General features: G+C 46.4%; 3 protein-coding genes across 3 annotated transcripts; 2 read left to right on the forward strand and 1 right to left on the reverse strand.

The window, feature by feature from the left end:
• Positions 1–1432: 1432 nt before the first annotated feature.
• Caprin1 (cell cycle associated protein 1) lies at positions 1433–35805 on the forward strand. The gene is made up of 19 exons (XM_057780439.1): positions 1433–1595; positions 2107–2316; positions 14067–14129; positions 14241–14327; positions 17033–17271; positions 17360–17442; positions 18670–18807; positions 21127–21179; positions 21260–21346; positions 22321–22476; positions 22561–22669; positions 25355–25416; positions 26413–26523; positions 26630–26779; positions 27367–27517; positions 31006–31200; positions 31933–32033; positions 32358–32421; positions 33940–35805. Exons 2-19 carry the CDS (start codon positions 2107–2109, stop codon positions 34002–34004), a joined length of 2124 nt encoding a protein of 707 aa, XP_057636422.1. The 5' UTR covers positions 1433–1595; the 3' UTR covers positions 34005–35805.
• A 3743-nt stretch (positions 35806–39548) lies between these two features.
• Nat10 (N-acetyltransferase 10) lies at positions 39549–81158 on the forward strand. The gene is made up of 29 exons (XM_057781787.1): positions 39549–39748; positions 43270–43386; positions 43750–43841; positions 47919–48090; positions 49276–49398; positions 51155–51216; positions 54121–54235; positions 54331–54438; positions 57468–57601; positions 58080–58173; positions 58293–58391; positions 62012–62148; positions 66877–67001; positions 67881–68031; positions 68583–68679; positions 69427–69543; positions 70352–70453; positions 70546–70620; positions 71155–71271; positions 71954–72087; positions 72285–72333; positions 74400–74496; positions 74583–74693; positions 75548–75720; positions 76153–76272; positions 76685–76783; positions 77297–77370; positions 78384–78467; positions 80492–81158. Exons 2-29 carry the CDS (start codon positions 43279–43281, stop codon positions 80598–80600), a joined length of 3078 nt encoding a protein of 1025 aa, XP_057637770.1. The 5' UTR covers positions 39549–39748; positions 43270–43278; the 3' UTR covers positions 80601–81158.
• Positions 81159–84530: 3372 nt separating this feature from the next.
• Positions 84531–241477, reverse strand: Abtb2 (ankyrin repeat and BTB domain containing 2). The gene is made up of 17 exons (XM_057781914.1): positions 240217–241477; positions 124122–124268; positions 119419–119632; positions 101639–101791; positions 100086–100251; positions 97202–97291; positions 96514–96615; positions 94810–94906; positions 94266–94401; positions 92963–93189; positions 91980–92158; positions 91474–91579; positions 91179–91281; positions 89762–89852; positions 86121–86189; positions 85577–85690; positions 84531–84789 (listed from the first exon to the last, which is right to left on the reverse strand). The coding sequence occupies exons 1-17, from the start codon at positions 241097–241099 to the stop codon at positions 84592–84594; spliced, it is 3075 nt and encodes a 1024-aa protein (XP_057637897.1). The 5' UTR covers positions 241100–241477; the 3' UTR covers positions 84531–84591.
• Between the last annotated feature and the right edge of the window lie 46881 nt (positions 241478–288358).

Consider the following 288358-nt stretch of genomic DNA (forward strand, 5'->3'; position numbering starts at 1 on the left):
TCGGGCCCCTTCTATGTCTATTTCCCACTCCTTGCTCTAGTCTTGTGGAAGCCATTTGGATTTTTTTCCTTGACTGGATCTCATTATGCAGCTCTTGCTTGGGCTGGAACTCACTGTGTAGACGAGGCTAGTCTTCAACTCACAGAGGCCTACCTGTCTCTACCACCCCACTGCTGGTATTAAAGGCAGGTGTGCCCATGTGAGGTTCCTGTTAGGTCCTGGTAAATGATGCTCCCTTTAGTTTTATAAAAGTCTCTTCTTTCAGTCCTTGCTCATGAGTACCCAGGACGGCTCTGACTGGCCACCTTTGCCTTCCTTCATTTTCCTGTTACTTGTGCACGCCATTCCCTGCAAACTCCGTATCCAGTCTGTAGTTTTGTTCACCATTCCTATTACAGAAGAGCCCTAGTACATCAGATGTCCAATAAATATTCAGATGTACAGATGACAGACTTTACAGCTAAGTGGACTATCTCAAGGCCACAGGCTGCTTTTGTTTCTCCAGGAAACCGGCCTGCCAGCATTATTCATTTTAATCACCAGGGAAGAGTAACTTTGGTAGAATCCTCTTCTAAATCTTTTCATGGAATTTATAAATTGGTCATTTGCTGTTGTCACACAACACTACACTGAATTTTCCATAGATCATATTCATAGGAGATTTTTCTAGAGCACTCATTTTCTACTCATCGTCCATCCTCGCTTTGCCCACCTCCCAACCCCCGGAAAAATTCTCTTATAGAAAACTTCCAACCCCATCTAGCATAGTCTTTGAAGTTTTGGGTAAAATCTAAAAAAAAAAGTGTGAAAGCTGAGAAACTCAGGCCTTAGGCCTACTTGTTATCTATCTCAGGGAAGGTGAAGATGGCTTTAAACATGATCTAGGACATTTTAGAACATCAAAAAGTCTCTAAGGATGCTCATTTTCCAGGGATTCTGCAGAAAATGCCTAGGTTACTGGATGACTGTTACGTGGCTATTTGTCTTCTTTCAGACCTTTTTAGGGTGTTTGCTTGCTGTTCATATAGATGGAATCCTTGAAGCTGGGATTGCACCACCCACACCACGCACCCCTTACTTTCATGAACCTTTTTGCCTCCCCCAACCCCCATCACCCCCAAATAAGGGCTCTGCAAGGGGCAATCCCCGGCTCCGGAGCCTGCTGCCTGACACCTATTGTCCCCGTTTGGGTGTCAAGTGATTTTGCCTGAAGGACCCGAGCTTAGATTCCACTCAAAACCTTAAATCACGGCAGCAGTGGCCTCTGTGGAGGTACTGTCCAGATCTGCAGAGCGGCAGGACCCCGGCGAAGAGACTCCGGCCAGGAGGGGACGCGGTCCGGCGATCTTTCCTGACAGGCGTTCACGTCGGGCAGCCCTACCGGCTTGAAGGCCCCCGCCCCCCCCCCCATCCGAGCGCTGCCTGGCTAAGTCCCTCCCGCGCCGGCTCTTGTCCCACTAGGAGCAGCTCAGTGCAGCGGGGACAGGGCGAAGCGGTCTGCGCCCACGGAGCGCACGCCTCTGCTCGCAACGCAGCGCCACCCTTGCCCCCGTCGGCTGCCCACTCCAGACGTCCAGCGGCTCCGCGCGCGCACGGTGAGCGCCATCCCGGACCAAGGCGCCGAAGGGGAAGAGGGGCCGCTGCGCCCGAGTGTCCTTTTTACCTTCGGGGCGGCCCGAGCGGCGGCGGGGGCCCGCTCCTGCCCTCCCCACCCCCACCCCGCTCACTCCAGTGCCCTCCTCCACCCCTGGCCCTGACCTCTGTCCCTCTCGCTCTCGCCAGGCAACGGGTGCCGCCCGACCCGATGGGGACCGTTGCCCTGGCGGTTGGCGGCGACCGTGCCAGGCCCCGCCCCCGGCGCGAGCTCGGTGCCCCGGGGCGAGCGGGCAGGGGGAGGGGCAGGCGTCCGGGCGCCCCGCTGGCGGGTCGCGCGCGTGCCCGCGGGCCCCTTCCTGCCGGCGGCGCGCGCCTCCCCCTCCCCCACCACGCGCGCAGCCTCCCTCCCGCCCGCTGCGCGTTTTGTCCCGCGTCTCGCCCCGTCCGTCTCCTGACTCGCTGCTCTTGTCCTTCCCTCCCGCTTTTTTCTCCTCTCTTCTCGGTCTAAAGATGCCCTCGGCCACCAGCCACAGCGGAAGCGGCAGCAAGTCGTCGGGACCGCCGCCGCCGTCCGGGCCCTCCGGGAGTGAGGCGGCGGCCGGTGCAGCTGCGCCGGCTTCTCAGCATCCGGCAACCGGCACCGGCGCGGTCCAGACCGAAGCCATGAAGCAGATTCTCGGGGTAATCGACAAGAAACTTCGGAACCTGGAGAAAAAAAAGGTGCGAGGAGATAACGGAGAGGGAGGTCTTGTGGCCCCGGCACGCCTGTCTCCGCGGTGGACGGAGTTTAGTGCCCAGAAAACGGGCGCCTCGGGGAGGTGCCTGTCACCTGACCCGAACGCGGCGCTGCCTCTAGGCCTCGGTTACTCACATCACGCCGCGTCGGGCCTTACCTCCCGGTAACGGGCTGCCTAGGTGGTGGGGCCCCTTGCCGGGCCATCCGGCGGAGGCCACGGGGAAGAAACCGAGTGCCTGGTCAGCCGATCGCCTCGTGGACTTGAGAGGCCCATGCCCTGTAGCGGTGGCGTTTGCCCCTTAACACAACTCGAGGCCGGTGGAATGGCTCTGTCCCCCCTTCCCAGGGAGAGATGTGTGTCAGCCCTGAACTAGGGTCGCAGGTCCATCAGGCCCGTTTCGAGCCGGGCTTCACTTGGGTACCCCCACCCTCTTCTGATGGGTTCCCTACATTTCCCCCTTTGTTTCGATTGTCTGGGTGCTCCGAACCTTAAGCTCAGCCTGGTCACGAGGGTTTTTTTTTTGTTTTTTTTTTTTCTATTTTTGCAGCGACTTTTAATTTTAACTTGTTTTGTTGCTGCTGCAGCATACTAAAGGGGCCGGGGGCCCATCTTCGATTGCAAGCCTTCGAGGGTGGATCTAGATTAGACTGGAGTAGACTGCCTCTGGGTCTCTGGGCACATGGAGTATCTAACATGGCGGCGGCTGCGGGAGAGGGAAATGCTGTACAGGAGCTGCATTGTGAGCACAAAGCGAAAGCAGAGGGGGAGGGCAGAGACCTAGCAGCCGCCCCGCCTAGCCTCCCCCCCCCCAAAAAAAACCGAGCCACACCCACTCAGTATTTGGCTTTAATATTTAGATATTCTGGGCCACACGGTGAGATTACTTAAGTCAGCGTTTTGTTTTATGCTTTTAGTGCAGGACTGTATACCAACACAGTTGATTTGAAGGGTCTCGGTAGAAGTGAATGTCTATCTTAAGAAAAGTAGTGGAAAAGGACAAGCAGATGGGTAGTTGGGTAGTACAGTAAAAACGGAGGTAATTACCCCTGGGACTGTTAGGCCTACTTGGCCTTTTACCGTAGGTAAAATGTAACTTTGATACCTTGTGTCTGCCCATCTTCAGGACATTTTCAATTTTGAAAAATTCCAGTGAAGATTTTTATTTAGTCATTCACAGGGTAGGATTGAAAGAGGAATATTGGCTTAAATCTGAGCTGTAGGAAGTTGGAAAAAAACATGACATTTTATGTCTTAGCTTGATAACTTATCTGCTGACTTTCCCTTTTTAGTACATTCCCCATTGCTACTTTTCTGTCTCAGTGTTGAAGATTGTTACTTTTTAAAAAATTTAATTTCCCAGACTTTATTTGAAATTGAGAATTATACATTAGAGATCTCAAACTCTTCTGAAAATTATTTTGTTATTATATATTGTGGTTTTTTTTTAGTAATTGGAAAATGTGTTAAAATAGTGAAAGCATCATAAGCTACATTCAAATATGGAATTGTATGCCAGCATTTTTTGATAATTTCTATGTGAGTTTTTGCCGCCCTGTGTGAAACTGAGTCTAGTCATCTTAAAGTTTCTTTTTTTTTTTTGGTTTTTCGAGACAGGGTTTCTCTGTGGCTTTGGAGCCTGTCCTGGAACTAGCTCTGTAGACCAGGCTGGTCTCGAACTCAGATCCGCCTGCCTCTGCCTCCCAAGTGCTGGGATTAAAGGCGTGCGCCACCATCGCCCGGCATCTTAAAGTTTCTTAATGCAGCAAGCAAAAATGCTGGTGCAGTTTGGGGGAGTTTTGGCCTTCTAGTGTAGAAACCAACATGAACTTCAGTGTTGTAATATTCTTAAGTATAGCTGTTAGTGGCTGTAAAATCTTTAAATATGTTCATTAAAAAACAATGCTGAGGGGCTGGAGAGATGGCTCAGAGGTTAAGGGTGTTGACTGCTCTTCCAGAGGTCCAGAGTTCAATTCTCAGCACCACATGGTGGCTCACAACCATCTGTAATGAGATCTCCTGGTTGGTGGTGGCACCAGCCTTTAATTCCAGAAGAGGCTGAGGTAGGTAGGAACTCTTTGAGTTCAAGGCCATCCTGATCAACACAGTTAGTTCTAGGACAGCTAGGGCTGGTACACAGAGAAACCCTGTCTTGAAAAACAAACAAACAAAACCACAAAACAATGGTGAGTAGCAGTCATTGTATTTACTAGGTGTTTAAGGGGATTTGATAAACAAGACACAGAAATCTTGATTAAAGGGCCTGTGAAGGCTTGGACCATGACTGGCCAGCTATGTTTAGGTGTAAATATTTGAATTCTTTCCACCAGAGAAATGCTGCTATCACCTGAACCGTGGTGGTGCATGCCTGTAATCCCAGCACTCAGGAAACAGAGGCAGGCAGACCCATTCTGGTCTACAGAGTGAATTACAAGACAGCCAGGGGCTGTCTCAAAACGCTGCCTCAAAAAAGTAATGTAATTATTGTTAAAGATATTATAGACTCAGATAACCTAATGATTTAACAATTACATAAAAATATTTTGTATCAGTTTTTTTTTTTTTGTTCTCAGTGTTTTGTTAGCTAAATATCACTGAAAAGATTATAATCCACAGACTGAGCTACTCATTAGACTATTGATGTGTTTTTAATGGCCACAGATGCTTAAGGCATTGGAGTCATTGGATTTTGTACTAACATAAACACATCTGGTTTTTACTTTTCTTTTTATTACTGGATGATTTGTCCTGTGAGAACTTTGCAATGACTGTGGGTTTTTTGTTGTTTTCTTTTGTTTTGTTTGTTTGTTGTTTGGAGATGGATCTTCTCTGTGTAGCCCTAACTATCTTGAAACTTGCCCCTTAGGCTGGCCTCAAACTCACAGAGATTGACCTGTTTCTGCTTCCCAAGTGCCTGGCAGGATTGAGCATTTGTAATTTGTAATGGACCTAAAGTAGGGTTTACTCTATGAATCTGTTATAATATGTCTTTAGAAACTAATGCAATAGCCATATTTTTTTTAATTTAGCAATTTATATTTGTTATCTGTTCATACTACAACCTGCTAGACCAAGAAGGTATCTTAACAAAAGTTACCAGTAGATAATGTAGTATCAGTTTAAACCTGAGACCTGAAACAATTTTATTTCATTTAAGAAAACGTAAATTTTTTGTTCATTTCATTAATTTCTGCCATCAGAGGAAAGTTATTCTCTGTCCAGTGAGAATGCTTACCATTGGTGAAATATTATGTAATTCAGCCTAATAAATGTCTTAGTCATTTTTAAAGTTTGGGCTAATAATAAGTATATCAATGTTGAACAATAAAAGTACATTTATAATATAGAATACAAAGTACATATATAATATCAAATACAAACGTAAAATCCTTAGAAATTTGATTTAAACAAAGTACAAATACTGAGTTGAGGGACTTATTGCCTAGTTTCCTCTTAGTACAGAACTGGGTCTTAGACTATATAAGATGTTTGGAAACAAAGTTTGAATTTTAAGAGACACTCATCTGATAGTTTAAGATGTAATCAGTTTGGCCAGGCAGTGGTGGCACACACCTTTAATCCCAGCAGAGGCAGAGGCAGAGGCAGACTGATCTCTGAGTTCAAGGCCAGCTTGGTCTACAAGAGCTATCTCTAGGACAGGCTCGAAAGCTACAGAGAAACCCTGTCTTTTAAAAAAAAAAAAAAGATGTAATGAGTTTGGATGTGAGGGATGTTTTTAATAGATGGCATTTAAAACAACTGGCAGTTCTGCTAGGTGAAAGGTTAGCATTCTTTTGCTTTAAAAAATGATTTGTAACCAAAATTGATAAGGAAAAGTATATTTTTACACCATTCTCTAAAGCAGTACGTTTCAATCTGAGAGTCACAACCCCTGGGAGGCTGTTGGCTAGCCCTTCTGAGGGGTCACATAAGATCCTTGGGAAACAGATATTTACATTACAGCTCCTAACAGTAGCAAAATTACAGTTATGAAGTAGCAGTGAAAATAGTATGGTTGGGGGTCTCCACTCATGAGGAACTGTACTAAAGGGTTTGCAGCTTTAGGAAGGTTGAGAACCACTGCTTTATGCATGTTATATCTTTATAGCTAATATTGTTCATTAAAAATAGTGAAACTAAGCTGGGCGGTGGTGGTGCATGCATGCCTTTAATCCCAGTACTTGGGAGGCAGAGTTCAAGTTTGAGGCCAACCTGGTCTACAAAGCGACCAAAGGACAGGTTCCAAAGCTGCAGAGAAGGGTTGAGAAAACAAAATAAGAAAAACTTTTCTAGATCTGCAGTGTCTCTTAGAATCTTTGATGCATCTGCTGTGCAGGGTGTATGCTGTTTTGACAGATACTCATTCTTTAAACTTTTATAGATAAGAATTTTTTTCCTGGGAGAATGTAATTTTCAGATTTCTGGTGAATTAGCTTCTGCATTGATTTGCAAGATCTATTCATCTGCAATGCAGAGACTAAAGTTACTTGATTTTGTGTTCTTAGAAAAAAAGTTATGATGCTTAATTTGGGAGCAAGCTTGTTTTTTGAGATAGGGTCTTTAAGTAACTCTGGTTGTCCTGGAATTTGCTGTTTAGATCAGGCTGTCCTGGAGCTTAGAGAACCACTTGCCCCTGCTTCCTGAGTACTGGGATTAAACCACCACACAAGGTTTTGAATTCATCTTACCAAGGGGGAAAGTTATGATGTATAATTGGTTCTTAGCTCTTTCATGTGTCATCTACCTCCCCTCCACCATGGTTGTTGGGTGAGAACAGAATCATGAGTGTTGTAAAAATGATAGACTAAATGATAGATTACTTGGCCGAAGTATTTTCCTTCAGGATACTTACGTGAATAAGAATACATTTTGTGTTATATATAGATTGAGAATATAAATTGTGGAAGCTGAGGCCAGCCTGGTCTACATATTGACTTCCAGGACAGCCAGAAGTATATGAGAGACCCTGTCTTGAAAAGGTGAAATAAAAACATATGTAATTTGTTAAATTTTAAGTAAACAATTGTTAAATTTATTTTGAGGACTAGATGAAAGATTAGCACTGTCTCATCTTTTCAGATTAGTGAAATATTTAGTTGGTTAAAGCATTTTGTCATGACTGATTGACTCTAATTTTATTACCATGTTGTTCCAGAACCTTAAACTTCTTTTAGAGCTTAAAGCCACCTTAGAATTGAAGCCAATTCATTTTATGGAAAAACAAATAGAATGATTCAAGTTTGAATGTGATTTACTATCATTAAATTCATTGAGATAGTTAGAATTCATAATGATGTTCAACCTAATTGTTCATGGTAATTATCCTGGAGAACTAAATAAGCCCTTTTGCTTCAAATTCTTTAAAACGTTTTAAAGTTTATTTTGTGTATACGAATGCTTTTCTAAATGTATTTGAATGTACCATGTTTATATAGAACCTGCTGAGGAAATGGAATTAACAACTGGTTGTGATGTATCATGTGGGTGCTGGGAATGGAACCTTACCTTTCTCAATAGCAACAAGTGCTCTTAACAGTTGAACCACCTCTTCAATGCCTTCTTCCCCCTTTTGAGATAGGCTCGCACTGTCCTAGAACCTGCTCTGTAGATCAGGAACTTGCTATGTAGACCAGGCTATCCTCAGAGAGATCTGTCTTCAACTCCCAAGTGCTTGGATTAAAGGTGTGCACCACTGAGCTGGGCTGTCTGTTTATTGATGTGTCTATCTTGATGTTGTCTCTGGCAGTTTTCACAGCATAATATGAATTATGCTGGGATTCTTTTTGTAGCTTAATGTTTATGCTTGAGTGTATTTGTGTGTTTATGTGGTTGTGAATTGTTGTGTGGGCAATGGGAACAGTATCTAAGTCCTGTAAGAGGAGGAGGCTTTCTTAACTGCTGAGCCATTTCTCTAGTTCCTAGTTATTTTTTTAAAGGCCAACATGCAGTTGGATGTAGTGGCACATGCCTTTAATACTAGCATTTTCGGGGCAGAGGCAGGGCTACATAGGTCTTGTCTCAAAAAAATAATTCCAAAGATGAAAAGTATAGTATGCAAGAAAATAACTTTTCTTTGTTGTTAGACCTTAATGTTACATTGCTGAGCTTTGTAAATTGTCCTTGTAATGGGGTGCTGAACCCCATTGTTGCGTATTGGGACATTGTTATAATTGAATCTAACCTCAAATTTTAAACTGAGTTTATTTGTATGTGTATACACGCATACTCTAGAGCACACATGTCAGTGTGCTTGTGGAGGTCAGAAAACTTTGGGGGTGGTTTTCTTTCCTATGTAGATCCTGTGAATGGAACTCAGGTCATCAGATGTGGTGCCTTTACTGACTCATCCATTTTGCCAGATCTTTGCAAATGATTTAATGTAGTCAAGGCTGGCCTCAAATTAGAAGGATGACCTTGAACTCTTGGCTCCCTGCTGTCTCTGCTTAAGTGCTAGAGATAACAGGTATGTTCCACATGCCCAGTTGAAATAAAACTCTTAAAAAATTTTAAGTTTTTTATCTTGGTAGGCTCGGGTATATATATATATTTGCCAGTCTCAATCTTGAACTGTTGTAAACCAGGAAAATTTGAGCAGATACAACTCTTCATCTTAGTTCTTAGATTCTGAGCACCTATAGTGTCTCTAGTATATGTCCTCCACTACATAATGTGCATGCAGTTAAAGAGTGAGAGGAGTTACAAAAACAAAATTCAGCTCAGAATTACCTGCATTCTCCCACCAGCTATGCCAGTGCTCTTTATACAGCATGTGTGGAAAAGTATGGGAGAAAGAAGACTTTCTGAATAGTGTTAAATTCATAATTCCTTGGGTAGGAGGGAGAATTAGATTAGGTTTAAGAACACTGACTGTTCTTCCAGAGGACGTAGGCTCAATTCCCAGCACCTATGTGGCAGATCACACCTGTGTGTAATTACAATTCCAGGGGCTCTGACATTCTCATACAAACAAACTTGCAGGCAAAACACCAATGAATACAAAATAAAAATAAATCAGTTTTTAGAAATTCACAGAGATCTATGTAAGTCTCTCTTGGTTTTTGCATTGTTGTCTAAGGTCTCTAGAATTGTGGTTTGTAGGGTGGTTTTCTTTGCTTTATGTTTGAAAACCACGTAGAGTGAGTGAGTACATGTGATAGTTATCTTTCTGTGTCTGGGTTATCTCACTCAAAATAATGTTTTCTAGCTCTATCCATTTTCCTGCAAAATTCAAGCTGTCATTATTTTTTTCTGCTGTGTAGTACTCCATTGTGTAAGTGTACCACATTTTATTTATCCATTCTTCAGTCCAGGGGCATTTAGGTTGTTTCCAGGTTCTGGCTGTGACAAACTGTACACACCTTTAATCCCAGCATGAGGATGGATCTTTGAGTTTGAGGCCAGCCTGCTACTGTGTTTTTCAGTGTGTAGATTCACCTTTTTGAATAACTTTGTTAAACAAAACAGCAAATAGTTCTAAGTACTAAAAAAGAACCAACAAAATAACAAAACCCAAAACCTTGTGATCATTATATTTTTCAACTTTCAGCTTTTGACTTTTAGGTGGTCTACTGAGGATGGAACTCGGCCTTTGACATACCAGGCAAAAGCACACTAAGCTTCAGTGTGCTTCATCTCTAGCCCAGCTTCAGATTTTGTAAGAGTGTGATCAAAGTAGATGGTGTTGGAACTCTGACTAAATTTTCTTTTTCTTACCAGGGTCAGTTGCTTCCATTTCTGCATGGACAGTGAGTAAGGGTTTTGCAGGATTATCTTTTTAAGTTGTGAAATAAAACTTTTGTATATATAACCTGTTTGAAAAAAAAATAGAATGAGATTAGATGACATCTAATAAATACCGAGAAATACCTTCCTCTTACACTCTTAATACTTTTTTGTTTAGGGCAGACTAATGCTACATGAACAGGCCTTCAGCATTTGAAGAGAACTGTTACAGATCTTCTGAGTTGTACGTGTTTTCTCCACTATTATCTGAAAAACTGACAATTTTTGCTGCTTTTACGAATTTTACCAGCTACTAATTCTCAGTGGAGAGTGACTAGGAAGTAGCTGCCCATTGCTTAGACAGTCAGAAGTGGCATTTCTCTAGGTGATGACGTGGGGAATGGAGGCCTTAGTAACTTGAAATAGTATCTGGAGAAATCACTAATAAAGTTAAGGAAAAGAGAAATCTCTACCTTCCTGTGTCTGGATTTATGGGTTTAAAAGTATTACTGGATTTATTTGACTTGGGAACATAAAATATAGATAGCTAGGTGCTTTTTTTTTTTTTATTTTAGGCTTCACTTTTATCTGTCTCAGGTTAGAGTCTTCATTAGTTAAGAACAGGAGTTGCCTGCTGTTCCCTGAGTAGCACAGTTTTTCAGGTGTTGTCTTCCTGGGACTAGTTACAGCTGAATAATTTTAGTATTTTGGAGTTTCACATTTGGATTTCTTTGAAAATGCATAATTAAAAATGTTTTCTTTGGGGTGGCTCAGCAGTTAAGAGCATGTGCTGCCCTTGCTTATGACCTACCATTTGTAATTCTGTTCCCAGGGGTCTAAGTCCCTCTTCTGACCCCACTGCACCAGGTTACATACGGTGCCCATACCTACATGCATATAAACACCCATACACATAAAACAGAAATTTAAAAAATTAAAGATGGTTTCTGTAGTGGGAATTGTTGGCTATAATAGTAATGTTTGGGAGTACATCTGTCACAGATACCCACCTTTCTGTATTGCTTTTAGAAGCCTATGTCAGTAAAGGGACTTTGAAGGCAATACAGAACTCTGGGAAGGATGGAAGCTTAAGATTCACTGCTACTCCTCATAATCGCAGGTCGGAAAAAGGAAGCAGCAGTATAGGCAGAGGCAGAAATGAAATGTAGTGACCTAAATGATGGGCTGTTGAGGTACACATGATTTTTCTGGGATTTATTATGACAAGTTATTTTACTTCTATCTCATAGTTAAAATTTCATGTAGTACTGCTGACTCTTGAAAGAACAAAGAAACTGGAGTTAGAATGGGCCAGAATAGCACTTGGTACAGTTATTTCTCTAACATCTGGTTAAAGTCTTTGACCTTTGAATCTAGTCATACTTCTACTGCATGCCTTCTCTTAAAAGATTTGTTATTTTGGGAAATGCCCTGGTTTTTATCTTCCTCATATGGTCCTATAAATGAAAAATTTTAATACAGTTTACTATATGTAGTAGTTGAAGAAGAAACCCTAACTTGAATTTCACAAGTGTTTCAAGACATGAGGGACAGATTAGTGTTATTTAATATTATGATAGGCTTTCTAATGAAGATACCTCTTTATGCTGTGAGTAGAGCTCCATTTTGCAGGGGAGAAAGGCTTACAGCGTTTTGTGCTTAGGATGAGTAGTTGTTTTTATCACTCTGTTAGACGGCCATGTTCTGGAAGAAGGGAAGAACAAATCTATTGCCCTTTATCTTTGTCCCTTTGTTATTTTATGTTTTACTTGTTGGTATAGCCTAAATTTGTTAACCAATTTATAATGTGGAATTTAAACCCAAATGCATAAATTTCTAGTTGAACTTAATTTGAATTGGAAGTAAAAAATAAGAGCAAAAGCTCTTAAGATAGTGCCATTTGTCTCTAGTTTGTTTGAAAGCTATCTTATCTTTAAGGTACTGCTCACTGGTGGTGTTGGGCAGTGGAGTAATGGCATCACTTTCCTTCACCAAAAGCTACTTAGCAGTTTAACTTTACTAGTGTGGCAAACTGTTTTGTAATATAACAGTAGACTGTTGAGGCTTTCTGTCTAGTACAAGTTCATTACTGAATTAAATTATACACCACTTTTAACTTTTGGGGTCTTAGTTTCTGACTAAGATTTAACAGGAGCACTATTTTTCAGTAAAAGGTGGTAGTAATTCAATGTGAGTAAGCTTTCTGTGGTTATTTTGAAATACGTGAAAAAAATCAAAGGAAGACAGGTTTACTTTGGCTCACAGTTTCGGTCTGTCTTCATCTGAATGAGGAACACAACCTGGAATAAAGCTGCTATGGTAGCTGGGAAACAAAAAAGAGGAAGGGGCTGGGGACAAGACACTTGGCAAGTTTCTATTACCTGTCAGGTTGTAAACCTATCAATAGACTAGTATTTATTGGTGAGGATTAATTACTACTCATCTAGTCACTTCCAAAAGTCTTGTCTTGGGATACTCCTGCTTTGGGACCATGGTGTATGCTTTGGGGGATGAATTTCAGATGCAAATCTTAACAAGTATTCAGACCATGAATGAATAATTTTTCTTATGCAGTGGTTGCTGGGTTAGATTATAGTTGGTCTAGAAACCAAACCATTTAATTTTCTGAATTGTTTATAGTTGAACCTTTTAGCAACTTGTTTTCATAAATTAAAATTTCTGGGCTCTGCTGGACATACTTTTAACACGGGAATTACTCTGTGTTTGACCTATATGGATCTTAAACTTAGCTATGTACAGAGTCACAGAGAGCATGATAAAATGCAGATTGTTGGACCCCAACATGGAGGTTGGTACAAAGATTTTGAATTTCTAAAAGTTTCCCTGGATGATGTTGCTGGTTTTGAGGGTTACATTTTAGGACTTACTGACTTAGAAAAACAAAATCTTTTCATTGTAGAGATTTGGTTGTATGAAATAGTGAACAGAGTTCCTTTCTAGCTCATCTTTGCGTGGTGATTCAATTCTATGTCTTAGCAGTGATTCTGTGTTACATATGCTGATAAAATAGCTAGTCCCAGGGGGTACTTTTATATTAGAAAGTGTTAACAGTTACAGAATAACCTATGTAATGCTAAGAAGAAACTATTACAGTCACTTCGTTTGTTTTACTAATAATTTTTTTTTTTTTAATTTGGTAACTTGAGGAATTTGTGATCAAAGAACTGTGGTTTCTTTGTTTCTGTTTGTTTTTTATCCTCTAGTTTTTAACAGTAGAGTTTGACTTCCTGACCACTGTTTCATTGTCTGAGTCTTTTGTGAGGAGGAGTCTTTAAAGCCTGGGGAACCTTTTGGGTTTTCTTTCTTTTCTTGTTTTCCAGATAGGGTCTCTTTATGTAGCTCTGGTTGTCCTAGAACTGATTGTGTAGACCAGATGGCCTCAGAGATCCACCTGCTTCCCAAGTTCTAGGATTAAAGACATGTGACACTATGCCTGGTTAAGGTTTCTTTTCTACAAAAAAAAAAATTAAATTTCAAGCCACAGGATTTTTGAATCCCTATTCAGTTGTATAGAAGCAGCGAAGTGGTTACAGTGTATCGACTAGGTGAAATGGTAGCTTCATGCTAATTAAGGTTAAATAGAACAAATACACTATTTTCCTGAATGAATTCACTTTATGCCATTTATTTGCATGAATGCTTTGAAGGATGGATGAAGGAAGGATGAAGCATGGAAGTGTAGCTTATATGTTCAGTATGTACAGTTGGGTAGAAGAGTATCTTAACTACCATGATGCTCAGTCATGTCTGGCTTATGACATTTGTTTTTTAGTACTAAAATAAGCAGTATTTTTGGGTTTACATTCTTGCATTTGATGTCTGTGATTCAGTTTATTTCTTACTTTGCTATTAAACTTTAGCTAGATGAATATATTACTTAAGTTGGAGTATAGCTGAAAATTGAGACAAAATTTGAAGTAGACTTTGAATATCGATTAGGTTTTCTCATTTTGATATGGTTAAACTGATAAAATTTATTCCTTTTTTATGCAGGGAAAGCTTGATGATTATCAGGAACGAATGAACAAAGGGGAAAGGCTCAATCAAGATCAGCTGGTAAAGATGTTAATGTTTTACTTCAATGAAGGCTCAGTGTTCATTATTTTAAAAGAAAATTTTATAGTTGTATTTTACTGAAAATGGAATTTTTTTTTTTTGTCATTTTAGGATGCTGTATCTAAGTACCAGGAAGTCACAAATAATTTGGAATTTGCAAAGGAATTACAGAGGAGTTTCATGGCACTAAGTCAGGATGTAAGTAAAAGATAATATGTAAAATATTAAAGTTTCCATTAACTTTATCTTTTGGGGTTAATCCCTTCACTACTGTTGAGAAGCTCTCTGCAAGCTGTGGAGACTGGATTCAATTATATCCTATATAATTGCCAATTCTGTATAACTGAGAACACTTTTCTTGATAAGGACTGTGTTAAAGATAGGATAAACATAATTATGTGAGATCTCAGCTAGTATAAAAATATTTTTCCATAAATTTCTTTAATTTTATGCATATTTATCTCACCAATGTTCTTAAGGAATGAGATAGACTGATATATACATTTACTGCTCTTAACCCTTGATCCAACAGAAGGGCAAGTTTTCCCTAAATACATGTTACTGGCTGACAATAATTGAATTTTTTAACTAGTACCTTTCTTTTGTGCCTATCTTAGTCACTGTTCTTTTGCTGTAAAGAGACACTATGATTAAGGCAACTTTCAGTTACAGGAGTTTAGTCCATTATTATCATGGCAATACACAGGCAGACATGGTGCTGGAGAAGAGTCTTGAGAGTTCTACATTTGGATTCATAGAGGGAGATAGAGAATTGGGTCTGGTTTGGGCTTTTGAAACCTCAAAGTCCACCCAGTGACACTTCCTCCAGTAAGGTCACACCACCTAATCCTTCTCAAATACTGCCGCTCCCTGATGATTTAGCATTCGGATACAGGAGCCTATGGGGGCCATTCTTACTCAAACCACCACAGAGCCTTTTTATAGAATAGCAAAGATTGTGCAATTTGTAAACAATAAAAATATATATTCTCAGTTTGACTGAAAGTTCAAGACCTTGCAAGATATTGGCATCTGGTAAGACCTTTCTTAGAATTGTGTAACAAGACAGAAGAGGGAAGAAGAGTGTGATTCTATTTCCACAGCCTTTTCCACAGCAACATTTATCAGTTCCTCAGAGTGGTGCCCTTAGGACCAAAGTAATCAACAAATACTGTACTTCTCAGCGTTTGAATAATTTCCAGTATGTTAGCACAGGGCATGGCAGTTACACAGCGACCATAATAACCAAGTGAAAGATATTTGTGCTTGTTTAGGTTAGAACTTTAAGATCGACAAACTATTTTTTTCTCTGACCTTTTCTTTTCTAAATATAGTTTATTTTTAAAAAGATGCTATGCAGTTAATCTACATATTTACAAATATTAGACTCTTTTGTATCTACAGAGTAGCATTAGCCTAGCTTTAACTTATCTTTTCTTGCTCACACCTTCACTACTTGAGCTTATGTTTTATCACAATTATTATAAAAGAAATCTTTGGGCTAGGATTTGAGTTGTTAAAAGTGAGGACCTGAGTTAGATCCCAAGAACCCATTTACAGGCTAGGCATGGTGGCACTTGCTTGTAATCTTAGCACTAGGAAGTGAAGACAGTCAGATAGATCCCAGGGGCCAGCTATCCAGCCAGCCTATCCTCCTAAGTGAGTATCAGGCCAGGGGGAGACCTTGTCTTTAAAAAAAAAAAAAAAAAGATAGCATCTCAGAAAAGATGACCGAGTTCTTCCTGTTCTAGGTGTGTATGTGTGTGGGTTTTGCACATATGGGCAGTTATTTCTTTAAGGCGTTCCCCCACTACTCTGTTTTCTGCTTCCAGCTACCTATGAAAAACCTTCCTTATTTAAACTGCTCCCAATATTGAAAAGCTCATCCATTTCAGTAGACATTTTCAGCTTGTAAGCTTACTTACCCATGCTAACTTAACATCTTATCACTTCTTATATATGTATACTGTGTGATTACTTTTCATTTATTGCTTTGATACCATTTATTTCTTCTGGTGCCAATATAAACTATCTTGTTATTTCAATTTTTTTTTTTTTTTTTTTTGGTTTTTCGAGACAGGATTTCTCTGTGGTTTTGGAGCCTGTCCTGGAACTAGCTCTTGTAGACCAGGCTGGTCTCGAACTCACAGAGATCCTCCTGGCTCTGCCTCCCGAGTGCTGGGATTAAAGGCGTGTGCCACCACCGCCCGGCTCAATTTTCATTATTCCTTCATTCTCTTTAAGTTATAATGTTTTTTATGGGTTATAAAATGTTTTATGGGTGTTTTGCTTGTATATGTGTCTGTATCACATGTGTGCAGTATCTTTGTAAAACCAGAAGAGGGTTTAGATCTCCTGGAACTGGAGTGAGAGGTGGTTGTAATCTGCCCTGTGGGTTCTAGAAATTGAATCTGGGTCCCCTAGAAGAGCAGACAGTGTTCCTTGACCCCAAGACAACTCTGCAATCCCCTAATAAGTGTATATATGTCTATTTTGTTTTTTCCTATGTCAATTTATTCTAGTGAAGCTTGAGGTGGTGGAAAAGTGTAAAGAAAAATAGTGCCATGTCTCTTGAAAAAACATACATGATAAAGAGAGAAATATTTGACTTTGTCCTCCTTTCAGCCTTTCAAAGGAAGGATGGGGGAACTGAGAAAAAAAATACTTCATACTTTACCTAATTTATACGATCCTTTTTTTCTGTCAGTATTTTTTTTTCAATTCATAAAGACTGAGTTTTGTTTACTGTCTTTCAAATACTGAAACTTCTTTCTGATATCATCAGTGATTGTTGATGATACAATACAGCAAGGAGGAATTGGTAGATTTTTGGCTTGTTCTTGCAAGTTAGTAGATGGTACCAAGTCAAAATTCTGATGTCTCACGTTAATGTTCTTTGGCAGATTCAAAAAACCATAAAGAAGACTGCACGTCGGGAGCAGCTTATGAGAGAAGAAGCAGAGCAGAAGCGCTTAAAAACTGTTCTTGAGTTACAGTACGTACTGGATAAACTGGGAGATGACGAAGTCAGAACTGATCTGAAACAAGGTTTGAACGGAGTGCCAATATTGTCTGAAGAAGAACTGTCATTATTAGATGAGTTCTACAAGTTAGTAGACCCCGAGCGGGACATGAGTTTAAGGTATGGTGGTTTCTGGTGATAGAATCTCAGAAATACTGCTCTAATTGACAGTTGGACGGTAGTTAATGTGTTTTTTGTTATTTATAAGGTTAAATGAGCAGTATGAACATGCCTCCATTCACTTGTGGGACTTGCTGGAAGGGAAAGAAAAGCCTGTATGTGGAACAACCTGTAAGTATTTCAGATAATTCTGATTTTGTAGCTAGGAATCTTTTTTTTTTTTTTTTTAATATTTATTTATTTATTATGTATACAATATTCTGTCTGTGTGTATGTCTGAAGGCCAGAAGAGGGCACCAGACTCATTACAGATGGTTGTGAGCCACCATGTGGTTGCTGGGATTTGAACTCAGGACCTTTGGAAGAACAGGCAATGCTCTTAACCTCTGAGCCATCTCTCCAGCCCCGTAGCTAGGAATCTTTAAAATTCCTTTTCTATTTAATATTGAAGACATTTTGTAAGAGTATGAGTAGCAATTTAGATTTTGGGTTTTGGTGTTTTTTTTTTTTTTTTTTTTTTTAACCATGCCTCAGTGACATCCTTTATTTCTTGTATTTGATGCCTTTCTTTGGGCAAGATTTGTGTAAATGGCTTTTCTTCTGCCATGAAATACTTTCCTCATATATATTTAACTTCTGTGTTAGCTCTTGCTTGATTATGCAAGGAAAGCTTGGTAGTCTCACCCTGACTAGGACTAATCTGTTATTTCATATCATGTTATTTTGTCATTTTTATGTTTTGATAACCCCTTCCATTAGGTTATAAGATTAGTGTGCGCTGGTTATGGTGTCTTACACCTTTAATCCTAGCATTTAGGAGGTAGAGGCAGGCAGATTTCTGTGAGTTTAAGGCCAGCCTGGTCTACAAAGCAAGTTCCAGGACAACCAGGGCTACATGAAGAAACCTTGTCTTGAAATGCCCTCACCCAATAAATGATAAAAATAAGAGATTTATTTTTAATTTTTTGTGTATGTGTCTGTATGAGTATGCTTGTGAGTGCAGTTTTCTGAGGTGGTTATAAGAGAGTGTCAGATCTCTTAGATTTGGCATTTAGATGTTTGTGAGCCAACCCCTGTAGAGCGTACGTCCTCTGTAAGAGCAACAAGTAAGTACTCTTAATCTCCGAGCCATTTCTTCAGTGCCAAGAGCATGCCTAACACAGACAGCATGTGTAACAGATGCTTATTGAATGAATCAATGATCTTAGCTTTATTCCTTCTTTACTTGATTAGTAATAGTGTGAGTAGGTTCTATTTCCGTCCTACTATGCTGTAATTTATATATTTGTGTGTTTTACTAACAGTTGATTAATTTTACTTCTATTATAGACTTTTCAAATCTGTTATTGTCAGACTGTGCAACATTGTAATTCATATTACGTCATTTTTTTTTCTCAGATAAAGCACTAAAGGAAATTGTTGAGCGTGTGTTTCAGTCAAGCTACTTTGACAGCACTCACAGCCATCAGAATGGGCTGTGTGAGGAGGAAGAGGCAGCCTCAGCACCTACAGTGGAAGACCAGGTAGCTGAAGCTGGTGAGTACTTGGGAAGATAGGAGCTTTAGTTTTGGGCCTGACCTGCCTTTCCGTTTCCTTTGATAATGGTGTGTGTGTGTTTAGTTATTATATTTAAATTTTAAAGTGCACTTGAAGTATGGCAAGATATGTTAGTAATCTGAAGTATTCAGTGCCTGTCATTTGTCTTACAGGCTTTGATCACATAACGACATAAAATATGATAATGTGAAATTTTTTTAGGTGGGGAGAGAGTGTAGACTATGGTCCTGCTCTGTAAACTTAACAGCAAGGGATTCTTTGCAGTTCCTATTTATCATCTTAATGCAACACTAGTGTGACTAGATAATCTGAGTACTTTCATGGACATTCTTAAATTGATGAGTAAAATTGAATACAGTTAGCTACTACAAAATTTTTGGGGCTATTTCAAAACATGAGTTCAGAATTTGATTGCTTAAGGTAAAAACTTACTTGAACACCAGCTATCTAAATTGTGGTAAATTGCTAAATATTCCAGGTTTCTATTTAGGTTGTGCTGTTAGGTCAAGCCTTAAGGGGAAGACTGCTTATTGGTGGAATATGGGTAGTGAAATAGATTTGTCTTTTGGTTTTTTGAGACAGGGTTTCTCTGTGTAGCTTTGACTGTCCTGGAACTCACTTTGTATACCAGATTGGTTTGAACTTAAAGAAATCGGCTTTGCTCTGTTTCTTGAATGCTGGGTTAAAAGTGTGTGCCACCACTACTCAGCAAGACAGGCTTTTTGTGATGTTAGTTTTTCTGTTTTTATTAATAAATTTTATTATTTTTTTTTCTTCAGATAGTCTTAATATATAACTTATACTGGTCTGGAACTCCTAGATATCTGCCTGCCTTTGTCTCAGAGTGTAGGGTTTAAAGGTGTGCACCAAATTGGGCATGCTTTGAGGCAGGTGGATCTCTGTGAGTACAAGGCAAACCTAGTCTATAAAGTGAGTTTCAAGACAGCCAGAGCTACATAGTGAGACCCTGTCTCCAGGTGTGTGTATGTCATGTTACTCCAGGCCCAATCTAGAAGGTTTTTATTTTTCTTTATGTTCACCCCAGAAGCTACTGTTAATAAATGTAATTCATCCTGGAATAACGTAAAGAAACTGACTGTTAAACAAAAGGTATAATAATAATAACTTACCACTAATATATTCAGATTCCTTGATTATCTGATGGTAACGTATTACTTTAGATCAGATTTTAAGTGGAACTGAATATGTTGAAGCAAATTTTTACCTTTTTTTTGGTTATCATTTCCAGACTTTGTTTTTCTTTTTTTTTAAAGATTTATTTATTATGTACACAGTGTTCAGCCTCCATGTATGCCTGCAGGTCAGAAGAGGGCACCAGACCTCATTACATATGGTTGTGAGCCACCATGTGGTTGCTGGGAATTGAACTTGAGACCTCTGGAAGAGCAGTCAGTGCCCTTAACCTCTGAGCCATCTCTCCAGCCTCAGACTTTGTTTTTCTTTTTTTTTCTTTTTTTTTTTTTTTTTTTGTTTTTTTGAGACAGGGTTTCTCTGTGGTTTTGGAGCCTGTCCTGGAACTAGCTCTTGTAGACCAGGCTGGTCTCGAACTCACAGAGATCCGCCTGTCTCTGCCTCCCAAGTGCTGGGATTAAAGGCGTGCGCCACCACCACCCGGCCAGACTTTGTTTTTCTTAAGAGCAGTTTTAGATTCATAGTGAAATTAAGCATAAAGTGTGTGTGTGTGGGGGGGGCGGTGAAGAGATGTCTCCCTTGTTAAGAACACTGACTGCTTCTGCAAGAACCAGGGTTTGAATTTTTGTTTTGTTTTTTTTTGTTTTTGTTTTTGTTTTTTTGAGACAGGGTTTCTCTGTGGCTTTGGAGCCTGTCTTGGAACTAACTCTTGTAGACCAGGCTGGCCCTGAACTCACAGACATCCGCCTCCCTCTGCACTACCACTGCCCAGCTCAGGGTTTGATTCTAAGCATCCAGAGGATGCTCACAACTGTCTGTAACTCCAGTTTAGGGGATCTGCCATCCTTGTCTGGCCTTTGTGTGGACTATAGACAATACATGCAGACAAAAACATCCATATACGTATAAACAATCTATATTGCTCTTTCATTCTCCTGCAATTTGCATAATTTCTTTACTACAGCAATAGAGGTATATTTGTTGCAATAGACAAGCCTAATTAATACATTATCACCTAAATATATGTGACTCCCCTTGGCTTCTTGTACCTTCTGTAGATTGAGGTAAGTATATAACAGGTTTCCACCATTACAATTTCACTGACTTATAGAAGTTTCTTCTGCTTCATTTCCTTTTTAACTCTAGAACCTGAGCCAACAGAAGAATACACGGAGCAAAGTGAGGTTGAATCAACAGAGGTATAATTTTTTTTAATTTAATACTGCTTTTATCCTTCTGTCTTTAAAACAGATATCTTAAACATTGACTTTTTTTTCAGTATGTCAATAGACAATTCATGGCAGAAACGCAGTTCACCAGTGGTGAGAAGGAGCAAGTAGATGAGTGGGCAGTTGAGACAGTTGAGGTAAGGGTTTTTGTATTATAAGGTTAATGTCATTTGATGTTAGCAATTTTTACCTATCTTGAGAATAAATTAGGTTTCTAGTTTTTTTGTATTATTGGCACATTTAATCTGTCAAAGTACACAGTTTTGCTTTGATTATCTTGTTTTTAACATTTATCTTTAATATAGAGGGATGTTTTGCAAGAATGTATGTTTGTATACCATGTGTGCCCAATGCCATTCAAAAGCCAGAAGTGGGCACCAGATAACCTTGAACTGGAGTTACAGATGATTTCCACACGGGTTCTGGAAATCGAATCCTGTCCACTGGAAGAGAGTCAGTATGCTTAAGTGCCAAACTGTATCTCTAGCCTCCTTATTTGTTTCTTTGATATCATGTTGTGCAAAATTTGGGCTCCCACCTCACAAAAAATGTGTGTCACTGTCATCTTTGACTTTACTTAAAAGCTGTTTTATTACTAGACTTTATGGATTTCTGTTGTTTCTTGAGGTAGTCTCTGATATAAGTCCCTTAAATGTTTTCATTAGTCCCCTTCATATTCCTCTATAGTTTAAAATAAAAATAGATTGAAAGGTAGTGAACTAAAATACTACATGCTAATTATTAAGTTAAGAAAACTGGAAGCACTATATTAATCTAAAATGTTTATGTGTTATGTTCTTTTTGAGGAACCTCTTTTTGGGGGGATGGAGGATAAAAGAGGTTCTCTGAAAGAATGCTCTCTGCAAACTTAATAATACTATTTAAGTGTTGGTTTGGACCATGAGGTGCATGCTGGTGGTAGAGAACAGTCTGCAGTTGCTTCCTTCCACCCTGTGTGTTCTGGGGAATTGAACTCCTGTCCTCAGGTTTGACTGGGAATGCTTTTATCCAGCCATCTGTCTGCTTTTCCTCAAGACAGTCTAGATGGTGTATTTAGTGTTTGGGAAACAGCTGTGAAGATGCTGGAGTCTTTTTTCCTCTCCTCTTTTAGGTGGTAAACTCACTCCAGCAGCAGCCTCAGGCTGCATCCCCGTCAGTACCAGAACCCCACTCTTTGACTCCAGTGGCTCAGTCAGATCCGCTTGTGAGACGGCAGCGAGTTCAAGATCTAATGGCCCAAATGCAGGGGCCCTATAATTTCATACAGGTAAGTGTATTTTAGTAAAGCACTGTTAACAGTAACTTTAAATGTATATTGTTTGACATAATTCAATTATATTCTGACTTGTAGGATTCAATGTTGGATTTTGAAAATCAGACGCTTGATCCTGCCATAGTTTCAGCACAACCTATGAACCCTACCCAAAACATGGAAATGCCTCAGCTTGTTTGCCCTCCGGGTTAGTAATGATTTAAAAATAGTTCATTTTTAGAGAACATATGCCTCTGTGTGTGCACATGTATGTAAGTGTTTGCACGTGTGGTGAACAACTTTCAGGAGTCCCAGCTGTTGGTTCTTCAGGAACAAATTCAGGTCATCAGGCTTGGTGGGACAAGTTGCCTTTTTTAAAAAAAAAATATGAACCATCTTACCAGCCTCCAAAGTCTGTCTTTTAACTATCCCTAGGCCTTCAATGATTTTATTTATTTATTTTTTTTTAAAAGAGAAGAAATAAATTCGAGACCTAGTACTAATTTCAGAGTTCTTGAGGGAAAATTTCTGATGATATAGCCCTGGAGGAGATTCATGAGCATGAAAGGAAGAGAAGAAGAATGAGACATTCAGTGTGCATCATTAGAGTCTGCATTGTATTGACTGGATCTTCCCTATAGGGCATCTTCATTTTCTCACCAGAGCATATCAAAATGGTATAAAGTAACATAAAATCTACTGTAACTTATATTGATATTGGTATTTTTGAGCTAGGGTCTCATATAGCTGCAACTTTCCTAGAACCCACTATGTAGACCAGGTTGGCGTTATATTCACTGGGAATTGCCTGCCTCTACTCCCCAAGTACTCCAGTCATAGGTGTGTGCCACCACACCTGGCATATTCTTAGTGTCAGAAGGTTGCTTAGTGACAAATAGTTAACTTTTGAAATGTAATTAGGATTTCTGTACATGAAAGGGAGCTTATGTCATATCTGAATCAAGAAGTAGAAGAGTTAATGCCAACATGAAGAGCAGCTGTTTTTATTATTATTATTAGGTTTATTTTACATGTTTTGTATGCATGTATGTTTTGTTCCGCATGCATCCCTTGGGACTGGAGTAATTGTGAGCCATCAAGTGGGTGCTGTGATTGAACTTGGGTACCCTGCAACAACAGCAGCTCTTAGCTGCTGAACCAGCTCTACAGCCCACCCTGTGTTTTGTGTTTTTTTTTTTTAAATGTCCATTTTTTCTGAGTTCCACCAGAGTAAGGAGTTCAGAAATTCTCATTGGTATTGTGCCAAAGTTAAGGCATGTAGTATTTACATACACTCAGCTAATGCTAACTAAGCCCATTAGACTCCCCACTGATGTTTGGTGGTGCATTCTAAAAACCTATGCAACGGCCTGTACTTTTGATGATCTGTTCAGCTATGGTTGGGAAAGAGGCAGGAGGAAGTGGAGACTAATAAAGGTGAATACTGTGTGTGTGCTTTATTAAAAAGCCCATGTGGGTTTTTTTTTGTTTTTTTTTTTGTTTTTTTTTTTGGTTTTTTGAGACAGGGTTTTTTCTGTGGCTTTGGAGCCTGTCCTGGAACTAGCTCTGTAGACCAGGCTGGTCTTGAACTCACAGAGATCCGCCTGCCTCTGCCTCCCGAGTGCTGGGATTAAAGGCTTGCCTTGGGGTTTTTTTTTTGTTGTTGTTGTTGTTTGTTTGTTTTTGAGATGGGGTCTTATTATGTCACCCTGGCTGGAGCTCACTGTCTACACCAACCTGGCCTCAAACTTAGATACGTTTGCTTCTGCCTCCCAAGTGCTGGGACTAAAGATTTGTTTCATTGTGCCTGGCTGTATTGTGGTTTTTTTTTTTAAATCTTATAGAAACATAAAGTTGATCTTAAGATACTAACTTTGCTAAAAATCTAGCCAAAAGTCTTATATTGTTTCGTTTTATTAATATTTGTGTGTGTGTGTGTGGGCACGCGCGCACAATGCTATTGAGCATATGGAGGTCAGAGGAGAACTTGGAGACAGACTGTTTTTTTCATTCTACCATGAGAGTTCTAAAGATAAAAAGAACTCAGGTTGTAAGGGATGACAACAACAGTGTTTCTTTTCTGTTTGTTTCTTTGTTTATGTTTTTATGAGACAGGGTTTCTCTGTAGCTTTGGAGCTGGTTCTGGAGCTCTCTCTGTAGACAAGGCTGGTCTTGAACTTACAGAGGTCCACCAGCCTCTGTCTCCTGAGTGCTGGGCTTAAAGGCGTGTGCCACTACTACCCAAGTGTTTCTTAATCCATTGAACCTTCTTGTCAGCCCTTGTCAAAGTCTTGAATATAAGTAATACTACTTTCTTGTGCTACTTTAAAAATTAACATTGTTTTTATTTGTGTGTGTATGTATGCCAGTGTGTTTGGGTGCCTGCAGAGGTCAGAGAGGGTGTTGGATCCTCCGCAATTCTAGTTACAGGTGGTTATGAGCAACCTGTTGTGGATGCTGGAAGCCGAACTCCAGTCCTTTGGAAGGGCAGCAGGTGCTTTACCTGCTGAGCCACCTCTCCAGGACCAGACAGGCCACCTGGGTGTGAGAATTAGGAATGGTAATGCTACTTTCAGAAGTGGACTTTCTCAAAAGTACCGCACTGGTTATTTACTATCTGTTACAGTCTACCTTCTACTGATACTTTTCTTACTGGCATCTTTACCCAAAGCACAAAATAGATACAACTACGAGACTATAATCTGTAATCTCTGCTTAGTGCTAATTTGAAAGCTGAAATCTTAGTTGTACTTTGCAATTTATTTTGAAAATTCATTAATCATTTGGTTATAGAAATTTACCCTTAGCACTGTGTATAATGTAGATAAATTTTTAAAAATTGGATTTTCTCTTAAGAAATTTATTTTATGTAACAATGCTCTTAAATTTGCAGTTCATTCTGAATCTAGACTTGCCCAACCGAATCAAGTTCCTGTACAAGCAGAAGCCACACAGGTAAGAATGAATGAGTAGCTTCATTTATGTTCTTTTTTAATGAGGACTCATTCTTAGTCTGGGATGCACTTGATCACTTTTCAAGTGTTCTGTTAAAATTGATTGGCTATAGGTAGTTATTAGAATTTATTTCCATTCCCATTTTTGTTTTGGTGACTTTAAAATTTTTTCATACTTCACACATTAGGACCTTGTCTTAAAAGTTATTTTACATTGGTAATTGCATATGTAATAGCATTTTTTTTTTATTTTTTAAAAGATTTTATTTATTATGTATACAACATTCTGCCTGCAGGCCAGAGGAAGGTGCCACATCTCATTACAGATGGTTGTGAGCCACCATGTGGTTGCTGGGAATTGAACTCAGGTCCTCTGGAAGAACAGTCAGTGCTCTTAACCGCTGAGCCATCTCTCCAGCCCTGTAGTAGCGTATTAAAGGGAAATAAATGTCTTTAAAACAGTTGCGAGGTTGTGGTGGCACACACCTTTAATTCCAGCACTCAGGATGAATAGTCAGGTGGATCTCTGAGCTTGAGGCTAGCCTGGTCTACAGAGTGAGTCTAAGACAGCCAGGACCATGCAGAGAAAGTGTTTCTGTCTTGAGGAAAACAAAGCAAAACAAAAATCCAGAACAAACTAAACCACTACCAGTTAACTACTTTAACTAATTTAGACTTTAAGATTTAAATATCAGTATAGTTTGCAATTGTTGCGCGTTTAATTCATTTGAAACAGTCACAATATGTAGCCCTGATTGACCTTGCTATGTAGAACTTGAAGTCAAAGAGATTTCTTTGCCTCTGCCTCCCCCAGTACTGGGATTAAAGGTGTGTTACCTATCCAGCCATATAGTCTGTAGTTTCAAAGTACAGAGAGAAATTCTCTTTCTCTTAATAGACATATCTTTCTTTGAATCTGTATTAGAGTTAGTATAATTTTTTTGATGATGAATTTTGTTAGAAGAAAATAAGGTTTGAGATTATTATTTTTGTATAGGTTCCTTTAGTTTCGTCCACAAGTGAGGGGTATACAGCGTCTCAACCCTTGTATCAACCTTCGCATGCTACAGAGCAGCGGCCACAAAAGGAGCCAATGGATCAGATTCAGGTAAGTTCTGTTATCAAGCACGACCTGGCATGGTACTTAAACTACAAATGCAGTGATTCTTTTGTGTTAGTTTACCATTAAAGTAGTTCCTTCACTTTGTGTTTAGGCAGCAATATCTTTAAATACAGACCAGACTACAGCATCACCATCCCTTCCTGCTGCTTCTCAGCCTCAAGTGTTCCAGACTGGGACAAGTAAACCTTTGCATAGCAGTGGAATAAATGTAAATGCGGCTCCATTCCAATCCATGCAAACGGTGAGCAGTTAACACTGTTTAGTGTGTACTATGAGTCATGGTAAATAGAGCTGAACCTTGTATTTGTGTTATGTTTACTGACCACTACTAGACTCTGATTGTTAGACTTCTCAGTGATGAGTTTTAGCCTTATGAGTCACTCATATGTAAAATTTTTAGCTTTCCTCCAAAGGTTAAAAGATCTAGTTTAAACAAAACACAGGCCAGAGAGGTGAATCAGTAGGTAAGGTCCCTGAAACTCAAATGGGAGAATAAGAAATCTAACTTATGAAAGTTGTCTTCTAGCCTTCACATGTGCAGTTCATACATATAAATGCATATACTAACTCTTTAAATTTAAACAAAGGAGTGTTGTATAATGTTTGTGGACTTAGAAGCTAGATGTGTAACTGTTGGCATCTCTGCTCTTTATTTTACTGGAATGTTTGAAAGTAGAATTTAGATGTTACGCTTCACTGATTCATCAGTAATTATTTTTAAATTATATAATTACTAGAAAAAGTAATATAATCTGAAATAGGGTTGTATTAGTGTCAGCGGAATTCCTGAAGTATTAATCACAATGTTTTTTATTTGATTTGCTACAGGTGTTCAATATGAATGCCCCAGTTCCTCCTGTTAATGAACCAGAAACCTTGAAACAACAGAATCAGTACCAGGCTAGTTACAATCAGAGTTTTCCCAGTCAGCCTCACCAAGTGGAGCAAACAGAGCTTCAACAAGATCAACTGCAAACAGGTAAGAAGGCTAGGGTGACTTTTTATGGTTTTGTTTTTGTCCGTGCCTGTCCATTGTCATCCTCCCCCACTCCCCCAACACAGGGTTTCTCTCTGACAGTTCAGGCTGTCGTGGAACTCTTTTTGTAGGCCAGGCTGGCTTGGAAATCACAGATCTGTCTTCCTCTGCCTCCCGGGATTAAAGGCGCGCACCACCACCAGCCAGCCTAGGATGAGTTCTCAGTCTTCTATTTTTTTGATAAGATGACAGGGTTAATCTACACATACGTTTAAAATCTTGTTTAAAAGTAGCACAATTTGTTGACGTGCACACATGTTGCGCACACGTGTGTGGCATCTAGAGGACAACTTTGGAGTCAGTTCTCTACTTGCATTTCAGTGTCGGCCACAGGCTTGCTTGCAGGGCAGACACTTTATTCCCCGAGCTATCCTTCCAGCTCTATGATAGGTTTTTATTAGCTCTAGTCACTACAGCGATCTCTTCTCTTCATTCCTTTGTTCTTCTTGGTTTCTGACTTCTTTCAGTTTTGTATGCAAATGTTACCCCATGAGCACTTTCTTTCCTTCATCACTGTCATTTCAAATATAATTCTCCATCATCTTTTAATTGAATAGTAAAGCTTCTAAGAGGACAAGACTGTGTGTTGGTAATTTAAACCCCTTGTGTATAGAAAATTCCCTGGTATGTTCTAGGCCTGGTATTAATTGGAATAAAATCTAATTAGCAATTTGTTTCTCCGTGAAAAAAGTACTTAGGAAAGAATCTTTGTTTCTTATCTTTTAAGACTGGGTTTGCCTTTGCCTGGAACTTGCTGTCGAACAGACTAGTCTGTAATATACAGATAAGCATGTCTCTGCATTCTGAATTCTGGGTTGAAAGGCATGTGCCACCATGCCTGGCTTGGCTTTTCCTTTCTATGCTACATTTTAAATAAATAGGAATTCTGCTACACTGAAAAAGACTTGTTTTGTGTTCTCTCTCTCTCTCTCTCTCTCTCTCTCTCTCTCTCTCTCTCTCGTGTTTATTTTCTGGCATGGCAACACATGCCTTAATCCCAGTATTCAGGAGGCAGAGGCAGGAAGATCTCTTGAGTTTGAGGCTAGCCTGAACTGCTAGTTTCTGGCTAGCCAAGGCTACATGTATAGTGAAATACTTTCTCAAAAAAATTAAGATTTATTAGCATTAGGTATTTGATTTATATACCTATTAAGTTTTTTTATTTCTTTGTTTCTGTAGGCCAACCAATGTTTCCCTTCCCTCTTCTACTTCCAGTCACTCCACCCCAACTCCTCATCTACTCCTCTTTTTTTTCAGATAGGGGCAAGTCAGCCATGATGTTAACCAGCCATGGTGTATTAAATTGTACCGAGACTAGGCACCTCCTCTTCTATTAAGGGTAAACAGGGCAATCCCGGTAGGAGGAATAGGTTACAAAAGCAGACAGCAGAATCAGAGGTATCTCCTATTCTCACTGTTAGGAGTTCCACAAGAAGATGAAGTTACACAGTTGACACACACACACATACCCTCACACACACACCCCTCCACACCTACCCAGAGAATCAAGGTTGGGCCTGTGCAGTCTTCCTGGTTGGTGGTTCAGTCTCTGTATGCTCAGTTAGTTGATTCTGTGGATTTTCTTGACCCTACTGTCTCCTACAATCCTTTTTCCCCCCTTCTACCTGATTTCCCTGAACTCCTCCTAGTCTTTGACTGTAGGTCTCTGCATCTGTTTCCATCAGTTGCTGGGTGAAGACTCTCTAACAATTGGGCTAGGCACCAATCTATGAGTATAGCAGAATATTGTTTTATTGTGTCTGGGTATTTTGCCTGCATGTCTGTCCACCATGTTTGCTGGAGGAGGCCAGAATAGGGTTTTGGATTCTCGGAATTGGAGTCACAGATGGTTGAGCCTCCATATGGGTGGGGGAGCCTCTATATGGGTGCTGACAATTGACTCAGGTCCCCTGGAAGAGCAGCCAGTGCTCTTAATTGCGGAGCCATCTCCAGAATGACAATGAAATTCTTAATGATAAGCCGGATGGTGGAGGCACATGCCTTTACTCAGCACTCTGGGTGTCATAGGCAGGCAGATCTATGAGTTCAAGTCCAGCCTGGTCTACAGAGAATTCCAGGACAGCCAGGACTGTTATTAAACAGAGAAACTCTTTCTTGAAAAACCAAAGGGGGGAGAGACATGAGGATTGATGGTAGGTCTGATGGTACATACTTGTTTTAATCTAGACCTTGAGAAACTGAGGCAGAAGAGTTCAAGGCCAGCCTAGGCTATGTAGTGAGACTTGTCTAAAGATAACAGCCAAAATATTTGAAAAATCATTTATTTTTACTGTTATTTATATGCATATTAATGAACCTTTTCTTTAATATAATGTAATTTGAACCTGGCATTTGTTTGAAATTTTTATGTTGAATATAATCAAAGATAATCTGTACAGAAAACTTCTACCATAAATAATATATAGTTCAGTTAAGTAGCTGGAAAGATGCCATGAGTATTTTTCTCTGCATAGGCATTTTCTGCCTTTCTTTCCATGGCAAAGAAAAGGCCCTATCTAGATTCCTTGGGGTGGGTGGGGGAGTGAATATACATGGGCTAAATTTCTAGGAATTGCTGTTGTTTCGGGTACTGGTCTTTATTCCTAGTGTGGGAACAGCATTTGGTTCTTTTATTTTCCTCATCTTCCAAAGGTACATAGAAATTCTTTTCCTCTCCTTTGAGTTATAAACACTGGAATAACAATTAAATAATGTGTATTGGTATCTAATGTTTGTCTTTTCTTTTGTTTAACTCTGCTCATTATGAAGGGGGCGTTGGGAAAGGGTGGGTGGGTAGGTGGTTGCAAAGTAATGTGAGCGTTTTTAGAACCATCCCTTCCGATAGGTTGAATGCCAGTGTGAGTACCATTTAGATGTCTTCTAAGATGGCTGTATTTGTTATTTTAAATAGACGCCAAAGGGTGTACGTTGAAAGCCTCTAATGTTTCAGATACAAGTGACGACATTTTTCTATGTAGCCATTTAGCTATGAATATGGTTTGTATGTTTCATCAAGTGTCCAGGAATTAAGAAAATATAAGAATTACATAACTAAGGAGCTTTATAATGAGAAGCAATGATATACACTATTTCATCATTAATTTTGTGAATTAAATGGAGTCTAATTTTGCTAAAAGGCCAGTAACTTTTAGAAGGTGTTGGTAATAGAGTCTTTTTCAGTTGTATGTGTGGAAGAATGGTATTGTAAGCTGTGCTTTCAAAAGTCTAGAATTACTTTAGGAAAATGACCCTGTAGCGTCATCTTACAGGTGGGTAGGGAGAAATCGGAACTTCATTTCCTATTAATAGGCAAATTTATTCAAATAATCGACCTTTAAGATTGAAGTGTAGAAGATTTTGTATAATTGACAAGACGTGGGAGAAAGAACACTAGTGAACTCATTTCATGTATGTCCATTTTCCTTTAACAGTGGTTGGCACTTACCATGCTTCCCAGGACCAGCCCCATCAAGTGCCTGGCAACCACCAGCAGCCCCCCCAGCAGAACTCTGGGTTTCCACGCAGCAGTCAGCCTTACTACAACAGTCGTGGAGTATCCCGAGGAGGATCTCGTGGTGCCAGAGGCTTAATGAATGGATACAGGGGCCCTGCCAATGGATTTAGAGGTAAATAAATAAATCAACTAATGATTACTTTTTGCAGTTTCAAGACTTTTCTCATTTGTAAAATAAGTAGAGATTTGTCTCATGATTTTTAGAAAAGAATTACCTGTCTATATTAGTCCCTTAATGTGTGATTTAAACATTTGAAGTGTGTGTTGTATGTGCGTGGCTTCAAACTTCAGATCCTCCTGCCTCTGACTTTTGAGTGCTGGGATTAAAGGCATGTACTATCATGCCTGGTTTATTTTGACAGTTTTTTTTTTTTTATTTTATTTATTTGGTTTTTCGAGACAGGGTTTCTCTGTAGCTGTGGGGCATATCCTGGAACTAGCTCTGTAGACCAGGCTGACTTCGAACTCAGAGATCCACCTGCCTCTGGCTCCCAGGTGCTAGGATTAAAGGCATGCACCACTATTGCCCGGTTAACAGTTTTTAAAATGATAAATTTGGGAGAGAAAATAGTGAGTTGTTACATAGGTTTGTGTTAATAGTTCAGTCTGAGTTAGCAGTTTGTTTAGGGGTGTGTGTGAGTATGTGTATGTGTGTTCATTCCTAGGTGGACAGAAAGTACCATCTAATGCAGGTGGTGCTTAGATATTGATAAACGATTGGATCAAGACAGAGAATTCAAGATTATTTTAATTAAGTAGTGTGGCTTATTTTTATTACCCTTCCTTTTAAGAGAGCAGAGTCCTTGTAAGGAAAAATAAATTGTTTCCTTGTCCTAAATTTTAGGAGGATATGATGGTTACCGCCCTTCGTTCTCGAACACTCCAAACAGTGGTTACACACAATCTCAGTTCAGTGCTCCCCGGGACTACTCTGGCTACCAGCGGGTATGTAAACACAGGGTGGATCTCAGTCACTAAATGATCAGGGGTTAATTTTGGGGTGTCCCTTTTCTATAAAAATGATGGCTTTGACTTTTTTATTTTGTTTTACATTCATCTATAACCACTTAATGTAGTTTTCTAAAAGTGGTTTCAAAACAGAACATATAAAAATATTAAGTTTAATGTAAGCATAGTAAGAATAGAAAAACTTAGCTGTAATATACTGTCTAGAAGGAGTTATGTATTCTGCTAGTGTTAAGCTATAAGAGTAAATATAGGCATGTAAAATTACTTTTCCTTTTCAGTACTAACTAACTTGTCTTTTAGGATGGATATCAGCAGAATTTCAAGAGAGGCTCTGGGCAGAGTGGACCACGGGGAGCCCCACGAGGTAATATTTTGTGGTGGTGATCCTAGCTCTTATGTGGAGCTTCTGTTCTGGCCTTGGAAGAACTGTTCATAGTCTGCATGTAGGTTATATGTTAGGAGTGCATATATCTTTTCCAGACGTGTTGCTAAAGATTAAATGAAATGCTCTGTTTCTAAAATTTCATTTTGAATCCAAATTTTAATTTTTTGAGTGACTTTCCCTGTTATTGTCTTGAAAATCAGAACATTTTCTCTGCCTCAGAAAAGTGTTTTCCAACTGGAAATTTATTTTTCAGGTCTTAAAACCTGCTAAATGTTTTTAGGAAGTACTTACTGAAACTTTTTGTAAGACATTTTTGGAACGAGATTGAACATTTATATAAATTTATTACCCTCTTTGATTTTTGAAACATGCATATTATATTTTAGACCCAGAAACCCTTTAATGGCCAGATAAGCCACAGGTATATCTAGAGAACCATTTAGAAGTGACAGACTAATTGTAATTTGATTACTTTTAGGATCAATGATCTAACTATCAAATGTATTTGTAATGTTAAATAGAATTCCCAAATTCTTAGCTACTTAATTACTTTGGAGTTAAACATTAGAAGTTTATTTTGTTTCAGTTGTCTTTCAAGTAATGGAAATAATTTCTCATGTAGGCAGGAAGTTAATCTGTCGAACAATTAATTACAGACAGCATTTCATGTAATCTGAAGTTCTAAATGGTTCTCTGGTTAAAGGAGGTTAAAGAATTAGGTTTCTAACAGTTATTGGCTGGCCATGACATGTATAAAATGTATATTAAGGAAGAATTATAAAGTACTTTAATTTGAATGCTAGTGGCAATTGACCATTGAGGAAGTGCTTTTCAAAAAGTTAACAGGTCATCTGGGAAATACTGACTTGAAGTATCAAAGGTATTTGCATGTGAATGTGGGTTATGTTCTTCTATCCCACCTTGTAGCATATTCTATGAAAGTTGATTTAACTGATAGATAAAATATCTGTTTTAACAGCATGTAAAAAGTTACTTTACCTGTTATAAGTCAATATGCAATTTGAATGTTATGTAGTTTCTTTTTAACAGTTTAGGTAAAAAAGGTCTGTTTTCATTCTGGTGCTTTTATTAATTTTTATAGTATGATGTTCCTTATTGAAATGTAAGCTAGCGTGTACATTAGAATGTAAGCTCCACGAGAGCAGGTACCTTGTCTGTCTTCACTGCTGTATCTATTCCCAACGCCTCATGACAGTGCCTGGCACATAGTAGGCACTCAATAAATACTTGTTGAATGAATGAGTACTGGTGGAATACTCCATTAGATCTACTCTTCTTTTAGCTAGAGAACATGAGCAAATTTGCGAATGACAACTCCCAGGACAGGTGAAACTTGAACGCTGAAGAATTGGCCTCTTAAGCCTAATAATGTGCTGACAAGCTGCCCACATGCTTCTTGACTTCAGATGAAAGTCTGCTTGAAGGCAAAACAAATAATTCTTGAAAGAAAAATCAAATGCCATTTTTGTCTTCTAGGTCGTGGAGGGCCCCCAAGACCCAACAGAGGGATGCCGCAAATGAACACTCAGCAAGTGAATTAATGTGATTCACAGGATTATGTTAATCGCCAAAAACACACTGGCCAGTGTACCATAATATGTTACCAGAAGAGTTATTATCTATTTGTTCTCCCTTTCAGGAAACTGATTGTAAAGGGACTGTTCATCCCATAAAGACAGGACTACAATTGTCAGCTTTATATTACCTGGATATGGAAGGAAACAATTTTTACTCTGCATGTTCTGTCCTAAGCGTCATCTTGAGCCTTGCACACAATACTCAGATTTCTCACCCTTGCTTAGGAGTAAAACATTATATTCTTACGGGGTGATAATATCTCCACAGTTATTTGAAGTGGCTTGGGGGAAAAAAAAGCAAGTTTGACTTTTTGATATTGGATAAAATCTACAATCAGCCCTAGAATTAGTCAGTGGTAATGGACAAAGTTAAAGCATTTTCCTTGAAAGGAAGATGAAAGGAGTGGAGTGTGGTTTGGCAAAGCAACTACATTTCACAGCTTGTCCCGTTAAATTGGAGCAGCGACTGATTAGAAGCATACCAAGTTATGCTTGGGTCCTTAATCACACAAGTGAGGCTGTCTACCAGCCTTGCCGCAGCACTAGTCATCTGGCCAAACAACTGTGATTAAAAAACACATGTAAATTACTTTTCAGTAGTGGATATGGTCTAAGACAAAGCCAAAATGCAAATTAGGCTTAGAGTGGCTCTTCTGGAAAAATATGCAACAAATACGGGGTATGATCTGGATGAGTTGCTTCTGTACTCAATGTGAACTATTTAGATAGCTTTTGAACACTTAACAGTTTCTCGGAAACAGTGACTTACATGAGGATGGGTACTGCTTGTCATTCCTCACGATAATGTGCATTGTCATCACTAATCCTTGGATCTTGCTGTATTGTTACCTAAATTGGTATAGGTACTGATGAAAATCTCTAATGGATGGATAATCATAACACTTATGGTCACATGTTTTTCTCCTGCAGCCTGAAAGTTCTTAAAAGAAAAAGATCAAATGCCTGCTGCTACCACCCTTTTAAAATTGCTATCTTTTGAAAAGCACCAGTATGTGTTTTAGATCAATTTCCCTATTTTAGGGAAATGACAAGACAGTAGTTTCAGTTCTGATGGTATAAGCAAAACGAATAAAACATGTTTCTAAAAGTTGTATCTTGAAACACTGGTGTTCAACAGCTAGCAGCTGAAGTGATTCACCCCAAGCACTGTTAGTGTCACAGACATTGTGGTTATATCCAGCAGCTGGTTCTGAAAGAGTTTCACTTTTGTCTAATTTAACCCTAATTGAATTCTCCTTTTCTTGTGGAGACATTTATGTTCAAAGTGTTGGTTCTTTGCCTTAGATGCACAGGGAGAGTGTACAGTTGGATGGAGATGGACGTTTAGCAGTGTTTAGCAGCCATGTGTTCTGTGTTGGATTTTGTGCTAGCAGTTTGAGCACTAGTTCTGTGTGCCTATGAACTTAATGCTGCTTGTTGTCCCACTCCATTTTACTTCGTGGAGAATTCATTCCTCGTGTTAAGCAAAGGCTACTAAGTTAATGTTACTTTCTGTACAGAAATTAAAACGTACTTTTAGCCTTTAGCAAACATTTTTTCCCCCAGGCAGACAATTAGCTACTCAAAAACAACAAAATTATCCTCACACATTCATCATTAGACAACTGGAGTTTTTGCTGGTTTTGTTGCCTATTAAAAATGGTTAGGCTGTTGAACATTCCACATTCAAAAGTTTTGTAGGGTGGTGGTAATGGGGAAGCTTCAATGTTTATTTTAAAATAAATAAAATAAGCTCTCGACTTTTCTCCTGTGTGGTTGTGGTACATCATATTGGAAGGGTATCGGTTTGCTTTTGCCAAGAGTATTTTGTCAGCACCTCCCCTTGTGTGCTTTAAATGACATCTGCCTGGGATGTACCACAACCATATGTTAGCTGTATTTTAGGGGGATGCATAAACCATTCATGGACTGTTGGATAATCCCTGGATGATGGGCTTTGGAAGTACCATAGAGAACTAAATTTGATATGTGTAGAAAATAATTTCATGATATTTAGAAGCAAAATCAAAGTAAAATAAGTTCTTCAGTATTGAATTTGAGTTCTGATGTGAATGTGGAGAATGTGTTCTGTTTTAGACTTCTACACATAGTGTAGAGCAGCATAATGACGACCTCTAAGAGTTGTTTAATCCTTTCAAGACACCATCTAATTAGGTGTTATTCTACCATTACATGTTTAATGTGTAAAACTTTTTAATGTCTGAATTCGGACTTTTAAAGGAATGCCTCACTAGACAGAACTGCTTAAGTAGTTCGGTTAAGACCTGAGTTTTGATACTCAGTATCTTGTGTAATATGCAAATACTTGTCTAGATACAGAAGACCTTTGGTCAAATGTGTATTTTAGCAGAGTACAGGGAAATGATTGTCACACATGTCTCTCAGTGTAGTAAGAATATAAAAGATCTTGTACATGCACAATTACCAATATGTATATATGCTACATGTATAATGAAAATGCCTCCCCCCCCCCCAAAAAAAAAAAACCCAATTAACTCTTAAGGTAGCATGTCATTGGTTACTTTTTGGTTAGGGCTATTTTATTAGCAGGCCCTAAATATTCCTCAAAGAAGAGTTTTTCTTCTTTTGATTATTGTTTCTTGACATTAAAACACACATAACCTTACAATGATTGTAGTAAATTAACTTCTATAGTTCTTTGTCTTCATATATATGTACATACCCATATATGCACTCATACAATGCTATTGTATAGAGACGTCAAGGAGACATGAGAATGTGTGCTTATTCTCAGGTTCATTCACTAAGGTGCTTAGCTGACAACCAATTTATAAGTGCAGAATATAGTTGAGCAGCTTCTTATGTGTGCCAGGCAATTTGTTGTTTGCTATATTTTTGATGGTACATTTGATTAAGGGAAATGACTGAATTCATACCCTTCTTTTCATCCTTAAGCTTCTGAATCTGTATTCCACTTGAGTTCCTCTTAGTTTTATTGAATATTAGTTATACTTCAATCAGTACTGCCTTGAACTTGTCACCTTTATGGAGTTCGTGGGATAGAACTCTAGAAAAACTGAATCAGGCATTTTCATTACTATCTTGAATTTATAAACATCCCACTAGGGAATGTTTAAAATTTCATTAGATTAAATTGTTTGAAAACTGAATTGATTATAGTCCTTGAGCAAAGCCTTTGAGTTCCATACATCTTAAGGAAAACTCCCTTAATACTTTGTAAGAGAAGACAATATTCTGAGTCTGGTCTTTAAAAAACTAGAATACGGTGTGCTTTCAGTCTTGGTCCTAGTACTATTTCTGAGCTGTTCTGATGCTTACCCAGTTTCCTGCAGCTGCCTTGTTCCTTCACTTTTGACACTGAAGCAGTTTCTCAGATGCACTTACAGTCAGATTTTGGTACATTTATTTGTATTTCCTGTAAGTACTGTATTTCTTTAGGGAGACTACATGAACTTTATTAGCACATTTGGGCATTATGGTCAGTATTAACCATTCAGTGGTGACAAAAATAAACAGGACACTGGTGGACTGGGCCAAATGTGTGGTAAGTGGCATGATTCAGCTGGTTAATATGGTCTAGTCCGTATGATCAGGAGAGACCTCATTTAAAGAGATGACTGAACCTAAGATACATGGATGAAAATGGTAAACTAGACGAAATCAAGGAGGCCCACGCTTCACTGACTGCTGTTTGGTTTAAGTGTTAGCAAGATTTGCTGGTGAAACTCCTATAGGCAGTTTTCCATGTTTGGTTTTTGTCTCTTAACATGTGGAAGGTTATTGAAGATTTTACAATGGTGTGTATATTGTTTGGGGGTCGGGATAGTGGGCCATCCAATAAAACTGCCATTTAAAAGACCCTCACTGCAGTGTTGAGAACAAAAGTTTATGGGTCAATGGAATGTAGAAGGTACATTTCGGTTTTAGCAGCAGAAATTGAGGTGTCAGAGGGCAGTGGTGAAAGGCTACCAGGTTCCCTGTCACCACTGAGGAGTACCCTTGGTAAATGGGCTTCATCTCTGGTTATACTTATGAAGTGACTTAATCCAGTTCCACTGTTTTTATATCATCAGTTATTTTTAGTTACTTTGTCTAGAAACACCTAAGTTCCAAGCCCCTCAAATTCAAAGCTCATACTAAAGTACTTGATAGGAGGACAGCGAGTTGTCTCAGCGGGTAAGGTTACCTGTGGCCAAACCTGACCAGAGTTCTGAGTCCTGGGATCCACGCGGTCAAAGGGAGAATTGTCTTCCGAAAATTAACCTCTAACCTCAGGTGTGTATTGCCATGCCCATACTCATCATCTTTCAATAAATATCTTTAATAAGGGTTTTGGTTGTCTTAGATATTCCAATCTTGCGGAGTACTCTATGCCAACTGTTTTTAGTCTAACCACTTGATGGGGGGAGGGTGCAGTCCTTATGTGAAATCACATGGTTCCATAGCTTTGACAGCTCAGCCACCAAGCACGTTTCCACTTCTTGTTCCCTGCCTCTCTATATTGTAGACCAGAAATACACAATATTTCACGGCAGTTTCCCGTTTGTGCGTTATGGTGGTGTCATCAATTTTGCGGTGGTTAGGAGGTAAGCACATTTTTGTCCCCCAAATTCTAGTGGGTCCGGTCCACTTCTGCGGCATTAGCTAGCCTAACATTTGCCAACTTGCTGACTGCTTTTAAGTCGAACATTAAGGGTCATTTCAAAATCTTGGGTACTGTTGTGTGTCAGCAGTACTCTGCCCACTTTATACAGTTCGGGTAGTTTTATTTTATCAAAACCTAGTACTTAAGTATTAAAGCTAGGATCATTTGGTACCTATTAACAGACTAATCTCACGGTAAAGTTTTGTCAAGTGAGTCAACGTATAAGTAGATGTAAAACGGGAAGGAATTCAGTTTTGTACGTTACGGAGCATACGGTGTCCAAAAGTGCGGGGTATATAGAGTTAACGTGTCTTTTGCCTAAAAGAAGAAATACTTAAGGATTTTTGTGGAGGTGGAAGGACGAACTTCCTGTGGTACTGCAGGAAAGATAATTGAATAGAGCCCCGATTGGATTTTCAGAACATTTGCATGATGCGGGTCTGAGAAGAACCTGTAACAGCGGCCACGATCATGGGTACAGTTTACATACCCAGACTGCTTCTGGTTGGAGGGTCGAGTGAGATGAATAAAGCTCCTGGCCTTCATGTTCTATTAAAAGTGCATATCGATAAAACTGCACCCATGCTTTGAACAGCTGTTGTCTCGTGCACCCAGGCTACAGTGGCGTTCTTTAACACGTGCACCAGATGAGTTCGGATACCAGTGGCTAAAGCCCCTGCAGAGCGCACAGATATATAAACAATTATGTCCGTCGGCAAGAACCAGGTTCTGGGGTCATATGCAAATTGTATGCAGCATGGTTGCAATGGCGACCGGAAGCTAGTGCGCAGCCGCAGTAGATACCGGCGTTATAGCTCTTACGTTAAATATCGCGTCATCACCAAGCGCCGAAGCAAGGGAAGGTCCCATCGCACCAGCGGTCCGTCCCTCCCCACTGAGCTTTTCCACACGTGCTGCTGGCAGCCTAAGTGTCCGCACGCGCTGACTGCTCCTGGCTGTCGGTGTCTCCTCCGCAAGCGCGCAGGTCTCCGGAGCGGCTCGGTGCCCTCACGTACTTCGGTTGTGCGGCTGGCTGGGTTCGGGCGAACTCTGGACGCAGGTACTCTGGGGAAAGGCTGCGTCGGTGTTCTTTTCGGGCCCGCGGGGCAGGCTCGAGGACGAAAGCCCCTGTCTGGGCTGAAGCCGGCGTCTTCGGGCTGCCTCTCTTCTGGACGCCCAGCAGACAGATTCTCCCGGTCTCGGATACGCAAACAACCCTCGGGGCAAGGTTTTTGAGCACTTCAGGGGTGTGTGACTTTTTCCCACACTCAGGGATCTCTCTAACGGGGGGAGTGCAGAGTGGGTGGGTGTCAAAACCGCTTTCCGAGAAACGTGCTCAGTTCCTGGTAGGAATGGTAGGTTTTGAACTAAGGCGGTTTGATCCCGAATCTTCTGCTCCTAAGTACTGCAGCATATCCGTTCGTTTATACTCTGTCCCGTGGAGTTTCATTCAGGACGCCTGACAGTACACCTCGCCGCGCCTGGCACAGGGTGCTTGCTGTGTGCACCTGAGTGGATACAGCGGCGGTTCATCTGGCTCAGTGGTTCTCAACCTTCCGAATGCTGTGTTCCTCAACCATAAAATTCTTTTCATTGCACTTCATAACTGTAATTTTGCTAACTGTTATGAATTGTAATGTAAATATCTGATGTTTCCGATGCTCTTACCGTGAGGGGGTCGCGACCCAGGTTGAGAACCGCTGATCTAGCTGGTCATGGTGGCCCAAACCTTTAATCTCAGCACTTGAGTGGCAGAGGTGGGAGAATCTCTTAGTTCGAGGCCAGCCTACCTGGTCTACAGAGTGAGTTCCAGGGCAACTCCGGATACACAATGAAACCCTGTCTCAAAAAGCCAAGCAACCAACAGAACAGAACAAGAAGAAAGGGAGAAGAAAGAAAACAATTTATCTTGTTTTCTTTCTGTCCAGCAGTGCCTTCCTCATCTATTCGGCTTTCTTAGCAAAAGTAGCCATAGGTCATTATCAAATACCTTACTCTAGCTATTACTTTTACATTTAATTTTGTCTGTGTAGTTCTACCTCATTTCTTTTTAAAATTACTCTTAGAATTAAATTTTATAGTCAAGGGCCTTACCTGATAATGGTAAGTATCCTGGTAAAGGGCTCACCTACTAAAACAAAATTTTATACTTTAAAAATTAGGTACCCATTCATTTTTGTGGGTCTTTATGTGTCTGGCAACATAGAACTTACAGACTGAACTGACTGATCTGCAAAGAAAGGGGCTCAGGTGGAGTTGGGTGGACAGAGTGTGAAGCTCTACTGCCGTGGGCTACTTGATTTCTTTATATTGCTTTGCCCTTTTAAACAGGAGCCATCTTCGTGGCGGCGGTTTATAGTAAGGCTTGCTAAAGCCGGTGTTGGGGACGGAGATTGTGTTTAGAATGCTGCAGGTGCTGGAGCTTTAGACTCACAGCCTTGCACTCTGATACTTGGGATTGTTGCTGATTTACTTTGGTGTATTGTTCTAGGTAATCAGATAGGTTTTGCATTTTATTTTATTTTGAGGATACTAGAGAAATTGAATCTAGGGCTTCCCCCAGCTAGGCAAATTATGTACCACTATACACTCATGGCCCATATTTGTATGTATAGAAATATGTTTTTTTATAAGTGACATGTGGGTTTTAATTTTTCTTATGTTTTAATTGTGTGTATGTGTGTGTTGTGTTTTGTTGCATGCTGCATGCCGTAGAGTGCATGTGGAGGTCAGAGAACAACTTTTAGGAGTTTGTTCTCTTCCCTTTTTTCACAGTGGGGGGTGTTTTTTGAGATGGTTTCTCTGTGTAGCCCTGGCTGTCCTGAAAATCACTCTGTAGATCGTTCTGGCCTCGAACTCACAGAGATCCACTTGCCTCTGCCTCCCAGTGCTGGGCTTAAAGGTGTTCTTCACCACCACCCTGCGGTTCTTTCCTTTTACCTTGTGGGTTTGGGGAATCATATTCAGGTCATCATGTTTGGCAACAAGCACCTTTCTTTGAGCCATTTTACCACACGTGAAATTTCTTTTCTAATATATTCCAAGCAAAGTTTCCCCTCCCTCCCCTCCTTCCAGTTCCTTCCTCCCAATCCCATCCATTCCCCTCCACTCTTCTTCAGATACAGATGGGCATCCACTGGATATCAGCCAGCCATGGTCTATCAAGTTGTAGCGAGACTAGGCTTCTCTTCTTCTGTTAAGGCCAGATGAAGCAATCGGTGGGAGGAATAGGTTGCAAAAGCAGGCAGCGGAGTCAGAGATGGCCTCTGCTTCCATTATTAGGAGGCCCCCAAGAAGACCACGCTTCATAGCTGTAACATGTGCCTGGGTCAGTCCTGTGCAGGCTTCCTGGTTCAGTTCCGTCTCTGAGCCCTTGGGAGCCCAGGTTTATTGGTTCCGTGGGTTACTTGTGATGTCCTTGACACCACTGGGTCCTGCAATCCTTCCTCCCCTCTTCCAGAGGGTTCTCTGAGCTCTGCCTAAGATCTGACTGTGGGTCTCTGCATCTTTTTGCATCAGTTGCTGGGTGAATTCTCTCTGATTGGCTAGGCACCAATCAGTTCTGACTGGACCACACATAGGAATGTTACAGAAATCAAATCATAAAAGACAAAACATCAAAATAAAAACCACTATTTAGAAATTACATTACATTTTGGCCTTTTTTGGTGCCCCCCCCCCCCCCCCCCGGTGCTATATATGTGTATCAGAATGGTGTTTATAGTGCTGGGAATGCCGCTCGGATGGTAGAATGCTTACTCGCCTAGCATGCCTGAGGCCTCAGGTTTGATTCCCAGCATAGCAGAATCTCTTGTGTGGTGAGATACACCTGTACTTTCTGTAATCCTAGTACCTGGAAAGTGGAGGCAGGAGGATTGGAAGGTTAGGGTCATCTTGAACTATATAGTGAGTTTAAGGTCAGCCTAGGATACATCACACAGTTAAAGACAAAACCCAGTAGAATAAAATAGTATATCATACTTAACTTGCTACTCTTTTGAGTCTATAGATTTGCCATTTTATACCTTAATCATTATTTATTTGGTTTTGTTTTTTCAATACAGGGTTTTTCTGTCACTTTGGAGTCTGTCCTGAAACTCACTGTGTAGATCAGGCTGACCTCAAACTCACAGAGATCCGCCTTCCTCTGCCACCCTAGTGCTGGGATTAAAGAGTTGCACCACCACCGCCTAGCTTTTATTTATTTTTAACACATGTCCTGACTCTCTTCTCTCTTTCTTTGTTGGAGACAGGGTCTCTCCGTGTATCCCTGGCTATTGTTAAACTCACTATGTAAACAAGGCTGATCTCCAGCTTACAGAGCCTGCTTCTGCCTCCCACCCCCCCCCCGTTTTTCTTCAAATTCCTTGGTGATATAAAGTACACTTCTCTGCAGCACTTGTCTCTTATGCCTTAATTTCCTGATTATAAAACTGAGACCTGTGGAGCTGTTTGAACATTAAGATTGTAATTAAGATTACAAATGTGCCTGGCACAACCCCACAGAAGGCTGCTAGCTGGTGCAGCTCACTCGGATGTGCTGTTTAGTTCATCTGCATCTCCTTTCTGTTTTCGTGACAGTCTTTCACCATGCACCGGAAAAAGGTGGACAACCGAATTCGGATTCTCATTGAGAATGGCGTTGCTGAGCGCCAGAGATCTCTTTTTGTTGTAGTTGGGGATCGAGGAAAAGATCAGGTAAGACCTGGTAAATGCTTTGTGTTCTGGTTACCTGGTTGCCAGGTTACCTAGGCCATTTGAGGTTTCAGCACACAGTGCCATTAGGACCCCTTGACTGGTAAAGTCCCTAGTGGGAACATTTGTTCAGTACCTGGAAATGGTAAATTTTTTTATATTTAGATTTATGAGTGGGTGAGCCAGTGTCTTTAGAATGCAGAAATGATGGACTGACCTCTAGGTTAACCATATGTGACCTGGCTTCTGTTTCCATCTGGTTATTTCTTTCCTTGTGACCTTGGTGCTTTTCAATTGAGGTCTTGGGCCTGGCGGTTCCTATGGTGTCTTTGACACTGAGATTCTGTGATTTCTCTTTCTTGGCAGGTGGTTATTCTTCATCATATGTTGTCCAAAGCCACCGTGAAGGCTCGACCCTCAGTCCTCTGGTGCTATAAGAAAGAGCTGGGGTTTAGCAGGTAAGCTTGACCTCTGGGTGTCATCGCCACCTTTCAGTTCCTGCTCTTTAAACTCCAGGAGAAAAGCCCTGGAATGTGTGAGGATTACCACAATTGCTCAGGCCAGTGTTTGCCCTAAAACAGCAGCCTTTGTGTTTCCCAGCCTCCCCTTTCCTGTCTGCTTCTGCTTCAGATCATGATGGCACTGCTCAGAGACATTCCTAGAGGTTTGATGCCTAAGGGAACAACGCTGCTCCCTTTCTCCTCTTCAGAGGGTCCTTAATAGGTTCACTGTTTATTATGCAGTTAGTTATTTTTACACCACCACACTGTCTTACCACTGAGCTCCATATCCAGACTCCTGGTGATAGGGCTGGAGAGATCATTCCTTGGCAAGAGTACATGCTCTGCATCCTATGGACTGTAGTTCAGTCCCAGCAGCCACACAAGCCAGGCTTCCTGCAGATGCCTTCAGTTCCAGCTCCAAAGACCCAGTGCTCTCTGAGCTCCATCCACGGACGCCTGTGTTCATGTATTCACGCAGGCACAGGTACAGATACACACAAATAAATGAGCCTTTCCAGAAGACGTGCAGGGGAGCTCCAAAGCAAACACCTTGGGACTATTGGAAATAGCACAGTTCAGGGCCTAAGGGGTTAAGTTTTCAGTTCTGCTTAGGGTTGAGTAATTTGGAGCCAGAGTGCATCTGTTTCTTGTCTTGATCATCTCTCATCTCTAAGAATCTGTTCCGTGCTTCATGGTGAACTAGTTCTGTGTGTGTTTCTGTCTCCCTGGTAGGAATATATGTCTAAGTGTTGTGGGGAGCTGCGGGCTGCGTTCCTGCCGCCCCGGCTCCTGGGCCACCTGGCTAGCTTATGCCCCAAAATAACAACACACAAACTGTATTCTTTTAAACACTGCTTGGCCCATTAGCTCTAGCCCTTACTGGCTAATTCTCATATCCTGATCAACCCATCTCTAATAATCTGTGTAGCACCAGTCTTACCGGGAAAGATTCAGCATGTCTGACCTGGCAGCTTGTTCATCGTGTCTGCCTCTGAGAGGAGCTGCCCTGCATCTGCCTGGGAGAGGGGAGCATGGCGTCTGAGATCACTTCCTCTTCCTCCCAGTATTCTGTTCTGTTTACTCCACCCACCTATGTTCTAACCTATGAGGGCCAAGCAGTTTCTTTATTTTTTAACCCATGACCTTCCTCCATCATCTAAGGGCAATTGTATGGAAGTCAGTTTCTCCCAAAACTCTTGTGGAAAGATGCCCCGATACAGGGCACCTCATAGTAACATGGTAGTCATGTGGGAGAAACCTGGCAGTTCTCCCATAACTCTGGAGGAGTTTGAGATGGAGTAGGCATTACACCTCTGAGGTACCTGCTTTTGTGGCTCCCCTGAGCTTCCTCAGCCCACCCCCTGAGGTCATCACTTTTCCTACCTACCTACCCAGTACATGTGGTTGTCCTGATGGTCCTCATTTGGCTTGTTAGCCTCAGATATGTTCAGCTCTGTTCACTCTCGGGTCCTAGCTCACCGCTATTTCCCACACTGCAGCAAGTCTCCCTGCTGGCACCTGTGCTGAGGCTGCCATTTCCATCCCCTGACACTGACTGCTGAGACCCTTGTTTCCTGTTGGCCACCTCCTCGAAGCTCTCTCCAGCTCTTCTTAATGAGACTTTCCTCTGGTCTGCAGTGTGGATTGATAACTTTTTTTTCCTGTCTGAGCAATAAACTTATTTTGTAGATGTTTTCTCTCATCTTTCTAGTTTCTCTTTTACAATCATATTGTGTTTGTGAGTGGTGAGGGAGAGGGAGAGAGGCGGGTGTGGGGGCATGCAGTGCCATAGCACACACGTAGAAGTCAGATGACACCCTGCAGGAGCTGGTTCTCCGTCTACTGTGGAATCCCTTAAGACCCTCCACGTGAGCGGCAGCTGCTCTTAAGCAGAAAGCGCTGAACCATCTTTCCGGCCCCCTCCATGCATTTTTAAATGATCGCTAATAAACCAGCTGTGTATGTTAGAATTCTGGTTTATTTTAACTTTGCTCTTTTTCTCTCTTTCTCTTTTTTTCCTTTTTTTTTTTTGTTTTTTGTTTTTTGTTTTTTTGTTTTCAAACAGAGTTTCCCTGTGTAGTCCTGTCTGTCCTGGAACTTGCTCTATAGACCAGGCTGACCTCGAACTCACAGAGATCTACCTGCCTTTGCCTGTGCTGGGAATAAGGGCGTCACCACTGCGTGACTGACTCTTTGTTGTTTTGTTTAGTAAATAAGAGATTGATGTAGAATCAGCTAGCACTCAGTATTCTGTGCAGATTTTCTTTTTAGATTTAACTTACCTGGTTTCGCGTTTTATAATTATTCTGTGGCCACCGTCTTTGTGGTCGTGGCTCCTGTGGCTCGTGTGTGTAATACCAGCAGCACTCAGGAGGCTGGGGTGGGGAGGATTGCCGAGAATCCCAGTGTCTCAAACAATGTAGGAGAGTGGGGAATCTATCTGTACCTCTTTTATCTCTTCCAGCCGACTCCCAGTCTTGATTTTTCCCAACACCTCGAAAGAAAGGACTTAAGGAAGGAGTTGGAAGTAACTTTGTCCATGGGCCTCAGTTAGCATAGGAGGTTTTGGCCCACAGAGGAACACCTCGGTTCTAGCTTTTAAGTTTGAAAACATCTGGGTGGTGGTGGCGCATGCCTTTAATCCCAGTACCTGGTAGGCAGAGGCAGGCTGATCTCTGTGAGTTCGAGGCCAACTTGGTCTACAGAGCGAGTTCCAGTACAGCCAGGACTACACAGAGAAACCCTGTCTTGAAGGGAAAAAAAGTTTGAAAACAGTGATTGAGTTTTCCTTAGCTAGAGCGGAGGGAGTAGCTCAGTGGGGTTTGCCTTGTAAGTGTGAGGACCTGAGTTTGATTCACAAAACCTACTTTAATATGAGAAAGCCAGGTTAGTGGTATATACCTGTGGATAGCTGGTGCTGATGGCCAGCCTCGCTTACTGGATTGGTGAGACAATCAGGACAGTGAGAGAAGCTGTATAAAATTGTCAGCTAGAGACCTGGGTAGGGATAGTGCATGCCTTTAATCCCAGTACTCGGGAGACAGAGGCAGGTGGATTGATCTCTGTAAATTCGAGGTCAACCTGGTCTACAAGAGCTAGTTCCAGAACAGGCTCCAAAACTACAGTGAAAACCTGTCTCAAAAAAAAAAAAAAAAAAAGTCAACTAGAGGCCACCACCATTCTGAAAGTCTCGGATTGTTTTATAAAGGACTAATGGGGGCTGGAGAGATGGAAAAACTAGCCGCTTTTGCAGAGGACCCGTGTTTGATTCCCAGCACACACATGGCACTGCACGTACATGGTGCACAGGCATATAAGCAGGTAAAACATCCATACATATAAAATTCTTTTAAAAAATTTAAAAGATATCTAGATATCTCAGGGATATCTAGATTCTGTCTCAATCCTTCGTTTTCTTAGCGAAACACTGCCTTTGAGACATGACCCATACTGTGGACAGAGAAGTGAGGAAAGATTTGTCTAGGAACCATGTTGTAACCTGCTAGCCTCTCATCTTTCCCAGGTCTTTGGGAAGCAGCACGGTTAGTGGAAACATTGGTTTTGGACTTAAGGTAGTGAGGTATCTAGGTTTGGTCTTAAGCTTTGGTTGTTGCCAAATAATTAGACTTCCCTGCTCCTGTAGCCCATCTTCTACAGCATAGTGGGGTAGTTTACACATGCTCCAAAGTGTCTCACATGCCTGTCTGTGTGTGTGTCTGTGTTTGTGTTATGCGTGTGTGGAGGGCAAAGTACAGCTTTGTTGAGTTGGTTCTCTATCTTTGCCTGGGTTGTAGGATTGGACTCAGGTTGTCAGGCTTGCTTGGCATTTGCCCACTGAGCTATCTTGTCAACCTGCAAAGCCTGTCGTGCCCGCACCATCCCAGTACACCTCCATTGTCCTTCCCCCTGAAAGTGAAGCAGTCAGCCCTGTTGCACTCGCCGCGCCTTGTTCCCACCAGCTCTGTGGGTCTGAGGATCACTGAGTCTCTCTTGCCTGTTCTAATTACCTTTCTTGGGATGGTGGTATTACAGTCACCGGAAGAAGAGAATGCGGCAGCTGCAGAAGAAAATAAAGAATGGCACCTTGAACATAAAGCAGGACGACCCCTTTGAGCTCTTCGTAGCAGCCACAAACATTCGCTATTGCTACTACAATGAAACCCACAAGATCCTGGGGAATACTTTCGGCATGTGCGTCCTCCAGGTGGGTGGCTTAGACTGCCTGATTCCCTACGGAGAACAGGGATATAGTAAGTAGAGAAAGTTCACATTCAGATATCACTGAAGACTTGCCCACTTTTAAAAGGAAACTCGGTTAACTTGCCCTATATAAAATTTCTATAAGAATTTCTGCACCTGACTAGAGGTAGCAGAAAGTAGACCATTGCACCATCCTAGGTGGTTCCTACCCACCGTGACTGATACTGAAGTTCTGGGCCAGTGGTGCATACCCTTGGATGCTGAGGCAGGAGAATTGTGACTTTAGACCAGGCTGGCCTTCACTGTGTGCTCCTGTCTCATAAAAGGAAACAGCAGTCCAGCAGTCTAGCCTGGTCACCCTAGGGGCCAGGTCTGTGCTGGAACTAAGACCCTAGCCTGGTCCCAGTTACAGCCCTACACCTGCACACCACTCCCACCTGCCCTGAGCCACAGACGGCCACTCCCTACCCCATTCATTCCCAGTCTGGCCCTTCAGAGCCACATACTTCCTCTCAGCACAGTTGATGAAGGTCTTCACTGGTATTGGTTTTCTCGCCGACAAGCTCATCAAACGCATTTCTCAGTTCAGGTGGTTGCTATCCAGTGTTTGACTTCATAGGATATTTGTGATCCTCCTTCTACACCCACCCACGACAGACGCCTGTGCTCAGCTCCATTCAATTACTCACATAGGTGCTAGGACCATGGTTATGTAAATTTGAAAATGGGAAGTCAAGAATAGGAGTTCTTAGGTTTTTTTCCCTCATCTCTAGTGAGTTGTCTCCAGCAAGGCTGGCTTCCAGCCCACTTGGGCTGTCTCAGTGGTTGTTTGATTTTTTGTTGTTGTTGTTTGTTTGTTTGGTCTCAGTGTTCTGCACCATTATCAGGCACTGGAATACACTGGGCAGTAGCGCCCCCATGTGGTGTAGTTCGGTTTTGTCAGTTTGTTTACAAATTGTCCAGAAAAAGAAAGATACTTCTGAAATTGAATGTGAGATTTGGAAGACTTGCTTCCAAATACTTCATTAGGTTATATTACCCAGTTCTCCTGTACTCCAGGAATGGGCTGTCTCCTGTGGTACCCTTTGTTTGTTGGTAGGAAGGTGTGAGAGGGGAGGTTTTGGGCTTGTGCCCTGAAGCCCTCATTGCTGTACCACTGCCCCTTTCTAAGGTCTCTGATTCCTCCTAGGATTTTGAAGCATTAACCCCGAACTTGCTGGCCAGAACTGTGGAGACAGTAGAAGGCGGTGGACTGGTGGTCATCCTCTTGCGGACCATGAACTCGCTGAAGCAGCTCTACACAATGACCATGGTAAGAGTGCTTCCTGACTAACAGAGCACTCTGCTTGGGCTGTCGTGTGGGCCCCTCCAGTGGGTGCTCCGCACAGCAGCCCGTCAGCTCCATCCCCTCACTCTCTCATCAGTGGGCGCTGAGTCCCTGAATGTCACATGTGTTTTCGGACAGGTGCAGTTCCACACTGGCGAGGTGCAGTGCAGCTTTTGGTTGTTTTTGCTTTGTGATACAGTCTCACTTTACAGCCACGACTGGTCTTGAACCCTGGATCCTCCTGCCTCAGCCCTGAGTGCTGGACTTGGGCCCAAGTTTGTGTCTCACACAGAGGGATGTGTGTAGATTTCCTCGCTGGCACTCATCTTTCGAGGGGAAGCAAAGTAATAGTTGCTGTTCTACTTCTGTCTGGCAAGAATTTAAACTGTGGGGGGAACTAGTGCCCCTCCTAAACAAGGCAACGACGAGGTGGGGCTGTCTTGCCAGGTCATTGTCCCAAGAAGCAAGTTTAAAGTTATCCCTGGGATCCAATGGCTCAGGAATGGTGCTGCCATGGCTCTGGCATCCAGTGAGCTGTTTTTCCTGTGAGATGGGCTTTCTTCAACCTGTAGGCTGTGTCTACCACTCCCACACCCACCAACACTTGCCACTAAAGGCCCCCTGATACCTTCAGACATGTTTGGCACTTCTACCCCAGGCCCTTTGTGCTGAATATTCCTTCTGGAATGTTCCTTCTGGAATGTGCTTGTCAGGTAGTGTCACTGCCTGATGACTGACATCCTGGTCAGGGTTATTGTTGCTGTGATGAAATGCCCTGACCAGAAGCAAGTCAGGGAGGAAAGTGTTTATTTGGCTTGCACTTCCATGTCACTGTTCATTGAAGGAAGTCAGGGCAGGAACCTGGAGGCAGGAGCTGATGCAGAGGCCATGGAGGATGCTGCTTACTGGCTTGCTCCTTGTGGCTTGTTCAGCTTGCTTCTTATAGAACCCAGAACCCCCATCCTAGGGGTGGCCCTGCCTACAATGGGCTGAGCCCTCCCACACGTGCCCCACAGGCTTCCACCTCTCTGAATACTCTAGCCTGTGTCAAGTTGACATAATTAGCCGGATTAACTAAACATTTAAATATATTAGCTTATGGGGGCCATTCTTACTCCAGTCACTACAGTTGTGTTTCTTCAGAGCACTTGACAGTTCCCAGACATTGTTTGTATTCTGTCTGTCCTCTGCTGGTGGACTTGGGGAGAGCAGACTCAGCTGTGTCCACCTGGCATGCATGAAGCACTCGTTAGACACTTGTGCGTGAGGGAATAGACGACTTTGTGCCCACGTTACTTACTCATTCCGTCTCTTGTGCTTGCTCTTGCTCATCCATTCTGCTTCTCGTTTCTGACAGCCCTTCCCTGACTACCTTAAGTAAGTGGGTCTTTTCATTCGCTGTCAACGCCCTGTGTTTCATTGTTACACTTATTTGTCTTTAGCTGTTGATCATACACTACGTGTGAACAGAATTCTCGTTAGTTTACAGTGCACATGCACCGTATCTGGCACTAGTTGGCTTGTGCATTTAGCCGTGCTGTGGTGCTGGAGGAACCGTGGAAGGCATCAGTGGTAGGTGAGGGGCAGTGCATGGGATAGCGACCTTGCACATGGTGTCTGATGCAGCACAGCAGAGAGGGGCAGTCTTAATCCTCACAGGTTTGCTGACGTTGCCGAGGGTGGTGTCTTATGTTGCTTTTAGAAGATTTTGTCAATGGATGTTGTCTCGCTTTTTTCTTAGGATGTGCATTCCAGGTACAGGACGGAGGCCCATCAGGACGTGGTGGGGAGATTTAATGAGAGGTAGGTCTGCAGGTCAGTTCCTACAGTTGCTGGGAATCAGAATGGAAGAAATGTTTCTATCTTGGACCCAACAAATTTGCTCTTGTATCAGAGGGCTTTCAAAACCAAGTGAGGCTTGTTTTGTTTTGAGACAGGTTTCAACTGTGTCGCGTTGGCTAGCCTCAAACTTAAGACTCACCTGCCTCGGCTTCCCAAGTGTTCATCCAGCTAGCAGTGAGATCCTGATAGCAGCTGTACTTGTAAAACCAACTGGATGAAGAGAGAGGGCTGGGCCAGAAACTGCGCTTAAATCTCGCTGCTGATCTGAGCAGCTTTGGCTCTTAGCTTATTGTTCTGCCCAAGGGGTGGTTTATCTGGAGCAGTGGTTCTCAGCCTTCCTAATACTGCGACCCTTCAGTACTGTTCCTCATGTTGTGGGGACTCCAACTATAAAATTATTTCTGTTATTACATAACTGTAATTTTGTGGTTGTTATAAATTGTAATGTAGGTATCTGATATTTGCAGTGGTCTTAGATGGCTGTGAAAGGTCATTAGAGTCCCAAAGGGGCCATAACCGTGGTTGAGAGCTGCTGCTTTGGATCGCTTTCCCAGAAGGCATCTCAGAGAGCACTAATTTTTGGGTTTTTTTGGGGGGGAGTTTGAGACAGGGTTTCTCTGTGTAGCCTTGGCTGTCTGGAACTTGCTCTATAGACCAGGCAGTCCTCGAACTCACAGAGATCCGCCTGCCTCTGCTTCCCGAATGCTGGGATTAAAGGCGCACGCCACTGTCCAGCTAGAGCACTAGTCTTTTAAGAGGGACCTTGTGGTAAGAGGGTTTTCTGTTCAGTTAAGTCTGGGAACTGTTGATAGTTTTATGAGTTTGTTGGAGCCCCTGAAATGTTTTGCAGCAGCTAGAACAGTAACTGTCGACCCCACAGGAGTCACATCAGATATCTATGTTATGATTCCTAACGTCATCAGAATTACAGTAGGAAGTAGCAATGAAATCATTTTATGGTTGGGGGTCACCACAACATGAGAAGCTGTATTAAAAGGTTGCAGCATTAGGAAGACTGAAATCCATTGAGCTATAACGTCTTTAACCGATTATTTTCCCCTGGAGCCTCCTTTTTAAAGAACCTAAATAGCCAGTGAAACTCTCTGAGCCACTGGTTCTCAACCTGTGGGGCAGGGATAAATGACCCTTTCACGGGGTTGCCTAGGACCACCGGAAAACATAGATTTTACATTATGATTCATAGCAGTAGTAAAATCAGTTATGAAGTAGCAAGGAAAATAATGTTATGGTTGGGGTCAGCACAACGTGAAGAACTCTAGTAAAGGGTCACAGCATTAGGAAGGCTGAGAACCATTGCTTTAAGCTTTGGTCTAGATCAGTAGTTTTCTATTGGGGATGACTTTGCCCTCTAGGTACATTTGGCAATATCAGGAGACGTTTGACCCTGGGGAGGGTGGGGTAGAGGTGCTATTGGCACTGAGTGTACAGAGCTAGGGTTGGTGCTGAAACCCCAGTGGACCAAACAGTCTCTGTGAAAAAGAACCATCAGCTCAGTTCTGCTGAGGCTAAGAAATCCTCCAGGCCTCAACAAGCTCGGGTTGTTCCGACTTCAGCTGAATATGGTGTAGGCAGGAGAGGAACAACTGCATGCTGGTGACTACTGTAGGTGCCTGTGAACGTAAAGATAAGTCTCTCTCTCTCTCTCTCTCTCTCTCTCTCTCTCTCTCTCTCTCTCTCTCTCTCTCTGTGTGTGTGTGTGTGTGTGTGCAGGTGCCCACAGTACCAGGAGGTAATGAGCTCTTGAAGTTGGTGTTACAGGTGGTTGTGAGCAACCCAACAAAAGTTCTTGGGAAACCCACCTGGGTCCTCTAGAAGGGGGCAGGCACTCTTAACTGCTGGTAGTCTGTCTAGCCCCCCCCTTTCTTTTAAGATTTATTTTATGTCTATGAATGTTTTATTTGCGTGCATGTCTGTGCAGCACATGCGTCTGGTGTGTCTGGTGCCAGTGGAGGTCAGGGAAGGGTGCTGGGTCCCCTAGAGTTGGATTCTGAACAGTTGTGAGCTGTCTTGTGAGTGCTAGGAGTCAAACCTGGGACTGCTACAAGAGCAAGAGTTCTCAGCCCCCAGGAGGCTCTTAAAAGCTTGCTGTCTTAGTCACTGTTACTGCCATGGAGACACCATGACCAAGGAAACGCTTATGAAAGAAAGCATTTAATAGAGGTTTACTTGGGTCTCAGAGGTTTAGTCCATTATCATCATGGCAGACAGCATGGCAGGATTATGGCAGCATCCCTGGCCGTGGAGCAGTAGCTGAGAGCTACATCCTTGATCTGCAGGCAAAGAGAGAAGGAGGATGGGCCTGGTGTTGGCTTTTGAAACCTCAAAGCTCCTCCTCCCACCCTCATCTTCCTCCAAAAAGGAGGAATCCTTTTCCTTCTCAAATAGTGCTACTCCCTGATGACTATGCATTCAGATAGATGAGCCCATGGGGGCCATTTTTGTTCAAACTGCTGCACATGCATGGAAAATTAAGAGGGCCTTTTTTCCCTCTTTTGCTTTTTTTCTTCCCGTGACAGGAGGCAGATTTGGGTTTGTGTTTCTCTGTATGACTGGTGACCATATGTGACTTGGGTCTGGAGTCCCAGCTGCCTTATTGCTAAGGAGCTTTGGGTAAGGGGTGGGCCAAATGATCCAGGAGCAGCGGGTGCCTGCTGACAGGGGAGCTCCTGTCTAGGGTCCTAGGTTTTCCTGTATAAATACACTCGGGTGACTTGCAGAGCTGGCTGAATCATCTCATTGAGCTCTACCTGGGTTCTGACTCTGGTGTTTCCTAAAGAAACTTGAGTCTTGCTTAGATGTTGCCTGCCTTTCCTGTCGCCTCACTGCAGCTGCTGTGTTCCACAGGTTTATTCTTTCCTTGGCCTCTTGTAAGAAGTGTCTGGTCATTGATGACCAGCTCAACATCCTGCCCATCTCCTCCCACATGGCCAGCATTGAAGCCTTACCTCCTCAGGCCCCAGTGAGTCTGGTTAGGGGGACTGGGATCTGGAGGGTGTTGTATAATTTCCATGTGAGCTCATAGGCCAGGGCAAACTGCTTTCTCTTCTCTGATAGGACGAGATGCTCAGCCCTGCTGCTCTGGAGCTGCAGGAACTGAAAGAGAGTTTGCAGGACACTCAGCCTGTGGGTGTTCTGGTGGACTGCTGCAGGACGCTGGACCAGGTAGGTGTGCACTCGGGGCTCCCGTGCTGATACTGACAACACAAGGTAGGGCGTCAGCTCTACTGTGTCGGGGTTGTGTTGTCTGTCAGTGAGCCGTGGTGGGAATGGGTTGTATTTAAAGAAGGAATTGTCTTCCATAGAGAATGATAGTTCTGTGTTCTTTAATGTCAGCTACGTTTGGTGATACAAAAGGTTTTGTTTTGTTTTTTTTCCTAGACAGGCTTTCTCAGTGTAGCCCTGAGTGTCCTGGAACTCACAGGCCTGCCTCTGCCTCCTGAGTGCTGGGATTAAAGGCGTGTGCCACCACTGCCCGACTGGTACAAAAGTTTCTGCTTATGACTTATATACAAGAGTGGGGGAAGGTGCTTCTGGCTCCTTTTACTAATGCCCCATCTACTGCGAATCCTCTCTGGGATCGATTGGCTTGGATCTATGCTAATAGCAATTTGAATGGAAACACCAAGACATGTTTCTGTGTTTGCTGATGTGACTGGCTAGTTTTATTCAGTGGCTTCTGGGCCATGATGCTTTGATAGTTAGCATGGCCCAAGGCCTTCAAGCTGCTGTTCTGCCCAGCCTTGGTCAGATGAGCAGCACAGGACTCCTCCCTCCTCATAGACAGCAGCTGCAGTGCTCCCTCCCCCACCCAGGACCGAGTTTCAATAGGCTGGCTTACCTTTTCCCTCTGGAAGTGCGGGCCTAAGCTCTTTGGGTGTTGGTTAGGTTGCAGCCTCTAGGTTGTTTTAAACCACTGCCAGTCTAGTGAACGAGGGAACAACAGGATTTGAGAGAAACTATGATACTGGGAACAACATTACCAAATAAAAGCAGCTTACTCAGGAGGCAGAAGCAGGAAGATTGCCGTGAGTTTAGTCCAGGTTGTGCTATGTAGTGAAATCCTTTCTCCAGAAAAAGGGCAGAGGCTCAGTAGAGTGCTCTCCTGGTGTGGATAAGGCCCAGGGTGATTACCCAGCATTGCATAAACTGGGAATTCTACTGCTCCGGAGGTGGAGGCAGGAGACTCAGAAGTTCAAGGTCATGGTGGGCAACCCTGAGTTCCAGACCAGCTTGGGATACGTGAGACCCTGTCTTTAGAAAGAAAGAAAAAGAAGCCGTGTAAAACAAACCAGTCAGTAAAGCACAAAGGCATACATGTTAATGAAGTAGAAAGTAGCGTCTGTGTTTCCAGCTGTTTTGCTATTACCAACAGTGGTGCCAGGTGTGATGATGATGCCTGTATTCTGCATACTTGTCCAGTGACTGACAGGAGGATAATTGTTTCTGAGGCCAACCTGAGCCATTGTCTCAGCCAGGAGCTGCTGGGTCAGAGACTGGGCATTGGAATGAGTGTGCTACCAGCTGGTAGTGCTGCTGACAGTGCAGGAAAATGCCTGCCTTCCAGTCTTCTCTACAGTTACATTTGAGTCTATACTAATCAGATGTGGGAACTTCTGATCATTGTTTTTAGTGAGCAAGGCAGGCAAATGATTATTGGTTATTTCTGTTTTGCTTTCCCTTTTGGTTATCATGTCTGCATTACTTATATATTTGTCTTTTTCATGTTAGCCTTTCATTTTAGATAAATATTTTAGGATACATTTTAGTCTATTTATAATTAGCATTTAGAACTTTACTTCCCTAGAATTTAAAAAGTAAAATGTAGTTCAGCAAAGGCCAAGTTAGTACCTGAAGCCTCAGTCCCTTGGGTGTTTCCATCAGAAGAACCTGGTGTCCTGAAGCCCTTCTCCATCTGTATTGGGCTTCATCTTAGAGCCATGGCCTTAAGAGCAAGACTTGCTCCTCAGGACCGGTCTCGGATCTCAGCGGGTGTCCAGATTTGATCCTGAGTGGTAGTGCGGCTCCCAGTTAGTCATTGTTTCCCTCTAGTGTGGCTGGGTGCCAGGCCTGGCAGTGAATGAGGATACCTGCTTCAGAGCCCATCCTCTGTAGGATGAGACAGATTCTGTGTGGAGGAAGTTAGCAAATCCTATGGTATAGTGGTAAGTGCTGTGTGGAGCCAAGAAAAAGGAAGGCGGCTTAGAGGCCTCAGGCACATCAGGGGCTTCTAGGTGGAGTGGGGAGGGGTGGAGTCTTTTAGAAAGCCTTGAAGGAGCTTTGCGTGGAGTTCCTGGGCAGAATAATGGCGGACCTGAGCACTATAGTGGTGGGCCTGAGACAGGAATGTGGTTCAGGTGCTTCAGGACCAGCAGGAAAGCCTGCAGGGCTAGCAGCTAGAGGGAGGTGGTGGGGGAGTTGTTAAGGCCACTGGGAAGTCCGAGATGTGAGAGATGGTGACGTGAAGAGTTTTGTGTGTCTCTTCTGGCTGCTGGGCTGACTGCAGGCTGTGGGAGGACGTGGGTCAAAGCAGGAAGGCCCATTATGAAGCTGCCGTTCTGGTGGAGTGAGCTGGGACAGGAAGGGCTGTGGGCAGAGCTGGAGAGGAGGGCACCAGGAATGGCAGGACCATTCTGAACATGTCACTGAAAGGACGTGCTAGAAAGCTGGGCTTGGGTGAGAAAATTGAGGGTTTAGCACAGAGAACTGAACAGTTAAACTCACATGGGGAAGCTAATAAGTGAAGGTTTAAGTTTGAGATACCTGTTGTATGAGTGGAGCTGCAGAGCAATGCTTGCAAGTATCTCAGAGTATGGCAGTGGAGAAGAGTCTTTCAGTGGAGACATTGGGCACTTGCTTGGTCCTTTTGGTCTTTTTGCTGTTGTTGGCTCCCCCCCCCCCCGGCTTTTTTTCAAGACAATGTTTCTCTGTTTGACAGCTCTGACTGTCCCAGAACTCACTCTGTAGAACAGGCTGGCCTTGAACTCACAGAGATTAAAGGCGTGCCTCAACATGCCCAGCAGTCCTTTTGGTCTTGGCAGAGCTGAGGAGCTGACCGAGGGGGTGCTGAGCAGTGCTTTCTGGCCTGTAGGAACTGATGCCCCTTTGGTTGGCCTCGGTGCCAGCCTGACGTCTACACCAAGATGGTGGTGAGAGCTTTTCTGGGTGTTCACTTAATGTTTACCTTTACACAGGCCAAAGCTGTTTTGAAATTCATTGAGGGAATCTCCGAAAAGACTCTGAGGAGTACTGTCGCCCTCACCGCTGCCAGGGGACGGGGCAAGTCTGCGGCCCTGGGCCTGGCTATTGCTGGGGCAGTGGCATTCGGGTAAGGGTTCCTTATGGGTAATGTGCAGGATTTGGGTTGGAATCAAACTGGTGGAGTTGTCTCTGCTTCCTCATCAGGGCTGGCCACCTGTAAGTTCTCTCTAGGTCCTGGGTGCTTGTCTGGAAGCAGCAGCACTGCCCCCCTGGTCACTGAGAGGCATACTGGGTGCAGAGGCAGTACCAGGACCCTTTTGTTCACTGCTTGCTTGAACAAGTACAGATGTAAAGAAAACCTGTCAGCATAGCATGAGTGTCGTGTTATGCCCTGCTAGCACTGGTTTTGAAGAGGAGTGTGCTCGGGTCTCAGCTGCTTTCTTCTTTCTCCCAAAAGCGTTCTTCCTTCTCCCTGCTATAGACTCTGCTTATCACTTGTGTGACAGAAGCAATCAAAAATGATTACTTAATTTTATTTTCTTCTTTAAAATGTCCTAAATCTCCTCATTTCTAAACCACCCTTCCCCCTTTCTTTTGTTCTTCAGGTATTCCAATATTTTTGTTACCTCCCCGAGCCCGGATAACCTCCACACCTTGTTTGAATTTGTATTTAAAGGATTTGATGCTCTGCAGTATCAGGTAGGAAAGCAGGGTAAGGCCGTCTGCTTTAATGCTGGCTAAGCCCACTGTTCTGTGGAATGCTTGCTTTCTCGATAGTCAGCCTAAAACTTGTCCCGGTTCACCTCTGTCTTCACCAGGAGCACCTGGATTACGAGATCGTACAGTCTCTAAACCCCGAGTTTAATAAAGCGGTGATCAGGGTCAACGTGTTCCGAGAGCACAGACAGACCATTCAGGTGAGGCTTGTCTCGGTCCTGCTCTGTGGGCCAGGGTCCTAGCTGTGTGGTGTCCCCATAGATGTGACTGCTGGTCCTTGACACAGCAGTGGCGTCTCAGCTGACCGTGAAGAAGCATTCCGGTCAGCTAATAGAAATGCATGTAGTAGGATTGAACAGCACAGTTTGTCTCTTGACTGATGAATGGACTAAGGGTATGCTAATAAGTGAAAAAAATCGTGGTTCTGGTCAGTTTGGGTTTTGCTGAGTTACTTAGGTTTTGAAATAGGATATCTGCAGCTAGAAGAATAACGTCACCATCTCAAAGAAAGAAGCTTTGCAGCATGTGCTGGGCATCTTTGTGGTTTAGCCAATGCCCCATTTCCCTTTCAAAGGACATTTTCCAGAAATCTTCAATAAATCTCGAGCCCTCTATAAGCCTAAATGCTCTGTACTTGTCTGAAAGCTTCAGTGTTGTTCAGTCTCTACGAGGCATCGTGTGACAGGATTACAGAGGCACCGAGACTCACTGGCTCTGGCTGGATGGATTCATTGATTGCTTTTGAAGTTAGATTGGAATGGGGAATGAGCCGAGTGAACTTGGCAGTTTCTGATCCTTGAACTTTAGCCTGAGGAAGCAGTGAGGAGACCTGTAGAGGAGACAGACACAGCGGTGACCTGTAGAGGAGATACAGTGGTGACCTGTAGAGGAGGCACAGACGTTACCTGTAGAGGAGACACAGACGTTACCTGTAGAGGAGACACACCTTTAGGCAGATGATTCACACCACTGTGTATGTCTTTACCCTAAGATTCTTAGTTTTATTAGATTACTTTTTTTTTTTAATTATTTTATGTATGTGGATATTTGTCTGCATATATAACTTCGTACCACATCTGTCTGGTGTCTGTTAAGGCCAGAAGAGGACTCTGCATTCCTTGGAATTGGAGTTAAAAATGGTTGGATCCACCAGATGGGTGATCACTGAGAGCGGCCAGTGCTCCTAACCCTAAGCCATCTCTGAAGCCCATGGATCTTTCTCTAGGCTCTTCATTTTGCCCATTCCATCCCCCTGGTCACCTCTGCTGAGGGAAAGCTGCTGCTCGTGTGGGGTGGGGTGGACTGTTGGCTCTGAGAGTACAGGGAACTGTGAAAACTCCAGAAATATACACAAACCAGAGAAGGAAAACATTTCCGTGAGGTGCCCTAGTTTGGCCCTGGTTTCTCTTTAGAATTGTGTAGCCAGCACCCTTTCTTTACAAGATGCCTGTGTGTGTGTAGACTCTGGATGAGTGCAGAGGAGGCGACTCCAACTGTGTTCTTACTAGGCTGGAGAGTGAGAGAGAAGAGCGTGCTCCCTGGAGGCCACTTTCTGTACTTTTATAAGGTGATTGTTAGGAATCAAGATGTGGGGCCCCATTGAAGATGTGAGACCAGGGGCGAGTTGGGCAGCTCCCTCCTTGATGCAGCCACCTCCAGAACAGCCTGATCTTCTTACTCTCCTAGGAAAGCACAGAGAGCAGCCAGCACTCTGATGCCAGCATTCACATTGGCGCCGTGCTGGCGGGCTGCTCGTGTGTCTGTGCGCAGGCTTCTGTACTGTCCTGCACCTTTTTATTCTGCTGTTCCAGACCTGTAGACTGACGCTTACACATCAGCTTGATGCACTTTAGTGCTGGGTGAGGAACTAGGGTTTGTTTTGTTTTGTTTTCTAGAACACTTAGAGAATTGTTGAGCTTTAGACTTAGATGTGTGTATGTCTAGTTTTGTGGATTTCTTCCAAATTCTCCTTTACAGTGTTTGTTCCTAGTTACCCTCAGACCACATTTTTTTTTGAGTTTTTATTTTCTTAAGTCCTGACACATTGTGGGTACAGTGCAGCAGCTCTGAGCTTTTGTTTTTGTTTTTTGTTTGTTTTGTTTGACCTCCGACTCACTGTCCTCTTGTGTAGGAGTGCCTGCTTGTTCGTCCCGGCTGTCCAGAGCCAAGATAATGACACACAAACTGTATTAATTAAATCACTACTTGGCTCATTAGCTCTAACTTCTTATTGGCTAACTCTTACATCTTAATTTAACCCATTTCTATTAATCTGTGTATCACCATGATATGCCAGCAAAGTTTTAGTATCTAGTCTATCTCGGGTGGCAGACCCATGGCGTCCCTGACTCCGCCCTCTTCCTCCCAGCATTCAGTCCAGTTTTCCCCGCCTACTTAAGCTCTGCCTTATCAACAGGCCAAGGCAGTTTCTTTATTAATTAATGGTAATCACAACACACAGAGGGGACTCTCAAATCACTCCTGTCTCAATTTTCTGATTATAGGTGTGAACCATCACACCTGGTTGTTTTGGTTGTTACTTGGCTTGGTTTGAGCCATAGTTTGCCTGTGTTATTCAGACTTACCCTAACTCACTGTGGAACCCTGGGCGCCTGAGAACTTCCTGCTTCACGTCCTAAATGCCAGTTTACTCATCTGTACCACCATGTGCAGTCTGTCTGTGTGCTGTCTCCCACAGTTCTTTGATTATTTGTGAAATTGAATTATCTTTAATTTTGTAGTTGGTTGTTCATATTGCCTCTTTGACATTTTAAAAATGGCAAAAAAAAAAAATAACCTAAAGAAATCAATGGGTTGTCTATTATACTTAGGACAACAGAGGTGGGGGAAAGGGAAGGGGTGTTGGCTGATGGGTATGGGGGATGGGAAGAAGAACAATGTGGACTTAGGAGAGAGGATCTGCAGTTTTGGCTACATGGGAAGTTTGAGGCTAGCCTGGGCTATATGACAATCTCCTTGCCTTCTCTCACCCCGCCCCCCCAAAAAAAGAGTCATCTGGAAATTGCCTACCACACCAGAGGTTGGTGGCGTCAAGACAGAGAGCACAGCACATAAATGAAGTCCAGTGCCACTTCATGCAGGAAGAGCTGTGCCTCCTACCACCGCCCTCCCCATAATCTGAGGCTGGAGAAAAGCATGAGACACAAAAGAAGGGAAGGGCTATAGCCACTGTCAGTCAATTCTTTAAGCCAGGCTATGTGCACGGTCCTTCGACATAACGATCTTGCTTCTTCCTTCTGTCTCTGTGTGTGCATGTTATGTACGTATATTTGTGAGTGAACATACACAGATGAGGGTATGTGTCGAGGCCAGAGGCCCACGTTGGGCATCTTCCTTGGTTGCTCTTACTCACTGAACTTGAGCTCCCAGACTGGGCTGGGCTGGCCAACAAGCCCAGGCAGTTCATCTCTGTCTCCTGACCACTGGGACTGCATATTCGTGTGCTGTGCGTTTATGTAGGTGTTGGGCAGGATCCAAACTCAGGCGCTCATGTTTGTGCAACAGATACGTTATTGACTGAGCCATCTCTCCACCCTTCTCCTGTGTTTTGTAGAAGAAAGAACACGAGGCTCTGTGAGATGGCATTAGCTGTTCAGGGTCACATAATCAGAGAGTGAAGTGTTTGGTCCCAGGTGTCCAGCCTAGAGCTCATTTCATTCTTGACTTGCCTAAGTAGATGTGGGAAAAGGGCGGGGGGGAAGGGGGACAGTGAGAGCGGACAGAGTGCCCTTTGTAGTCCTCATCGGTTATGGTGACTTCCGGTGGCCACACTTACAGTCCAAATCTTCTTTCTCTGCAGTACATCCACCCTGCAGACGCTGTGAAACTGGGCCAGGCTGAGCTCGTTGTGATTGATGAGGCGGCTGCTATTCCCCTACCCCTCGTGAAGAGCCTGCTTGGGCCCTACCTGGTTTTCATGGCATCTACCATCAATGGGTAAGCAACACTCTTGTCTGTGATATCGCAGACTAATTGAAATGTAAAGACTGTGATGGGTTTGACCATGCAAAACTAATCAGTATCAATGTGAGTCTGGGCAGCTTTGTTCTCCCGGGGCTTCTTCTGCAGGAACTGCCTCTTCCTTGTTGCTCCCCTCTGATCTGATGTTAAGTGGGCACCATAAGATTATAGAATCGTGGAGCCTTATGTGATTCATTCCTGTCTAAATACGGTCAGGTTTTAAAAAGTGCCTGCTAGCAATACCAGTGTCATATTACATGTGGAAATGTAATATTAAAATAGCTATAGTTAGCATTAAAACAGGCTTATATTATTATTCTTAAAACTTTAAAATAGATAATTCAATTCACCTTATATAGAAAAATGGCAGAAAATAGGTAGCCGACAAAAGGAAAAAAGTAAGCGATAGAATGCAAGCTTAGTATTGCCGAGGCCTTGGATTAATCCCAGCACCTAGAAATTTCAGAAAGAAGGGGTTGGGAAGATGACTCAGTGTAAGAGTGCTTGCTTTGTTAGCACAAGAACCTACTTTGAATTCCCAGCATCCACATAAAAAGCTAAACTTGGCCGTAACCTTAGTGGAAGGGGTCGGGAACAGTCCGATCTGAGAGCCCACTGTGCAGCCAACCAGACTGGGGAAGGTGATGTGGTGGATTTCAGTCAGTGAGAGTGTAACCCAGGGAACAGTAAGGGAAGGAATCTCCCAGTGTCCTGCTCTGGTCTCCACATGAATACAGTCTCATGGCTCATACAAGCATATGCATGTATCACATGTAGACCACATACATAGATATACACATGAGAGAAAGGAAAGAAAAATCCCTCATCCCAGCTATGTAGATGCTTTGTGTATATGTTCTATGCACTTACTTTTCATTTATTTATTTATTTGTTGTTTTGAGACAGGGTCTTTACTGTGCAGACCAGGCTGGCACTGAACTCAGAGATCTGCCTGCCTCTGCCTCCTAAGTGCTGGGATTAAAAGTGTATGTCCCACACTGGCCTTTTCATTTTGAACAAGAACATAAAGTTTACATACTGTTGTTAATATGTTTTACATATGTATTGTGAGATCTCTCAAGGCCGATAAAAATGTATATTCAGTATTGAAAAGATTCCTGTACAGAAATCACATCTTTAAGAGAATTCTGTATTTTTCAGATTTATAATTATGACTACTAACATCAAAAGTATTTAAGATGAACAGATTTTTACCATTAAAGCAGCTTTATTGTGATGAGCTTCCCAATGTCAAGTCTATAATTCACAGTTCCATAACCATGCTCACCACAGTCAAAACTCTGCTCTCTCCTCCTGCCACGTGAGTCCCAGGGGGTCAGACTCAGGCCTTGAGGCTAGGTGGCAGGTGCCATCTCGTCACCCAGTGCGCAGTCCTCTATAGTTGGCTTTTTTACGTACCTCCAGTGCTCCAGGGTTCACCTGTGTAGCCGTGCCAATATTTCTTTCCTTTTTGTGGCTGAGTGATGCTATGCGTGGGGAGAGGTTCTGCTTGCTTGTCTGTGAGGGATGTGGGTTCTTTCTCTGCTTGGCTATTAGCGAAGCTCTATACACGTTTGTATACGGGTTTCTGTGTGATATTTTTTTTTTCAGTCCTTTTGGATATTGCAACTGAGGAGTAGGATTACTGTGTCAAACTGAAACTATAACCATATGACAGGCTGCCAGATTGTTTTCCAGAGAGCTGCACCATTTATTTCCCAATATTTCAATAGCTTGTTGCCAAGCATGATCCACCCCTCCCCCAAAAAATTATTGAATGGAAAGATGCAGAAATCTTGTTTTGCCTAGCTTGTATTAGACTGTATTGTTGAACAATTGTTACTAATTATTGCTATTTGGTTACCGTACCTAATTTATTATAGTTAAACTTTACCACTGATATGCATGTATAGGGAAACCATGGCATGCATATGGGATTTAATCCTAGCTATGGAATGCTCCCCCTCTGCCGAAGGGTTTAGAACTGTGTGAGGATTCCAAATTCCCCTTGTACGCTTGTATATTTGATGATGGTAGCTATTTCTGCTGACTCTGAAATGGTGTCTCACTTTGCTTTGCGTTTGTTTTCCCCTGACTAATGATGCCCAGGATCCCTTGCTTGCTGTTCTTTTCTCTGCCTCCCTTCCGTACTGGGGGTTGAACCTAGGCCGTTTCTCATGCTAGACAAACACTCTACCACTGAACTACATCCTCAGGCTGCTCCGCTTATTTTTCTGGTTGGGTTATTTGGTTTTTTATTATTGAGGTGTAAGGTTTATATTCTAGGTACAAGACCCTTATCAAATACATTATTTACAAAAATTCTCTTCTGTTTTGTGGGTTTTCTACTTTTTTGATAACAGCTTTTTAAACAGGAAAGTTTAAATTTTGTTGCTTTTTTTATTCATGGGTTAATTTTTTAACATTTATTTGTGTGTATGTGATGCGTGTGTGTACACGTGCAAGGGGGTGGGTGTTTGTGTATTACAGTGTATTATGAGTGGAGGTCAGAGGACAGCCTGCCAGAGTCAGTATGCAGTCCCAGGACCTCAGACCAACCGTCAGGTTTGGCAGCAAGCATCTTTACCTGCTTAGCCATCTTTCTGGCCTGAATTTTGTTGTTTTTTTAAATAAATAGGATTCCTTTGGAGAAATTTATTCTGTGGGGTAGTAGGGAAGAATACAACCCTTGAGTTTTGTAGTGTTTGATCATTCTGTACAAGTAGGATTTGAGTAAAAGGAAGCAGTCTTAGCCTTGGAATGTAATAACAGACACTATGAAACTATGTAGTAAATACTAAAGTAAAATAGAAAACCATCAGTAGTGCATGTCCTGTGACTATGTGTGGCCATACTGCTAACAAGAAAGAAATGTTCAAAAATGAAGAGCTGGCTCAGTGAGAAAATTATAAATGGCTTAATATTTTCAAGTTTTAAAATTACATTTCTTAGCAGGGCAGTAGTGGTGCATGCCTTTAATCCCAGCATTTTAATTCCAGGCAGAGGTAGGTAGATCTCTGTGAGTTTGAGCCAGCCTGGTCTACAGAGGGAGTTCCAGGATAGCCAGGGCTACACAGAGAACTATCTGGAAAAACTGTGTATATAAAACATTGTGTGTGTGTCTGTGTGCACATACTCACTCACCTGCACAGATATATGTGGAGGTCAGAGGATAGCTTGCACGAGTCTCATTCTGTCGTGTGGGTGCCGGGGATTAGAGTTGGGTGCCTCGGCTTGGCAGCAAGTGCTAGGCACTTTACCCACTGAGCCATCTTACCGGCCCCAGTTCTGAGGTTCTGGTCTATGCTGTCACTCATGACATACAGCACATTTCATTTTTATTATCCATCTACTTTTTGTACATGAGTGCTCAGTCTTCATGCACACCCGAAAAGGGAATCAGATCCCATTACAGATGGTTGTGAGCCACCATGTGGTCGCTGGGATTTGAACTCAGAACTTCTGGAAGAGCAGTCAAGTGCTCTTAATTGCTGAACCATATTTTCAGCCCTATTTTAATTTTTACTATTTATTTTGTCTTATGTATGAGTGTTTTACTTGCTTATGTGTGTGCACCATGTGCTCGCTTAGTGCCCTCAGAGGTCAGAAGAGGGTGTCCGACCCCCTGGAACTGGAGTTACAGATGGTTGTGAGCCACCAGGTGAGTACTGGGAAGTGAACCTAGGACCCTCTCTGCAAGACCAACAAGTGCTTTTAGCTTCCGAGCCTCCTCTCTAGGCCCATATTTGTCTGTGGATGTGTGTGAGGAACAACCCGCCTCGGGGGTGTTCCTAGCCTCTGTCCCGTCAGAGACAGAGCCTGTTGTTTGCTGCTCATACACCAGCCTAGCTGCCTCCCAAGCTTCCCGAGAGGCTCCTGTCTGTGCCTCCCATTGTAGGCACACGGAATTCCAGATACATGCTACCAAGCCTTGCTTTGCGTGGTCTATGGGGACCCAAACTCAGGTCCTCACGTTTGCATGGCAAGCACTTTACCTATTGAATCATTCACCTGGCTCTCTGTCATCTCTTTAGGCTAAAGGAGTAAAAAGAATCATCTGGCAAGGGGCACTGGAGAGATGGCCCAGTGGTTAAGAGCACTGAGCCCTCTTGTAGAGGACTTGATTCCATTTCCAGTATCCACGCGTTGCTCAAAACCATTTGTAATTCCATTTCCAGGGAATCTGATGCCCTCTTCTAGCCTCAGTGGGTATCAGGCAGGCACTGATACACATTTATACTTGTAAGCAAAAACACTTATACATGTAAAATAAAAGCAAGTCAGTCTTACAGAAAGAATCACTTGGGTAGTGGATTTGATTTTCCACATGAAAACGTCTCTGTTCATATCTTCACATAATTTCTGGTAGAACCAATTGATAGTGACTGTGTAGCATTGTTCCAGTCTCGCTGGTTAGTGGCTTTGTTTATATCATCTCTCAGGCCTTATTTTCACATCACAGTCCTGTGAAACATGTAGGGTAATCACCTTTGGGGATGAGGGTGACCAAGTTCCCCACCCAGAGGTGCTGAAGTCCACACTAGGGCCTGATTGTGAGCCTGAATAGTTCCTAGGCAAGTCACCTGGAACATGTGTGTGCTGTGCTGGAGTTCAGATGAGCAAGATGGTCTTGGCTTCATCTGGCTGTCTCTGCTTAGATAGTAGATTGGGGACCATGTCTGACTGCCTTTGTTTGTCTTCTAGCTATGAGGGCACTGGCCGGTCACTGTCCCTCAAACTCATTCAGCAGCTTCGTCAGCAGAGCGCCCAGAGCCAGGTCAGCACCACTGCTGAGAATAAGACCACAACGACAGCCAGACTGGCCTCAGGTACCTAGAATAAGACCCCAGCAACAGCCAGACTGGCCTCAGGTACCTAGAATAAGACCCCAGCAAAAGCCAGACTGGCCTCAGGTACCTAGAATAAGACCCCAACGACAGCCAGACTGGCTTCCACTACCTAGCCGGCCTCTCGCTATCTCGCCCCAGGACTCATGGCAGTACCAAAACCTGATGCTGTCCGAAAGCTTGAGTCCTAGGAGACGGTAGCCTTTTGAGGAGTACTGTAGTCCAGTCACCAGGTGGGAACTTGGGTCTTTGGATTCCTGAGACCTTTTGGTCTCTTCTCAAAGACATGGGTAGCGCCGGGCGGTGGTGGCGCACGCCTTTAATCCCAGCACTCGGGAGGCAGAGGCAGGCGGATCTCTGGGAGTTCGAGGCCAACCTGGTCTACAGAGCTAGTTCCGGGTCGGGCACCAAAGCTACAGAGAAACCCTGCCTCGAAAAACCAAAAAAAAAAAAAAAAAAAAGACATGGGTAGGGTATATTGATTTAGTGGGAATCTTTTTTTTTTTTTTTTTTTTTTTTTTTGGTTTTTCAAGACAGGGTTTCTCTGTGGTTTTGGAGCCTGTCCTGGAACTAGCTCTTGTAGACCAGGCTGGTCTCGAACTCACAGAGATCCGCCTGCCTCTGCCTCCCTAGTGCTGGGATTAAAGGCGTGCGCCACCACCGCCCGGCTTAGTGGGAATCTTTTAAGTTGGGGTTAGAGCTGGGTAAGTGAATATCTAGCCCAAAACCTTAAATCCCCCAGTTGAAATTCTTGAGCCATGACTATCTGGATACTATCATAGATCAAGTGGAATATCCCTATTGCTCTTAAATGCTGTATGTTGCATAATGGTTTCTAATTGTATGTGTTGTGGGCAACAGCTCGGACATTGCACGAGGTTTCCCTCCAAGAGTCAATCCGATATGCCCCCGGGGATGCGGTAGAGAAGTGGCTGAATGACCTGCTGTGCCTGGACTGCCTCAACATCACCCGAATCATTTCCGGCTGCCCGTTGCCCGAGGCCTGTGAGCTGTATCCTCTGTGAGGGCTGAAGCGGGTAGAGAAGGGTTGGGCGCAGTGCAGTGGCGTGCACCGATAGTCCTTGTCCTGATTTGGGGATTTGGGAGGCTGAGGCAGGACGTTGTGGACCCATGAATTCAGGACCAGCCCAAGCAAAATTGTGAGCAGTGAAATCTCTCTCTCTCTCTCTCTCTCTCTCTCTCTCTCTCTCTCTCTCTCGATTTTATTTGAGACAGGGTTTTTCTTTGTAGCCCTGGCTGTCCTGGAAATCCCTCTATACACCAGGCTGACCTTAAATTCCCAGGATCCGTTTGCCTCTGACTCTCCAGTGCTGGGATTAAAGGCGGGCGCCACTACTTGGCAAGGTGTTGCCTTTAAAACTCTTTTTTGAGGAACATATCCAATTTTGTTTCTCAGATCCGGCACTGTAGTTTCTCCTCAGGCTGCTAGACTCCTTGTCCTGAAATGGGGGAAATGCTGTTCTCAAGCTGGGGGAAACTTTTTCTGGTGTGTCTTGTTTTGGGTTCTTTGTGGTTTGTTCCCATTGCTTAACTCTAGACCAGCTACTATGTTAACAGAGATACTCTCTTTTGCTACCACAAAGCCTCTGAAGTCTTCCTCCAGCGGCTCATGGCCCTCTATGTGGCGTCTCATTACAAGGTAACCTACTTACTGTTCTGTCGTGCCCTGCAGCAGGGAGCAGTCCTCGAGTCTTCCTACTCGGGGATCCAGGTGGCCATTCCATTGGGACTTAAATGTGTCCAGTGATCTTGTTGGAGGGGTCATATTCCCTATTTATGGCTTGTGTGGTTTGGGTCAGGCTTTGGACAGTGTCAGTGGCACGAGTAGGTGCTGGAGGGGTGGGGGCTGCGTTGCCCATCTTGAAGGGCACTGGCATTGCTAGCCAGTAGACTGCCTAAACTGATGGGCTGAAGTGGGATCAGCACTTGAAGCCCAGAGGTGCTTTCTGGCCTAAGGCCAGCCCATCCTGCTGAATTCAGGAGCAGGGAACCTGAGCTTAGCGCAGTGAGACACAGTGCTAATGGGTTGCAAGGGTTGCTCCCTAAGGGTCCTGGTATTACAGCATTTCATGAACACCGTGCTTTCCTGAAATAGCGAACAGCCTTTTCTCTGGAGAAACCTTCTCAGTTGTGCAGTAAATAGTGTCAGATAACTTCTGCTCCATGGCCTTAGTGTTGAGCCCGAGAGGACAAGACAGTAGGGTTTTAGGCCCGTGAGCCATTGTGGAGTCCTGGCTAGCCACAGTGATAGAAAAGCGCTTTGCTAGGCTTGGAGCCTCGCTTGGCTTGGAAAAGGCAGAGCTGCAGCACCCATCGATTCTCAGTGGGCCTCGGGAGTGAAGGATGCATAAGGTGTGCATTGCACTGACCACATGTGTGCCTGCAGAACTCCCCCAACGATCTGCAGATGCTCTCTGATGCGCCGGCTCACCACCTCTTCTGCCTGCTGCCACCCGTGCCCCCGACCCAAAATGCCCTGCCGGAAGTGCTTGCAGTTGTCCAGGTACAGAGCAGAGAGAAGCATGGTGCGGCGTTGGTTTGGGGAGCTCTTGGGCATTCGCGTGGATAGGGAAGCTACTGGGTCCTGACTTGGGTCTAGGCGGGTGGGTCAGTTGAGGCAATGGGGGGGCCTGCCCTGGAGAAAGCTGACATGCTCAGAAACCTGCTCATGGTTGGAGAAAAGGCAGAATGGCTTTTCCCCTTTTATTGCGAAAGCATTACATGATTCTTGTAAACTTAAAGGCTATATGAAGAAAAGAGTTTAACTCCTGGTGTGTGTGTATGTGTGTGTGTGTGTGTGAGAGAGAGAGAGAGAGAGAGAGAGAGAGAACACCATCTGCCATTTTTCCTTCCTTCCCATAAACTTGGGATTATAGATGTTAGATTCTTCTACAGTGTGTCAGTATTTGTAATCTACATAATATTTAAAGGCTACATGGTGCTTTATTGCATGTTCAGACAGGATTTGTCTACACGGTGCTTTATTGCATGTTCAGACAAGATTTGTCTCATGCCTTTCCTCTCACAGACTTGGGCTTTTTGGAATTGTGTGCTATTCCATATAGGGCTGTATGTATATCCTGTGTCTTCATTGATGTGTGTTTAAGTGGTGCATGCTGCTTGACCTCCATGGAGACCCTCTTATGCTCTGACTTGCTCTTTGGTGCCTTTGAGTTAATGATAACCTTCGACACAATAATGAAGCCTCCAGTAGTCAGTGTTGGGCTTGAATCTAGAAACAATGGCTTAGGAAACCAACAGAGCGTGGGATCTGGGACTAGCTCATGCCTTCCCTGTCTTGTTTCCCCTAGGTGTGCCTCGAAGGAGAGATTTCTCGCCAGTCCATTTTGAATAGCCTATCTCGAGGCAAGAAGGCTTCAGGGGACCTGATTCCATGGACAGTGTCAGAACAGGTGAGGGAGGGACGATCCCGGCATGTCTGAATAGCAAGCTGACTGTCAGAGGTTGTTTGTATTGCTAAGCCACTGGCTTGTGTCTCCCACAGTTTCAAGATCCAGACTTTGGAGGCCTTTCTGGTGGACGGGTTGTTCGAATTGCAGTTCACCCGGACTATCAAGGGGTAACACATCTTCCCTCCTGTCAAATCTTGTGCATTGCTGTTTGATGGGCTCCTAACAGCTCCTTAGGGCGGGTGTGCCTATGTGTCTGAAGAAGAAGCTAGTTATAGAAGGGACATTTTAGGTGTACTCTGCTCTGCAGAATTTAGCCAGAGGTTGGGGTGGGCGGGTGGTCCAGGTTGTTGGTATGTACTACTTTTCCTGTGTTAGGACTCAGGACATGTTTGATTGTTCGTAATTGCCTTCTGTCGCTCTGAAGTCTCATTGAGGAGTCGGCTGTAGAAGTGTTCCTTTCTGCAGTGGCATAGCCAGCTGTCCTTAGACTCAGGTTGCAAGTGAGTTCTGATTGGTGGGCTAGACCGATGTAATAACTCAGACCCTACTATGTGGGACACCAGAGCCAGCTTTGACAGCTTTGAGTTTTATTGATAGCGTTTTCCAAAAGCAGTTTGACCATGAGCAAATCTCTAGAAGCGGACGACAGTGGCTTAGACAGACTGATACGACTCTTCCCTCTGCTCTTTTCCTGTGTACAGATGGGCTATGGCAGCCGGGCCCTGCAGCTGCTTCAGATGTACTATGAAGGCAGGTTCCCTTGTCTGGAGGAGAAGGTCTTTGAGACACCACAAGAAATCCACACTGTGAGCAGTGAGGTAAGTCTGTTCTGGCAAAGCTCCAGTCGTAGCTCTGAGAGGAGGACTCTTTGGGCTCTTACCCGTTTGGACAGCCAGCCACGTTCTCCACCTAACACTGGTAGAGTGTCTCAGCCTAGTCACCCGCATCATCTGCCACAGCGGAAACTCTGGGACTGAGTGCGGCTTACCAGCCTGCATGTGTGCTGCCCAGCAACTTAGAGAAACTGCTCTCCAGTGGCCTCTGTTGGTATTAGTCCAGGCGACAGAGTTCTACTTGCCGTCCTAAGGCGACCTGCACTAGTGACTTACAAACCTTCACAGATCTGCGTAGAGTGCCCTGGGAGAGCTTGTGGGCTTTGATTTAGCACTGGGCCAAGGTGGGTTACTCTCCAAGGTCATAGAGGTGCCAGGTGACGGAATCAATTTCATGCTGCATTTTTCAGAACCCTACCTCTGTCCCTTCTAAAGTGGCATTGCTAGACTGGTGGCTTTTCCTTGCATTCTAGCGAGCTTGGGGACTCTGATTTCACACATGCCTAGGTGTATGGAGTACCTAAGGTGGTCACTTGACTCTTGGGGTCCTGTTTAAAAACCATAGCAGCACACTAAGAAACCTGTGTTTTGTTGTGTGATATACTGGGTGGCTTGAGACCGCTGCTGTCTGCTTCGCTTTGCTGAGGGGATGGTGTCCTCATCCTAGGCCGTCAGCTTGCTGGAAGAAGTCATCACTCCCCGGAAGGATCTGCCTCCCTTGCTCCTCAAGTTGAATGAGAGGCCTGCAGAGCGCCTGGATTACCTGGGGGTTTCCTATGGACTGACCCCCAGGCTCCTCAAGTAAGTGCCCGTCTATTGTCTGGCTCCAGCCCATGGCACTGGAAGAAGACAGTTCTGTGGGTGGTGTCCCCCTGTGCAGCTGGGGTCGTGTCATTATCTGCTGCTTTATACTCCTCCTGGCCCTTCTTTCTTAATCTCTCAGCTGCTTTCCAGAGGGCATAAATGGTGATCACCCTCCCCCCTTTCCCTTTTTGTAGGTTCTGGAAACGAGCTGGATTTGTTCCTGTCTATCTGAGACAGACCCCAGTGAGTGAGGCTTGGGGCAGAGGAAGGGTTGGGTTTGTGTCTACAGTTGGCACAGAGCGTTCGTCTCTCCCTGGCTGTGCCCTGGATGGTGTCCCTGTGCTTTTGGAGGGGTTCCTCTGCGGGACAGACAGCTATCCTCTTTCAGAGGCAGCTGTCACAGAAATTCCTCCACGACCCCGGCCAGGTCTGCTGCATCCTCGGCTTTGGGCTTCATTGTACAGTGGTCGAGGTACACATGGGCTTGTTGGCCAGGTTGCAGCAGAGTCAGTCTGCAGGCTGGAGTCTCCCCGAGTTTGTAAACACAGCTCTGGTGGTTTCTGAAAGAGAGAGGTAGACAGCGGACTGTTGGGAAGGTGAGAACACCAGTGAGTTCTCATAACTAATTTAGTGCCTACGGATGAGCAGCCAGCGCATGGAGCAGCTGTGAAACCTGCTTTCTGACGGGTAGAACACAGGGCACTCCTCAGTGGCACGTGCTGTGAAGACCTCGTGCTGATTGTAGCACAGTTGCCTGGACTGCAGCTTAAACCTCAGCCAGGTGACCGGAAGGGGGCAGAACTGAAGAAGGTGGGTGGGCTCAAACTAGATGGAGTTTGGGACAATGCTGTGCGCGTTGTCACTCTACAGAGAGTTTCCGGCCATCCGGTACACCACAGAAGAAGACACAGGAGCGCTTTCTCGGTGTGTTTGTGTGGTTTTCAGGCAGGACCCTAGGAATCTAGTGATGGCCCTGGGGACTCCACACACCTAAGCATGTGTGGGATCAGGGCTTTGATCTGTTTCGTTCACTCCAGTCCCCAGCTCTAAAATAGCCTTTTGATGCAGCGTTTTTAGAATCTGCTGAAATCACACAAAGTAAGAGGACAGGTGGCGCTGGGTTTGCCAGTGCTGGTGTTCTGGATGGATCAGGGCTATGTGCCCAGTTGTAGATATGGGAGGTGCACACACAGACATGAATAGACCTTTTCCAGAATGGAAGGGAGCAGAGAGCAGGATAGCTGTGGGGTTGGGCACGAGGGAGGACTTGTCAGGTGGAAGGTTCTTGATGTGTGTTTGTTCACCACAGAGATTATTTGCAGAGGTGCAGGCAGAGAGGGCTGACTGCAGGGGTGCAGGTTTTGTGGAGGCCAGGAGGCAGAAACCCAGGATTTGGAAGATGGTAGCAACTCGTCCCTCACTACAGGAGGACAGTGAGTGTGAGTTCATTGAGTGTGAGGAGTCTCATTGCTTCTGTTTTCAAGGCCACAGTGCTGAAGGGGTAAAGCTGGTGTCCATGTGGAGTCTGAAGTGAGAGGAGCGGAGACATGAGTGCTGGCAGGCAGGTGGCAGCAGGTGGCTAGTGTGTGTGGTGTGCTTGTCTGGTCAGAGCTAGAAATCCGGCATTTGCATGCAGGAAGGATGGAGACCAGTGAGCCACATAGGCCATAGGGCATCTTGTGTCCTTGTGCCTTGAACTGCTGCTTGCTCTGACTTGTTCCTACCATTTTGGTCTGTCAGTGTTCTTCAACAGAAAGTCATTAGGTGCTGTCATGCAGTTGGGAGACCTTGTCTATGTAGTAAAAAAGTCCAAAACTGGCCTTTCACCATTTCAACAGCAGTGTTAGGCCTGCCTGGGCCACATAGCAAAGCTGTTTCTCCCATACCAACCTGAATATGCACACTGGCTGCCAGCTTGGAGTCTGGCTTTGTTGGGAAGTGTCTGTTGTATGAACGCCAGGAATGCACGGACAGGATGCGTGCTGGAGCCTTCATGGCCCCGAGCTCAGGTCTCCCTGAAAGGAGTGGGTGCAAAGCCCAAGTCAGACCTGATCTGAAGTCTTGCTGGCCAGGCCTGCTCCATTCCCATGGCCTTTTAGGAGGTTGTCTACAGTGTGAGCCTATCAGTGCAGGTGTGAGCTGAGGCCTTTTAGGAGGTTGTCTACAGTGTGAGCCTATCAGTGCAGGTGTGAACTGAGGCCACTCGTGCAGTGTGGAAGCAGCAAGCCCTTCTCTGAAGTTTCCCTTACCAGCAGTGGGAAGCTCTGAGGAGGAAGTGGTGGGGCCAAGCAGTGATGTGTGTTCCCTAGAACGACCTGACTGGAGAACACTCCTGCATCATGCTGAAGACTCTGGCTGATGAGGACGAGGCTGAGCAGGGAGCGTGGCTGGCAGCATTTTGGAAAGGTAACGCCAGTGGAGTGGAGAGGGGGACAGTGGGGTGACAGGTTAGGGCACCTCCAGACTGCTGACTGCCTGGCAATGCCCTGCAGATTTCCGAAGACGGTTCCTGGCTTTGCTGTCTTACCAGTTCAGCGCCTTCTCTCCTGCCCTGTCTCTGAACATCATTCAAAACAGGAACATTGCAAAAGCAGCGCAGCCAGGTGAGCTGCCAGCCCAGGAGCAGAGGCTTGTCTCGCCCTCAGTCTCCGTGGTGCCCCGTCCCCAAGTGTCTCCTCTGTCCTGTCTGTGACTGGGTTTTGGATGTAAGAGAAGTTCATGCAGTGCTTTGCTGGGGAACCTGGTTGAAGCCTGCGCACTAGCTCAGACGCTGGGGCTCTGTTTCTTCCTTTGTGAAATTGTACTGCAGATAGACCGTCAGCATCTGTGGCTAGTGTGGAGAGCTTTATGCATGTAAGTCAGTTTAGTTGGGTGAAGACTTTAAAAATTTTATGAGAGATTATTTTTTTCTATTAACAGTTAAGCCAATATACATTTTTATGTTTATCTATGTCTATACATGTTCCTATTTGTATATTTACTTACCTCTTGCTGATTCTATTTTGATGGCAAACTCTGGGTTCCTTGAGCTGGGCAGAGCATGCCCTTGTACAAGCTGGAGGAGGAGTGACATGGGGAAGGGCGGCGGTGCCTTGGAATGCTAGGGCGTGAGGGGCCTCTGGCCCAGCATATGGGTGACTTCTGCACTGCCGGCTCAGGATGTACTCATGGCAAGATATCTCAACAAACTGTTTGTAGAGATTTAATTAGACTGTTGTCTGCAGGTGTACCACATGGCTCCTGTGGAGGTCAGAGAGGGCCTAGGAGTTGTGGATGGTTATGAACTGCCACGTGGGTTCTGGGAACTGAGTCTGGGTCCTCTGCAAGAGCAACATGTGCATGCTCTTAACTGCTGAGCCACCCGTCCAGCCCCTTCCTGGAAGGCTTTGTGTGTTGGGTACTGTCCTGTGAGGACTGCAGACCGCCCTGACTCATGTGGCTCTTGTTGCATGTGCAGCCCTAGCCCGGGAGCAGCTGGAGGCGCTTTTTCTCCCCTATGACCTGAAGAGGCTGGAGATGTACTCTCGGAACATGGTTGATTATCATCTCATCATGGACCTGATCCCAGCCATTTCCCGCTTGTACTTCCTGAACCAGCTAGGGGACCTGGCCCTGTCGGCCGCACAGTCGGTAGGTCACCTGGGATGGGGGAGAAGGGAGGATGGTGGAGTTGTTGGTGCTTAGAAGTACCTTGAACACTGGCAGGGCTGATGGGTGGTCCGTTCTCACCCTGGAGGCTGACGTGACTGACGTAGCTGTAGTTAGCAGACTTGCTGCACTTGGAGCCCACACTCCCCCCTGCCCCACTTGCTGCCTTAGCGGAAGCCCAGGCTACCCTGGACTCAGAATGCAATTGTACAGGGCAGTGTGAGCGAGAGTGCAGTTCAGGAAGGAGTGGCTCTTGGTGCCTTAGTAACAGGATGAAAGAGACGAGACCAAATAAACACTACTGTTCTCTGATTCCTACTAGATAGCGTCATCAAGAGACAGCTCCATTCTCGTGGCTGTTTTAAGGGGAAAGCCTGGCTTCAGAGCCACTCCAGTTGATTCTCCTTCCTTCAGGCTCTTCTCTTGGGAATTGGTCTGCAGCACAAGTCTGTGGATGATCTGGAAAAGGAGATTGAGCTACCCTCAGGCCAGTTGATGGGGCTTTTCAACCGGATCATCCGTAAAGTTGTGAAGGTAACCTTGGTCCAGGAACAGGATTTTGGTCTCTTTCCACTAACACAACATGCCCACTTTTTGTTTTTAACAAGTACTAAATCTTAGATGTCTTTGTTACAAATCTAGTCTTCCCTCCCTCCCTCCCTCCCTCCCTCCCTCCCTCCCTCCCTCCCTCCCTCCCTCCCTCCCTCCCTCTCACTCTTGGAGTGTCAGCCAGTGTCTGTGAAGGGCTGGATTCTTTCCTGGAGATACCACTGTAGGAGTTTAGTATATCCCCAGCCTATTTTTATGCTCGCAATGTGAGCGCATCCGTGTTCCCAAGGTCTGGAGTATCGCTTTGAATGCTTTTCTTTAAGATACTAAATGCTGTGGTGAGGAGTGGGTGACTGACCCCACTGCTCCTGCATCTTTCTTCATGTTGTCTTTGTAGCTGTTTAATGATGTTCAGGAAAAGGCCATCGAGGAACAGATGGTAGCAGTGAAAGATGTGGTCATGGAGCCCACAATGAAGACCCTGAGTGATGATCTGGTACGTCCCAGCTGAAGGCTTTAGGAGTCCGTGTTCCCTGTGGCTGTAGAATGTCCTCCTCCACTGCTTCAGAACTGTCCTGCAGGCTGGAGGTGCTGGAGCATGCCTGGTATCCTGTACTCAGACTGAAAGGCAGGAGAGTTGTTCCAGATCAAAGCCAGCCTAAGCTTTGTTTAGAGAGTTGCTGCTCAGCCTGGGATAGAGAACAAGACCTGAAAACAAACAACTAAAACAGCTGGTTCTTTGCACTAGTTGAGCTAAACAGCATTCAGCCAGTGTGGCCCTCACTCTGTGCCTCCTGCTGAACGTGTGGCGGGGGCTTGAGCATTGATTTCCCTTTCAGGTACTTTTCCAAATGTGCCCTTCATGGGTGTGCATACTGTAAAATTGTGATGGCTGCTTAGTGCTCTGAGGACACCTCAGAGGGAAGTGTTTCTTCCTGTCGCACCTGCCCCTTCTCCAGGGCCTTGGGAACTCCTTGTCTGACCCCTGCTCTCTGGCTGTGGTCCACAGGATGAGGCAGCAAAGGAATTCCAGGAGAAACACAAGAAAGAAGTGGGGAAGCTGAAGGACATGGACTTCTCTCAGTAAGGTTCCTTTCTGCTCACAGGAAATCAAGAGTTCTTCCCAGGTCTCCACAACCTGTAGAGTCTGCTGTGGGTGTCTCCTACCCCATACCCCATGTGCAGAGTCTGCTGTGGGTGTCTCCTACCCCATACCCCATGTGCAGAGTCTGCTGTGGGTGTCTTCTACCCCGTACCCCCCATGTGCAGAGTCTGCTGTGGGTGTCTCCTACCCCGTACCCCACGTGCTCAGAAGCTGTCAGGAGTACTGCAGCTGGAGACTCACAATCCGTGTTTATTTCCCTGGATCCCAGAGTCGTGCTTCCTTGACCCCTGGGTTGAGTTACTCCTCAGCCCTCCAGGAAGGGGATGTTGGGCAGAAGAACATCTACCTCGAGTAGTCCCTTCTCCATATTTGGCTTTTGTCTGTGAATTTTTGAAAATCCTTTGAAGAAAAGGTTCTACACCAGAGCTCCCTGCTCAAGAACCCTGTGTACAGGGCCCCGTGTTCCTTTGAGCTTTCCTTGATGTTTCTGCTCCACCCACCCAAGGCGGACAGATCTTGGCATTTCGGGCCTCGCACCATAACTCTATGCCAAGAACCATTCAACTTGTCTGCAACCAGATCATTGGTGATGATGGTGATTGGGCAGATGGGGTGGCCAGGAGGCCATTTCAGGGCATCCAGCTGTTTTCTGCTTGATGTACCGGAACTGCTTCCTCTGGGAGAAGATGTTGCAGGGTAGGGAGGCAGAGGCCTGACAGGGCAGGGCAGGAGCTGTGGTCAAGTGAGGACAGCGATGGCAGGGGCAGGGGCAGGGGCAGAAGGTAGCTGTAGCAAGACGGCTTTTTCGCTTCCCCTACCCTCATGTGACTGCTCTGTGTAGCGGGCTTACCTCGAGCCTGGTCGCACGCCTGTCCACCTCTCTGCAGTGCCCATGCTCGGGCAGTTCTTGTGTCTCCGTGGGCGGCTTGTCGCTTTCATATTTTCTCTGAAGTAGTCTCTTCTAATGGGCATTGGTGTTCCCCTTTTACAGATACGTAATCCGCGGGGATGATGAAGAGTGGAACGAAGCTTTGAGCAAAGCTGGGCAGAATGCCTCCATCGTCAGTTTGAAAAGGTAAGGACCTGTGATGTCCCCCACACATCCAGGAGGCTCTGTAGCTTTTCCTGGGAAGCAGGAGGTGGGAGCAAATGCTTCAGGCGGTGTCCTGGTTCCCACCTTCCTCCCAGTTCCCTGGGGCCACCTTGGTAGCACATCTGGGCAGCATCGTAGGCCTGATCTCTTTCCTGGACTCAGCACAGGCCAGGCTGAGCTCTTGGAGCCAGCTTGAGTGAGCAGGTCTGCTGCTGTGTCCTGAGGCTTTGAAGCCTTGGGCCTGTGGCACAGGAGCCAAGCGTTTCCATTGCTCTATGGCCAGTGAAGATAGGGCCAGAGTTGGGTCAGATGTGTCTGCTGCAGGCCAATCATTTGAGTAAACACACTGTCCTTCTTCTAAGCTGTGGTTCTCAGAGTCCTGGGTCTTAGAGCTCTTTCCTTCTTGTTGCTGCTTCCCATAACAAAAATTGAAAACTGAAAAGGATTTGTTTGAAATGAATGATAGTACGGGTTTGGATTTAAGTTTTTTGACTGTGGGTCTTTTTCTTTTTCCAATGCTGGGGGTCAAGCCCAGGGCTTTGTATATGCTAGGCAAGTCCTTCACCACCAAGCTAAGCCTTTTTTTTTTTTTTTTTTAAATAATTTACTTATTTTTATTTTATGTGAATTGGTGTTTTGCCTACATGTATACCTGTGTGAGGGTGCTGGAACCGGAGCTATAGACAGTTGTGAGCTGCCATGTGGGTGCTGGGAATTGAACCCAGGTCCTCTGGAAGAGCAGCAGCCAGTGCTCTTAACCTCTGAGCCATCTCTCCAATTCCCTCCTGACTCCCTTACCCCCCAAACTAAGTCTTGAGAAAGACACACTTTTCCTTTGGCCAGCTCTGGCGTACTGAGCATGAGTGGGCCTCTGAAGGACTGTGGTACCCTCCTCCCTTGAGCCTTCTGAGAAACAGCATGTGCAGGAGGCAGCGAGTGGTAAAGGCAAAGAAAGGATCAGTATTAAAATGAAAACAGTTTTTTTACTTCCTTGGGCACCACAGGCATCCTGAGGTCCAAGTGTCTCATCTGCAGTGTTGAATTTGCAGACGGTGTGTCCTTGCACCCTCAGGACCAGTAGGAGAGTCCTGTGCCCAGGGCCTGCCCACGAGGCTGGCATGAATTCCACAAACTCAGGATCGCCCCACCTTCTCCACAAGTCACTCTGGCACTTTGAAGGGACCTTGGCCTGCAGTCAGCCTGAACTCTGGTTTGAAGAGTGTGACAGATGTATTAGGTTCCCGCGTGTTCTAGCTATGCCCAGGGCTTGACTGTCACAGAAGGCCTGGGAGCAGCCTACTGTGGAGACTCCTGGCTGAGCTCAGCTCCCACTGGGACTGCCGACGAGGACTTCATGAGTTATCCAGCCCGTATGGCTCCTGGATTCGGGACTTAGAAGGATGGTGGTGAAGTGTAACTGGAGGTTTCTCTCCATCCTGCTGGTCCCACAGCCATTTATGAAATAATGGGAGGCTTAGTATTAGTTATAATTGTTTAGCCAATGGCTCAGGCTTCTTCCTGGCTAGCTCTACATATAATAATAGCCTGTGTATCACCATGTCCCCGTGGCTTCCTGGTGATGCTCCGGCATTTTACTCCTCCGGTGGCTGCTGGTGTCTCCCCCGACTCCACCTTCTTTCTCCCTGTATAGTTTGGCTTTCCTCCCTGGCTGTATTCTGCCCTGCCATAGGCCAAAACAGCTTTATTCATCAGACAATAAAAGCAACCCATATTGACAGCGAACAGAAGGGCATCCCACATCAGTGAGGTGAAGTGCTCAGTCTGTCCTTGAACATTCTTGAGGCCTGCCTGCCCCCCACCCCTTTTTAAAAAAGAGAATTTTATGAGTGTTTTTGCCGGCATCTATGTATGTATCTGTGTGCCATATATGTGCCGGAAGCCTGTGGAGGCAAGAAGAGGGCATTAGATCCCTGGAGCGGGAGTTGTAGATCTGTGCTGTTAGCGCTTTCGGTTTCTGTCCCTGATGGTGTGGGTTTTTCCTCCAGTGACAAGAAGAGGAAGTTGGAAACAAAACAAGAACCCAAACATAACAAGAAGTTGAAGAAGAGAGAGGTGAACAACAGAAAGGATACGAAACTGAAGCGGAAAAAGTAGTGAGACTCGGAGACCTGGACTTCTGAGCTGTGTTTGGCCGGGCCAGGCAGCAGCACGGACAGTAACAGAAATGAGTCTTCATCAGAGGCAGGCCTGGCTCTCACCTGTGTCCTTCGTGACTGGAGACCCCCAGTCTGCTTAGAACGTGGTGGGTGGGGCAAGTCTGGCATTGCCAGAGCTGTCACTCTAACCAGGGCCACAGTTTCACTTTGGGCCAGGTTTTCTTTCAGGCTTGTTCCCACTTAGGGAATGCTGCGCTGGTTCCTGGCCTTCCGGACCCTTCAGAACACAGCTTCCTCGTGGAGTTCTCGGTCTCACTGCAGGCTTGTTCCAGCCCTGAAGCCTGCTCCTGTGTCCCTTCTGTCCATTCCTGGCAACAGTGGTCTGCTGTCCTCAGTGTCCCAGGAACGTCTGAGCCCCTCAGTGCCTTTTGGTTGCCTCTTCATTAGGAGAGACTATCGAGAGACTCGTGTTACGGAAGTGAGGGGAGGGACAGAGTGTCTGTTTTTAACAAACGACATCATAGACTGTTTGTCTGTGGTGCTTATAAAATCCACGTCTGTGAAAGCTGCATATTTCCCTGTTCCTTCTGGTGACTTCTGACTGCCAGATCCAGTGGAGGCCCAGGTGTCAAGGCCATAGTGTGTTGTGGAGCTAGAGTTCCAGTCTAGGCACCTGCAACAGATGTTGGAGGTACCCAGTGACACTGTAGTCACCTTGAAAATTAGCTGCCTTCGCTGGGTCCTACAGTTCATCCCGTTAGAAACAGAAATGGACCTGGTAGCTTCACACATACCCTGGCCCCCATGTTTAACGCTGTCTGCACCGTTTGTTCGGCACTCGTTGGCAGAAGTAGACAAGGAAGGAAGCTTCTGGACCAACAGTATGTGACTCCCCTGTGGGAGAGGCTCTGCCCACCTGAGGGCTACATCCCTACCACTGTCTCCAGGGGAGCTTGCCGAGGAGCCAGGAAAGGGAGGGGTCTTTTTCACTGTTTTCTTGGGTAGCCTCCCTAGCCTGCTGTTCAGGGAAGATCTGAGAACAGGGTCAGAAACTGGGATGCAGGTGCTAGCTGAGAAGAGTTGGGCAGCTTGCACACCCTGCCTGGTGTCCACTGGCTCTGTCCAGGCTGCGAGGCCAAGGATTTGTAAGGCCAGGCCCACGTGAGCTTGGCCGTGGCTCTACTGTCTGAGATCTGGGCACTGTGTGGTTCAGATGTCCCGTCCTCACTTGGAACAGTGAGGAGGTAAGGCTGTTAGGAAGGCTTTAGTGGATTGACTTGGGAGTAGGCCATTGTAAAAGCCTGCTGTGCCTTAGGTGAGCCTTCTCGTCACACACGGGAAGCCACCCTATTTAGAGTCCCCACGGCCTCATCAGATTCTGCCTCTCAAGCTTGGACTTACAGAATTAATTATCCTCCTCCACCCCCCTCCCACTCCGTCTCTCTCTAGTTTTTCTAGACAGGGTTTCTCTATATAACCATGGCTGTCTTGGAATTTGCTCTGTAGACTAGGCTGGCCTCAAAATTGAGAGATCCACCTGTCTCTGCCTCCTTAGTGAAGTTAATTTTCTTTAAAAACTATTCAGCCTGGATATTCTGTTAAAAAATGACATGTGCTTCACCTTGCTCCAGGTTCAAGTGGGTCACAGTTGAGTGGGGTGAGGACACTCATTCCAGCCACGAGAAACAGTGGGTTGGGGGTGGGGAACAGGAGCTGCTTAGAACAGTGTCCGACTCACAACAACAGTGGGTCCAGTCTGCGTTCTGGTTGCTCTCGGGGTGATGGAATTATTGGCCATATTCTAAATAAAATAAGCCTGCACACACACGGGTAAATTTTATTCCCTTGAGAGAAGGTCTCTCTTACTGAAACTGGAGCTAGACTGGCAGCCAGCAAGCCCCAGTGAGCCTCTCTTGGGCCCCCACAGTACTGACTGGGGTTACAGGGGTACACGTGGCTACACCTAGCTTTTTACATATGTGCTAGGATCTGAGCTCAGCAAATGTCCCATTGAGCTATTTCAGCACCAATAATATTTTTAAAGATGATTATTTTAAATATTCGTTTAAAAGTGTGCTTATATATAAGCCTAGAGAGTGAACCCCTCAATTAATCCTCCTATCGCCTCTGCAGAGAAACTAAGAGCTGGATTGTAAGCACACCCGCCTTTTTAGCTCAAACAGCTCCTGCAGGTGGAGTGGCCAGACAAACCTCTCCCAGTCCATCTTCAGGGTGGTACCGAGGAAGGCATCTACTTCTGTGGCCCCCAGAGGGCGGTGTGGTGCACTGTTGAGTCGCAGACTGAGGCTCAAGCCACTCTGCCTGGCCTCCACCTCAGTAGAACGAGGAGCTGTGCCGTTCCTGAAGTCTCTGTCTTTTTCCAACTAGAGTTCCAGGACACTACTAAATGCTAGCCCTTGGGCTCAGTTCCCGGTGATCTTAAGAAGTGGGAGGATGGGTGGTATATTTAGCAAAGATTCCTAGCCCAGGCTGGCCTCGAACTTCCGCTCCTGCCCTTATACCAGGTGCTTCTCATCAGACCATGCAGTGTGGAGCTGGGACAAGTCCACAAACACTTAGGTAGCTTCCTCATCTCATCTGCAGGGAGGGTTCCGGGGCCATAAGGTCAGAAAAGACCACTGACGTATCTTCCCGGTCTCAGCTTTGTTCTCGCTCAATGGCACATACGAATTTTCATCTGCCTCGTTTCCCAGCTGAAGAAATTGCCCATCCAAGGACAGTCAGACTGGCCGCTGGATAGGTGGGTGGATGCTATGAGGTAGCTCTGTTGTAGGGTCTCTCTGCCCAGTGGCACAGACTCAGCTCCGGGTCCCCCATGGTCCACTGGGGCTCCTCTCCAGCTCCGAACTCTAGGCAGTCTTACCAGGAACAGATTCCACAGCCATTGTTAATGCGTGTTTATTGTTGATAAAACCATAGTCCATTTACAATAAGTGACAACATTAAAGTATAGTTACAGTATCATACAATATTACAGCAATAAAATACCACTCATTCTTTTGTACATCCAGCACAAGCAGCGAGCTGAAAATATTTTCCAGGATTGCAAGCCCCAGGGGCTTCTGATGAATAAATAGTTTCTAAGGTAGCTGTTCTTGATGCTGTCCCAGCGTCTGTCCAGAAACAGGCCAGAGAATGGGAAGCCAAGACTGAGGGCAGGCAGGGAGGGGACATCCCTTCTCTTCCACCAAGGCCCCGTCCTTCATGCCCAAGAGTCACAGATCCCAGTGAGAAGTGTGCTCTTGTGCTCCAGTCCTGAGTGAAAGGAGCCTTGCATTTGAGACCACGGGAGCAGTGCTGCCCGAGTCTGCAGACAGGAGAGCTAGGTGGGCGGTTGACAGCCTGCCTCTTTCCTTTGGCTGCTAGCTGTAGCAGCGAAAGCTGAGGTCCTTGCGTTCCTGTTACTATACCCCATCACACCCTCAACTCAGACATTCTGAGCTCAGACTCCCAAGTTAGTAGTCTTACAGGGAGGGTCACTAGCAGCCCAGTCTTCACAGACAGGGGCCACCAGCCCTTTCAAAGGCACAGCTTGGGGGACAGGATTTGGAAAGCCTTTCCTCTGTGTGGCATTTAGGAAAACATACCAGCGATTTCATTTAGCAACCTGGGGCTCAGGATACATTCTCGAGATTCCTAAGAATGCCCATGCTCCTCACAGCCCCAGCCAGGCAGATGGGTCAGCTTGCTGCTGAGCCACTGGAGGAGAGAGGACACAGGGTAGCCCTCAGGGTGCAAATGATGTCACACACCCTGCCAGTTACTGGTTGAGCAACAGTGAACTGGACTTTCTGCCCACCCAAGGATCAGTCAACACCACAGAGGGTTATCTCGGGGAGAGCAGGAAGCACCCCATGAGCCTAGCTCCAAAGGGCCTATAACCCTCTTCTGGAAGTGCCATGGGCAGCTGTGTTTGCCCTTAGCAGACCTTTGCACACCCACAGACAGCAGTCACCCTCCACCCTGCCTCACACCCGGGAGGTGACGTAGACAGAATGCACTCGCTCCGCCAGGGTGCTCTGCAGGTCCTGCAGTGGGTCCAGGCCCTGCACTTTGCTGCTCCTGCCATAGATGAGCTGTCGAAAGGCGTCCTGCTCCAGCAAGGCCTTCATGTGCTTGAGGAAGAAGCCTTCACAGAACAGGGCCAGCTCTGGGGCATTGTGGATCTGTGGGTAGGGAGAGAATTGAGGCCCAGGGTCTTTATTTACCACCCCCAACCTTCAGATGTCACCTGCTCACAACAGGGCTCAGCCCTGACCTAGGGAGATGTCCCTGTCTGCCTCTGGAAGCCACCTTCCCTTCTGTGAGTGTCTCCCGGGGGTGCCTGGTTCAAGTCTCAGTTGTGTCACCAAGGTCTGTCCTCTTCCTTCCCTGTGTCACAGGGACACCTGTATTGGACAGCTCCTTCCTAAGGGCAAGGACTATGCCCTCCCCAGCACAAGGCCACAGGTCATGGGCAGTGACCTAAAGCTGTGCTAATTCAACAAGTACCATGCACTGGTTTTGAGTGTGGCCCTGAGCATGGGTGCTGAGGTCCCTCTCAGGCATTCTTGGAGTGAGCATTCTGGGACAGGGAGGATAAAACCCAAGGAATCACAGAGAGAGCCAGGTGACTACAGGTGGACAATAAAAGCTGTATGAGGCCTGGGGACACCATCTGATAGAGACACAGGGCTGGCTAGTCTCAGGAAGTGTTCTCCAGGAAGAGGGAAGGGTTGTCTCAGGAGCCCCGGGGCAGGAAATGAATGTAGGATCTTGGGAGTTTTGTCAGGTCTGCCATGGACTGGCTTCTGTTTGCACACGGCCAGCCACCAGTGACCAGGGACTCCGGCTGGGGCTTTAAGCCCCCCTCCCCCAGCCCCTCTGCTGATCTTCACGTGGTCTGGCCACATGCATTTCCTAGCCTGTGCTGTAAAGCGTGATGGGCAGTGGCTTGGTGTCACCAGCCCTTACCTTGGCATATTTGTAGGTGTTGACTGCGCTCTCCACGCTAAGGGTCTGGGAGCACAGGATCTCACAGTGTCTTTGCAGGGCGTCCAGCTGGAACAGGTTGGCAGCTGACAGCAGCTAGTCAGGGGATAAAAGCAGGAAATGAAAGCTTTCTCCTAAGCCCCAGCACTCAGCCCTCCTGTCAGACCAGTCTGAGAAGAGATGGCGGCCTTGAGACGGTCCTGCTCTAGGCCATCTTGGTAGCTGGGGTTTGAGAGGTACAGGATGGGTGATAGATGTGGGCTACAGGTCAGGGTATTTACCTACGTAAGCCTGAGCTATATGCCTGAGACGCAGGTGAGCAGGAGGCTCAGCCATTGTCTGTTCCTTCTGGGCTGAACCATCCAGCCGAGTGTACCCTTCTAACCACAGGCATGGCCAAGGAAGCTGGGCTTGAGGGTGTGCCCAATTTCTGGTCTCTAGTAAGTGCCCTTACTTCAGGTGATAATAGGTCCCCACGTGTATCTGAGGTCAGAGCTGAAGATCTGGAGGATTCTGGGCTGCATACCTGCAGGATGTCAGCAGTGGGGATCTCCATGGACTCTGTTCCTCCATAGTAGAGGTACTGCATCAGCATCTGCGGTGGAGGAAGAGGACCTGTGTAAATGCCACCCGTGTGCTGCCCAGCTGTGCTGCCAACTCTGACCCTCTACTATCCTGCCATGACGACGAGCCTGCCCCTATGAAAGCCGTGCAGCCCAGGAGGGAAGGTGACTGGTCTCAAGTCACCCGGGGTTCTGATCCCACAGCAGGGTTTTCCTACACTCTCCCTCACACACCCTACAGAATGTTCCTTGCTTCTTTTGTACAGAATTTCAATACGAGCCAGGTGTGCTGGTCCATGCCTATAATCCCAGCATTCAGGAAGCTCAGATGGGAGGATTGCTCAAGTTTGAGGCCCAGGGCCACACATCACCAGGCCAGCTGGGGATACCCCAGCTCAAAGCAAAACAAAAATATAAAATGGATTCTACATATGGCAGGCGTGTTGGTACAGGTCTGTAATCCAGTGCTGCAGGAGGATGGCAAGCTCAAGGCTAGTCTGGTCTACAGAGTGAGACTGTCTCAAAAGCCAAACGAGTCTGATTGGAGCTGAGGGGCCCGTGTACAGGGCCGACTGTCTAAGCAGACCACGTTTTGAGTCCTTGGCAGATCGCCCCAAGAAAGGAAGTGCTCACTTTGCTGCCTGGCTGAGACCTGCCTGGGGCTCTCAGGAAGTGGGTGCTGGGATTCCATGTGCAGGCCTAGGAGTGGGCAGCTACATTGAGTTCTGAGGTTTATGTCACAAATACCGCCATTGCGCTGGAACCTGGTGAGGTTCCTTGTTGGAAAGACGGAAAACAATTCTCTCTGGTTGGCTGAGGAAACAGTCCCAGCAAGGCGCTGGCAGGCGTGTGAGTAAACAAGGCTCCAGCAGGCACAGTCAGAGTCTGTCAGGCCCGGCCCTCAGGCTGGAGAGGCACCAGAGGGTCTAGGAGAAAGCCCGACAGCATGTGGGCAGCTCAGCCAGGTACTGGCAGGCTCCCATCGGGAAGCCAGGCTCCCACGGCTTCTATAGCCCCAGCTGGAGCCTGCACAGCCACCACACAGTAGCTCATTAGTGTCTGTCCCCTGCGTGCCACGTGTCTCCTCAGCCACCAGGACACAGTCTCAGACCTGGAATGCTCACTCGGTTGGGACAGAGGTGTATCAGCTCTTCCGGGATGTGGCTTAGCAACAGAGTGCTTGTCTAGCAAGCCGAAGGCCCTGGGTTTCTACCGTACTACAAAAAGAAACATCTCAGTTTTTTATGCCACTGATAATGTTGGAGTGCATATATCTAAGTGCCTTTTATATGCGGAAATATATAATTAAAGGTGGGCCCAGGGAACCATGGTGTAAGGCAGGTAGGAGTCCCGGCCAGATCTGAATTACTGGCTCACACTGTATCAGGACCCAGCAACGCCTCCAGTGTTTTTAGGCCTCCAAAACCTTGGGACCTCCATGCTGACCAGCTCCTCCACAAGAGGGTTAACAGTTCCAAGGCCCATGTGTACCAGTGTGTTAGGCCCCTGTTCCCATTTGTCCTGGCACAGATGCCCTTCTTCGGCCCCAAGGCTGAGTCCACGCACATCTCCCTACCTCTGCACCAATCCCCGCGGCTCTTCAGGACCAGCCTACACCTGAGTGATGGAGGAGGGTCATCTTTCTATCTATTGCTTTCATTGGTTAATTAATAAAGAAACTGCTTGGCCTTTAGTAGGACAGAAAATTAGGTAGGCGGAGTAAACAGAACAGAATGCTGGGAGAAAGAAGCCAAGTCAAGCAGTCGCCATGATTCTCCTACTCCAGACAGACAGACGCAGGTTAAGACCTTTCCTGGTAAGCCAGCTCGTGGTGCTACATAGAATATTAGAAATGGGTTAGATCAATATGTAAGAGCTAGCCAATAAGAGACTGGAACTAATGGGCCAGGCAGTGTTTAAAAGAATATAGTTTCCGTGTAATTATTTTGGGTAAAGCTAGCCGTGTAGGGGGCCGGGTGCCAGGAACTTAGCCCGCCGCTCCTATCACAACACCTGAGCACAGCTCCCTCAGGTTTCAGTCATCTGCACTTCTGGGCGACTTGGCCAAACTAGCTTCTGGAGCTGTCCCTCCCCAGGGATGAGAGAGAAGGCTTCTACCCGCAGGCCTGAAGCCCCAGGTCTCTCCTCGCTGCCTCCAGCCCCAGCACTGACCCCCAGGTCCTGTCTGTTCTTCCCTCCACGTCCCACTGATTTCCCATCTAGTAGCTGAGCTTTCATCTAATTCCTTCTTTGCCTTAGTGGCTGTCACTTTCCAGCTGAGCCACCTTGACCAGCTCTCCACCGCTCTGACTCCCCACCTGCCAGGAGGGGAGCAGGTCTTGGGCTAGGCTCTGAGGCTTAAATGAGGAGCAGGTGAAATGCTTTGAACCATGTCTAATAAAGTGTCTGGTGAGCTAGCGAGATTGTTCGGTGGGGAAGGGTCCCTGCTCCCACGCCTGACGACCGGAGTTGAAGACTCAGGACTCACACAGCGGAAGAAGTGAAGCCCTGCATACAGTGGCGTGTCTTCCCACTGCGCCCCACAGGAAATAACTTAAAAGCCAGTGTCGGTGATCAGCGCCACCCTGCACTGGAGCTCCCTAGGTCCGGGACACTGTGTGTCTGTCTGAGGTCTTATCAACTAGCTGCTGAGACCATAGCCTGGCTGTCACTTTTCCAGGAAGTAGACTGTCTACACTCACTGACATCAGTCACAGCCCTGTCTGGCTGCGGTGGCCCCATCCTCTTGATTCCTCTGTCCCAGAGTGGCTAGTGCCAAACCAGTGACTAAAGAGTAGGTTCAAGAACCAAGCAGTGCACTTTGGGAAGCTGAGAGTCAGACACTGTGGTCCACTCTGACTTTAGGCACATTGGCCTCCTGCTTCAGCCTCTGAGGGATGAGGTTCTGAGTGCTTGTCACCACACCTGGCCTTCAGTATGGTGGCACAGTGGGCCAGCCATTTTAGATGGTGGCTCTCTGAATGATGGAGGTAGGGATTCTGGGACCTATCCCATGAGATCTTAATCTGCCCGGGGTAAGGCAGGACCAGCACTATCTACCTGATACCACTGGGTCTCCGTGTGGTCATTGCCATGAAGGGGATCAGAGCTATAGGCTTGAGCACCGACGCCCCCAAACATACACATCTGGAGACCAGCAAGCCCCATTTTCTGGAATGTACTTCTTAGCTGGGACCCTAACCCAATCTCCAGACCCTCCTCACGTGCTGTAGCTGGAGTCCAGAGCCGGACTGGCTCCCCATGCTTTTCCTATCTGGCCAGCAGGACTGGCATGGACTCTTGGGGAGGGGGCAGCCTGCACCTTCACTACCTAATGGCCCAGGTCACTGCGTTCCCAGTAGGCTTCAGCAGCTCACTACTGAACGAGGGCCTACACACCGCGGGGGCAGCATGTGTTCATCCTTTACGTCTGTGTGCAGGCTGCCGGGCCTCCCTCACAGTGGATCAGTTTGGCTCGGGAAGACTGGGGGATCCCTGATTTGATAATCACACAGGCCTAGAGGACAGAGCGACCAGACGGACAGGCCCAGGATGGGCTGCACAGAGGACTTCCAATGTGAGTGCAGCCCTGAGGCCCACGTACCTGAAAGATGTGGTACTTGATGTCGCTGATCTCGATCGTCTTGCTGCTGTCCCCGTCTTGCTCTGATTTGTTGGTCATTAAAGTCTTGAACCTGGAACAAGGAGACCGGGTGGGGCTTGAACATGGATCCATTGCTGTGCCAACAGCACGTTCACTGGAGCAGCTTCTGGGAGCTGGAACACTAAAAATGACCGTCCTGTTCCTAAACGAATGTTTGGCAGGTGACATTTTATATCATCCTGGACGGACAGCTGGGGCCAGCTCTGTTCTGTCCCTACCACCGCTCCCCACACAGTGGCCTGAAGCTTGTGGTGAGTGCTGGCTCTTCATTCCGAATACTTCTGTGTTCTGACAGACAGCTGCGGTAACCGAGTGTAGAGAGCCGTGTGGAGTCACACCTGATGGCTATGTGTAGAGAGCTGCGTGGAGTCGCACCTGATGGTGCTGGCTCCCGCCCTCCACGATCCCGAAAGCGAGTACTGTGATAATCAACTCCTAATATCAACTAGGCCTGACTTATGCTATTATCACACAATGACTGTCAGTTGTTTGCATATGCGTGAACCTATGGGCAGTGCCCACCTGGCAATCTGAGGTTGGCGTCCCATGCCTACTTAAGGGCTGGGAGAGGTTTGCCTGGAGAGAGGAAAAGAGAGAGAGAGGAAAAGAGATGGAGAGAGTGAGGGAGAGGGAGAGAGAGATTTTACAATTGTCAAAAGGTCCTGAATAAAACTGCAGTGAGAAGAGCTCCGGTGTTGCACGTCCTCCTTGCTGGACGAGGGGGGCCGCGACAACGGAGCAGAAGGCAGCCCTTGGCACTCCCTCTGCGTGCTGGACTCTGCTCCTGCTGCATCCGGCCAGCCCACAGTGCACTCCAGAGGCTGGAGGGAGCTCTGTTACCATGGGGCAGAGACTATCATGTCCCCTTGGTCCCTTTTCTCCAGTACTCCTGTCGCCTGGTGTAGCTCTTTCTTCCACAGTAGATGGAACAAGGGTTGGAAGTGAAACAGTTCTGAGGAAGCCCCGAAACCTAAAAAATTCTCGTCTCCCCGAGATTATAGGTAGCAATGACGTCTGGGAAGAAGAGACTGGGCAAGTCAGGCCACGAATTTCGGAGATGCAGCTTCCATGCTGGAGCCTATTCTGGGGCATCATGTTCCTGTGAGTACCACCACCTCATATCTCTCTCTCTCTCTCTCTCTCTCTCTCTCTCTCTCTCTCTCTCTCTCTCTCTCTCTCTCTCTCTCACACACACACACACACACACACACAAGAGAAACCATCCGTTGGCGGGCTCTCTGGGTGGATGCATGCTCGTTTCCATCTCCCCGGGAGGACTCCCGACACACCTCAATGCTGGAAGAATCGCACTGTGCCCCTGGGGCCAGTGGCCGGTGCTGCCACCCAGGCTGCCTACCTGTTAGACGCTGTCACCAAAAGGACTTTGTGTGCATAAAACAGCTTTCCTTCCACTAGGAAGGTGACATCCGACATCTCCTTGTTGTTCAGAAAGTGAGGATCTGTGGGTGAGAAGACAGAGGGAGTGGCAGGGTGTCCGTCTCCAGGGTTTCTAAGAGGGCTGGGGGTGGGCAGAGGGCACAAAGCAAGGACTAGAGAAACTGAGGCTCGGGCCTTGGCCCTTAGACACAGGAAAGGAGGTAAGAGCGATGGGGAGGAAGGGGGGACAAGCCCGAGGGGGAATGGGCCCGCACCTAGCCTGGCTGGCAGGGTCTTCCGGATCTCCGGGATGCTGGGAATGGGGCTGCTGCCGTAGCAGTGTGTGAAGATGGCGGCCAGCTGCTGAAGGACGGAGTCGTTCTGCGGGGAGAGGGGAGGACTGTCAGCACATACATGTGGCTGCCGGTGGCTGGAGTTACAATCAGGCTCCTTTCAGAACCGCAGGCCAGGATCAGAGCAGCCGCTGCTGTTTGCTCCTGCTGGATCTGACTTGGACAGAATGGACCGCCACTTCATCTGTGATGTCCCAAATGGCTGTCTTGGCTGGGCTCCAGCCTGGACTGCCATGGCCTCTGCCCTCTGGCAGTCATGCAGTGTGACTCTGGGTGTTGGGGAGGTGTTTGTCCGTGAGCCTGGGGCTGCCTGGGGCTGTCCATGTGTGGGGGGTTGTCTGTGCGTGTAAATTGATACGACAGTCCTGGGACCTGGAACCCGGGGCTCTCTGAGTTCCCTGAGCCCCGGGCAGTCGGGCCCCACTCACTTTGCTGGTCTTGAGGATGTCAAACATGAGCTGGAAGCCTTCTGTCACCAGCTCCTCGTTGTACTCCTCCTCCTTGATGGAGCTGAAGTCCCTCAGGAGGCCCTGCACCACCGAGTACCGGGACTGCGAGAAAGAGGTCCGCAGGGACTCTATCCAGATGTGTAGCTTCCAGGGGACACCTGGCCGGGGGGAGAGAAGGGCAGCCGTCATTCCCTCCCAGTAAAGCACAGCGTGTAGACCACACCTTTTCCAGGGTAGGCTCTGCCTCCCCATGGCACTGGCACCCTTGCCCAGCTGAGTGCTGCAAGCCCCTCCGCTGAGCTTTGTGGATAAAGCTGGATTTCCTGTCATCAGGCCCAGCTGGCGGGACACAGGAAGCTTTGGCTTTTCATCAGATGACATGGAGGAAGGGCTTCAGCCAAGCTCAGGGCCTACTGCTTGTTGGCCCCGAGAATTTATTTGCTGAGAAGAACCTGTTTGGGAAGGGTGACCCAGAAAATATGCAGGGCACTCAAGCAGGAACAAAAGTAATTTTGTGGTTGGGGTCACCACAACATGAGGAGCTGTATTAAAGGGCCACAGCATTAGGAAGGCTGAGAGGCACCACTCTAGGGGTCGGCCTTTGGCCCTATGATAACACGGCCATGCCTTGTGCTCTAGCTGACAACTTGTTCTTAGTTGAGGATCATTAGCACAAACCCACACAGAGGTGGGAAGGGAGACTCGGAGAGATCACGTGGTGTACAGCTAACAGGATCTGGTTCAAATCCATCCAGCTGACTAGCCTCCCCCGGAGAACACAGAGCCCCCAGGCTCAGATCCCAGAGTTGAGAGCCGGCTGAGCAAGCAGACACTGAGATCTTTGTAATCTTCATGGTCCTGTAAGGACTCCTGATGGTCCATCAGAGAGAGCGGAGGGCCCGCGAGCAGCAGCCTGGGACTCCACGAGCAGTGGAGTGACTGTCCCATGTGCACAGCCTCACCCAGGGCTCTCAGCTCCATGGTGATGTCCACGTAGCCATGCTCGGCGCTGTAGTACATGGCTTCCTGCAGGGCCTTTGTGCGGGTGCGGCTCAGCCTCACGGGCCCCTCGCTGCTGCCCTGGCTCGACGTGTCACTTTCTTCCACACCCTCAGCCAGGATCTCTTCTAGGGACAGCACATCTGCTTTAGCCTGCTGCGGCTGAGTCAGGAGCTTCCGTAAGACGTTCCTGGAGGCCAAGAGGTATCAAGATGAGCCCCGAGGTCCCCAAGATGGATGCACAGTGCCCGCCTGTGCTATGGTCTAGAGCCCTGTGGCTACGATGGGTTACTTCAGGGCAGTGGAGGGCTTTCAGCATTCCCCATCCCCAGAAGTGACGGGGGCAAGAACCCCATCTTTTTTCTGTCCTGGTATGACTGGAGTCAGCTTTGCACTTGGCTGTATGGTCTCAGGCTGTTCTACCTCTCTGAGCCCTGGTTGCCTTGCCACCTTAAGACAGGGTGCCAGGGTGATCCTCTCCTGGAGCTGGTGCCAGTCTGATGCAAAGGCCGCAGATGCACACGGAGCATGGCACAGCAGCTGCTCCTCAGCAGCCTACCCCACAATGAACAAGTCTGCCAGCCCTTGCTGTATTCTTCCAGTACGTTAATGGGGAGGGTGTGGGGTCTGGAAAAAGGTGCAGGGGCCAGCACTGCGGGGTAGGGCATGGCAGGGGCACATGTCTGGTGGTGGTAAGACTCCCTAAATTGCACATTGGCACCTGGCCCGTCAGTCTTCCTTTCCTGTTTCCTTCCCTGTCTTCTAGTAACCTCTTCTCTTGTTCCCCTCTGTGCCCCATCTCCAATACTGCCTAATGGCTCTGGCTTCAGTCTCAAGGCCAGGGAGGTCTGCCATGTGTTCCAGGAGCTGCCAGCAGCCTCTTCATGGCTGGCCCATGCTCCAAGGGGAAACCCTGGGGTGTTCTAGAGCCACCACAGGCACTAGAAAACCAGCATCACCTTCACAGAGGTGTGGTCCTAGGTGGCCCTGCCAGCTATAGGAATAACTGTTCTGCTAAAAAAAGGGGTGGGCTGCCCAACATGGGAGGTGCAGGTCCCAGTCAGTGCCCGTGTATCAGGGCCCAGCAACTCATCCAGTGGTTCCAGGCCTCCAAAGCCTTGGGCCTCCATGCTGACCAAGAACCTTCGTCATCCTGGTTGGTATGCACTTGAGCCCTGGCTCCTCTGTAGCCTCTGGAAGCCCAGGCTCCTGAGAGCATAGCTCAGTGCTCCTGGTTACCTAGGGCAGGCACCCCACAGTTTGTACCTGTGGCCATGGGCAGCCGAGTGGCTGAAGCAGTTCATATCCTCGTGGAGAGAAGAGGCCATGCCGTTGGCTTCCAGCATGCTGAGGAGGGGGTCAGCGCCCCGGCTCAGTAGCAAGCTGACCAGCTCATAGTTCCCTGAAAGACAGGCGGCAGAGAAAAGTTCGATGGGATAGCATCTGAGTAGGGCAACCAAGATGGGGCAGACAGGGTCTCCAAGATCTGGTCCTCGGAATACGTGGTGATGGTGGGGGCACAGTCACAAACAGGGGTGATAACGATGCAACTGTGAGGTCTGAGAAGGTGGCTGTGTCCCTACCACAGGCCCTGCCTAGGGCCTCAGGAGAGGACGGCTCCCTGCTCTACTGGACCCTGTGCTCAGCAAGAACCCTGGGGTATGGAGGGAAGGAACCCCTCCCAGTAGCCTAGAAGGAGAGATCTTAAGGGTTCTCAGAGGTAGCATGTAACCCAGTGACCAGTCAGGGTGACAAGGCCAGAACATCATAGAGATGTGAGAACTTGTTGATCAGGGAGCAGTGGACCTACCAGCTGCAGAGGCCAGCTGCAGGGGCGTCTCGGCATAGCTGTCTTCCCCTCCGTTCACTGCCGAGCCCTCCACATTAGCACCAGCATCCAGCAGCAGCTGTCGGGGACAGGAGAAAGCACTAATGAGCACAACGGGATGCCTGGGGAAGGGTGGGGTTCTCTGGGGGGCAGGACCTGCAAGTCTCCAGACATGCGACCAAGAAATGGCTCACACTGGAGTCTTGGGATGCTTGGTCACCCTCGGGGAGCTAGCGTCATCTCTACGCATGAGGCCATGCACCAAAGCCCCTTAAACTGTGACGACCTGCAGCTATGCTTTCTCTTTGCAAATCTTTCCCATTGGTCAGCTTCAGGGACCTTCTGGAGGACAGGCAAGTGTCACCTGACATCCCTGGAGGGAAATGAGGTCCTGAACAGTAGCAGGTGCAAAAAGCAAGGGGTACAGCACTGGCCCCTGACTAGAAAGGCTTGAGCCCTTGTCTTCCCTATCTACAGAGTGGGGGAGAGGACTGCCTGGCAGCATCCCTGACATTAAATGATATGATGTCCAACCCACTGAGGCTCATAACCAGCAGCATTTGGGCTCCTCCCTGGAGAGGTTCAGCAGCTACCCAGGCCGGCAAGGGGTGGGGAGGAGCAGAATGTCGCAGGCTGGTTAGGAGTGCAAGTGGCCTCATTCTAGCAAGGCCAACTTTGCTGGGGGTCAGGAGAGTCAGGGTTATCTGTTCCCTAAGGGTCTGCCTTAGGGCAGGGGTGTTGTCTGCATTCTGCTTGCTTCAGACTCTCCCAGGCTCTGGGAGACACACACCTCAAGTCTCTGATCACCCCTCCCTGGCAACCAGATTCCAGGAGCCCAGGTGAGCTCCGTGCTCCCCTGTAGGGCGTGGGGCACAGGGACGACCTGTATCTGCTGGAGACTCGTCTGTCAGAAACCAGATATGCCCGCTGTTGGGGCAATGGCAGTGGGGGTGGAGAACTGCCTGCTGGATGAAACTGGGCACCAGGCCAATCCGGAGCACAGCCCACAGCCTGGACTGAGGCCGCAGCTCTGGAAAGGTGGTGACTACAAAGCCTGGGCACAGTAGCCAACTGGTCACCAACCACCTACAGAGTGTTGGCTGCATGCCAGGCTGTGCTGCCTACTGCAGGTGAGCTGACTGGGCTACCCACAGAGACCTTGCATCTTGGAAGAGGAGGAGGGGGCGGTGCCCACCCAGAGGCAGCTCTGTGAAGTCCTGCAGACATTACTGACCAGAAGTCCTGTGAACTGTCTCATCACTGGTACCTCCTTCTGAACCGTCACCTCACTATGATGCCAGCCTTAGCAGCCAAAGCAAGGCGGACAACACTGAGGCTTAGCTTGACAGACACATGAGTTGTGCCATCTGTCCTTTCTCAGGAACTGGGAAATGGGGGGGAGGGAGACAGGACTGAAGGACACCAAGATGCAGAGCCAGCTCTGAGGGAAGAGCCTGTGGCCAGGAGAGGGTTGGAGGTGTGAGATGGAGAAGGCCAAAGTCCAGGTCTTTTAGGACTCCCTGGGAGAGAAACTGCTTGAGCCTGGATCTCCTCTTCCACCCACTAGCCAGGTGAGTTTCATCGGGCAGGTGGACCCTGGCTGCAGCAGTGTCTCTGGCCAGGGCTAAGCATGGGGCCCAGCCCAGCTGGGGAGCCGCGGCACCTGCCGCCCCTCCTAGGGCTCACCTGCACTACAGAGATGTGCCCATGCAGCACTGCAAACGTCAGGGAGGTCCAGTGCCTGCTGTCCGGGTGGATGGAGGGGTGCCTGGGAGAGTTATTCGGAACCTGAAAAACACACCAAATCATCACTGTTTCCTGGACAGGTGACATGCCAGAGCAGATGACACCAGAAGTTAACAGAAGTGCAGGTACGTTTGCCTGGTAATGTCTGCTGAGAGCACTGGTTCAAAGGAAAAGGCTGGGTGTCCATCTGGTGATGTAGACTGTCGGCAGAGGAAGACAGAAGGGGAACACTGTATGTACTGGAAGGAGCAGAGACAGGGACGGCCAGGGATTAGCCTCGTGATAGAGGACAAGGGTTGAGAATGGAATTATGGCCATTTCCTCTACTCAACTTCAGCCCAAACCCAGAGGACTGCCATCTCTCTTCTCTTGGCCTGTTTTTAAAACAGGGTTTCCCGTGCACCATGGGATGGCCTCAAACTTGGGATATTCCTCCATAGTCTTCCGAGTGCTGGGATGACAGGCATGTGCTACCATGCACGGCTCTTTTCTGTGGTCTTTGTACACATTTCTAGTCTAACAAGACACATCTACCGAGTACGTGTAAAATACCACAGCAAGCCCCGCTGCTAGAGATCTTGGCATGGCCTCTCGCTGAGTTGGGTCTGGGGCAAGAGTTTCTTTTTACCTGTATATCTAAGTTGGCCCCAGCATCAATTAGCATCTGGACCATGGCTTCATCCCCAGCAGCACAGGCGTACATCAGCGGCGTCATACCCTGGGAATCAAAGGTGGATGCTAAATCCCCAGAGACAGAACACACATCACAGATCCCCCAGGTCTCTGCCCAGCTGCTCCTGTGCCTTGTGCATCTTAAGCTCTCAGGGTCAAGGACCCTGGAAGGTGAGGCAGAGGGCATTTCCACAAGCACCATGGACAGCATAGGGGTGAACTAGATGGCCACACGGCAGGCACTGCAGCCGGATTCCAGGGCCAACGTTTTCTTCTCTCTGCTTCTGTGTCCTCATCTTAGAGTGAAGAAATAGCGTGCACCTCGGGTAGTTGCAGAAGGGTCACAGCACACACACAGTGCTCAGTACGTACGGAGTAGGCTTGCAACCCTAAGCGAGAGCTAACTAATAGTGTAACTGCACACAAGAGCCCATCACGGGCCAGCGCCTGGACTCCCTGTAGGAAGTGACTCCACTCGGCAGCATCTCATTCAATCACTGTGCTATTCCTAATGGGGGCTTCTACTGCTGTCCTCATGTTATACATGAGGGGCAGAAAGGGGGAGCTAACTGTCCAAGGTCCTGTAACAAACAAGACGTGGGACCTGGATCAGAACCCAGGCCTACATGAACTGCTAAAGCTTGTGCTCAGCGGTGTCTCTGTGGAGACGTGCTTGATCACATCTTGTGCCAACGAGCAGTGCGGAGTGTACCGCGAGCTGTGTTCATTCGCTTACTGCATCTACGCGGGCAGTTAGAGGGGCTGGGAGTCGGATGGCAAAGGCAGCGGTGGAAAGTGCATTCCACAGCTGGATCCTGGCAAGCCTTTCTCTGGTGCTCTGTGATATTAGTTATATGTGTGGAGAGAAGATCCTCTTAGCTCATAAATCCTTGTCTAGTTCCTGGAGATAAGGAAATGGTCTGAGATAATCCTGGGGTGAGTGGCCTGTTTAGCTATGCATCTGTCTCTAAACACCAAGGCTCAGGGAGCGACAGTGCCGAGCATCTACAGAAAAGACAGCGGCAGCGTGATGGGAATTTGGCTTTGTTCCACACTCCACACACACACACCCCAGGTACACAATGGCTTTGTCTCCACATGTCTGTACATATGCAGAGCATAAAGCAGGCCAACGGCTGGAGAAGAGCAACTGTTTTGGGGCTGTTACTACCCTCACTTGGGCACACAGGGAGCTGAGAGAGCAGAATTCAGGGCTAATCGCCACCGTTTTGACAGCAACGCAACAGCAGTGCTAATCATACTGACAAGAACCACAGTGAAGATTTACTAACGCTGAGGGTGCCAGACAGAAAATTCTCCCAATTGTTCTGCACACAGGCCCTGCTACTCCACCTGAGAGGTGAGGAAAGCCAGGCAGGGTGGCAGGCTAACCTGTCAGATACCTCAGCTGTGACACGGTAGACCAAAGGTGTCCGCAATCTAAAGCTTAAGTTCTTGGGCTTCAGTGCTGCGCTCCCTGAGGAAGTGGACACCAGGAAGAAGGCTCATAGAGAGGCCTTGCATCTGCACCTGCGTGGGACTAGCCTCAGCCTAACACTGAACACTGACACTCCTCCCTCTGTGGCTCCTCAGTCCCAGCCCGGCCACCCTTGCTCACAGTTGCCTCACGGTCGCTTCCCTGGGTCTGACTTCCCTGTTCCTCCTGCGGCACCAACCCTGCCTTCCCTCCAGGCTCAGGTTCAGCTCCACACAGCCCTCCAGGCCTCAGGCCTCAGCTGCTGCTCAAGCCTGTGCCGCACTGTCGTTTCATCTGACGCCAGGACTTGAAGCTCCATAGTAACCAGACTGTCCCTGGGCTTCTGGGTGGGCTTCCAGGCCACACGGTGCCAGCTGGCACACAATAACTGATGCCCATAGTGGGCACGGGCTGGAGGCAGACTCAACCTTCCTAACGCTGTGACCCTTGGATACAGTTCCTCACGTTGTGCTGACCCCGCACATAAAATGATTTTGTTGCTACTTCATAACTGCAATTTTGCTCCTGTTACGAATCAATGTAAATGTCTGAACCAGTGCCCTGAGGGTCGTGACCCAAGGCTGAGAGCCACCGCTTTAGCGTCTTCAGCTGTCCCTTCTGGAACTCAGAGCTCACCCCCGGTACTTCCCGCGCTTTCTCCTTACTTTGCTCTTTGGTACTTCTCATCAGTGTGCTCTTTATTTATGTTTGTCACCCCTCCCTTCTCTTCTCTCCTTCGGTGACGCAGCTCAGCAGTAGGGTAGGAAAATATCCAACTACTGAGCCACATTCTCAGCCTTCAGTTTTGTTGCAACAGGAAACTCAGTAGTCCAGACTGGCCTTGAATTCACTTCATAGCCTAAGCTGGCCTTGAACTCGTGACCACCCTGCTACAGCTTGTTGAGTGCTGGGACGCCAGTCGTACCATCACCCCTAGCTTATACGCTTGTTTCTTACTCTCCCACCAGCGTCACCCATGAAGACGAGGTTTCTCTGGGGCTAGTGAGTGGCCAGCGCACACACTCCCATTCGCATGCCAGAGATTACAGCTTGCTACCGAGCTGCTTCCCCTGGACCCTTGCTCAGTCCGAGCTGTTTCCCCCGGACCCTTGCTCAGCTCTGCCTCCTCTAGGAAAGCTGCTTTAGCCCTCCAGCCAGGGAAACAGAATCCATCCACACTACACCATGGTTGTCTGGGAGGGATGGGGGATGCCCAGCCTAGCCTTCTGTCAGGAGCTTGAAGCTCGGAGCTGAGTCTCAGTCGGCTTTAGAATGCAGGGACTACGACTCTTTCTCCCATCCTAGCAACTGTCAGTTCAGAGGCGGCCTCTAAGCCTACCCTAGAGGGATTCGCAGAAGGTACCTGGTCATCCATTGTGTTCACCCCATCCGGACCCAGGGCCTCGATGGCCTGGCTGATGAGGTCTGTTCTCCCACAGTTGAGCATGCGGAAGCCCAGGTCCTGGTTGAATCTTTCAGTAGCAGCTCGAGCGTCCAGCCTCCGGAAGGAACTGAAGCAGCATTCGGGTCTGCCCAGGAGAGACCAGGAGGTGTGTCAGGAGCGCTGTGACACGAGGCCCAGAGGGCCCTGGCTGGCATGGGTGGGAGGACTGGAGTGTGCGCAGGTCACCATGAGTAGCCTTGCTCTGTTCTTGCCCCCGAACAGTGGTTCTCAACCTTTCTAACATTGTGACCCTTCCACACAGTTCTCCAGGTTGTGGTCACCCTAACCATAAAATTATTTTCACTGCTACTTTGTAATAATTTTGCTACTGTTCTGTATTGTAAATATTCTTTCGGAGACAGAGGCTTGTCAACAGGGTCATGACCCAGAGGTTGAGAACCACTGCCCCGGAGTGTGCAAACCTTGATATCCCTATACATAGGGTAAGACAGTAGACTGAGCACCTGAGACCTGTCAACTTTCAGGGAGCAAACTCTCAGGTCAGAATAACCTATCAAGAGACTCGACCCCGAGCCCCCTGAGGAGGAGGAAGTTCATCCTGGGCCAGTGCCTGAGCACTTGGCCACTGCATGGTGCTTACACAAAGCAGGGTAACCTTGGCTCATAAAGTGGGCATTGTGGCCAAGGTCCAGCTTTTCCCTGTGCCTCTTCAGGTTGCTTAGTAAGACCCCCAATACAAACACAAGGCAGGAAAAGGCTTAGAATCCCATGAACAATCAACCCAGCTTACTAAGGACCATCTATACAGGGCACACAGTCATCTAAAACTCCTACCTGGGTCCTTTAACTAGGTCAACGTGTGTAAAATTCATGTCTAGAGCATGGTTTGGGCACAGTCAGACAGCAGAAGTGCGAGTCACTCCTCAGGTGGGGGATGGCCATCAGGAGCTCCCAAGAGGAGCTTCGGCACCAGACCTGTCTATGGGTAGGGATACTGAGGGAGAGCATAAAGAGCACCAGGCTGGGGACCATATGAACCTGGTCTCAGACTGAGGCTCCTCTGTGGACAAGCCACTGTACCTCCCTGCTGGCCAGGCTTCCCCTGCAGCATGGGCATTAGTGCCCTCTTTAAAGTTGTTGGGCATAAGGCAGAACTCAATACAGGAGTTGACACAAGGAAACCAGAGTGAATAGAGGAAGAGAGGAAAGAGTCTTGCCAATCAGGACCTTAGACTTGCACTGTCTGTGCTCTCCAGCCCAGATGCTAGGTGTGTCTGTCTTGGTAACACACCAGTGACTGCAGAAGACACATTCTGAAAGCAGCCAAGGCCTAGAACAGATCTGTTCTCACAACTTGGCCATGGCAGTTGGGGAGGATACTTAGTGAAACTCCGGTGCCCTACAGCCTTGCTCTTCGATGCCCACCCAGCCACTAGAAGCAGCAGGAAGCAGAGGAGTGTTGTAGGTGCTGGGGCATAGGTGTCGTGACCCCCTTCTCCCGGGCTCCATACTTGAGTTGGCGGGGCTCACAGTCCAGGCCTGGTAGCAGCAGCTGAGCTGCCTGCCGGATATCCCCACTGTCCACGGTGAGGCTGCGGCGGTGTTCTGCATAGGTGATAGCCACCCGCATCCACTCCATCAGTGGTGGAAGCAGCATGAAGGGCCTGTGGGGGAGCAGAGAGAGGTCAGGCAGGGCTGGGTGCGGTGTTCCGTGCACATGGAAGAGGACCCCTCAGCACGTGGTCTCAGGAAGTAGCTACAAAGGCTGGCCGGCTCCATAACTGCTGGGCTGTCCTCAGCCATCGGGAGACTTGGTCTTTGTGATCACAGAGACCCCAGTTTGCCCTTGCATTCTATGGCTACCCTGTCATGGGCCAGGAGGAATTTCCATTACGGGAACAGACAAGAACTGAGGGCTCTTTAGTGGCCAATAAAAGATGTTCACCAACACGTGTAATTGGGATGCTTGACCCTCCCAAGACTTCATCTGAGCACCAGATTTTTCTTTTCTTTTTTTCTTTCTCTCTCTTTTTTTTTTCGAGACAGGGTTCCTCTGTAGCTACGGAGCCTGTCCTGGAACTAGCTCTTGTAGACCAGGCTGGCCTCGAACTCACAAAGATCCGCCTGTCTCTGCCTCCCGAGTGCTGGGATTAAAGGCGTGTGCCACCACTGCCCGGCTGCACCAGATTTTTCTATGGGCAGAAGTGGAACACAGCTGGACATATGCCCTATATACAGCCCCAGGCACCACGCCCAGCTTTGCGACAGGAACTGTCACTCATCACCCCGATAGCACCCCCACATTCCTCTCGAGGGCAAAAAGTTTTAGTAAAACACCAACAAACTCCTAATCAGACTAGCCAGACATGAGCTTCAAGGAGGTTCTTCAAGGAGTTATTCTGACGTTCCAGATCTGTCCCTACAGAAACACATCTCAGTTTAGGTAATTTAACTGGCCCACTGATGTCAGAGGGGGTACGAGGAAACCAGAGATCAGTAAAGTCTCACTGTCCTTGGTCTCCAGAGCTGGCCCCAGTGCTGGTTGACATCTGCCATCAACCACAGCTGCCCAGCAGAGTTTGAGAGTCACCCGCTGTGGTGGTTTGAATGTAGTTGACTCCCATAATCTCATAAGGAGCGGCGCTATTAGGAGGTGTGGCTTTGTTGGAGTGGGTATGGTCTTGTTGGAGGAAGTGTGTCACTGTGGGGGTGGACTTTGAGGTTTCCTATGCTCAGGATAGGAAACTTTCAAGGTCCAAATCAGGAGCAGAAGGAGAGAGAGCACGAGCAAGGAACTCAGGACCGCGAGGGGTGCACCCACATACTGAGACAATGGGGATACTCTATCGGGAACTCACCAAGGCCAGCTGGACTGGGTCTGAAAAAAGCATGAGATAAAACCGGATTCGCTGAACATAGTGGACAATGAGGACTGCTGAGAAGTCAAGAACAATGGCACTGGGTTTTGATCCTACTGCACGTACTGGCTTTGTGGGAGCCTAGGCAGTTTGGATGCACACCTTACTAGACCTGGATGGAGGTGGGTGGTCCTTGGACTTCCCACAGGGCAGGGAACCCTGATTGCTCTTAGGGCTGACGAGGGAGGGGGACTTGGATTGGGGAGGGGAAGGGAAATGGGAGGCGGTGGCGGGGAGGAGGCAGAAATCTTTAATAAAGAAATAAATGAATAATTTTAAAAATAAACAAAAAAGGAAACTTTCTGTTGCCTGCAAGATGTAGGACTCTCAGCTATTCCTCCAGCACCATGACTGCCTGCACGATGCCATGCTCCCCACCATGATGATAATAAACTGAACCTCTGAAACTGTATGTGAGCCACCTCAATCGAATGTTTTCTTTATAAGAGTTGCCGTGGTCATGGTGACTCTTCATAGGAACAGAACCCTGAGACACCTGCTCATTCTTGCCCCTCATGGGCTCTCACTTCTGCTTGGCTAGCGTCTCTTAAGCCTTCAAAGCACAGAGCCAATACTACCTTTCTCCATCCAACCTCTCCAGGCCTCCTTTAACAACCCCTAGAACTCTCCCTTCACGCAGACTGGCCTAAGGTCCGGAACGATGCCTTTGTCATATCTGTATTCACCTAGCCAGGGACCTGACCCAACAGCTTTTCAATAAATGTTTGTTGATGGACTAAAGCTATGGATTAGCACCTGAAACTTAGCATAACATACGCAGATTTTTACTTGGACCAGTCAGGTCTCTGCTCAGAAATAACGACATCTGGAGCCAAGTATGGTGGCATACACCTATAAACCCAGCACTTGGGAGATGGAGGCAGGAAGATCATGAGTTCAAAGCCACCCTTGGCTATAAAGTGAATCTGAAGCTAGCCTGGACTATCAGATTCCTTTTCTTAAAAACAATGACATGCCTCATTTTCAAGGGCATGGTATTGATTAATTTAGGAGGTGGGGGGCACTATTTGGGGGAACTTGTGTAATCTAGGAAGGAAAAACTATCATTCATGAATTATCACTGCAAAATTATAAACTTCCATTTGAAATCTCCTCAAATATCTGTGAGTTTTCTGATTCTTGCATTACAGAGCTGGAGGCCAGCACAGGGGGACACCTACTTTAACTACAAGCACTAGAGACGGATGGTTCATTCCTTTCTATTGTAGCTAAAAACACAGCAAAGAGCCAGAGTGTAGTCACTAAACCTCCTTGTGTGTGTGTAATAGGGTCTCACTGTGTAGCCCAGGCTGGCCTCTTACTTGCATTTCTCCTAAATTTTGGGGTTGCAGACATCACCAAGATTAGTTATGCTATTAAACCTTTATGTGGGCATTTCCCAGTTCCTCTAAGGCATGCTCCACAGGGACCCACAAGGCCTAGTCAGGTGGCATCCTCACTCATCCTCCCCCACACCCTCTTGTGCCCTGCCGAGCTCACTAGATAGAGAATGCAGTAGGGATAGCCTCGGAAATTGTATACTGCGGAAAGCTCATTCAGCCTCCAATTGCATCACCTGATTAGATACCAGAATGTTGGAAACTACATTTCCCAGACTCTTTTGCAACTAAGGTTCTAGATGCAAACCCAGTTTTATAAGTAAGCTCTTGCTTTATAAGATCCAGGAAGTGACAGGAGGCAGAGGCCACCTTTGTGTCTCTGTTTTTGCCGACAGATCAGGTGATAAAAAACACAAAGTCGTATTTATTCTCTCTTCTAGAGGCAGAGCCAACAGTAGTGAAAACAACAGACTCATGATCCCAGCCTCAGTCCTAACTCACAAATGCTGAAACCCAGCACCTGAGGCTGTGGACGTAGTCCTAACGGGTGAGCTCCATGTTGTCTGCAAGCCTGGTCTAGACTCTGCTCCCTAAGTCCTTTCTGTGGTTTGGTTAGCATCTAATTCCCTGTATTAAGCCCCATCCTATTTAAAATACCTAAAGTGATTTCTGTTTCCTGAATTGAAAACTGATTAAATACTCTAGGAATCTAAATTATCCCTCTGCCTCTAGGGTGGTGAGTGCCTTGTCTCCAACTGGAGCTGACCTTACCAACACCCAACCTCTTCCGATCAAGGATGGCTTACCCAACCCCCACCACTACCCGTGGTCCATGGGCAGGTAAGATGATAAGCAATTCATGGGTTTTCTTGGTTACATCCTTTTCCTGGACTGGGATTTCCAGGATGCTATTTTCTTTCTACTAATTCATCCTACCCACTGGGCATGATGAGAAAAGCAGGCTGCATTATGGGATATTCTGGAAAATCCCTACAAAAACCCCCATCTCCAGTCTCCACAGCTGTGTTGGAGTTTCAGCGTGGAAGGGCCTGGAGGAGTGGGGCCAAGGGTAACTGATTGTGTGTCTTCTACAACGTCTCTTCCCACAGCTGAGGCTGGCTGACAGCCCCTTGTGCAGAAATACAGTCGGCTGCTGGGCCGGGTAGGAGCCCCACAGGCTGAGGAAAGCCCCTCCACGCTGCCCGCCCTCCTGCTGAGATAACACTGGATCCGATACCTTAGAGTAGCCTTCTTGGATATTTTTGCTCTCAAGTCTCTTTCTATGTTCCAAAAAGTTACTGAAACCCTCAAAAGGCTTGTATTGGTCTTATTCTGTGATACCAACAAAAACTAAAGCAGAGAAAAACGCTGAAACACAAACACACACAAGCATTCCACAAGCCACCGCAGTGACAATATCATGTCAGAAAGCCTCTAGAGACTGCCTTGGACACTGCAAAAAGATGAAATTTAAAAGCAAACATCACATTCTTTTGAAAACAGATTTGACTCCTGGCAAGTGTCTTTGGGGCTCCAGCGGTTCCATCCCTGGGCACGATTTGAGGACTTCTGCCTTAGAAGATCACACCAGGTATCTTCCCACCCATACAAAGCCCTGAAAGCCTGGCTAGTCAGAACTTGCTGTATAGACCAGGGTGGCATTAAATTCACGGAAACCCGTCTCCCTCTGCTTCTTGAGTGCTGGCTTAAAAGTACATGCCAGCTTAGGTTTTATTGTCAACTTGACATAACCTAGAGTCAGTTGGGAAGAAAGAATCTCAGCTGAGGAATTTCCCGATCAGACTGGCCCGTGGCCATGGCTGTGAGAGAATGTCTTGATCAGTGATTGATGTGGGGGAACCTAGCTCACTGTGGACACCACCATTCCTAGGCAGGTAAGTCTGGACAACCTACCAAGAAAGCCCGCAGAGGAGGAGGCGTAAGCCACGTTCCTCTATGGCTCCTGGGTTCTGTCCTGACTACTCTCAATGACAAGCTGTGGCCTCTAAGATGACACAAACGCTTTCCTCCTCTAAGTTCCTTTGGTCAGAACATTTTATTCAGTAACAGAAAAGGCAGCTAGTATAGTGTCTGAGGGCAACAATGCCCAGGGCTGGCGGGCAGCAGCAGGCACAGGCTGGACCCCTGTCCTGGTGGCGCACAGTCCTGTGAACCCTGAAATAGCACAGGGCTTGCACATATGCTGCTGGATCCTTAAGGGCAGCATCCTCGCCGGAGGAAAGTTCTAGGGGCACTAGCCCAACCGAGCTGGCCATGGACCCTCAGGCAGGGCACCGTCCTCTATGGGCCTGTTTCTATTAAAGAAGGGGTTAGCTTAATGTTTACACATTTTCTTCCATCGTGAGAAGTATTCTCCTTGAACTGCAGACTCTTCATGGCAATAACTCCCTACAGCCCAGACAGAATATGTGGTTCTGGAGGGAGACTGGCCGGCTAGAAGCAGGTGTCTTCACCAATCAAAACTCTGACCCTGGACGGTAGCTTCACCTCTTCTCCTCACAATTCCCATCTGAGCAAAATGGGTCTAAATTATAGGAGTGCTTCCCAAGACAGCCATAAGTATGTACACAAAGTGCTTAGCAGAAGAACACTGGGAACATGGTATATTCTCTATAAACATGAACTAGTCTTACCATTTTAGTATCTGTTGATAGAGAAAACATAATAGAAAAACACAGGCCATAGGAATCTGGCTCTATTAAATGCCTCAGCCCCAGCCTTCTTACAGGCCAGCTGACTCGCTGCCTTCTCCCCGCCAGCAAGCATAAACACGTAAGCCTGCAGGCAGACTGCCCACTATCCACTCCAGCCCAGCTCATAAAACAGAGCAAACAAATGCAACCACTATGTTGAGAGGGAGCTACAAACTTTCTGGAGGCACAAACTCTTGGCCTTGGCAATGAAGAAATTGCACAGGAGAAGAGGTGGCCACAAGAAGCACAGTCCTAGAGGCTGACAGGTCACTGACGTGTGGCGGTGGGGCATTACTTTAAGAGGTCTGCAGCCCCCAGAACACCCTGCACACAGTCTGCTGCTGCTGTGATGAACAGTGACCTAACACTGGCTTCTCACAGCAGCTGTCTGTGGGCATAGAAGGCCAGTTTTGGCTACAGAATGAGTGTGAGCCACATGGGACCTATCTCAAACATAACCAACCAACAGTGCAATGGCTCAGCAGGTATAGGTGCTTGTCACTAAACCTGACATCTAGATTCAATCCCCACACACACTGAAGGAGGATTTGCTCCCAAGAGTTGTCTTCTGACCTCCACACACATGAAGTGGCACCCCCTACCCTCAAGTAAATACATAGATGCACTAAAAACACTAAACAAACAACACAAAACTACCGGGCTGAGGGTGGAGCTCAGAAGGAGAAGTGCTTGCTTTGAGTTTGCTGAGGCCTTAAGTTTAACCCCCAGCACAGCAAAAGAAACAAACAAAGAGAACAAGTTACTATCTGGGGAGAGTTCATAAAACACATCAGTGAAAAGGGTTTTTTTCCCTATGTGACCCTGGACAATTCCTCTCACTGCTAGAGGAGAAAGGTGAAAGGCGAGAACCCTCCCTGAGATCACACAGCTGACATCAGAAATAGGGATACAGACTCCGTGTCTCTCATGACCCCACTTCTCACTTCTATGCTATTGGGGATCCTGGCTGTGCCCATCCAAGGGTCTCATGAGGCCCTTCAGCAGGACTTTGCAAAAGTTGTCTTATTCTTTCTCTCTGTCTCTGTTTTCTCTCTCCCTCTCTCTCTCTCAGACACACACGTATACAATAAGCTTCTTAAGGCCTTGATTTTAAAAGATCCCTGCAGCCTGGAGAGAAAAAAAGCCTATCCTCTCCCCCACCATGTGTGATTTATTAGAATGACAGTCCTGTAGGTGGCATCTTAACATGAAACAGGAAACACCTCCAATTTTAGCTCAAAGCAGGCTCTGTTCTTTCTTGAGGTGGGAAGGGACTTTGGACATGAGACAGGTTGGCAGATGGGCACTGGCCAATATCCATAGGCCATGTAGTCCAAACCCTGGGCAGGAGAAGTCTTGTGACTCTGTCCCCAGCCTGGTTTGTTGAGGCATGCACGCCTCTGAAAGAGGAGAACTGGAGACATGGACAGGATGTGCCTTTTGGCCAAGGCTATGAGACCAGGCTTCAGCTTCACCTTGAGGAGGCTGGGCCAGGGTTTTACTGTATATAGGGGCATGCCAGCTAATGGGCCCAGAGGTCAGAGGCAGGGACAGCAGTTTTGGGCTTACTTACTAGGGACATCTCTGCATCATCTTTAAGTGATGCCTTACCCAGCCTGAGAGCACCCTGGAGCTTAAGAGAGGAGGAGCCAAGGAGCCTGAGAGCTGAGGCAGGGGGCTGCTACTGTGATTTCTGGCATCAGATCTCAGTTTCTCCAACTTGGCCCCACCTACAGCATGAGGCACAGGAGAGCTGTGGGGCTGCTCAGGTGGGTTCCCCTGTCCACGGATCTCACTGGGAAGCTGCCAACCATCTTGCCATCTGGGCAGGCAGGGAGCAGGGCAGAAATGTGGCAAAGACTGCCAGATTTTTCCACCAAGTGACGATTCCACAGACAGAGACATCTCTGGAAGGACTGGGGTTGGCTCTGGAGAGCCAGCCCGAGGCCCTTTTTCTGGTTTCCCTAAGTCTTCCAGAGCTGCTGTGGCCCCAAACCAAGCCAAACGCCCATGTAGAATAAAGCTAACATTGTCCTCCTGAAGTCAGATTCCACCCCAGCACAAAGGAAGCGATTCTAGTTCGCCTCACATCTTGGACTAATTATTTTCCTAGAATTGCTTGGTAAACCAGGATGGTTTGGCTCAGCCGAGAGTGAGAGCTAAGCATGTTTCTCTCCCTGGACCCCCGGGCCCGTGTCCCCTTGGCTGAGCCTGGCTGTCTCAGAACATTCGGCTGATCTTAGCGGAATCTCTGGAATCAGGTGACTTCTGTTGAAAGTGGGGCTTTGGCTTTCCGGGGGTGGGGACCAAACAGTTTCTTATTAAAACTCATCTGGTACAAATTAGAGGCACTGGAAGAAGCTTGCTAGATATGCTACACATGTGATGATTTCTAGGCTTTTGTTGCTCTGTTAGTGCTTGGGATTGAACTCAGGTCCTGGCACATGGTAAGCACGTGCTCCACCACTGAGTCACACCCCAGTCCTCTAGAGTACTAGGTTCTGTTTGTTGTTTATTTTTCAGATGAGGTCTTGTTAGGTAGCCAGAGCCGACCCTGAGTTCACGTTGTAGATCAGATGACCAGGTTACTTCGTACTTGCTCCTTCCTGCCTCTGCCTCTCACGTTCTGGGACTACAGGTGTGCATGCCCTGTTTCCCCCACTTGCTATATGGTTGCCCAGGCTGGTCTTGAACCCAGGGCTCAAGTGACTCGTGTGCATCTGTCTGCAGAATAGATGGGATTAGGGTGGGCTGCCTTGTCAGACTGAATGTGAAGGTGGATATCAATTCAAACACGGCCTAGTCATGATGAGCTACGTCCTCTGCTGGCTTCTTGTTAGTGGTTGCTCTTGATGTCTCAGTGGAGTCTGTCAGCAGTGGAACATGCGGTCAGTGTGACAATGGGGACATGCAGATGAGCAGACGATCACTAAAGAATAATGTTTACAGAACAGGCAGTGAGCCACTGGCATTATTATTATTATTTTGAGACAGGGTTTTTCTGTGTAACAGTCCTGGCTGTTCTGGAACTCTCTGTAGTCCAGGCTGGACTCAAACTCACTGAGATCCACCTGCCTCTGCCTCCCAATTGCTGGGATTAAAAGCATGCGCCACCACTGCCCGGTGCCACTGGCATTTTCCCTCCATCTGTGGATTAATCCTCACAGCTGCCTTATGAGTGGGTGCTATTACTATTAGTGTGTGCACTTACACATGGGCAAACCGAGGCCTGTGTCATTCACAGAGCAGTGGCAGAACCAGGGCGTGAGCCAGTGCGGTATGAACCAGGAAGTTTACACCGATCTGAGGTCTACTGAGAACATATTCCACTACTGCACAGATTTGCCCTTTAGTGTTTTTGTTTCACTTTAATTTTTAAAAATTATTTGTGTGTGTGTGTGTGTATGCATGGTCATGCATGTGGATACTACAGCTTATGGAAGTCAGTTCTTTCTTTCTATCATGTGGGTCCCAGGTCATCACACTTGAATACAAGGCCTCTACTTCCTAAGCCATCTTCCTGCCCCCCTCCCCCTTAACCCTTTGATAAGGAGTCACCATACAGTCTAGGCGGATCTGGAGCTAACTATGCAGACTAAGCAGGCCGTCACCATTCCTGCCTCTACTTCCCCAGCTAGTGGTATGTGCTACCATGTCTGGCTGATTTAGGATGTGCTAACTAAGGACACAAACTCTGGGATAAGGAAATCACACACCCATCCAACCAGCATGCTTGTTGCTTTCAGCTCAGTCCTCAACAAACGTTTATTATTCAGTATTTTATTTAAGATCAGCTTTTAGGGTTCTAGCCATGGTACCACACATCTGTAGTTCCAGAACTTGGAAGGTAGAAGTAAGAGAATCATGCTTTGATGGCCAGCCTGGGCTGCAGAGTAAGTTCAAGACCAGACTGTATCTCAAGAACACAAAACAAGCCGGGCGGTGGTGGCGCACGCCTTTAATCCCAGCACTTGGGAGGCAGAGGCAGGCGGATCTCTGTGAGTTCGAGACCAGCCTGGTCTACAAGAGCTAGTTCCAGGACAGGCTCCAGAACCACAGAGAAACCCTGTCTCAAAAAAAAAAAAAAACCCAAAACAAACAAACAAACAAACAAAAAAGAACACAAAACAAAACCAAGAATAAAACAGTCCCTACATCAATGCATTTTTGACTAGGGATATTTTTAACTAATGATGACTCTACCAAGATGTGACCTATTTCACAATGAGAGGCATCTATAATATGTTTCCCAATCTGGACCACTTTTGAGAGAGAGAGAAGGGAAATGCTAACATGCATGCAGCCTTGGGTCATGATGGGAAAAACACAACTACCTGCACTTGGCAGCTGGCCTTGACCCCTGGTGACATTGTAGATGGGTGAGGAGGTCTAGGTCCATGGAGCCTGCGTAGGCCACCGCCACTCTTTCCAGGCAGCAGGGAAGGCCTTAAACCCATTCTCAGGCCAGCACTTCTCGGCATTGCTGCCTTGAGAGTGGCGACTGGTCCAGCAGGCTGGAGTATCACTGCCTCCCACACACTGGGTTGTTGCGCCGTGACAGAAAGCCTCTTTCACCTCCTCTGTGGTGTGGCTCTCTCGGACAACATGCCGGAGACACTTTCTCTTTCCACACTTGCATGCAATAGCTGACTAAAGACACACCTAACAGCCAGATAGGTGGGGTCTTCTTTTTTTTAAAAAATCTTTTTACTTTATGTGCATGGGTGTGAAGGTGTCATATCCCTGGAACTGGATTTTCAGACAGTTGTGAGCTGCCATGTGGATGCTGGGAATTGAACCCAGGTCCTTTGGAAGAGCAGTCAGTGCTCTTAACGGCTGAGACATTTCTCCAGCCCCCTAAGCGGGATCTTCTGACTGGAGCAGGCACTCTTCCCTCTTGTGGGCACCTGCCACCACTCACTGGCTTCTGCCAGCAAGGAGCCTCATCAGGATCTTGGGGCTCAGCTGTCCTGAAGGCAACATTATTTATCCCACAGACATCTACCTGCTGCGCAGGGGAGCATGGTGGAATCTTTGGGCTAGACCCTTGAAATGGGTTCTTCTCTTCAAATGTTGTTGAGTGAAATCAGATCACATCTCCTTACCCCAACACCTGCAGTCTAGAGCAGAAAGGTGACTACCTGAGAGTGTCACATATAGAGCTTCTAGGAACTTCTGTGAGACAAAGCATGTTGAACTTGTGGTAGACAGAGATGAACATGTGTATGGAGGAATTCCTGATAAGGAACTACTGGCGCTATGGCTGGGGATGGGGTCTTGTGGATGGTGGCATGTGTTCCAACACAGCCAGGGAATGAGGAAGAAAAGGCAAGCTTCTAGCTCCTCTATACACCTACAGTCCAGCTGAAGCAGGTGAACACTCTGGCATGGACTTCCGAACTGCACACCAACTTAGGTCAAGCAAGCCCGAGGCCATTTGCATATTACTCTGACCCTTCAGCTGCTTGCTAGGTATGTTTGTCATCAGTTCATGTCTGACAAACAGTGTGGAAGCCAAAGCACATGATTCAGGTCACTTAGCAGGCAACCATAACTGGCCTGGCCCTCAGAAAACGTAAGTGCGCTGGGGTCTCTCATGGTGACCAGCTGCCACACAGGGCACACCGAGAAGTAGAAGATATCAAGGCTTATCATCCCCAGTCTGCCCAGACCCCAGCTTTGTACTCACAGTCTTGCCAAGCTCTGGACTTGACCTCAAACTGGAAGCTGGATACCAGAGTCTCAAAGGGTGCACCCCAGGCTCAAGAAGAATTTAAAAACCCCATTCCAAAACTACATATAGTAAACAGGGGAAATGGAAGGGGCAGGGCAAGCCACAGCCAGCTGAGAGGCTGCTGGTCCCAGTTGTGTGGGAAGGAATAAATCTAAGAAGATTCCTGGCAGGCGAGTGAGGGCAAGCCAGAAACCGGTCTGCTTTGGCTCCTGATCTGCCAAAACTCCAAGCCTGCTCTCATCCCCAGGGTCTGAACCATCTCCAGCTTGGCCTCGGACGCACCTCAAGAAAGCAGAATTGGTTCCCTTGAGAGCTGGGACTTCCCCACATGGAGGCACTCTCAGGAACCCTGCAGACAAAAGGGACTGTAGCTGCGTATGTTAAAAAAAAAAAAAAAAAAAAAAAAAAAAAAAAAAAAAAAAAAAAAAAAAAAAAAAACCTCTGGAAATGAATGAAACCCTGAGTTGGGTAGTTCCCAGTCTTCAGTTCTGTGAAGATTGGCGGTTCAAACAATGGGACAGGAAGTCACAGGCAACGGGCAGCCTGCAAGGGCACTTGTCAGAGGCCTGGCCAGGATCCTGTTCTGTCCCCATACTCTATTATCTGGCACTGCCACTTTCTTTGTCTGCCCCAAATCCCTGGCTCTCTCCTCGGATGCTGGCAGATGCCCACATTTAGGCTGGCCACCCAGAGTTAGCAAACTCAAGTCTGATGGGAAGCAGTTGAGAGCCAGCCATCCATGTCACAGTGGGTGGGGGAGGAGCTGGTAGAGAGGCAGGAGTCTTGCCAGCTCCGTCCTGGGAGGGCAATGGATTCACCACCATACATACTGAGGAGCCATTGGCTTATCATAATCAGAATTCCTGGTCTGAGCTCCACTCTTCCTCTTCCTAGCTGAGACCTTGGGCATGTCTGAGTACTCTTCAGGACCTCAGTTTGCTTACCTATAAATGGGAACAAGAGTAACTTCTTCCAAGAGCTCCAGGCAAGAGACTGTTAGTTGTGTAAAATGCTTCAGAGATCGCCACACTTGGTCTTGATGCTGAGATGCTACATAAAATCCCTTAATGTTCTCTAGACATGAAGCGTCCTGGGCTGCCATTAGAACTGACTGCTGACTCCTCTGGAGTGTGGGTAAGAAAAGGGAAGGAGAGGCTGGAGCAACACATTCTGCTATGCTGAATTCCTGCTTCTCACAAAAACAATAATCAAATCAGATCCCATCACTCCTAGATATGCAGGGGCAATAGGTCAAACACAGGTACCACAGCAGTCCAACCTTAGTAAGCAGGAGGCCAGGAGCATAACCCACCATGACTGTTGGAAAGTAACCCATAGTTTAGGTGGTCAGAGAAAATCCAAGCTGTAGAGGATTTTAAATCCTTGGGTTGCAGTTTGTAATACATCTAAGTCTCTACAACTGACAAACACTTTAGTTCTGAATAGCTCTCACCTAAGTCCTTTGGGACATCTGGTCTACCTCATCTTCTTTGTCCCTCACCAGGTTTCTTTCCTACTGTTGGTGTTGAGTTACAACAAAGTGAAGACAGGAACTGAAGAGCGAAGTACACAAACAAAGGGGAGAAAATTCATACCTTGAGTAGACATGACTTTTAAGCTCACCAATGTTTTGGGTTTATCTGAATTAAATATGATTTAGCTATTTTAATCCTTCTATAAGTTTATGATAATGACATTTGTACAGATATTAGCAACTGCCACATTTGGGGAGCTTATTGTGTGGCAAGCTCTTTATGTATTACCTTATTTGATCCCTACAAATTCTTTTAGTCATTTCCATTTCAAGTAAGGGAAAGGTTGGTGTGGGAAATCAAACCACTTGCTTATAGTCACATAACTGCTAAATGGTAAAGGAGAACCCCTTTGCCCTAACTTCACAGACCCTAACCATTAGGTGCTACTGACTATTCGCTAAATGAAGACAATATTTAACTGCCTGCTGTATTTCAAGGACTGTTCAGTGTGTTAAGGACACCACAGAAACAAGGAAGACTCTTAGCACTTACATTTTCAAGGGGTGAGAAAGGGCCAGATAAGTAGATTAACACCTAAACAAGGTCATTTTAAATAGAAAAAGAAGGGGGAGAGGTGACAAGGAATGGCTTGGTGGGAGGGACAGCTCTGTGTCCTCTGAAAACTAGACACCACTCCTTTCGGAGGTTACTGGAAATGCCAAGTGGGGGAATGTGGAAGCGGTACTTAATTCACTCAATAGCTATTATTTCATTTACTTCCATTTTGGGTAAACAGATGGAAATTTAATGCACAAAAAGCGGGAAGAGTCAGGGAGAAAAGAGCTTAACATTGCAAATCTTCTTGAAGTGGTATTTAAGGGAATCACAAGTCAGTAGCACGAAGCTACCATCGCCATCATCTCTATTATTTGGTAAGAAAACACTTTAGCAAGCTGAGCAAAAGATTAACGAGCCACTTAGACTCAACACTCTGAACATCAATCGGTGGGTGCTTCCGATTTATTTAGAGTGTTTGTGTGAACATCATCGCCCTTCTGCATCTGGAACAGAACAAAGGAAATAGATGACTGTCCTCACCGTGGGGCTCATTTGTGTAAAGGTCATGTCCCCAGAACAAGGGGAGCTACCCAAAGAAGCAGGCCTGGAGTCCCATTTTACCAGGAACAGAGGAAGAAGGGCTGAGCCAAACTCTCAGAAGACACCTCTGAGCATGTGTCTACTGACCACAGCTTGACATTGGAGCACTTGCTAAAAAGCAGTTGGCAAAGACTGGGTGGTGGTGGGGTGGGTGGTGGTAGATCTATCTAAGTTTGTGTTGTAAAGTGTGAATTCACTTCTGTCCTGATATATGTACCTGGAAAGACTGGAAGTTCTGTGACTTTGGTTGTCCAAGCCATGCCACCTTTCTGATTTTCTGTGGCTGTCTTTTGAGGTCTGGGTAAAGTCCTAGGTCTAATCTTCAGAGACTCTCCTGACCATGATAATGAAGACGTCAGACACACTGCGTACTGGACACTAGTCTAGGTGCTTTATACATATTAATCCTTGAGCATCCCGAGGTTGCTAAGCAGCAAGGAGGCACAAAGCTGAAGTGACAGGCATGCGGCCATCTGGTTGGGGGATCTGAAGCGAGGCAGGCTCTGAGCCAGAGGGTCGACCTAACACACTGCCACAACACTGAGCTTCCTCTCTCACAGTTTGATGGCTGAAGGTTCTGCTCCAAAAAGTATATCCCTGAACCTAAGCTTATTCTTTGGATAGGGCTATACCAGCTGAGTGAAGAATGAATGACACCAGGCCTTGCTTCCATCCTAGCTCAGACACTCTTAGTTTAGGGTCTGACATACTGGGAGGCTCCAGCTCCCTGGAGGGTATCTCCCTCTACAAAGAGGCACCGTGTAGAGCTGGGGGACGGAGGAAAGGTTATGGAGCCAGGGCTCAAGGCTTGAGCAAACAGACTGGTAGTGATTTGTTATATTTGCCACCCCTTTCTCCCTGACCTTGCCTTTTCAGGGTCCTGGGCTCTGGCACACAGAATTGGTCACCCATGTCAATCTGGCCCCTCTGGACCTTTAGCTCTGTGTCTTCTTCCATTCTTGATGCTTGGTGATATCTTCTAATAATTTGCTGGCCAAGAGACCTGTTCTCTTGCTCCCCTGAATGTCTGCACAGTCATCCTTCTCATTCCTCAGGACAGTTACAGTCTGGGCTGCCACTCCAGCTGGCCAGCCCTCTGCCTCCAGACACCACCACCATCGAGGAGCACACTGGGCCAGATGGCTGCTCAGCCTCCTCCGGGCCTCAGGGGAGGGAGGCACAGACTCCTGGACCTCTGACAGGAGCTTCTTTCTGAGCTCAATCTCAGCAGTGACACACCCCGCAGGGCAGCAGCTGTGACTGATCCTGGGTTCTAGGCCCTGTGCCGTGACACAGAGCTGCCAGAGAGCAAGGCATCCTGGGAGGGCACAGGGATGGAGAGCTCCCAAGGGTAACAAGTGGGGTCTCGGTAGAGGATAGGTAGGTGAGTCTAGAGGGCATTGGAGGAGGCAGACCTGAAATTGGAACCCACTCATGATGTCACAAGCCAGGGAGAAGAGCTATACACAGCACTGTGAAAAGCCAAGGGCCTGGGGCTCAGAAATTTAATTTTAATTCTCATCTAGCTATGCACCACTCGGGCCTATGCCGGGTACACCACCCTCCTGATAAATTATGGGCATAAGAAACAGAAATAGTGGCCGGGCGGTGGTGGCGCACGCCTTTAATCCCAGCACTCGGGAGGCAGAGGCAGGTGGATCTCTGTGAGTTCGAGGCCAGCCTGGTCTACAAGAGCTAGTTCCAGGACAGGAACCAAAAGCTACGGAGAAACCCTGTCTCGAAAAAAAAAAAAAAAAAGAAACAGAAATAGCTAGAGATGCTCTTTACAAGAAAGATCACAATCTCTCTCTCTCCCTCTCTCTCTGTGTGTGCGCGCACGTGTGTGTGCACGTGTGTGTGTGTGTGTGTGTGTTCCGTCTAGTATAGAGTTGCTTTCCCCCTGTCAGGCAGGCTAAGTGGTTGGAACTCAGGCCCTTGCCCTAGAGTGTGAACACTATTCCTGCTCTTCCTGGACGCTGCCCAATTACAGAATGAGACTGTCTTCTCATTCCTTTCAATGGTGCCCACCCTGATAGCCATCCTAAGCTCCTGCTGTTTGTGGGACTCCCTTCCCAAGTACAGAACACCCAGGTCTGGGGGAAGGTTGCCTTACAGAGATACAGAGACCCTGTTGAACAGTACAGGCTTAGCAGGGAACGCCACATTGTGCATGTTGTGTGCCCTTGGTCTCCAGGGCTGTGGACATGCAAGGCTCCTCACTAGAAGGAATCATGGTATATTTCTTATGAACAAAAATAGAGAAGACTTGAACAGACAAACCACCAGACCCAGGCCACCAAAATGAGCCCCTTAGGTGTGAGGTAGTAAATGAGGTCACTTAATACCAAAGAGACCCGGACAGCCATCAGTCCTCACAGAAGGCCTTCAGGTCAGACATTCACTGCCACACCGGGTCTCACAGGCGCTGTTCAGTTTGGGATGAGTGCTTCTGAGGGTGAAGCAGAAGAAGGACGGACCTCACAGACAGAAACTGTAGAGTCAGGGGAGTATTCTGAGCTTGCAAAGCAAATGCCCTGGAACCCTGGCAAATTCTAGTTACCACAGGAGGGCAAATTTTCCTCTGCACTTTGGTGGGGATGTTAGGTTAGTAGAGCATCAAGCGCCTACGAGGCACCCAGCTCTCCAAGGCCTCTAGGGTTTGTCCTGTCTAAGAAAAGTCTGAGGCTCAGCAGCGTCTGCATCAGCAGAGGCGGCCCAGGTCACAGAAGCTGCTTGTCTGGGTATCTTCTGGGCGTCTGCTTGTCAGTATTAAGATTTGAAAGTTTTAAATTTCACTGCCCCCCACAGTGGTGGCTCCAATTTCTTATCAATCTAATACTTGTCTGAAATGGTTCATGGAAAAATATCTTTGTGACCAGTAGACTTGTGGTGCAGAGTGTGGTTTCTAGATAATTGGTATTTAAATACACACACGTGTGTACAGTGCTATTCAAACTCAGTGGCCACCACCACATGCAGATGATGGACTCCTGCCATAGGGAAGCCTGATGTTGCTGCTATGAGCACGGGGGGAGGGGTACTGTATACCCTGAGGGGCCAAGTCAGATGCTGCTGTCAAAAAATGCTGGGGTTGGGGTGGCGGGCCACAGTCTGAGGGTCGAGCAGCCCAGCCCAGTCCAGGGCAACAGGCCTAGTTCACCTTCTCCAAGCTGGCTTTGCTGGGGCCCGGCTCTGGGCCTCACACCTCCCGAGAACCTTACCAAACAGCAAGGAAGTCTCCTCCTCTTCTCTCTCTAATGCGGTTTGCCTAGCCCTTGTTCTTCCCCAGCCAACTTTTGCAACCGCAACACTTTCTCCACAAAACAGAAACAGCTGGGGTGCAGGGCCTGCGATCTGGCTCCACCCCCCACTGCATGGGCTTGACTTTCAGAATGCCTTGGGTTTCAGCTGCAGCTTCGTTTTGGGTCAGGCCCAGATGGGCCTCCCTCAGCCTTCCAGAGAAATAAACTGATGTTGACATCATAACGGTATCAGTAATAGTAACAAGGATGGCAGCATTTATTCCTCTCATTACTCAAGTGCGTGTGTGCCAGGCCACTATTATGTTACATGTCTTCCGGTTACAAAAGAGGTGACAGCTACCACTGATGGAGGGCCAAAGTGTCTGCTCACTCAGCCCCACTACCACCTTTCCAGATCAGCAAAGATGTCTCGTTTTGTAGCGGAAACCGAGTTTCAAAGAGCCTAGCTAGTACACGTTAAGCTAACCAACTCCACATGGAGGCTAAAGCCCACTTCCTAGCCTCAATGACCCCTTAATGCATCTGTCCTGGGTAAAGAAATATCACATTATACATGGGCCTTCATCTGCCTGAGCATACAAGCCTCCCCTCACACATGTTGGCCAGCACCAGGCTTCTTTCCCGGTGAGCAGGTCAATGTGCCCTTGCGAGCATTCCCTGCTTGGTGCTCGGGCAAGACTGATACCTACCGTTCATTGTTCAGGGTCATTCTTGGGGGGTCCAGGTTGGGGTTCTCCATGGACTCCATCTGTGGACACCTCAGGAAGTAGTAGAGTGTGTGAAGAGCATCGGGGGACCATGTGATGGGCTGTGGTGGCTGGCGAGCCTGGCGAGCGGGGCTGGTGCCGGGGCACAGGGGGTGGCGCCCCTGCATGTGATGCATGGCTCGCGAGACCAAGTCACCTGGAGAGGGGAAGGGGAAAAGGCCAGAGTCTGAGTTCCCAGCCCACGTTCTCCTCGGGTGGCAGCTCCCTTCACACAGCGTAATTACTGTTTACCCCAGAGTCAACAGGCTGAGGAGGAGACTGTCACCTAGACCACAATAGCAATTTGGTTTCCCTTTCATTCCCAGTCTTGCCTTAGCAGCTGAATTACAAGCCCTTGGCAGAGCTGACTCCTCCAGAACTTATGCTAATGTGGTTTTCTTTTCAACATCTCTACTCTCTCTACCGCCCCAGGCCTTCCCTCAGTTCTCTGACCATGGGAACCAGCCAAGCACAGGCTCTGGAGTCTCCCCTATGTTATCATGTGCAAAACCCGGGGACTTTGGATGATAAAGGCTGCCGTCATCCACTGAACACTCAACTATACACAGAGGATGCAATTCCTTAGAAATAGAAGTCAACTTACTCCCTACAGTGCTAAGGATCAAGTACATCACCACGTTTAAAAGAAGGATTGAGACTTATCTGCTGAACGTATCCTAGCTTATGTGTTCTGGTCACAGGGAGCCTACAGTACAGTACATGGACTGTGTCAACTAGTTGATTCTAAAACCCATGAACTTCACGTGCTATGGGCTGTACCCTGCCTTACTGGAATCTGTGGGGTCATAGGTCCCCATATCCTGTGTTGTGTTTCTGTCTTAGTCTTTTCAACATCCCACCAGCCCCTGACAGGAAATGTTCCATCATTGTGTGAGGCCACAATGCTGAGAAAGGATGGTCTGAAACAGCCCCAAGCACCTGCAGGCACCCCTGTTCTGGGACTAGTGGCGCCTCTGTGTTCTCTAGGCCTGAGAACTCAGAGCAGACTGCCACAGATGGCCCTTCCCACAGGAAGCCTTAGAAGCCCAGCTAACTCGGGAGTAGCAGAAGCGACCAGGTACTGACTGTGCCTACAAGTACCTTTAGATCAGCAAAGCCAATGCGTTACTTTATCTGGTCAACCTGCATCACTCAGCTTATGGGTGTCTGGTCCTGCATTTCTTTGTGTTCCCAGAGCCCTGTCTTCCACACACAGGTGTTCAGAAATGGAGCAGTCCTGTGCATGAACTTCATTTCAACAATTTCATTCCAAGGCTTGACTTAGGCATACATACTGGTTGCCACATTCTCCCAGTACAGTGATGGTGACTGGGTTCAAGCAGGGATAAATGAATAGAATTGGAACACCCCACCCCAAAGAGTCCTCCGTGTATTATCTCCAACCAAGGTGGACACAAAAGACACAAAGAATCCCTCCTGGTTCTTTTCAGTCCTCAAGTTACAGTTAGCTGCCTTGGGCCTCAGGCCAATTCCAGGGCAAAAAGGGTGGTGACAATGTGATCCTGATACTGGCCACGTCCAGCAACTCTTGATTGCCTTGGTCCAGGGCAGGATTTGGCACCTTTAATTTGTAAAAATCCTTCAGTGATTTTAATATTCAGTCAGGTTTAAAAATCATCCCCAAGAGACCTGATCAGAGCCCAGACTCCAGAGTCTAATACTTGTGGCTTCAGACTGAAGGTCAGTTACTGCTAGTCTGTGTATCCTAAGTAAAGCTCCGAGCCTCACTTTCCTCATCTGTGAAATGGAGATACTAACACAGAATCAGTTTTGAGGAGTCAAAGGAATAATAAGGAACCAAGTACTCGGTAAAGCTGAGGTTAACACATCTTTGACAGCCTCCACCACCATTCCTCCATCTTTCCTGATCCCCTGGGGTTCTCACAGAACCACTGCTCACACACAAACACTGCCCCATATTTCCCAAGAGAGGAGGAATCTGGTCCTGCAACACCAGCTCCTGGCCCTGCCTTGGGGCTCCTGGGTGGCAGAAACTGGCATCAAAAGCAGCAGGAGGCTGTGCCTCCAGCCGTCAGTACCAGCTAATTTGGTGGCAAAAAGCCGAAACCTGGCTCCTCGTTCTCTAGGTCTAAATGTCACAACAGTTGATGAACCACAGGGCTACGAGGAAGAGAAATCAAAGTGTCTGAGATAGCATCAAAGAGAGGTTGTGTTGAAATACCATTCCGAAGGATGGACAAGGTGAGGCCATTAGCATTAATTATTTTTATTGTTGTTTTATTGTTATTGGTGCAGCACCCTTTGGCAGCACATTTCTAGCCAGAACGCAGGCAAGAGATGCAAGACAGCAAGGGAAACTGCCTCTGGAGTTTCCTTTAAGGGAAAACAGGACACAGGGGCTCAGAGGTTCAGAGAAACCATGGAGGCAGAAGAGAGGTAGCCGGCTTCCTCAATCTAAACCCTTGCAAAGGGCAGCTTTTCTCCAAGATCAAGGGATGGATGCTGCAGACAACTCAGACAGGACTTTTGGGAAACCATAGGCAGCTCCATCAATGGCCAAAGCCACAGCACACCTTGGAGCCTCTCCTTGGGTGATTTTTAGCTTCTGTCCTTTTCTATTTTTTATGACAGACATAAAACACAGGTAAAAATCTCAACTGATCTTTAGACCCACCTTGGAAGGGGGTATTTATTTCCATTATGGAAAAAGAGGAACGAAGCTCCCAGGAGTGCAAGGATGGGCCACAGCTGCAAGCTAGCACGGAAGCTGGCGAGGACGGTACCTGGGGCTCACCTCCCCCACCAGCTCTGGACGGTAGCATCCATAGCACATGAAGTGCAACCTGTGAGCTGGGGCAGGCCACTCACTAGTACTGGCTATAGACCCGTTAACAGCTCACAGGTTAACTCTAGAAATAAACAGTGACTTTTTAAAAAGATACCCGTAGCTCATTTGGTAGAGTGCCTGCCTAGCATGCCCAAAACCCAGGGTTTGATCTTCAGCCTGGGCATGATAGAACATGCCTGCAATCCCACTTAGGAGACAGAGGGAGAAGAATCGAAGTTCATTAGCTGTACTAGAGTGTTTGAAGCCAGCCTGGGCTACATGAGACCTTGTCTCAGGAAAGAAGAAAAGAAAGAAGGGCAAAAAAGATATCCATAGCAATTTGACAGTAATTTGGTGTTTATCTAAGAATAACTTTTAAAAATCAGCCCTTCATTTTACACATCTTCATTTTTTTCTAGCTATGCATCTTTAGGGTATTTTGCAAAGTTTCAATCTGTAATTGAGGGTACATATATCTGTGGTCCCTTGGCACAGCTCATTCCCGAAGCCTTGAGGTGACTGGGCTGGGCCCTTGCACAGGTGGACGCTTGGTGCTTTTGGAGCATCCCTGAATTGTACTTGAGAATCAACTGATCCCAAGCTCAATGAAACCTTGGCCCCATGCCCAGAAACACCCACCAGGCATGGGAAACAAGCCCTTGCCGCTGACTAACCATGGAAGACTTGATTAGAGGTGCTACAGATTTCATGCAGGTCGTTCCAGCCCTCATTATGAGCCATCAAATAAAAACAGCAGGCGAGAGAGTCTGGAATATAGCACCGTCTTCAAAATAAGGCCTTAAACATCTGGTCACCCTTAAAAAGAAGGGCTTTGCTTCCTGCCCATTCCTTTTCTTTAAAATCCTCATGGGTACACAGGGTGAGAGAAAAATCCGAGGGCCAGGGCTCTCCAGGCAGCTAGACCTGTTACAAGAATGGATCTTCCAAACTTAGCAGGCCGGCTGGTCCTGGGCTAGGCACGGAGAGTTAACGCATGGAAAGTCCAGGGTGAATTCTACATCCACGGTGCTCAGTGCCAAGTATCACTAGCCTCATTAAGGTCTTTAGTCTCTGAAACAAAATTAAAATATCTGCCTCCACCTTTTTCCCCTCCCTTGCAGAGTAGCTTAGCAAAACCTTCGGTTTCAGAGGGAGGGACCAGGCAGTGTGGCCCGTGACATAGCCTGTTCTGCTGTCTCTCAGAAGGCGCACCAGGGATGTGGTTTCTCGGTGTCCTAAGGAGTGGCCAGGCCAGGCCAGAGACCAAGCCCAGGAGAGTTTCAGGAGACAGACTGGGCGGGACAGACCTCATCCCTTCGAATGCGCCTTTGGACTTTCACTCACGTGCGCACAGGGAGCACCAGGTGCTGTTATCTGTGCTGGGGAACGTTGCGTACTGGAGAAACGCAGCAGGCAAAAGTGAGCAAGGCCCTGTCCTTGCGGCACTAACAACTTCTAGTCAGAATGGAAAACTGAATCCCTTAGGAGTAAATATCTAGGTTTCCAGTGGTGGCTTGTGCTCTGGATGGAATGGAGGCTGTGGATGAGAACTGGAGCAAGAACAAGGGGCTTCGGGAGGCCCGAAAGACTTAGTGCCAGAGCCCAGTTACTGAAATCTTTTTTTTTTTTTTTTTTTGGATTTTTGAGACAAGGTTTCTCCGTAGCTTTTTGGTTCCTGTCCTGGAGCTAGCTCTTGTAGACCAGGCTGGCCTCAAACTCACAGAGATCCGCCTGCCTCTGCCTCCCGAGTGCTGGGATAAAAGGTGTGCGCCACCACTGCCCGGCTACTGAAATCTTTTTAATACCCACCCCCAGCCCCGCCAGGCCCCATCCTTACTCAGCTCTGAGATGCTGCCCACACACGTGGCCAGGAGAGACTGCTCCAGCGTCCGCAGCTCCAGCTGAGCATAGGCATCGGCTCGCTCGTCGTGGCCCAGGGACCCACTGTTGTAGGGACTGAAGTAGGCCGGGAGGGACAGGACACCTGTGGGAGAGACAAGACGCAGAGGTCACACTGAGAGCGGGAGAGAAACTCTGCAGAGCAGACCACAGCTTCAGTGCCCTACCCTGTCCTGACAGAGCAGAGTCATAGGCCAAGCCCCCCTGAGCCTTGGGAAGGTGGGTCTTTCCTCTGCCTGGTGCCCGGGGGTCACAATGAGAGAGAAGTGGACCTCTTCTGCAAAGGTTTTACCCACATGTAGACAGAATTTGGAATTGTCAAGGAACTAGGCTATAGACTCGGGCCCTACATTGAGCATTTACAGCAAGCTTTGACTGGGCCAGAGTGCTTCTTTTTCAGGGTTCTGGGGTGACACTGAGCCCCAGCTTTGTTTTATAGCATTTAGGCTTGGCCAGTTCAGGTGGGCACCTGTTCCTTCAGAGGCCAGCTGCCTGTGGAGTCCTCTCACTTCCCCACACAACCCATTTCTCCTTTCGGCCCAAGAGGTCAGAGCCACCACTGGGGAGGGATACTGCCCTCCCTACTTTATGAAGGGGACTGTCCCAGCCCCTGGCCAAGCCAATTAGTGTTTCTCATTAGCGCTTCAACAACAGGGAAGAGATTCCGGATCCATCCCAGGGGATGCCAGCTTGTAAATCTCTCCAGCTTGCTGTGTGGCTCTTTAGCATGTACCAACAATGCAGAACCTGTGGTGCGGAGATGCCCACTCTACTGAGCCTAGGGCAGGAGCTCCCAAATTCTGGGAGCCGTTGCTTCTCTGACAGACTGTTCAAACTTCTGCCTAGTATTTGCTTATGTATTGTTTAAAAAAACTCCACAGAAATCTAGCCATTCACTTTGGGGGTGAAATCTAAAATTTCCTGAGAAAACTGGAGAGTTTTTAGCATGTGGGCAAGACTGAGTTAGAGTCCCCTCTGTGGCATGCAGGGAGGTGACAAAGGTATGCAGCAGCAGGGGGTGGTTAGGATAGGCTCTGGAGTTCAAAACCAGTGGCTGACATGTGACTAGCCACATGATCTTGGGCAGGCTACATGGTCTCTCTGCTGACTAGAGACAGCGGTGGGAGACCATAAATCATTCTCAGGTGGGTTTCAGATCTGGTTAAGATGGTCCTAGAAGGTGTACACTTATCCCCTAGGTGTCCAGAGTTAGTGACCACACCACCAAGGCTCACGCTGCCCCTGTGAGTGGCTCTTGTGCATGGGAACACAGTGAGTAATGCTAGGCCCTTTGACTCATGCATGCTCCCCCCGAGCCTGTGACATTTCTCTCTTGTGGGACAAAGGCACACGGGCAGTCTTCCTCTAGCCTGGGCCCTTTCTGGCGCGTCTCTGTGGATCATCCTGCAGGTGCAAGTGACAGGTCTGTCAATCCATCCTCCTTGGTACCAGAGTGACTGAGGCTAAGCCTCTCTGGGCCCTTACCCCCATTACAGTAAGAATTAGCTCCTCAAGGCTGGAACCAAAGCCTTCCTCAAATATTTATTTCCACAGGAGGAGAAAGAGCACGTGACTGGATGACTCTTAACCCTTGCCAGGGTCCTGGTCCCTAAAACAGAAATTCTAATTGCTGGGTCAAACACATTAGGACGAGTTGGCCTCTGAGTATTAAAATGAGTCGAACAAAAGAAAAGAAAGCTACTCAAGTGCAGCTGCAGCCCCAGCGGCTGGGGTGGGGGTGGGGCTCCTGCGGCAGCCTAGTGCGGTCCAGCACCTCCTCCGGCTCCCTTCCCACTGACAGAAACAGCACTGGGGACATGTGGATCACATCTGCTGGGCTTAAGGCAAGGGCACAGGAAATTCAGCTGACTTGTCAAAGGCTTCCCAGTGAGAAGTTTTATGTCACTAGATCTGGCAGCAGGGGCGGGCAACTCCGCTAGTAACTTCCTATTTTGTCAGTTGTCAGCCATCCACAGGGGCTGAATACGGTGGCAAAAGTAATTAGGAACTTGTTATTAATAATAATCAGAATCACAGCTTTGAAGAGACTTCCCTATCTATTTTATAATTTATTCTTCCATCAAGGAAAACAATGAAGACAGGACTAAAGCTGACTTTAAAATATTTTTGTGTGTTCATAGAACATGCATGCAGGGCACATGCATGTATGGAGCATGCACACATGTAAAGGACATGGGCTTGAGTGTCCGTGTATACTCAGAGTCAGAGACAGCCACACAAGTGCCCTGCTCTCCCACTCTCTACTTTATTCCCCTGACACACGCGCTCTCACCTAGCCTGGAGTTATACTGGTAACCAGACAGCCCCAGTGACCTTCTTGGGTTACAGGTCCATTTGCAGCCACATTCAGTTATTTTGGCTCTGAGGTTTCAAACACAGGTCCTGACGCTTGTACAGCAAGGACTCTGACCCATGGAGCCGTCTCTCTAGTTCCCACCGCAGCCGACTTCCTAAGTTTTCTGCGTCAGGCATTGTGAGAGCAGCTCCCACATTATTTCACTGAGTCCCTCAGACTTCATGAGGTGCTATGCTCGCCCTTCTTACAGATGACAAATGTAGGCAGGACAATGGCCACAGAGGTTACCAGAAACTGAAAACGGAGCTGCTACAATTGAAACTCATCACTGAAGAGATTCTTAGCTGCTGAAATGAAATGGTATTTTAATTTTGATCACCTTGCCCATTCATATCCGTGATTCTCAACCTTCCTAATGCTGCGACCCTTTAATACAGTTCCTCATGTAGTGGTGACCTCCAATCACAAAACTATTCTCATTGCTACTTCATAACTGTAATGTTGATGTCATTTTGAATCATAATGTAAATAACTGTGTCTTCCGATGGTCTTAGGTGAACTCCGAGAAAGGGTCATGACCCACAGGTTGAGAACTGCTGATTTAGGGACTGTGTGGGCCTGACACCCCCCTTCTGTGTGTGTGTGTGTGTGTGTGTGTGTGCACGTACAGCGCTGTGTAGAGGTCAGAGAACAACCTGGATATCAGTTCTCAAGCTCTTCCACACCTTTTGTCTGAGTCAGGGTTTCTCTGAATTGAGCTTCGCTCTGCAGGCCAGGTATATGGCCCCCAAGCTCCCAGGGCTCTGCCTAGTCTGCTTCCTCTCTGCCATCATCACTGGGATCACAAGCCCACAGAGAGCTATGCTCTTCCACCAGTCAGGGTTTCTCACGGCCGCCCCATCCTTGAATCTTGGAACCCCTGGCTTTGCAAAGCTGCAGCCTCCTCCTCTTCCAGTCTTTCCGACAGTACTGCATCCACTCAGTTGCAGAGCAAGAGATATCTGAGCATCCTTCATTTTTTTCCTCCTTCCACGCCACCAACTGGCCACCAGGCCTTATTGCTTTTACCACCTCAATATTTCAGAAATTGGCCACTGCCCTGCTCCTCACCCTGGCCTCCCTGGCTTCAGTCTGCAGCTCTCCCAAGCCTCCTCATTGCCCCTAAGGAAGAAATCCAAGTGCGTTTGTCCAGGAAAGACTAGACAGTGTCTTTCCTTGTCTGAGACACAGGGGTGAGGAGTAATTCTGCTAGTCAAGTGGCAAAGCTCCCAGCATATCCCCTGGATGTCAGCAGTCGGGAAGCCCAGCACACTAGACTGTGACTTCTCTGAGCTAAGTTTCAGTGCTGTTTTCTCAGCTGACTGCAGTTCATAGGTGGGGGTGGGAACAACCCATTTTCTTCCCAGCTGATTCCTTACTAGTGCCCAGAGAGGGTGGTGTTGTGGTAGGTGGAAAACTCCACCCTAAAGCCTGGGAACCCGCCTTCTCACAAGGAGGCGACACCCAGGAATTAACCCTGGTTTCTGCTTGCAGAGGCGCAGTCTCTCCCGAGCACATGCCATTCTAGGAGCGGAAGGGCAGCACACCTAACCAGAAGTTTAGTTCAAATGAACAGATTATTTCAACTGCTTCTCTGAAATACAGGACCGATTTGAAGGTACCTCAAGTCCTCTCCAGCACCTCAGTGGACCCCTCAAGCTTTCCCCCACGTTTGCCATTCTAGTACTTAACTGCTAACTGGTCAGCGGGGACAATAAACAGAACTGGTGATTGCTGATTTCTCTGTGTTCATTTCACAGTCATCACACACGTGTGTGTGTGCATGCATGTGGGCACATAAGCACAAATACGCGCATGGGTGTGTATGTGAATATCCCCCCACTTTCCACCCTGATAATATTAATGTAAAAATGTATTTTTTTGTGTGGGACTGAATGCAGTTTAGATTTTCCCGATACTTCATTCCAAAGCCAGCCAGGCTGTAACGTAAGTGCCCTTCAAACTCAACAACCCATTACCAGCACTCTCCCTAGCCTTGTGAGTGACTTCTACAGGAGTAAGGGACCCTTGTGCATGTGCCAAGACAGCAGGGACCACCACCTACCCCACACCCTTCAGAGGAAGATCGGGTACATAGAGCTACTCTTTGACTAATCTCGTGAGGAAACATGAGGTGCTGGGCGCTTGGGTGGAGTTCCGTCTATAGGCTTCTGAAAACACAATCTGTATTGTCTGCCCCCAAGAAATGGCTTCAAATAGCCTGCACCGTCCCAGTCCCCTCTTCCCCTTCAAAAAAGGGTTTCTATTCTCTGGTTTGGCTTTTGGCATTGTGGTGGGGGTGGGGTAAGGAGTTGACGTGTTTTTCTGAGACAGGTTTTCATGTACTCTAGGCTGGCTGCAAACTGCCTATGTAGTTCAGGATGACTTTGAACTCCTGGACTCCTCTCTGTCCCAAAGCTGGGATTCTAAGCTTATGCCATCATGTTCAGCTTGAGATGAAATTTTATATATAGAACATCTAACACCCTGTTGTTGTGTAAAAGTCATCTTAGGACAAAGTATTAAGAAGCAAAGGCAGGAATATTACTCAGAGATTCGAGTGGGGCACAAGACATGGATCCTAAACACAGCTTTATTTGAAGGGTATTTATCCTGACAGTCTAAGCTCGGGGCGTGGGTGCTGAGGAAAGGAAAGAGGAACAAAAGAAGAAGAGAAAGTGGAAAAGTAGATTGAAATATGCCTGATAAACTGTCAATTATTCCCGTGGAAATGACTCACCGAGTAACCAAATGCACAGCTAATTCCTGGACCAATCAATCTATCACATGGAGATCTGTGACAACCAAGAGTTCAAACGAGGACAAAATTCTGAGACAAGAAAAGAGAGGTGTTTGTGTGCACACATGGGACAGGACGCCTAAACTGAGTCTGACCAAATGCTGACCGTAGGCGAAGAATAAGTGGGAGCAGCTTGTGCCTGCTCCATATCCTATGCCAGAGGCCCCTACAAGGACTTATCAGGAAGCTAGTACTGCAGTGCCCAGTCTTCTGGGGGACACAGGTTTACATGGGTTGGGTCACCTGGCTAAAGCCTTGTTCAAAAATGGCAAAATGGGATGCAAACTCAGCAGCAGTCACTCTGTCTCTAGGAAGGGACTGAGGTTCAGACTCCAGGGGACGAGTACAGGGTGGGGGACAAGCACTTCCGGTGTCCCTTGTATCAGCACTTGCAATTTCCCTCCTCTCTCCCTTTTTCTCCCCCTCAGTACCAGAGACTGAAGCCCCTAAATGACAGGCAAGAGCTCTACCGCTCAACTCTGTCCCTTGCACTTGTCTCACTTTTATTTTAACTTTTTTTTTTTTTTTATCTTAAGTGTATTGGTGCTTTGCTGCATGGATGTCTGTGTGAGGGTGTCAGATCCCTTGAAACTGGAGCTACAGCTGTGAGCTGCCGTGCAGGTGCTGAGAATTGAACCCAGGTCCTCTGGAAGAGCAGTCAGTATTCTTAACTGCTGAGCCATCTCTTTAGCCCCCTTGTCTTACTTTTTGAGAGAGGGTTGCACTAACTTGCCTAGGCTGGCCTTGAACATGTGATTCTTCTGTCTCAGCCTGTGAAAGAGCTGGGATTATGGGCTCATGCCACAAGGCATAGCTCATATCCTTCTCTTTAAAAATTTGCTTTTCTTACATCTATTTGTGTGTGTATGAGTGTATTTATGTGTGTATGGGGTGGGAATGGGAGTGGAACTTAATCTAACCCCCTCCCCCGACACACACATGCACAGAGGTCAGAGGATAACTGGTGGGTTCTCTCCTTCTACCATGAGCATCTCAGGGATGGAACTCAAGGCAGTGCGGGTTGTCAGGCTTAGAAGAGCTTTTACCCACCGAACCATCTCACTCCTCTCCCCTCTTTCTCTTTTATGGGCAGGAAATTAAAACCAAATAATAATCACCTTCTGGTTAATACTTTGCTTTAGCTAAATTACCAGGTGGTCCTCCTGTGAGGTAATTTTTTTTTTAGGTGGGTGGGACCAGGAGCCCAGCAGTAAGAACTCAGAGTTACAAGTGCCCAAGTGGCCGAGGAACAAGATTAAAGGCTGGTGAAGTAAGACACAGAGGTGTTAGCCATCCCTTTCTCTTGAGAAGAGGGGCAGTCAAAAGTCAGTGCCACTGGAAACCCCAACAGCCTGTTCTCACCCATGGAACTTTGAGGTGCCTGCTCTTTTCTCCCTCAGCTTCTCAGGGAAGCCCTAGACAGGGCGAGGATCTGGAGAGGTGGAAAGGGCCAACAGAACACTAGACTGCCCTACAAAACAGTGCTTGTGACTCCGAGTCCCCTGAGAGTGTTCTGACATTTGGATCCATTCTAGCAGACATCAGTCTGGTCATAGACAATACACTGGGTGCTCATGAGGAAACCAGCCAGCAAAGACCACGGATGCTGCTCAAGATGTCTGAAGCACAAACTCAGTTCAAATACAACTGCTTCACTGATGTTGGCGTCTTTGCAAGAGAGTAAGAGAAAAGCTGCCTAACCATGTAGACCGATTCGGAAAATTAAACCGACAGGTGGACTGTGGAAAAAACAGCAAGAATCAAAGCAGGGGCAGCTCGGGGCAGAAAACCAACCGTGAACAACTGAGCTTCTTCCTGTGGAAAAAGGCTCTGTGCTACTTTGAGTACTTTTTAAGAGATTCTAGGTGGCCTCGCTGCTACACCTGGGTGACCCTGGAAGCACGAGGCTGAGAATGACCTCGTCCTTTAAGGAACAGCCACCCCGTGACCGTGGTACTTTGTCACATTCTGACCCACAGAAGGAAAGCACACTAGTTTCTGTGAGCTACTTTTGTAAACAAAACATTCAAAAGACACACGCAGGGAGCTGGTTGTGGTGCATACACCTGACATCTCTGTGCTTCGGTGGCAGAGGCAGAGAAGGGGGTTCAGGCTAGCCTCTGTTATACAATGAGTCCAGGTCAGTGAGGGCGACTTATTGTCGCAAAAGCAAAAACAAGCAAACAAAAATCAAAAGGCGGACACAGGAGGATCTCTGAGTTTGAGGTCTGCATAGTGAGTGCTAGGCTAGCCAGGGATACCAAGTGAGACCCTGTCTAAAAACAAAATAACACCCAAATGTTTTAAATCAAGTGCTTGAAATATGGTCTAACAAACATTGGACAACCCCACATTTGTAAAAGTAGTTAATAAGAATATGGCAACACATTAATAAAGAGTGTATTATATTTTATTCTTAAATTGATGAATGATTTTTGTACAACAGGATGAAAATGAAATCTGTCTGAACTGTAGAACAGGACATCTATGTATATCATCTGTAACAAAAAATTCAAAGTTGATTCCTTAAGATGTTGTTGTTTTGTTATTTTTCGAGACAAGGTTTCTCTGTGTAGCCCTGGCTGTCCTGGAACTCACTCTATAGACAGGATCAGCATTCATCTTTGATGCCTGGCAATGCTTAAGCATGCGCAGGCAGCCGGTTTATGGCGGTTCTCCAGTTGTTCCTATAGTGGGCGGTCCTAGACGCTTGTGTTATTGGCATACCCAAGGTTCCACAGTCTTCCTTTATGCTGTTTTTCCAGCGTTTTCTGAGCCTTCCTCTTTGCCTTATCCTATGCACTCCTCCTCCAAGCAGTGCTATCTTTGGGTATCTGCCGTCATCCATTCTCATAACATGGCCCAAGTAGCTTAAGCGTCATTGCTGTATCCTGTAGTTTCCTTCCTTCTGTAGATGGAGATGTTTCTTATTTGTTTGTTTGTTTGTTTATTTATTTATTTATTTATTTATAATGTATACAATATTCTGTCTGAGTGTATCTCTGCAGGCCAGAAGAGGGCACCAGACCTCATTACAGATGGTTGTGAGCCACCATGTGGTTGCCGAGAATTGAACTCAGGACGTTTGGAAGAGCAGGCAATGCTCTTAACCACTGAGCCATCTCTCCAGCCCCGATGGAGATGTTTCTTATGTCACCATTATGCGGCCTATCTCTTTGTGTGATGCCTAGAATCCTCCTGAGACACGCCATCTCAAACACATCCAGTGACTGTTCTGAGGAGCATTTCCTTGTCCAGGTTTCGGAGTTCTAAAGAAGGCAGTTCAAGACAAGTGTCTCATATACTTGTAATTTTGTTGTTGTTGTTGTGTCTCTTGCTGACCAAACCTTTTCTAGTGCCTGGAATGCAGCCCTCGCTATCCCTATCCTCCTCTTAATGCCTGAAATAGTTCCCGTCTTTGAACTGAGGTTTTCTTCCAGATAGACAAAGTTGACGGTTTGCTTGAGGTTCTGATTCTTTATTACAATGTTAACATCCTTGTGAGCCTTTCCCATATGCTGTATCTCACTCTTCTCCATGTTTACTTTCATACAAAAAGGTTTCCACTTACTTCTACCATGTACTGTGGCCTGCAGCTCATTTGGACTTTCAGCAAGTAGTGCTGCATTGTCGGCGAAACACAAGTTATTGATTCACACACCACCTATCTGCACACCCATCTCCTCTCTACTTAAAACTACAAACCAGGCTGGCCTCAAATTCAGAGATCCGCCTGCCTCTATCTCCTGAGTGCTGGAATTAAAGATGTGTGACACCATGCCCAGAGATTCATCAAGTTCTTAAAACAATAAAGTGTTCATAATCAGGACTGTTAAAGACATAATTAATAATTTATATGCAGAACAAATGTTTATGTTATTGTTATATTTAAGTAGTGGTATCCCTGGAGGCCAGAAGAAGGTATTTGATCCCCTGGAGTTAGATTTGGAGTGTGTTGTGAGCTACCTGATGTGGGTACTGAGAACTGCAAGTGTTCTTAACCATGGAGTCATCTTTCTGGGTCCTGTTATTATATTTTTGACATTTTCTGGACACTGGGGAAATAGTAGTTCACAGTACAAAGTGCGCCCGTACCTTCATGAGACATCATTTTTCAGTGGCCGAGAAATCTACCTGCGTTTTCACATTCCCTGAGAACACAGATGTCAACTGCTCTATTCACCTTCCTAACTCCTCCCAACAATTCCGGGTAGAAGGACTACTTTTTACTTAGCTTCTTCAAATAGGGCTACTTGATGTATTCACTGATGACACCTCTCCATGAACAAAGTGACTGGGGGCACATCTCACACTATGTGCAAAGGTGTAGTGAAGGCAAAAGTGATTTCTTCCTCAGGAAAAAAAGGAAACCTGCAGCAACAACACCCCCCCACACACACACACTCTTTCAAACTTGGCTGTAAAGAGTTTGGAATGGAGTCATTTAGCATTAATGACGGTTCTTTTTGCATAGCAGAATTTTTGATTTTCCTCCCATTTATTTTAGACAAACCCAGTATTAGCATAACAGTTGCAGGTTTGCAGAAGAGGGTCAGGGGAGTCTACTCCATGTCACTCGGCTGGAAGGGAGCTTCACTTGCCTGCCTCATCCCTAGCCTCTGCCACTGCTGAGATGCTGCCGTCTCCAGGGAGACGTTCTTAACTACCACACTGGAGTTCTGTGGTCCAGAGCTGGTACCACCTGGCCTACTGCGACTGGTGTGTCACTCACAGCCACGCAGTGGCTGGCCCTCTCTGTGGCCTGGGCCAGGGGCTGTGCACTGGGATCTGAACACAAGATCTGGAACAATTCTCACACCACACAGCCAGGCTTGCAGCTGGGGAAGAGGATCCTGGGCACGGCCTTAGACTGTCAGCAAAGCTGACTGCAGCAGGTGTGTTTCCTAAGCAGGACTCCAGTGTATAACATCTCTGACTAACACATTCACGTTCTATTAATAACTGCCTTGGCCGCCTGCCCTGGACCTAGTGATAATTGCCCTTTTTCACTCCCAAGGAATGACTGATTTGTACTTGTTCTCAGTGCTCAGCACCTGTCATCTGTCGCTTTCTGGATCAGCTGACACCGGAGGCCTCACCCACTCCCCTCTTAGGACTGGCAGTACCACGAAACTCCCCAGTAATTTAGAAGCATGAGTCCCAGAGATAAGGGTTCTGAGCCCAGCCTGGCCACTTACTAGCTGTGCAACTCTGCAGCAGTTACTGCACCTTTCTGAACCTCAATCTGTTCATCAGTATGTGAAGCCTAACAATAGCTCCTAAGCTGTAAGACTCATTGAGGACTGAAGGAGGGTGACTAGCTAAGCACGCAGTGAAAGGTCTAGCATACAGTGAGTGTTTAGTCGGTAGGAATGTCTTTTATGAATGGCTTCAACAATTTCAAAGGTCAGGAGGAAGGGCCCCAAACCACAACAGTTCCTATCATAAATAATCATGTTGTATGCATCACAATTGGGTCATTTAATCTATATTCATTCGTGTACTCAGAATTGTTGGTGATCATATGCCTTGGCAGAAACAGTTGTGTTCTGGGTATGGACATAAAGGTGAAGAAGGCAGGTCCTTTGCCCTCGGGGGCATGCAGCCCAGTGAAGGAGAGCAGATGGTATCCCTGCCAAGTCAGCATGGTGCTCAGAGGGCTGCTGTAGAGCCCCCTAAGGAGGGATACAAGCTCTGAACCAAAGTGATGGCTAAGGAAGGCTTCCTGGAGGTGGGGCCATCTCAGCTGCTATGGAGGAGGAGTCAGATCTTGCTGGGTGGTTGGTTGTGGGATCCCTGATCGCTGCCGTCCAAGGCTGAGATTACAGGGGGCTGCCATGCTTCCCTGGCAATTCCATGGGCTCTGAGGATCTGAACTCTGGTCCTCATGCCTGCATGGCAGATGCCTTCACAGCAGAGCCCTCCCCAGTCCTCGGTTCCCATTTGAGACAGGTTCTAGTAAGAATCCCAGGCTGGCCCAGAACTTTCAACTCTCCTTCCTCTTCCTCTCAAGTGCGGGATTGCTGGTGTGCGATACCACGTCTGGTTCGCTTCCGTTTCCTCCATGTATTTCATGGGTGGCTAGGCCAGCTCTTCTTAGATATGAATAGATGGATGTCATCTGACTAGATGTTCTCAGCTATGACTAGATGCCATCTGACTAGATGTGCCAGAATGTTTACTCACTCTCTCGCTTCGCTGCTTTCATGTTTCAGCAATTGTGGAGAAAGTGTCTACAAACATCCGTGAGCAGATTTCTGTGTGGGCAGAAGTTTTCCTTTTCTTTGGGGAAACACCGAGGAGTGTAATCACTGATCTGTCTGCTGAGCATGTATTTAGTTTTGTCAGGGAATTCTCACTGCAGCACTGAGGACTCCCACCGGCAGCTCATAAGAGTTCCTCGCGGTGTTTGGCGGTGTTGGGGTGAGGTAGTCTCATGGCTGCTTTAGTCTGCGTTTCTCAGTGGCTGCTGCAGCATCTTGGCACACACTGACCTGCCACCATAGATATTCTTGGGTACAGTATCTGATAAACTCTCTGGTCCATTTTGATTAATTTTTTTTTTGAGTATTGGAGATTGAACCCAGGGCACATGCCATGCAATTACTCTGCCTCTGAGCCACATCCCCAAGTCCTGACCCATTTAAAAACTGGGTTCTTGGTTTTCCTGATGTTGAGTGTGAAGATTTCTCTGTATGTTTGGATAACAATCTTCCATCAGATTATGACATTTGCAAATATCCTCTCCTTGTTTGTGGTTTTTCATTCTCTTGAAAGTGTAACTTACAGAGCAATTTTTGTTGTTATTTTGGGACAGGTAAGCTCAGGTTGACCCCACACTCACCATGTAGCCAAGGCTGGCCTTGAATTCCTTATTCTCTCACCTCTACTTCTCCTGTTAGGATTAAAGATGTATGCCACCATGCCTGACAGAAGTTTTGAACAATATTGTGTGTGGTGTATGTGTCTGTGCGTGCACATGTGTGCATGTGTAGACCAGAGGCCAATATCAGGTGTCTTTATTTAAACTGTGTGTGGTGTATGTGTCTGTGCACATGTGTGCATTTATAGACTAGAGGTCAATATCAGGTGTCTTTATTTAAACTGTGTGTGATGGATGTGCACACGTGTGCATGTGTAGATCAGAGTCCAGTATCAGGGTCTTCATTTTCCCTCTATCTTATTTATTTTGAGACAGGGCCCCTCAGGAGCTCGATGAATGGCTAGGCCGGCAGTCCATAACTCCAAGGATCTTCCCGTCTCTGTCCCAGCACTGGGTTACAAATGTGTACTACTATGCTGGGGTTTTACTGTGGGCTATGGAGCCAACTCAGGTCCTCAAGCTTGTATGACTCATCATCTCCCTGGCCCTCACAAGTTTTGAATTTTAGTTTTCTTTCCCATGGATTATGGTTTTAGCATCATATCTGAAAACATACCACCCCAAATCCAAGGATATCTTTTTTTTTTTCCTGTTATTTTCAAGAACTCTTACACTTTCGCATTTCACATGCAGGACTGTAATGACTTGCTCCTTCATAAGGATACTTAGGGCTGGAGGTCAGGCTGGGTTCTGTGAAGAGCCCCTGAGGTCTTCAGCTGTACTGGCTCCTAGCCCTGGCCATGCATGTGGGCCGGCGCTCAAGGAGTCCCATTCTTATGGGAAAGCCAGGACTTGAATGATCTGCACATACAACCTGCGTGGGAAGGCTCATTGGGGGACAGGAGAGCCTGAAGGCAGCCCTCTTGGAAGGGCAGCCTTCCCTGGAGAGCCTGTGTCCTGCTGTCCTGGCACAGAGACGGTCTGGTTTCAGTACAGAGTGAGAGTGAGCGTGTATCCTTCAGCTGCAACTTTGGGCTTTGGCTTGAAGCCCCTTGCTGTCAGTTTTACAAGCTCCTATTTGCAGCCTCACATTAGGCTCATTAAAAAGCGCTCCCTGTGGGGTCATAAAGGCACATGGATGAGCGGAGAGTGAGCTTGTAAGGCTGCCTATGATCTGCCCACCAACACCGAAGAGGACCTAATGGAAACAGTGAATCAGGCCTCCTGGCTGGAGCAGGGCTGGCAACTTGCCAAAGCAAAGACAGCCTGCAAGCCCGTCACACAGCTCGCTGTGGCTTCCCTGCCTTTGAATGAGACAACCTAGGGAAGGAACTCGGCTCTGTACGTCTTGTGGAGGATGGTCCCCGTCTTCACTGGGTCAGCTGTACCTGCTTGCAAGTGGCAATCGTGCCTGATCATAGATTGGCCCTGAGCACTGTTGGCACGCCCTCACTGAAGGAGGGAGTGGGGAGGGTCATTTGCCCTTCACCTGAGTGTCCAACCACTCCTCCCAGACATTTGTATGCAATTCTGCCTGGTATGTGACCTCATGTCTTGGGGAAGGGCTAGAGTCTATAGGCTGGGGAAGACTAAGTGGGGGATGCTGGGGAGCCGCCATCTATGCTGGGTGAAGACTTTGCAGTGCAGCTGCCTTGGGGTCACTCACTATGATGTTGGAATTATATGTCCCTCATAGTCTCGAGTATTTGGCTAATTGTTCCCCTGTTGATGGTACTATCCGGGTAAATTTAGGAGGCGTGGCCTTGCAGGAGGAAATATGTCACTGAGGACTGGCTTTGAGAGTTTAAAAGACTTGGGCCATTCCTGGTCCACTCTCGGCTTTCTGCTTGGGGTTTAAGATGTGAGCTATTAGCTCTTATTCCTGCCACCGTGACTGCCGGCTGCTTCCACCCCGTCACAATTCACCCTTGGCTCTCTGCAACTGGAACCCCAAATGAAACCTTTCTCCCAGAAGTTGCCCTGGTCATGGTGTTTTAATCATGGCAATAGAAAAGTAACCTGTATACTCACGCCCCTACCAGTACCCCTCACCCATGCTCCAATGGTTCCCAGGGTGAACTACTGGGGAACTGTACTTGGGTTTGTTGTCGGGGCCTTATCAAGACAGGTGATACTGTTTATATCTACCCAGGAAGGAGTTCTCACAACATACGGAATCTTTCTTCTACTCCCCGCAGCTTCTCATTTCTTCTTCTGTTTGTTTGTTTTTAAATGGAAACCTTTTCTTCATTGAGTACACTGCAGAGCCAAATGGGCTGAGTTGTAGGTAGTGTACCACCTACAGTTAAGTCAAGGGGCCACGTGGGGCGAAGAGACGAGATGTCTTCTTATGTTCTGATGATGGTGATGGATTTGTCTTTGTGTAGCTTTCAGGTATGTAATCTCTGTGTGAAGGAGGGCAGCCCAGATATGCTGGTGGACAATTCTAGCCAATGGTGGGTGAGTCTCCTGTGAATATAGCTTCCGGTCCTGGTCTGCTGCTCGGGTCACAGGGTGCTTGGCTGCCTGCAGTTCTGCGGTGTCATTTCAGCCCAGCCTGGCCTGGCCTCCATCATGATTTCCAGGACACTCTGGGGATTTTCAGGGAGACAGACCAACCACAAATGTGTGGTAATGGGTCTGGGCCTCCTACATCTAGATGAGAAGCCCTCAGATCTGTATCTTCACCATGACGGCTACCGCAGCTCAGACACTGTCTGCCTGCACTCTCTCATGTTTTAGCACCGATCCCCTCCACGGGGTTTCCTGACCCGGGTAACCTTCTGCAACCCTTGTTGGTTGTGCCCTGCTCCCAGGGCTGACCCCACCATTACCCGACTCTTGACTAGTCAGCACATCTCAAGTCTTACAAAGACAGGAGGACACAGCTGGTCCACACATCTTACTGTAGGTACACATTTCAGCTCACTGCTACATGGCAGAAGAAAACCCAAATCTTTTTTATCTCCTTGACCAAATTCTAAGAAAATTTCTTTGTCTTATGGCTTCACTGAGAAACACACAAACAATTCTCCTCACTCATCGCTAAGGCCTGAAGGGACTACAGAAGCCAGGACCTCCAGTCCTGCTCCTAAGTCATCTGTCATTGGTACTCAGTCATCTTCACAAGAACAGGCACCCCCTCCTTGCCCTGATGTACGCCTTCCCTTTATGTATGGGGCCAGTCCTTGAGCCTAAGTTCTTTCAACAATGCTCATCTTTGGCTCAGACCACCAAAAAATTCTCACTTAATGTTCTTCATCTTTGCCGCCCCCCCCCCCAAACCCAGTGCCTCTTCTGCCCAAAGCCTTCCCTATGGCAATGGAACGCTCATGCCCATGGGTTAGGCAGCCCCAGTCTTGTAAGGTAGCCTGAGACAAGCAACGTCTTCTTTGAGCCTCAGTTTACTCAACTGTGAAACGGGAATGCAGCATGATTAGAGAGGACTGAGTGAGACACCACGGTGTCCGCTGATCTCCACAAACATGCTGTGGCGACCCCCCCCCACCTCACACCCTAAATATACACAGCTGATAAGGAAAAAAAGGATAGGCTTCAGGTGGAGTTACAGGGCAAGAGAAGGCTCCAGACTCTTGGGGTAGCATGGCTATTGTGGAGGTGGCCAGCAGGGAAACAGACCCTGGAGGACAGAGTGAGACTCTTCAGCAAAGAAGGGAAATGGGCAGACTTGGCACTCTGGTCTCTCAGCTCTGATCCTGAGCCAACGATGGCCCCAGTAGCCATCAGCGTGCCGAAGTGTCAGTACACAATGCTGGCATTGTTATGGCTGGTGTGGCTGGCTGCACACAGCAACCCTGCGTCCACGCTGAGCTGGCCAACTGCAGGGCCCACCCTTGCTCCTTAAGTCTTTTGCCTTGGAAACAAATGAGGTGGAGTCAGGGAAGTAAGGCTCTGCTTGAAGGACAAATGCCTGTGATGCCTGGTGACGTCCGCAACAAGTTTTAGAAGCCGTCACCGTCTGTGTCACCTGTTCTGCCTCAAATAAACACTGGAATAGTTAGGAATGGCAGGTCATCCTATGCTAACTCTGGAATAGTCAAGAACGGCGGGCCATCCTATGCTAACTCTGGAATAGTCAGGAACGGTGGGCCATCCTATGCTAACTCTGGAATAGTAAGGAACGACAGGCCATCCTATGCTAACTCTGGAATAGTCAGGAACGGCGGGCCATCCTATGCTAACTCTGGAATAGTCAGGAACGGTGGGCCATCCTATGCTAACTCTGGAATAGTCAGGAACGGTGGGCCATCCTATGCTAACTCTGGAATAGTCAGGAACGACAGGCCATCCTATGCTAACTCTGGAATAGTCAGGAACGGTGGGCCATCCTATGCTAACTCTGGAATAGTCAGGAACGGCGGAACATCCTACGCTAACTCTGGAATAGTCAGGAATGGCAGGCCATCCTACTCTAACTCTGGAATAGTCAGGAACGGCGGGCCATCCTACTCTAACTCTAGAATAATCAGGAACAGGGGGGCCATCCTACTCTAACTCTGGAATAGTCAGGAACAGGGGGGCCATCCTACTCTAACTCTGGAATAGTCAGGAACAGGGGGGACATCCTACTCTAACTCTGGACCCCATTCTCACTCATGGATGTTGTCCTCTTATCAGGAGGGAAACCAGAATCAAGAACCCTCAACAAAAAGAGGCTTCCTTAGAGTGCATACTCTAAGGAGCATCTACCATGGGGGAGAACAAGACCTGAGCAACATGGCCATAGTGAACTGTTAAGCACCCTTAGGCAATGGAACTCTAGTTTTAACTTTAGAGAACTGACACCCCAAAAACAAAGGGCTGAACAACCTGCAGGAAGCAGAGGTTTGTATTCTCAGTACTCCAAGGACAGGAAATGGGCCCAGCATTCAGAAGTCCCAGTTGGCCATTTTTTAAAAACTGAAATATAACTCAGACCATAAAAGCCCATCTTTCAAAGGGACAATCCGGTGACCAATCTTTTTGTACAGCTATGGCTGTGACCATAACCACGAGTTCAGAATGTGTTTGTCCCTGCTAAAGGGAAGTTGCAATCAGTCACAGTAAAGTCCCATTTTCTACCCGCTCTGCCCCAGAAACCAAAATCTAATTTCGGGCATTTCACATACATGAAATCACACATGTGACTTTTTGTGACTGTGTGTAGTTTTTTTTTAAGGGGGGTTAAGGAGGGAGTCTCATTTCTGTAACTCAAGCTGGCTTCCAACTCATGATCCTCCTGTCTTAGCCTCTGAGTGCTGGGCTTATCTATACCAGTACACCTGATTACCATATTGCTCTATTTTACTTATGATGCAAAAGGCATTTTCCTGTCATTAGTTATCTTTGCTACTGCCACCTGCCTCAGCACTATGCTTCTCCCTATGGTACGCCCTCTTTTCTTCTGAAGTTCACCCATGGGCAGGGGTTGGTGGCAGGGCTCTTTTGGAACCGACCAGCGAGGGCACAGAGTTCTCTGGAGAAGCCCTCAGAGAACTGCAGTGTGCACAGAGACATGGCTAACACGTGCACATGCACACTCTGCCTTCCCATCCTTGCCACCATCATTACTGAGAGAGCTAATGCAGTTACAAACCACGCTAAGGGGTAACAGACATGTGGGGAGCTTGGAGGCATGCTGAGGTTTCAATACTGGGTGGTCACCTACCAAGTGAAATGAGATTCCAAAGACCTAAGGTACCATGCAGAGTGTGTGGTAACCGCTCGGTGCCTGGGATTTGAGAGTGGCTCAATAATGGTAACTCTGGCCAGGGAGTAAGCATGGAAGGGTCCTGTACGTTGGTAATAGGAAGGACGTCACTTCAGTATCCCAAAGTGATGGCTCCCCTTTTCTGCCACATCGGCAGTCACTGACTGCTTTTCAGAGCGTTGATTTGATAATCGGCTTTTTTTTTTTTGAGATGCAAAGATTATTTAATAAGCTCAAAGGTAAAATACAACTCTTTCTAGAGGCTGCTGGTTTTTTTTCTCATCTGGTCCACAGCCCTTTGCTCTTGATTGAGAAATCGGAACAAGCTGTAACCACAATCAAAGCCAATGCGGCTTTTGAAGATTTAGTTTATTTGTATGTGTGTATCTATGTCTGAGCGTATATATGTGCACCAGGTATGTACAAGAGGTCATGGAAGTGAAGACTTCAGTTATAGGCAGCCATGAGCTGGCTGATGTGGGTGTTAGGAACTGAACCTGGGTCCCCTGCAAAAGCAGCAAGCACTTTTAACTGCTGAACCATCTCTCCAAGGCAAGAGAGTCTCTCTCTTATTTTCATTACAAACCTTATTACAGATTTGGCAATCTTTCTCCAGTCTAAACTTCTCTGTGGCCCAGGAAGGGATTTTCCCTGCTCCTGGCTCCTCCCCTGCTGAAGGAGGGGCAGAGGGAGCATATTTCCCACCCTCCTCAAGGAGGCAACACTCAAAGGGAATCGTGAGTCACTCAGATGAGCTTCCGGTGAGATCACGCCGAGAAGCTATTTGTGGACACCTTGGCTGAGCCAGCTGACAGCTGACTGACTCAGTGAGGCAGGGTGAGGGAGGGGCTGGCCACTCAAGCAGGAACTTGGCACAGCAGATACTGAAAACTGTTAGGGTCCCCTCCCTGGACTTCTGAGAACAGAGTGTAACCAGAACCTCGGAGTTGTGGTAAATACCCAGGACTTCCCCACAGAGAGTCCTGGGCTACTTTCACTGATAACAAACTAAACCCTATGTCCACCTGAAGCTGGGCAAGGGTGGTGCCAAGGCTGGCCCTGCCCCTTGGAGGAGGGAGGCAATCGCTCCAGCGCTGGGAATCTCTCAGGCAGCCACTGCTCTGCCTCTCGCTGCACCTGGGCAGTGCTAAGGACTATGCATAGGTGGCTGTCAGGCCGCAGTGAGACTCAGGGATGTTCAGGTGATTAATTGCTCACTGAGCTCCTCCCCAGTGATTCCTGCTCCTGCTAACCTCAGAGGTTCTGGGAATCCTGGTTCTGCTCTGGCTCCAGAGACACTTGAGCGATTTCTGTATTAGTTTACATGTGCAATGTCGGCCCCGCCCCGCCCCAAACCGAGAACGCACCTCGTGGCAAGGACTACCTGAACAGAGGCTTAGTAAATACCTTGTGGAAACAGCTGAATGTCACCAGCAGGATGTCTGACCACCACCCTGAATCACTAGACCTGTTTCTTCATCTGTAAAATGGGCGTGGCTTCTCTCCTGTAGCTAAGCTCCAATCATACAAAGCCCTAACTTCAATGCTGATACAGAGCCAAGAGTGCAATCAAGCAGTATATAGTAGCCTACCACATCCCAAGTACTTGATGAATTAGCTTTTGTTTGAGGAGTCCCAGAGAAAGGGAAAGAATGGGGGAGATCAAAAGAAACCCACCGTCCTAAGAGGATTTGTCTATCAGAGCCATCCAGGCCGGAGAGGGAGGCCCTTGTTTCCCAGCTACAAAGCAGGGGTCCTGCTGCTGCCACTTCTAGGAGGCAGCTACCGCAAGCAATCCATCACTAATTGTCATCTGGCCGCGCTTTTCTTGATCTAGGATGAGGAATCCCTGCTAAAGGGTCTAATTAGCCACAAGAGTCAGTCTTGGCTAAATGAACACTTTGTGCCCGCAGGTAAGGAGATAAGGCTGACAAGGCAGAGGGAACCTGCCCTTCCTGGAAACAGTGCTGTCAGACAGCAGAGCCCTAAACCCAGAGGGCTGCAGGCAGGACAAGGACCTACCAGGATTCCCCGACGCCCAGACCCAGAGATGGGCTGACTACCAGGGACAGGTGGGGATGGACAGAACTCTCCAGGACTGCTGAGAACAGCTCTGTGAAGGGAAAGAAGAGGCCCATGGAAGGTCCCTGAAGATTCTTACGAGGAAAGAAAGATTAAAAATGGACAAAGAGATAAACTAGAAAGGGAGGGGCAGGGAATAAGAACAGTAATAGAGGGGAATTTTCCCCTTGTCCCCTTGAAATAAGAGGTCACTGGGAACAATCTATTCATTTGAAAAGCAAAACATGCATTTTGCAATAGCTGAGAAATATGGAAATTTTCTCCTTCCTTTGCTCTTGTAGATATTAAGAGAAATTGCATTTGTTTTCCATCATTGGCCTATGTAAAGGGCGGAAAACAAAGAACTCAACGCACTTTTAAAAATTATTGTTTAAGTTAGCACATAAAACAGTGGGTTTTGTTACAGAGTCTTTTTGGTTTGTGCTGGCTTCATCTGAGGGGTTTAGAGAGCTTGTTTCTTGGGCTTGAGAAGGTCACCATGGCTTCTCTCACAGACAGCATTTTAAGCAACGCATTATTGGTAGCCGGCTTCTAGAGAACCCCATCTCTTTGCCAAGCACCCTTCCCCCTAGTTTACTGATTTGCCCAGGGAAACCTCAGGGCTCAAGGCCAGGCTGGAGTCTCCAGGGAAGGCAGAAGTGATTGAGATGCCGATAAATCAGGCCTGTTGGGCAGGCTAGGAAAGGGGAGATAAACAGACAAAGATTGGAGAGGGCTCTCTCTCTCTCTCTCTCTCTCTCTCTGTGTGTGTGTGTGTGTGTGAGTCGGGGGAGCTATAACAGCTCAGCTCACATCAGTTGCAAGTCCCTTCTTGGGGATCAACACTTTGCTGTAGTCTTTAAAAACAGAGTAGGCCACAGGTCTCTGGAAACTTCAGGGATTCTGACCATTTTCCAAACATTTGGTGGAACTGTTTAAAGCAGCTTTTACCTGCAGGGGAAATACATTCTTTGCTTGGTGATGCTCAAGTTGATGAGGAGTTGATGCAAATATAAGCAGTTGGTTATTTTAAATGTCTCAGGGATATTTTATGGAGCTGTGACCAAGAACTGGGATTCTGTCCCCTTCTGGACCATGTTAAACCTTGTGTTCATGAGAGGTTTTCCATCTGTATGGAAATACATCATCTCCATCAGAATGCCACGAAGACACAAATAAATGCCCTGCTAATGGTTGAGGAAGAACCATCCACTGTGGGCTGCTTTCTAAGGCTCACCAAGACGGGATCTCACTAAAATCCTACTGGCCTGCTGTCAAGATACCATCATTAACTCCTCTGCCAGATTATTTAGGACTATGACAAGGAAACAACCACTTTTGAGCATATTCTCACCCAGTGAGTGATCATCTGTGTATCTCTGAATTTGTGACTGAGGCTGACTTCACTGGGGCCCCAGGACACAGAGGTCGGAAGCACACAGGTAAGTGGTGGTCTCTAGTATTAATACGGCGGGATCTCACCCCAGTGCAAGCAACCATGAAGACTGGATGTTCCCATGAGGATGGAGCCCTGGGACTACGGATGAGAAGGCTCCTCTCTTGGCCACACCAGATCCAACTCACTTACATTTCTGAAGCCCTCTCTTTCTTTTTGGGAGGCAAAAGATGCCATGTTTGAGACATTTGTACTGCAGGTGATATCAATAGGTTAGGATTGAGCAGAGCAGGCCGCTTCTCCCCAGGCATCTGTGGTCCAGTGCCTCTGATGGCCAGAGCGGAGAGGAGCAGTGTGCTCTGCTCTCAGTGATCTTGCCTTTCACCAGCTTCCGGGGTTGTGTGTCCACCTATAGGGTTATCAGAAGCCTCAAGGCTGAGCCGGTCAAGACTTCACCGAGCTTCTGTCTTTGTCTATTCTTGCTCTGAGCTACCAGCCAGAAAAGAACAAGTGTCCTTCTCCGGAACCCTGACTTCCTTTGTAGTACAAGGTTTAGTCCTCTGTGAAGGGGCTCATCTCTGCTGAAGTCCCTCGGTAGCAGCTTTCCTCACTTCTGACAAGGACCCACTAGAGACCCTTGGCCAGAGGGCAGAAAGCTATCTGTCTGAGTGGGCTTCTTTCCCAGAGAGTCAGGCAGCACTGAAGTGTCTCTTAGCAGTCAGGTAGAGTTTCCCCACCACAGAGCGGGCTAATGGACATAGATTTGATGGTTCACGTGAAATAATCGTAAGTGCAATTGCTGTTCACCACAGCCCTGGGCTGTTCATCACACACCTCTTGCCCTAGGCTTCCCAAGGATGAGAAGGAAAAGATTGTGTATGTTCAACCCATCCCTCAACCCTGAAACCCTGACCCTCTCCTTTTCTTTCCTTCTTCTTCTTCTTCTTCTTCTTCTTCTTCTTCTTCTTCTTCTTCTTCTTCTTCTTCTTCTTCTTCTTCTTCTTCTTCTTCTTCTTTTTTTTTTAGGGGCTGGGTGGAGTCTTGTTATGTAGATTAAGAGGGTCCCATAATTCCAGTGGCCCTCCAATCTCTTTCTTCTGAGTTCTGCGATTGCAGTACCACCACACCACCACACTCGGCCCCGCTCCCTCTTTAAAGCTCAACACCAAGCATACCCACAAAGGACGCCCTCCTGTCCCCACAGCTTCACCAACATTTCCATGGGATAAACTGACTGCATTTGTTGAGGTGGAACAGTTTGCTGACAGGAGTGACTCCAAGGCCAGGGCCATATTCACAGGGAACCTCTGGTCTCTGTCCTATCCATGAGCAGGATGTGACTTGACCCACTAGAAGGGGACCCAAGAGTGGCTCTTCGCTTCCTTCATCATAGCCCTGCTGCCCACAGAGGCCCTCCTGCCGCACTCATAAGACAAAGTCAGTGGAAATTTCTAACCACCCAGCGTTACATCAAAGGACGTTCTACTGCCTGTGCCCGTCCCTCCCAGGATCCTGCTTGTGCACACACGGGGGACTCTTGTCAGACTGCTCTCTTTCAAGAAGGGCCGCATTACAGCCTCATGGTTAAAGTAACTTGGGAACCAGATGACTCTGCGTGGTTTGGAGCACAATTTTCATTTCTTTTTGCATCAGTCTCTTCGTGGTTCCTCTTATTCTAATATGTAAACATCATCCCCCTTTATCAACACTGAATGGTGCCAAGGTTTTAAAGTCCCTGGCTGTGTTTAAGTCAGAAATAGGCCAAGGCCTCAGAGGAGTATGGGAAGGGCTGGGTCCTGTGAAGTGTCTTGTGACAGGTTCACACTCACTTTAGCTAATGCAGTGGGAGGGGACACCCTGGCCCTCTCCTCCTGGTCACTACTTACTGCAACTGTGCTCCCTGGTCACCTTCCTAAGGCTGGGTGGTGACTCTAGAGAGTGGCTGGGCTTTCTAAAAAGTCTTCCTTCGGTCACTGGCTATACATCAGACAGCTTTGACTTTTGGAATTGTAAATCCTAACCTCTGCAGGGCCAGCTGTCCACCAGGTACTCGGCGTACAGTGTGTAAACACATAGGCGAGGTAGTAACAGCGAGGATGAGGTAGTGACGGACAGATGTTTGCGTCACCCACATCATGTGGCTCACGAATGCTCAGTGAGCAGCAGCAATGTCTGGGCTCCTGTGTTTCTTTTTGGAGAAGCAGGACGGCAGAAATGGCAGGAAGCTGTGTGAGTTCGTTCTCTAGTAGTCAGACATTTGTTAGTTCATTAATTAATTAATTAATTCATTCATTCATTGTGAGGTGCTGGGAGAACAGGGGAATTATATCCATGTGGGGAATGACCAGTCAGACATGTCCTAAGGCCACGGGACACATTTGGTCACCACAGGATGATGTCTACTGAGCCCTTAGTGGTCACCCAGACTAATGGTTCATGTGTGTACTGCCCTGCTAACCCTCAAGGTCCAGGCAGGATGGAACAATGTCTTTGCTTTCCAGAAGAAGAGTGAGAGCTCAGAGAGGTCAGGCAACCATCGTGGACACAAAGTGGAGGATTGAGGTCATAGTGAGGATGCCAGGGTGCCCTTCAAATCAGGAGCCCCAGCCCACTGGCCATGTGCATTTGGAACCCCATGTAGAAATGCATCGTGGTGGAACCCAGTTTCTAAGAGAGATTGCCCCATGGTCACCTTGGCTCCTCACGGACAGCCTGGGTCCCTGGGTAAGGAGGTGGTTATCTCCACAAACCAGGGAGAAATGAGCAGTTCAGTCCATTCCAAATTCTGCTTTAGCCACGACAGAGTAGCTTTTCAGAAGCTCGCCTTGTTCACCCGCACTCCGCTCCCTCCAACAGCAGAGAGCACTGACAATGAAGAGCCCTTCCGGCTCTGACACCCTTCTAGCACCCATCCGCTGTCATCTATAGCATCAGTCCAGAGCGGGTCCCGATTCTGTCACTAGTCCATCGATTTATGATCCGCCTATGAACACGGGAAGAGGAGCACTGATGTCCTTATATACCTTTCACACACACTGACAGCAGTTCCGGAAAGTCCTTGGCACAGACTAGCATTTGGGAGGGGAAAACTTGAAGCCTGTGGGCAGACAGCAAACCTAGCCCTGATAAGGCAAGAGCAGGGTTTTCTTCAAAGACACACCCCAGCCTCAGGTATCAGGGCAGAAAGTGACTCATCAGGGGGCATTTCCCAGATCTAGAAAGGGCTGTGCTGTCCAGGGAAAACCCCACCTTGTCTGTGTGTCACCACCCAGTCCCTAGATCACCAGGAGTGCCTCTGGACATAGGACCTGCATGCTGGCTCTCAAGTCCAGTGCTGCACACTGGCTGCTGCTGAAATCTACAGACCACCCCATTTCTTCCAGTATCTGTCCCAAGCCAGGCCCTATGTTCATCCTGGATACACAGAAAAGATCAGCCCCCTTTTCAGTAGGCATCCAAGGCCCTGTCAGGCCATACCTGCCCAGGAAAGGAACACCAATCTTTGGAGATGTCCCCTGAGGACCACAGGAAGTGGGTTTTTCCTCTTGTAATTTTAAACTTGCTTCTGGTTAAGTGAATAAGCAGGTCTAGAACACATAGGAGACATGAGGACAGTTTGTCAGGTTTCAGGTTTCCTCTGACCTTTCGAAACTCAGTGAAAAGGGAAGCAGGCAGTGGGAAAAGCAGAGAGGCAGCACTTTCACCAGCAGCACAAAGGGACTGAAAACCCTGCACATTTTCAATGTGTGACTAGAATAACCCATAGCTGTACCCCAGCACAAATGCAGGGCAACAGTGCTGCAGCAAAAAGGGACATGAGCAGCCTCCCAGGCTCCACAGACACTTAACGTGGCACCTGTGTCTTTCCTGAGCATCACCTACTTAACATGGTACCTGTGTCTTTCCTGAGCATCACCTACTTAACGTGGTACCTGTGTCTTTCCTGAGCATCACCTACTTAACATGGTACCTGTGTCTTTCCTGAGCATCACCTACTTAACGTGGTACCTGTGTCTTTCTTAAGCATCACCTACTTAACATGGTACCTGCATCTTTCCTGAGCATCACCTACTTAACGTGGTACCTGTGTCTTTCCTGAGCATCACCTACTTAACATGGTACCTGTGTCTTTCATGAGCATCACCTACTTAGCGTGGCACCTGTGTCCTTCCTGAGCATCACCTACTTAACGTGGCACCTGCGCCTTTACTGAGCATTACCTACTTAACGTGGCACCTGTGCCCTTCCTGAGCATCACCTACTTAACGTGGTACCTGCGCCCTTCCTGAGCATCACCTACTTAACGTGGTACCTGCGTCCTTCCTGAGCATCACCTACTTAACGTGGTACCTGTGCCCTTCCTGAGCATCACCTACTTAGCGTGGTACCTGAGTCTTTCATGAGCATCACCTACTTGGCATGGCACCTGCGCCCTTCCTGAGCATCACCTACTTAACGTGGTACCTGCGCCCTTCCTGAGCATCACCTATCTCACTTCATTTCATTTACTCCACACTAGGACAGATGAGAGCTAGGCTTAGCCCAGGTCATTCCACATCCTTTTCTCCAGTATATCTGCTATGTGACCACAGCAGATATACCTCTTTAGCCTTGACTTCCTCATCTGTAAAACTGGAATACTTGGGGCTACCTCATAAAACTGTTGTCCTCAGTAAGTTAGTTCATATGAAATGAAACCTCACTTAGGATATGGACACCGATCCTCAATAAATACCATGTATTGTTAAACCCAACTGATGTCTCATCATTCTTTTTCTTTTCTTTTTTTTTTTTTTTTTTTTTTTTGGTTTTTTTAGAGACAGGGTTTCTCTGTAGTTTTGATGCCCGTCCCCGAACTAGCTCTTGTAGACCAGGCTGGCCTCGAACTCCCAGAGATCCACCTGCCTCTGCCTCCAGAGTGTTGGGATTAAAGGTGTGCGCCACCACCGGCCGGCAATGTCCCATCTTTCCATCTTGTACGTCACACGCTGAAGCTGACTTCCCAAGGTCATGACCTTCTCAGGCCCATGTGACTTCCTCTTAGGCTGGTGCCCATTCATTGCACCTCCTCCCTAGTGGACCTGAGGAACCAGTTCTTTCCTCAGCGTACTGTGGAGTAGAGTTTGCTTTGTCCCATGGCAGCATCCTCCCCTGCAGCAAACTGTCTACAGCCACCAGGAACCCTGGGCAGAAAGACTGAGGCCTGACTCTCAGCTGACTAAGGTGTCAACACGTGAGTCTGGAGCAGCGGGTCCAGTGGTCATGTTTCTGTCTGTTTGCCATCTCTCTCTGATATGGGAGAAACTGGGAGTGGATGGGTGACTCATAAGTTCGCCAGTGTCCCGACAACAGCTGTCTCTGTCTGTGTCTCCTCAGACACTTGGACACACCTAGGCTCCTTCTCACAGTGCGGTGTCTCACATGAAGGGAAATGTGGGTTGCTTCTCCCACTTAGCACTGCTAGACTAAGGCCCAGGTCCACCACACCCCTCGGAGCTCCAGCTGCTGTGCTGCTATGGACTGAACAGTGAACTGGGGAACAGCCCAGGCCTGCTGCCATAGTCCCAGAAACAGGAATCCCAACAGAGGAAGGGAGCTGCTCACAGTCCAGGACCACAAAGGCCTCGAGTTCATGGTCAGCCTTTGCTGCCAGCTCTTGCCCTACGCAGAAACCAGCAGCCTACATCTACAAACAGCAGTGAAAGGGCCATGCGCAGGTAGGGGCCCAGGCTGTCTCCTACCTCACAAGCTGAATTGAACACTTCATCCTTCCCAGAATGCCTCTATGCCTATCAGGCTCCACACCTGCTTGAAGATATAGCTGCCTTGGCCAGACCCATGTCTCAGCATTGATCTTGGACCTGGGACATGGCAGGTCTCAGCAGTGCCTCTGAGGGTCAGACTCCCCATAAAGCAACTGCAAGCCAGGACCAGGTAAATCCCTACTCAGGGCCCATTCCAAGGGCAGGTTCATTGACTATACAGGCTTTGTGAGGATTTGAGGGGTATCTGTGGGGAGTGCTGGGAGTTTTGAGGCCTCAACAGTCAACTACTGCCAACTACTCCCTAATCCTATGTCTCTTCTATTCAGATGGAGACTTTCCAGGTAAACAAGACAAAGGCGCAGGCAGGCTCCTTTAACAAATTCCAGGACAGGGCCCAGTCTGCAGAGGTTTAAATCTAAACTGCAACCAAAAGTCATTCTTGCTTTTTCTTTTTGTGTGCATGTAATTTTTTTTCTTTAAATGTGGCCCTTGTTGGCTTCCGATTTGTGACAATACTCTGGACGGCCTTTCTGAGTGTTAGGATTAAAAGCCCATCACCACATCTGGTTCACATGGTGACAGGGATCTCCTCGCCAGCCCCCAGGCTTCCCGCTTGTTAGGGAAGCGCTTTACCTATTGAGTGACCTACACCAGCAGCCCCTTGGTTTGGATTTTAAGAGACAAATCTTATTTCTCTAAAAGGCACTCCCACTTGCTTTGAGTCCCATTACAACAGAAAGCCTCACATATTCCTGTGCCTTTATCTCTAATGTACAAATGTGTTTCTTTGAAATGAGTCTTGGGATGCTCAATAAATCAATTTTGAAAGCTATTTTTATATTTCCTTATTTTATTTTCTGTGTATGACTGTTTTGCCTGCATGTATTCATGTGTACCATGTATGGACCTGGTGCCCAAAGAGGTCAGAGGAGGGTGTGAGATACTCTGGAACTGGAGTTAGTGGTGGTTGTCAGCCGCCATGTGGGTGCTAAGAACCAAACCTAGGCCCTTCTGCAAGAGCAGAAAGTGCTCTTAGCTCCTGAGCCATCTCTCCAGCCCCCACCCTTTTTTTGGGCAAGGTCTCACTATATCTCTCAGGCTGACTTCAAAGCTACAATCCTCCTGTCTCATTCTCAGATGATACCCCACTCTGGCAACAAATTCTTTTTGCCAATTCAGTTTCTTAATGCGACTCAGTCTGGGTTTCTGACTAATGAAACTGTGGTCCCTGCTGTCACCGGGTGGCTGGCTTGCTTCTCACACCACCCCCACCTCTCTTCTCTGAGACTTTGCTGAAGGTGAACAAAGTATCCCCCGGAGCCCAAGTCAACTAGAGACTCTCACTGGCAACCAACACAATTACTCAGGATGATTGTGCACTTCACTGCTAAGCAGGGCCCCCGCTAAGCACTTGAACACATCACTTGATGCAAGTCTCTCAAAAACTGACAAACGATGTGACTGGCACTGTTTTATGCATGAACAAAGGAGGTCAGGATTTCAGGGGTGCCTAAGGCAAACATGTTGAGTGTTCAGGATCTTCTGACGAAGGAAACACGCATAGTCCCCATGGTTAGCGTCTCTGGATGCTCACACCCCATACAATGGCACGCGTGTGTCACCTCCTCACATCCTCCTGCACATTTCAGTTATCTGTAGATGACCTGCAACACCTGATGCAAGGCAATGCTTTGTGAACAGTTACTGCCCTGCATTGTTTAAAGACTAGTGACAAGAAAAATGAAAGAGCATGTTTGGGTACTGGTACACCTTTAATTTAAAAAAAAAAAATGTTTTCTACCTGTCCTGGGCCCAGTCCACAGATGTGCAGGACACACTTGTGCTGAGTGTGTGACACAAGCCCAGAAGGACCCGCTGAATGTGGGGTGGAAGCCCACACCGGGGAGAAACGCTCATTTCTAAGAGGTGTTGAATGCAGGTTTCCTATAAAATGGAAACACCCTCATTACTGTTGTTATGACTCCATTTCCATTCTACAGTCCTAGGAACCAGAACAACTATAATCCAAAGGGTGAATTATTAAAAATTAGAAGACATTATGATGCTATGTCCTTGTAATCCTAGCACTCACATTCAAGAGACAGTGGTAAGATCAGGTTACACGGTGAATTTGAGGCCACCTTGGGCTACATGAGACTACATCTCACAGAAGAGGCAGGGGTGAGCAGAACTGTGACTTGATCCGTTTCAGAGATGGCTCTATCTACTGAGGGAACATCAAGGCCCTGCTATAGCCTCTGATGGGACTGAAACTGCCTCCCACCCTCCCCCAACTTCCTTTGTGAATAAAAAAACAAGCGGTACTATGGTGGCACACGCCTGTAATTTGTAGAACTCGGCTATCAGAGATGTGTCTCAAAAACCACAAAAGGAGTGGGGGCGTAGCTTAGCATAGACATTTTTTTTCTACCACGTGAGCGGCCCTAGGTTCAACCCTGCCCTCGCCCAGTTCTGTAAACACACACACACACTCACACACACACAACACACAATGTAAAATTAATTCACAAGTGTGGTTTTCAAAAGTGAATGTAAATATACAACTTTTGAAAGAGGGTTCCATTGAGTCTGGGCATTAGAAACGAACAACACTGCATAACAGGAAAATCCCTGTGAGGCTGGGTAGAGTGCTTGCCTCACAAGTATGAAGATTGGTCTTGGGTTCTCAGTACCCATGGAGAAGCCAGATATGATGGCATGTGTCTGTAACCCAAGCAGGGGTGGGGGGGAAGAGAGCTAAGTAGTTCTCAGGGCATGCTGGCTACCCAGTCTAGTTGACATAACTGAGCACGGTTCAGTGGCTCTGTTTCAAAAAGTAAGGTGGAGAGCAATAAAGGAGGAAGATACATGGTGTCAGCTTCTGGCCTAATATGCATTAAACACACATGCATACACACGTGTATACACACACACACACACACACGGGATTCGAGATGCTCATGGCTTCTATCCCTGCAAATGTGCGCACCTACAGTCTTGATCTCCTAAGCCCTCTCATGGTTCTGGCAGAATTAATGCTTACTTGCTCAGTAACCACCATGCCTTCCCTGGAAACTTTGTGACAACTTAAGCTGGCCCTGGAAGAAGAGCTGGGAAACAGAGGCAGAGAGAGTGGAGGAGAGATTCCAGGAGGAGCAAAGACAGAAAGCACAGACTGCCAAGCACAGGAATGAGAGGTATTCACAAGGCTAGGGATGGAGGACTGAAAAGACAGGTGTCAGGGTCATGAGGACCTGTGTCTCATCTGCCGGCAGTAAGATGTCACTGAAGAGCATACTCCCTAGCTCTCTTTGGGGGGCCTTAAGAATCCTTCAGCCCTTCCAGCCTTTGGGTTCCAGAGGGGTTGTTATGTTCACACCCGCAGTGATGTCTAGCATGTAGTATGTAAGCTGCTAAAAGTTTGCATTGCTTGTCAAAGAGCCTCTGCTTTCCGTGGGGAGAAGGTGGGTTTATTGGCACCAGATGACAGCAGCAGAAAGCACAGACTGCTGGGCACAGGAAAAAGGGGCGTGGGGAGGTGGACCTTCACAAGAGGGGAAGAAAGGCTGTTTTTTTTAAGTGCTATCATTACCTTTCTACCAAAAGGGGTGGGCGGGGGGAGGAAACAGTTCTAGAAGGGGAGAGAGAAAGAGAGACAACAATTTTGGCAGAATGCTTCCTTGTTATGGGCTCCAGAGGCCTTGACAGAGATCACCTAAGAGGACAGCGCCAACACTCTGCTACTTTGCAACAAATCCTGGGCCTCCCCTAGCACTCTGCAGCCGCCACTGTAAGGACTTTCCTGTTCCGGGGGAGGATGGTTTGTCCATTTTATCTTCAGGATAACACAGAGATAGAAGGCCTCGTCCCAGTTTTCAGATGAGAACACTGAGGCGAGAGAAGTTGTGCAAGGCCTTGGGCTAAAGGCAGAACAGAACTGAGATCCAGCTCAGTCTACATCAAACATGGTTTTCTCTGTATTGTGTGCTTCTTAACTCAGAGACTAAACCCCTGGAGTTGGTAGGTAGATTAAGACATGGGCATTCTATACCCTGGTTTCAGAGAGCCTACTGTTGTAGGAAGTTCTTCAGAGAGGCAAGCAAAATACCGCCTCTCTTCTATTAATACAACAACCAAACCAAAATAGAAAAGATGAGGCTGCCCTGGGTGTGGCGATCTAACTTTAGGGCATCGTTGATTCATGTCTCCATGTAGGTGAGGGGCCTGCTCAGACAGCATGGAGACAGCACAGTTAGCTTCTGATACGCCTCCGTGATACTCAGTGGGAGAGGAAGGGCTTATGTTTGGAGGTACACTGCATGGAGAATCATGGCCAGAACTTTACCCCCCCCCTCCTCCAGGCATCCAGAGAACATCAGTGGGTGGCTTTGTTGACGGAACACAGCCCTCTACTTTCCTCTTAGTCACTGTTGACCAGGGGATCAGTCCTTGCCAACCGGCATCAGGTACACTGGGAGAAGCCACACACCCTCTCTGTGCTGTGAAAGAAGCCGCAGTCTTTTGGAAGGGGTAAAAGCATTTATTCTACACCCAGGCCATTGGCTACCTGGTCACACACACCCAGCCACCTGCTGTCACCACAAACTCTATTCTACACCCAGGCCATTGGCTACCTGGTCACACACACCCAGCCACCTGCTGTCACCATATCTTCTCCAATGTTGCCCCTGGACCAAGAGACTCCCAAGGCTTCTTCACTCTGCTCCTTCTGAGTACCTGGGAATACTACTCACAAGACATCAGCCCCTGATCCCTGCTCCACTACAGGCAGACTTGGTTGGGCCCTGAGAAGCTAGCCTCTTTATTAAACTATTGCTACGGAACAACAGCGGAAACAAAACGCCAGTGGTTCTTCAGCTCCTTGGAAACACCCCTCTCCCCATCTCCACAAGGAGTCAAGCTCCCTACTCCCCCAAGAAGGCTAGTTCTTTGGACTCTGGGCACTGAAACTAAAGCCACGACTTAGCCACCATGCCCATGAGTTCAAAACGATTCTCCCACTCCTCAATCTCCGGGTGGCCTCTGAAGATAGCATCCATTCCTATGGACTTTCAGTTTCCTACTTGGTGTAGCAACAGCAACAACAGTATCTGCAGCTTAATAAGTCAAGTTTTAATGTCTTAAGTTATTTAATCAATTCTTTAAGCATTAGATACTAAACACAGTGCTTTGTGGACACAATTGTATCGATCTCTCGAGCAGCCCTGTAAAGAAGGCATATTAGTTTTTCTTTGTTACAGATGAGGAAGGTGAGGGGCCAGGAAGTGAGGCAACCTGCCTATTCTCCCACAGATAACCCCAGAACCTGGAACAGAGCTTTCCCCATGCAGAATCTTCTTCGTGACTGGGGCTCTACCTAGTTCCTCCCATCACACAAAACAGCAGCATTGAACAGGGCAGCTGTCAGTTACAAGGGGCTACTGAGCACTTACAATAGAGCCAGTAGATATTAAAAACTAGATTTTTACTTTTAGTTTACTAGAATTAATGATTAGTTTCTAGGGAGGTTGAAATAGGGTCTTGGCTACGCAGACCATGCTAGCCTTGAGCTCTTTTGTATTGCGTGTGTATTTATCTCTGTGCACATGTGTGCATGTGTGTGAGAGGCCGGAAGACAGCCTCGGATATACTTTCACTGGCTTGAGACTAGCCAAGGAGGCCCAGCTGGCCGGCCAGCCAGTAAGTCCCAAGGGTCTACCACAGCCCAGCGATTACAAAGTGCAGCACCCCAGTCAGCTTCTGTTAGGTGGGTTCTAGACATCACACCCGGGTCTCCATGATTTAAGGCAGGCACTTCACTAACTGAGCCATCTCCCCCCTGGCCTCAGATTCTTAATTTTCCTGCTTCAGCCCCTCAAGTACAAGATCACAGGCACAAGCCGTCATGCCTGCCTTGCTATTTGTGATGTGTTTAAACTGATGTAGCTCCATATGGCCACCATACCGGATCACATAGCCATAGTTAGTGCAAAGTATTTCCAGTCACTCTATCACCTCACAGCAGGGCAAACGAGGCAAGCCAAATACTCCATAACAGGTAAGAATATGAAGTCAGATTGGCTCGACAGAATAAACACATTTCTCTCCAAATTCCCCAACTATGCCCTTCAGAAAAGCTTTACTCTAACATGACACCCATCTTAGAGCAAGCAGCGACTAGGTCCTGTCCTGGCTCTAATAACATACCGTGCTCTCACTACACCCCTCCCCTGGGCTGGAAAGCAGGAGGGACAAGTGACACAGGCCAGAGCAGGGATCTCCTCAGGGCAAAATGGACAAGGTGATCAGAATCCAAGATGTCCTATGATGTGGTGTGGTTCCACGTCTGTTATTTTCTTGTATTTCCTTCCTTCCTCCCTTCCTTCCTCCCTCCCTCCTCCCTTCCTTCTCTCCTTCCCTCCCTCCTCCCTTCCTTCCTCCCTCCCTCCTCCCTCCCTCCTTCCTTCCTTCCCTCCTTCTCTCTCTCCCTCCTTCCTTCCCTCTCTCCTTCCTTCCTTTCTTCCCCCACCCTGCATGTCTATTTTGTTCTGTATTTTTGAGACAAAGTTTTTCTCTGTAGCCCAGGCTGGTCTCAAACTCACAATGCTCCCTCTTCACCCTCCAAGTGCTGGGATCACTAGTATGCCACCATGCCTGACTCTTTCTCTTCCTTAATTCCTTCCTTTCTGTCCATCTGACTTCCTTCTTCTTCGGACAAAATCGCAGACTCGTTACTTTTCTTCACATAAGGCAAATGAGGCAGAAATGAAATGTATTAATTCTCTCTTCTATCAGTCTTGTGCCAGGAGCCAGAACCAAAGGGAATAGGCACGATTCACACTGGCTTTAAGGGCATTCTGAAACCTCCTTAAATAAAACCTAATTCACGGTCATTTTTCCTGACATAACTTCCCCAGCCAAACAAACATCAGAACGTAGCTGCTCCCTAAAATGGAGCAGAACCTACTGAGGAGGTAGTAAGGTCTCACTCACTCCGGCTCTAACCCACTGCCAATTCCAGATTTTAGCTGTGACATAGGGTCATCTTATAATCTTCTGGAGGGAGGGACATCTCAAGACCAGAAACAGACACCCAAAAAACGTGAATTCAATGAAGCACAAACAGGAAGGAAACCATTGCCAGCCACTAGTGACCAGTGCAACGCTGCTGGCTTTTTGTTCCCAACTCTGGTCCCTGGTGAGTGCCTCTGATTCTGGGAGAGGCTTCCCTTCATCAAGCTGAATACTGCTGTATTTCAGCTTCAGGTTTCCAGTGAGAAACAAACCCAGTTTTGTCGTATGATTTTCTCTGCCTCTGCTCTAAAAACACATCACCTGTGGATCTATGCTAAGTCAAACACCAGAAAACTGTCCCCAGTTCTGACCTTCGAGTTAGAGGGTTTTGTTTGGGGAAAGGAGACAAGGTTGGGGGAGAATCAAATCAGTAATGAGACCGGGTGTCAGCAACCTGTACAGTGTGACATTCAGGGACTGTGGGGGGAAACTGGGCTGGCGTCAGGTTCTAAAGACTCAAGGCAAAACTGCCAATAACATTTTTCTTTCTTAAGTTAAACATAGTTTATAAAATCTATTTTACTAGCCCTGCCCCCTTTCTTTCTCTTTTGCTTCAGAGGGAGTGGAAGGGTGAGGTACAGGCTACCCTAAAGGGAAATTATATCCTGAGACATCTCACTGGTGGAGTCTCTGTTTTGTGGATTCTCAAGCTATGCAGCTGCCAGAGCAAAACAGAGATCACCCTGTTTCTAGCCCAAGATGCCTGGGAGGCTCCGATCACTCCCACATCATGGCTTACCCAGACACAGAGCCCCTCACAGCAGCCAAACGCCCTCTTAGCAGCTTAGCCACTAAAGGCACACTTGTTTAGTAAGTTTAAAGGATTTAACACACAGTACAACTGCATTATTCCTCACATGTGAGATGATCCCACGAGACAAGATGAAGAGAAACCGTTACGGTCCTGCTATGTTGGTTTGTTACAAAGATGGGCCTCAAGACTAACCTCTGAATCCTCACTTGTCTATTCCGACTTGAATAAGTCCATTCTGAGCACACATGGAGAGCTCTTTGTGGGCACAGCAACCAAGAAGAAAAATCAAGGGGAAAAAAAGCATTTATCAAAGCAACTAAGTCTCCAGGAGGCTTCAAGGACACAAAGAGTTGAAGAGAGTATTTAGACAAGAGGCCTCCAAATCCAGCCTAGGAAGGGGCAAGCCTGCTGTCATATACTCAGGAGAGCTTGGTATCATCTAGTAGTAGCAGCAGCAGCAGCAGTAGTAGTATTGGTGGTATGTGGATATTTGTGTAGAGTTTAGAGGGCAGCTTTGTGGCGTATGTTTTTTCTAAAGTTTGAACCCACTTTATTCAGGCTTTGAAGCAGGTTTTACCTGCTGAGCCATCTCTGCAGCCCCTAGAACCTCTCTAGAGTGGTAGGAATGTTCTTTCTCTTCAACACGCTAGTCACTAACGGTTACTGAGTCCTTCACATTCCCTGCCTCAGCTTCCCTAGTGCTAAGATTACAGATAAGAGCAACAATGCCCAATCTTTTCTGTCTTTTTAGAGCCACTAGAATCCTGGGCTTTTGTCTTCATTCAGGTGAGGTCAGACCTGGACACCCAGCTGCAAAGTCCAGAGCCCTATCATGTCAGTGACAATCTTCTAATACCCGAGTTTCCCAAGGACTGTTAATAGCCGTACATAACCATTTGAGCCCCGCAAAGCATATTCCAAAGTACAGCACTGGCTGTACTGCCTTAGTCTTCCCAGCCAGCTTGGAAGTTCTGGGAACTCCAGGGCCTAGCAGAAGGAACATCTTGGCTGCTTTTTTGGACCTTTAGGTAGAGTTCTCTAAATGGCTCCAGGAAGTACTGTGGGAGCCTCTGTAGGAGTCCCAGTCTGATTGCGGGCCCTATGTCAGATCGGGGTACCCCACTTTGGCTCTTTGTTTACTCATCCCAGCAGTTACCGACGGTTGTCATGAAGCCTAGCTCACACAAGAGGATGCCAGGGGGATGCCAGGGCAACTTGCCGATGCCTGCTTCACCTGGTTGTCATTCAGTCCTCATAATGACAGACAGGAAGAACATAGCACTGTTTTATTGTGTGTCACCTCTGTGTTTTACATGGAAAACACGTCTGTCAAAGATTTACAGAGATGTTAGAGGCCTAGAGATGATGGCGTGTTGAAAATTAGTCAACCTCTTGGGACTTGAGTGTTGTGTGTGAAATGGAACGGTGGGCATTACTGGAGGTAAGAAATATACAGACCTTAGGCCCTGTCCTAGCACCTAGGAAACCCTTAGGTACTTCTGTGCTGTGGGGCATCTTCTTTTCCTGCCTTTCAGCAGGAAGGATCTGGCCTGCGGCCCTATAGGTACTTGAATGTATAGACCATCAGTGGCTTTCAAAATTGGCTTGGTCAGCTTTAGAGGTCAGCACCTCTAGAGGGCTAATAAATCTCCAGAGACCTTCCCCCAAAGAAATGGAAATGAAACAACGAAACAAACAGAAGAGCACCCACTACATGACAGGTAAGCTTTGGAAATCGATTGTTTTTAGATACTTTGCTTAGATGGTCCCTGCCACCAATACCCCAAAGCCCAGAGAGTTGGTGAGTGCGGTGGAGAGGAATGGAGAAAAGCAAACTGAATACAGAGGGCAGGCTTTCTGAATTCAATTAACTCATGTGATCCTGGCAGATACTGTACCCGCACGCTGCAGGGACAGGTTGTAGCTCTTAAATAATAAATACTCAAGTTCCCCATCACTGATTCCACTGTAATTCAATGAGGGGTCCCTGAAGAGTACACATCGGCACATGCCCAGCACACTCCCCAGGTAGAGTTTCCTCCAGAACAGTCTCTGGAAACACACACCTGCCTCCTTCCAGGGATCAATCTGTACTCATAAGGGATCAACGGTTGGCCCAGGACCGCCTCGTTGGAAGAATTCACTAACAGTCACTTATTTTGTGGATTCTCCTCAAGCATCCTATCCAAGATCCCACTTTGGGAATGTAAAAACGGACACCCACAGACACCAAGTATCCTACCCAGGGCCATGAAACATGACCTCAGTGGGTGTCTGAGATTCAGTTCCTACTTCAAGCCCCTCCCATCGTCCCCTTCCTCCAAATGCTCTTTTACCCTGTGTGGGTTGACATGTCCTTGTATCTAAATAAGACTTTGCAAAAACACATTCATATTCTGTTTTTAATCACGCAGGTAGGTTGAGAAACTTGCAAAAGTTAGGCAAAGTGTTTAAATTACTGAAAAAAAAACAGAAAAAAATTCTGGAATGGTTTACGTATCAACTTTAAGTATAACCTAACAATGAAAGGGATCAAGACCAAGGTTTGCATGGGAGATACACCTGTATAAATCCCTCTGCTTTATAATATTCTTTACTTGGGTTTCCAGGAAGTACCTGTATACCTCTCTCATTTGGAAGATTTAGCTTATAAAAATCTATATCTCCACCAAAATTTTTGAATTTTTACTAATTGCGTTATATAAAACAAGTACTTTGTTTGATAGAAAGTCTCATGTAGCCTGGGCTAGCCTTGTATTCACTGTGTACCTGAGGATAACCTTGAACATCTGATTCTCTTGCCTCTAGGTCCTACCTGCTAGGATTATTGGCTTGTAGCACTACACCTCACTCTGGCTTCATTCTTATTTCTGTAGATCCAGCGTGGTGATAATGAAAACTATTAAGAAAGGCAATAATTGGATTTCTGTCTTACAGATTAATAGAGAGGACATGAATTACAAGCAAAGGAGGAAGGAGACCTCGAGAAAACCTGATGCTTGCTCAGCTGTAATGAGTTAATCCGCTTAGACACTATGCATAATGGGTCTGATGATAAATTTATAATTATCAGCATTTCACTCTTTGGAAATGCTACTACCCATCCTCCTTTGGCTTCCTCCTCTCAAAGGCACAACCATTTTTATGATTTGGTGAATAAGCTACATTCTTCTGGCTTTTAACAAGCGCCACACAGAACTGTCTGTCCCACCCCTCAAATTAAATAAGGCTTGTTGTATCGCAGCTGCAGCTCCCGGCTGCCAACGTTCACGAGGACAGACAACTTCCTACTTGGCAGGGTAGGCTGATGGTTTTCACAGAGCCCTTTCAGCTCCCCAATGCCAGCACACCCCTGGTCCCCACCAACTCATATCCTCATGTGCAGAAGGGTGAAATCAGGGATTATCACACCCATTCTAGTAAGTGCTACCCAGAAATGCAGCAGGCTCCAGGCCTGGCACGTCTTGATGCAGGGTAGCATTGGTTAGGAAAAACACTGTGGGTCTCTAAGGGATACAGAGACAATTCCAGAAAGTCCTCTTCTATCAATGCTCTTGTCCCAGGATCTTCAACCTGGGCCCCTCCTCTAAAGAGGTAAAAGTGTACAAGTGGAGAAACCTGCCCAAGGTCATGCCCCCTGCCAGACCTAAGATTTACTTCTCCATCTGACTGGCAGTTCAGAGCCGGCGGAGAGACAAGACAAAGGAGGGTCTTCCTACAACAAAGCTAACAGGGATGCAGAGTGAAGTGTGGGTGTCTTCCAATTACACCTCTAGCAACAATTAAATCCATTCCCACTCCACCCCCACCATCTTCTCTGGGTGGATTTCTCTCTCTCCATTAGCCTTGATAAATTACATGGCCCCACAGCAGGGACTGTTTCTTCCTCTCAGCTTTGTTTGGAGCATTGTCCCAGCAGGATTCAAATAAAGGGCTATTATTAATGGTGACAATAATGCGATACTGTTTTCTCAAGGGCCTTCACCAGGGTCAGCACTGGCTTCTTGCTGCCACCTCTTGCTGGTGGCTTTCATCTAAAGGCCAGCTGTCCCGAGGATGGCACCCGGTCCTCTATGCCCAGTTATTGACACTTTCATTACATCCTCGACAGCCCTGAAAGCTGGACTGTGGAGAGCCAGCAAGCCACGGCAGAGAGAGAAGAAAGGACTAACCAGGCCACACAGGAGGCACCCGGGCCCACCCAGGGGGATGGGCTCCAGATTTACTTAGAACTGAGGTTACTCCCCAGTCTGAGGCCTGAGTGCTAACTGACTCTGGAGACAGCTGTAGCATCCGAACGCTATGGGGTTAACTCTGTTTCTACCCCAGGTAATGGGATCACAGGAGTGCGCCATGACACCTATGTGGTGGTGCTGGGGATGGAACCCAGGGCTCTGCATCCGCAAGGTGAACACTCCGTCAACTGGGCTTCAGTCTTCATCGCTAAAATTCTTCTTCTTTATGGCAATAAAAGAAAACAGGATAGCTTGACATGGCATCCTGGACCTGGAAGACTGAGGCAGGAGGATCACAAGCTGGAGTTCAGCCTGGGCCACACAGTGAGATCCTATCTAGAAGAAAAGCAAGCAGACTATGGGGCGGGGCGCACAGACAGGAAGAAGGTTCTTTTCACAGTTTCAGTTATCCATAGTCAACTGTAGCCTGAAAAATGCTAAATTTAATTTTCTGGAAACAATTCGTAAGTTTTAAATTGTACACCATTCTAAGTAATACGATAATAATTCTAAGTAACACTCTTACCTCAGATGAGACCCCCCCCCCCGCAATGCAGTTTGTCCACACTACATATACCTCCTACCACTAAAGAAAGTCACGGTCATCAGACTGTCTCAGCACTGCTGTGTCGTGCTCAGATAACACCATTTGACTTAATAATGGTCTAAAGTGCAAGGTTGGTGATGCTGGCTATCAGACTGCGTCAGGAGAAGACAGTGAAGGCTTTACGGGGAAGAGTGGACGTTCTCAACAAGGAAGGAAACATCCATGCTGCAGCTGCTAAGGGCTTCGTAAAAACACAACCTGCAAATCTGTGAAGACGGAGAAAGAAATTTGTGTGGTTTTGCGGTCATACCCAAACTGTAAAAAGTTAAGGCGACGGTGACAGGTGCTTGCTTAAAATGAAAAAGGCTTTACCCTTGCATGTGTATGTGTGTATAGAAAGGGCACAGCACATATAAGGGGTCAGTGTTACCCATGACATTCTGAGGCATCCTCGGTGGATGCTGGGGATGACTGGATATTCTGCTGGTCCTCAGGTCTGAGTTAGCGCATCTCCAATGGCAGAGTGTCCCCCTCCCTCTACACTGACAAACAACTCACCTGGTCACCTTTGTTTTATCTCACCCAGCCAAAGTTTCTCTGAGTGGGAGGAGGGGGCTGGTGGAGCAGCTGGTGAGCTGGGCAAGTGTGGGAGCCGGTTAGGAGTCCCCAGCTTGCTACAGGACTGACATGCCTCTGCTTATGGCGTCCCAGTCTGAGGAATTCCTTCTGGGAACACAGCTCAAGTCTAGACACAGTAAGGAGACAAAGGTGGGTGAGACAGACCCGCCTCCTAGAGTCCTTTTCTTGTAGACCACAGAGCAAGAGGCAGCAGACATTCACCTCTGTGGCAGCGTTCAGACCTCCCTCCTGTCCCTTCTCCTGCATCTCCTCTGGGAGGCTGGGGATAGTTCTCCAAGTGGACCTCCTCCTGGGTCTGGCTTCTGACTAGCTTTGGGCTCCCACATCTTCTTTAAGGGAGGTGTCGCAGGCCTCACCAGGACTCACCAGCAAGAGAAAAGGATGGGGGGAGTCCTGGTGCCATCAGGGGATCTCCCACACTGGATTTTCTAAAAGCAGCTTGGAGGGGAACGTGGATGAGGAAGTAACAGAGCACAGGGCTTAGGCTGAGAGTTGAGTATTGATCTAGCTCACTCTGGCTTTCTCAGCCCTAGATCTTTCCTCTCAGAAGAGAGCTGTAATTTGCCCAACCCCCATGACTATACAGCATATCAAGTATGATGATGTGGGACCATGGTTCCTTTTCTGTGCTCTGGATAAGAGAGGCTACCGGTTCTGGGTACAGTCAGCATTTCTGTCCTCAAGCAGAGCCTGTAGAAGTAAGGAGATGCCTTTGGATGTTGTTCTCGTGGCCCACATCCATTGGAATCTTCCCAGTTGCTCTGGGGAGACCTTTCAAACTTGCTCAGGAAGCTCTGACCTTAACCTTAGTGCCGTCCACATCTAGCTGAATTGGTTGGTTACTCTCTTTACCTTTTCTAGTCTTTTCTCCTTAATCTGACCAAAGAAACCTGCAGAGAGTCTCAAAACCAAAACGCTGGCCAACTACAAAAGCTGTCTTTGTTCCAGACCAGCCACTCCTGGAGCACTGTGCGAAGTAGGGTCCAGGGTGGACGTGGCATTCCTGCAGTCGGGATAAGACTGCCAGAAGTCCCAGTCACGCCCCTCCCCACTGAGGCTCTGCCTCCTTATTCTGGGCAGAGGACTTGGCTTCCTTTTTATCTAAAACTGCTTCTGGCCTAAAAATCGCTCATGCCCGTATTCAAAGTCCTTGGCACCCAAAAGAGAATTTAGGTCAGCCTAGAAGGTGAGAAGTGAGATGTGTCTTCAAAGTCAGCTGTCCCAAGACAACTCAGGACTTCTCAAGTTACCTGACTTTCTTATGACTCAGTGGCTTCACTTTATTCCTGCCAAGGAAGATGCAGGGAAAGAGGAAAACAACAGCTCTGGAACACTCTTGGACACAGGCCTGTAACTCCCTTAGAAAAGGAGCTAAGAGCAATGGTTCCTGGTTGGGCTCTTCACCTTCCTGGGGGAGGGGATGAGTGGGGAAGGCCCTGCCAGTATTCAAGCCACCAGGAGAGAGAAAGACAACTGGAGGGGATACTAAAGCAGACCCTCAGCACAGGGTGTCTTTCAACCTCTAGGTGACACCAAGGAAGTTTTCGCCCCTAAGTGGATGTCTTAGAGATGTCTCACACGATCCCTTCCACCAGACACCCTCAGTGGACCTGCGAGGAAACACAAGGCGCGATCTGGTTTCATTTCCACCACTCACTCAAGGGACTGTACAGGGGCCCTACCCTTCCTGGCTTTAACGCCCTCTTCTGTGAGCTGAGTTGGATGATGAGACTGAGTCCCACTAGCCCTGCTGCTGTGTACCCGGTCAGCCTGCAGGGAAACAGTGGTGTGGCTTGTTATTCCCGAGCAAAGGCCCTAATTGTTCTCAACAGCCCTGAGCGCCTCTATCTAAAATCCACAACCTCGCTCCCCCCCTCCCACTACTCCTCCTTCCTCTGAGACCCACAAGACTGTTACAGAACACTCATTTATTTTTCTTTGGTGCTGGGGCTGAACACTCTGATGACTAAGCCATTGAATTTTAATATGCTACTGTGCTCCTGGGAGGATGCCTTCACTTCCCAGCCCCCACCTCCGTCCTGCGCCCTGCAAGAAGGACATGTGGTAGTCGTTAGGAAGAGTTTGATCAAGTTTAGGTTTTCAGGGTGGAGAGAAGGGGAGGCTGGTGGTCGGGCATGATAAATGAACGCAACATTCAGAGGGCCACTCGGAAAACAAACATAAAGCCTCCTTTGAGCAAGCCCACTAAAAACAAACTCCCCAAAAGCCTTCTGCTCTATTCTGGTGAATGGAGGGAAGGCGGGGGATGTGGGAGATGGCAAGAAGAGGTTGGGTTCCTTAGATGGATGTTAACACTGCTGAGGGCACAGAAACAATTGTATCGACAGCAGCTAGACTGGCCGTCAGACAATGCCAACTGTATGTCACAAATGCAATGTCCCCATGACTGAAGGTAGGTTTCTAGCTCATGGGATTCTGGGCTAATTCCCCAGAGAAATCTGAGTCCCCATGTCAGAGGCTGGCAAAATGCAGCTAGGCAGAACACCCCACTGGGGGTCAGTCTTGTTGACTTTCCGAAAGTCCCTCGCAAGAGACAACTTCCTTAACTTCTCTTTCTGGAACCTGCCCTCAGCCGCTTTCCCATGCCAGGGTAATTATTACCAGACCCCGATTTTACATTTCTACCCAAGTATTTTAAAAACCCTAACCTTGAGTACTGAACACACCTGGGCAGACTGACATCAAAAAATTACAGTGTCCTTAGGTGTGATGATGACGCTCTGTCCTGGCGATTTTGCGGACTGAACCCAGGGCCTGGCTCACGTTAGGCAATACTATTCTCTGAGCTGCACATCCATCCGAACACTGACATCTTTACAAAGATACACAGTATGATACATAGTTTGCACACATAGTATGAAGACGACACGGAACAGGGAACATTTCCAAATAGTTCTGAAAGTGACAGATAATGTGAGACGAGCTCAGACAGCTTGGGGTCCGAGTGGTGAGTGGTGACCGTGCCAGGGTATTCCAGACAGCTCTCAAGTTTGTCTGAATGTTTGGAAATATCTGTGATACAGAAAAAGGCGATCTGGAAAACAGCACTAGTCTCTCAGCTGTAAGGTTCTACCTCCAACCAGTGGATAACTGGGGAGGGAGGAGGCGGTGCCTCAGTGTTCTGTACCAGTTTTCTGTTTGTTGTGCAAGAGCTTGCACAAGTCCTGAGATCACCAGTGACTCGGACTACCCAGGAAAGTGCTGGAGACAGCCCACCTTCCACGACGGGCTGCATTTGGAGTCTCTCTCTCCCAGGATCTCAGATGGAATCCTCCAATGTGTGGCAAGTAGCTAAGAAAAAGACAGTTCCCGCGGCTCAGTTTTGATAGTAAATAGAATAGAGATAAATGTGAAAACATACCATTCCTTTCTCTAAGTTAGCAATGTATGTTTGATCCCACATGTTTGAGAGTTCAAGGATATGAGTTCAGACGACTACAGGAGAGAAATATTCCCCTTGGACACGGTGGAATTGGAAACCATCACATTAAATAAAAAAACTCAGAAAGACAAATATGTTTCCTCATAAGCAGGACCTACATTATTATTATTTTTTTTTTGTAAGATGGAGTCTCACACTGTAGCCTAGGTTGGCCTCAAACCTAAGGCAATTCTTTCCTGTCCTGCAGACTTCCCATGCACAACTGTACTTCACATGCATATATTTTACATGTCCATATTTTATATTTTAAGTTATATGCTTATATGTCACATGCATACAAAGTGGACTAAGGAGGGATGCAGCAAGGGGAGGAAGGGCGTGGCTAAGAAGAAAGCATTATATATAAAAATATTGTAACAAATCATTGTTTTGTATAGTAACTTAAAAAATGAATTGAAGAAAGGAAGGAAAGGAAGATGTATTCCTCAGAGTTGCTGGAATGACAGACTGGAGACAGAAGTCTCTCCCACTGTGGCATTTACTCCCTTCCCTCTTAGAGGATGCTGGGCCCAGCTAGAGGAAGGATGCTGATCTCTAGACAGTTCATCCTGCTCAGTTATCGGCCTACCCCATGCAGGTCCCTGGAACTGGCTATGTCTCTACTATTCCATTTGTAGAACAAGGGCTGGATATGGCAAGGGCTCTGGGAGGCACTTAAACACTCCACGGATGCAGCAGGCAAGCTGCTGCATAGGGTACCAGGGGCTGCAGGAATATAGCAGCACAAACTGGAGGCTTTATTCACATTATTTTAAGAAAATTAATCAAATAATTTAACGTGGGTTTTTGTTGTTGTTGTTGTTTTGAGATAGGGTCTCATACTTGTGGCCCAGGTTAGCCTCCAATCTTCCTGCCTCTTCCTCCCCAGTGCTGGGATTAGAGGCTTGAGTCTAACCTGGTGCATGGACAACTTTAACCACCAGACATTTATCCTCTCATATTCCAGAAGCTGTCCTGAGTCAAGGTGTCAGCAAGGCCCTGTTTTCTTTGGGATACAGCGGAAGGAAGCCTCCCAGCTTCCGGGGACAGCCATCAGTCCCTAGCTTTTAGATTCCTCTCTCGTCTGTCTGCAATGTCACAGTGCCTTCTGTGTGTACCTCTTACCCCTTCCTCTTCTCCCTCATCTTCTCCTTGAACTTTATTGTGTGTGTCTGTATGTTTATGTGTACATGATGTGTGTGGAGGGTGGAGGACAACTGTGCAGATCAGTTCTCCCCTTCAACCTTGACATGATTCCTGGGAATAAAACTCAGTTTGCCAGTCTTGGTGACGTCAAGAGCCTTTATCTCGCTGGCCTTGGGACTTACTTTAACACCAGTCATGTTGGGTAAGGGGCTCAAAGTACACCCATGTCACCCAACTGACCCTATCCCCGAGGACTCTGTCTCCAAAGAGAGGCACACTCTGAGGTATGCAGGGTTCAGGAACAACAGCCTCGCACCCCTACCCCACCCCAGGCTGATCACAGTGGCGGCTATGCGTCTCTAGCTGGGAGAGGTGTTGAGTCCAAGCCTGCTGAGTGCTCATCCACTGGAGAAATGCCCACTGTAACAGGAACAGCCTCTTCTCTTTTTGTGGTTAATGCTAAAAGGGACATTGGTTTTACAAAAAGTATTGTGGTTTTCCTCAGGAAGTGCCCCCAGTCAGAGCCCGGAGCATGAGAACTCTGTTCAACGAGAGTTAAAGGGAGAATTACTGGCTTGGCCAAATTCCCTCTGCATTGCCTCCCTGGCAATATTCCTCAATTATGTGTGTGTGTGTGTCTGTGTGTCTGTGTGTCTGTGTGTGTGCGTGTGTCTGTGTATCTGTGGGTGTGTGATGGAGGAAATGAAGGGCATATGGGCATTGGTCCCCTCTGCAATCTGCCTCATGTCTGGCAGAGTTTCTCTCCTAAGGGTCAGACAGTGTTTTATACTTTGTGCACCTTTGTCACCAGGAACTCCCTCTGCCGTAGTTTGCACAAGCAGCCACAGACACGTGGAAACAAGTGGGCATGGCCATGCCCCATGGACCTCTACTCGTGGGAGCCAAATGTAAACCTCAGATGAATTCTATGTACCATGAGACGTGACCTATCTTTTGATTGTTTTCAACTATGTCAAAATGTAAAGGCCATTCTTAGGAAGGAGGACGTAGCTCAGGGGCTTCCAGCTTCTAGACCCCTGACCAGCACACTACTGAAGATCCGAGGTGTTCCACAGCATAGCACTGCCGTCAAAGCAACGAATTTCCTCTACAACATTACAGCTGGAAACACACTTTCATGTCTGTACCAGTCCTCTTATGAACCCTATTTTTGGTCACAGCAGAATAAACTATTTTGAAGATGAGAAAACTGAGAATCAAAATGCAATTTCTCATTTAATAAGTGGATTAGCCAGACTGGAATCTCCCTTCTGGTTCCTTATCTGCTAAGCCTGCTAAGAGACCACATTGCCCAGATGCATGCAAACTAACTCCTTCCCCACAGACATAGCCACATATCCACCTTTTCAAATCATCCCTTGTCCCTCCCTGAGCCAGTGACTTTCCCAGGAATTCCGACACAATTGGGGTTTAGGCGGGGAACTAAGAATTCTCTCCCAGAGAATCCCTGACTCCCAACCAGTCATAATTCCTGCCCAAGAGACGCTCCCTGGTGTTCTGCGGTTTCCACTCTGAGGCAAGCAGCAGGGGTTCTGGGTCAAGCAGGCCCAGCAAGCTCAAGAACCAGCTACTTTGTTCCACCTTTACATATAACATTCCTTCATCTCCATCAGGGGTAACAACTCCATGCTGTGGAGGCGGGGCCCATAAAATAAGGGAACTTTAGGAATAGGGTCATCTACAGTAAATCAGGGAACTCAGCTACAGCCAACTCTTGCCAGATCTAGAATTATTACAAGTTTTAAATAATAGGATGTTAAACAAGTATTATGTCAAAAGTCATCCAGACCACACTGTGTGAGGCCTGGACTCCAAGTGTCGGCAAATGACACCGCCTGGTAGTCATACGCGAAGTGTCTGCTCTTTCCCAAAACTCTCATTACAAGCCACCAGAGGTTTCTGAAGGAGTGGTAGTGGGGGGAAGCAAGACATCGCGTGCTCCTGACTAGAGCCATAGAGGCGGGGCTAACGCATGATGTGGAGGAGTCGACGAACGCTGAATTATTCAAGATGGGTTCAGCCCAGGGCAGAAATAGAAAATAAGTCCTTGCTGTGTCCTGATTCTGACTAAATTGAACTTGACGATGCCTTGTCATAAGCTACCCTTGATGGAAATGAAGATGATGATTGCAGATGCCATCCAACATGGTGATTGATAACGTCCCTTCTCCCAAACCTTGACTGTGTCCTTGAATACCGGCAAGGTGCCTGGCTTGGGGCCAAGCGTAGAGACTGGTTCCAAGGGAAGGAGCTCAGGGACGGGCAATGACTTCCTCTGTGTGAAGATTCTAAATACAGCCGTGAGCCACAAACAGCCAGCCGTGTGGTCAATCATGAACCACACACAATAACGGCGTGGATTCCATGTCTCTTCTGGTAACAATGCAGCATCTTAGTTTAGGAAGGTCACAGATGAAATATAAAGGGTACACTGCTCAGATTTTCTGCCTGCTAACTGCTACTTGACTGTGCGTGTAACATGTCTTGCCGCCATGGGAGCTATCTTTCCTTCATTGCATGCTCCTCGATGGGGCACCATCCTGTACTTGTCCTGCTATCCCGTAAGCCAAACTTCCGCAGAGGATCTGAGTAGCTAGTTCAAAACTATGTCACCCCAACTCACAAGGGAATCGGTATTGATGGAGCATCGTGGATCAGGTTTTCTCCCATTTGGTATTTATAAGGAAACAAGGAGATGGTCCTACCCACTGGCCTCACCGCTTCTAACTATGTTAATTGTGCAGAGCCTAGTATTCGAATCTGTAACTGCAGGTAGCAGTGGCATCCACGGGCCCACTGGGTGGCCAGGAGACCTGAATATATAATGTATGTAAAGAGCACAATAAGCCTGCAAAAACACTGTGGCCGCAGTGGGTTTCTGTTTGTACGTGGTTTTAAATAAGTATAGTTACAGAAAATTGGTCTTTAAAAACTATAAAATGTTCTGTGTGCCTTTACCTAGTTTCCCCTAGATATACTTACATCTTAGTAATTAAAGCAGCAATACAATGACATTGATACATATGTATGGTTCCATGCCATTTTATCACAGATATGTATGACTTATTTTATATAATTTATAACTACCTTGAGAGGCAGTTCAAGACTGTGGTTAAGAACACAGCCTTAAATTCCAGACTGTCTGGGTTCTAAAACTGACCTGGTCATCCCAGCCTAGCCGTGAGACCGGTTAACAGGTTGCTTTACTCCTCTGCCCTAGTTCCCTCATCTGCCAGAAGAACAATAACAATTTCCTTCAAAAGTTTGCTTAGGGGAATTAAGTAACTCAAGTATACGCTGTTTAAATAGTACTGCTACTTTGTAAACAGTCCATGATTTTAACTTTTACTATGTTTACTATCGTTACTGGTCCTAGGTCCTAGAAAGGAAGAGTGAGAGGAATCTTGGCTTGGCTTCTGTCACAGGGCTTGGACCCTTATTTTCTTTTCATCAGTGACTGTGATGTTCTATGGAAACTGGCCAAGGGAACACCAGGGGTCTGCTTTCTTTGCTTTAGTTTAGAATTGCCCTTATTGCAATTTGGAAAGAAAAGTGAGGCTACGCAGGATTGAGCCTGTCATTAGAAGGCCTTGGATGTCTGCTAGAGACTCATCTGCCTCCAGCTCGCTGCTTTGGAGACTAAGACAGCAAGGGACACAGAGGGAGAGTTACACTGTTGGTTTCTCCATCACATAAGAGCCTGTACTGTACTTGGCTCTAGATGATTCTCTCTCTCTCTCTCTCTCTCTCTCTCTCTCTCTCTCTCTCTCTCACACACACACACACACACACACACACACACACACACACACACACACACACACTCTCACAGGACCCCTCCTGCACTGGGCCTTCCAGAAGAGAACTGGTAATGTGTCTGGCTTCAAGGTCACACTTCCTAAGCAGTAACAAGTCTTTCTGTACTAGCAATGGACTAACAATATAGGAAAGAGGAAGCAATCTGACACTCTGAGTGGTATGAAGGGTGTCGCTCAAATCAGCTGCCATGGGGGGAAGGGATAATAATTATGCTAACAGCTTCCACTTGCTAAGTACTTTGTTCAAAATGCACTCAGTTCCCAGACTAATTTATGACGTGGTACTATCATCTCATCTTACAGTAAGAAAAGAGAAAGTCAGAGCGAAGGTCACAGTTGGTAAGCCACGGAGCTAGAACTGAAACTCGGACTGCTGGTCACCCTCACTGGACTCCTAACCAGCGGCTGCCCTATCCTCCTCCCCGAATACCTACAGGCCACTCACCTAGACTCTTGCTCTGCCCTTTATTAATAATGCTGCATTCCACTTAGCTGATTCATTCTGTTTACCGCTTTTCTAGTAAGCCCTTATGTATCCCCACATGAAGTGGTGGGTTGCAATGGATTATACACATTCTTTACTTTTTGAAAGCACCTCGGCTGGATAACATTAAGAGAAAACAATCTGGGGCTGTGACTCAGTGGCGGAGGCTTGCCTAACATACACAAAATGCACAAAAGCTCCGAGTTTGACTCACAGCAGCACACAAGGAGGGGCGGTATGAAAGAAGATCGCTGTTTTGGCCAGGCAGGTCTCACTGTATTTTAGTTAGAGGGAGGGTTCAAAGTCATACATACAGCAGAGTCATACATTCGGTCCTGGGACGGTGTATGGCATGAGAGTGAGATACACAGAACTGGCTCAGCACAGGGGTATGCCACCACTAACGTGCCTTGGAAATCCAGTGAGCTCTCAGCCTGGAAATGTGTTCTGCTCGTCTGCCTCCAGCCAGCTTACCTCCTCGGGCACAGGCTGCCAGTCACCCCAGTCCACTGAAGGATGACGGCAGTGCAGAACTGGACAGGCCGCCCTGACTGCTGACTCCTACCTGGGCTCCTCCCAGCCTCACAGAGGGTCAGGATGCTTCCCAGGTGGCTCTGACTTACCTGGGCTCTAGGCAAAGCCCTGCCAAATCCCCGTTCCCTGACTGCACCTTGGTGTTCTGTGTGGTAGACCTTGGGGCCCAACTCCCTTGACTCAAAACCCAACAGGAAAAATCAGATTCCATCATTTGGAATCTATTTGGCCTGGGTCCACGAGAGCATTCTTCCTTAAGACCTGACTCAGGATGCGGCTGTAAGCCACGGGCTAAAAGCTGTATGAAGTTACCAGCATCACCCTCACCTCTTGGACATGGGACTGTAAATAAAGATGAAGAAAAACTACAAAAATCTCTCCCACCTCAACATACAGTACTTCACAGTCTGTACGTGGAAGCAACCCACAGCAAACTCGATTTTCTTCAGAGACGGCTGTGAGGACAACGTTCCCACAGGCTTCCCGCGCACAGTGTCACTTCCTTCTCCTCTGCCCTGAGAGGGGCTCATAGAGCAACCTGATCTTCGGCTTCCTGCCCAGAACCAGTCACAGATGAAAAGTTAGGAACCACAATCACAGCTACCATCAACACCCTGTCTACCCCAAGTCACTTCCACTTAGGTAGACTCTAGCTCCATGCCTCCCTTTCGGGATCACCTTTCATCTGCTTTTGCAGTGGTACGACCAGTTTCCCTGGAATAGCTAAGCACAGTTAATTGCGCACTGCATGCTAAGGGATAATCATATACTGTGCCTCCCTTTCATGTCAGGCATCTCTAACCTTCTGGCTCCAAACTCCCTATTAGATCGAGTACCTGCATTCTTTTCATCTGGCCATATGACAGGAAGGGCTAAGAGTAGTCAGTGCCCGCCCCTCCGACAGCTGTATCTGGAGAGACCTTTGCACCTTTAATTCATCTACTCCTCCAGCTTCTAGAAGCAGCACCCAGAAATGACCAGTGTGTGTGTGTGTGTGTGTGTGGAGGACTTGCCCTGGTGACCTGGAGGTGGAATCTTATTTCTTATAGGAGGCTCTTGAGCGATACCACCTAGAAATACAATGTTCAGACAGGCGCAGTTCAGCATTGGAGGGCTGTGTCAAACCCCTGACTGAGGGTGACTAATGATGCCCAAGACCACACTGGTGAAGGGTCCTGACCAGTCTAAAAGTTTTCAAAAACATTTAAAATTGATCATCTTTCTTCTCCCCTGAATTTAATCAGTTATTTTTGGCTGCAAATAAAACCAGTGCTGGTCCTTTCTTGAAGCTACACTTCATAATCTGGTTATTATCCTTAAGGGAAAATATTAATACATAAATTTCTAACTCAGCTGTACACACCATGCAGATCCTTCACACACGCTCCCCCCACTCAGTCCCTCCCACACCACAAGCCTGCCATTTCATCTTGGCTTTGCTGGCACGCACATCTGGATCACATAAATCTCAAGTATAGTTTTCAATATTAGTACTGCTTAGGGTTACAATACTTGACAAATCTCAAATGCGAAGATGTCAAATCAAATCAGCCTGACCAGTCACAGACGAGAAAGGGTTGGGAGGGATGTGCGAGGAGACTACAATAATAAACAAGAGCTTGCAGCTGACCCGTCCACTCTTGTTTAACTGCATAGAGGCTCAGAGGTGACCTAATGGATGCTTGGGTTCAAAACGGTGTCGACCTGCAGGCTCACGTCTCCAGCCCTTCCCAGTCAGCGACGAGGTGAGCCATGTGGCTTGCCAGGGTCTGCTAATGCATCCTGATTCCCACAGCATGGCCTGACAAAGATGCCCACATTCTTAAATGAGTCTTGTGGAAGCAATTCCACTTTCAAGGCAGCTTCTCGGATGAGTGCCACTCCCAAAGACAAAGAATATGAAAGATAGTTTCTAGGGTAAATCCGTCATCCCGGGGCTTTCTGCCACTTGCCAGCTACAATGTGGAAGCTGTGACAACTGGGTGAGGAGCCAGCTCAGCAGATGCCCACTGCTAAGAAGAGTACATTTAGAGGTTAAAATCAGTCTATTTGGTATAACCTCGGTGGGCCTACGGACCAAAGAGCATCTCTGATGGTTTAAATTTTACTTTTATTAGTTAAGTTGATGTCTTATTCCAGATGATCCAGCTTTTACGGCATGTCATGACCCTGGGGTTTCAGGAAGGCAGTGGGTTTCAAAGGATGCTCAGAGAGCTTTATGATCAAACCTAAAAGCGAAGAGCCATAGAAAGGAAACAATGTACTCTGAACTCCACTTTCTTTCCTATAAACAAAACAAAAGCCAGCATCTTTTGTTAATATTTATATAAATATTGTTATAAACACTGGGACAATTAAGTAGTCCAAAATTTCTTCAGGTTGGTTTTTTATCCAGCTCCTTGAGCTGCTGATACGTGTTATATGAAAATAAATGTGTATGGAGAAAGACTTGAACACTGGCGGGATAAACAACGTTATCTATTTCCTTATTGTCAGACTTCTCAGGTTTTTGAATATGCAGCTATACCATAAAATGTCAAAAAGAAAAAGACATCATCATATATTTTTTTAAACAGCGTTGGCTACAGAATCTTCTATGGAGCCCTCTCACTTGCGGTGTACTCTGAGAATACCTTGGGGATTCATTGATACTTAAGTTCTCAGTAATTCCCAGCTCATTGATGGGGCTCTACTTTGATGCTGAAAGCCTGCCTAAGGGTACACTGGTTTCCTGCAGGTTCAGCAGGGTCTGAGCTTGTCAGCTGCACTGCTGCAAGAGTGAAAGGTGAGTACATGTACATGCAATGCTATATGCAATGCTGCGTGCTGGCATTTCCAAGCTGGAGATGCAATGCCAAGTTGAAATGCTGGGAAACAGGCTCCAAGTCAGGTGACCATCAAGCAGGCTGGGAAGACGCCCAAAGATGCCAGCCTTTATAGCGGCACAGTGGTGGCAGACCATGATTAACCCTCGGGTGGTCTAATGTCTAATGGCTTGTGAAAAGCTCACAGGGACACAGCCCTGCAGGTCGTGTGTGCACAGGCGATGGGCCTGCTTTCTCTTTCCTATCTAACTGTCATAAAGGAAAGCTAAACAGAAACTAGAAACCATTGTCTTTCTGTGAAATGAAACCTGGACAAACAGACGCATGAAGTCTCCGGCTGAATGAGCGTAACTGAGACACTCGCTCTGCTTTCGTCACCGGAGTCAGCACTGTTGTTTCCTGGGCGTTGGCGGCTGTCTGTCACACGCTTTGAAACGCAACCTTTAGTTCTCCCTGTAACTCCGTGAGAAGTCCGATACTTCATTCCCTTCACAGAAAGGAAGTGAGAGCTGGGGACAGAGACAGAGTCAGCTGAATCTAGATCTGTCACCAGAGCCTCTTTCCCACCTCTTCATCCAACAGTATCTGTGAATCTTTACCCTGAACGATGTGCAGCGAGGAATGGGTCAGTGAATTAGACGGGGATTCTGTTCTCAAGAAGAAATGAAATGTTAAGATGCAGGGCTTGGGACATTGAGATCTAAGTACCCGGGGGTGCAAGCTAAAGCCAGTCAGTATTCTGAATGCTTTGTGTAGCCGAGGAGAATCCCACATGTGGGATTTGAACAGAGGACACAGGGAGTCACACAGGCAGGAAAATGGATTTCAGTATCACATCAGACTGCACATTACAGAGGAGGACAAGGGCGACTGGGAGTTAAGTGCCCTATGCACCCTACCAGCTCTGCTGCCTGCTGCTGGGCTAGCTCCAACAGGCAGACTGGGGAGGACATCACACAGTTCTCATGCCCACTCTGAACGACCCTTCCTGAAACTGCAGTCACAGAGTGTCTTCTCAGCTCCGAGAGCTGCCAGTTCAGAATGCACCCCATTTCAGTATAGGTTCAGATGCTTTCGGCAAGCACTTGGAACATCCTCTAAAACCCTCTCACTCAGTCCATTCTGGGGTGTTCTCTCATGTTGGTTCCCGCCAGCGCAGAACTGTCTGATTTCTCTGGTTAGCACAACGCCCACACCCCAGACCCCTGTCTCTTGTGACTCCCGGCACCATGCTTTCCACCCACTGTAATGACTCTCCGGACCTCAAACTGTCATCAATACTCCTTCTGCACAGCCTTTTGTGGTCTCCTGGTGGGCTGATAGGTCAATGAGTTCCAAAATCCAAATCATTTGTTTTCTTCAGAAAGACTAATGGTTTCCAAGAGCCATTTGTTACAATGGAGCTGCAGCAATGAGCTTCAGGCTGCTGACGGTATTCATCTGAAGCTTACAAGGTGACACTGGGAGGAGCCAAGACCCTTCCTAGCTCTCGGAACGTCACTTCTTCCCCTATGTGCAAACAGCCCAATTTTATACTAAATTTTATACTATGTGGTGGAAAAGGTATCCGCAGCAAGTCCATTAGATCCTGTGCAAATATTTGGGTACAGCTGTAGTTTACAGCAGTAAGGACAAAAAAAAAAAAAAAAAGTCTGCTCCCAAGAAAAAGCAATGCTTACATAAATTTCTTTTCTTTTTTCTTTTTTTTTTAAAGATTTTATTTATTTATTATGTATAGAAAGTCTGCCTCCATGTATGCCTGCAGGCCAGAGGGCGCCAGATCTCATTACAGATGGTTGTGAGCCACCATGTGGTTGCTGGGAATTGAACTCAGGTGTTTTGGAAGAACAATCAGTGCTCTTAACTGCTGAGCCATCTCTCCAGCCCCATAAATTTATTTTCTGTATCTTGCAGCTGCTATCATAAAATAACATAAGCTGGATGGTGTGTGTGATAGGAATTTCTTTCTCACTGTTCTGGAAGCTGGAAGTACAAGACCAAGGCAGACTTGGTATCCAGTGAGCATCAGACTGCACTTTGCAGCTGTGACCCTTCATGGTGAAAGAGGATGCCAACAGCTCTCTGGCATCTCTAACACCATCCTTCACCAGGACTCTTCCTTGTGATCCAATCATCCCCCAAGGTCTCTGAGACTAACACACCAATGACTGGGCTTCTAAGACTAGTAGTTCCTAACAGCAGCAGGTTGGAAATTAGTGGCTTATTTTTGGCAGTGAGAAGGGATGACAGCAGGACTTGAACTTGTGATGCTACTGCCTCAGCCTCTCATGTTCTGGGATGACAAGTGTGCTCTACAATGCCTCACTGGGGGTTAGGTTTCTTCTCTCTCTCTCTCTCTCTCTCTCTCTCTCTCTCTCTCTCTCTCTCTCTCTCTCTCTCTCGTTTCTCTATGTATCCCTGACTGTCCTGGAATTCACACTATAGACCAAGGTGTCCTTGAACTCAGAACTCCGTCTGCCTCTGCCTCCCAGTGCTGGGATTAAAGGCGTGCGCCACCACCTTATATATATGAACCACCACAGTGGATTCATCTGGTATGATTAAGTTTTAGCATATGAATTTTGGGAGGATATATTTAGTCCACAGCAATATAGGACATCTTGTGTAAAGAAACACTGTTTAAGCCATTAAAGATGAATATGAAGTGGCGGGCAAGATGGTCGGAAGTTCAGTGTGCTTGCTGCCAAGCCTGACAACCTGAGTTCAGTCTCAGTGAGAGGAGAAAGCCAAACTCTGACCTCAACACCTGTGCCATGTGCATATGCACAAAATATACACAAACACATACACACGTAAAAACTCTTGAAAGATCATGAAAAATTATATATATATATGTATATATATATATATATATATTGGCTTAGAAAGACATGTCTAGTGAAAACAGTATTCAAAGTTTCACATTTTTGTAAAGAGAATCCCCCACATCTTGAAGACAAACACTAAGCAACAGCATTACAGATGATTCTAACATTTCTGCTGTGATCTGTTTTAAAGTCTGTCTGCATTGGAAATATTAGACATATAATAAAAATATAGAGAACGGGGTTTCCTTGGAGGATGGGAGGTGGGAGGCACCACTCACCCTGACATTCCTCTTTTATTTTTCCCATTTTTGTAAACTTTTTTCTATTTTATATGAGTGGGCATTTTGCCTGCCTGTATATCTGTGCACCGTTTGTGCACAGTACACATGGAGAAGGGGGTGCGGAAGAGAAACATATGCAGAAGCCATCAGATCCCTAGTACTGAATTACAGATGGTTGTGAGCTGCCATGGGGGTGCTGGGAATTGGACCTGGGTCCGCTGCAAGAGCAGCCAGCGCTCTTAACTGCTGAACCATCTCTCCAGCCCCTTTTTGTTCATTTGATTAAAGTAGAGCATATGCCCACTTAGCATATATAAAACCATATTGAAAAAGAACCCCCAAACCCAAATACCATCCCATAAGTAAAAGCTTCAAAGGCAAGCAGTAGTAATTTAGAACATGCATCAAGAGAAAATTGTGACCAGAGACAGCCCACCTAGAAGGCATCACCACAAGATGGCCCTTGAGGATACAATCTTTTTTCTCCCACCGTACAGTTTTTCAACAGAAAAAAAAAATACCAAGAAAACAAAAACAAAAAAACAAAACAACAACAAAACTTCTTCACGAATGAGAAGCAGCCATTGGGAAAGACACAGCTCCAAAGGCTGGAGATCACACTTAGCTCCTCCTCAGCCATGTTACCAACTCGTTTCTTTGTCTCCCACAGTCTCCTCAGAAGCCAGAAGGGAGAACTCTTCACTGGCCAGCTCTATGCAACTGAGCTGTTGAGTTCTGCTTCTTAGTGTTCCAAAGGACCTTCTCCTTGCCTGGGTTTCATCTCACACACCTCTCAAACAGGACCATGTTCAAGTTCCTGTGCTGAGTGCGGGTTCTGCTATGGAGGGCGGGGCAGGGCTCAAGGTCTGCTCTTCCAACAAGCTCCTAGCTAATACTGAGGCTTCAGAGCAGACTCCCTGTTCTGAGCCGTCAGACCTCAGCCACAATTTCTCAGACAGGACACCTCACTCAGCTCATGAATGCTGAGCTTAAGTCAAAAGTAGGACACATACTGCCATTACCCAGGAGAGCATTGCTCCGCTTTGGGGAAACCCTTAGCTTCTCGGGCCACTAGTGATCGATCGAGTGATCAAGCAAGTGATCCAACAGAGCCTGTAAGGACCTGGAGGGTCTAATGCTCCTAAAAACCAGTCATTGACACAGTGACCAGGGAGCTGGCTCCAACACCTGAGCTGCCTTATAGAACACTGTATACCTAACCAGAATCACCGGTAGGTGCCCAAGGATTCTACTCATAAACAGAATTCGAAAGACATTCCTAAGCCACCCCCAAACAAAAATTACTGATTTGTTTCCCTGAAAGCTGGCAACGGGAGAAAGCACAAGTGCGGAGAACAGGTAGACGTCCTGTTTAAGTGAAGGGGCATGGGTAACAGATAACAAAGGTGGGAAGAGCAGGGGGAGGACAATGAAAATGGCGTGAGGGGTCCAGGCCACACTGCTGCAGCTGGAAGCCTGTCCCCAGGGACCTGGGACAACGACAGCAGTCTCTGTGTTTGCGCACACCCCACTTGATACTGTCTGGACCCAGAGGGGTGTTAATGAGGCTCGGTGGAGAGGCACACTCCATTTTTCATCACTGACACTCAGACGGGCAGCCCTCAGCCCAAGACCCAGGCCAGTCAATCAGATACCAGTTCTGCTGTGTATAAACACCTTCCACTCTCCATCAGCGAGGGAGGCAGGTGCTGGCGATCTGGTCACGGTCAGTTGGACAATCTGATAAAGCCTTCCTGGGGTCACAGTGGACCGAGAATAGACCCGGCATAATTAGACCGGGAGGAGGGGGGTTGTCAGGCAATCCAGGCGGAAATAACAGGGCCTCTGCCAATCAAAGAGAAACCCAACTGAGGGGGCGGCCGGGGAGGGGAGTGTCTGTTGTGCGAGTGGACAGTGGGGGAGGGGAGCTTTCCCAGAGGTTGGCTGGTGACTCTAGAAGGACTGAGCGGCTCATTATGCGAGATCCTGAGCTGGGCGTCACTATCGATCACTATCTGGGGTCTCCGGGGATTCATCATTATGCAGCAGGACCTGGTGTGAGCTTTGCTTCTGCGGCAGAGCAACACGGCCATGCATCCTTGCCGGCACAAATACAAGGGGGCCCTTCCTTTGCCCGGCTCAACCATCCCGTACGCCTTTTATTCGTGAAGGTGCGGGAACGGGGAGAAAGACCACAGCAGGCTTTGCGTTTACAGAGCTGTTGTGTTTGATCACAGGGAAGCAGGTGAGGGCCGAGGGAGGCTGACCGCCTTGCTCTTTGGTTCTGTCACACATGGACAAAATGCCAGACTTCTCGGGATTCCTCCCTTTCTGAGCGCTCAGCTTTGTCCCAGCACAGGGCTGGACTTTATCTCTCGGGTCCTGTACCTCTTGCTGCTTGCCAGGGATCTAGAAAGCATCTAGGCTCATTTCTTCCATTGTTTCTTTCCTTACTAAGCTAAAAGTCACCTCCCTGCAGTTTGCTTTTGTACCTAGGCCATTGGTAGCTTCTGTACTTGGCCTCCATGGTTCTTGGAGAAGGATCAACACACATTCCAAATAAATTCAACTTTACAACTTAATGCACTGAAAAAGTTTCTTGGGAGAAAAAAAAATTGCCCCGCACACTTAAGGCAGCGGATGTTATCAGGGCCTCGCCCTGCTCTGCACACCCATGCTCCTTCCAGTGCCCACTTCTAGGCCCTCTCCGCCTGTTCTTGGTTCTCACCATCCCTCCATTTGGACACTATTTATCCCTCCCCATTCACTTCCAATAAACAAAAGCCTTTTAACTGTTATTCTCAGCATGTCCCCTTGGAGGTTGAAAACCATATTTATAGACATCATTCTGAGTGAAAGCCAGGCTCAAAAGCTTGAATGTGGCTTGATTCCATTTATATGATATTTTCAAAAGACACAGCTATGAGGATGGAGGACAGATCCCTGGGATCCAAGCGTTAGGGGAAGCCTATGTGAGGGGGCTTCTTGGAGTGATAGCATTGCTCTGTTTTCTGGTAAGAGTAGTGGGTACACACAAATACATATGTTAAGTTTCATACTAACTGTATATATACCATCCAACAATCAGTTGTAAAAAAGAGCAATTTAAAAACATGTATGCACCAATACCATGGGAGTGAGGAAATTCTTTAACCAGCAATGATCAACTGATCCCCATTAACCAATAGAGTCCTTTCTTGAACTTCCTTGGGGACAGCTTTCTACACAATCTACACAGCTTCTCTTTGTAAGCCAGAGCCCGACACTGGGATCCCTCTCCATTGCATGCAATGTGAATGAAACTCACGATCTGCCCCACGGAGTCCCTTACAACCACAGGAACTTTCTAGGGTCCACCACGTGAGCATCAGGTCACCTCCCTCACCTCTCTTTCAGGCATTTTCTCCCTCTCTCACATCCGGCCTTCTTCCTTTCCTCAAACACACCAGCTGTCTCCACCTGTGACCTTCCTCCTTCCGCGTCTGCATGGCTGGTTCCTCTGCTTACGCAGATCTTGGCTCCTTAGAGAGGCCTCTGCTAGTCCTCCGAATGTATCATTCCTTTGCTTCCACATTTCCTTCCCTTTTATGGAACATCTCACTATCTTGTTTGTCCCTCTGTTCCCTGGAAGCTGTGCACTCTACCGAGGATCTCCTTGATCATCAGGATGTCTAGATCACCTAAAATACGTCCCAGAGATGCTCAGAATGGAGTAAGCCATGGAGATGACAGAACTCGAACAAAAGGAAGAAACTATGGGGTGAAGGGTTGTATATCCAACTCCAAGTCCGTTACAAGTCTTTTACTAACTTGTAAAGCTTTCCATGAAATATTTCAACTCCTTTTTGCTAGCATTGCATTGTCACAGTTTTCAAACAGCAGAATTTATTCCACTGTTTACACCTGTGTAGCTATCATCTAGACTCAAGTCATTTTTATTTTGTTATTACTTTATTTTCTATTTTTCTTGCCTCCCTACCCTCTGTCTTTTTCTCCATCAATATCAATTTAAGCACCTAAAAAATACCCCTTTACTTCAAGAGCACAAGCCAGAGGCAGGGACACTCGAGATTTTCTTCAGTGTAAGAAGAATAAAAGGTTTGCAACAGCCGTGTCGCTTCCGTGTTTTGTGACTACTTTAAGGCAGGCCTGAAAAGGCTGCAGCAGAAGGACAAACAGCTCAGCCGGTGTGCTGTCCTTCCAGGGCCTCATTAGTCTTCATAGCCTTGGTTGCAGCCTGGGGGAGGGGAGGGCAGGATGCTCCTAGGCCCTTGGGGAGAGGGCAATGAAGAATGACCCTCTCCCCTCCCATTCCAGTCAGGCTTCTGAGCACCGAAGAAACCACTCCCTCAATACAGAAGTTGGGTAGATGGGTTGGAACAGAACAGCTCCCTTGCCCCAATTTTATGTTTAAGTCTGAAGAGTTTTTAGGTGGTGCCTAAAGTTGACCATAGACCCCACTATTCCCAGTTGTCTTACACTAATCCCAACTATTTTACATGGAACAGCTTCCTCAAAACAAATTAACAGAGATAAATGGCTTAGCCCTGAAGGCACTCCCTTCTGTAGGGAGGCAGTCCTATGGACTACATACTGGGCACTGGTTCTCAATTCCAGGCGATCTCTCTGCAGCCATGAACATTAGAAGCCCCAAATTCTTTTATCACCGACTGTTTCAGAATGTCCCTATCCTTGTTAGACAAGTGAACACTAAACATTCCAAGAAGAATGAGCAAATGAGCAGTTGGCCGTTAATTTGTTTTTACCTTTTAAAGGTCAGAAAAAAAAATAAATTAGTAAAAATATTGGGACTATGAAAATTTCTCATTATCAAAAAAGAGAAGTTTAAAAAATAATCCCAAATGGTGTCATGATAAAAAGCGGTTTAAAAACACTGCGTTTTAATCAAGAAAAAAAAAACCTTATCAATCTAATCTTCTGTTATAACTTGCATTGTTCATTCTAAGAGTTACAGTATCTATGAAGGTGATCAGCTTTTTATGAAATGTGAGAGTGGAGAGAGGCCATTTTTCTACAAAGAAAGCACACAGGATGGCATGTGTTTGTGTTATACAGGGAAGAGATGGAATTAGGACCCTTCACCGCAAAGGTTCTGAACATGACAGCTGGATCACTCTGTGCTGGAGGTGCTGGAGGGGAGCAGGTGTAGACAGAGGCCTCAGAACTGTCCTTGCTCGCGAGTCCCGTGAGCAAGAGGCCTCTCTTGCACCCACAGGAAAAAAGCAATTTTTACCTCCAGTGTCTGTGGACGGGCATATGGCGGAGCCATAGAAAAACCTTTGTAAGCAGCCCTTCCCTTCTCCCAGCTTCGCACCCTCCATGCCCTGCCCTTCCTACAGCTGTCTGCCCCTGGCCCCGACCACAGGGCTCGCCAGGAAATGGTGTACTCTGCCTCTTCTGGTTTTCACTCAGTAGCAAGGCCCCATGATCATCTAAACATAACATTTCAATGACTTTTCCTGTTAGTCTGTCTTTTGTCATTTCCTAGAAACAGTCAGAGATTAAGAACTAAGGGTAGGGTGACCTTCCCCTTTCTCTCCTGACTCAGATGCTCTTTGACTTACAACAGCTCAGCTTACCATTTTGGACTTTACAACGGTGCAAAGCAATTCACAGACACCCTCTTTTGTGGTCTCATGATACACTAGACAGTGCCAACAAGCCACAGCTCCCCAGTCAGCCAGGCAACTACAAAGATGAACTGACACCATTCAATGCACTTTGCTAACCCAGGATGATCACTAGGTTATCTCTGTATTTTTCAACTTATATTTGAATTTACAATATGTTTTGGGGGTCATCATAGGTCAAAAGTATCTATATATGGTTAGATAGGATGGTCAGTGAACTATCACCCCCCCCCCAAAAAAATTAGGATGTCTAGCTACTATAAACAAACAAAACAGAAAGTAACAAATGTTGAGTTTTAAAAAACTGGTGACTTCCTGGGATTGTAAAATGATGCAACTGCCATTAGAAATAGGATGGCAAATCCCTAAAATATTAAAAATATAAATACCATATGATTCAGCAACCCCACTCCTGGGTACATATCCAAAGATCTAAAGCACAGGTGCTGTAAACACGTTTAGGATTATTCACCATGGCCAAGAGGTAGAAATAACCCAAATGCCCACCAATGCAGGAAGAGATAAGATGGTATGCAATATTGCTCAGCTTCAGAAGGGAAGGAAATCCTGTCACATACTTCAGCATAACTGAGCCTTGAGGTCCTGATACCGAGTAAAATCAGACACATAAGATGAGTTCTACATAACTCCACTTCCAGGAGGTGTCCAAAATAGTAAAGTACGAAGCATGAGAGAGTAGTCTCGTGAGGTTCAGATGAGTAAGCCGACATCTGGAGGTCTGCTTCACAGCAACGTGGGTACGTTCTCCACTACTGAACTTCTCCCCTGAGACTAGTCACACTGCTAAATTTTGGGTCAAGCATTTTTTTTAAAACTATAACCTTAAATTATTTTAAAGATAGGAAGGCCAAATACCATCCAAAAATTGAGTGTCTTTATGGTAGTAAGCTCTTATTTTCTCTCACATTGTTGTTTTAATATTTTATAGTGATTGAATATTATCACAAAATTCAGTAGAACATTTCCTATTTATTAAGAAGAAAGTAGTGTTTAATATGGTTCCAAAGATAGGAAGTAGGATTATACATTTACACCAATTGCCAAGGTGAGGTGCCAGTCTCTGCTTGAAGTGGCTGGTTACAACCTGAGCTGAACGTGTAGCTCAGTGGTAGAGTGCTTGTCTAGCATGCACACGGCCCTGGGTTCTAGCCCCTGCACTACCAGAAAACAAAGTATTTTCCATCCAATCCAAGCGCCTTAAATAGTATGACTATTCTTTCTAAGGTTCATTAATTTTTATTTTGTGCATGTGGGTACTTTGTCTGCATGTATGTACACCATGTGCATGTAGTGGCCACAGAGGCCAGAAGACAGTGTCTGGTCCCCTGGAACTGAAGCCACAGACTGTTAGTGCTGGGCACAGAACCTGAGTGTTCTGGAAGAGCAGCCAGGGCTCTTCATCATCGAGCTGTCTCTCCAGGCTCAGTATGAATATCCTAAGAATTCCATTCTAGCCTTTATTTAGTTCTATCTTCAGAACTGCTTCTAAATGGGATAGCATTTCTCCATCCCAAGAGACTCCTGCATATTTCTGCACTTTTGAATCAGAATGGAGCTTATAGTCTATGATTATACTAAATGAAGACCCTACCACTTAAACTTATTTTAAATTTGTTTTTTTTTTTTAAAGCACTTACATTAATTACTGAAGAAATAAGACTCTATGTACAGTGCCTGGAAACTTAGAAGTACTTGGATGAACATCTGCATGCTTTGAATACTAATAAAAATATAGCAAGTCTACAAGCGCATAACGTTATGAATGGTATTACTAAGAACAAGAATGAGTTTTAAAAAACCAGGTTAAAGAGAAATATTGAGAATCACACAGTTATATTTAAGAAACTCAAGTGAGCAAATGATGAAGCGCGGACAATGAACGGGGAAGACAATGAGGGGGGCGGGCGTGTGTCCCAGATCGGGATTGGATCCGGCTCGCAAGGTTGTTCTTCCTCTCACAGTTCCATAAATAATTTGCATTTTCAAGATGGCAGCTGGAGCCATTGTTTACCCTGTGGCCAGGGAGCAGTGAAGGCAGATGTATCCGCTGCCAAGATGACATCCAATTTTGCCTGGACTATGCCAGTTTATATAACTTCAGAAAAAGACTTTCTAAAATTTAAAAACGGTCCCTTCTCTCTAATAGAGAGCAGAAGTCAAATCTGGGAGATAACATAAGAAACTCGTTAACCACATATGGCAAATATGACAATTGCCTTCACACGTCAAGAGCAGGTGGCCTTCAGGAACAACTTCAGATGAAGAAACACCACGGAACAAAAGAGGTATGGCTGGAGAGGACAGAATAATTTAACTTGAACACAGATAAGTGTCTCTGGGAATTCCTCAGTCAGGACTAATAGCTAAAATTACCAGCTTAAACTATTTCCCATGTTCACTCTCTGAAGTACTATAAATGGAAACGGTTATAAATTTTTTTCCCAATAAAGTGTTCACATTCTTCTTTCTAAGACACAAGAGACTAACAGTCATTTAAGACCAACCGAGGAAAAAAACCAGCATTAACAGCCACTGTGCAAATCCTGAAAAACTTCATCTGCTGAGTGGAAATGCAGTTAGTGACTCCCAAGTTTCCCTGAGCCTGGAGTCTGGTCATTATCTGTGTCTATCCATGAGCCTCACTCAGATCTGAGCAATGCCACAGTCATCCCCAAGGAAATATGCTAAGTGTCTGTAACAGCTAAGAACTTTGGGAATTAGAGGACAATAGTGTCTTCTTCTAATTGGATCAGAATCAGCTTTGATGTCTTCATTCCATGTGGACCATTCTGCATCCCAGCCAGCCTCACAAGGGGTAAGCATGCTCCCAGCCTGGAAGGAGGCAGCTAGAGGTCCTTTGTTAATAGAGCACCTGCATAGTCAACCAGGGAAACTCGCCTAACACAGAGTGGGCAGAGACGGGTCAACGGCATGGTTCCTCCGGCAACTGATCTCCCTTATGTTTGTTTTTAAAAATATTTTTATTAGTAACACAAATGAGCTGTTTTTGGTTGAAATGGTCCCAAAAGAAGTCTGTGTTTATGGCTAAGCAGAGCTTTTGCTTGTTCAAAGCTTTGCAGAAGCTTACTCAAACGACACAAAAGTGCCATTTAAACGAGTACCTGAGGAATCAGAACTCAACTCATCTGCATAGACCCACATACTAATTTGGCCCAGTCCTAGGCTGACTCAATACAGTTTCTGAATCAACTGACAAACCTAAAGAGAGACATATTTCCTTCTGCTCATGACCCTGGCCTGATCTGCTGGATGCAAGGCTGCATTCCTTCTCCGTCTATAATTCCTCCCTCCTCATTAACAATGGAAGGAAAAGCCAGTGTTTCTGGGGAGGACTGAGAATCATTTAACAAGCACTCGCTTGGAAATTTTTAGAACAGTTTTAGAGTTATATGTTTTGTGGCACAATACTCTTTCTTCCTTTGCAAATGGATGAAACATCCAAACAGCCCTTGGAAATTCCTTGCGTGACAGTCTGTGAAGATGGTCGCCCCACCAGGGCCTCTGGTTTCTACCCTGGGCAGAAGTCAGTCATTTTGCCTTTGCTCACCAGACGGTCTATTCAACAAGTCCTTACGGAATAGTTCTCATGTGCCAGGACATGTGACTCAAAACAAACAAAAGCCCTGCCTAAAAGGGTCTTACTATAAACACACACATACCTGTGCACGCGTGTGCGCGCGCATGTGTGTGTGTGTGTGTGTGTACATCTGTGCACCATAAAGTAGTTGTTGGTGAGGAAAAAAGTGAGCAAGAAAGCAAGGAAAGACGATGGGTCTGGAAAGCAGGGGTAGAAGAGATGTCCTGTACTAAGAGAAGGGGCTTCTATGGGCCACTGGGTGGAAGTTACAATGAGGGAGTCTTCCCAAGGGTGGTAATAAAGATTCGCCTAGGAAAACAAGAGTCAGATCACAAAGGGCTGGAATTTTACGCTAAGCGAGATAAGAAGTCTTTGGCCAGGGGAGTATGATAAAACTTGCATCCCAAACAAAAGTAAAAGCACCTGACTCTGGTTTCCAAGTAACCAAAGAGCCAGAGCAGTGATTGACTGTATAAGCAGGAATACAGGTTAAGTAGCAGCAGCGGACAGAGGATATAGTAAGTGGCTCAACCAGAAAAGCAGCTGGGGAAATAGAGTTTTTTAGGGCAGGATCTCCTGGCAAGCTTTGGGCCAGCTTGTGTGGGGTAGAGGAGCGAAGGGTGGAGGGTAAGGGCGGTGGTGTAGGTTAAATGTGCTGTTTATGGGGTCAAGGGAAACATTGAGAGAGGATCAGGGAAGCAAACCCAGCATGTGAGCTTTGGGCCCATGACACTGGACTCTCAGAATCAAGGGAGTCATGCAGGGCTGGACCTAGACAGAGAGGAGGCCCTTCAGGGAGCCATCCTGCCTGAGTTCCACCAGCCTTAGGAGGGAAGGAAGAACTTGTAAAGAGGACTGAGGAGGAGGAGATGCCTCATAAGCTTCAGAAAAAAGCGTGCAGGTGTGGAGCAGCATGGAGTGAGAGAGCGGGGCAGAGGTCAGGGTAATGTCTGGAGTCTGCATGAAGGACACATGGACATTCTTTCTCCTTTTTCCATTTTTGGCAACTTTCATTACATCTGAAATTATGTCAAACGAAGGTTAAAAGAAAAAGAAATACCATTGTGGGGGGTGAAGCAAGATGAGGATCTAAGAAAGGATACATAGAGCTTGTGGCCACAGATACAGGTATGTGGTAATCTGTAATCCCCGGCTGCTATAATGAAGGGTCATCATATAAGAAGGACTGGGTAGTTTATAAGTAACGGAAGTTTATGTCTAGCAGTTCTGGAGCCTTGGAGGTTTGAGATTACAATGCCAGCTTGGCTAGGGTCTGGTAAGGGCTCCCTCCCATATTGTAGAAATAAGCTTTTTATGAGCTCCCTAGGGTCTCTTTTATAAGGTCACAAAGACCCCATAGTTATGATCAAATCACCTGCCAGAGGTCCCACCTGTCGATACCATCATGCTGGGATGGGAGCAAGATTCAAACCTATGACTCTTCTCCTTCTCCTCCTCCTCCTCCTCCTCCTTCTCTTTCTCTCTCTCTCTCTCTCTCTCTCTCTCTCTCTCTCTCTCTCTCTCTCTCTCTCTCCCTCCCTCCCTTCCTTCCTTTATTTTTCCATACAATTTTATACAGTCAATCACTTTAACACTCTGAGACATCAAATCATTAGCATTCTGTTGTTTAGGTAGTGAAGCTGCTCTAGACCATGAATGCTGAAGACAGCCACTCCCCAGGTGATCTCATAGTTACAGAAGAAGGAACAGAAGTACATTTGCATATTCTGACCACCTGTCGGGATGGCATGGACCTACTTGAATGAGCTGTTTTAATGTTAAAAGAACCAAGCAATCACATCCAGAGTTGGAAGATGAAACTATACTTGTCAGCCATTTCTGGCCTCAGCTTCCTGATATAAAAACATGTTGATGAATGGGTATGAACCTCAAGGATTTAAAATAGAGCTGACTGGTTGTTTTCCATATATAAAAGTTTACCAAAAAAAAAGTTTTATTAGATGTGTGATTCTTTATTTTTTTTTTTATAAGATTACCTTTACCCTTTCTTTGTAACCACAAAATTCAGCCTGCTTTGTTTGCTCACACTCTCTTAATCTATAACAAATTGCTTTGGTATGAATGTATGTGGGTTCGAGGGACAACTTGTAAAATGTTTCATCATGTAAGGGACATGGAAAGCATGTTGTTTTTACTTGTATTCATTGTAATCATTCACTGAAAAAATAGAGTGTAACCACACTGTAATTTTTATACTGCTTGAAAGATTTTGCTGGGGTATATAAGCTGCGAGGGATAAAAATAAAGTTATTTAGAAGGAAGACATCAACCGAGACAGAAGGGATACATCTGGATATAGGTAAGAAAAGGAACAAAGAGATGAGAGAAGATGACAGAAAGACCCTAAAGGGGTATAAAGGTGTGTGTGTTTCCCTTTTTTTGCTGGCCCCAGAGAATTAAGTGTTGCCCCCTCTCCATTCCCAGAGAATTAAGTTTTACTCCCTCAGAAAAGTCAAGCTGATTGATTAGTTTGCCAACTCCATGAATCCCCTCAATCCCTGAGCTGCTGAAGGCTGGTCCTCATGGCAGCAATAGGAAGTCGATTTCATCCTGGTCCTTCATACACCGGTTCATTTTACATCCCTACTTCCTGGCTCCTGCCTGGAACATGGCAGCCGTTCCATGAGATTCTGGATAAGCCTGCTTTTCCTCACAGGTCACTTGCCTCACTTGAGCCTTTGCACTTGGGGCTTGTTCTTTCCAGTGTCTTCAACTCTATGTCTTCAAGTGGTTAAAGCTTGAGGCACGCCCACCAACCCAGCTAACATTCTCTGCAGCGCTTTACAGTAGACTCTCCCAAAGTGAAAGCATGTACCGCGAGAGTCTTCAAGGTGGGTGTGAATGGGCGCCACATCTGTTTTCACGTCCACCTCGGGACTCCATGTGATGTTACAGCGTTTCCTCCATCTTCAGGTGCTACAGATACGATGGCAGTAAGAGAGGTGGTCTCTGGAGGTAACTAGGACACAAGGCGATTAAGGTCTCCATTTTAGAAGCCTCCTTGTTTATGGAAGAGCTCACCATTCACCTTCTGCCCTATGAAGACAACCAAATCTGTCGCACCTTAATCTCGAACTTCTCAGTCTCCTAATATGAAAAGTTAATCTCTGTTCCTCATGTATATGAGCCAATCTCAGGTATTCTATTACAGCAGTATCAACAAGCTAAGATACCCAGGCTAAATCAATGGCCCAACTTTACACATCGTGTGTATAAAGAGGAATCAGAACCCAGGACCATTGGTTTTAGCCATTCCAAAATATAGCACAAAGTGTATATCCACAAATCATTACAAACCACTACCCAAACCCAGTCACTCATAGAACACTCGGCATAAAAATTTATAGAGGTCCCAAAACGTGAGCCTATTTTCACCTTGTCTGATGGTCAGAGAGTTTGGAGGTTGCTCCAAATTGTTGACAGCAAGTGTGGCTACACATCCTGAATCAGGATGTGGTTACTTGGTTCTTGACATTAAGATGGCTCATACAAGTAGATTCATTCTAACCTGGCAGGTGGTCAGGATATACAAGCATACTTCTGCTCCTTCTTTTGTAACATGAAGTTACCTGGGGAGTGGCTGCCTTCAGGATACTAGGTCTGGGGTAGCTTCACCACCTAAACAACGAAAAGCTAATGACTTGATGTCTCAAGTGTTAAAACAACTGTTCCAGTTGTCCTTTGTATCATGTTAAAGAAGTCTTTTGTTGCTTTCTTCCTTCTTTTATATTTGGGTATAAAGGCATATGGAAAAATTAAACACAGGCGATTTTAATACTCACTAAAACTCCCTCCCAGTACTATTCTATGGTTTCTGATCTATTATTTTTAAATGCACCTTCATATTCTTTACTTATATTTATAATCCCCATACCCCTACAAGTGGTATTTTTGTCGAGGCTGATCTCCAACAGAAACTCAGGCCTGAATTTCTACCTTTAAATTAGCATAAGGGATTACAGAAAGAAAATGGGTTGGGGGATCATTTCTTCTCTGTTCTTCTAAGCCAATTACTTTTAGAAGTCATTTGTTTTCCACTCTTCTCATTTGAGAGAAGATAAAAGGGGGGCACTGTCAGGCTTGGAAAAAAGCAAAGCAAATGAGGTTAGTCCTTCCTATGTACATCCAGGCCTGCATGGTTGCTTAAATTAATAAAGATCTCTGTTTTAATTTTATCCTTGGTACTTCCTCGGCCTCTTTCAGATTCTGGCTCCTGAATATTTGAGTGATTGAAGACACAGCTTAAGGTTTCATAGGAGCTTTTCAGGGACGTCTGCATTAATCCTCTGCTTCATGCAATGTAGAAAACATTAAGCAAGATTGTCTGAAGTTAAAATATGTACTTAATTCCCACTACAGGGGATGGAGCTTTCTAACAGATGTTTTTCTGGAATGGCTGGTGACTATAAAATAGGAGGAACTGAAAGAACCAAAGTCAAAGTAGGTTTAAAAAGGATGGATTGGGCAGTGGTTTGGACTGGAGGTTGGAATAGCATAACAATTAAATTTCCAGACTGTTGCTTATGAAAAATATGCTGTCTTCGGATGGTTTCTGGGATACAGCTTTGCATGGTGGTCATGGACCAGAGAAAATTAACCTAAATTGATGTTAAAAAAAAAAAGATAATCATTTAAACAAGACATTTCTCTGATGTTCAAGCCAAGATCTCCAAGGGTATCAGATTGCCTTGTTTGGAAGGAGTGCTCCAGAATTCCTGCAGTATGCTTACTCCTCATGGAAAACAATGCAGGCAGTTGTTAGCTTAGCCAAAAGAGACCGTAGGCTTTGCAGGCCAGCTCAGACCATCTTGCTGCATCAAAAGTCAGGCCACCCTACCCTCCCAATGAACATTTCAACCCAGCAGAGGAACTCTGAACGATACCTTTAAAGGGACTGGACCTTGTCATGAGGAAACTAGCTTTTCTTTTCCTAGCTTCAAACTGACAAGAATTATACTTAGAACCCTGATATCAGCAGGCATTTGCAGTTTGCTCATCTGGGGCTCCCATTCTGCCTTATCCTGCACTTGAAAGAAGAAAGCTACAAACCCGGAGAGGTAAGGGACCTGGGAGACAACCTGAGGTGTCCGCAGTGCATCCTGACTTTGAGAATGGTAATCACACGCACCCTCCTTGTGCTCCAGTTTTGTACCTGTACAATGGAATGACTTTGTAGAGTCACCAGGAAGAACAAGCAAGGCAAGAAAAAAGCAGATAGCATGGTAGCTGACTCGTGACCAGAGCTCTCTGCCTTCTACACACGACGGGGTGGAAGTGAAGGGCAAGCATGCCTCAAGGTAAGGAGAGCATCTCTTACGCTTCTTAAAATACCGTTTTCTTTGAGAGGAGCCATTTCCCAGGCTGCGGAATCTAGCTGCCACGCTAGCTCAGCATGAATACCCTCCATTAAGAATCATGTCACACTCTTCCTCCACAAGTCGTGAAAACCCAAATCAGACTGCATTCAGCTTTGGGTAGTGGGAGACGTACTGAAGGTCTTTCAATTTCCAAAGCCATGATCAGCATGAAATGTTCTCATACCAGGCTTCACATTTTAGAATTCAATTATAAAACCCTACCATTTAGCTTGTTAGGCTGGCTGTTCCACCCCAGAAAGAGTGACAAAAGATAATTTTTACAGCCAAGCCATGAGTTCCAGTGCTATAAATCACTGGTTATCAGATGAAGTAGAATTCATTAATACAAACGAGAAGCCTGAAAGGCACCCATTACTGCGCTATTAATTTGTTTGACAATCTACTGCATGGCGAGAGCTAAAATAGGCTGAGCAAGACTGCGTCTCATACAGAAGAATAATCTGGTCTCATTAATTTTTTGTCTTGGGCTTGCCAAATGTAATTGGGCACAATCAGAATGCATACATCTCCTTGTAACTTTTTCATCTTCTATGCTTAAGGAAAAACACTGGGGGTGGGGTGGGTATGAGCTCAGAGTCTTGATACTCAATACAGACAACCAGGAAGAGGAAGGTTAGGGGGCTGGGGCTGTAGTCGGTACCAAAGCATGTGCCTGACATGAACAAGGTCTGGGTTTGATCCCTGACACCAGACAAAAAAGACAAAAGGAAGAAAAATTCCTAAGGAGGTTTTAACTTGGGGTAACTACTTCTTCCTTTTTGGTTCCCTTCCTTTGTTCTGCCTTCTGTGTGATTGTTTTAACAAGTGTGAATCATAAACTCCTTGGGTTAACTTGAGATATCCATCCATCCAATTTATTGGAGCACGCACTGGGAGAATTTACTTAATTCCTGTGCCTTTGCCAATAAGGGAGGAAGGGAGGAAGAGGCTGGAAATGCCCGTCTGGTATTTTTGTGCTCTCAAGTTTTTCTGTCCAGCTGCAGGCATTTTTGTGGCCCAAAGGTCTTCCAGCCTCCAAAGCTGGTACTGGAAACAGACTTACACCCTGATAGGCTCTGACATGGCTATTGCTCTGTAGGGCAGAGAACAGCCTCCGTTCCTACGCAGATCTCTTCTTTCTGCCTGGCCCGCAGTGTTACTCAAACAACACGCCCTCAATATCAATGGAAGGGGAGGGAGGACAAACTGTGTTTTCAGAAACTGGGATTGTAGATAAAGGTTTGGGAATCAGAACTGAATCTTCTGGGTGGCCACTTGACTATATTAACATTAAAAAACAAACAAAAAAAACCCTCATCAATGGATGTATAAATTTCTTTCCTAACAAAGGCAGCATGAACACTGAGGCTAAACAAATTGATGGGATTACATTCACCAGCATGTTTTTTTGCAGAATTAGACTATATACACATCAGTATGTACACGTATGTATGTGTATAACCTATCTGTATATACATACATATAGTTATTTTCCATGTCCTTTTATTCCCTTCAAAGATATAGCTTTTAATATGGCCTATGACTTATTTAAGCCTTCTCAGATGACATGGAGACAGGATTTTATTCTCTCCCTGGCATCTTTCCTAAAATTAAACTCTTGCCTGCCTATCCCAGGATCAGCAGGTGCAGAGCCGTCGAGGAATACTTTCTTTAGGAAACCTGAGAGCAGGAATTCCTGCTGTGGAGGACTCTGGCCTGGGAAGGCTCACTCATGCCCAGGCCGAGAAGCCAGAAGGGTTCAGATCACAGGCAGAAAGACAGCCACGGGTTGGCCTGGGCTTGCTGTTTCTGCTGCCAGTTTGAGTTGGCCATTGAGCCCGGGGCCCTCGAGTGATTCTGTGTTTGTGGAAATACATCAGGGCAGCAGGCAAAGCATGATGCCCCTGGACCAGCTGATGCACGGAGCCTGCATCCTTAGAGGCATGACCTCTACCCTTGTGAAGAGTTATTTAAACTTTAGTGACATGCCCAAAGGTTCAGTCAGGAAGACAGCTGAGAAATATTCCTGTTTTATGATATAGGCATCTCGGGTTCTGGTCTTAAATAGCAGCCGTATCTGTATCTCATCTGTTTGTGCCTTTCTGGGAGGGCAGAGTTAAGATCAGACCCTGATAAGACATCTCAAACTCAACTTCCTGGCCCTGGTAGATTTATTCCTGGGGTGTTTCATTCTCTACATTCCTGTTGACGCCAGTGGAAGCCAAAGGGTGCTCTCTTAGGTTGGAACCATTAGCATCTCTTCACTTCATGCTTTTTATGGGACCAAGGCAGATGGCTATGGTCATCTCATTGGTCAGGACAGAGAATCATAGGAAGAAGGGTCAGTTCCTGCCTAAGCACTTCCCAGGAGCAACACCCATCAACTGGCCAGTCTACCATCAACTGCTGTGCTAGGCAACTCCATCTCAGAGCTCACAGCGTTTCTAACTTCATCCCACTTTCATTAACCATGAAGCATGCTTTCCTTTGTTTAATACACTCTGATATTAAAGCCAGAAACAGCTTCCCTACATCTAAAATGATCTTGTTTGTTTGTTTGATTTTTGCTTGTTTGTTTCTCTGTGTTGCCCTGGCTGTCCTGGAACTCACTGAGATCTGCCCGTTTCTGCCTCCCGAGTGCCGGGATTAAAGGTGTCACCACCACCGGTGCATTCACATGAGACCAAGTGCAAGCACGTGCTACAGAGGACATCACTGTGACATAGAATGTGTCACTCTCCCACCACACGTGAGAACACAGACACTGAGAGGTCACAGCACCTGTCTGTGGACAGAGGCGGCAATGAGGAGTCAGGATTCAAGTCCAGGCAGTCCAGTTGCAGAGGGCTCTTAAATGCTACCCAGGCCTCAGAGCCACAGCGCAGGGGTTTCAGCCACCATGCCCCTCAACGGCAGAGAGCCCCAGTGGTAGGAAGGGGGCATGGATCTGCTTGCGCTGCCAGCCTCAGGTCTCAGGGCCTTTAAGAGGATTTCAGCAGGGATTATGGCCATGTGCAAATTCTGTCGTATGTGCTGACATCAGGTCTCGCACTTGAGTGAGGTCCCGTTATAGAAGCTTCTGAAACAGCTCCAGCTTAGGAGAGTGTGTCACAGGTCAGACAACGGCCTTCCTTATCAGGATGCACAGCTCAGGATGGAGAAAAGAGGCCCTCAGGTACACTTGAGTTATAAGAACTCTTGTGTCCTCTGGCAGAAAATCAAAATACTCGCGCAGTCTCCATACACCGCATACACCAGCACGCTCAAGAGACTGCGGAGCATGGGCCACACGGCATCTCTGGCAATGTCTTCCCGAGCGTGTGGATGGGGAAGCCTTTACCAGACAGGCTTGCTTCTACATGTACACACAACCACACTGCACCCTCCTGCTCCCAACAGGAAGCTCTTACAGTTGGAAACATTCCATGCCCATCACCAGGGTGGCAGTAATACCACCACAAAGACCTCTTTTCCGGCCAACAGAAACCCAGTGTATGTAGTTATGACTGAAGTCTGGTCTTTCGGGCAGAAAATAATCTCTCACTTGGTAAGGGTCATCAACCGGTGGCCCAGGCCTAGAAACACTTGCAGTAAGAAGACAGGAGGTAAAAGAGCTGATGGATCCGTGTATTCGGGATAATTTCGATCTGCAGAGACCGATGCGAGAGCAAAAGGAGAGTTTACTCCTCTCCCTTCCCTGATTCTTTAAAAAAGACTCAGCCAGGAGTGGGGGCTGGCACCTGTAACCAGACGGCTGAGGCAAGAGGGTGTTGAGTTCGGGTCAGCCTTGGGAAACACAAGACCCGGTCTCAAAAACACAAAAGAAGAAAACCGTTTTTGCCACACTTGTCTTCTTTCTTTTTGCCGTGCTGTATGAAAGCTGAAGGCAAGTGACCTCACCTGAGTCAAAAGGCAATGTTGCCAGTTCTCACAAGAAATGACCGAGAAACAGAGCAAAGTTATCTAATATCAGCTCAAACCATTAGAATACTTGTGATGATGTTGAGTCCGCTAAATCTCAGCAAAATAGGATGGCTCAACTAATATACAAGAAAAGCAAAACTATACCACACAGACTAAAAACTGCAGCAAATGAAGCTGATGTTTCATACAGCAATGAAGTACTTTCAAGGTGTCAGAACTCTGACCTGAAACTACTGTCCCGGTACACAACACTGCAGACTCCACGGACCGATGATGCTCGAAGCACAGAGAGCCCCGCGTGTATCCGACAGGTGGCCTTTGGGAACTCAAGATGCTACGGGCGTGTGTTCTTGCTTTTTTACCATATAAAGGTATCTCTGCTTTAGGAAAAGGAAGGCTGAGCCATGTTCTTTAGTTGTGGGATTACTTTATATAAGGGATTGTTACTTTTTGTAAATTTTCAAAGAGGTTTTTAAAGGAAATTTTATAGTGAGAGTTCGGATGAGTTCAACATGTAGTTAGTAGTCACAGTGTTTATGGACTGAATTGATACTTGGTTACTTCCTTTTCCAGCCAAACAGTAAGCAATTGACAGCTAGAAGCACAGGAGAGGACTTCCAAAAGAGAAAAGGAAAGGAAAGAGGAAGACAGAGGAATTTTTGAGAAGACTGTAGTAATATGAGCGGCGGGGCTGCGTCCCCGGCACCCAGCCTCCCGCATGGCTAGCTTATGCCCCGAAATAATTACACGGAAACTGTATTCTTTTAAACACTGCTTGGCCCATTAGCTCCAGCCTCTTATTGGCTAGCTCTTTCATATTGATCTAACCCATTTCTAATATTCTGTGTAGCACCACGAGCTGGCTTACCAGGAAAGATCTTAACCTGCGTCAGTCTAGAGTGGGAGAATCATGGCGACTCACTGACTCGGCTTTTTTCTCCCAGCATTCTGTTCTGTTTACTCCAGCCACCTAAGGGTTGGCCTATCAAATGGGCCTAGGCAGTTTATTAATTAACCAATGAAAGCAACAGATTAATACAAGACCCACCTCCATCAGAAGACTGTGTGGGGCTGTGCAGTGTGGAGCAGACATCCCTTCATGAATTCCTGGATGGATTCCTCAGAATATGGTATTCTAAGACTTGGTCAGAAGGCTGTCTGGAGTCTCCTGGGTATCTGTTCTATTGCTAGGCCTCCCTCTGACACCGTAGTTACTCACTATCTGAACACCCACTGTTCACGGGGCTTGGAGAGGTCAACATGTGACTGGGTCATAAACCAAAGTCACCAAGGACTAGGTCAGTTTTTAAAAAGATTAATAAGTCAGAACCGAGAATGATCAGTCAGTGGTCTCAATTAGACTCCTACTTCTCCACCGTCCTTTCCCATCTCCTGCTGTGCATGGCCTTGGTGACCACTACCAAACATCACATCCCAGTACCCAGCTCTTGAGTAACCTTTGTCTAGAAACAGCAACCGGTCAGGAAATGAAGAAAGAGTGGGCAGTCAACAGGAACGCCATGACACTGGCCACAACTCTCTCGGGGGAGCTCATCCCACGCCAGTCCCATCTTCCCACAACCATCTTGGGGACACAGCCTGTGCTCTGTTGGCACTGAGGAGTCTAATCTGGTCCCACAATTGGATGAGTCTCTAAGACTCAACATGGGAATTAAGAAGATCGGGCTTAGAATCAGCTCTCAGGCAAGCATCTCTCTGAGCCTTGACTTCCTCATTGTTAAATAGAGTTCTGCTTACACTTCCTTTGAAGATATTATGAAATAATACACACTGAAAACCAAACACGGAGCACTGTAGGAAAGAGTATGGCTTTGGAGCCAGCTTATAACAGAACCTTTGCCGGACCTTGGGCAAGTTATTTAACTTCTCTTCCTTGGCCTTCTCACCTGCAGGATGGAGATTATAACACCAGCGTCCACCCCACAGGTCACTGCAAATGTCATGAGTGGATGCATGCGATGAGCCTAGAGTCCCTGATTTGGAGTAAGGATTATTTCTGTTGGCACATCTCCTAGACCCTCACTCTACACTTATAAGCTACTCAGAAGAGTGTACTGGTAACAGGAAGAAAGCTGGCTGGTTTTGTTTCTTAGGCCACAGCTTGCTCTAAACAAGCAAGAAATGAGTTACCAGTATTAGAGGAGATTAAAACTTCACAAAAACAGAAAACAGACATCAAGACTTAAGACTACAATGTGGGGCCACTTAGTATCAGGGTCAGCATCTGGTGAATTACTCCCTGACCACACAGCACTGTAGGAATACTCACACCACGATCTTGGGTAATCAGAGAGATGTTCAAGTGAAAGCAGGAAAAGTCTGCCTTGCACGTCTAAGACCTCGGGGCCCAAGGAGTTAAAATTCATTGTATACACAAAGTTTTGGCACTTCCAGAACTCTGGAAGCTGTTCTGTGGTCTGATGAGCTGAGATTGTAGTAGAGACAGGAAACTTGAACTTCGGGCAACTCTGTCTTGCAAAGCGTCCTTCCAAAGCCTCAGCGGTCACAGAGCAATGTGCTCACATTAGATAGAGGCAAGACTTAACTACAGTCAGTTAAGACTGCTGTGCCCTTCTACAACTACTGAGTCAGGCGAGCAGTTCTGGGACCTACAGCGAAGGAAAACTGAGCTGAGGACACAGTCAGCTGGGTTTGCTGGCAGAGGGTCACTTCCAAATAGAGTTAATGTCTCCAGCCCTCCCAGTGCACTGATGACATCCAGAGCTCCAACTGCCAAGTGTGTCATGACACACGGGCACGGTGCCAGAGCTCATGTCACCGTGTGTCCTCCAGACTCAGCTTCGGAAGCAGGTGGAGTGGAGGAGAAACAAACGCAAGGAGGCAGAGGCTAATCTGTGAGAAAGTCTTCCAAATTCCATAGCGCATCAGTGAAAAGGTGAAAGGGTTTCCCAAAAATTTGACAATTCTAAAAAAAAAAAATATCACCCATAATGAAGGTAAAAGTACAGTTTTTCAAACTATCAGTGACAAAAGAAAAATAAAAACTCTTGGTTATCTATTATAAAAGACTGGCTTATTCCTGTAAAAAGGGCTGAGATCTAAGTGGGCAGGTGCTTCCTGAGCAATCATGAGGACCTGGACTCTGGACTCAAACTCTCACATAAAAAGCCAGTCATGGTAGGGTCAGAGGCAGGTGGATCCCAGGTGCTTGCTGGATGGCCAGCCTGGTACGGTGAGCTCACTCCAGTGGAGTGAGGCTGTGTCAAGGCAATAACACAGAGAGCGGCAGAAGAGGAAACCCGGTGTCACGCTCTAGCCTCTGCATGTTCATGCCTGGGGCATGAGCCCTGCATGCTCCTGTGCATGCATAAGGAAGGGAGGGGAGGGAGAGAGGAGGGCGCAGCGTAACATGTAGACGTGATCAGAGTCAATGAATGTAGGAGAAAAGTATTGTTATATTTTTGGTTGTGAGCCATGCCTTTAATGGCTGAGCCATCTCTCCAGCTGAAGGGTATTGCTAAAGGGTTCTATGTACAAATGATCTGTCTGGATTCTGTGACCTCTGTCGGCTTTTAGAAATGATGGGTGGTATTTTCTCTTTACTTACAAATTCACCTTTATTCAAGTTGCATTCCTACTTCTGGATTATTTTTGAGTGTAGGAACTTCAGAACTTAACAGACACAGACTGCCCCGACTGTGGTGTCCTGTGAACTGACCGCTGCAGCCTGGCCCTGAGACTGCAGTACTCCACCCAGTATAGTACCCCTTGGGGCCTGGACCTTGCATCCTTGTATCGATCTGTGATTATTTCTGAGATAAGGCTGGAAAAGTAACATCTATGGGTACCACTCGTGGACATGTGGATGGATGACTTCCGAGTCTTCCCCTTCAGATCCACCATCCAACCTTTAATTTACCACTTCACTGGATATGCCTGCCACACTTGGTCTCTGCTCTCACCATCCTCCCCTCCCTCCCTCCTTCTCTTGGAAAGCCTCAGCATGTACCCTGCCAAGAGTGTAGACATAAGAACCCAGGCCCACTCCTCCAATCTCAAGACGATTTCTAAATCTATCACATTGCTTCTCTCCCGTACTGGAACCTTCCCTGGGCTTGTCTTGCCTCACTCATGACTACTTATTGGCCTCCATATAGGTCTCTTCCTACCTCAAAGACAGAGCTGGAGCAAACATACCCACTGTGTAGTATTTCTAGAAGAGAGGCAATTGACTGTGGCCTCTCTTGGCCAAGGTCCTAAAGGAGGGTACCAGCTGGTCTTATGATGACAGTCTGGGAAAAACATGGGAGTGGCCATTTCTTGTTCTCAAGAGCCCCGTCTGCCTCCGGAGCCTTTTTGCTGCCCTCTAGTTCTGACTATCTCCACTTCGCCGAGCTTCCTGCTTCCCCAGCTCTTATCCTGGGAGACCCTGGCAGGTCTCACACACACCCTAGCTTGACAGGCCCCGGAAGAGCCGCAGGGGCCTGACCCGTGAAGCGAGCTGACAGGAGCATAGCACTTCCACTCCGGGAACCCAGAAAGACACATTGCAAGTGCTTCTATATTTATCTGTTGCCGAGAAGTCTAAAAATTCTGAAGGTGGGGTTCAGTCCCTAGGACAGCACAGTGGCCTGAACAAGGCCTCAGCTGTCCTCAGAGTTACCCTCGGCGGACTCTCCAAACTGATCCAAACAGACTTCCTCAGAAAGAAAAGCTTACCCTGGAGTTCAAATGGTCTTTAACTGAGCCTCAGCTGCCCCAAAGCCAGATCAAGGCAAAGCAGCTCACTTGAGAGGAGAAGGCTGGAGCTGCCACCTCTTCAGTAACCGAGGAGGAAACACCTCAGAAATAGCAACTGACAGTGTTCTCCAAAGTCAAAAGCAAAAATGCAGTGTGTATGTGTGTGTGTGTGTGTGTGTGTGTGTGTGAATAAGGTGTCCACCCTCAATAAGAGGCATTTATTTAAATGCAGTCCTGGTTCCTTACATTCCACATTAGGGTAACTACTACACATTTCTCTTTTGAGAAGGAGCCATGCTATAAAGTGGGGAGCGAGCACTACAAAAACCCAACTAGTTACAGTGCTGGGGTGGGACTTCCAATGTCCCCCATTCAGAAAAGGGCCCATAATAACTCTACGAATGGTAGGTGGCTTTGCTTATAAAGTTGGTCCCAAACTGGCTGCAAACAAGCATAAGCTGGTGGAATCCCAGAGAAAACCCTGCTGTCGGTTCATTTTCAGAATGTCTTCAAAAAGTAGGGGACCCTGGGCTTGTGGCATAAGATCTGGGCCGAACTGGCAAAACTGGATATTTTCTGTGTGGCAATCAGGGTGATGTCTGCCTCTAGGGTTTGTCTGGGGGATGAGAGAGCTCTATGAGTGTATCACCAGGGCTAGCAGACAGCGGCCTCCCTACCTCCCCCCCCCGCCCCCGCCCCCGCCCCCGAAGGGAGGCTGATACCTTATCATTTCTACACTCCAGCCTAGAGAAGGGGCAGACACCCGTAAGGCCAGTCCTTGGAAGGCTGAGGCGGGAGAGCTAGAACTGTGAGTTTCAGGTCAGCCTGGCAACACTTTATCTAAAATAATAAAATAGTCTATCCACAAATGAGTTCCTTGTCCTCACCATTCCCATTTAAAAACAATCCTCGCCCCCACGGCTACTATGGTATCTCAGGATGTCCAGCAGCGACTAGTGCTTATTGAGCATTTCTAATACATAATCTATTTTCATGCGACCTTACAGTCCGCCCTCCCATGGGCCCTATATAATAGGTTCTACCATTCTTATTTTACATTACCATTCTTAGCTAACTCAGGGGAAACAGCCTCAGAGAAACTTGAGAAATTTAGAAATTCTAAAGCGAACAGAGCTGGGTTTCTAATAGAGACCTAAGCATTGCTAAACCCATGTTCTTAAAAACAAACAAACAAACAAACAAACAAACAAACAGGCCATTTCTCAGCCAGTGAAACCACATACACTAAAATGGAGACCTGATGCTTCATTTCGGAATGGGCAGGGACTGAAAGGGTTAATAATAACTTATTGTCAATGGAAAAATTAATAAAGGAGCTTGTGCAAATTTTCTTGCTTAAAGGGCTCTGAAACCTTCTCTAGAATGAGGCCAGTAGCTGGAGAGCTGTTGGCAGTGGGAAGGCAGTAAGAGGATGACCAGACACCCTCAAATTGGAGGCACTGGCTCCATCGCTGGCTTGCAGATGGGCCCTCCTATTAGCTAGCTCCTGTGCACTCCAGTGGTCTCCTGGGTAGGATGTGGTCCGACCACATTCTTTGAAGTGTCTGGTAGCTTCATGCAGGCCACCTGGCCCAGAAGGCAAGCAAATCCTGGAGAAACAGCAGTTTGCAGCACTGTGTCCCCCTTCCCAGAGAAGTCAGACCTCCTGTTCACTGGGGCTAGGGTCATCTGTCATAAACAAACCAGTCATGGTATCCTAGGGCATCTGACAGGTGGATTATCCCGAGAACACAAACTCAAAACATCCCAGGAGATGCGATGAGTTGTTACCTTGTACACACTTTACAAAGATGTTATCCAGCCAAGTCATGTGAGCAAGAGAGATGGTCCTGGAAGGGCCCCTCCCTCAGTTTCTTCATCTGTTAAGCAGACTAACAACTGGTCTTCGGAGATTTAAGAAAAATGAGTCAGCACGTGGTAATACTCACAACAGTATCTGGATCTTAGGGACAGGTCACCAGGGCATGACCTGGTCTGCCGTAAACAAATAAACACGCTCTAGAAGCTGAGAGTTCAAGGCCCTATTTACAAAAGCAAAGGGGGGGGGGGACTTGTGCAAGACAGCAAAGAGAAATACTACCTGGCACACTCTTTGATACCCAGTGTCCCCAAACCTCAGGGGCATGGAGAAGGCTGCTGGCAGCGGTGGGCAGGCCAGCGATCACAAGGCCAGTCAGAGGTGTGTTTTCGTGTCCCTTACTGTCCTATCAGCTCTAGGCTGGTAAGTGGTGGAGTCTGACTGCCGCCCCTGGTATCTACCACTGTACCTGAATCTTTTTTGGTACAACTGGTAACAGGATTTTTAAGGCCCTGGGCAAAATTTAAATGAGTAATAGGGGTCACTTTCTTGTTTAGAAACCACTGAACATGTCAACAGCCATGATGTGACAGCAGACCATCCATTCCGAGGATCTACACGACTGCACAGGCTGCCTGGTCTCAAGGCCTGCCCTGCCCTGCCCTGCCCTGCTCTGCCAAGTCGGGGGAGACACCCAATGTACAGCCACAGGACGGTCCAGAAGCTTTCATTTTGCACGTCCAGTCGATCTCTAAACGACTTCTCCAGAAAGACCGCCACGTATTATCTTACACTCCTTGCAAAATACAAAGACTGGAAAAAATCCCTTCCAGAAGAGCCCAGAATTCCACATTAAAGGAGAGTGAGCGGGGCTGCCTTCTGGACAGTCTGCATTTGCATGTGGCCACGTGAGCTGCAGACACTCTATCTGTGGAAACAAGCACGCCTGGCATTTGGAAACCTAAGTGAGACCAGATCCGGGCTTGAGGAGCCTCCTGATTAAAGCCAGCCCGCTGAGCTTCCCGGGTTTCACTGGGTACGTGCCCAGTGCAGGGACTGGTTCCTGCCAGGGGAGGGGAAGAGTCTCTCAAGTCACCTGTGCCCAGGGGCCTCCTGGCCTGAGCTCTGAGAGGCTGCTATCTGGAGTCTGGCTCTCTGGGGCTTTATAAGCCATTTTGGGGAGCTCCCTGAGACCACGTAAAGCTATATTTGGGAGTCCAGAAACATTTGGGGAACACGGGCCCTTGGAGGAGGAGTGGAAACAATTACTGACTCTGGAGATGTGCTCTGGGTCCTGGTTTCCCATCTTCCTCTCTTCTTGTAGTCAGTTTTCCCCAACCTCAGCAGGGAGGAAGGGGCCATTCTGGTTGGTGCAGCCCGGAGGCTTTTTCCTCCAACCCACTTCCCCTTTCCTAGCAGGAATGAGAGAAGCTGCCACACCCTCTGTACTTTCTAGGGTCTTTCCTGGCACTGACAGAACTTGATAACCTCTAGGGTCAGTGAGGTGGCAAGAGCCTTTCCTTCATGGAGAAGGGATCACTGTGGCTTAGGGAATTTACCCCAGCAAGCTTGCACAGCAATTTCAAATAACCAGCATCAAGCTGCTTATTATATGTCTGCAATTAAAGCTTAGAGGTAAGAACAAAAAGTCACCCTTTGCTCTAACACCTGACGTGACCAGAATCAACTCCGGAGCCAAGTGATCAGACTAGTCAGACCAGGACTAAAAGCTCCCGCAGCCTCTGCCTCAACCACATGGTACTAGGAAACCTTACCTCTAGCCCTAGGTTCTCCTTGGCTGAGGAGAAGGTGGGGGAGAGGCCACAGGAGAGACAGCTCTCAGCTGAGGGCACCCAACACTAGGCAGCAGCTGTGGTCTTACCACACTCTGGGCTACCATATCAGCCCTTGTGGCACAGATATTTGCCAAACTACCAACGGTTCCCTTTTCACCTTTTATCTCAAACCATCAGCAAATTGTGAGCTTTCTGCAAAGGCAGGAACTCCTCACAGCAAGCAGCTCCCGCTTTCCAGATTTCATTGTAGACTCCGCTTTGGGTCTTCTCTTATCTGGATTGCGTCCCTTGCTCTATCTGTTCTCCCCACCCCCTCACTCCAGTCCACCGACCTCAGTCAGTGCTGGAGTACAAACATGTTTGCCCCAAATATTCCTTACCAAATCTCAGCTGTGCTGTGAAGACAGCAATGCCAAGATACTGTTTCTGTTGGTCTTGCTGGAGCCCAAATTTTACAAATAATCTGTGAATGCCAGAAATATATTCTAAGAAATACTCACGTAACCCAAATGTGCTAAAGCTGTAGATAAAATGCTGTCCTGGAGCTTTGGGGAGTAAGCAGAGCTCACCTAGGCCCGCACTTAACTATCTAGGGCTCACAGAGGACCTGTGCACACTGGGGATGTGCAGGGAGTTTAGCGTACAGGTATAGTCCTTGTCCTTCTGTGCTAATGACCTCACTGGGGGAGCCCAGACCACACACAGGAAGGAATGTGAAGGCTGCCAAATACTGGGTCCCACTGGTCTCAATTTCCAAGTCCTATGTGAGCTCCAGGGTGGAAGGCATGCAAAGGTTGTTTGATTCTCCCAACCAGCATGACACTACAGAAGGCCAACCCAGAGCAATACCTGTTAGAAATGTGTGCAGAACTTCCCAGCACCCACTTCCAGATGGTTAATACAAACACAGCCCTTTTCTTAGGATTCAACCTCACACCACCATCAGTTTATACGCCATACTTGCTTGATAGAGCCTGGTTTGCTACCCTGCCCTCCCCTCAGATTCTCATCCAGCTCTCCGTCACGCTTGCTCTGCCTTGCCGCATGGTGATGCCTTCCACCAAGTTATGAAGCAACAAAAAGGGCCTTTATCAGATGTCCAGCAGTCCTGTGCTCTTGGAAGTCTTAGCCTCTAGAACCAAAAGCCAAATAAACCTCTACGGTTTATAAATTACCCAATCCTTAGAATTCAGTCACAGCATTAAAAACAAACAAACAAATAAAATACCCCAAAGATGGAGATGCTGCTGGTCAGTGAGGTTGAGGTCACGCATTTGAAAGGCAGTCCAGAGGCAACCTAGAAAAATATATCTCAACATTTTCCCCAGGAGGAAACCCGGGCTCCGGGGGCCAAGGGACTAGCACAAGGTCTGCGAGGGGTGGCAAAGCTGGGAAATGACTCCAAGTTTCAGCTCCTAAATCCACAATGGTACAGTCATCAAGATTCCAATATAGGTTTCTGGTCTGCCTGAGAAAAGGTGATTTTGCAAAACTGTGAATCACTCATTAAGTACAGAGTCCAAAATCCCAGGGGATTATTGTCTGTTCGGTTCCAGCTAGAGAGTCGGAGCTCAGGGTTCAGAGTTGGCAGGTGACCCATGATGTGATAGGAATCCAACTTGTTGTTCTCAGGTCTTTGCTGGGCAGCTTAGCTGGCAGTCAAAGGTAACGCGTAAACACCACTGTTCAGATCAACAAGATGTTCTCATAGAGAAATAGTAAGTACCACCCATAGCTAAGGAAGGAAGCTTGTCTTGTCGTCTAAGGAATTGCTCACTCGGGAGCTTCAGTCAACAATTTTGCCAAAGGCACTTCTTTCTAGCCTGGAATGTTGGTGCCAGAGGCCAGCTGTACCTTAGCAAGGCTCACAGTAAAGGGTCAGACAGTTAAGGGACAGCATCTTATCAGCCCAGAGTCACAGGAGCAACACCAGACTGGAAACTACCCACAGGCTTCAGGGAAGAGGGGAAAGGGCAGTGAAGGGTAAGGTTCAATTACAGATCTGGCTCAAGAAGCATTCTTGGCCCCCACCTCCTTTCCCATATCCTCACTCACTCTGTGTGTCATACACGGCCAGCAGAAGGTCACGGAGCCCTCTGCAAGGCCATTCTGGCTTTTCTCTGACTGTGTCATGGAACGCTGGATCTCCCTATGGCCAGCTGGGGCTGCCTAGTGTCCAGGTGGCAGGGGAGAGGAGACTTAGGTTCAGAATAGCTCCAAATCAAGGGTGGGCTGGGGGCAAGAAGGGAATGGCCAGCATGGAGCTGCGCTGTCATTCTTTAACCTCTCCTCGCCTCAGTGTCCCGTCTGGAAGCGAGATGGCACCATTTCTGAGACACCAAAACTGCCGGATATAAAACAGGTAGACTAGTACCAGACACACACTCACCCCCTGATACATGTTATCTAACTTTATTTTCATTTCTATCACACAGCTCACTCCTCGAGTTCCCCACCAATCGAGCAGGGCATTGTTTTTGTCTGTCTCCCTCAACATATGCATGGGGACCCAAACAGGAATTCCATTCTGACTCTGGGAGGCACTGGGGCTTTGGAGAAGGAGCATATTTCTTTAAAACTGTTAGACGGGAGCAGTCCTGCTGGTGGTGAGCACATGTCCCTGATCATCCTCAGCTTGAAATACCACAGGCCGCTCCAACCTCAGCTCTACAGATGCACAGAGAACTACGAAGAGTCTTTCTAATGGATGTGCCCCATTATAGCAGATTTCTGTCCCTCCAAAGCAAAGAAGGGTCGGAAGCTCAGGGGACCATCGGGTAGGTTGAACTGAATGCCTTTTTTATTCTCTCATTCAGACATCGTTGAATGCTAACTCCTTGGGGATGCAGACAGATAATGTGGGTCCACACGAGGGGGTTGGACTATGTCTTTCGTGTAAAGCCAGCTTGCTGGCCCCGAGAATATAGCAACTCCTGCTCCCCAGCCTCCCTAACCCCACCTGCGCCTGTCTTCTAAGCCCCATGTACCAAGGTCTCCACAGAGTGTTACTGTCTGGAGATGTTTTCCACTGGGTTGAGGCTCTGCAAGAGGGGAAAGAACAGCTTCCCACTTCTCATTCACAGAAGTCAAGCCTCCCCAGATGTTTCTGGGCGAACTGTAGCAGTGCCCCATGTGAAGCAGGAGCTCAACAGGAAAGCAGAAGCAATGACATCCCAGCAGCTAGGAAAAAACATAGCAATCAATATGGGGGTAGACTTTTTTTTTTATTTTTCCTCAAATAAAACAAAAACCTATACTGACTTACCCAGAAAGATGCATGTAAATTAGTGTGTCTACATTAGGATGCTTATAGGTGTAATCCCCACCCAAAAGTTTCTTAAATAAAAAGTGGGTGTCATTATCTGAAGGTGCTTAGTTCTGTGACTGCATAGGGTTGTTAAGGATCCAAGCTATTTCCTTTACCCTCTTAACTGTACTGGGGTTGATGGAGGAAGGTCATTGGCTAATAAAGAAATGCCTTGGCCCATTTGATTGGCCAGCCTTTAGGTGGGTGGAGTAAACAGAACAGAATGCTGGGAGGAAGAGGAAGTGAGCTCAGACGCCATGCTTCCCTCTCCCGGGCAGATGCCATGCTGCTGCTCTTCAGAACAGACGGGTGAATCTCCGACCCAGGATGGACGTAGGCTAGAATCTTCCTGGTAAGCGCACCTCAAGGTGCTACACACATTAATAGAAATGGGCCAGGCAGTGTTTAAAACAATACAGTTTGTGTGTTGTTATTTTGAGGCATAAGCTAGCCAGGCGACCAGGAACTGGGGTGGCAGGAACACAGCCCGCAGCTCCTACTACACTGGGGTCCTAGATTTTCTCTGATTTTATATAGTTATAGGACATCAGCTGCTGGAAGTCTGAATGTCACAGCCCCATCAAGCCTGGGTCGTTCTTTTCAGAGAAGAAATCCTTTCCTGAAGTCCCACCTAATAGGCTTCCCTCCTGCCTCAATGGCTTGAAGTGGTTCACAGATCCCACCCCCCCCCCCCCCCGCAAGCCAACCACCATCAAGAAGACTAAACGTCTGAAAGCCAGGTTGGAGAGGTGGGTCAGTGGTTAAGAATGAATACTGTTCTTGCAGAAGACCAAAGTTCAGTTCCTAGCACCCATGCCAGGTCACTCACAACTTCCTATAACTCTAGTTCCAGGGGATCTGACACCTCTGGCCTCCTCAGGCACCCACCCACATATATACACAACATATTAACAACAATGAACAATGGCCAGTTGTAAAATACTCACGTGGGAAACAGAGTTTCCCACAGAACCTATGGTGGTGTATAGTCCTCTGCAAATTTTCAAAAGTCTCAACTATGTATTTAGCTGAAAGGCATGTAAAAACCACCCAAATATGATAAGCTTGCTGTCAAACACCTTTCTTGTAAAATACATTTGGGTCAATGATCAGATATAACATAAAGGCCTTCTTGAAACCTGATTCAAATGAACCAACTGAGGCAATCCAATAGTTTTGAGTATGGACCAGATACTAGGTTATATTAAGGAATTATTCATTATAATTATGACATTGGGAAAATTAAATGCAATAACTTGCATTAACACATCAACAGATGCTTATTTTCCAAATAGCATGTACCAAAGCATTCAGGGATAAAATGGCAGGATGCAGGGGACCTGCCTGAACTACTTCAGCTGCAAAAGGAGAGCGTGGGGGAAATGTGTACCAAATGGCAGCGACTGGTGAACTGTGCATGCACATCAGGATCACTACACAAGTCTGCTTTCTTAGGGTGTAAGGGACAGTTCTGGGGACAAACTCGGGGCCTTGCACATGCAAGGCAGGTGCTCTATTACTGGGCCAACTCGGCTCTCGTTTTTAAATGCTTATAAAATTTCCAAAAGTGTTTAGGAGGTACAGCATGAAATCTTCCACTGCACCCCCTGAAAGCTGACTGCCACACAGCTGGTCCTCCTTAAGGCCTCCAGATTTCTCATCCCTCTGCAGCACTCTCCCAGATGTTTGTGTCACTGTCCCTTCTCAAAGGGGCAGTCCTCTCTCTGAAGTCCTTGCTTATCTCTTTAGTCTGTTTTTGTTTGCGCTCAGTACACTTATCTGAAATGACCTCACTATCTGAGTAGTCACTGCCTATTTCCCTCCATTTGAAATGATGCCGGCAGAAGAGCATCGAGTATATTTCAAACCACCTTTCTCCAATGCCAAATCAGCATCAGGCACTAAAAATGTGCTCAACTGTTTCCATGAACAACCCGGGTTTTTCTCTTTTTAAAATCTCTTGCCAGTGCTAAGAACCTAAGGAGCACGTGGCATGCATTCTTATTCAATCCTCACAACAATCTTATGATGGCAGGTATTACTACTGCACTGCAATTAAAATCTAAGGCTTATTGGAACCTTTTACTAATGGTAAATACCCAACAGAACACTCCCAGTCAGTCCTGGGCCTGTGGCAGGCATAACCAATGGATCTCGGAATTCTTCCTCCTGAGTCATTATTCAGCACACTGCTCCAGACAACTATTGCTTGATTAGACTGGTGTACGTGTGATGGCCAGGTGACATTCCTACTTCAGGTCAGGTATCAGTTTTAACTGCTGCCCCATCAGCAGTTCTTCCCAGGGTTTACTTCTGCCTCTTTGGGAAAATGCAAAACCTAATGGCGCAAATAAACCTCAGCTATGGTAAACAGTATTGCCAGACCGCTGAAGCCAGCAAGCCTCCTGAAGGTTATTAAATAGCACTGCCTGTTGCCAGTCTTCTGAGGTTTGGCGTGAAGGGTGTGTGTTGGGGGGCTCCCTTGTGGGGCTCTCTGCCTGTCTCTGGACTGCTACAGATCAGAATTTCCAGCTCTGCTACTCCCCAGCCTCCCACACCCTTTTGCCAAAATTGCCTAAGAATCACAGACACCGAGTTGGAACTGGGGGTCCTTCTGAAGTCCAGGCCCAGCCATTACTGTGCACTGTACCCTTGGACAGGTTACTTTTCCTCCTGCTCACCTTAGGTTCTCTCTCTGAAAAGTGCTGACAGCTCAATGAGTGCCTTCCTGCTCCGACCTCAGGTTCAAGATCTGCTTTGGGGGCTTTGGTGCTATTCTCTCTCTCTCTCTCTCTCTCTCTCTCTCTCTCTCTCTCTCTCTCTCTCTGTGTGTGTGTGTGTGTGTTTGTGTGCGTGATGTTGGGCACAGACAAGGTCTCTATAAATGTTTACAGGAAGATAGGAGAGGGGAGAAGGGCCCCCTAAATGGACCCTCAGTGGGCTCTAGGGGTGAGTGGGTAGACGGATACTGTGGAGTGTATAAGCCCCCCATACCATGCCTTCCTGTGTTCTTCCCCCCATGGCAATCCTGTGGGAACACAGGAAGTGAGCAACAGACCCCACATTCTTCTGCTTTCTAGATAAGTTAACCATTTTTATCTTGGTAAATTAACCTCACTATGCCTGCATTTCTTTACTTGGAGTGTGAATAATTACAGACTAATAATACCTGCAAAGAACCGTAAAGAGGGCATGCGTAAAGTGGATGCTAATAAAGCTAGCTATCAGTATCATTGGTCTCCAGATTATATAGGCCAGGATTGAGGGATTCTGCTGCCAGGTACAATGTTGGGTAAACACTAAGTGCATGAATGAGATTAACTCAACTCTTTTTGCCTTCTCTATTTTCTCTTCTTTCTACAATTTGATTGGCAGACTAGCCTAGCATCCTTCAAAGTTAGAGGGTAAGAGATGATGAGACTTTTATACATTCTACTTCTAGTAGGAACATATTAAAATCTAAGTTCACCAAGGAACTATACACATATATATTAAAAAGATATGACCAAAACACAACAGATAAAATTAAATGGAATATTTAAGATATTCAAATGGGGACTAGAGAGATGGCTCGGTGGAGTACAGCTCTTGTCGCTCTTGCAGAGGACCCAGCTTTGATTCTCAGTACCCACAGGGTGGTTTATGGCCATCCATAACTCCAGTTCCAGGGGGTCTCGTGTCCTTTTCTGAACTCCAAGGTCAGCAATAATGAACCTGGCACATAGACATGCACGCAAAACACTCACATCTAAAATAAATAAATAAACAAATGAATAAGTCTCATAAAAAATAAACACTAATTTTAAAATATTTAAATAACCTAGAAGAAAGGGAGGGAAAGAGAAGAGAAAAACGGAACAAATAATAGCAGTAAACTAGTAGAACTTGCTTTCAAACAGATCAGGAAGAAAGCTAAACCCAAGCAGTCTACACCCGCTAGAACACAGTAAGACCAGAGAAACAAAGTTCAACTATACACTGTCTACAAGCAACTCACTCAAAATGCGATATGGAGTAGTTAAAATTGAATGTAGGAAAAATGCATTGTGCAAGCACATATCAAAAGAAGGCTGGAGCGGCGACAATTCATATCAGATAAAGTAGACTTCAGAGCAAAGAAAACGACGAGGGATAAAGAGACAGTATCCCGCCAGCTTCCACACACGGATCCTCTAAGGTGACATTTTCAGTAAGATGGGAGCAGTGCAGGGCAACCCCCGCTCTACACTCCACTCCAGCAGTCCACTCCCCGCTTCTTAAGGGGGCACACAGGACAGTGCCTGGCCTGCATTCCCAGGCCTTTGGCACACTCAGGTATCTTCCCCAACCCACTTTCCTTTCTACTTTTAATTAGCTTGTAAAGGGAAGTAACCCCAAAAGTGACAGGAGTAGGGACCTTGCTAAAAAGCCATCTTCAGCCTGGTACTGAGCACACATTCTTTGGTGTGTGTGTGTGTGTGTGTGTGTGTGTGTGTGTGTGTGTGTGTGAATTCTCAATTCCTCAGTATCATGCTGTACATAACTCTACATCTATATTTCTTTAAAAACCTTTCTCTGTGTGTAACTGTGTGTGTGAATATTCATATGTGTGAGCATAGGCACTCACATGCCACAGTGCATGAGTGGGGGAGGGGGTCAGAGGCCAACCAAGCTGTCAATCTTCACCTTCTACCTTGTTTGAGGCAGCTCTTTGCTGTCTGCTGCTGTGTGTTCCCAGTCTTCATTGTCTGTGCTCCTGTCTCGCTTCTAAAGGTATATATATTTCCACACTGTTACTCTGCCCCTTACCCAGATAGATTTCTTCCAGGAGAAATTATGTGTGGAAAAACCTTTTCTCTAAAAACTGATAATCGTGCCCAGGATAAAGTCCTGGATTAGGGTTTTGACTTCTCTCATTGTGGCTGGGTTTGGTTTAACAAAGCGCAGCAGTGGTCCATGCATGGTTAGCATATCCTGTCTGCTGTCTCCACCACCTAGACCGAGACCTGACTCCTCACAGCCTGCTTCACACCTCCAGCTCCATCTGCCTGCCTTCTCCAATGAGTCCGCGAGCACGGTGCGTGGACACACCGAGACTAACACGGCCTCAGCAGCCCTAGGCAGCTGTACATCTAGCCAGTTCCAGAATCAAGGTTTAGTCGCTCCTTGGTCTGGTCCTGCTGTCCGGATCGCAGATAGACTGAACTGGTACGGAGAGTCAGAAGTTAGACAGATGGTAAGATCACATGAGTCAAAGCGGCTGGCAATCCCCCCTCTCCCCCTAGCTAGCCTCCTTCTGGAAAGGCAGGCTCCAGCAGTCAGCAATCTCCTTTCTTCCCAGGCCTCTAGTTTCAAGAGTGATGAAATCTGTTATCAGGGGAGAATGTGCTTTTGTGCTGGTGAGAAATTTTGCAACGACAGTCTCCATCCTCAGCGCGGTAGTGAGGGGCTGCACGACAGGGGCTCTGCAACTGGAGTGAGCGTGGTGCGAGCTGTATGTGACATCTCTTCCTTGGTGACTGTTTTGCCTCTTTAAGCCTCTGTTATTTCCTCTGCAAAATGAGGATACTAGCGGCTGCCCTCCTGCTGTTAGTGTGAGGAATACATGAGACAGTACATGTGGGGCCTTAGCACTACAGTGCACATAGTAGTAACTGCTGAATAGACAGCCTCCTTGGTATTGCAACTAGATCTGGATCATTCACTCCCCCAGCAGAAGCTGCTCCTTTGTGTCCTCCATGATGCTGGCCACAGGGCACCACTCATGGTGCCCTTGTTGGCTCAACAGTCCTACTATCTGGATCTACTTAGCTGTAGGTACTTCAAAAGGAACATTTAATAACACCCTTCCTTGTCTGGTTTAGTTCTGCAGGGGAAAGCAAATTAGCCACGTAGTCATGCAGGACCCTGAAAACACATGGTCCCTAACACAGTCTCACCTTCCACTTGCATCTGTAACTGATTAAATAACACAAGGCAACAGTCTCACTCAAACTTCAAGAATATCACGATGACAATGACTCGGAGATAGGGTGGAAGAAGGAAGAAGTGGCATGTTAATTCATCTGACATAATTTAAGACACCATTAAGCCAGGAATAAAGCCCACCTTTGAGCTATTGAGGATCTAAATGGCTCTCACTAAAACCTGCAATCTGAATATTTAAGTGGTACTCTAAAGAAGAGCTTTTCTTCCAGGGGACAATGTTCCATTACAACAAACACACAGAAGTCAGTGAAATTAAAATAAATAAATAAACTGCTTTCTGACTTGGCAGTGAGGAGCTAGCCCGGTCAGTAAAGGGCTTGCTGCCCAAGCATAAAGACCTGGGCTCAATCCCCAGCACCCAGTCAAAAGCTGGGTGTGGTGGCAGCATTATGATCCCAGAGCTGGGGAGGCAGAGAAAAGGGGATCTCAAGACCCTGGAAGCCATCCAACCTGCCTAATGAGTGAGCCCCAGGTCACAATCAAAGACCTTGGCTGAAAATACAAGATCAACAGCTCCTAGAAACAACATCTGAAGCTGTCCTGGGGCTTCTGTGTGCAAGTGCACACCTGTGCATGTGCACCCATATGAACACAGGCTCCTATTCATACACAGGAAATAATTGCTCAAACTGTAGCAACAAGAAGATGCACCCATTAATGTTTGGTTGAAGCCCTCCAAGTAAAGGAATTACCCCTGCCTGACCTAATATGAAGGACGCATTTATTTTTTCCATTCACTTTTCTATCTTGCTCAACTAGTATCTCATTTCATCTCTCCATCTTCTTTCCGTAGCTCACCTACTGTTCTCAGACAACCAGGGAGGATTTCTCACCCTCTCTCTGGGACATGGGACAGAGCATGCAGCCCTACACTAAAATAATTGGTTCAGTGATGGACACATGACTCAACTAAGCTAGTCACAGCTAAGTAGACCTTACGGACAGAATTTTTGTTTGAGCTGTCAGGGAAGCCAACTTGCCCCCTTTTCATTCTTCAAAGCTAAGCCCCACCCAACCTTAAGGCAGTAAATTCACTTTGCTTAAATTGGGTTGAACTGTGTCTATGACCCGCGGGGTCCCAAGACATTAAGAAGTGCACTTAGTAAGCAGTAACTTTGTGGTTTCTCAGCTTCAGGCAAATTACCTGGATTCCCAAAATACCTTCTCACTGGCCTTGATGTGAGCTCAACATTGACTGTCTCTGAGCTCTTACTGACTGCTGCCTCGGATGCCAGGGACCTCTCTTGGGGACCTCTGCTCAGGTAAGCAGGTTCTGGGTAAGAGAGAAACTCTGCTTCCTCAAGGTACTTTTGGTCCTGGCCAGGACACAGCTTGACCATGAGACCTTCAGAAAGTGCTCTGTGGTTTTGTTTTCTTCTTGAGAAGGAGTACAAGGTGTGGCGGAGGCTGCACTCTGTGGTGCTCAGGAATACAGTCTCTTGAGTCAGGCGGAGCTGAGCATTCCTAGTCTGTCCTCACCTCAACTAGCGACGAGCTCTTGTGAGCCATGGTTGATACCTGTAAACTGGAAATAAATCATAGCAGGATAGCACAAGGTGGCTTCTGAGGTTCAAACCCCACAGTTAAATGGGAGCTACAGGAGTTGTAGCTTTCTCAAAGGAGAAAGATATCAAAGTCATCTGTAAAAACTATAAGGTATTCTACAGCTATTAGGGCTGGTCTTGTCACCTCTCTTGAACCAGCTATAGTTAGAGTCATCATAAGGGATAAAAGCACAAAGCTCAGTGAAGTTAAGGCACTCTGTCTGGAAGGAAAGGGGTGGAAAGACAAAGAAGACAGGGAGAAAGGGAGGGGGGAGAGAGAGAGAGGAAGAGGGCGAGGAAAGGAGGAGGAGGAGAGAGGGAGAGGTGCCAAGAAGGCACAGGGATGCAAAGCCCATGGCAGAACTGGCATTTCTACCAATGATTGAACACATTTTTCCAAGAAATATAGGAGGGTTTCAAAGCCCGCTGAATTGGGTGGTTCATGGAAAACGCTATCAACAGCAACCTGTTAAATGTTCTGGAAGCCTGGAACTAGTCCCAGGCTACGCACAGTCAGGCCCTGCTGAACTTTTCCAGAGTTCCATTTGCAAAAAAATGCAAGCAAGATCCTCCTCCTAGCTTTTCAATTTAACAGACTTCACCGACAGGATGAAAACAGGCTTCTTTGTGGATGAGACATTTCACTTTCTTAGCATGGCGGCTGAAACTTCCAGGAAACCCAGTCATGAAGTGCCTTACAGCAGGCCCTCCAGTTCTCATTGGCACACCTCAGCAAGCAAAGGGTGCTCCGCTTCCAGCAGACTGCTCACAGCAGAGAAATACTTGTGGGAAAACCCAAAGGAGAGAGAGAAAGTGTCTCCCTGACTGAAGAGACTTTGATTCCTTATTAGATTGTAGACTTACACACACACACACACACACACACACACACACACACGGCTAAGAGGTGCCCTTCACAAACATATAAAGGAGCCACTTTAATTTGCAGAAGTATTGCTTAATGTGGAAAAAGTTCATGCTTAAAAATCAGGTCCATAAAATGGACCTACTTCAGAGGGAGGCTTAGAAAACAGGCCCATTTGAAGCTGGAGAACTCAGCTCAGGAAAATAGATGGACTGTTCTCTTCTCCTTCCCAACTGCGGCCTGTGTGCCAGCCCTGTGTATTTTGGACTCCTTCCCACCCTACCATGATTTCCTGTCAAAGTCTGGGTCCCATGGTAACTTGAGAAATTTGGCGTGCTGGCTCTTTACGCCATGTTTGGCCACACAAGGGATGCCAGGCGGGTGTCTTCTCCACAGCAAACATGTTTCTCTCCTCCGGCTCTGTACTAGAATGATGCTCTCTCTCACACAGGCTCTTACTAACAAAGAACGTTTTTTCCACATAGATTTACTGCCTAACCTCTCTTACTTACCTTGGAAGGAAGTGAAAACCCTTTTGCAGAGTAGGAAGGCTCTTGCCTACTTAGAAACATCACTGCATGGAACAGAAGCAGTGCAGGGCTATCAGAAATACATCAGGGGCATGCCAGCTCGCAGACGCATCCAGCAGCTTCACAAAAGTGCAATGTCATGCCGGGCGGTGGTGGCGCACGCCTTTAATCCCAGCACTCAGGAGGCAGAGGCAGGTGAATCTCTGTGAGTTCGAGACCAGCCTGGTCTACAAGAGCTAGTTCCAGGACAGGCTCCAAAACCACAGAGAAACCCTGTCTCGAAAAACCAAAAAAAAAAAAAAAAAAAGTACAATGTCACTCAAGGTTGGGCAGAAGTTATCCTGGGAAATGTCTTCTTGGGTGACGGGTCTCAGGGACACACTGACACAAGCTACACTTTAGATGTCCGAGACCCACACCTGGAGTTTTTTTCAGATCTCAATGAGACCTATGCCTGGAGTTTTATTCAGATCTCAGCCTAAATGATAGAGCCTCTAGGACCATGCCAACGCCTGACCCTAGCTGGCTCACCAGCCGTGGTCTTCCAAACGCATGCAGTACACAGTCTGCACAGCAATCACCTGTTGGATGCAGGCTTCTGGCTCAGAGCTGCTCACAAGACATTGCTCTCTTCGCACAGAACTTGACGTATATGAAGTATTCTGTGACTGGAGGAAGCACGTTCTGTGGATAGATTATAGCCTCAGACCCATCATTAATTCAGGGAATTTGCCTTGGTAAAGTCCTTGGGTGCCTATCACCTACATAGTCCTGCCTTCTTCATGAAGTTCTACAGTCAAGAAAGGGCATAAATACCACCCGGAATAAACCCCAACAGTGAACATACATTAGAAACTCTTATCCTAAAAAGAAAAAAAAATCTCCTCAACCTGGGTATTCTGTTTTTTTCTTCCCTTGACTCAAGGAGATATTTATAACTGTTGATATGTTTTATAAAAGATTTATTTATTTATTATGTATACAATATTCTGCCTCCATGTATGCCCGCATTCCAGAAGAGGGCACCATATCTCATTACAGATGGTTGTGAGCCACCATGTGGGTGCTGGGAAATGACTTCAGGACCTCTGGAAGAGCAGCCAGTGCTCTTAACCACCGAGCCATCTTTCCAGCCCATAACTGTAGACTTTTGGATAATCACGTGGCATTTTTGTTTACTTTTAGAACAAAAACTTCAGCAGCCTTGCCACTTCAACAAACATGGCACCCGTGGCACCCCACACCACCAACTCCCAGTTCAGGGAACGAGGTTCAGCCCAGGTCCCTACTCTGCAATATGGCTGTTGATTTTGCTAACACGGCAAACAGACCCTCTCAGAAACACAGGTTTGGAGAGAAGGCCTGCAGAATGCTTTCTTTCCTGCTCCTTCCTCCATCAACTCAAGCATGACAAACTGGTTTCTAGAAGTCCTGCAAGCCACTGTGAGAACAATCTGAAGCGTGTTTGAGATGTAGAACATGGAAGGCACAGAAGGCCTAGGGAACAAACACTGTAGTCAGAAGGAGCCTGACTCTCTGGAGCCAACATTGGCAGAGACAGCACAGCTTTTCCCAACCTAGCAATACCTGTTGAATGGTCTTTCACTGTGGACTTCATGTACCCTGCCCCACTAGATGTCACCAAATCAGTACCATAACTCACCCCTTCATTCGCACTTTCCACATAAAGAAACTGAAGCTCAGAGAGTTTAATAATGTCCCAACCCTCAAAGTTCAGAATAGTTGAGGGCAGCAGAAACTAGATCTCTGGGGGTACTTGAGGTGTATGTGGGAAGGGCCATTGGGGCACCTAAGATCCTTTTGTTGTTGTTATTGTTTGGTTTTGGTTTTGAGACCTCTTGTACCCTAGGCTGACCTCGAACCTGTGATGTAGTAAAGAATGAGCTGAATTTCTCATCTTCCTGCTTTCATCTCCCAAGTGCTATATACCACAACAACTAGCTGGGTAGTGGTGGTATTGAGTTCAGGGATTTTTGCACGCTAGGCATGCACTCTATCACCTGAGCTCCATCCCCAGCCCCTCTCTAGACTTTGATCATGCCTAGGTATGCTGCATACATGGATAGCTGCCCACGTGACACTTCACTGGCCTCAGTTTGACATACAGGAAGAAGCAATACTGCTGCTTCAGATTACACAGTCAAGAGCCTGAAGTTCAAGTTTCCCTAACTCCAAAGCTGGTGCTCTTTTCTCTGTCCCTTCATCTCAGTCAGAGAAGAGGAGCTGGGCCTGAGAATTACTTGTACCCAGATGCCACTGACCTGGGAGCGTGTGACCGGGCCACCTCAAATATCCACTGTGCTTCCCCATGCTAAGGAAAGGGATCATGGGTAGAACACAGCCATAGGCAAAGGTTGTGATACTTGGCAGTGGCAAGGAAAGCAGAGAGGAATAAGACCATCCCAAGGCAAACACCGTCCGCTCCAACCCTTGGAAAGAAAATCTCCCAGCTAATATGAATGCTCCCAAAGTGACTAATGAAAGCCTTCCATCTGGCACAGCGTGGACAAAACAACCCTGTCTTTGTTCAGGGAGTTTAGACTCACACAGGCGCTTATGCCCACATGTTGCCCCAAACCTGAGGAGCAAGGCAACCTGAATATCCTAACTGTTCTGGGGTCTCTGTAAGGAAGCCGCTGTGGCCAGAGGAGGAAAACCTTGGCTCTCAGGTATTTTACACAAAATCACAGGCAATCACAGAGTACCCAGGGTGGCTCATGGCATGACCCAGGTGGTCCACAGCATGCTAATAATAAGTAGCCACAACCAATTGGGAACCCACTAATTTTTTAACCTCAGGTGCATTAATTTGATTTATTATAGTCCTTCATTCGTGACCACTTTTAATTAGTTATAATAATGTGAAATCACCTCCCCCAAACAAGCTAGAGCTGCGGCAAGCACAGACATCGAAACCACATGAGCCTGCCCCTCCCTTTACCCTCTCCATAATAGACAGCTGTTACCTGGATTTGGCCCTCATCTTCCCCTTTATGCCGTATTGATCTGACCCGTATCTATTCCTTCAGCGCCTTTTTGTTTGAACTTTATAAACACTGAGCTTATGTTTCTCACTATAATTTTGCTAAGGTTCATTCCATTCATGTTTCCCCATCTAGCCACTCAGAGCCAAATGGACCCTTGCACCTCATTGAAGTACTGTTTCTGCACCCCACCTGTGTGTGGCACAGGGACTGGATCATGTGCCCGGCACAAGTTAGGTGACTGCACCTCTAGCTCCAAACTTTAGCTTCACAATCCACGTGGCAGGTACAGCTTTGGTCTAACTGTACAGATAAGAAGACAAGCAGGGCTAGGGTATCACAGCACAGCCCAACTGCAAAGCGCTTGCAAACCACGCACAAAGCCCTGATTCAATCCCAAGGCCCAGAAGAAAAGAGAAACAAGACAGATAAACCTGCCTAGAATTACATTAAGAAAGGAGCCTATGCAGGACTAGCAAAGTCCAGACCTCTCCCCTTAATGCTCAGGATATGTATGATATATACATGGATGTGTATCAGCACTGAGCCTACACTACATTCCAAAGACCTGACGCTGGCCCCAAAGAACAGCCATTACCATCACCACAATGGCTAATCCCCCGGGTACTCAGAGGCCAGGACTACATCGGATATTTTAGAAAGCACTGTTCAATTGTTGAAACTATCCTAGGAAGTCAGCAGCAACGACTCCATCTCATAGTGTAGCCTGGGACAGAGTTAAGCAGTCACTCACCAAACACAAAGTGGACCCAGAATCTGAATGCAGGCATTCAGTTTGCACAGACCTACCCTTCAGCCTTTTAGGGGATGTTCCTCTGAGTATCAGTGATCAGACTGAGACACATGACAGCTAGAGGCAGGCCTGTGTTTGTGCCCCAAGTGATGACGGTAGCATCCCCAAAACCTGACCCCCACACTAGGCCCCATCCAGCAAGCACGGCTGTGTGTAGGGGCTGAGTACGGGAGAGGGCAGGGGTACGGAGGAAGGGCAGCAGAGCAGAACATGGACACTTCCCTGAAAAAGCCAAGCAGTCTCAGCTGGTTCTGGAGGGAAATGAAAGACTCCAAAATAGGAGACTAGAAGGGAAGTGGCCATGCCTTGAGGAGAGAGAACACAGACCGTCCTTTGTGCAAAGATTTGACTTATTCTTAATTGCCGGCTGATTTAAAAAATGGTGGTTTTTTTCTTGCATTTTATTTACTTTGTGTGTGTGTGTGTGTGTTGTGTGTGTCAAGCCATGTGTGTGTCAATCCATGTGTGTTTAGGTAGGGAATAACTGGCAAGGGTTGGTTCTCTCCTTTCGTCATGTGGGTCTCAGGGACTGAACTCAGACCAGCAGGCTTGGCAGCAGGCGCCTTTACATGCCGAGACAACCTCACCCACCCTTGCCTACAGATTTTGATTGAAACATTCAGCATTGAAAGTGGAGCTTGAGGAACAGTGGCAATAAATTCAAATGTTGGTTCTTTGCCTTGCTTAGGAGTGTCCTCCTTGGACCAGTAGTCTTAACCATCTCCAGTCCTCAGTATCTCTGTCTATGAAATGGGATCATTAACAGGAGCTTCAGCTCATAATCTATTGTGAGGATTAGAGGCAAAGGCACTGGGGAGATAGGACTATCTGCCCACTGCGTGTGGATGAGAGACCTGGACGGGATTCTCCATGGTACAGCCCCAAGCCCAGGCTCTTCCTCGAGCAGCTCTGACCGTAGCCTCCATCCATTACTCAGAGAAGCCACAGGTCAGCCTCAGATGCCACCTCTGCTCAGCCTCTCTTGGCCTGGACTTTCCCGGATGGATACACACTCACAGGTTCCTGGCATGGAATTCCACTGCTAACAATGGAGCCAAGTAGCCTCCCATTTGCCTGCGCAGTCCCCTAAGGAGCACTGGAAACCACTGTCTACCTCTAGACTTTTAAAACCGCATGAAATTAGAAGGGGGCGTGTTGGAGCGACCAATGGAGGGACCAGACAAAAGATGGTAAGGGGTAAACATGATTATTTATGGCCAAATTACCTACCACAAATGTGTGAAAATACCATGATAGAACCCAGTGCTTTGTAGAAATACTTCACACTGAAAATGTGAACAGAAATTAGTCACTCTCAGACACTAGAAAAAATTAATTTGGGGGGAAAAAGGAAAAGAAAAATAAGTATCACACAGACATTCTAGTTCCAATTTTAGAGCTATAAAATTAATACAGCCATGTAAGTACCATTTTTTAAGTGTCTCAAGATGTTTCAGTAATGAGCTAGTCCTGAAAATGGTCAAGTTAAAGGTCTCCTGTATTTTTGAAAGGAGAAAGATGTGTGGGCTCAAAACAGCACACAGTCTCTCAGTCTCTCTCTCTCTCTCTCTCTCTCTCTCACACACACACACACACACACACACACTCTTTTTTCTCTCTTATACATACTCTTTCGCTCTCTCATACACACACATGCAAACACACTCACACTTGCTCATATACACTATTTTACACTTACACACACACACGTACTCATTGGGCCCTTTGGGGCTGTGCTGACAGTGGAGGAGACCTCAGTTCTGGTAACAGTCAAAACAACTGTTTGGCAGGAAGAGGCAGAACTATCCTTTAAAGAGGAGAGATTTGACAGCGCTAGGAAAGCCACAAAAACACCAGTCTGGTCAGCCTAGGCCCTGCCGTGGGGCCCAAGTTTCCCATATGATGACGACGTAGTGACGCAATATCCCGGCCTGGTGTCCTTCCTTTTCTTGGAGGTTCTCTTTGTGACTGATTCCTCCCTCTAGGCACAGAAGGGGGAGGAGGGGAGGAGGCACGGCAGTTGGATTACCCCAGTTTAGATATGAGCCTCGTGACAGCTGTGTGAAGATTCCTGTACACCCGCACGTAGTTCTGAGCTATCTGGAGTTCGTCTCAAGTGTCAGGTTTGGCACATCTCGCTGTGGGCAAATGAGTGGCAACTGCATAAACACATGAGCACTTCACACCGCAAACGAATCCTATAGCAAGAACTCAGCTCTGATTACACTACAGGACTGGGCGGTGCTGCTTACACAGCCCAAGACAGCAGGAGGGAAGCGGGCTGGTGGTCACCTGTGAGCTTCTGAAATGACAACTGCCGTGTACCTTTTATCTCTGCCATCCAGGGAGAGAAGAGAGAAGAGAAAAGAGGCCACATGGAGTTCACACCACACATGTGTAATTTACACATCGCCTTTAAGTGCTAGCCCCCCTCCTGATCACTTTCTCTGACTTAAACCATAGATCATCACAGAAAATGCAGTCAGCTCATGGCAGAGTCAAGGATCCCCAGTGCCATCCCTGGGAAGCACAAAGGATGAAGATGGAAACCGCAGCTCGCTCCTGTGAGCTGTGCACGTCAGTCCCATCAGAGGCTGTGAGCCTGGGGCTAGAGACTTCACTGGGCACCATCTGAATACTCCCAGACACACTACCAGGCAGGTTCTTAGCATCATTCCCTTTTTACAGACGGGAGGACTGAAGTACAGAAAGGTTAAATCGTCAGCAGGTAAGCTAGACAAATGAAAGGATGGTCCCGGGTTGACCCAGGCCGCAAGTGTGAACAGATCTCCGCCTCTGCTCTCTCTACTCAAGAGAGGCCTCTCCTGGTCCCAAAGATGCTCCTTCCAAAGTTCCCTCTGTGAGATCCCAGCAAGGGCTACGTTTGTCTCTGCTCTCACAGCAAGGTTGGAGCAGACCCACAGGGCACACGAGACACCTAAAGCTCTGGAACAGATTCAAAAGTTTCTGGTGGTCACCCACAGTCTTGGTGCTAACACCCCAAGTAGTGCGGAGAGGCTTTGCACAAAAAGCCCTCAAAAGGAGCACACCCAGAGCATGGAAGGAAGATCTGAGGAGTTCCTAGCCCTGGAGAACAGATACCATCTGATGTGACCAGGGGCCATTCAATAAACCAGGAAAGACAGCCCAGAGCCTAGAAGAAGCAAGCCCTAAGCTTGAGGACACCAGTCCCAGCAACAGAAGTAGCAGCAGTAGCAATTCCACCCCTTGGAGTTTCTGCCTTTGCTACATCAAGTACTGGACAGCACACTGCGGCTCCAGGGAAGGTGTAACGAACTTTGTGGTCACTGTGTAGCAAGCGTTGTTTTATGCACATGTTGCCATTTTATTTAACCCCTGTGAAAGCCCCATGAGGTATCCATTTCACTGACAAGGGAACTTTTTCAGAGAAGTTAAGTGACTTGCCCTAGGCCACACAGTTTCGAAACCATAAAACATTGACCCTGTGAGGGGTTCAAAGGTTAGAGCCACATTTAAAAAAAAAAAAAATCAATGACCTTAAATCTCTCCCTCCATGAATCTTCCTACTTCTGCAAACAGAGGGCTTCTGAGAAGCTGGGGAGTGGTTATATGTTTAGACCCATGAAGACCTAGAGAGCTGGCCCGAGTGACCAGCTGGTGACCTAGAGTCTAATGGCATGTTGTCTCATAGAATTGTCTGGGATGATGGATGTGTTCTATCTCTGCCTTGTCCAGTATGGCAGCCACCGAGCATGCGTGCTGATGGAGCAGCGGAAAGTAGGCTTGTGTGAAGATGTTTAAGGGTGTCAGACTTTACTGTGTTTAAACGTAAGGAGCCACATGTGGCTATGACCACATCATCGAAGAGTGGCTCTAAAGCTTTTCATCCGCATTCCTGGGCACCACAAGAGGAAGGTGCTGAGAAACCCCTGGCTTCCCTGAGGCAGCCCTTGTATGCGTGAATAAAGAAAAACAAAACTCACTCCAGAGCTCTGATCTTGGAAACTCTGCAGCTGGAGGAGCGAAATGGCCAATTCCTAAACAAATGGCCTCTCACCACCCAAACCCCATAAGAGAAAAAAAATTAAATGCACAAAAGGTCCCAACTTAGTTCCTTAGGAGAGGCTGCCACTTTTTGTGAGGACAAAGGCCTTTGGCTTAGAATGACAAAGGACACAAGGACTGTAGAAAGGGAAGAGCTAGAAGAGTAAACAGGAGGAGGCCAGGCGCTCTCTGAGGTGACATAAATCCAGAGGAAATGGACTCAAGGAGCCAGAAGCTTCCAAACATTCTTCCTCCCGAACTATTTTAAGCACCGGACCCAGGCAGTCTCTCAGAGGTTATTTCACTCACTGCACCCACGAGAAGGGCCCGGCTTTAAATAGGCGAGGATGCCTCCAGCACAGCCCGCGCAGCAGGCCAGCACCCTGCCAAGGGAGGGTATTTTAAGGGACTTAAATGGCTCCCTGTTCTAGGCAGAAGGGGTGCTTAAGCCTTGCTGCAGCTTCTCTCTCACCCTCTATCAACCCCATCATTTCTTTGCTGATAAAATCCCCTTATGCTTCCCGCTACTCAGGCACCTCTGAGGACAAGAGAAGGGAGGCGCCGGGTGCAGGAGGGCTCCAGGGAAGCCACCCTGGTCTTATCAATGACATCTAGTAGATTTCTCTTGAGCATCCACCTCTTCAGCAAGACTACAGGCAATGAGAGTGAGAAGATTACATACACTGCAGGAACCATGTGGCACAGGACACACGAAGTCCACAGCCCTGGCACACGGTAAGGCTCAGCACTCAACAGTTTATGTGCTGGAGATCTGAGTTGAGACTAGAGTCTGCTGGCTCCTCTGGCCGAGGTGGACGCATGTGTGGCCACTGGGAACTGGAGCGTCTGGAGGAAGGCTGCCTGGGTTGGCCCTGTGAGACCTGAACTGGCTACTTAACCTCTTTATAGTTTCTCCCTCCTAGAGATGTAATTAACAGAGCTTTGCCAATGGATTAAACATCACGTCCACGTGGCAGCACCGCCACTCCAGGTCTAACTCTGCCCCTCCCAGGTAAGGCCGGCACTCCAGGCTTCTCTTGGAGCTCCCTGGGGAGCTCTGCAGATGAGGAGCCAGCCAAGCAGCATAGCTAAGGAGTGAAGGAAAGCCATCAGCCTGGGAGGGGCAGAAACAAGTATCCAGAACAATGATGCTTTGCCCACTAATAACAGCTAATGTCTGAGTGCTTGCCCTGTACCAGACGTTCCCGAGAGCCCTGCCCACACCACCAGGGCCCTTTTCCACACCATTTCCTTCAGAGTTTCTGAAGGAAGGTTCTGATATTAGTCACACATACACATTTATTTGTAAGCTCTCCAAGTGATGATAACATGAATCTCTGTCTGAGAATTAGTGCGACAGCAACTTAATTAGAATTGTGACATCCTCATTTAACAGCAGAGGAACATTCAGACACCAGGTGGTGAGGCAGTGGCAACCATAAGATTTCATCCACAGCTACATACCCGCTACCCCTTCTGAGGAGAAGGCCCTTGGACACACCCAGTGTCCTGAGAATACTCTTTCTGTATCAGTTCCTGACTCACTCATGACTGACTTGCAAGAACCCAAAGCTGCCTGAATATGGGGTCTGGTTTCCCCGGAAGTGGAGGACGTGTATGTAAGTTACAAGTGGACCTAATTAAACAGACCGCATGCTAATGGTTTGAAACAGAAGAGTTGAGAATCTTCATGAAGGCTGCCGGCCACCTACAGAAGAGCTTCTCCAGGCCATCAACTGACAATGTTAAAACTGGAAATTAACCCTCTTCTGCCCCAGTCTCTGGCCAGTCTTGTTGGGCGATGCCTCTGGAAGAACAATGGAGTACAGTGGCTCAATCTATCCCACAATTAACAAAGTCTGAAGTGGCCTTCTCTCCTACCCTGCCTCCTACTTGCCATTGCTGTAGGTTAAGTTTGGGGCACCAAATCTACACTTGAGTCTCTAACTTAATCCTGCCTCTTCAATACTTCAGTAAATGCTTGGCCCATAACCTTACTGTCACGTTCACTTTTTCTCTCATAACTTGCCTAGCAGACTGTATGCGAATACCATTGGCTCTGACTTTAAAACACTTCTATGACCACCTGGTGCAAATTCCTCTCTCACCTGGTGCAAATTCCACCCTCACCTGGTCCAAGTTCCACCTTTACCTGGTCCTAGTCCCTCCCTCCCCTGGTCCAAGTTCCAGCCTCATCTGGTCCACCCTCACCTGGTTCAAGTTCCATCCTCTTTCGCTTCAATTACTGCAAACCCCTTTTACCTGGTCACTTTGTTTCTATACTTGATACTAAAGTCCATTTCCAACAGAACACAGGGAATAGCCTTATTAAAATGCAAACCAAAGTGTGCCAATCTGCCCAGGCTCACCATAGCACACTCAGCTGAATGCCAAGGCACTATTATGCAATAGTACTGTGTGTTATTTCCTCTTCTGCGCCTCCTGTTCCATGATGAACCTAACCACACTCATCTCCTCTGTGCTCTCCAAAGAAACCAGGGACACTTGCTAGTCCCTCTCCTGGGAGCTGCTTTCTCCGGCCATGAGGACCTCCCTGTGGCTCCTCCATTATGCCCACTGCCCTCACTTTCAGCAGGGGCAGTACCTCCCTTTCAGGACTTTATTTATTTGGTCTGTCTCTGCTCCCTGGAACACTGTTCAGTACACAGAAAGTCCTCAATAAATATTTGCTGAACAAATGATGTCCCCCAAACTGAACTTTCCTCCCAGTTCCTAACCCCGAGTCCCTCCCACTGAACCACTTTCTCCTCAGTGACTAGCTAAGCAGAAGACATCATCTGTGAGACTTTACAAAGGCCCAGTGGTCAGGGTCCCTCTGGTGAGGTGTAGAGACAGCTCTACCCCTGGGGCCTTGTTCTACACGACTTCACTGAATCCCAGCACAGCTCTGGCTTATCCAGCCTGCCCCAGGAGGATTAGGTCCAAGAGAACAGCTGGGAGCAATTTGCTTTCCAATTTTGTCTCCGTGTATAACTTGATCTCCCAACTCCTAGATGAAGAAGAAACCACCAGGCTCCGAGTTCTCAGAGGCAGCCCTGTCTTGCCTTACCTGAACAGTTTGCTGGTTTTCATCTTAGGATCTGAGGGGTGGATGGGGAAGAGGAGGACACAAGCCATCTCAACCTCAGCTCTCTTCCTAACCTCCCCAAGTCCTGCTCAAACTCTAGGACTGAGCAGAAATGTTAAAGCCTGCACACCAAGTTCTGCATCTTGCCTTTTAAAACTTCTGGCCTCTGGTCATCCTCAATGACTCTGATTTTCCCTCCTGCTTGAAAAACCAAGCCTGCCAACTCCAACAAAGAATATTTTAAAATATCCTGGTGAATTCTACAGCATTGCCTTCTCCATTCCTCACAGTGCCTGTCTGGGTCCAGGGCAGGATAGAGAAGGGTGTAGAGTATTTATTTTTTTCTCTAGCTTCTCCCCTGCTATAAATACCCGAGTCTGGGTAGGCAGGCTTCAAACACCAGCTGTATGAAGTCACCTCAGGGCTGGACCTCACCACAGTGCTGGCCTGCCAGGGCCTGGACACAGCTATCAAGCAGTTTATGTCAACCAGAAGTACACAGAACTCATCCTTCTGAAAGAAGGCAAAGCAAAACTAAGTATAAAATGATAGCTAACGTTAAAGATGGCGTTCAGTCTCACTAGCTGGCTGGGTCTCAGAGCAGAGGCTGCTTCAGCCAACAAGGATTGACCCTAGGCGAATGATTTCACAGAGTTCTTGTGGGGTCCAGAAAATTTCCAGAGACAGAAGGGTCCCCAGAGATTCTAGTCCAACCTTCGCATACCGCAGAGATCCTAAGAGCTGGGATGACTCACTCCAGTCACAGAGAGGGCAAGCTCATGTCCAGAACTTTCTTGATCCAAGTCCATAGTTGTCTGTGCCGGATTGTTCTAGACACTGCCATCTGTTTGCATGTCTGCTTAGTATACGAACATCGACTTGTATTGTAACTTCCCACACAGAAAATACTGATCTCTTACTTTAAAAGGCATAAACCAAAAAGTTTTACACAAAATGGGCTAGGGGTATCTCAGTCGAAGAGACTTGCTCAGCATGTACAAGGCCCTGGGCTGGATCCCCAGCACTTGAAAAGCAAGCTTTCAACAAAAGCTTTCGTTGGGATAGTTTTCCTGCCTCCCCCTCTTCGGCGTTCAGTTTCCTCTCTCCCTAGGCTCAGGTTTCTATTGCCAGGGCTTCCAAGTTCAGTTTCCTTATTTAAATTTTGCCCCATGAAACTCTTAGCTCACATTTATTTAGAAAGGAAGACCTTTAAATCATTAACTACAAATAAGTCTATATGTATTTCTGCCACATCCTCATGAAATCTGGCCTTTTCAAGTGACAAGAAAATTCTTTCATCACACTTGGGTCAGGAAAAGGACACACGCCTAAGGTGTTAGCCAAGCCAGTATGAGCTCCACGTTTTTTTTTTTTTTTTTGGTTTTTCGAGACAGGGTTTCTCTGTGGTCTTTGGAGCCTGTCCTGGAACTAGCTCTTGTAGACCAGGCTGGCTGGTCTCGAACTCACAGAGATCCGCCTGCCTCTGCCTCCCGAGTGCTGGGATTAAAGGCGTGCGCCACCACCGCCCAGCTGAGCTCCACGTTTTGCTGTCAGGGCTCAACCGAACTCAAGGGAGTCCCACCCAGATGAAGATGAGTTATAAAGTGTTTCTATAATATTGAGCATCAAACACAAAATCTTTATCAACATTCTGGAAAGACTTCAGCAAGAACTAGAAAGGGACTACACATCAAAATATGAGCGGCCAGCTAGTAAAGTCTGCACTGGACATTGAGCACATCAAGTTAGACTTAGAGCCAATAAAGACGTCTAGGACCCTTTTAGTTTTTGTTTTATGCTTCTCTGCTTCCATGGTGGCGAATTCTGCAAGAGCAAACTCAATAGTCTCCTTTAACAAGCTTGCCACTCCCAGCCTTCATAATGTGGAGGGATCACTTTGGCCTGAAGAACTAATCAAGCCAGAAGCCAAGTTCAACAAGAGAAGCGAGGCTGAGCGAAAGGTTTTTGTGTCCCCTCTGCTCCAGTTTGCTCCTTTAAAGTCCTGTATTACTTTCACTGCTACAAGCGGACGGGTGCATTTTTGAGGTCAAGTTTTCAATCAACAGGAGGGGTTATGGGAGGTCTGGGCTGTGGTTAAGATGAGCAGCACAGCAGACACACTCCATTTCTGAATTATAAAAATAAAGTTTTGGAAAACTCTCGTCCAAGCACTCTGGCAGCCTTCTTCACATCTGGATAAAAGATGTGGGAATTTTTCCCCTTTTCCCGTGTTGCCTCCTCTACTCTTCCTTGTTAGCTGCTGAGCCTCCCAGCCAAGCAGGGTCACTTGCTATCGTTCTAAATACAAGCATCAGCTTCTAGGTCTTTCCCACACTATTGCAATTCTTTCTCTTTCTCGGTCCAGTCTGCATTGGCTCAGAGGCTACACCTCCCACAAGAAGCCCCACTCCCTTCTGCTCACTGGGGTGTCTACCCTACCACCTTTGTAAAGCCTCAAGACCTTCATCTAAGGACTGGAAACCATACCTCCACCACAGAGAGGCTGGAGGGCATGGTGATGAAGGGAATTAGCTCATGAAAAGTCCAAAGATGGGTGACATCATGCAAGTAATGGGGGCTATCAGCACTGTTGCTATCATTGTTGTAAGTGAGATGGCAACCTTCTCTGCAGCTACCCAAATGCATGTTACGCTGTCCCTCTTAGATCATATGCTCCTTGAAGCAACGCTTCTTGTGCTCCCTCCCTCTAGTTTGCCTTGCACACAGCCACTGCTCAGCAGAGAAGATTAGTGAGGCCGCTGGGGCACTTCTCAGGCTAATTTGGGCTATGTTTCTCCATCATTTCCTTCCAGCTCAATATGCAGTTCCAAATAGCCAGAGCTGAAACCCCATTTAGCTATTTTTAAAAACAGACAAAGCCGGGTATGGTGCTTCAGGCCTCTAGGGCCAGCACTCAGGGAGATAGGAGCAAGATGATCAGAGTCTTGAGGTCAGCCTCAGCTACAAAGTAGGGGATAGGCCAGCCCAGTTTACTAAGACCCTGCCTCAAAACAAACAAAAACAATGTGCCCACATCACAGATGAGCAAAACAAGAATCACCTGTGATGTCCATGGTCCAGAAATTGGATGCAACAAGCCAGATCTAATGTCTACCAGAAAACTGCTCCATGGAGTCTGGAGCTTTGAATACGTATTACTGTTTTTATCCTGACAGAGGTGGCATGAACTCAGGGCAAGAGCTAACCTCACTGCCAGACTGCATTGTCCTAGGGGCAATATATCCACAACTGGGCTTTCCCTGACTAAGGATGCTTTCCCAGTCTCCCTAACTTCTTCCTACCTCCAGAAACCAAATATTAGTCATCAAGGGGAGCCGTATGACTAACACTGGCCACCTGGGATCTGGGTCATGCTCCACCCCTAGATGAGATGCTCGTGTAGCTTGAGTCTTTAGCAAAAGGGAGAAAATTGGTGCATTCAACAGAAGTTTGAGAAGGAAGAAAGGAAGGAAGACTGGTCTCTTATAGAGGAGCTTATTAAGTATTCACAAGCATCCTATGAATCTGCTATTCCAGGCCTACCTTACAGAGCAGCGTTTTCCAGTCAAGGGTGAACTTGCTCCCCACGGAGCATCTGGAAGTGTTGGGAGACATTTGGGTTGTCACCATGGCTGGTGGGAAGACAGTGTTATGTATACAGTGCACAGGACAGCTCATGACAAAACACCATTCAGTCCCAGCGAATAGTGCCAATGTCGTTACAGAGAAAAAAACTAAGGCACAGAAGTTAAAGAATTAGTCCCGCATCCCACAGTTCACAAATGAGGTTGGGAGGACTCGTACTTGGCAGCCTGGCCCCAGACTGTGCTCTCTCACCAAACCCTCAGCATCCCTATCAGCCCCGTGACACTGTTCATCAGGCACAGCCAAACAGAGCAGGAAGATGGGTTCCTCACTGGGGTAGCAGAGGAAAGAGACGTGGCGTGCTTTAAGGACATGGGTTCACTAGTAGGCAGAGCAATTGGGGAGCCAGAGTTGGGCTTTTAAAGCCAGAACACCCTGGCACAGAGCTGTGCTGACTGGTTTTTCCTGGACTCCTAGTACTAAGATGTACTCGGTAGCTGTACACTGTAAGGAAATCAATGTAGTCCCAGAAACACTCTTCTGGGACTGGACAACGGCTCACGCAGGCAGAGAAAGCTGGATCACTAGGGCTCACCGAAGCAGGTCTAGTCTACATGGCAAGTTCCAGCCAGGCCACAGAGAGAATGTCTCAAAAAAGACAAGGTAGACAGCACCCGAAGAATGACACCTGAGGTTGACTTCTGACCTCCACACGCACACACATGCACACCCACCCACATACACACACAAATACATGCACATGCAGAAAGAAAGGATGGGGGACTGACTGATTCTTCTAACTCTAGGCAAGTGGGCTAAGCACCCACAGAAGGCCAGCACCTTAAATATGGAGTAGCTTTTGCAACTTTCCCTCCCTTGTATGTCTATACGCCCCAAGCTGGCTCACCTCTTAACCAAGGAGCATCAATCTGGCGACAGGCCAGCTTTCCCATTCAGATGAATTTATTGATCACCTAGCAGCTGCAACTTGGCAAGGCACTCCCTGGGGCAGCCGATCTCCCTGCCCCTTCAAGAGTAGGAATAGTGGTGCCTTCAAATCAATGGTACCTCCGGTGTCTACTCTCTGGACCTGGAACGCTTAGGCTGGTCTGAGGAATTTCAAGTGAGCTAGATACAGTAGATAGATCCTTTACAGACAAATCTCTAAGAAGTAACATTGCTGCTTTGCATTTGACCCAACCTGACATTTGAAGAGGGTGAACTACTGGTCTGTTCTTGCTACCTCTGATTCCGTGATTCTTTATAGGAACAGGACTTAGTCTTGGCCCAGCCCCCATCACAGAGTAATGGGTCACGGGCTGCTGAGGAATCCGCTGTGGAAAGCATCCTACTCACAGCAACTGGGTGAGTACAGACCAGAAAAGCTTTCATCTCAGTCCTGGCACTGATCTCTTGGCTATAGAACTCCTTTACACGAGGTACCCCTCACTAAAGGCATCTAACCTGAACCACCCTGCCCTCTGAATCACACATCTGTCTTCCCACGGCACACGGCTTTGGGGAACATGCTAGGACTTAGGATATCCACTAACTGAAAGATGTCCCCCCTGTGATATGGTCACCCCCAAACGATGCTTCCATTCATTAAAAACTTGAAATTCTCTGCTTTCATAAGGGAAAGGGTTCTTTCAAAATGTAACAAGGATTCCAATGCAAATTTTGGAAGGAAAAAAGCTGTGTGGTGAGATCTATTGGCTGCTCCACACTCACAGAATACCTAAAAGTTAGGCATTGTGCAGGTTCAGGGGAGGGGATGATGTCTGGACGGTCACAGTTTGATGGAGAGACAGGGCAGGAAATGATTCAAGAACACATCCCGGTTGCTGTAGAAACTTCAAGGTTTTCCCAGCTGGGGGTGAGGAAGTCAGGTAAAGCTTTCGAGGGGAGGCCTAACAATTCCAGCTGGTTTCTCATGGCAGGGGCTGCACCGTCTCAGGTAAGCGAGGGGTGGGGGAAGGATAAATTAGCACTCATTTCCAAAGCTTGCTTTGTTTCTGTTCTGCAAGCACCCTTGGCTTTAATACAACCGTCAGAGAGGGAGGTGCCTCCTCCCTCAGTCTACCCAGGTGTTAAAACTGATTAAACAGCACCTCACGGCTCAATTAACCCTTGCTCCTTTGGCTAATTACCTCAGTGGAAATCCATCCGACAATCTCCTTGACAAATGAATGCCTCGGCCAGACTTTCCAGCCCTGCTTTAGACACAGCCTCTTCATTTCTTGGCTGCAAATGAGAGGTTGACACTTGCCTCAGCTGGTAAATAAGCGGATAATTCAGAAAACTCCTTAGTCACTGTTTGCAGCCAAAAGCTCCGCAGACAGGACTGTCCGACTTATTAGCTACTACTAATGAAATGTCAGCGAGGCCTTTCTTGACGACCACTCTGACTGTTCCCACCTATCCCATTAGCAGATCCTCAACAAACAACAATAAATGCCACCGGACATGGCAGCATGTGTCTGTGGTCCTGACACCTAGGAGGTGGAGACAGAAAAGCCATGGGTTAGAGGCCGGCCTGGGCTCCATAAGAAGATCCTGTGTAAAAAAGATCAACACACACACACACCCAGAGAGAGGGGCAGGGCAGGTAAAATGGCCCCGTAGGAACAGGCATCTGCTGCCAAGCCTAACAACCTGAGTTCAATCCCCAGAGCCCACACAGTGGAGAGAAGCCACTCCCACAAGCTGTCCCCTGACATCTCCATGCATCATAGTACACATATGCTCCTGCAACACAATAAATAAAAATGAAAAAAATTTAAACTCGAACACCATCAACCATTATTAAGAGTAAATCTTTGTTTACTTTTTCTTGTCCCTGCACTGGATTACGAACTTTGCAAGAGGATCACCACACCACCACTTAATCCCCTGCGGTTTTAACAGTGGGGCCCAGTCAGTGGTGACTAAGTATTTGCTGGACACACTGCTGCTATCTGTTCAGCCTTTACTACACACTAAGATCTTTCTGATTTCCAGCCTCATGCCACCCTTGTGAGCTAGGTATTATTATCCTCCATTTCACAGACGACAAAACAGAGGCCTAGAATTATTGAGACCTTTGCCCCAGGTCCACCATAGAGGACATTTGCCACTGTGATAGAGCATATCGACACTCCATATACATCTCTGGGATGAGAATATCCTCACCACTATCCCATCATTTAATTGAAATAAGAAACCAAATTTTCTCAAAGGCCATGATCACTCGTGAAATCTTAGTAAGAAAAATGGCCAGGAAGAAACCTAGAAAGGCTTTACTGTATCAAACCTGCACACAGAGTTTGCTGAGAGAGAGGGAAGGAGTGAGGGGATGCGTTGGAAGTGAGATGTCTGTTTTCTGCCAGTCCCCTGTTTATAAATATCACTCTGTTAAAGAGGTTTCTCTGCTTCCCATAAGGAAGTCATGAAGATCTCAGAGTTTAATGACTCCGCCCTGGGATCCAAGACATCAATACCAAATGATCAACAATGCATAACTCCTGCTGCTCTGCGGAGCTGGGATCCTGTTTTATAAACACTACAGAACTTTTATCGTCCATCTCAGGCTGAGCAAAACCATATTCATCTGGCATTCCAAGTAATGGACAAGAATAGATGGATTGGGGCTCTTAAATTCCTCGTTGGAAGACGTTAAAAGTTTAAGAGCTCTATATAGCTGAGTCAAATGCATGAGCCCACGCTGTGGAATTAGCAAGCACAACAACAATACATATATAATTTAAAGGGAAGACCAGCAAGACAAGAATAACAGGCAGCACTCTCCCTTCCCATATGCAGGCATTCCCCACTTGGTCTTCAGCTGTACAAACTGTAACCTTGCTGGCTTTGGGGCCACTCTAATATAAAAAAGGTTTGGAGCTCTTCACTTCTTTCCTAAGTGGTTTCGGCTTCCCCTCTGAAGACCGCTTTCCAACATATGCAATTCATTGCTTCTCTAGTAAACATTCATTTCCCTGTCTAAGGGGATTTAATAAATCAGCATTTAGTGAGGCCACCCCCTAGTTTTTAAGTATGACAAGTGGGCATCTATGTTATGAAGGGGGAGACAATAGGTGCTTCTCCTGGACGAGCGCCTTGAAGACCAGAAAACTCAGAGGGAGACACGATGGTGCTGAGCATCCTAGGGAAAAGAGCAGCCCTGTCTCCCTCCCTCACCAAGGCCGAAGGGCTGTTGAAGGTGGGACATGAAGGGCAAATCACAGGGGCAAAAAACCCACCCAGTAAAGAATATCCTAAGGGGTTTGTTTGCTAAGCAATGCTCCTCGGCTGTGAGCCCTTAGATGAAACACTGGCTTTCTATGTTCTCAGACCACTTCGCCCTCGCAGGTTCTCCTGGGGGCAGCTGCTCTTTTAAGTCTTGGTTTACAGTCAGAAAGAGACATTCAGCAGGCTGGGCTCTGGCTGGGCATGAGGACAGGCATGGGTTTTGTTTTGTACCCACTGTTAGTCCAATTTGACTTATGGGGTTAGGGTTTAAGTGCTTTATTCCGAGAGCCTTTACTCGCCAGGTTCGGTCCAAGCCCCACTGTGCAGTGAGGGTTTCCCTCAGTACAGAACTCTTCCCCTGGGCTATGACAACTGGATGGAAATTCCCCTTGCCCTCCACTTCCTCTCTTGGAACTGGTGTTCCCAGTGCTGAAGCCACAAACTTAAAGTATGAAGCATGGTTATCAGCAGTGACATCATCAACTCTTGGATTGACCTCAACTCTGACCTAAGAGCAGGGAAATTAAAAGGCAAATATTCTTGGTTCCAAGAATGCCCCGTGGTAGTGCCAGAAATGAAACCCAAAGCGAGGAATACCAAAACAAGCACTCTGAGTAAATACAGTGTCTTACAGATCTGGCCCAGCAGGTCAACTGGTCTCCTTGAAGTCAGGCTGATGAAACAGAGCCATGCAGTGTGTCAAGGTTTAAATTCCAGTTTTGTTTCTTAGTATCTGTGTAATCTAAGCAAGGGACTGAAATGTTGAGTCCTTTAGCTCCCCCTCTGTATAATGGGGTAACAATAAAGGTGCTTATCTCTTGAAAAAACAAACCATTTTCCCTGTTTTCTCACCATCAATACAGAACATGTGTCCTTTCTATATCTCCCAAAGTGTGGGCCTCCTCCACCGACAAGCAAACAAGTCTAAAGCACATACAGCTGGGTGTCCTCTAGTTCAACTCAATTAAACCCTGACACTACCAGGAGATAACACCGGATCTCATTCTCTGGGCGCTCCATCCAGCCAAGCCCTAGGTCGTTTTTACTCACGCTTCTGACCGCTACCTATACTGAGAGTTTCCACAATGCCCTCTTCTGATTTAATTTGCTAGGCTGGCTCACAGAATTTAGGGAGGCATTTACCAGTTCCCTGGTAAATTCCTAGCTTGTTTATAAAGGAGGTTACAAGGTTATGGATGAAGACATCCATAGGACAAGGTATGGAGGAAGGTGATTCACTTGCTGTTCTGGTGTTCAGCTACCAGGAAGCACCAGGAAACTTGTCCTTCTGAGTTTTTATGAAGAGTTTACTATACATGCGTGACTGCCCATTGATGATGACTTAACCTTCTGCCTCTCTCCCCCTCCTGGGAGGCTGGGGCAGGAGTCTGTAGGTACTAACCCTTTAAGGCCTGCTGTAATCTTTCTGGTGACTAATCCTCAGCTTGAAACTATCTACAGGTGGCAAACTCTTAGTCATTACCATACACAAACACATTTTTATTTTGGAGATTTCCAGGGATTTTAGGAGTTGTATGCAGAAAATGGGGGACAAAAACCAAAAACACAGTTCACTGTATCACAGTACCAAACACACGCTGGCTAATCTGCAAAAGTGGTCATCATATACAATGTGCTGCCAACAGTGGCTAAAGCATTGCTAGTCTAGATTTTAGCTATCATGAGTATGTTAAGCCACATCTAAATCTGACTTTTATCTGTCTACAGAACCCACCTGGTCTCTTCCACTACCTGCTTATTTGCCACTAAAAGCTGCACCCAAGTGACCCTTCCAACCATAAGGTTGGTCCATGCTGTATTCCCCAGACTCCACGCCATGCAGTTGCCCATCCCCCACACTCCATTCCCACAATGTGGTTTACCCAGCCCGTCATCTTTACTTTCAGGAAAGCCCAAAAGGTTGCATATTTAACTCAACATGAGGTTTTAATCAAATGCTTACTTGGTTAATGACAGTTGGAAAGTCGGGCCCCAGAAGCCAGCATGTGGCTGTCTTTCTGGGGAGGAGATTCAAGAGTCCTTGGTTTCCCTGAGCACATAATATGAAGAGTTGCCAGCTCCCACTCCACCTCCTGTTAAGGGGCCTTACTCTGAGCATCATGAAAGCCCAGGCGCAGCACCAGATCCTAGGCTCTCCACCCTCCCCTACCCATTCCATTTATCAAAGGCTCAGGTGTTGGGAGTGCTTGGACTGATGCTACAAAAAAAAAAAAAAAAAAAAAAAAAAAAAAAAAAAACCACACACAACACAGTAAACCTGACCTACTGTTGGGGAAAAAAAAAACAAAAAACAAAAAAAAAAACTAGCAATCCAACTAAACAAGGCAACCCGTAGCAGGACAGCAAACTTCACTTTAGAGGATGGTTCAGGAGTAGCTTGGTTCTGCCAGTCTCACCCAATCAATGAACAGCCAACTAATCACGACTTTATCCTCCAAAAGTTAGACACCCAAATCAACCGTTGGGAAGAGCAACTTAAGAATTCTCCCAGAATTCCATTTCTCTCAGAGACCTGGTACACTTCGCAGCTTGGTCCTAGAGTTACTCCTGGGGTAGCCCACTCGGTCCGAATGTCGAGGTTCTGCCCCCTCCCCCGTACTTACCATTGGCGTTCTTGCCGCAGATGAGATGCTCATAGGGTTGCAGGACTCCCCAGAGCTCGGCGTCGTTGTTGATGACCATTTCCAAGGCTTCAGCAGACACCTCTCCGCCTCCTGCCCCTCCGCCATCCGGGCTCTGGCTTGCCAGCACCCTGGCCCGGATCTCCTCAACCAGGTTCTCCATGCAGGCGGTGAGCGAGATGGCCGCGTACTCATGGATGCGCACAGAGATGCGAGTGTCTACCATCCAACGAAAGAAGCGGCCCACGGAGAAAGTGAGGCCGCAGCGCGCCGACTTGCCACGGCGCAACCCATCGCCAGCGCTCATACTATAGAGGGACAACGCCTTGACGGCCGCCAGCGCGCAGCTCTCGGCCAGCGCCCAGCTGTGCACCAGGCGCACAGCGCTCTGCACCTCGAAGCGGGTGCACTTAGCGTGCAGCACGCTCAGGCGCTGCGCCTCCCGGGCCACGCGGATGAGCGCCCGGCGGAGCAGCCCGGCCAAGCGCCTCACCGCCTCGGCGGAGAAGGAGGGCAGCCTCCGGCCGCTGATGCTTTTGCGGAGCACCCGGGCCACGTCTCCCTCGGTCCAGGGGAACTCCTCCAGCTCCGGGAGCCGCGGGCAGCGCGAGAAGAGGTCGGCCACTTCGGGATCCTCGGGCAGCACCGTGTTCACCGTGTCCCAGCTGTTGTGGCGGCTGTTCATGGAGCCGGAGTAGCACCACCAGGCCGCCCCGCGGTGCTGCTGCGCCGAAGAGTTGAGCGCCTGCGAATTGGACTTTGAAGACGAGAGGCTGAGCGAGCGGCAGGAGTCGCCGGCCCCATACCCGGAGTCCAAGGTCAAGTCCTCCAGTGTCTTCAGCGTGGAGCTGTACGTCCCGGCCATGGGAAGCCTCCGCGAGCGGCCTCGCCAAGCGAGGGGCTCTCACAGTTCCATGCCCACTTGCCTCGGGGGGCGGGAACCAGCTCTAGACTCTGGGAGGCGCCTTCCGTCCTCGGCGCGCCGAGCCTCGGTGCTGCAGCATCGCCCGCGCACGGGCCGGGGAAGGTAGACGAAGCTCCAGGAGAGCCGGAGCCCAACGCCGTCCGCGTCCAGCCGCGCCGCTGTCAGCGAGCGGTCTCCCCCACGCTCCACCTCCGCTCTGCCCCCGCCAGCCCTCAGCGTCCCTTACCGAGCGTCGGGAACTACCGAGAAAGAACCCCGAGAGAACTGGGCGGCCACCGAAGAGCGAGGCGCCCGAGGTCCGTCCCAGACCAGCCGGTGAGAAAGCGCCCCACAAACTTCTTCGCGGCGCGGGCTACCCACACAGATGGTTCTGGGGGGCGGCCCGTATGCAAATACACCCGGGAGGCTCACCAATCATCAGCCGCGCCTGGCAAGGGTTGCACCAATGGTTTCCTGGAGGGGCGGGAACTATGTAAATTTTACTGTTTCCGATGAAACCACTCTGCTGAGAGGGCGAGGACCTGGTGCAGAAGCGGATTGCTACAGAGGAGGGGGAGGAACCAGCGAGCGAGCTGGCAAGGAGGTGGGGCGCAGAGACCCAGCAAGCAGGCCCCAGAGCTAAGAACTAAACCAAAAGCGAGAAGGAAAAGCCTCTGTGCGCTGTCCCTCCACCACTTTCTAGGTTTGGGACATAGGCAGGCAGCTCTTTGTGAAACTGTACGCAGCCGAACCTTGGGAAGAAAACAGGAAAGAGACCCAATCCCCTTTTCTTGTCGACTTTCTACCAAGCTCCTCCTCTTTTCCCGAAGTGAAAAGCGATTTGTGCTTGGAGAGAAGAGGGGACGCCTCTGCCTCTCTTCAAATCTGTCTAGTTTTGTTTATATTGACATTAGGCTACAATGGGAACAGAATTTCTTAAACTGGGATCTGAAAATGGTCCGTCACCTGGAGGCCTGTTATCACTCCCCGGTGTGGGTTCACACTGTTTTCCTAGGATTACCTTGGAGGAGGAGTCCAAATCTAAAGAATGCACGACTTCCTTATTATCTGTGTATTGCCAGGCAGATCCTTTTTGTCCGAGGTGAGAGGAAGCGCTTGAGGAGGAACGCGGTGAGAAGTGAGGACGGGCGCTTGAAAACCCGCTGGATGCAGGTGTTGCCTTTTAAGGACTTGCTGGACTGATGCCCCTTAGGACTTTGCCTCCTCGGTACGGCAATCGCTGGCCTTCCATGAGCGCGGAGTTGCATCTGGTGTGTCTGATTTTGCGGTTCGCTAGAGAGCTTCTGATTGCACAGATCCACACCCAGCTCACTCACGTCCGGCTGCTGCCCCATAACTATTCACACGCACGTGCACAAACGTGCTTCAGCCCCCCTCCAGGAGAACTGCAAAATCAAAGCGCGGATTGTGTACACGTTCGTACCAAGTCCGCTTCGCCAGTTCCTGAATGGCTCCTTTGTGCTGTACTTTACAGTTCTGACCTTGGGCCGTGAGTTGGAAACGAACTAGAACAGTCTGGTTTGTCTCTTTTCCTTAAATTAATGATCCCCTTCCCCATGAAACGACTTTTTACTTGGCGGTTTTAGTTAATTTTTCCTTTCCCGGGCTATGTGAGACGTCGCTTACTGAAGTTTAGAATTGGGAACAGAGTCGAGGATGGAAGTACTGTGCAAGGCACAAGCAGCTATCAAGTTAACAGAGTCACATTTTATAGAGGCAAGATCAGAAATCAAATTAGAGGTTCAACTTGTCAGAAAATGTGAAAGCATTTGATGTATTTAATGCTCGTTAAGAGAAATATAGTAATGGAAATATCGCCCTCTAGTGGATATCTAGAAGAAATAAAGTTAATTTTTTTTCTTTGTTCATTTTCTTAATATATAAAGGCTGTATTTTGTCTGGAAAGGTACACTAACTAAAAGGGTGATTTGGAGTGTTTCTTACACAAAACATTGGATAGTTGTGTTAATGTATTTAAATAGCTTAATGACTTAAAATGTAAAGATAAACATTACCAAACTGGATATAGGTGTAGTTGTTCATGCCTGTAACCTCAGGACTGGGGCGATGAGGCAGGAGAACATCCACGAGTTTGAAGCCAGCCTGTGCTATGAAGTGAGAAAACCCAAAGGAGGAAAAAGCAATAAACATACATAGAGTGAAATCCTGAACTCTCCTGGATGTTAAACTGCCCCCCCCCAAGAATTCTAGACAAATAACTGGATTTCTTTAATGGACAGTAAGGAAATCAAGAGAAGGAAGAGAAACCCTATACATTAAAAGACACATCAGCCAATCACAAGCTATAGAACTTACTTAGTTTTGGCTTAAAAATTAATAAGCATTTGACCTGAGAAGCAGCTCAGCACTTAGGAGTCCGTACTTAACCTTTGCAGTGGACTTTGTTCAAATCCCAACACCCACATTAGATAACTCATATCTCCACCCTTATGAGCACCTGCACACACACACACACACACACACACACACACACACACACACACCAACTAGATCTAGGATGCCCACGCCAACAGTCATACAAGGGAAGGAGCTTTGAGTAATCCTTGGAAATTTTGCCGTGGGTAAAGTCTTCTATTTTGTTATTTAAAATATAAATAAAATAAAAACGGAAAATACCCTAAAATTTATCTTGAAAGTGAGGGTATTATAATCTGAGCTATCTAAATATAAATCCAACTGTCTTAGGCAAAAGGTAGTCATGGCCTGAGCATTGGAGAGCGGCAAAGGTTTGTGGGTCAGCCCTGGCAAATGTAAAGGTTGTGTTAACTTCTGAGTCCTCCTGACTGGGTGAGTGTGAGTGTAAAGCTGGAATCCGGTAAATATTAGAGAAGTGAATGAATAGACTGGGAAGAGTGGACAGTTAACACAAAGCCGGGCTGCCTAAGTTCACAGGAAACTTCTCGACCCCTCCTGTACTTAAGAACTTGTGTCCAGGAAAGTGTAACTGACATCTGAACGGAGGTTTGTCTGCCCCTCTTTTCCTCTACCAAGTTCAGGGTGGCTTCCTGCTCCCTACTGTACTGGAAAGGGATTACTAACCAATGACTTGGGAGTTCCAGATCTCAAGGGGAAAGGGGGCTGCAGGCCACCTGAAATTGCCTAAAACATTTTAAGCTAATACCAGTTGAAATTGTTCTGGATAAAGTAGGCGTTTGCAGTGCTGTCCAATAGAACCTTCTGTGATAATGAAATTGTTCTGTCTGCCCTGTCCAGTGAAACAGTCACTAACCACATTAATTTAACTTTAATTGATTTAGTTTACCTCTTAGGACCATTAGCCCTTTTGAGATTTCGTAAAGACCAGGGACCCATGCTCTTAGGATTTAAAAGTAATTCCAGGTTAAAAGTAAATCAATTAAAGTTAAAGGCACTGTGAGACCTTGAGACAGAGAAGCAGTTCTTGCACACACAAGGACTCGGGAAAGGTGGAGACAGAGAACATATGAAGACAGAGATGGCTCGGATTCCAGAAATCAAGCCTATGGGGACTTGGCGGTGCTGTGATATGGCAACCGGTAACAAGTCACTTTCAGAAGAACTGCTATGACTTCCTATCATAAAACTCTGGGGTGAGGGGTGAAGTGGAGAACATTGCAAAGTCAAGGCAGGGATCCAGTTATGGCTACTAGGGGGTCCATGACAGAGCTGGACAGTTTTCAGAGCAAGGACAAAAGCAGCAAGAAATGCAATCTCGCATCTCCAAGTGGCCAAGACAAGTCTCCCTGGCTGTCTTTGGACAGGCGGCAGGCTTGGTCCTAGGGCAGAAGGTGAGCCGGGGCTTACGATGCACTCCTTGCGATGGTTAGAGACTCTGAGAGGAGCCTGTCCTCATGCCACTGTGGTTGCCTATCACTACCTGCCTGAGACTGTGTGATCCTTTAACTTCACGGTTTTCAAACTGCCGAGTTGAGAAATTATTTTTCCATTCGTTCACAGAACTCCGTATGAGCAACAGAAAAAGCAGAGGATTTGCTGTGAGGTGAAGGTGAAGGGGTGAGTGGAGACCGTAGAGCCACGCTCACTCCCAAGCCCTCCATTTTTAGACAGCTTTTGAGAAACCTTGTCAGAGTGTTGCAGAGAAAATGACTGACACAGGGCCACTGACTGTCTCTGCTCCGGTTCTCCATCCTGGTGAGTGCACCTAGGGGAGAGACGATGAACAGAGGAAAATGTCTGCAGAAGCGAGGCGAGGTGGGAAGGGCAAGAGGTGGGAAATGGGGTACACGGTTAGCAGAGGTTTGTTGTTGAGAGAAGAACCAGTGGTGTGGAAGCTGCTTCCATCTCGGGAAGCCCAGAGAAGCCTGAGGTAGGATATTATTTCAAGGTGTGTTGCATTTGTTTATGCTGTGGAACATGTGTTTAATGACGTAAAGAGGTGCTGCTTCTGTTTCTGCTGCATTTGTCTAGCTCTGTGAAGCTGTGATTCTTTGCCTGTCTAAAATACCTGATGGTCTAATAAAGAGCTGAACAGTAGCGAGGCAGGAGAAAGGATAAGCGGGGCTGGCAGACAGAGAGGATAAATAGAAGGAGAAACCTGGGGAGAAAAAGAAGCAGCAAGAGGACAGGGAGAGGAGGACACATCAGAGGCCACCAGCCAGCCATGTAAAAAGTGGAAGTAAAATTTACAAAATTAAGATAACAGTCCAGAGGCATAATTTAAGAAAAGCTGGCTGGAAATAAGCCATGTTAAAGGTTGGGCATTTATAAGTAATAATAAGTCCCTGTGTGTGTTATTTATCTGGGAGCTGGGTGCCAGGTCCCCTCAAAGAGTAAAAGAGCCAAAAGACCAAAGTGTTAAGAGTAAAAATCAAAACAAAACACAACCAACAACATTTTGGCCTACTGCTGGTACAGACATTTTTCTTTTCTGATCTTCACAATTAAAGAGAAACAGTAGGTCCTCTGTATTCACGTGTTGTGGTATAATCTGTCTGTACACTGTGTGAAGATGTGTCACAGTGATTGGTTTAATAAAGAGCTGAATGGCCAATAGTTAAGCAGGAGAGAATATGCTGGACTTCCAGAGAGAGAGAGAGAGAGAGAGGAACCCGGGAAGAATCTGAGGCGCACACCAGCGAGTCTGAGTCACAGTAGCGAGGAGCAGGAAGAGCCGTGTGGCTAACCATAGATGAACAGAAATGGCTTAATCTAAGGCTGGCTGGAAACAAGCCCAAGCTAAGGCTAAGCTTTCATAATTGATAAGAAGTCTTTGTGTCATTATTTGTAGACGGGCAGTCCAAAGAAAGTCTGGTAAGAACATCCAAATACATTTATGGGTTCCGAATCTTGGGTTCTTTTAGGGTCTGAGAAGATAGCTTGGTCAGTAAAGCGCTTACAAGCACAAGGACCTGAGATTGAGTCCCAGAACCTACATAAAAATCCCAGGCATTGAGGGTCCTACTTATAAACTCAGCACTGGGAAAATAGAGACTAAAGGATCCCTGTTTCTTGCTGGCCAGCCGGTCTAGTTGAATCAGTGAACTCCAGGTCCAGGGAGAGAGTCTGTCTTTAAAAAGATGGGTGAGAAAGACACTATTGATCTCTGACTTCCACATAAGTGCACATGCAGACACCTACCTGCACACGCATATGAACATGTATGTATGAATATAACATTTAGTCGAGTGCATACCCACCCCCAAGACTGCCCATGATTCGGACATCTTCAGCCCTCTGACCTTGACATTTTATATAAGAGTTTTGCGTATGTTCGGGTATGGAAAAGTGTCCTGGAAACAATTCCTTAGATATGGAGTGATGACTATAATTTGAAACAAAGAGCCTCTATGGTGATTGTGGGGAAGGAAAAAAAAATCACGTCCCCAGTGCATATTCTATAGGGTGCTAATTTTCATGAGATGTCCCATGCAAGAAGGATGGTAGGTTTGGGGAATTTTGCATTCCCTTTCTCTTTCTAGTATGTTTTTGATGAATAATACTTCCTTTAAGACTTCATTTATATATACGTTTATATATAACCTCTATTCCAGGCTTAAGTGGAAAGAGAATTTTTTTTTCCCTGCTTGATTGTGTGTAAGGGCGTGTGCAGGGAGGCTGTTGTCTGACAAGACTTTTCCTGGGGAGATGGCTATCCACACGTCTACTCACCCCAGATAGGGAGCCCACAACAGACCAAAGTCCAGACACCATCAAAGTCTAGCTTGGCGAACCAATGAGTTTTATTGGGGTTCCTTACGGGAATAAGGGTGAGGGGTTTCTTAGAGGAGCAGAAACGACTCACAGACGCCTGCATCACCAAAGCCCAGCACAGATGATGTGAAACTGGGAACTTGGGGCTCACTGCACATCCTGCAGGTATTAGGGTCTTGAGAGTCGCTGGAGAAAGACTTCAGACTCAAATAGTATGCGAGCACAAAGAGCGTTTATTCTGTAGAAATAGCCAGCTTGTAAGGGGCAATCATCCACACAAAGTGGCAGTGATGATTCCGGGACAAGGCACGCAGGCCCTTTTAATGTGAACTTGGGGAATTCTAAGTGTGGTGAGCTAATATCTGTTCTAATTGGGCAGTCAAAGAGCAGTTGCACGGGGCACATGTTGATTGGACAGGGCTAGCAACCGTTGCACCCACTGGGGCTTTGGAATCACACATCAGTAACAGCCATATCCTGCAACTTTCATGTGTCTGCTTAGGTTATTGCGGCAGAGATCCAGGTTGGTCTTAGAACAGAGTAGGCTCACCGTCTGCACTGAGAACACAAAGGTGTTTTATTGTGTGTTGTGTACAACTAAGATTCTGAAGGAAAGGAGCTTGGGTATGGGTGGGTGCTACACAGGGCACACAAAGATTCACAAAGCAAACAGGACCTCGGGGTGCTGCGAAGGGCATTCTGCCCAGTAGGAAGTTGACATTACAGCTTCATGAGTCCACTGGAGCTGGAGGTTTAGGAAATAAACTGGATCACAGTACCAAAGGACGAGACTAGGCAGAAGCACCTAGGCAGTAGCACTGTGGCCCAGTCCCAATGTCTAGGTCTTTCATGGAGAGTGTTAGCCATGTCCAGTGTCCTTCAATCATGCCTCATTACCCTCATCTGGATAGTCTCCAGAGTAAAGAATGGCATCCACTCCAAGTCTGTAGAATTTGCCAAATGTTCATCTTTGGAGACCCAGCTTCACTCAGATTACAGATCATAGGTCCTGTGCTCCTGTCTTGGAGGTTTTAAATCTGGCATGTGAACCAGGTAAGTGAACAGAATTCCCAAGTGATTCTCATTATGAAAAAGGCATTTGTTCTCCAAGTCACAGAGCGCCTGAAATCTGTACACGCTACTCCTAAGGCCCCTCCTGCCGAGCTTCAGTTAACAGACCTCCTAAGATCTAGAATCATTTTAGCCAGCAAGTCTTAAACCTCCGGTCCAGGCCTCATGTCATGTCAGATATTCTCCAGCAGGTGGCACTGCAAGCCCTCACCCGAAAAGTCAAATTCTTCGCACATAATTGGGAAGTATAACCATTTTCAGTCACCCCAGATGATAGATCTGGGGCCAAATAACTCTCCCCATTGAAAGACTCTCTCCATTAAGGACTTCATCCCCGTGTCTGAGGATCGCTTTGCCCTTGAGTAGGGACGTTCAGCATCTAGAATGGTTACACACAATCTCTGCACAAGAATGGAGGTGTTGCAGGCGGGATCAGAGGAAATGACCTTCAGTTCAGACTTCGCCTCTGAGGGCTGATGATGCAGAACTGGTTTCAGAGTAAAGAACACAGCCTGGTGACCTGTCTTAACTTAGCAGGGTTAAACATTTAACTGTATTTCAGTCTGTTCTTAAACTCTCTCAGCTCCTTTTCCAATGCCGTGTGTGTCTGCTTCCCACTATGATGGTCATGGACTAATCCTCTGAACCTGTAATTAACCCTCCACTGGAATGCTTTCTTTCATAAGGGTGGGGAGCAGATGTGCTTGTCTTGGGGTGTGTGTAGAAGCTAGAGGTCAACATTAGGAATCCTCTGTTGTTTTCTACTTCATTTTCTTGAGACAGGGTTTTCCACTGAATGTGGAGCTCGCTTGTTTGGCTCTAGTTGGCTGGCCTAGGTGGGGCGATCTGTTCCCTACCTCATGGAGCACACCACGATGCCTGTGATTTACATGGGTGCTAAAGGCGTGAACTCAGGTCCTCGTGTTTACACAGTAAGTACCTTACCCCACAGAGCCATCTCTACAGCCCCAGGACTGACTTTTCTTTCAATGATATTTATTTATTATCAGGGCAGGGTCTGCCATGGTGTACTCTGGAGGTCAGAAGACAGCATTGCAGAGCTGATTCTCCCCCATCATCTCCAGCATGCTATGGTGTACTCCGGAGGTCAGAAGACAGCATTGCAGAGCTGATTCTCTCCCCCCACCTCCAGGATGCAATCATTGGGCAGCAAGCACCTTTACTCACAGAGCCATCTTTGTCAGCCCCCTCAGAACTAACTTGTTTTGATTGTGTCTATGTATTGTTTTTAACCTTTTAATTTCTATCATATTAATTTCTTTCCTAATACTAAATACTTTGGCTTTGGCTTCCTTCCTTCCTTCCTTTCTTTTTGTTTTTTGTTTTTTGTTTTTTTTTTTGAGGCAAGGTTGTGTGTGTGTGTCACACTGCCTGTTCTGGAACTCGCTCTGTAGACCTGGCTGGTCTCAAACTCACAGAGATCCACCTGTCTCTGCTTCCTGGGTGCTGGTATTAAAGGTGTGTGCCACCAATGCCCAACTGAGACTTAGTATTTCTTCCCTACCCACTGAAGGAACACTGACCCACTTGAGCACGTGGCTCTGGCAGGCCTTGCCCTTCCTCCCCTCCATCCCTTCTGCCTTGTTTAAAAAAAACAAAAAAACAAAACAAAACAAAAAAAAAACAACCAAAAACCTGCTAGATCACATCCTTAAAGCTAGCCAGTGAAGGGTTTAAACTTTCATTCTTTTACAACTGAATTTAGGTTTTAGTTCTCTGAGAGGGGCAAACAGGTGTCTCCCCCAACAAAGGGCCATTTATCAACAAATTACATTCAGGAAGGAGGGAGAGAACAGGAAGAAGGCCTGAGTCATCCCCATAAAGTCTCAAGGCAGTTCCTGCAACACCCTTGCAACTTACCCAAGAATGTCCATAGATAAAACCTCAGCCAATTAAACACTTAACTGCTGCTTGTTTAACCAATCATAGCTGGGATGACCTAACTGTTCCTGGAATTCCCCTAGCTGTGCTTGAAAGGAGCCTGGACCGTCCTCTCAGGGTTGTCGCCATTTTGTACAGGTGAATAACCCCGTATATACTGGTATAGTAATAAACACTCAATCTGGGATCTTCAGCGTTCCCTCAAACCCTACAGCCATCAAGGTCTATTCCCTTTGTGGACACTATCCTGGGCCAGACTCATTCCTGAGGATAAGTAACAAAGTCTAGCTATCAATAGCCCCCTTTGGTTCAGCTAATTAATATGACTAATTAAGAAATAGCACCGCATCCTAGCCCATTCTAACACAGACCTTCCCTTTTTTCTCCTCTTAAAGATGACCCCTGCAAGGCCATTTGCTGCTGTTTTCTGCCTGAGTTAGAAAGTAGCCACTTTTAACTTTTCTGCTTAGTAAGCAATCTCTCTGTGGAAACAGGTGTTTAGGTATTGTGGCGGTTTGAAAGAAAATAGCCCCCAAAGGGAGTGGAACTGTTCGGAGGTGTGGTCTTGTTTGAGGAGGTGTGTTACTGTGGGGGTGGGCTTTGAGGTCTTTTTCTCAAGCTTCCCTCAGTGTGACAGTCAGTCGACTTCCTGTTCCCTGCAAGATGTAGCGCTCTTGGCTCCAGCGCCACATCTGCCTGCATGCCGCTGAGCTCCCCGTCATGATGACAATGGACTGAACCTCTGACACTGTGGGAGAGCCACCCCAGTTAAATGGTTTTCTTTGTAAGAGTTACTGTGGTCGTGGAGTCTCTTTACAGCAATAGAAGCCCAAGGCAGGCGTGGCTTGTGCCTAATCCAGGATCTGGGAGGGAGTCCCCCCTTACACCCCCATTCCCGTGTGGGACTTCCCTTTACCTACTACGTTTTACTTTGGTGAGTTGTTGTTTTTCTAAGACCTTGAGTTCCATCTGTAGGTTATTTATTTGAGGACTCTCTGTTTTCCCCACCAGTTCTGAAGGCTTCACTTAGAAAAGATGACCTGTCTTATCACGTCTGGTCAGTGGAAGGAAGAGCTGTGACAAGGATCCATCCGGTACTGTTGATGAGGATGCTGCTTTGTCCATCTCTGTTCACACCTCTGCTCCAGTTGTGCGCATGAGACCCTGAGACCCGTAGCCAATCAACTCTTTTTGACTTAAGCCTTAGGCGCTTTGTACTAAATCGTTGCCGTGAATGATGCTCCAGCCTTAGAAACGACTGGGTTGGTGTCCTGAAGCATCGCCCAGCCTGTCTTCACCACATGGACGCACTCTCAGACCGCGGCTACATCTGGCTGAGTTCAAGTACTCCACCCACCCGAGAAGAAGGTCTTCAGATCAGTGTTTTCTACAGCTTCGGATGCTCTTCGCTGGTCAGAGGAATGTCAAGGCCACCAGGTGGCGCCCTTTCTGCTAGACGCACTTGATGATCTCACCCACCAGGCGGTGCTGTTCATCAACTAGCTTGATGGAGATGAAGCTAACCCTCCAAGGGGCGTAGACCACAAAGTTTCTCTGTGTAACCCTGGCTGTCCTGGAACTTGCTTTGAAGATCTATAAGCTGTCCTCAAATTCAGAGATCCACCTGCTTCTGCCTCCCGAGTACTAGGACTAAGAGCATGCACCACCACACTCGGCTCTCTCTGACTTTTAAAATGTAAACATATCGGCATAAACTTTCCTTTTAGAACTGCCTTCGCTATGTCCCAAAAATTCTGGTAAGTTGTACTTTTATTTTCGTCTGACTATAGACAGTTTGTTGTGTTTATCCAATTTATTTCTTTACTATTTGTATGAGAGCCACGTGTTTATATAGGTACGTGTTTCGTGGTGTGTGGATCACCAGTCCTCGCCTTGTAGCTGAAGATGAACTTGAACTTCTGCTTCTCCTCCTTCTACCTCATAAACGCTGGGGTTAGAGGCATCACACCGCCAGACATGGCTGGATTTTAGGATTTTAAAATGTTCTCCTGGTTTTCTTCAGTGCAGTATTGGACATTCAAGAGTGGATCGTCCAATCTTCAGATATGTATATGGTTCATCTTACTATTGATTTCTAACTTTACCTCACTATGATCCGATAGAAGAATGTATTTAATATTGCATACTGTAGAGCTCCAGGGACCAACCTGAGTGGAGTGGTAAGGAAGTGAAGTAAGGACAGTCATAGAAGACGCGGACAGACACAAATACACAGCAAAGTTGGGATCAAGTGGTCTAGGCTCTCGGACGAAGCAGCCACAGTACCCCTGAATGTCGGCGTGCTCATTACCTACGGCTGAACAGGAAGGCAGGGTTATTGCTCACAGCTGAACAAGGAGGCAAGTTTGACTGATTCCAGTAGGAGCATCTCTGTAGGGGAACACTAAGCTATGCTTATTTAGCGGTGGAGACAGCTATGGTAGACATTTTCCACACACACTGTCAACACTCACCTTTAGACCAGAGGAAGACTTTGCCATCCCTCGGAGCCTCACTCAGAGATGGCTTTGCCACTCCATGGGACCGAGGCATTGGTTCTTGACACAGCCATGCCCACGTCAACAGCATACATTCACTCAGGATTTAACCCACGCAGGGCTTCCTTCAATCCCCACACTTTCCTATTTGTTAAGAGTTGCTTTGTGCACGAGCAAGGAACTCAGGACCGCGAGGGGTGTACCCACACACTGAGACATTGGGCATGTTCTATCGGGAACTCACCAAGACCAGCTGGCCTGGCTCTGTAAAAGCATGGGATAAAACCGGACTCACTGAACATAGCGGACAAAGAGGACTACTGAGAAGTCAAGAACAATGGCAATGGGTTTTTGATCCTACTGCACGTACTGGCTTTGTGGGAGTCTAGACCTGGATGGAGGTGGGCGGTCCTTGGACTTCCCACAGGACAGGGAACCCTGATTGCTCTTAGGGCTGACGAGGGTGGGGGACTTGTATGGGGGAGGGGAGGGAAATGGGAGGTGGTGGAGGGGAGGAGGCAGAAATCTTTAATAAAGAAATAAATAAATTAATTAAAAAAAGAGTTGCTTTGTGACTTAGAACGTGATCTGTTTTAAAGAGGGTTCTATGAGATGCTGAGAAGACCATATATCCCACATCTGTGGGATGGAGTAGTCCGTCTATATCTGTTTGGTCCATTGAATCAATTGGATGGTTTAGCTGAAGTTTCTTTGTTCATTTTTAGTTTGGTTGAGCTATCTAAAGATGAGAGTGGGGTAGTAAAATGATTCATAATTATTGTATTAGAATCAATCTGACCTTTAGTGTCCGTTAGTGTTTGTTTTATGAAATAGAGAGCCCCAACAATAAATACATGAATGTTTGTAATCACAATGTTCCATATTCTTTTTAAAAGTTTGTTTATTTTTATTTTATGTGCATTGATATTTTGCCTTAGGTGTCGGGTCCCCTGGAACTAGAATTGCAGACAGTTGTGATCTGCCATGTGGGTGTTGGGAATTCCCATGTGCTCTTAGAAAAGCAGTCAGTGCTCTTAACCCCTGAGCTGTCTCTCTAACCCTGTTCCATATTCTTCATGAACTATATATATATCTTTATATAGTGACCCTTTAAAAAGTCTCTTCTGACTACTTTTGGTTTAAAATCGACTCCGTTTTCGGGAGACAGAGGCAGGCGGATCTCTGTGAGTTCGAGGCCAGCCTAGTCTACAAGAGCTAGTTCCAGGACAGGAACCAAAAAGCTATGGAGAAACCCTGTCTCGAAAATCAAAAAAAAAAAAAAAAAAAAAAAAATCGACTCCGCTCAATATCAGAACAGCTAGTTACACCAGCTTATTTTTGGCTTCCATTACTTGATAAACTGACTTCTGGTCTTTGACTCTCGGTCTGTGGATGTCTTTACCAGTGAGGTCTGCTCTTTTTTTGAGATAACAGATAATTGGCTCTTGTTTGTAAATTTGTCAGCTAGTCTGTGTCTCTGTTGGCGAGTGAAGCTATTTATAGTTGATGTTATTGTTGAGAGATGTTACTGTTCCCTGTACGCTTGTTGGTTATTTTTCTAGTTGTTGTTTGGTCTCTCTTTCCCTCCAAACAGTATTGAGGTTTTAGTGGCTTTAGTATTGGACATGATGGATTCTTCCAGATTGGTAGCTGTTCATCTGTACCTCTCCCAAAGCTTGTTTTGTTTTTCCCATGCTCCTGTGCTGGAGACTCACAGCCTTCTTTTGCGTATGCCATTCCTTCATTCAGTGTTGTCAGCAGAGACCCAGAGCATCCTTCTTCTGTGTATGCCGCTTCTCTCAGTACTGTCAGACAGAAATGCTCACTTGGTGCCTGGACCTGCCTTGGTTTGTGCTTGTCTCGAAATGTCCTTATGTCTCTGAAAGTTTTAAAAGATAGCTTTGCCATCTGGGGCGTGGTGGCACACGCCTTTAATTCCAGCATTCTGGGGCAGAGGCAGGTGGATCTCTGAGTTTGAGGCCAACCTGGCTTACAGAGAGAGTTCTAGGAGAGCTAGGGCTACACAGAGAAACACTGTCTTGAATAAAACAAAACCAAAGAAAGGAAACTTTGCCTGAATATAGCAGTCTTGGTTAGGCTGAATTGCATCTTTCCATGCTTTCTTGACTTTAAGGGGTTCTGGCAGGAAATCTATTTTTCTGAGTGAATTGGTGTTTTTCCCTTACAGTTTTAAATATTGTTTCACTTCTTTGTATTTTTGACATCATGACTATAATATGCCACGGAAAGATTTTTCTCAGTCTTAGTGCATTGGGTTCTAAATGCCTCTTGTACTTGGATATCCATCTATTCAATGAAATGATACTAGAAAAGTTCCCAAATCGGAAGGAAGAAACAGATATTCAAGCACATAGGCTTTTAAAAACCTCAACTATTTGGGGATCTCCATGTTAAGCAGCCTTCCCTGGAGGGTTCAATCATAGAGGAGAAAGCATGCTGCTCTTGATGCTGGAGAAGCTTGCAGTCATAAATAAACTGAAGTTATAGATGATTTACTGACAGGAGACACTGAGTCACACCAGTGGAATTTAGGTACAGGAGCACTGCCTCCAAACTACGCTAAAGAGAAGTAGCATGCTAACCGGGCCTATGAGAGATAAGTCAAATTTAGGACGCTAGGATGTAAATGTTTGTTCACCAGGATTTGTCAGGTACTGGCCCCACTCCCATGACAAAGGAGACAGAGTTGACTTACCACCAGTTGTCTGGCCCTGATTCCCACCCAGAGGCATGCCTCTACTGGGCAGCTCAGGAAGGGGGCAGCATAAGGTCACGATCATCACTGAGTCCAGGTCTGCCATTAAGTCCCCTGTGCTCTTATCAGGAAACACATAATTCTGCCAGGTGGGCAGGATGACCCTGGGTAGCAACTATTCAGAAAAGAACAACACTGGTGTACGTAAAACAGTTTTGGCAATATATAGTATCTTAGCTGTGTAAATCTCTTATCTGTCTAAGTGGCCAGACTCGCTGTCTCCTGTCTCTGTTTAAATTGTTCAAAGTGTAACTTGGGGCCAGGTCCCAAAAGAGATTTAAGGATAACAGTGTATATAAAATGCATAAGCCTAAGGTATACATAAGTTAATAAAAATCTTCTGTTGGATGCTAGCTCTTGCTTGGGCATCAACCAAGAGCTGGACAACCACTTTGAAAGAGTTTTTCTTTCATCTCTAGTATGTCAAGTAATTCCTCCCTAGAAAGGCTTGTAATTTCTACACTGTGACAGCAACATCAAACCATACAAGATGTAGAAATACAGCCAGAAGCAGTGAAAGCCCATTAACACATCACCAATAACCATAAAAGAAATGAAAAATCCAATATAGAACATGCTGTGGAGTTAAAAACTATTTAGGGTAACTAGAGAAATATTAAATGAGCTAGCTAAAGGGAGAGGCATGGAGAGGGGGAAAGAGAAAGACAAGGAAGATTAAGTAAAGGAAATGAAGAGAGAGGTAAGCAAGGCAGACAAGAGCGAGAGATCAGTGACAATTCTGAGGAAATGACAGAAGGACCTCGAAGCATGAGTTCAGAAACAAAACACACAAATACATGTAAAGAGAGGAATAAAAAATAAAAACAAGTGAGTTTTTTCAAAAGATTTATTTATTATATATACAGTATTCTGCCTCCATGTATGCCTTCATGCCATAAGAGGGCACCAGATCTCACTATAGATGGTTGGAAGCCACCTTGTGGTTGCTGGGATTTGAATTCAGGTTCTCTGGATGAGTAGTCAGTGCTCTTAACCTCTGAGCCATCTCTCCAGCTCGAGGTGTTTTTTTCTTTAATTACTAAGTAAAATTGAAATACTATAAAAGGATAGGAAAATGACCAATCACAAACCTTTAATTCCAATATTCAGGAGGCAGAAGTAAGCAGATCTCTATGAACTCAAGGCCAGTCTAAGCTAACTGGAGAATTCCAGGCCAGCCAGAGCTACCCAGTGAGAACTTGTCTACAAACAAACAAACAGTAGAATGAGGGGGGCGGTATAAACACAGAGGTTAATAAAAGAAAAATATGGGGCTAGCAAGATGGCTCATAGGTTAAGAGCACTGGCTGCTCTTCCAGAGATCCTGAGTTCAATTCCCAGCAACCACACAGTAGTTCCCAACCATCTATAGCAGGATCTGATGCCCTCTTCTGGCATACATGCAGATAGAGCACTCATACAATAAAATAAATCTTAAAAAAATAGTTAAGGAAAAAAATGTCTAATAAAAAGTATAAACAAATTAGACATACGCTGGGCTTGGTGGCACACACTACCAAGAGGAACAAAAAAAAAATAAAAGCATAATTTTTTAAAATGCCATGAAGCAAATAAAAATATTGTTTAAAATGTGGTAAAAAAAGAAAAATAAGTGGAAAAGCAAAGAGTTTTTTAAAAAGGTAAAAGATGAAATCTGGTAGTAGCTTTTCCTGGGTCCTCAGAAAACAGAGCTAGTCAGATATCGCATGGGGCTGAAGAAGCAGCTGACATGGGGCCTCTTGTCTTTCCTGTGGTTTATGATGGCGTCGAGTCAATACTGGACAAGTGTCCACCGCCTTTGCTGTCTTCATTTTAGCAGCTTGCTCTCTTTGTATACATGTGGCCTCTCTTAACCATATTTAGCTTTGTAACCTGTGGTTTACGTAGGCTATCTTACCCTCCCAAAGCAGTCCTGCTGTACCCATTAGGTACCCATTAGGTTGGCTAACGTTCTAGTGGTGGGCATCTCCCAAGTGCATTAGTGTTGTATGACATTATCCGCAGAGCAGAAAAGCTGTCAGTTTCCTAAGACTAGCAAAGGATCATCATAGCCGAGCTTGCTGACTCTAAACATCTTCTTAGAAGGAGTGGGTAGGGTGGTCTTTGAATTCTTATCTGAGTACTTGGTCTCTCCCTCTAATCGGCTATAAACAATTCTGCCCTAATTGAATGTGGCTTCGGGATCTCGGGCAGGGATTAGACTATAGAGTCTGGGGAAGACTAAGGGAAAGGGGCCCCATCTGCGCAGCCACCACCACCATGCATGCAGGTGCAGATCTTAGGATCACCTATGCTCTGGAATTATGCCTAATAAACCATTGGTTCCCCAGAGGAAACTGATGGAATCAAATTCTGGTTCATCACTGATACCTTAGAAGGAAGGAGAGTTGGGGTGTATGTGGACATTGCCTAACTTCCACCCACTCCCCAACTCCAGGGAGAAAATTCTTTCAGTGATCAGGACTGTGAGAAGCAACCACAACAGTGAGATCTGGACAAGCAGGGGACCTACAGTAGTATTTTCAAGACCTCTTAAGTATAGTCTCCATGCTGGAGCCATGTAGCTGTGGATGACAGGTGGCCACTGAAGCTTCACTTCCGAGTTCTTAGGTTCTATGGCAGGGAATAGCAGATAGGGTCCAAGAAATTAATCTGCATGCTGACCTCAGGATTAGCACTATCAGGTCCTAAGTTATGTTCAGCTGATAAAATCTGCTTTTAGGGAAGTGTAGTCAGGATTCTCTAGAGTAGCAGAACTTACAGAATGAATCTACAGAAAGGGGTAAGTCATTAGCATGACTATCAGGCTATGGTCCAGCTAATCTAACAACGACTGGCTATGAATGGAAAGTTCTAGTCCAGAAGTTGCTCAGTCTACAAGTCTGGATGTCTCAGCGGGTCTTCAGTAGATGTTGGAATCCCAAGGAAGTAGGTCCAATGCCAGTGAAGGAATGGACTTGCTAGCAAGGTGAAAGCAAACAGGCAAAGAGCAAAAGCTTCCTTCTTTTATGTCCTTATATAGGTTTCCAGCAGAAAGTGTGGCCTAGATCAAAGTTGGTGGGTAGGGATGGTCTTTGAATTTTTTCTCTTAAATATTTATTTATTATGTATACAATTTTCTGTCTGTGTGTATGCCTGAAGGCCAGAAGAGGGCGCCAGACCTCTTTACAGATGGTTGTGAGCCACCAATGTGGTTGCCGGGAATTGAACTCAGGACCTTTGGAAGAGCAGGCAATGCTCTTAACCACTGAGCCATCTCTCCAGCCCTGGTCATTGAATTCTTATCTGAGTACTTGGTCTCTCCTCTAATCAGCTATAAACAGTTCTGCGTATCTTCCTACCTCAAGGTCCAGATTAAAAGTGTGTCTTCCTGCCTCAAAGGTACGGGTTAGAAGTGGATTCACCTACTTCAAGTGAAAAACATCTCATAGGTGTGCCCTGCATTTCTGGATTGTCACTCATTTCCTGATATAGTCAAGTTGACAAGCAGAATAGCCATTACAGATAGGGTTATCTTCCGTGTACTTTGCTGCCTGTCTTAGTCAGGGTTCTGTTGCTGTGATGAGACACCATGACCACTGCAACTCTTATCACAGAAAACGTTTAGTTAGGGCTTGTTTACAGTTTCAGAAACTTGGTCCATTATAATGATGGCAGGGAGTGTGGTGGCAGGCATGGTGGACTTGATGCTGGAGAAGCAGCCGAGAGCTACATCCTGATCTGCAGGCAGAGAAAGAGAGAACCTGGGTCTGGCATGGGCTTTTGAAATCTCAAAGCCTACCCCTAGTGACACAGTTCCTCCAGCAAGGTCACACTTACTAAATCTTCTAATCCTTTCAAAGAGTTCCACTCCCAGGTGACAAGCATTTAATTATAAGAGCCTATGGGGGCCATTCTTCTTCAAACCACCACAGTGGGTGAGCTGAGCCTCTGTTGGCAGCACTTTGGGGTGTGCCAATGCCCTGGCTACTTGTTATGCTCAACTGCCTTCTGCTTCTCACCCTAGGGGGTATGGAAGGTTAACTTTAGGATGCCAGGGTAGCTCAGCAACAGTCAGTGATGAAACAGGACCTGCTTGGTGGAGGAATCAGGGTCACCCAGACCTGTAACTGGATCCCATCTCTAGTCACTAGACTTCCCAACTTGCCTTCTGGGTAGGGTTTCTGATTCTCCTCTTCCCACCAGAGCACTGCCTGACTGGAGCTGTGTTCAGCTTGGCTCACTTCTTCTTGGTGTGTCTCCTAGGCACCTCTTACTACCGCATCACTACCTCTGTGAATTTCCAAAGCTCTCTAGCTCTCTCCCTCTGGCATGGAGACTCTGCCATTCCGATTCTGACTCTCCCTCTTCACGGAGTCATATAGAGGCAGTTCACTGTCTTTCCTGGTTAGTCTATAACTTTCTTTCTTTTTTTAAACCATTCTCCTTTTAAAAAAAGATTTATTTATTAATCATGTATGCAGTATTCTGTCTGCATGTATGCTGCAGGCCAGAAGAGGGCACCAGACCTCATTACAGATGGTTGTGAGACACCATGTGATTACTGGGAATTGAACTCAGGACCTCTGGAAGGGCAGTCAGTGTTCTTAACCTCTGAGCCATCTCTCCAGCCCGTCTATAGCTTTCTTAAGTCAGGCTATGCTATTATTTCAGATCATTTTGCCAGAGATCCAATGAGCAAAGTTTATGGCTTTAAGTCAGATTCATATTGCATTTTCTGTCTCGAAATGGAACCTGCCACTTTTCCCCAGAGCTCTGGATCCTCCTGGGAGCTTCAGGGGTCATCTCCTTTCTGAGCTTTCCCCAGCCTCCCAGGCCTTACCCGCACTCTCTGCCCCACTATAACCCCTCTTCACAGTCCAATGTAAATGGTCATGATATGTCTGCTCCCCTTTACTATAAGTACAGTGAAGACTGAGGTTTTATATTACTTAATTGTGTATCTGAAGTAGCCACTGAGTGCAGGCTCTGAGCTATTAACATTTAATATTTTGTTGAATGAAGAGATGACAATATCATGTATATTCAGTAATTGAAATTTTTATTTATTTATTTATTTTTATTTTCGAGACAGGGTTTCTCCGTAGCTTTTTTTTTTTTTTTTTTTTTTGGTTCCTGTCCTGGAACTAGCTCTTGTAGACCAGGCTGGCCTCGAACTCACAGAGATCCGCCTGCCTCTGCCTCCCGAGTGCTGGGATTAAAGGCGTGCGCCACCACCACCCGGCAATTGAATTTTTTAAAAAATGTTTTCTTTATTTTTTATTATGTGTACAGTGTTCTGCCTGCATGTACACCTGCAGGCCAGAAGAGGGCACCAGATCTTATTACAGATGCTTGTGAGCCACCATGTGGTTGCTGGGATTTGAACTCAGGACCTCTGGAAGAGCAATCAGTGCTCTTAATCTCTGAGCCATCTCTCCAGCCCCTGATTGTTTTATGGATGTTTTCTCTCTCCTGTTATCTCATGTTTGTTTCTGAAGATAGGAGTCCTGTCTCTTGGCTCTTTTTTCACATTCTTCTCTCTACAGAGTCAAACATCTAGAATAGGCACTGTCCCTGTTGCTGTAATAAAATAACAATACAACACTTCTATGACTTACTGAACACAGAGAAGTCAAGCTGGTGCCTAGTTAGAGCCTTCATCCTTACTGACTAGTGTTCATGATGCTAGAAGATAGCCTGAATGCTACCAAATAAGGAAGTTAAATACCAACCCAGCTACAAAACCTTTACTCTCCAATGGTGACCTGCCTGATAGATATACTGGTACAATGGTGGCACAAAAGTTGTAGGAGTAGCCAGCCAATATATTGATTGAAGCTCCATTCTGTGAGACAGAATGTATGCCCATCACTGCTCAGGTAGCCAGGAACCTGGGACTAGATTGGCCAGGGACCTAGGGGAAACCAAATGCTACTGTTATGCTAAAGGAATGTAGCCATAAAATGACCCCTGGCAGCATTCCAATAACTCGTAAATCAGCGTCTTACTAGCATCAAAGAAGCTCCTATAGTAGATGGGAACAAATACAGAGACCCATGAAGTATAGAGAGTGAGAGTCTTTGGAAAATTCAGTCTAAAATGGAATGTCTCCATCAAATACCTCCCGTTGTGGCTCATGGAACTCTGTGGAAGAGTAGGTGGAAAGATTTTAAGAGCCATAAGGAACGGAAGACACCAAGGTAGCAAGGCCTGCTAGACACACAGGACAGACACTCATGAACTCACAGGGCTGTAACAGTGCGGCAAGGGTCTGCACGGTCTAAGGAAGATGGCATCTGTGTTGGACAGTTTTATGTCAGCTTGAATAAACTAGAGTCACCTGAGAGGAAGGAACCTCAATTAAGAAAATGCCTCCATAAGAACTGATTGTAGACAACCCTGTAGGGCCTTTCCTCCCTCCCTCCCTCCCTCCCTCCCTCCCTCCCTCCCTCCCTCCCTCCCTCCCTCCCTCCCTCCCTCTCTCTCTCTCTCTCTCTTTCTTTCTTTCTTTCTTTCTTTCTTTCTTTCTTTCTTTCTTTCTGTTTTTTGAGATAGGATTTCTCTATGTAACAGCCCTAGCTGTCCTGGAACTAGCTCTTAGACAAGGCTGGCCTTGATGTAGGGTATTTTCTTAATGACTAATGGGGGAGGGCCCAGTCCACTGTGGGTGGTGCCATCCTTGGGCTGGTGGTCCTGGGTTCTATTAGAAAGCAGGCTGAAGAAGGCAGTAAGCAGCCTCCCTCTACGGCCTCTGCGTCAGCTCCTGCCTCCAGGTTTCTGTCCTGCATGAATCCTGCCCTCACTGCTTTTGGTAATGAACTGTTACATAGAACTGTGAATAAACGAAACCCTTCCTCCACAATCTGCCCTTGCCATGGTGTTTTATCACGGCAATAGTGACCCTTACTAAGACAGGGTCCCAGTGCTGAGGGGAAGGGAACACAATGCCTCATCCCCTACCCAGAAGCTATCTCCAATCAATAACCACTTACAAAGGAAAAATTGGTTTTCTCCAATGGAGTCTCATTGGGTATGTTAACTCATGCTGATGGGCAGGCCCCATACCCAACAGTGGATGGTCAAACAAACAGAACTTGGTGGTATATTTAGAAGTTTTTTTTCTCATAATGCTTTGTTTGGACATTTAAAAAAAATTTCCAAATCTTTTGTTTATATAATATGATTTCCGGCTTTGTTTTTGTGTGTTTTCTCTGTTGGTGAATGCGTGTGTATATCTGCAACTTTATGTGTTTCTTGTGTTTTTTCTTTGGCTCTTTTATTTATTTATTCATTCCTAACTTTGTTTTGTCCTATTCTGGTTTTTTTTTATTTTATTGTTATTTTTAGATGTTTTCTCATGAGAGAAATGGGGTATGAATTTGGAATTTGGATAAGTGAAGAGGTAGGGAAGATCTGGGAGGAGGAATTGGGGGATGAGAAACTCTAGTTAATATATTTTATATAGAAAATATATTTTCAATTAAAAAATCAAGATAAAAAGCAACTCAGGGAAAAAAGGCTTATTGTAGCTCACAGTTCCAGGTTATAGTCCATCACTGTAGGGCCATCAAGGCAAGAACTTGAGGAAGCTAACCACATCTACAGTTAACAGCAGAGAAAAAATGAATCTGTGTCTGCTTACTATGCAGCTTGCTTAGTTACTGTCTCTGCTTTTATACTATTGAGGACACAAACCTAGGGAATGGTGCTGCCCACACTAGACATGCTCACCCCACATCAGTTAACACCACCAAGATAACCCTCCGCAGACATGGCCTTAGACCAACCTGGTCTAGACAGTCCATCATTGAGACTGTCTCCTCAGAGGATTCTAGGTCATGTCACGGTGACAATTAAAACTCACCATCCTAGGCACTCAGTAAACATTTCCATAAATACTGGGTTCAGTTCACTTGCATTTAATAGAATTATGCAGCAGTCAATTAAAATAAATCCTGGCTTTCTTGTAGGTTTGTATATTTTGCTTATGAAATTTTTTAAAAAATATTTATTTATTATGTATACAATATTCTGTCTGCGTGTATGCCTACAGGCCAGAAGAGGGCACCAGACTTCATCACAGATGGTTGTGAGCCACCATGTGGTTGCTGGGAATTGAATTCAGGACCTTTGGAAGAGCAGGCAATGGTCTTAACCACTGAGCCATCTCTCCAACCCCGCTTATGAAAATTTTAAGGTAAAGAGTCTGCAAATATAAAGCTCTGTACTATTTTGTGTATTTTTCTCTTTTCAAAACAAATGAAGAATCCGGATCAGGTAGACTAGCGAGAAAGAACCCATAAATCAACATTGTAATGTACAATGTCTTAGACCAGTAACGGGGAAAAGGAACCTACAACATTTACCCTACACTTGAAAAATAAATGAACAGAGTGGCTTCTCCCATGTGTCTCATAACCTCACCGTAGAGACTGTGTTTTTGTGGAAACATAAAGTGTGGGATCTTTGGTACTCACTATTGCTTATGGCTAGTGCCATGTCAAGCGATGACTCAGCCAGTGTCTCCATGACAACAATAAATGCATTGATTCATCTGGAGTCATGTGGCATTAGGCCCACTTTCTGAAATTCTTGAGGGACCATTGAGTAGTAATGAAAATTAAGCAACCCCCACCACCATCTTCTGCTTTTTCAAATGATTGAAGAACAATGAAGTGGGCTCTTGCTCAGACTTGCTGGAACACTGGTGACAACGTGTCTCAGTAGGAGACTTGGGGTCCTACTTAAGGTTCATCTTCAGGGTGATGATATTAAGGGTCATCTCTTTTAGTTCTCTGATATATGTCTCCAGGGTTGTTTCTAAAAGTTGGTAACTGGGATATTGGGGTACATCTGGCAATACCCCCGGCACCCTGAAAACCAGGAGTAGACAAGTTGCATTGGCATCATTATACCAGTATTTGTAGCAGGCTCTGCCCTGGAGGCCCTGGTTCAGCCAGCGGTCACTGAAGGAATATGCTGTTTTATTTTGCTGTTTTTCATTTGCTTTGGAGAGGTATCTAGGTATTTGAGAATAATCAATCCCCTCTTTGTTTGAACATGCTAACAGCCGGCTTGAAGCTGACTAAGTTAGCTTGGGCTAACTAGCACATGTTTACTGGAGGGAACATGCCCGTGCTTTTGGTGAGCATTGTATAGGACTAGTCTCCCAGCCAAACCGCTGCTATCTTCAGAAATGCAGCTGGGCTTGTTTGCTGTTGGAAGGACGGGTCAGGGAGTCAATGTCCTTTCTCAACCAGTTTTATGCAACTCTGCCCTAATTACACACGTGGCCCTGGGTCCTGGGAGGGCCAGAGGATGTAGGTAGGGAAGGATTAGAGGAGCGGGCTCCATCCGCCCTGAAAACACTGACAATTTTCCTTAGTCTTTTAATTCTTCTTCTCTGCTGCCTGGACTCTTTTTAAACTACCTCTTCTTCAGTTCGCTGCTTCTTCATCTGTGTGTACAGCAGTCTGCAGGAGAAACCATTACATTTTTCATTTCATTCATTGTATTCTTCAGGTATTAAATTTGTTTGTGGTTTATTTATTTATTATGTATACAGTGTTCTGCCTGCATGTATGCCTGCATGCCAGAAGAGGGTACCACCAGATCTCATTACAGATGGTTGTAAGCTACCATGTGGTTGCTGGGAATTGAACTCAGGACCTCTGGAAGAGCAGTCAGTGCTCTCAACCTCTGAGCCATCTCTCCAGCCCCGTGGTTATATATTTTAATAAATTATTTTTCTCTTTGTTGAACATACTTCTTTAAAAAAAATCCTGCTCAGTGTGTGGTGTATGCATATGAGTGTGCCAATACATGTATCCGTGTGTAAGCATGTGGAGGCCAGAGCAGGATGTTGGGTGTCCCCTCCTGTTATTCTCTCCTAACTGCCTTGAGACTGAACTGGAAGCTTGCTGTGTTGGCTAGGCTAGCTTTCCAGCAAGCTCCCCTGACCTACCTGTCTCCACTCCTGCAATGCAGCCACGTCTGGCTTTTAACCTAAGTGCTGGGGATTTGAACTCAGGTCCTTATACTAACTGACCCATCTCCTCAGTCCTGAATGAGCTTCTTTTGTTTTATATTGTTTTCCTGATTACACTGTGTTGCCTGTTTTCTAGTAGTGTAAGCTATTAGACCTCTTCTTTTTTTAAAGATTTATTTATTATGTATATAGTATTCTGTCTCCATATATGCCTGCAGGGCAGAAGAGGGCACCAGATCTCATTACAAATGGTTGTGAGCCATTATGTGGTTGCTGGGAACTGAACTCAGGATCTTTGGAAGAGCAGCCAGTGCTCTTAACCACTGAGCCACCTCTCCAGCCTGCTACTATACCTTTTTAAAAGAACTTGTTCAGTTTTATTTGTTTTGATTCAGGATATTGCTATGCAGCCCAGGTTGGCTGAGAACTCATTGCATAACCAACATTGTCCTCTAGCTCTCAATCTTCCTGCCTTAGAGTGTTCCACCACATCCAATACTGAAGCATTTATTTTGAATTCTTCAGCAGGCAATGAAGAGATCTCTGTTTCTTTGGTGGCCATGTTTCCCTGATATCTTGCAGTGTTATGATGACATCTTTGTATTCAAGGAAGTAGTCACTTCTTCCAAATGGTACAGGACCTTCATCTGCAGGTGCCTGTGAGAGAACTAGCTGGCTGGCGTGTGCTCAGGTCTTCAGGTTTGTGCACCAAGCACTTTTACCTGCTAAGCTATCTGACAAACCCTGCATATGAGATTTTGATCAAATTTAATAAGCAGTACTAAAATTCCAGAGCACAAATGTCAACGGAGCAAAGAATATCCTTTACCATTACCTTCCAATTTAACTACAAATTGGCAAAACATTTCAAATGGTATACAATTTTATTTGTTTTTAACTCCCCCTCTCTCTTTTTCTCTCGTATGTGTGTCTGTATGTCTCTCACTCCCCCCTCTGTCTCTGTGTGTGTCTGTATGTCTCTCTCGCCCTCTCTGTCTCTATCTCTTTGTATGTGTGTGTCTGTATCTCTCTCTCTCTCTCTCTCTCTCTCTCTCTCCCCCTCTCTCTCTCTCTCTCTCTCTGTATATGTCTCTCTCTCTCTGTCTGCATGCTTACATACAAACACATTATAGCACATGTGTGGAGGTCAGAAGACACACTCTTCTACAGAATATTTAGCATTATGACAAGTTACTTGTTTACCTGCCTACCTCCCTCAATCACATACTTATCCAGATCAGAGAATTATTATTCATCTTTATCCCTGAGTACAGTTCACAATAAGTAGGTGATGGGTAAATGTTAAATTATTGAGTAAACGGCACACAGGGGAGAGCTGAAAGATCTAGGTTTTCATTTCAAGGAATGTGGTGACAATCATGTTCCATTTTACCCCAACCTAGGATTGTCACAAGAGATCCCTTTCCTTGGACTTGAAACAAACAAGACAGAGGTTCTCAATCCTAGCTCATGACCAACACTATTTACAACCACTACTCCAAAACAACCACATTAGAACCTGAGACAAAGAATCTCTAGCAAAAAAAAAAAAAAAAAAAAAAAAAAAAAAAAAAAAACCTGGCAATAATCCAATGCATAAGAGAATGCCATTGAGGTGAAAGGTCAGGAGCTACTTCTAGAATGAGGGCAAATAATTCACAGGAATGGCAGAGAAGCACGCTGGGGATTCTGTTAACACAGGCCCAGGTTTAGGAGGTCTGGCAAGTATTGTGGAGAAACTAAAAACAAACAAAAATAACCTGCTTCCAAAGGAGTACAGAAATTATTGGTTACTTCAATAGAGCCCCATCCCTGGGAGATTACTTGAAACATACTTATCAAAACTTGAGAACAGGCATGATTTTCCGCTCAGTACCCAGGAGTGAGTCCAGAGCCTGTGCATGCTAGGCAAGTCTGGGACCATGGGGCCACGTGGACAGTTCTTTGTTTTGTTTTTTTGAGGCAGGGGCTTTCTATGTAACCCAGGCAGACTCACTCTAAAGCCCAAACTGGGCTGAAGCTCATGATCTTTTGCCTCCACTTCCTGAGTACTTATGTGTGCTCCACTTGAAAAAAAATTTTTTTTTGAGTTAGCATACAAGTTTTACCGTGACATCTTCATGCACTTGGTCATACGTCATTCTTGCTCATCCCTGTCTCCTGCTACACTCCTGTGTCTTTTAACCAGCTGATTGGTTTTATTCATTTTAATGCATGCTTTTCTATTTTTAAAGATTTATTTACTGTTATTTTTATGTATGAATATTTGCTGTATGTATATATGTGCATCTGTCCACCTCCTGAGTGCCTGGTGCCCATGGAGGCCAAGAAGAGGGTGTCAGATCTCCAGGGATTGGAGTAACAGAGGGATGTGAGCTGTCCTGTGGGTGCTGGGAATGGAACCCAGGTCCTCTGGAAGAGCAGCAGCTGCTCTTAACTATTGAGTCAACCATGCATGATTTTTGACCTAGCAATTTTTTTAAAAATATTTTATTTATTTATTATGTGTACAACATTCTGTCTGTGTGTCTGCCTGCAGGCCAGAAGAGGATATCAGATCAAATGGTTGTGAGCCACCATGTGATTGCTGGGAATTGAACTCAGGTCCTTTGGAAGAGCAGGCAATGCTCTTAACCACTGAGCCATCTTTCCAGCCCTTGACCTAGCAATTTTACACTGAGAATTTATACTAAGAGAATCATGGAAGTGCAGAGGAAATTAGCTCCAAAAATGTTTATCACAATGTTGCCTCTTGTACCAAAAACAAACAGAAGAGCGAACAAAACAACACAATACAGTATCACCATGCAGTAGCCGAGAATTGGCAAAGCTAAAGTAGGTTATTCCTCTAACCTGGAAATGTTTTGTTGTTGTTGTTGTTATTGTTAAATCTTTTGAACTGTTATGTATTTTGTATGTTAACTGTTACTCAGCTAAGCAGTTGACAAGTTTTTTTCCTATTAGAATAAAAATAATTGAAACAGAAAAGGAAGAGTTTCTAACATATCACACACACACACACACACGGTAAAACTAATATAATCATGGGAGAAAGTCTTTGTCCTTGAAGCCAGCTACTATGCACACAGTAGACATGGTTTTAAGTAAGCTCCATTTGTTAACTTGTTCTAGGCTCACTACTATCTCAAGGATCTTTGCCATTGATAAGGAACTGGGGCACAAGGAAGTTCCAAAATGGAGTCAGAGCACAAGCTGGTAGAGCCTGCATTTGGACCCTAAGAGTGAGTAACTGTCTAAGGCTGCATCTGCCTGTCACGGTCTCTCTGACGCCTGCAGCCTCTTGATCCTGGGTATGACAGGGGATGGGGTGATCAGGTCAGTTTCAATGGCACATAGAGGAAATCTGCCATGTGTTAGTTGACCCAGGCAGAGGGCACTGGGTGAGAGTTATCTCCGAGGACCTTCTTCCCTGCCTACTTGGTAACTTGGGCCCTTCACCGCTTGCTGATACTGACGGTTCCCTGTCAGTGTGTGGAGTTTCCCTGACATATTTCTCCTATGGTGAAACATGCCCCCTTAACATGTTCCAGGCAACTGTTCAGAAAAAACTCAGAAACAAGTTAACACGTAAGGGTGGTGGTGTGCCACCCTTTTGGGTGGCATGCACACATAAATAGAGGCCTTCTAGAAAATGGTTTCTAAAGCCGAAGAATTCACCCTTTGTGGTAGAGATCTCGGACACTGTAGGAGAAGTTGTTTATGTATTAGTAAAAGCTCAGCTGGCTTAGCTAACAACAGTGTTCAATTTTCTCATCCTGTGCTGACTTAGGAAGGCTGAGAACGCTGCACATTGACACACACAGCCTCCTGGCAGCTAGGGGAGGCCATGTGGTACAGTTCCAGCCCAGTCTGCTGCTGTGGGAAAAAAGCCTTTGCTTTTCCACTGAAAGCAAAACACCGATGCTTTTGTCCTGTAGCCCGTCCCCTTCCCTCCCTTAGGTGACTTCAACGTGACAACCTGGTTCTGTCTTGGTCGTTTGTGAGTGGAGAATTCAGCCAGAAGAATCATGGAGATGCCAGCCCTTAAGTTGTGGTCATTAAAAAGACCAGCAGTCTCTAGATTCTTCCTTTTAAACATGAGAAATAATCTCTGTGTTAAGTTAGATCGTCTTACACTCCCAGCGAAAGCATTCCTAACCAATATACACACTTTTCAAAACAAACCACAGTTCATATTCCTGGCTCTGGTTCTACCCAGAGGCTGAATTGTGGTTCTCACGCCCAAGAAGGCAAACTAAATCAAAAGCCCACATGGCTGTGTTTGGTTCCATCATTTCTGAGCACTGTGTTTCTTACTATTTTAAAAGGAAAAATGTAAAAAAGAGGTCACCAAAGCTCGTCTTGGGTAAACAAATGCTGTGTTTATACACATGAACCCTTAAAATTTCATTTTATTGACTTGTCAAAAACATGTATTAACAACTATATATGCAGATTTTTGGTGACTATTTTGTAGTTTTGATAAATTTATTAGATTTTTTTTGAAAAGCAGTATTTCATGCAGGACCACCCTAGTCAGGTATATATTTTTTCCATTTCCTACTCCCTTCCTTTATGTCTTTTTTTCATTTGGACTCTCCCTCCTTCCCTCTCTCTGTCTCTACTTTTGCTGTGGTGTGTGTGTGTATGTACACGCACACATGTGTCCCCGTTGGAGATTATCAGCACTGTGATAAGATAGCTGACAGAATAACATGGAGGAGAGGTTTGCTTTGCCTCTGCTCCCGTCAAGGAGGACAGGCATGGCAGCTGGAACAGCTCTAGTCACAGCAGCAGGGGTGGCATGGTGGGTTGTTCACATTTGTGGCAGGCAGGAAGCAGAGCCCAGGTGGCCAGCACCAAGGGTACAACCTTCAAAGACAGTCCCCCCAGTACCTATCGTACCTCATATTCCAAAGATTCTGCAGCCTCCCCATGTAGCAGCACCAGTTAGGAACCAGGTATTCAAACACATGACCTGTGGGGCCATTTCAGGGTTCCAGCTACAGCAAGGAGGCAAGCCAGAGCTGTACATGCTAAATGCTCAACTTTTGAGATATATTCCCACCCTTCATTTCTGAAAGTTTAAACCACAATTTTATACAAAAAGAAATGGTCACTGTCTCAGGGTTTGTACTGCTGTGAGGAGACACCATGATCATGGCAACTCTTATAAAGGAAAACTTTTAACTGGGGCTGGCTTACAGTTCAGAGGTTTAATCCATTATCAAAGCAGGAAGTGTGGTGGCATGCAGGTGGACATGGTGCTGGCGAGGTAGCTAGGAGTTCTACGTTTGGATCTGCAGGCAGCAGGAAGATAATGAGACACACCAGGACTGGCTTGAGCTTCTGAGATCTCAAAGCCTGCCCCCAGTGACACACTTCCTCCAGCAAGGCCACACCTTCCAATAGTGCTGGTGGTGTGAGCCTATGGGGGCTATTCTCATTCAAACCACCACAGCCAGAGTAATTAAAAATGGGAACTGCAGAGACCTAAGGTGAGAGTGGTGTGCTGATGCCTTCCTTCTGTCAGACCCACTTCCTCCGGCCTTTCCTCAGGAAGCCTAACCTGTGTGGATCTGTGGGCACCTATGAGCCACCCTATCTACCCACTCTTGGGAGTGGCTATGGGGGCCCCTGATGAGAAACCAGATGGGAAGGAAAGTCACATTAGGTGATTATTTTAGTGGCTCCTATTAGAAGGCATCTCAGACTGGCTACACCTCCTAACACAGGAGAATCTCATTCATTCTCTCTTTTTCCAGTCCCAGGGACCACGTCTTCCCCTCATCTCTTCAGGTGTGGGGCTAGAAAAAGTGCAACTGATATTCATTAGCCTCAGGGTGCCTCCTACCCTGGCTACCTTACACTGTGGTGATTAGCTGTCTTGTCCATGATTCTTCCTCAAATTATTGTTGGAGTGAGGTACTTTTTGTTGAACTCTTGATTGATTTAAACCAATACTGCACTGTGCAGAAACAGTAGCCACGGGTCCAGTGTGGCTACTTAAATTTAAACTCCAATGATCTTAAATGAAAAACAATTAAAATTCAGTCTCATTGGTTACATTTCAAGTGCTCAATTGTCGTGTGGGATAAATGGCCCCAAGGTATGCTAGGCTAGATCTAAGGTGTCTCCATCACCACACTGGTTCACGGGAGAGTGCTGTCAGAATTACACCCCCAAGACGACAACCCCCTCTCCACCTTGTCACCTTTTCTCTTTTGGGCTTTGTCTTTCTTACTTTTTCCCACCTAAAATGGGGTCTTGAGATATACTGTAGGCTAGCCTCGAACTCACAATCTTCCTGCCTCAGCCTTCCCAATAGCTGGAGTAACCACGCCCAGCTGCTTTCCTTACAGTAACCAATGACATCCTTGCTTTTCTTTATCATTTTACAACCTGGGGAAATATCCTAGTTAATACACTTTAAGTCCCCCCCCCCCCCCATTTTCAGCTCTAAAATGTAGTTTTGTTTTGTTGAGACAGGATCTCACATTATATAGCCATTGCTGACGTGGTATTTTACCGATAACATTCACACACAAACCAGTTCTACTGCTGCTAGATGTTTGGATTGTGTCTGCTGCTTTGTGTGTTCTTGTGTGCACAGGCAGACATTCCTGTAGGGAAGGGACCTGGAGTGGCACTCAATTGCTGGCTCACAGACATTTCTTCCTCTTTAATAGGTTACCTAATTGGTCTTCTGAAGTGATGGGGCTGATTTACATTGCCAACACACAAGGTCACCCATTGTCAACACTCAAGGTCACTCCTCTCAGTGGTAGCAGAAGGTACTGTAAATTGCTTCAACAACACTTGCTATTTCGGATGTTTGTATTATCCTGGGGATTGTGTGGTGGTAGCTCATCGTGATTTTTAAAATTGTACTTTGCTATTTACCAATAAAGTTATTACCTTTTCAAGTCTAATTTCTGCTATCAAGGGTCTCAGCATCTTTATTAAAAATACTGTCCTTCCCTCATGACCTGTGGGCCACTTCTGTTTAAATAAGGCCTACACATTTTGGGGGGATTTTTTTTTTAGTCTCTCTCTGGTACATATTTATTTCTTTGTATTAACCCCATAACATTAGCTACTGTACCTCTGATATTTATATATCTTGAACTCTTCTAGAACAAATCCTTCAAGGTTATCTTGAGCTGGGCATTGTGCTGTGCACCTGCAGTCCCAACACAGAGGGATTGCCATGATTTTGAGTACACCTGGGGTAAATGGGGGAGTTCCAGGCTACCCTGGACTACTGTCTAAACCTGTGTTTCAAAACAAACAAAACCCCAAAGAGACAAATAACCAAGGAAACGAAAATATTGTCCTGGATATTTTAACTCTCTGCACCACCATATGTATTTTAAAATCAGCCTGACAAGTTCTAAAGCAAAAGAAGACAAAAATCATATTAAATATAAATCCTATTGAATCTTTTTAGTCAGTAAATATCGCATGTTGCCCCATTTGATATTTTTAAACAATCTTAGTCATATAATATTCCCTATACAAAACTTCAGTCTCACTTAAAATGTATGTATGTATGTATGTATGTATGTATGTATGTATGTAGGTATGTATTCATTTAGAGACTCAAAACAAGCATAGCCCTGGCTATCCTAGAACTCTCTGTAGACCAGGCTGGCTTTGAACCCAGAGAGATCCACCTGCCTCTGCCTCCTGAGTGTTGGGATTAAAGGTAAGTGACACCATGCCTGGCTAGATTCAATCTCTTAACAAAATTTATTTCTTGGTACATAACATTACTGATGCCGTTTTTTGTAGTTTACTTTAAATTCTTCATTTAATATTTGTTTTTAATATTTCAAGGCTACTAATGTCTGTATACTGCTTTTATATCCAACAGCATTCCTAAGATATCTTTTACTCTTATATATGGACAGATTTTTAAATTTACTATGTGTATAACTACATAATCTATAGATTCTGCTTCTGCTTCTCCAATGCTCTCAACGCTCTCTCTCAACTATTTAGATTTTCCACTCTAGACAATAGTCATTGTTATGTTATTACACTCTGGGGTTAGCTTAAACTGAAACAATAAGAAACAAAAAGGAAGAAAATAGATATTTAAAGCAAATATGTTCCAGACCTGACCAGTCAGGACTTCCTTACCAAATTCTTTGTGAAGAAAACACTCAGGAAGGTGGTTTTCTGGGTACACAGAGGTGCAGCTTGCTTTGTCATCTTAAAGGGCCCTTCAAATTAAAACTCGAAGTTAAAAATATCTGGCAACTATCTCTAGTCTTTCTCCTTTCTCTCTTGGCTGAAAAACTGAAGTGAGATCAGTTTTTATACTAAAATATTTTTAATGTTTCATATACTGTATTTTTGAGGCTTTAGTAGACTTCATTATTCAAAATATGAAACAAGCTGAGGTGAATGTCTTTTTAATTGTTTCCATTTCCTCTATTTGGACTATAAGTTTTCTGGGAACAAGGCCATCACCTTATTGCGTATAGTCTTTTCGTGTTTTGAAACCTTCGGAACACTTAAGTGTAACTTGCTGTCACTCAGGCCTTCCATTGAACACTCTCCCCTGGATTTCCGCACATCCCTAGTGAGGTTTGTTCCGGCAGGTTCCAGCTCCCACAGGGCTCTTGTTCTGCTGTCAGGTGTGAGAAAGGAGCCTCACAAACTTACTAAGAATATAACCATCCACTAAAGAGAATATGTGCTTTTCTCACGCCTTGACAAATTATCTTTATCAGCATCTGAAAGGCTAAACTCCTGGTCTGCCCTAGTTAGGGTTAAGATTGCTGTGGTGAAACACCATGATCCAAAGCAACTTATGGAGGAAAGGGTTTACTGGGAGTATAATTCCACATTGCTGTTCTTTATAGAAGGGAAGTCAGGACAGGAACTCACAACAGGGCAGGAATCTGGAGGCAGTGGCTGATAGAGGCCATGATAGAGATCTGCTCAGCATGCTTTCCTACAGAACTCAGGACCATCCACAGTGGGCTGGGCCCTCCTACATCAATCGCAAATACAGACTTGCCTACAGTCCAAATTTATGGAAGTGTTTCCTCAATCGGGGCTTTCTTCTCTTTGATGACTCTAGCTTGTGTCAAGTTGACCTAAAACTAGTGGGCACATGGTTGTTCACTGGAACTCAACAGAGTCTGGAGCGAGGGACCTTTCTCAGAAGCGATCCCCTCCACCTCTAGCACACCCCTTCTTTGTTTCCCATGTCCTGAACGATGTCACATCACAAGGGGCCTCACATACATCCCTAGATGTTTGGGCACACCTAAGTTTTGTCAAGTGCTCTTAGGTAGCCATCCCTTGGGAAAACCACAATCCTAATGGTATGGGCAATATAAACCATCACTGGGAAGATGGACAAAGAGCCAGAATTCATGTCATCTCGGACATGAACTGGGGCCATTTGGGCAAAGTGTGTGAGGTATCTACAAGGTGGAGGGTTAGTCTTCCTACCGTCAACACCGGGAAGCTGCGAAGAATGACAGGATCTCGGGCCTCAGTGCTGACTCACTGGATCAAACTTGCCTTGTAACCCCACCCCACCCCCAGGGTTAGGTGATTCCATCTATACTGTAGCATGACTGTAACTGCCTTAGATCGAGGTTAAGAGTCTGGAGTTGGGCTTCTCTGGCCAAGTTCAAGGCTTCTACCATTCTCTGCTGTTGCTTTTCAAATATGCAACTTCTCGATGTATACAACTGTGCTGTGGGCCTATTCAGCATGTAACAAGATGGAATCATGTAGCCAGTGACTCCCCATTCCCCTCCCTGTACCCCTGAACCCCAACAAGTCATTACTTCCCTTTGTTTACCATAAAGCTTCCTTCACTGTCCCCTAAACTCCGCTCCAAGTGCCTCTCACCATCACCCCTTTGCTTAGCTGAGGACTTACCTGTTTCTGTTGAGCCATAGTAGGCTGAACATGATCTTTCCCCCAGACTCTCCGCATGGGCAAGAGTACTGGTTAGATGTGTAAGCATTCATTTCAAATGCATTGACTATCACTCCTCAACCTTGTAGGGAGATGAGAGAGAAGATAGTTAAGCTGTTGCTGTAACTCTAGACTCAGAAGCTCTAGAATAGAACACTGTAACGTTAACCATTAAAGTCTCTAATCCTCTTAATCCATTTGGCAATCCAAATTCAACCCTATGTAACTCCTGAGGGCAGGAGTTTGATCACAGCCACAGTCTTATCCTCCAGTTAAGTATGTCTAGAGTTTTCTGTATTCCTGTTGAGCAACCAGGAAAGGCTCAAAGTCAGAGTGGAGAGATTACATAATGGCCAGTTTATTTTAAACTTTTTTTTTTTAAAGAGTGGGAGAGATTAAGTAATAATTAAACAATGATCATTTCATTAAAATGCTAATGATTTTTCAAAGCTGGCTAATATTGTCTGTGAGAACCCAAGTTCTCTATAGGAGCTTTGGAACTGCAAAGAGAACACTGTTTGCAAACAGTGGCCAATGCAGATGCTCTACTAGATTATTTTAAGAATTAATCCACGGGGAGTGGAGAGATGGCTCAGAGGTTAAAAGCACTGGCTGTTCTTCCAGAGGTCCTGAGTTCAATGTCTAGCAACCTCATGGTGGATCACAACCATCTGTAATGCACCATCTTCTGGCTGCAGGCACACATGCAGACAGAAGACTGTATACATAATAAATAAATAAATCTTAGGGAAAAAAGGTTTTCCTGCTTGCATTGTAATCACTCTATTGACTGAGCCATTGTCCCAGCCAAGAAGGGTTTCCTTTGACTTAGAGATTGAGAAGGACATGAGCATATGCACACAGTACATCATGGCATGGAAGGCATGACATAGTGGAGGGGGTGAGGAGACTGTTCACAATCTTTCCACAGTCAGAAAGCAGAGAGAGGAATGTTAGCATGCAGTCCAGGACCCCATCCCAGGTGGTGGTACCACCTACACTCAGGGTGTGTCTTTCTCCTTCAGTTAAACCCTCCTGAAAACAAACCCAAAGCACACCCAGAGTGTGTCTTCTCTGTTTTTCTAAATCCAGGCAACTGGAAGGTGGAGATCAACCATCACAGAGTGTCTTTAGAGTGCTTCGAGGGTTTGGGGAGTCAGCTCAGTAAATAAAGCGCTTGCCATGCAAATGGGAGGCCTGGATTCGGATCTGTAGAACCCATGTGGACAGTGGGAAGGCATGGCAGCCACCTACACGCTGGCAGCAGGCACCTACACGCTGGCTACTCAGTTTAGCTGATCAGTGATCTCTGGGTTCAGTAAATGAAGAGTAATTGAGGAAGATACCCAGTGACAACTTTGAATCTTCTGTATAGGATATCGGCTTCATCTGCTGTGAACTTAGCTGGTATTAAGCTGCCAGTTCCCATATGGTTAAACTGCTATAGCCAAACAACTTCTCTGTGTGCTCATGACATTTTCACATCAGGCAGAAGTATTCAGTGGTATTGCCAAGGTGACTTGCAGGTCTCTAGTATTATAAAAATCTGTGCCTGGCCCAGCCACTGAAAATTTCATCTGTCCTGTTAACGAAGAGTCAGGAAAAGTCCTCCTTCCAAGCCAAGAAAGCCACTGAAGTCTCTTTTATGTAGATGTTCCACAGTTACTGGTGTCTTAATGTGTTTAATATTCTGATAGTCTTTTGGTTATGATCACTTCCACAGGGGGTATGGTGTTAGGAATAGCAATGAACAAACAGTAATAATAACCAAACCCAAACAAACAAAAAATTCTCTGGGTACAAATGTGGCAAAGTGACCATCATATTGATGAGAGGGCAAGCCAACCCCATGGTAGCCAAATTGCCAATACATTGTGGGCCAAATAAACATTGTTACCATGCATAGAAATAGAAACACAAATGCCTGCACTGGAGCACCATGGCATTGCTTGGCGATCTAGTATGTTTTCTATAGATTTCTAGCTATTACCTTTAAAATAATAAAAGTAGACATTCTGAAGTCCTTGAGAGGATGTGCAAGCCTCTAAGAGCAAGTCTATAGAACCTCAGAGCTTGACCTGAGCCACTCTGAGATGGTGGGGTTGATGGGAAGAGCAGGGCTGTGTCCTCACTGAAGTGCTAGATACAGCTCCGGGCAAAATGACCTCACTTCTCTGCATCAGCTCCCCACTCTTCTCTCTCTCCGTTTTTCTGTTTCTTTTCTCCTCCTCCCCCTTTCACCCCTCTCCTGTCCCCATTCTCCTCCTTCCTTCCCCCTTTCCTTCTTTGCTTGCTTCCTTTCTTCCTTTCCTCTCTCCCTGCTTCCACTCCTTTTTCTCTTCCTTCCTTCTTTCTTTTAGGTAGAATCTCACATAGTCCAAGTGGATTGACTTCGAACTGATTTTGCAGCCTAACCCAGCCCTGAACTACTACTGCTCTACCTTAGCCTCCCCGCTGAATGCTGGAATTACGGGCATGTGCCACCATGCCCAGCTCTGGGGCAGCTTTTTAACTTTGAAGTTGGGACTTGCATTTCTATCATGGTTGTTGTGAGAATTAGACAAAATGCTTCGTATGCCACACCTGGTACAATCCATGGAGTCGTCAAGCCCAGGGAGCAGAAAGCATGTAATATGAATCAAGAGCTGGAGCAGGCTTTACAATCCTGGTCATATCATCTTGGACAAGCGACCACTCGGAACTTGAGTCTCTTCACCTTTGATACAGGAATGGTGCCAGGGCCCTGCATATGGGGCTGAGAGGAAATGGGGGAGTGAATTTCAATGTCCCACACGTGACAGGCCTTTCTTTTCTTTCCTCTCACCATCTTTTCCATTTCCCCTCCTCCCTCCTCACCCCTGGGATGGTGGCGGGGGGACCCTTTCCCTAGTGTTGCCTGAATTCCTCCTAATCGTGCAAACGTTGTGCTGAATCTTTTCCTGAGTCTTTTAAAAAGAGAAATCTTATGTCGGGTATGGTGGCGCAGGCCTTTAATCCCAGCACTCAGGATACAGAGTCAGGTGGCTCTCTGTGAGGTTGAGGCCAGCCTGGCCTATGTACTGAGTTCCAGGACAGCCAGAGCCATACAGTAGGACCTTGTCTGAAAAAAAAAAAGTAAATGAATAAATAATAAAAGAAACAGAAATCTTTCTGAGACAACTGGTTGGTAGGTGTTATATAATTCTCTTATCAATCGATGTGCTCTGCTTGGTACAATAGGTTAAAGGTTATGAAATCCACTATGTCCCTGAAGGGAATAGGAAACCCAGCCAAGTTCAATTTCTCTTTGGACTTCCAAATATATTTCACAATTTCATCAGCCTAGAATGTTTTTAAAATCTTTAGTCCAAAGGTCATATGAAATTCCTTTATTAACTCAATAAAGCTAATAGGAAACAATATTTTATAACTGTGAAAAGTAAACTTTCATGTCAGTCTTCCTCTGTTGACTGATATTACTATTTAATATTTACCTTCTAAACTTATCCATCCATCAAAATTATATGCAAGCTACTCCCCATGTGTTCAGCTTTCTGCTGGATTTTGGTTTTATAAATAAAGTTTTATGAAAAGCAGATTTATGTCACAATTCTATTCCAGCAGTTGGCTGGAATTCCAGAAAAACAAAGTATTTCATTTTTAGGGCCAATCATCATTATTCCTGCGCGTGTTAGCAGATACAAGCACCCTAAAGGTGAAACTGGGTGTTGTGGGGGAGGAAATAGTAGAAGACCAGAGTATAATCAAAGAGCGAAGATTTGAGAGGGTGAGGAGCAGAGTTCGAGACCTGGCTCTCCAAACAACTTTGAACCCAGACACACAGAGTCCCCAGAGTTTTATTTATTTATTTATTTATTTATTTATTTATTTTTGGTTTTTTGAGACAGGGTTTCTCTGTAGCTTTGGAGCCTGTCCTGAAACTCCCTTTGTAGACCAGGCTGGCCTCGAACTCACAGAGATCTGCCTGCCTCTGCCTCCCAAGTGCACCGCCCAGCCAGAGTTATTTTTATTTTTGGTACTGGGGATTGAACCTGGAACTTCATAAAAACAAATCCCGTGTTCTACCACAGAGCTAGACCCCAGCCCGCAATTATTTTAAAATTGATAACGTGGGGGAGGGGAACTGGCAAGTAAGTTACCCTTGGGAACAGTTGATCGACTAATTCCTGAAACTGTCAAACTACAAACTGGAGGAAGATGAAAGCCCACGGTCCATGGAGCAGGGATCATGACTGTTTCATTGGATGTCAGATGCCTATTTGTGTGGCTACCCAGTGAAAGTTTGTGGAATGTAGGACAACTAGGGATGGGCAGAATTTGATTCCTCCCCATTTAGAGCTGTCTCTGCCTAGAAATCTTAAGCTGTAAACCTGAAAGTTAACGACCACTATGCATTTGGGGAAGGCAGAAAGGGAGGTAAAGGCTGCAATGACCGCTTCATCAGTGGTGGGAATGGGGTCACTCTGACACTCTGACACTCCAGCTTCCTGTCTATCGCTTAGGTCACTCTGTAATATGCCGTGTACCCTCTGCGAGCCCCATAAACTAGACAGAGACTTTCTGAAGTGGAACACATGTCTATTGTGTGGTTAGCTTTCCTAGGGCATCCCGAGCTCTCATCTCTCTTATTATCTCCCACCATTACCATCACAATATGCCAGGGACAGTTTTTGGTAGGTCCAGATACAAGATCAAACCCCCACCCCAAGAAAGACAAAGAAAGGTTTGTGTAGTAGATACAAACTGCTCTCAGGTTGGCAAAATTCACCCTTAGAGATCCAGTTTAACTGGATGTTCTGGAACAAAGCTGCTGAAATGGGCTGGACCCATCCCAGGAAGGGTGGGGAGAGTTTCAAAAGCTGTTTTTGCCCTTCATCCAAACCAGACAGTAAGCAAGAATGGAAGTGTTCTCTGACTAAACTTGGTTCTTAAAATATGTGAAATTCATTCAGTATTTAATAGGATTGTTTTGTCTACCCTTTCTTTCCGTGTCTTGAGCTCAAAACATTACACCCAGTATCCTCCAGGTTGGCCATGTACTCACATTCCTAGCTAGTGAAAAGTTGGGAATCACTGCTGTAATTACCTTTGGAAGCCTTGAAATGCCTCATCAAGACCACATCCCATCTTTGGACAATGTTTGGCAGTGTAGAGGTTGAGCGGTCCAATATGATGTTAACTTCTGAAGAACATGAGTCATCGTTAATGACATGGCATTTTTCTCCTTGAATTTTTCTAATACCCACCTTTGCATGAACTTCCATAGTGACTCAAAGGCAGTGACCAGTTCTCTTAGCACCAGCTTACAGGGAGCAATATTCCTCAGTGCTTCGGTTCTTCTGTTCAGACCTTTCACTGAGTAACATGGAAACCATTATTTTTTTTAATAACTTCTACAAGATTGCATTACTAGGAGGCAGCAGAGTTAGTTAAAATCCAAGGATCATAACATCTAAGCCAGTGCTTATTAGTCTAATACAGAAATTTGATCTTCTGTGTGTATGATTTGGAAAATACTGTTGGTTCCCGAGGCTCCTTTACAGCTCAACAAGGTTGAAACTATCGCACTAGCAAGCTGCTATTTGCCTCATTTTTACCCTCTCACCCATGTGTGGAGTTTTCCAAAGTCACATGACATGTTGGTACATGTATAGGCTGATACGAGACTCTAATTGCCTTCTGAGGCCCTTGCAAAAATGTAAAGCAATGCCCTTATTTTCTTTAATCTTAAAAAAAGAAAGTTGTTTTTCCATAACAATGTGTTATTTATATTACCAACAAGCTTGTTGTCTTCCTACGAAACAAATAATTACATACGTAAAATTTCTCAGTTGTCATTTCTAATTATACACATATGCATATACACATGTTAAATGGATGGATGGATAGAGAGATAGTCAACATATGGATGTATAGAGAGATATTCAACATCAAACATTAACCCAAAGAAAGCCCTTTGTGACTTCCATAATTTTAAGAAAAACTTTAAAGAAGTTCTAAGGTCTGAAGTTTGGGAATCGCTACCCTAGCCATAGAATCGTGTAAGACAGGAACTTCCCATCAAAAATGTGCCTCATTATTTTGCTTTATACAATTCACATCAATCAGGATCTTAACAAGACTGTATTAAGGAGACCATTGTGAGAGTTATCATGGAGGAATAATGTATACTGTATGAGCAGAGAGAGGTAAGGGGCTGTGGCGAGTGGAATGAAAATATCCCCCACAGTTGGTTCTCATTTGCTAGTGCTGTCTAGGGAGGTTTAGCAGGTATGGTCTGTAGAGGGCATGAGGTCCCTGTGCTCACAGATATGCACTAGGGAAACAGGAATGTTAAATACACGGAGGAGATGTATACCTGTCTTCCACCCAGAAGGCTGGGAGTGGATGCAGTTCATAGCCTGGTGATCTATACTATCTATAGGGGCAGGCCACACTGGAATCCCCCACCTGCGACTGTGCTCACCCTAGCTTCTTCCTCCCTACACCTTTGTCTTTAGCTTTGTTTCTCAGTCAGGAAAACCCATCCTTAGGGGAGATACCACGTATGCTTTAGAGCTTAGTGACCTCTCTGCTATCTGTATGACCGAGACCACACCAGAGCCTTCCCCAGGACCCTAAGCTACGAAACCAATCTTTATAGAGGAGGTTACATGTACTTTGCCACTCTTTTCAATATTGTCACGCCTTAAGCTTCATTGTGAACGTGGGATTTGTTAGGTCTAAGAAACCTCGGATAAATGACTAACTGAGCTGCCTTTTAGTAAATCAAAGCAGACCCTGGCCAGCTCTCCCAGCATCACTCTATCTGTGGCTCCACCCAGCACTTCTCACCCTAACCCCTACCCTAAACCTCTCTCCCTCTCAGGGACTGGGCTTCCCCCAACCTGATCCCTAAATAAGCCATTTTGGCTCTTGGCCTCTTGACTCAGGCTGCCTTGGTGGTGGTTTCTCTCTTGCTTCCCCCTCCACCATGGTCCGGTTTAGTCTGCCAGCCATGTGCAGCCTGGACTCTTCCCTCTGCCTGCTTTCTCCCTTATAGCTATAATAAAAATCTACCCCATACTTTAGGAGTAGTCATGTCCTCCTCCTTTTATTTCATTTTCTCCATTCAGGATTAAGGTAATTTTTATTATGAAACTTTCCCCACAATTGAGCTGTACGTTAATGTGTCTACGTAAACTGCCCAGTGTCAGACTCCAGAAGTCTGAACCTTCACCGGCTACTGAGTCATGCTGACTTCCTTCTTGCCTCACATGAATCCTTACTCTGCCAGCCTTGGTGTCTCCGGAAACCCCTGCATGGCCTTGCTGGAAGAAGTATGTCTCTGGAGGTGGGCTCCGTGATGAAAGGCCTTCTGCCATTTTCCAATTCAGTAAAGGATGTGCGTTCTAAGCATCCTGATCCAGCTGCGAGAAAAGCGACCGAAACACAAGGTACTGCGTGTACTAGTTTGATCTAGCCATTTGGTAATTTAAATTTCAAAACATTATGTTTTAGCTATGAATGTATAATTTCAAAAGAGACTCTCAGAACCCGTTTTTAGCATGGAGAAAGGCTGAGATTGGATTGGATCAGGAAGAGCAAGCAAACAGAAAACATCTAGCTGATATGTACCACATAAACTAAGCTCTGACCTGGGGCTGGGCTGCAACTTACTCTAAGCCATATACAGACCACACACTGACAAAGGCAACACAAGGGAGAAAGGACTCATTTGGTTTACAGTTCCAGGCCATAGCTCATCATTTCTGGGAAGACAAGGTGTTTGGGACTTGAGGCAGCTGGTCACACCCACAGTCAAAAGCAGAGAGAAAATAAATGCACTCATTTCTGCTTTCTTCAGTCTTACACAATCCAGGATCCCTAGCCTAGGAAATGGGGTCACTCAAAGTGGGTGGAACTCCCCCCCCAACCATTTAATGTAATCAAGATAATCTCCCACAGACATGCCCACAGGCCGAGCTGATCCAGACAATTCCTCACTGAGGTTCCCTTACCAGGTGAGTCTGGGTTGTGCCTAGTTGAATTAAATTAAATGAAAACTAACCATTGCCTTTAGAAAACAAGCCTCGGGTTGGAGGATAAACAACCAGTTCCTGCCAGGCTTGGCTCAGGTTCACTTCCGGAAACTAGGAAGGGAAAATTCTGACCACCAGGCGGATTGCACTCAAGTGACCCCGAATAGCTTGAGCCATCTTTATTTGTACCTTAACAGGTTTTCTTACCACAGTTACATGAACAACTTTATCATTGGCTCCTATTTTTGACTTTTAAGAAATGCATGTTTTAAGAAATACATTGTAATCATTATGAAAACCTCCATTGTTCCCCTTTATGCTTCCCCAAATACATTTTTCCCACCCCCTACGTAGCCTTATTCTAACACAGAGCTCAGTATTTTGCAGGTTTAACTAAATATCCAGCCAGACACATCCTGCTCTTGCAGCACTGAAGTCAGCTGGCAGCGACTTATGGTTACAAAGTTAAAAGGTAACATACATGGGTACAGTGCTTTCAGGACAACAATCTTCAAACCCAAACATACTTTTCTCCAGTTCCCTTTTCTGCAAGAGGGCCGCATGTCTCAATCTCTCTGTAAAAGGCAGACTTTGATAAGGTGCTTTTTTCCCATCTCACGAGACCATACTTCTTCCATCAACATAAGCTCCTGTGTATGGTAAAGATGGAACTCCCCATCTCATATTTTACTTGCATTTTTCCATTGGATCATACTAGATTCTATCATTGATTCTATATGCTTGGTGTCCATGGAACTTACTCTCAACAGTTGGCACTGTGTGTATTCCTGAGACTTTTTCCTATTCTCTGTATGCATACCTTACATGGTTCCAAGAATTGTGTTCTCATAAGTACCTATCTTTATTGAGTCAGAAAAGTTCCCAGGTTTAGGCATTGTAGTTAGTAATTCCAAATAAGAGATATGAGAAGCATTAGCCCCCTGCTGAATCTTAGGGGAAAATATTCTAGAAAGAACAGAATTTCCAGGAAAAATTATAGTTGTTCTGGGTGTGACTGACAAAGCAAAACTAAAAATTGCCCAAACAATCAACCATATAACGAGAGAGAAAAGGGTCTGCAAGCTGCTAGAATTTTGCAACTTCCTACACTGTCCTATGGTCTACTGGTCCTTGCCAAGTGAGAATCCGTTTCCATGGGTGCCATGCCTGGAGGAAACCCAGTGGAGAGGTAGTCAAACGTTGATCTGAGACTAGGCGGCACAGCTCTCAGCAAGCTCCAGCTTGCCCATGACCCTGAGAGTTTATTCAGCATCTTTGGGAAGTGTGTTGTCTCAGTCTCAGGCAGGTAGGTGATGGGGTAGTTCATTGGCTTTAAAGTCATGGCCGGTCCTGGGATATGATTTTGTGAGTGTCCTATCTCAGCCTCAAGGTTGGTGAGTCACCTTGTACTCAAGAGTCCAAGGACATGCTCATGATCAGATGTTTGGCCTCTGAAGCCCGGTGCCTCTGGGTCCTGTCATGGGCAGTCTCTGCTCTGTACTGTCATGCTGCTTGTTTTGTTAGAAACAAGGGCTGTATGTAGCCCACGCTGGCCTCAAACTCACTGTCCTCCTGCCTCAGCCTGTAGGAATATTCCACATTACCATGGCTCACCAGGCCCAGCTGCAATGCACAGTTTACATCTACATTTCAATTGTGATGTTCCTCCGTACCGGAGACCAGGAGTGTGAAGGGAACGAGTTAGTATTTCCTACCCACTCTACAATCTACGTGGAGCAAGGAACATTTGAGAGACAATGGGAGAGCTCATGACTCAGGTGCGGAGTCACCATTACTTTGCAAAAATACCTGAAAGCCCTACCAGCTCATTTCTCTTCTTGTTTGATCTTGGAGCACTTCTTATTCTGTCAGCTGGGAAAGGATGGAGACTCCTTGACTTCTGGCTATGTTCAAATGTTGAAAAGCATTCAAGAAACCATAGAGAAATGAGAATTAAGAAAGAGACTCGAAGGAAGGCAGAGAAAGGTCAAGAGAGCAGGAGATGACAATTAGGAGCAGTCATGGGAGTGTCACATGTTTTCACAAATGGTCTGCACTCAGATGGTGGGAAAGCAGTGACTCACCATCCATCCAGCTTGACATCATGAAGAACCATTTAATAATGGAAATTGTCCCTTCATAATTGAATTCTGCTCCTTTGCTTTGTCTACCGCAGCTTTTACACAAGTGGAGGAACAAAACTCAATGTTTTCAACTCCTCCATCTGTTTCTTCTTTTCTGTAATCCTTTTATCTAATCAAATTTATAAGGGTTTCCCTGAGTTATGCGAGCTAATAGGCCTGAAGAGTCAGACCCGAGAAGGTAGCATCAACTTATATCCAGTTGGTCAGAAGCACAGGTTAAAGCAACCTGTGACGCAGAGTGGTGTATGAAGAGTGGGTACCGTTGAAGGACAGAGCTCCTACCCCATGGTGCCTGATTGCATCTGCAGGTACATGATGCCAGTAGAGGGTACCATTGAAGGATAGAGCTCCTACCTCATAGTGCCTGATTGCATCTGCAGGTACATGGTGCCAGTAGAGGGTACCATTGGAGGATGGAGCTCCTACCCCATGGTGCCTGATTGCATCTGCAGGTACATGGTGCCAGTAGAGGGTACCATTGAAGGATGGAGCTCCTACCCCATGGTGCCTGATTGCATCTGCAGGTACATGGTGCCAGTAGAGGGTACCGTTGAAGGATGGAGCTCCTACCCCATGGTGCCTGATTGCATCTGCAGGTACATGGTGCCAGTAGAGGGTACCGTTGAAGGATGGAGCTCCTACCCCATGGTGCCTGATTGCATCTGCAGGTACATAGTGCCAATAGAGGGTACCACTGAAGGATGGAGCTCCTACCCCATGGTGCCTGATTGCATCTGCAGGTCCATGGTGCCAGAAGTGACTTAGATTGTAAGGCATCTAAGCTAATGTCTGCTGAAGGACTTCCTGGATTGTGGAAACACTTCTCACACAACTGGTGTCAGAAGTGTGTGTGAGAGAGAAATACCTTGAGGTATTATTTCATATCCTGAGTATAATGTGCCTCTTGTAGACACACTATTTGCCCTAAATCTTAAATGTGAATATTGTATGTTTAAAAGTTCTTGCTTTCAGAAGACGCTAATAACTTCTTGTCTAAACTGACAAAAGATTAAGCAAAACCCAGAAGTCATATGAGGAGGAAGGACTGTCATGAGACTGTTTCTATTGGAGAGAAGACTGTGGAAAGTTCTGGTAGTTCTTTCAAACTCAATCTAGACAGACTCAAAGATGTTCTCCATGAAGGCCAAAGGTCTCATTAGCCAATTGAGGAAATTCGTTGTGAGCATCACTTGCTTGCTTACTCATTGGGCATATTATACTCCCCGTGGGGAGGTGGAGGTGGATGTGACCATCATTATTCATCCTAGAGAAGAAAACTGGGTGTGGACTATGGCAAAAGAGATTTCCTCCCTTTTGGGAGAGCTGACACATGGAGGGGAAGAGAGAAAAGACTGGTTGTAGGTTGAGCAAGGTTCATAGTCACATGAATGGTGCTCATAAGCAAGGATGGGCCTACTGGTATATTTTAGATCTCTGGTCACGACTTCTGGCATGATTTGAAATTCTTGTAGCTGGTATATCAGAAACAACTTTGCTTTTATCTCTCATTAGATTTCCTTAATGGAAAATTTGCTTTTCCTAATTTTGGATGAGAACTCAGGCAACCAATGGGACAGATAATAAAACAAACAATGGTCACATGAAATTCTAAGTTCCGTCCCTGTGGTGTTTGTGTTTTCTGTCTTCTTCCATGTAGAGCCTGCTGTGTGCTAAAGTGTATTCCAGGGAGGGAGTACATAATCAGCTACTTCTCTCTGCCGACATCCTTTTTCTAGCCAGCAGTTACTCTTCCTGAACCCTTCTGCTCTGAAGCAAGAAGAGGAAGGAAATAAAATGAGGATAGAAAAGTTCTTACTTGACCAGAGATACAGTAAGACTGTTGCAGATTCTCTGCACACATCTTTTTCTCAGTAACCCTTCATGAGGTCAGTAGAGAATCCCTGCTGGATTCCTGTGATCCGGCGCCCTTTGCTATCACTTCTGTTTAGTCTAGAATTGCTCGGGCCAATGCTCTTTGGTTCTGTGGGGAAGGTGAGTGCCTTGTGTCCCAGAGACATGGCCTCTGCTATGCTGCCCTAAACTACATTAGTATTTTCCCGAGAGTCAGACATCTATTGCTCTGTGTTTCTGGTTGTTAGGGGACACATGTCAAACTGTGTGAGTAGTCTGTTGAAGTCTTTCTCATGGACTAAATTTGCTGTTTATTGCATTCCTCTTCATTGGTTCTTTCTTCCGTCCCTTCTTTTAACAATTACATCCGCGAATTGTTGTCTCATTAAGCATCCATCAGGTTTTAGGTGTTTTTATGATGGCAGTGTTTTTTTGCTGGCTATAAAAATTCATATTATCTCCCCCTTTAGCCCTAGAAGATATTCCACTATGGTCTTGGAGCATATACCATTGAGGAGAGTCTGCCATTAGGATGCTTCTAAAATTGTATCACTATTCTCTTTGAATTTTGTTAGCTTTTACACTTTTGATATATCTATTTGTTCTACAACTTTGCTATACTATGTCAAAGTTGATCTTATTTTTAGATATCCTTCTCTATACCTTATATATGTGTTCTAATATAGAAGCTCTTTCTGTCTTCTCAAGCCCCAAATACACTTACTATACCCTCACCACTAATCCAATCTTCATTTCTCCTAACTTTTCATTCATTTTAGTTTTAATTATTTTATGTGTGTGTATCTCTGTGTGTGTATAAACATGAGTGTGAGGGTCTAGGGAGGCC

The sequence above is a fragment of the Chionomys nivalis genome, chromosome 9 (assembly GCF_950005125.1).
Source record: "Chionomys nivalis chromosome 9, mChiNiv1.1, whole genome shotgun sequence".
Classification (NCBI taxonomy): Eukaryota; Metazoa; Chordata; class Mammalia; order Rodentia; family Cricetidae; genus Chionomys; species Chionomys nivalis.

Bases quoted from the DNA above. Each gene is read 5' to 3' on its own strand.
- Abtb2 (XM_057781914.1), bottom strand. From the start codon at position 241,099: ATGGCCGGGACGTACAGCTCCACGCTGAAGACACTGGAGGACTTGACC. The intron at 119,633-124,121 runs GTAAGGATGGGG...TCCCCTCTCCAG, and splicing joins GGGCAGCATCTCAGAGCTGA to GTGACTTGGTCTCGCGAGCC. The intron at 94,907-96,513 runs GTGAGCCCTAGG...TGTCCCCGACAG, and splicing joins GGCACATCTCTGTAGTGCAG to CTGCTGCTGGATGCTGGTGC.
- Caprin1 (XM_057780439.1), top strand. From the start codon at position 2,107: ATGCCCTCGGCCACCAGCCACAGCGGAAGCGGCAGCAAGTCGTCGGGA. The intron at 26,524-26,629 runs GTAAGTTCTGTT...CTTTGTGTTTAG, and splicing joins AGCCAATGGATCAGATTCAG to GCAGCAATATCTTTAAATAC. The intron at 26,780-27,366 runs GTGAGCAGTTAA...GATTTGCTACAG, and splicing joins CATTCCAATCCATGCAAACG to GTGTTCAATATGAATGCCCC.
- Nat10 (XM_057781787.1), top strand. From the start codon at position 43,279: ATGCACCGGAAAAAGGTGGACAACCGAATTCGGATTCTCATTGAGAAT. The intron at 43,387-43,749 runs GTAAGACCTGGT...CTTTCTTGGCAG, and splicing joins GGGATCGAGGAAAAGATCAG to GTGGTTATTCTTCATCATAT. The intron at 62,149-66,876 runs GTAAGCAACACT...TTTGTCTTCTAG, and splicing joins ATGGCATCTACCATCAATGG to CTATGAGGGCACTGGCCGGT.